A 261,439-nucleotide genomic window follows, 5' to 3' on the forward strand; every position below is an offset into this window, starting at 1 on the left:
CAATGTTAAATGCCCCCCATTGTTAACGCCACCCCACTATCAACGCCAACCCGAAGCGTGGCGAGGGGCGGTGGTACGCGTCCTTCGACCTTTTCATACCCCCACTATCCACGTCAGCGTGGAGTGGATTTTATATAGTGTGGCGAGCCCCACGAGGGGACGCGTATTACTTGTGAAGTAATGCGCGTCCCCTCGCAGGGCTCGCTGCGCTCGCCACGCTTCGGGCTCGGTGGCTCGCTACGCTCGCCACACTATATAAGATCAACTCCACGCCAATGTGGATAGTGGGGGTATGAAAAGGTCGGAGGACACGTACCGCTGCGCTCGCCACGCTTCGGGTTGGCATTGATAGTGGGGTGGCGTTAACAATGGGGGGGGGGCATTTAACATTGTCATTACCCATCAGGGTGGGGATACAATTAAAAATCAGGTCTGGGTGGGCATTTAACATTGAATTTGCTTCACGTCGCATTGCATGCCACTATAATGGCATGCGATGCGACGCAATATTAAAATTGTACACTCTTCCCGGGAAAAGCCTCAAATCGGGTCCATCGCATGCCATGGCATACCTTAATTAGTGGTATGCGATGCGACGCGACGGGCGCCGTGATACTACACATGTACCCAGGGGAGTTCCAGGGAAGCACCAGCAATGTGCACCCGATGTCTGCACATGACAGGGGAGTTCCTGGAAAGCACCAGCGATGTGCACCGGATGCCTGCACATAACAGGCGAGTTCCAGAGAAGCACCAGCGATGTGCACCCGATGTCTGCACATACAGGGGAGTTCCAGGGAAGCACCAGCGATGTGCACCTGATGACTGCACATAACAGGGGAGTTCCAGGGAAGCACCAGCGATGTGCACCTGATGACTGCACATAACAGGGGAGTTCCTGGGAAGCACCAGCGATGTGCACCCGATGGCTGCACATAATAGGGGAGTTCCAGGGAAGCACCAGCGATGTGCACCGGATGACTGCACATAACAGGGGAGTTCCTGGGAAGCACCAGCGATGTGCACCTGATGTCTGCACATTACAGGGGAGTTCCAGGGAAGCACCAGCGATGTGCACCGGATGTCTGCACATAACAGGGGAGTTCCTGGGAAGCACCAGCGATGTGCACCCGATGTCTGCACATAACAGGGGAGTTCCAGGGAAGCACCAGCGATGTGCACCGGATGCGCACCGGATGCCTGCACATAACAGGGGAGTTCCAGGGAAGCACCAGCGATGTGCACCCGATGTCTGCACATAACAGGGGAGTTCCAGGGAAGCACCAGCGATGTGCACCCGATGTCTGCACATAACAGGGGAGTTCCTGGGAAGCACCAGCGATGTGCACCTGATGTCTGCACATAACAGGGGAGTTCCAGGGAAGCACCAGCGATGTGCACCCGATGTCTGCACATAACAGGGGAGTTCCTGGGAAGCACCAGCGATGTGCACCCGATGTCTGCACATAACAGGGGAGTTCCTGGGAAGCACCAGCGATGTGCACCTGATGTCTGCACATAACAGGGGAGTTCCAGGGAAGCACCAGCGATGTGCACCCGATGTCTGCACATAACAGGGGAGTTCCAGGGAAGCACCAGCGATGTGCACCCGATGTCTGCACATAACAGGGGAGTTCCTGGGAAGCACCAGCGATGTGCACCTGATGTCTGCACATAACAGGGGAGTTCCAGGGAAGCACCAGCGATGTGCACCCGATGTCTGCACATAACAGGGGAGTTCCAGAGAAGCACCAGCGATGTGCACCGGATGTCTGCACATAACAGGGGAGTTCCAGGGAAGCACCAGCGATGTGCACCCGATGGCTGCACATAACAGGGGAGTTCCTGGGAAGCACCAGCGATGTGCACCTGATGTCTGCACATAACAGGGGAGTTCCAGAGAAGCACCAGCGATGTGCACCGGATGGCTGCACATAACAGGGGAGTTCCTGGGAAGCACCAGCGATGTGCACCGGATGGCTGCACATAACAGGGGAGTTCCTGGGAAGCACCAGCGATGTGCACCTGATGTCTGCACATAACAGGGGAGTTCCTGGGAAGCACCAGCGATGTGCACCGGATGGCTGCACATAACAGGGGAGTTCCAGAGAAGCACCAGCGATGTGCACCGGATGGCTGCACATAACAGGGGAGTTCCTGGGAAGCACCAGCGATGTGCACCGGATGGCTGCACATAACAGGGGAGTTCCCGGGGAGCACCAGCGATGTGCACCGGATGCCTGCACATAACAGGGGAGTTCCAGGGAAGCACCAGCGATGTGCACCCGATGTCTGTACATAACAGGGGAGTTCCAGGGAAGCACCAGCGATGTGCACCTGATGTCTGCACATAACAGGGGAGTTCCAGAGAAGCACCAGCGATGTGCACCGGATGTCTGCACATAACAGGGGAGTTCCAGGGAAGCACCAACGATGTGCACCCGATGTCTGCACATAACAGGGGAGTTCCAGAGAAGCACCAGCGATGTGCACCGGATGCCTGCACATAACAGGGGAGTTCCTGGGAAGCACCAGCGATGTGCACCCGATGGCTGCACATAATAGGGGAGTTCCAGGGAAGCACCAGCGATGTGCACCGGATGACTGCACATAACAGGGGAGTTCCTGGGAAGCACCAGCGATGTGCACCTGATGTCTGCACATAACAGGGGAGTTCCAGGGAAGCACCAGCGATGTGCACCGGATGTCTGCACATAACAGGGGAGTTCCTGGGAAGCACCAGCGATGTGCACCCGATGTCTGCACATAACAGGGGAGTTCCAGGGAAGCACCAGCAATGTGCACCGGATGCCTGCACATAACAGGGGAGTTCCAGGGAAGCACCAGCGATGTGCACCCGATGTCTGCACATAACAGGGGAGTTCCAGGGAAGCACCAGCGATGTGCACCCGATGTCTGCACATAACAGGGGAGTTCCTGGGAAGCACCAGCGATGTGCACCTGATGTCTGCACATAACAGGGGAGTTCCAGGGAAGCACCAGCGATGTGCACCCGATGTCTGCACATAACAGGGGAGTTCCAGAGAAGCACCAGCGATGTGCACCGGATGTCTGCACATAACAGGGGAGTTCCAGGGAAGCACCAGCGATGTGCACCCGATGGCTGCACATAACAGGGGAGTTCCTGGGAAGCACCAGCGATGTGCACCTGATGTCTGCACATAACAGGGGAGTTCCAGAGAAGCACCAGCGATGTGCACCGGATGGCTGCACATAACAGGGGAGTTCCTGGGAAGCACCAGCGATGTGCACCGGATGGCTGCACATAACAGGGGAGTTCCTGGGAAGCACCAGCGATGTGCACCTGATGTCTGCACATAACAGGGGAGTTCCTGGGAAGCACCAGCGATGTGCACCGGATGGCTGCACATAACAGGGGAGTTCCAGAGAAGCACCAGCGATGTGCACCGGATGGCTGCACATAACAGGGGAGTTCCTGGGAAGCACCAGCGATGTGCACCGGATGGCTGCACATAAGATTTATGTCCAACCTCTGACCCAATACGCGCGGGACCACGTATTGGGTGTCAAACACATTTGGGCCGATTTAACATAATTTCTCATCCCGATCCGTCAGAATTGGGTGAAATTGGACTAGTGTATGGGGGCCTTTATTCTTCTGTAATGGCTGCTTTGATTACGGGCCAGTCCCATGACTCACTTGGGTTGTATAAAACCATAAATATTAAAATGACATTTCTAGTTGTCTGGATGTCACATGATCGCCAGACGGAAGGAGAAATAGTAACGAACTATACATAATGAACACCTTACTAATTGTAAAAATAACCCATACCAACATAGGTCACTGTCAAAGTTCACGTTACACAATATATATGCCCACCAACAAATGCCAATTATTGGATGCATCACACCATGGTGTCATAGGCTTCTCATAAATCGTCATCTATAGGGTGCATAGTTATATCAATAAAGTACAGGAATCGGTATTAGTATTTGTGGGACCGATAATAACCCATAGTTTGTGTTCTACGATGACTATGGGGAATCTATACCAGGTATAGGGGAGAAGGAGGAGCCAATGATGTACTAATACGGTAATGCAGAAGGTGGTGTTCCATATAAGTAGATGCCTCTTGCATGCAATTGTGATCCAGTGCTGCGTCGTTTGCCGTCACTTCCATGACAACAATGGGTGCAAACTGTCAATCAACTAATGTCTGGAGCTGTAGAGCATCCAGCAACCCAAAGCCCGTACTGGCCATGCGCGGTATACAGTACTCTGCTTCTTATCCGTGTATTGACCAAAGTTAGATCTCCGCTATTCCATCAGTTCTGTGAAGCTGTCAAGACTGTTAAGCTGGGCATACACTAGGGAGAAGTTGCACACCATCCCCCATTGAGCCACCTAAAACTTTCCTGGACATCAGGATCGCATGAGATATATCGACACTCATAAGATCAACAAGAGTTTTTCATGATTTTTCTCAAAAAAAACATCATGCTTTACCATCCATGTGGTCATAAATTTAGATTACAATAGTGTGCCCGAAGCATGGCGAGTACAGTGAGCCATGGCGAGGGGACGGGGTACACTTATACAGTGTACATGTCAATATATGTCGACATAGGCACCAAAAACGGTGCAAAACTGTGTCAACCTTATGAGTGTTGATCAAGTACATGTCAAACTTCAGCTTGTGTCAACCTTCTATCACTGTCGACCTAGTGACCATTTTTAGGTGTCGACCAATAGTGGTTAACCTAGACATTGATTTGGCATCTATACCAGAACCGGCTGATAGAGAAAGGGGTGTAGAGAAAGGGGTGTAGTCGCTCACATTTCACTGGCCACACCCACATGGTACAGGCCACACACAGTACTGGTCACAGCTCCTCCCCTTCTCAGTATAAGCACCTAAGCATCTTAAGCTCCTGGCCCATTTAGCGGTAAGGTACACAATCTACACAGCACGATGCCAATCTGTGGAGTGTCGGATGGACCGGTAGGTGGCGTTAAGGGGCTCGATAGGCAGCGAACCACCACTGCCTAGAAAGCCAACCTGAATCACCCCCTTCAATTCAATAAGGTTTTCAACATTTTTCATTATTGTAAAATACCCCAAGGAGAACCCGGATCTCTATTCTGAAAAAAAAAAAAAGACTGGGCTGCAAATCCAAGGTTTTGAGAACGATCCTCTCTTTATTCAGTGAAACATTTTTTTATTAATTACTGAAAGAGAAAACTCCAGTGATTAAAGATATAATAGTTCTTTAGCTTCATGCTCATTCATCTAAAAGTCCAGCACAAATTAAATAAGGCCACTTCCCCCCCCTCCCAAAAAAAGAACGGCAACGGGAATGCAAATCACACCCCATCACCCAAGTCTGTGTCCCAATGGCTTGTTGTGAGTCCAAAGAGTTCATCACACAATTGCACAAACACACACATTCATTAATCTTTGGGTGACTTGTATCTACACGTTTCCTCCAATATCCTTCCGAGGTTCACCCAAAAATAATAAATAGGCAAAAAAACATTCCAAGTGTCTCAAAAAAAGGCCCAAGGCAGGAGAGGACATCCCACGTCTGGCTTCAGTAGTAGGCAGTGCAGCCACCGGTGTGACAGCAGGACTGGAACACAGGAGTATTCTGGTCACGGTGGTGGTGGTCGTCTACAGCAGTGATAGAGATATAGCGCCCACACCTTTCGGGCTATTCACAATGTGTAGCAGCGGATGGTCAAGCAGGGTGGCACAGCCCTCACCCCACTCTGTAGCACACCTGGGCGCCGCATTTGTGTCCCAGGTCTTTATCCCCAGTCCGTAATTGTGCTTTTGACACAGCAGCAGTAGATACAAAAATTTTGTAGGTTGTCCAGGTAACAGTCCCTCAAACCTGGCAAACATTATTGGCCTATAGAAATTTCCCAATGGCTTTATAGACCTCACACAAATTCTGGGGCAATCTGTCAGGAGGTGAGGTGTGATAATTTTATATGTGACATGAGAAGGACCTCATCAGTCTCCTGTTCAGGACAGGACTCCATTGTCTCAGCAAGACCCCGATTCTTTGCTACACTCATAGTAAGCCATGCTCTGCTGCTGGGAGTACCCGCTTCAGCATACCTGTTCATTCCCTGCCAGAGGTGCCAAAGGAGGTATCTTCAAACGGATTTGAACTGCCAAGATTGTTGTTGCCATGGGTGCGAGATGCATTGCAAGTGTCACAGGCAGTGAAGTGATTTAGGAGATGGTCCACTGGCAATACAAAACACCTTCTGTTCTGCACCATGGCTCCATATTGCTGGTTCTTGGTTTTTAGAGAGAAGCTAGAAGCCTGGGCAAATAGCACGGTCCAATGCTCGTTCTCCGTACGTGGTCCAACCACTGCAGAGGGAGGCGTCACTGCTTAGACAGAACGGCGTTTCGGTTGGCCTTCATCTTCTCCAGCCGCTTGACTAAATGGCTATTGCCTACTTCAAGCTCCTCTATTTTATCCAAGGCTGTACGGAGCTATGGACAAGGAAAGAGGTGAGAGGTGAATTATTGAAACGTGGAGAGGAAAAACAAATTTATAAAAAAAAAAAATCATTAAAATGAAACGTTCTCTTTAAAGCAAACAAGTACAATTAACTGAATATTTTCCTCTACTTCTCTGGGAAACAGACAGGTGAGAATTACTGTATCGACTAGGTTACGGTCCTTGGTCAATAAGTCATCATCAAATGTGGATTGAGTCAAGCGTGCATTTGGTTGACAAGTTCAAAAGGACAACCATATTTACTTGACCTATGGAATGTCCAACACATTGACGATCCATTAACCTGACACCAAAACAGATCACAATAACCCTTGGAGTCCACGTAATATGTCAATTATATGAATAAGAAGAACCCACGTATTGTGCTTTCGTAACAGAAATGTAGGGCTTTACGAACGAAGCTAACTGAAAGCCGATGCTTCGTAAATAAAGCTTGATGGACACAGGAGCGTGGAGGTGCGCTCCCAGGCAGAAACAATGGCCCTTATACTGGTTGAAGCCTTGCCAGTCCTCAGATGTCATTCACACGGCTTCCCGCCTCCCCCCCCCCATACGATCCCCCGCATGGCTGTGAATGGATGATTTGCATAATCATCCATTCACAGCCTTGGGTGCGGGGGGGAGAAATTATTTGATGGTCGGCGAACATCGAGGGATTTCTCCAGCGCTCGCAGATCTGAGACACCCATCTCCGAGCGCCATGTGCGGGAAGCGCTGTGGCCGCTCATACACAACGGCTGCGCATGCGCAGTCACCAAAAATCGGTCCCTCATGCGACCGTGCGGGGGACCGATTAAATCAGAATCACCCCCAATGTTACATGGTGCAACATTGCATTTGAATGTATGTATTTAATGCCAGACTGGTGCAGCAAGACGTGTATATACAATATATGGTAAGTATATGAAACGGAGAGGGCAGGGCAAACTTTTGCACGTTCTAAAAGTTTTTTCCTTTAAAACCGACTTGTTCATCCTGTACCATCCCAGTGGGCATGGAGGGAGAATTTAATAGTGTGCCCAGCGCAGCGAGGAGACAGGATACACTCATATAGGGGCACATTTATCAAGATCGCCTTTACAATGCGATCTGCGCGGAATATTACTGCCCAGGATCGCATTGTAAAATGCAATCATATCTCCTGAATGTATTCATTTTGAGGCTGCAGGGACAGGGCCCGGAGTCGGAAGCCGGGTGGTCTGCGCATGCGCGGTTACACGCTGCCCCCCCCCCCGCTGACCGCACTGCCGCTCGGGCAGTGCGATGTGTAGCCATAGGCTACAATGGGCTATCGCCATCCCAGAATGGCGATAGCCCAGGGATGCGAAGCTGGGCTGCCTGATGTTGATACATCGGGCAGCTTCGTATCCCCCATAGGGGGATGCGGCCGGCGGCGCTACAGGGGGGATCGCAGCAGGGATCGGAGATGCAGTCCCCCGCCTCGCACCTCTCCAATCCATTCTTAACGCTGCTGCTAGGCTCATCTTCCTATCCCGCCGCTCTACCTCCGCCTCCCCCCTCTGTTTATCTCTTCACTGGCTCCCCATTCCTTTCCGAGTTCTCTTTAAACTCCTCACCACCACCTACAAGGCTCTCTCCTGCTCCACAGCTCCCTACCTCTCTTCACTGATCTCTATCCACACTCCCTCTTGTCCTCTTCGCTCCATCGCTGACCGCCGACTGACCTCTCACCTAATCACCTCCTCCCACTCCCGTGTCCAAGACTTCTCTCGCGCTGCCCCCCTGCACTGGAACAACCTCCCGCCACCCATCAGGCTATCTGATTCCCTTACCTCCTTCAAGCGCTCCCTCAAAACCCACTTTTTTAGACTAGCCTATCCCTCCTCCTAACCTCTTTTGATCCTCCTATCCTGCCTCCGTTCCCCTCCGTTCCTACTTATCCTATTGTATTTCGTTCGTCCACCCACCTATTTTTAGTATGTTAACTCTTATGAGCAGGGCCCTCCTTCCTCACGTACTCACCCTACCTCATTACCTCACCTGTGCTCCTGTCCTGTTCTTCCCTTCCTCTACTTCATCTTCAGTCTCCTTGACAATTTTGACACCTACTTCTGAACTGATGCTGATTTTAGTTCTACCAGCTATACCCCTATTTATACTGTATCTTTCAACACACCCTGTACGTTACCTTGTAATTTGTTTTTTTTTGTTTTTTGCTATGTACGGCGCTGCGGACACTTTGCGGTGCCTTATAAATAAACGTACTACTACTACTACTACTACTAATACATTTAGGTGATACCTAATATTTGCAGGTAACCCCCGAAAACACCCGGATTTAGCCGCAAATATTACTTAATAAATGTGCCCCATAGGGCGAAATGTAATAGGGTGCGATTTTTGGACGAGTTCCAAACTCGCCAGAAATCGCACCTTTAAAAATCGCGTTTTTTGCCGCGAATTCGCATATGTAATGAGATGCGAATTAGCGGCAAAAAATGCGATTTGCCGCGATTTTTAGTCATGAAAATGTGCGCATTTTCAGTCATGAAAATGTGCGCATTTTCATAAATGCGATTTTGTGCAAAAAAAAAAAAGTAAAAAAAAAAACGGCGTGGGGTCCCCCCTCCTAAGCATAACTAGCCCCGGGCTCATTGAGCCGGACCTGGTTCCAAAAATACGGGGGGACAAAAAGCATAGGGGTCCCCCGTATTTCTGAAACCAGCCCCGGACTCTTGGACCGATCCTGGTTCCAAAAATACGGGGGACAAAAAATCTGGGGTCCCCCGTATTTTGAAACCAGCACCGGGCTCCAACAGCCCGCGGTGTCATGCCACAGCCGGGGGACACTTTTTATACAAGGTCCCCCGGCCAAAACATGAGCACCGTGGCTGGTCAGCCTTGGACGGGGTACCTGGAGGAGTGGGGACCCCCCCAATAAAGGGGTCCCCCCCCCCCCAGGCTTCACCCGTCCAGGGCTGAAGCCCGGGGCTGTCACCGGCGTCCGTGGCCAGTGGACGCCGGCCTGATAGGGTTAAATCCATCATACATATCATTACATTGCTTTTTACCGGCGAACTACAAGTGCCAGCAGACCTCCCCCGCATGCTGGGACTTGGAGAACCACAAGTCCCAGCATGCGGGGCATTAATGGGCCCGCTGGGACTTGTAGTCCACCTGTAAAAAGAATGTTTATAAAAAACACACACACAGAGAAGTAAAAGTTTATTACACACACACACCTCACTTTTACACCAGCGTTACTTACCATTCCTGGATCCAGCGCTGGTCTGGCTGCTTTACAGCCGGCTCCCCCCGAACTGACAGGCAGCGGGGAGAACCGGCTTTCTCCGTTGCTTCTAACAGCTTCTGTAGCGCTGTCCGAGTGCTACAGAGGCTGAGAGCGTGATTGGCTGAGCTACAGTATGCGTCTCCATGGAGACGCATAGCTCAGCCAATCAGGACTGAGCTATGCGTCTCCATGGAGACGCATACTGTAGCTCAGCCAATCACGCTCTCAGCCTCTGTAGCACTCGGACAGCGCTACAGAAGCTGTTAGAAGCAACGGAGAAAGCCGGTTCTCCCCGCTGCCTGTCAGTTCGGGGGGAGCCGGCTGTAAAGCAGCCAGACCAGCGCTGGATCCAGGAATGGTAAGTAACGCTGGTGTAAAAGTGAGGTGTGTGTGTGTAATAAACTTTTACTTCTCTGTGTGTGTGTTTTTTATAAACATTCTTTTTACAGGTGGACTACAAGTCCCAGCGGGCCCATTAATGCCCCGCATGCTGGGACTTGTGGTTCTCCAAGTCCCAGCATGCGGGGGAGGTCTGCTGGCACTTGTAGTTCGCCGGTAAAAAGCAATGTAATGATATGTATGATGGATTTAACCCTATCAGGCCGGCGTCCACTGGCCACGGACGCCGGTGACAGCCCCGGGCTTCAGCCCTGGACGGGTGAAGCCTGGGGGGGGGACCCCTTTATTGGGGGGGTCCCCACTCCTCCAGGTACCCCGTCCAAGGCTGACCAGCCACGGTGCTCATGTTTTGGCCGGGGGACCTTGTATAAAAAGTGTCCCCCGGCTGTGGCATGACACCGCGGGCTGTTGGAGCCCGGTGCTGGTTTCAAAATACGGGGGACCCCCAGATTTTTTGTCCCCCGTATTTTTGGAACCAGGACCGGTCCAAGAGTCCGGGGCTGGTTTCAGAAATACGGGGGACCCCTATGCTTTTTGTCCCCCCGTATTTTTGGAACCAGGTCCGGCTCAATGAGCCCGGGGCTGGTTATGCTTAGGAGGGGGGACCCCACGCCGTTTTTTTTTTATAAAAACACTTTTACACATTTTTATTAACAGAACCATGCACAGATCTCAATGATCTGTGCATGGTTCTGTCAAATTCGCCTGTCAGAACCTGGTCTATTTTTTTTGCGATTTTTGGTAACATTTACCAAAAATCGCACCCTATTACATTTGCGAGTTGTATACTTTATAATGGGAAAACATCTGGATGCGAATTGAAATGTGACTAAAAATCGCACTTCTAAAAGTGCGATTTCGCGGTAAAAAGTGCGATTTTTTACCGCGATTTTCAACCTATTAAATGTGCGATTTTCGGAAAATGTGCGATTTCGGCCGTTTTTTGACCAAAAATCGCACATGTCTAAAAATCGCACCCTATTACATTTCGCCCAATAAATGTGCCCCATAGTGTCTATGTTGACAGACACCGAAAAAGTGAAAAAAAAATAATGTCAACCTTTTCACCATTTTGACATAAGCATGTCAACTTTTTTTGATGTTGACCATTAGATAACCTTTTGACTGTCGAACTAGACCACTCATAGCCCTGGAATGAACATAGACCAGAGGTTCCCAAACTGGGGTGCCTCAGGATGCTTGCAGGGGTGCCTTGGGTTGATGGTAGGCATAGCCAGTGCTCCTGGCTTCCACTCATAATTTATATGGACAAACAGAACAGAATCCGCTCTCTCACAACATAACTGAACCGAAGAATGACATCTAAAAATCGAATTACTAAATGTAACTTAAAAAAAAAAAAAATTGATCAATAAGAAACTTTTGGTCTAGGGGTACCGTGAGAATATTCTGATTCTCTAGGGCGCATGATTCGGAAAAGTTTGGGAACCACTGACCAAGACATCGTTATGGGGCCTACATACATAGCGATTTGGGGACATTTTCTAAGTGATCTCACTAGGAAATGCCCCTACATCGCTCCATGTGTAGGAGCACCAGCGATTCGTATCCATATATAATACTATATCGCTATTCACCTCCCTCTGTAATCTTCGTTTTTCAGCCTTCAATTCATCTTCTACTTTTTCAGAATTTTCAGTTGAAGATTTGTACCGGGTCAGCTGACTCTCTAGTCGGATAATCTGAAAGAGACATTGGGCGAATATTTACCAATGAGGAAATAGGCAGAATATGAATAAACAAAGACAAAAAGGATCCAGCCCACCGCGCCAGCTTCTGGTAATCATGGGTGTAGTAAACATACCACACACCCTGTTCTAAAGCAATCATTTACCCACTGACCAGTGGATTGTCAATCATTACGGGAAGGCAGAGAACCAGCGTTCAGTCATAACCCTTTGAATTCCAACGTTGCTGTGCAAAATATCTGCTAAAAATGCCGGCGTCGGAGTCGAGGAATAGGAATCACTTTAGTTATTGCCAGCGAATGATCTGAGGTCAATTCATTGAAGTTTTGTTAAATATTGCGCCAATAAAAGAACAGTCGCTGTGAGCGACGCCGGCATTTCTAACGGATATTTTACACATCTCTCACAGCAACTGTGGCCCTCAAAGGGTTAATATCAGATATGATCCAATACTTCCGTATAATAAGATTCTTCCCTTTACCATTCGCCGTACACATTGTTTGATGCTCTTACATTCTGTTCTAGAGCGGTTATCTCTTGCGTGGACTTGGTGAGTTTAAACTTGAGGTCACTGATTAGTCGGTTGGCATCCCCTAGAAGAACAAGAAGAAATAATAACGGCGACTTACAATTTAATATGCAAAGAATCCGTACCAATTACACAAGCACAAAGAGCATAAGCTGCGAATACTGAATTTTGGGGCTTACAAAGATGGGAGGAGTTGGTATAGATTGGGCAGACCATGTACCCACTCAGCCGTGAGCATGCCCTCCCTAGCATTTGGTCTTACTTCTGCATTTTAGAATATGGCACATCAGTACAACATGTGGTATACAGTGTAAAGGTGCCATTACACGTACTGATTACCTGGTAATTTTTGTGCTAAAATAGCATAGTTGTGCATGCAATGCAATGCTATTTTAGCACAGAAAGTACCGGGTAATTGGTACGCGTATGGGCACCTTAAGGAGAAAGCAAATTACGGGCCTTATTCAGATCTGATCACACATATGCAAAGCTGCAGATGACTTTGATTAGATATCCGACACCCAGACTGAACGAAAACACGCCCTGTGCAAATTTTCTAAATAAACGCTATGCACTATCCACCCGCAGATCCATACGCAAGTCACAAACCATCAAATTTTTTTTCCAGTCTGTGCAAATGTGCGTAAGTCTGAACCTACCGGTAATCTGCGGCAGAGACAGGCTGAACGAGGCCGGTGCTAACATGACAGACCCTCCCTTAAATCACCTGGGTACGCCTGCATTTTTCATGACACTCCCTGAAAACAGCCAGTTACCAACTTCAAACATCAGATTACTGTCAGGGAGGGGGGTGATTGTGCTGGATAAAGGGGTCATCACTGGTTCATCTCACATAACAAGAGTGATGTAGCAGAGAAAGTTTTTACAGGTTGACTATCCCTTATCCAAAATGCTCGGGACCAGAAGAACTTTGGATAACAGATTATTCCATATTTCAGAATACATTTTTATATTTCAATGATGTATCTTGAATCGTTTATGGTGTATAAGCACATAAAACACATGAAATGCACATAAATATATTTTATTTGTGCATAAAACAAGGTTTCAAAACATGAAACAAAATTTTTGTACAATCTCCGGTACTAAATTTAAATGCCAAGCAAACATTTGCTTGCACATATTTAGGGCCAGTTACATATCACGTCCTCAGTAGTGCTGTTACAGATGTCCCCAGTAGTGCTAGTTATATATCACGTCCTCAGTAGTGCTGTTACAGATGTCCCCAGTAGTGCTAGTTATATATCACGTCCTCAGTAGTGCTGTTACAGATGTCCCCAGTAGTGCCAGTTATATATCATGTCCTCAGTAGTGCTGTTACAAATGTCCCCAGTAGTGCCAGTTATATATCATGTCCCCAGTAGTGCCAGTTATATATCACGTCCTCAGTAGTGCTGTTGGATCCGATATGTAATCCGGCGGTCGGGATCCCGGCGTTCAGAATCCCGACGCCGGAATCCCGACAGCCGAAATGCCGACAAGGGGGGGACGTGGATCGCCCCCCCTTGCGGGCTCGCTGCGCTCGTCACGCAGCGGGCCCGGTGCCTCGCTACGCTCGGCACGCTATTTTATTCTCCCTCCAGGGGTGTCGTGGACACCCCAGGAGGGAGAAAGTGTCTGCATTTCGGCGGTCGGGATTCCGGTGTCGGGATTCTGAACGCCGGGATCCCGACCGCCGGGATCTTAACTGCATCCCGTGCTGTTACCGATGTCCCCAGTAGTGCCAGTTATATATCATGTCCTCAGTAGTGCCAGTTACAGATGTCCCCAGTAGTGCCAGTTATATATCATGTCCTCAGTAGTGCTGTTACAGATGTCCCCAGTAGTGTCAGTTATATATCATGTCCTCAGTAGTGCCAGTTACAGATGTCCCCAGTAGTGCCAGTTATATATCATGTCCTCAGTAGTGCTGTTACAGCTGTCCCCAGTAGTGTCAGTTATATATCACGTCCTCAGTAGTGCTGTTACAGATGTCCCCAGTAGTGCCAGTTATATATCATGTCCTCAGTAGTGCTGTTACAGATGTCCCCAGTAGTGCCAGTTATATATCATGTCCTCAGTAGTGCTGTTACAGATGTCCCAAGTAGTGCCAGTTATATATCATGTCCTCAGTAGTGCTGTTACAGATGTCCCCAGTAGTACCAGTTATAGATCATGTCCCCAGTAGTAGCTTTTAGCATAAAAAAAAAATCCCCCCCCCCCTTTCTGGAACGTATGGTTTTTGGAATAATTTGGATAACGGATATTTGAATAAGGAATACTCAACCTGTATCTCGTAATCGCTCTACTTTCATTGTTTTCTGCATCTCAATAACCTGCTATGGGAAATGCTTAATGTATCAGGCTGGCGTTACCCTACAAATCGCCAATGGGCTCACCCACAAACCTGGAGAGATTCCACTACATCCCTCCAAGTTAAACCTCATTGCACACATTCTAGTGCTTTCCTAGGTAAAACAGAAACTGTGTACAAGCCCCATATAGCATCAATGTATCTAACATAATGTATTATTTACATACAAACTGATGCACAAAATGTCAATTTACCTGTTATAACTGTGGTATGGTAGGACGGTATCGCTGGCTTCCCGAGTCTGTGTAACTGTGTGGCTCTACACATGTCTACAATAATGGGAGTTATTGCATAAATAGGTGGTTCTGAACGTAGCGGCTGCTGTCGGTGGTTACAGGGATGCTCTTACTGATTACAATTATAACCTATATCACGAGTTTCTCAGGTGGTGCAAAGTGGGAAAACAGTATGAGAGCAAAGTGCTTGGGGGAATGGACAATACTGTAAAACCATCTTTCCCCAATTAATTACTAAAACATGTCAACTTAATGATAAAACTGAAAATGCATCTCAAGTATAAATTCTGGACCCTAGAGTCCACTTTTGAAGGGCACCCAACACCTACAGTATCAACGACACCTTTAATTTTTCAAAAGGTGCGCCACTCTATATTTTATCAATATGGCATAAGGGGAAGATCAATAAGACCTATTTATTTTTATCAGTTGTTGACTGATGCCCAAATAACTTTATCATCAGAATAAGAGGCCAGCGGAACCCTAAGATATTGGACCCATAGCACCAGTAGGTGTGTCTACAGATTTTATGTTACATACACACGGGAAGGGAGGTAGAACTTTGAGGAGCTCAGTTACTCCTAGAACATATTGCTTTGTATGCAGGGCTATACTTGGTGACTAACACAAGCACAAATATGCAATACAATGATCTTGCAGACGGGACCAGGTCGATGTAAACCTGCTCACTTTGCACATCCGTGCCGTTCTCCAGATCTTCAAAATCTGCGTTTTCGGGGCTTCGGTTGCCGAGGTTCCTTTCTTCCAATTGGCCCTTCAACTTCTTAATCTGAGATGAGAGAACATTCAATATATTGGCAACATCCAGCTCAATGCCCAGCATAAATCTACATAACTTGAAAAACAGCAACACTGAATTCACAGTAATGTTCCAGCTGTAAATCAAAGACCGTGGCCTTCTAGTTGTTTGGTCATTGAGGGCTAAATGCACTAAAGAGGACTTGGTGGACTTAGGGGTCAATTTACTAAGATGAGAGTTCTGTTGTAGATTGTATGTTGCCCATAGCAACCATTCAGATTCTATTATCTTCTAAAAGGTGTTAAATAAGTAGAATCTGCTATCCCACCTTCAGAAGAACTCCCATCTTAGTAAATGTATTCCTTACGGTCTATCCTGGGATCTCTCAGCAGACCCACTTCTGCCCACCCACCCCCTCTCCAGCGCTCACCAAACAACTCATTTCCTTCCCTCCTAAGCTTGAGTAGGAGATCTTCCCCTTCTAAACACCCCTTGGCCAGGTTCTCTCTATGCTACTCCACCTGATCAGTGAATGGACCTAGATAATCTTTCCAGCTCCACCAATGACCTTTCCTCTAACTACTGTACCATTTATCTGCTGTGGATTGTGTACTCACACCTACGGGGCTGAAAACAAAAATCCACAAGTCCAGCAGAACTGTAAGCATGGCATAGTCACACTTACTTGCACCTATGGTAGATCATTGGTAACTGCTTGCTTTAACTAACTGACCCAGTTTTTCCCTCTTCGCTCTACTGAAAATGCCTTCAAGAGTGACCGAGCATTTGCTCTTAGCCAAGTCAAAGGGCTATTTCTACTTTCTCATACGTCTTGCCTTCTCCGTTCTTCTCAAAAACTGTCTGAGCCTCAGTCATTCACTCTCTGGGCCTCTGTCTCTGTCTAATCAGGTTGTTCCTTCAGCATCTCAAGTTCTGATTCATATTCCCTCCCCATCTGCTTTACTGGTGTCCCTTCTGGTTCTGTCCCTGCCCCTCCGCTCTTCTCTAAGATTGACAGGAAAAAAAAATTGTGTGTGTAAATAATAATTACACACTGTGGAGGAGCTGATGCAAAGTTGGACATAGTGACACCCTCTCACGGACAATAAAAACAAAATCAGGTCTAGGAAAATACTTCCAGAGCTAGTTTCCAAAAAGAGATACATATTTCCTCCCCCCCCCTCCTTCCTTCACTCAACAACGCATTTCAGAGTTTTCTGCTCCCTCGCGTAATTTATCTATTTTTTTCCCATCCTTATTTTGAAGGAGAGATCACCTACATAAGGTGAGTTTCCTTAGTTCTATGTTCATTGCTTTGGGGTGGTTTGCAGAACACGAACATGCATGCATTCGGCTGTACATTAGCAATTTTTTAAATGATGTGGAATCAGAGCATAATGCTAGGGAGGCACTGCAGGGTCACCAAGAATCAGAGAGAGTGCGTGTTGAGGGAATTGTGGGCTACACAAAGTTGGATTGAAGTTTAGACTTTATCAGCTGTATTTTTTTACACTTACTATAGGGCAAGTAAAAGTGAGCCCTGATGGCAACGACAGGTAAAGCAATGTAGCAGTATTCTTCTTTCTCATTAATATCCATGCAAGCGATGTGGTAGCGCATGAGACTGAGGTGTATTTAACTATGCTGCAGTCCCTTTGTCTTGATCTAGGCTACACTATTATATAATAGTATATAACGTATTTTCTGTTTCCGGTCTTGACATCCAGAAGGATCTTTCACATCCCTTTAAGACCTCAACCCATGGGAGGTCATAAAACAATTAGCATAACCATAATAATCACCTATCCCAGCTGAGTGGATTTGCACCATTGCAAAAACTCTGTGGACTTTCTTATTTTTTTTCAGAGATAAAATATTAACTTATCTATCCATAGCACTTCTACCAGTGTACTCATGTGTTCAACATCTATGATGGAGGACAGCCAGATCTACTTTTATACCCCTGACCTATGTTCCTCTGCCCTATCCTGTCTATCCAACTGTCTCCCGTCTCCACCTGGATGTCCCAAAACTTCTTCAAATAACCCTTGTAGACATATGCCGTCATGATTCCTAAGCTCCAATCTGAAGTAACTACAGTCCCAAGCTCTGAGAACCCCTTTCACATTACACTTCAAGTACCTGGGTTTTTCATGGGTCAATCCCTTTCACACAACAGTCCCGATCCGATCCATTCAGACATAAACCGTAGGTCCCGGGTTAATTCAGATGTGGTTGGAGCTGCGCCCTGTGTCGCAAAGTTCTGATTATTTAAGCTAAGCATGCGCTGTTACTAGTGCTAAATGTAGCACAATGTGTGCCTCATGGCGTGCAATTTCGGGTCCAGTGATCCTATGCTGCGTCAGACGCAAGTTGGATCACTACTGCAGCAGAAGGCACCTGCCTATAATGGACACCTTCTGCTGAATCACAATACCGCTCTATAGCACCTCCAACCACATCTGAATAGGCTCAGTGTGCCCCGTTAAATTTCCACGTTTTTCCTTTGTCTGAATTTTTTTTTATAGTTGTGGAAGAACAGATGAGATTGGTCTACCGCAGGGCTGGGCAACAGCGGCCCTCCAGATGTTGATGAACTACACATCCCAGCATGCCTTGCATCAGTTTCAGCATGGCCACATAGCAAAAGTAATGCAAAGCATCCTGGGATGTGTAGTTCATCAACATCTGGAGGGCCACTGTTGCCCAGCCCTGGTCTACCGGATAGACCATACCAATGGAATTCAGGTCAGACTACATAACTCCAATGACAAAGCCAGTGTCCAGGAGTCCACAGTCAGGCAAACACGGAGCTAGAATAGTGAACATGGGAGAACATAAGGTGGAAGCCACTATTCTTTGAGAAGAACATTGCTGTCATTTAAGGTTTGCCATTGACCTCCTGGATGAGCTTTAAGACTACTGTAATAATATTTTATGGACAGAGAGTCTAAAATATAACTTTTTGGCTTACAGGAGAAAACCAAAAACAATGCCTTCTAAGAGCTCCATCCAACCAGGATGAAATACCATGGGGGTGTTTTTGTGGCTTCGGTTTGTTTTTGCATAGAAATCAAATGCTGGATCATTTGATCAATACATGCTATTGTGTTGTGTGATTTATTGTGTTCTCTATCCCTTTTTCTCCTTAAATAAAGATCTAAACACGTTTAAGGTCAAATTTATGCAGAAATTCAGAAAAATGTAAAAAAAAAAATTTCTTCTTAGTGCTACTATTTTTCCATTCACCTTTCTCGTTCCCCAATGTACCCCATTTGGAAGTGTTATATCATCCAGTGTCGGAAGGGCCCACCAGGGGTCCTGCGTGTGACAGCATGATGAGGGGGTGGGCTCAGTTTGTGACATCATGATGCGGCAAACGTCCTGACATCAGCCATCCCACTTACCCACACCCAGCTGGTTGTGTCTAGATCCACTTCAATCCTTTGACAAGGATGTGACATTAAGTGAGGGCGGAAGTTGTAGTTTCCCTCGATTTTCATAATTTTATCTCTAATTTCCGTAGGTTTAGGTTATTTAATTTCATTGCAGCTGGATTACGCATGCCACGCTTTCATATTCTCCAGGTATACGTCCACCCAGGCATGATGGGTAATGTCAGAAGGGGTTCTAGCCGCAACCCCGCACAGTTCCTCCTCTCGCTCCCAACCCGCAGAACCTGCCGGGTCAGACAACCGCTACTGACTGCCCAGCGTCATTAAGTTTGTGTCAGGCCCCGCCCACTTAAAGTGGGCAGGCTCATAAATCAACAGGGCCTACCGGTCAATCCCCTAGTTACCTACCAGGCCAGACCGAGCCGGATATCATCCCTCTACAATATACAGTCGTTGATCACAGGCATGTCCCCCCCGTCTAGGTCATCCACTATGTCCCTGTCATTTCCTATGTTAGCTTTTTATTGTGTGTTTACGATCAAGCACGGAATTTGTACCTGCATAAGTGCTTGTTGGGTGTGCTTGTGCATTTATGTGATTTCTTCCTCATGCCACTATTATACATGTGGATATGTATAGCCACATTCTTCACGATTTTGTTTGCTTGTTGTTTTCAAGTGGCTCGTACAGAAATGTCCTGATACACTGTCGTTTGAGTATCGGCAAACAGCCCTTCTCAGTTCACCAGGTGCCAGGCGGTCCAGCTCTCATTCAAGATATGCAAAACTATATTGCTGGTTAGCCCTGATCAATTTGATGTGTGACATTTGTTTATCTGTGTAAGAAGTGCTACATTGCAGCAGATACGGCTTTCACCTTCCTCTGACGGAGATCAGGGCCTTCTCTATCCCTCATGTTACTTCTGCACCTTGGCATGTTTCTCCGGCTCGAAGAACATACATCCATCCAAATCCAATGCATTGACTGGACGAGTAGATATAGTAAATCTCGAGAAATTTGATTAAGACTGCACAGTATCACAATGGGCTTCCTTCATGTCCCTCACCCCAGGATCCAATCCCATGAAGTCACTATATGGTAGGTTAATTCTAGAGACCATGTGAATAGGACACTATTCACAATGTAGTCAGGAACATTTTTTTCCTATGCAGCTCTAATAGGTGGAGTGCCATCAAATTTAATTACTACACTCAAGCTGTGGGGAGAAGCAAAGGAGAGGACTTGCCAGTCCATATTTATACTAACAAAGGAGAGGACTTGCCGGTCCACGTTTATACTAGCAAAGGAGAGGACTTGCCGGTCCACGTTTAACCTAGCTAAGGAGAGGGCTTGCCGGTCCACGTTTAACCTAGCAAAGGAGAGGGCTTGCCGGTCCACGTTTAACCTAGCAAAGGAGAGGGCTTGCCGGTCCACGTTTAACCTAGCAAAGGAGAGGGCTTGCCGGTCCACGTTTAACCTAGCAAAGGAGAGGGCTTGCCGGTCCACGTTTAACCTAGCAAAGGAGAGGGCTTGCCGGTTCACGTTTAACCTAGCAAAGGAGAGGGCTTGCCGGTCCACGTTTAACCTAGCAAAGGAGAGGGCTTGCCGGTCCACGTTTAACCTAGCAAAGGAGAGGGCTTGCCGGTCCACGTTTAACCTAGCAAAGGAGAGGGCTTGCCGGTCCACATTTAACCTAGCAAAGGAGAGGGCTTGCCGGTCCACGTTTATACTAGCAAAGGAGAGGGCTTGCCGGTCCACGTTTATACTAGCAAAGGAGAGGGCTTGCCGGTCCACGTTTATACTAGCAAAGGAGAGGACTTGCCGGTCCACGTTTATACTAGCAAAGGAGAGGACTTGCCGGTCCACGTTTATACTAGCAAAGGAGAGGACTTGCCGGTCCACGTTTATACTAGCAAAGGAGAGGACTTGCCAGTCCACGTTTATACTAGCAAAGGAGAGGACTTGCCGGTCCACGTTTATACTAGCAAAGGAGAGGACTTGCCGGTCCACGTTTATACAAGAAAAGTAGATCACTTGCTGGTCCACATTTATATTAGCAAAGCAGATTATTTGCTGGTTCACGTTTATACAAGTAATGGAGATTACTTGCTAGTCTATTATTTGCTGGTCCACGTTTATGACCACGGTTGCAGGATCATTGAATGGTTTTCCAACTCTACACATAAACCATTATCAAGAGTTTGCTTCCATTGTAAGTCTCCATGACCCGCCTAGAACGTTCCGCACAGCGCAGTTGTGTTCTGAACCTTTGCATTAAGGAGATTTTGTTTCCTTCTTGCACTTGCCATGTGCGATCCCAGCAGAGGAGACACAGCTGCAGACCACCACAGCATCAGCGGAGGCAATAAATCACTTATACAACATCAAGCATTGGACAGCCTTCATACACAGAGCCTTACGTTACCTGCTCCAGGAAGAACTCCCTCTCATCTAGCAGCTTCTTCAGACGGATTTCTTCACAGTTCACAAGGAAAAAACACAGAGACATGGAAAGAAAGAAGAGTTACGACAGAATAAGAAAGAGAAGGTAAGATGTACTGTAGAGCAGGGGTAGCAACTCTGGCACTCCAGCTGCTGTGGAACTACATATCCCAGCCTGCCTTGCTACAGCATTAGCATGTCCTAACAGCAATACTATGTCAGGACATACTGGGATGTGTAGTTCCACAGCAGCTGGCCTGCCACAGGTTTGTGTATAGAATTGAATAAAAGATTTTAAACAGAGGGAAAAATACATCAGGTAACTGTATAAATACCCACAATAAATAAATACATTTTTTTTTTTATATATAGGCAAGCTCAGGGAGGACAGAAGGGTATATATATATATATATATATATATATATATATATATATATATATATATATATATATTTATTAATAAACACATACAGCAATTAAATACAGAAATTGTTAGGCAAATGCTAATAAGAAACATAGGTACTTGTGTATTTTGGCGGCGCCCATTGCATCGTATACCATAACGCATGCTATGGTATGCGATGCGACGCGATGTCGTTGGTTAGTGTACGATGGCATACAATTTGCAAATTGTATGCCATTGTACATGGCATACAATGCCATACGATGCGATTAAACATTGTATAAGCACCCTAATGGGTGCTTACAATGTTAAATGCACCCCCACGCCACCCCCCCACTATAAACGTGAACCCGAAGCGTGGCGAGCGCAGCGGTACACGTCCTACGACCTTTTCATACCCCCACTATCCACGTCGGCGTGGAGTTGAGAATAGATTCGTGTGGCGAGCGCAGCGAGCCACCGAGCCCGAAGCGTGGCAAGCGCAGCGAGCCCCGCGAGGGGACGCGGATACCTGTGAAGCCCGCGAAGGGACACGTTTACCTGTGAAGGTATCCGCGTCCGCTCGCCACGCTTCGGGCTGGGTGGCTCGCTGCGCTCGCCACACTAATCTATTCTCAACTCCACGCCGACGTGGATAGTGGGGGTATAAAAAGGTCGTAGGACACGTACCGCTGCGCTCGCCACGCTTCGGGTTCACGTTTGTAGTGGGGGGGGTGGCGTGGGGGTGCATTTAACATTGTAAGCACCCATTAGGGTGCTCAAAAGCACCCTTTAGGGTGCTTATACGATTTTTAATCGTATAGGGGGTCAAAATCGCGTCGCATGCCATGCGATACGATACGTTCATCGTACGATGTACATCGGGGGCGCCGCTATAATACACAAGTACCGAAACATATTGAAACCTATAAAACCTGCTCATGTACACAATAATTAAGAGCGCTGAAACTATTCTAATAAGGAGTTTTAGAAAGTTATTTTTAGAGTATTTTAACATAGGTCCTAATTCACATTTGTAGGTAAAGCTAGCAACTGGCTAAAATCATGCTGCACTGCAGGTGGGGCAGATGTAACAGGGAGTCAGATATGCGTGTGTGTTCAAACTTTAATCTAAATTGCAGTGTAAAAATAAAGCTTTCTTACTGTTCATTTGTGGGCTATATGCAAAAGGGGACAGTATTTACCCTGCACAGAAAAAATATAACCCGCCCAAATCTATACCTCTCTTCACATTACATCTGCCCCACCTGCAGTGCAGCAAGACTTTACTTAGTTGGATCAGGCCCTAAATGTAGAGGTTTAAAGGGGATGCCGTTTATATATCGGCAGTCAGAATGCCGGCTGACGGAATCCCCATTGCTAGGCAAAATCCCTGCACCGGAACTCCGAAATGGAACAGAATGCTGATACCAGAATCCTGACAGCCGTCATCCTGATCGGAAGGATGGCATGTATGTAGTCCCATGGAGCTGCAGGCGGGGAGGCAGAAGAATTCTCAAAAAACCCATTCAAAGGAATGGGCGGTTACTTATTGGCTGGCTGAGAGAGCTCATTCTTTTGTAGGTTTTATTTTTAAATGATCCTGTCCGCCGCTTGTCCAGGATGCAGAGCAGAGAGAGCGCCTCTCCTGCCTGGCGCTTCTCCACTCTGTAGATAGGCACCGCTGGCACAAACCTAGTATCAGATGCGATATATCGCGGGTGCTAGAAAAACACCCGTAATGTTGCACGTAAGACTTATCTTACGTACACAGCTCGTCCAACCTCTGACGGAGCTGCAGAACAGATGTCATACACATGAAATTTTGGGACGATTTCTCTACCAGATCTGCCAGAATCTGGTGAAATCGGGCCCAAATCACATAGTGTATGGGGGCAATGTTCCCTCTAATTTTACAAAGGCTGTTTGCGGCTAAAGATTTTAGCTGTGCAACTTTGGAAGGAAAGTTGAATTTTTGTGCGTCACTTATATATAACTGGAAAATGATGTTCAGCATTTGTGTTAACTTTACTTCAAAATTATATTAAACATTTAAACATTCAAAACACAGCAAACAATGTAGTTAATGGGTGAAACACACATTAATTGAGTCCACAACTGCAAAAAAGGGACCACTGCTGCTTTGTGCGCTCTATTGTAATGTCTGTGCGCATGCTCGTCGAGGTGTGTGCGCGCGCACAGCTTAGAGCAGGCATTCCCAACCACGGTCCTCAAGGCACACCAACAGTGCAGGTTTTAGTTATATCCAGGCTTCAGCAGATGGTTTAATCAGAATCCCCCAGATACTAGTGTTCCCTCTATAAATGAGGGTGGGCAGGGCGCCGCAGCGCAAGGGGGGCAGTCCGTGCCCGCCGACATCACAATTGTGAGCGGTCCCGGGCAGCGACGTCACGAAAAGGGGCGTGCGTGGGCCGTGACGTCGCGAAAAGGGGCGGGCCCGGCCGGCTCCGTCACTAAAGGAGGCGGGGCCGGCACCACCGAAGTTACCATGCTGCCGGGGAAGCGCTGGGAATCGCCGTCTAAGGCGGCGCTGCGCTTCCCCGTGCACACAGCCAGGGCAGGCACCACGCTGTTTTAGCGGGGCGGGTACTTATGTAGTATCTGGGCGCCCGATTTTTTGATTGTATGCCTTAAGTTAAGGCATATAATCAGATGCGATGCGATATCGCATCGCATCCGACCATATCGCATGCGATGCGATGACCCGATTTTTCCATAGGATTCAATGTTAAAATGGACTGAGTCCATTTTAACATGGAATTCAATGGGAAAAAGGGGTCCTTTTCATACCCCTACTATCCAAGTGGACATGGAGTTGGATATAAACCTGTGGCGAGCGTAGCGAGCCACCGAGCCCGAAGCGTGGCGAGCCCCGCGAGGGGACACAGAATACCGTCCGCTCGCCACGCTTTGGGCTCGGTGGCTCGCTACGCTCGCCACAGGTTTATATCCAACTCCATGCCCACTTGGATAGTAGGGGTATGAAAAGGACCCCTTTTTCCCATTGAATTCTATGTTAAAATGGACTCAGACCATTTTAACATTGAATCCTATGGAAAAATCGGGTCCATCGCATCGCATCCGATTTGGTCGCATGCGATGCGATGCGCCTGATCCGACCCGATTTCTAAATCATGCGCCATTATACTACATAAGTACCCGGGGCACTGCTAGCAGGGCAGGGTGCATTTTGCCCTGTAAAAATCAGGCAGGGCGCAGCGCCCTGCTATAACAGCCTAGCGGGAACACTAGATACTAATTAAGTCACCTGTGCTCAAGCCTGGATATCTACAAAACCTGCACTGTTTGTGTGCCTTGAGGACCGTGGTTGGGAATGCCTGGCTTAGAGGGAACACTGTATGGGGGTCCTTAGGGTTAAGCACTAAGGGGGAAAGGTTAGGGTAATGCTGTAAGGAAGGTTAGGGTACTTAAGGGAGTACTGTACTACTCAGCATCGGGATGCCAGTGTCTGTCTTGTGACCCCCCAGAATCCCCACCGCCACCATGCATATGTATTATGTTCGTACACACATTAAATTGTACTGGCTTAAGATATGGCTTAGATGAATTTTAGTAATGGAACTTTATAACACTTCTCCCGCCGCCCTGCAACAGTTATTTCTGCTGTTTTTTTCTTAAGGTGTTCCTGTTCTTAAAAAGAGACATTTACACTGAAAGATTAAGGATGTCTTCACTGTCAGATTCCAAATACTGCTAATCATACTAAATGGTCTTTTTAAATGTAGGTTTAAACTAGAGATGTGCAGGCTCTGATTTACTCATTTCAAAGCAGGATCTTATTGGCTATCCCAAATCACATGACAGTTGTTGACAGTTGATAGCCAATAAGAAATCAGAGTAAATCAGAGCCTGCACATCTCTAGTTTAAACCAACAAACTGATTAATCACCTTTAACCTTTTGAGACATCTTCTGAAAGCTGGTACAGTAGGCTAATACACTGTCGGAGTTGGGGAGGGGAAGAGATGTTAATTGATTTCTCAGGTAGCACCAAGACCAACAAAATTTGAATGCTTGGAGGACACTTTAATACAATGCGCTTAGTAAGTAAGGGTACACTCACTTTCAAAACAATAAAATCGTTTTATTTCCATTATATACACATCGCACAATACCCAAACAGCCTTATATCTCGGTCATTCCTTACAGATTGTATTCATTCACTTCTCCCCTCCCAGCAGCAAGTTCCAGGCCTGATTCAAAGTCACAGCGAAGTCCGAATGGGTCCGAATGAGCGATTTCACTTACTGCGCACACGTTGCTGACTGTATACATATGTGCAACTCAGAGGCACGTGCAGGTCAACCTTTTTTGTGTGGCAGCAATATGAAAATACGCCAACTTGGGACACATACACCAGGCACGGGCGAGGTGCAAGCGCCAGGGATAATGGTGATGGCTGCTCTTGTGGACAGAGGAGCACGATGCAGAGACTGTGTATAGTTGCGTTGGCATACATTAAGTACATGCGATTTAGAATCAGGCCCTCTGTTTAGAACAGGCAGAAAATGTATTTCTATCTACTAGTTATCTGCAGACCGATAGCTGGTCTGTCCAGGGAACGAATGTAGTACATAGGGCCTTATTCTAGTTCACTCTTAGAGGCAAATTCATTCTTAGCTGGACAAAACCATGTGCACTGCAGGTGGGGCAGATGTAACATGTGCAGAGAGAATTAGATTTGGGTGGGGTTTTTCTTCAAAGTGAGATCTATATTGCAGTGTAGAAATAACGCAGCCAGTATTTACCCTGCACAGAAACAAAATAACTCACCCAAATCTAATTCTATCTGCACCTGTTACATCTTCCCCACCTGCAGTGCACATGGTTTTGTCCAGCTAGGAAGGAATTTGCCTCTAAGAGTGAACTAGAATAAGGCCCATAGTATCATAATGCATGTAGTAAATATAAAATCACAGAAGGTACAGTATGTATCTTAACAGAAATATCACACAATGCCATCAAGTACATAGGGCAGTGGTTTTCAAACTTTCCTATCTATTATGTTACAGGCTGGGTTTGAAAAATGACAGTTGGGATCTGATTGGCTAGTGCATTATGACTTCACCAGGCCTAAAACATCTGCCCCTTGGTCCTCAGGACCCCATACAGGTCACCCAGAAGGAACACTGTGTATCACAAACTGCCACGGTTTTAAAACCCACAGGTGACCTGAAAAGCATGAGTGTGACAAACTGTTATATAGGGCAATTAAAAGAGTGACAGAGGATGCAGCTCTGGAATCAGGACAAATGTGTTAGCCTAGTAATTATCTTACAACAAACAGATATGATTGGACAAATATCAACATGTAACATTTATTTTTAGGAATGCATATTTAAAATTCACCTGCCTTTCAAATATTACTTTGAATGTTTGTTATTCAATATGTTAAAATCCACCTTTGTTTCAAAATGTAGCTTTCTTAAAGTACAGTACTCATTATCTACCACAAGATGGCGATGTAGGACAGGACAGACAGGACCACTTCTACTGGGATAACCGTAAACTGAAAATGCCTGGTTCCTAGCCAAAAAGAAGGTCTGCACTTTCAGCAGGAGCATACGGTACATAGAATTGGTATGAAACACATTATACAGTGAGATATATAGAATAAAGTGCATACTCTGCTTCAAGGTATTTTGCATATATATCTTATAGATATATTTACATTAACTGGGAAAGTCCGTAGCCTAAACAGGGTAAATGTCTTTATTGTGTCTGGAAATCTGTGCACTTCTTTCCTGGCAAGTTCCCATGTTGTGCAATACTTGTCGATAATAAGCAATCTATATGCATTTACAGATTTTTTTTCTAAATCTGACCCTCGAAGCCTCATAAAATAGATCTGTAAGTGCCGAAAGAGCGAGCCATTTATATCGAATTGTATTACTGTATACAAAAATGTGATTGCTTTCTAGACTTATTCTTGGTATGCAGTTCCTACATTGCAGCCTACATGCTGATACATACATCTTCACTGATTCTAGACCAGTGTTGTCAAACTCACGGCCCTCCACCTGTTGTGGAACTACACGTCCCAGCATGCAATGCCACAATTTTAGCAATCCATTATATAAATCTGTGGCAGGGCATGCTGGGATGTGTAGTTCCACAACAGCTGGAGGGCCATGATTTTGACACCACTGTTCTAGACTAACACAGGAGCGAACATGCAGAAATGTTTGGAACACTACAACCTTCACTGCTGCAGAATTGACTGGAAATTGTCCACAAGGCCAGGATAGCAACATTGGAGTTCCCCCCTGTGCGGGTTCCTTGCACCTCATGTCAATGTCATTACATTGTATGTTCACAAACGCGCAGCGAGTTAATTACGCAATTTCAGTAGCCGAGGGGAGAATGGATGTGGAGCTAGTGCACGTGTTCTATACACAAACATGAATACATACATAGCTAACAAACATGAAATTAAACCATTTAATTTAGTAATAATATTTGTTATACATTCAATCTGTTTAACATGGAATGTGAGATCAAATTAAACACGAATCCAGTGACAAGCCAGTGAAATAAATAATAGCCCGCGCCATACCGCCGTTCCCAGCATCCCTGCGACATCATTAAAAAAGAAAAAATTAAAACTAGCAAGGGGAGAAATATTTTTGAGGGTTACTCTTGATGGATAAAGCAAAAAAAAAAAAAAACATTGCTAAAACAAAATGGTACTTAAAAAGAAAAAAAGTCAAAAATTAAATTCCGGATCTGTCCACCCAGAACACACGTCTACATACTAGGCATTGGCGGAACATAAGCCAAATTATTTTGGTACAGGGGAGAACGGCTGGGACAATATATACCTTACTACAGGGCAGGGAGAACGCAAAACTAAAGATATAAGCAGTAGGCATCACGGGACTGAATAGCGACCGGTCTTTGGGTTGCAGGCAACATTCGGAGAACAATTTCCTGGACCAGCCATTGTCCCGTAATGTTGCTGAATTCCAGGAGCTAAACATCTGAAAGTGGTATTCCAACTAGGATACTTAAAGATAGACGAAGGGTAGAATTCTGTGGAGCAAAACGGTGCACCTTCAATTTGCTACACACGGGATGCGTTCTCCTCTGGTAACAAAAGATGAGCAGGTACTAGTGCAATAGAGTTAATGGTGGACGATGTTCAGCAGTGTCACAGGGATTTCTACATAGCATAAAGAACCGCTTAGATCTTTCTCAGCAAAGCACACAATCCTCTTTGTTTTTGCCTTTTCCCCTTTTTGGCGTTGATGGTGTGTCGGGCAATTCACTTTCTCCAGTGTACTTCTCACTTCGTACGACACCATCTTCTTCCTCGTCGGTTTCATCTCCCGCCGATTCTCCCTCGCTGCTGAAGGTCTCAGACTCCTTTGTATTTTCAGTAACTTGTGGCACTTTGTCATCTTTTCCCTGAAGCTGTTCATCAGAAGATTGGTCAAGTTCCTCATGTTCCACCGTCTTAGCATCTTCACTTCCCGAGGATAAACATTCAGTCTCCTGGCTTCTCTCTGGAATGATAATATGATCTGGGAGCCCAACTGGCCCAACGTTTTCTGCCTTGCTTCCCCTTTTATTTTGTATACAAGGCTCAGGATCATCTATCACTTTGTTATGTTCAGGTTCCACCACAGGAGCCTCCACACCTGCTAATATTGGGTCTTGTGAGGGCAGTTCAGGAGCCTTCGTCTGATCCGTATCATGTTCACCGCCCTCAGTGCTGGTCTGTACAGACCCTGTGACTTTATCAATTTCTTTTTGGTCCAGGTTTTCCTCAGTAGGGGGGAATTCTACGTCATCCTTTGTAGCATCCTCTGAGAGTTTAATCAGCTCTCCACATGATTCCTTAGGTTCTGGATCTGCTGATATAGTATCATTGGTAGTCTTCTCTTCTGAATCTTTTTTACAACACTCTTGAGGGCTGAGGCTGGTGCCATCACTTGACGTGCTCTTCAAGGATTCAGTCTCCTCGCTCTTATGATCACAGGGTGGAATTTCATGTGTGCCACCTCCTCCAGAATGTGAAGCCTGTGTACTTTCTGCTGGATTTACGTTACATTCCCCTGATTTATTGTCTACTTTGCATTCTCCGTCTTCAGTTGGGAGGTCCCCCAGTTGGCTGCTTTGTAGACCCTCATTCTTAATGTCACTGGTGGAATATATGGCTTCTTCATTTGGCTCGCTAATCGCATCAGGAGTCTGAGCAACGAAATCCAGAGCGTCCTGAAAGACTTCACTTCCCGAAGGGCTTACATCTCTATGGCGCAATGCTGCCTCTCCATCTACCTCAGAAGAATTTGGTGCCAAAAGCAACAAGTTTTTATGCTCCACATCTGCCACAGTTTCCTTATTGTTGTTTACATGGTCTGAGCTATCAGACAGCTCTTCCTCTTGCTGGTCCGAATTAGTTTCTTCATCAAGGTCGGTACCATCGTCAGCAGTCACCATCGCCTCGCTTGTGTTACCATTAATATCCGTCTCGCTCTGCTCCTCTGGGGCATCGCCACCTTCTGCCTGTAATGGTATATCAGCTGTGGTGTCGTGTGGCACTTCCGGTCTTTCTTGCCGAACCACAGATGGTGGACATTCACCCACCGCTGACACGGTTTCCATTTTCTCCACTTCTCCTTCTGATTTGCCTAAAAAACCATGGACAGTAAAATGAAGAATCCACAGGCAACTTTAACCCACATCCCCAAGAGAGCTTAGAGAAAGAGCGAGAGGTTTTCATCCAAGGTAGAATATGTAGAAAAGCAACAGGTTGGACAGTGCAGGAAAGTGCCACCCATCGCTAGGAAGCCAGGATAACTGCTGAAGAGACAAACATAGCGAAGCAGAGAGCCTTTAAGTCCTGAAAAGTAGAAAAACAGATGCTCAGTGGTCTGCTGTGAAAAAAAAAACACCGGTAGACGACCATTTCTGACCTGTTGCCATCTCGATTTTTTGACCACAACAGGAAGGGATTTGCTGAGTGCGAAATAAAAAAGGACAGTACTACAAAGCACTTCAAAACGCCTGCACATAATTGGATAATAACAAATAATGCTCTCGCTTCCCTATAAACCGCCATATGTTTTATCTCCAACTAACAAAGCAGCTGGGATTCTATCCTCTTAGTTTTGGTGCTAAAAATGATTAATGGCACCTACGCTCCATTTCAGAGAAGACTGTTTGCATTCCTTGCAGAAATTTGCAACCCCCCCCCCCCCCATCGTAAGCCTTCAGAGTAGACCGATGGATTACTGCAACGCCAGAGAATGAATAATTACCAGCTAAAAGAGGTGCGATCCAGGGGCGCAAACGTCCACATGGAACAAACGCTGGATTCTACTTCTATCCTGCTCGCTTTTCAGTCTATTTCACCTTTATCAATCCAACGACTTTGACTTTGGAAGGGGGTGGCTAGGCTCAAAAACACCCTTACAAGGTAAGAAGCTGTAGGAGCTTGACAAAGCACAGCATGCAGGGTTAGTGGAAAGTTACCCAGCTCACAGTAGGATTTGCAGAGGATCACAGGCAGAGTCACTTACCCATTGATGTGATCCTTAACGGCGGATCTGGTGGGCCGTCGGCATTAACGTGGGGCTCGGCTGAAGCGTCGCCGTTGGGGATATCCACGGAATCCAGTGGAATGCCGTTTTTCTGAGTGGAGAAGAATTAGCTGTGCATTAGCTGTCACTGGAAAGTAAAATGCTTCATCGCTGGATACAGTTAGGCAGAATACCTTACCAAACATGGGAACGGAATACAACATTTTACACAGACTTTTGAATGGCCCATTCGGGAATAATAAGGTATTAATGACTTTCCTATTGGCTACATTATGTACTTATACATAATATTATACATTATGTACAGACACCTGGTTGTTAGCTTGGCATCATATCAGCTTTATCCATACCTGACTGCACATAATGTCTATTGCATGGGCAATAAACGTAAAATACTCCAGCTGCTGTGGAACTACACATTCCAGCATGCCCTGATCGCAGTTTTAGCATACCCTAACAGCAAAACTGTGGCAGGGGATGCTGGGATGAGTAGTTCCACAGCAGCTGGAGTGCTGCATGTTGTCTCCCCTCTTGTAAAGTACGGTAGAAAAGGAGCGTCTCTTGTTAAGATAGACAGATAAACATGTTTCCAGAATTGTTGTATTAATCTAGAGAGGGCCAAACCTGTCCTCAGGATCTACCAACAGTTCATGTGTCTCAGGCAGCCTGTGGATCTATAGTAGGCATGACTGCAGCAGGTTTGAAAATGTGACAGTTGGTAATGACTACAGCTGTGCACCAGCTAGGGAGTCTGGGAAATGTGACAGTTAGTAATGACTACACCTGTGTACCAGGCAGGTAATCTGGGAAATGTGACAGGTAGTAATGACTACAGCTGTGCCCCAGCTAGGTGGTCTGGTGAATGTGACAGTTAGTAATGACTACAGCTGTGCACAAGCTAGGTGATCTGGGAAATGTAACAGTTAGTAATGACTATAGCTGTGCACCAGCTAGGGAGTCTGGGGAATGTGAGTTAATAATGGCTGCAGCTGTGCACCATCTAGGTGATCTGGGAAATGTGACAGTTACTGGGAAATGTGACAGTTAGTAATGACTACACCTGTGCACCAACTAGGTGATCTGGGAAATGTGACAGTTAGTAATGACTACACCTGTGCACCAGCTAGGTGATCTGGGAAATGTGACAGTTAGTAATCACTACAGCTGTGCGCCAGCTAGGTGATCTGGGAAATGTGACAGTTAGTAATGACTACAGCTGTGCACCAGCTAGGTGATCTGGGAAATGTGACAGTTAGTAATGACTACAGCTGTGCACCAGCTAGGTGATCTGAGAAATGTGGACCATTGGTAGATCCCGAGAACCGGTTTGGTCACCCCTGTGATAATCTAATGCCAGCACATCACCCAAAATGTAACTTTCAAACATTCATACATGCTAAGTACCTTTAACTCCTCCCTCAGGCGGGTCACCTCTTCCCTGAGGGTGTCGCGTTCACTGCGCACCGGTTCAAAAAACTCTTTTTGCCTCTCCAGAGCCTGCACTTCCCCAGTTAGAAGAGCAAGAAGAGGTAAAGTGGTGTGGAAGAGAGAGAAAGAGTGCGTGAAAAGAATGAACTGATGTGCAAGATTTCAGAGTAAGACAAGAACATGCGGAGAAGGAAACGTCATTAAAAACGTAGGTAAGTAATGGGCAACGCTAGGGATAAGGGGCAATTGATAGACAGGGGTGAATTCGGAAGCAAAGCACCTTCGCAAATCCGGCCTACAATGTGGATTGGGCAGAAAGATTTTAAAAAAGTTTGGAGGGGTGCGTCTTATTTGGACTTTAGATCACTGTTCAAAAATAAATCTGTCCGAGATTTTTGGGCTGCATTCAAAAGCAGCCAGTATTTACCCTGCATGCAAAATGCATTTGCACCGTTTGTATTGCACCATGGTTTACCCAGGTTCAAAATGACTCTCCTTCCATTGCTTTGCTTCCAACTCGTTATTTTTCAACACTTGAGCCAGTAAATATTCAGGGACCCCCTAATGTCAGCAACTTCTGGCTGCTTCCCTTAAATCTATTAATTTGGACATTGTTGAGAGCAGCCAAGGCTTTCCATGCAGAACTAATATAATGTAGTATAAAACCACTTCCTACAGAACGGAACCTGGAACTGGAATAATAAAATGCCATATAACTTTAGGCTGAGGATCTCACCCTTTATTCTGTTTTGGCCTTCAAACATTCTAGGGCTCCCCTTACATAGAGAGAGATAGTACAGGTCAGACTATGGAGCCCATTTATGACATATTTGCGGCTATTTCCCAGAAAACACCAGTTTACGGGCGTTAGCCACAAATAGTAAGTATGTATGAAGGAGGGACCAACATTCCTGCATGAGGTTTCAATGGGGGGTGCAATGCTACCCGATTTACCAATATCTAGAATGCAAAGCAATCCGGATATTAGCTCCCACATAGGGATGCCAATCCGGGGGCATTTTTTCAATCCCGGAAATCGGGATTCCCGGGATCGGCTTCCCTAATAAGAAAAACCCTCCTTGGCCACCCCGCATATTAACTTACATGTGTGGTGAGGTGTGGTGCGGCGCGTTTTGTAGCCGGGTGGGTGAAGCCAGGAGCCGGTGGGCGGGCGAAGCCAGGATCCGGCGGGTGGGCGCACAGTGAAAACGGGTGCCGTGCGGGTGGTGTCGGGAAGCCGGTAGCGTGACCCGTCACCTTGTCACGCTGCACAGAGCCGCACTGCCTGGACGGGAGTAGCCGGGCAGCGTCTGAGCACTCACTCAGAAGCTGCCCGGCTTTAGACTGCGCATGCGCAGTCTAATCCCGAAATCCTGATCCCAGGATTGGCCATCCTACTCCCACAGATACGAGCTACACACCGCATTGCCGGCCGGGGCAGATTGTTCACTTGGAGCCCCCAAGGAAGTGGGTGCTGTGCATCGCGGTTTGGCTGATCACACATTCGCGAACCCCCCCTGCGGCTGGCAGAGCAGATGACAGGGACTGGCTCCTTTCGGAACAATAATACATCCCGAAGGTAGGATCACACTTTGCAATACAATCATGGGCGGTAATATCACGTACGGATTGCATTGCATGATAATGCCTAATATTAGTTTGAGTTAAGGTACTTATCAGCAATTTCCCTGTTATGCCAGAAAAGACCGTGGCGATTCACAGCAACCCTTAATGCGGATTCCTACCCCTATTTTTTTATCCTTCCACTCTATGGTTTCCTTGAGATCGCAAATCTCCCGGTCGCTGTTTTCTTGTTTTTGTTGCAGCTGACGGATCTCCTAACAGGCAGTAGACAGACATATTACAGAAAGGACATGGTGGACAAGATGGATAAAAAAAGAGTAAAGATTGGGTAAGAATAAGGCGAAAAAGCAATCTTCTACCATGCAAGAACCCCAGAATGACAGAGAATGTAGTTACAATATAGAACACTGAGGCACTGAGGGATGGTGCCTCACTGCAGATTATACCCCACGTGTGCTGCATCAATACAACTTCATCTTGCGCAACATAAATACAAAGAAACCAATCTCTGCACATTTCTCACGGAGTCGATAAAATCTTGTTATACAAAAAACAGATTTGTTTTTCACTCACCGTCAACAGCGCCTCCCTCTGCTCCAAAGCGTCCTTCATCTCAGCCAGCTGGAAACGCAGGACGCCTTGATCGTGCCGCTGCCGTTCGCACTCCTGCCGGGAACAGAAGCAGATTAGGCCGCTTCCAACAAAACCAACAGACACTATCAATAGAGGGGCAGATGTATTAAGCCTGGAGAAGGTAATAGATTGAATCTGATTGGTTGATATGGGCAACATCCCATTTTTAGTAAAACTACTCCCCACTGTATGTCTAATAGACAATTGGCATTACAGCATTTACTGGGGCTGCCCAGGGAATCCGCACAATCTAATGAGTATTGCAACTTCCAGGTACATAGAGAATCAGGTCTCGCTCTTGGCTTTAAAGAGGCGTGTATAATGATGTGGTGGGGAGGTCAGTAAATAGTGGTTAAACAGATTATACACTACTATTAAAATAATAATAATAACACCAACAACAACAACTGCAAAGAGGTCAGGATAAAAACAAAAAAATATCCCCCAAAAAACATTTAAAATCAGTGCATAAAACGTGACATTTATAAAATGTATATGGTATTTATGTAATTATTATGGTTATCACTGAACTGTCTACAGTGGTTTAGAAAGACTGCAATGTTCCAGAGAGCTGGCCTGTGTGGGTGCCCCATGGCGTACCCCTATATTATGCTCCAGCGAGCTGGCCTGTGTGGGTGCCCCATGGCGTACCCCTACTTTATGCTCCAGCGAGCTGGCCTGTGTGGGTGCCCCATGGCGTACCCCTACTTTATGCTCCAGCGAGCTGGCCTGTGTGGGTGCCCCATGGCGTACCCCTACTTTATGCTCCAGCGAGCTGGTCTGTGTGGGTGCCCCATGGCGAACCCCTAAATTATGCTCCAGCGAGCGGGCCTGTGTGGGTGCCCCTAGGTGCACCCCTACTTTATGCTCCAGCGAGAGGGCCTGTGTGTGTGTGTGCCCCTAGGTGTACCCCTACTTTATGCTCCAGCGAGCGGTGTGTGGGTGCCCCTAGGTGTACCCCTAATTTAAGCTCCAGTGAGCCGGTCTGTGTTTTCGACCCTAGGTGTACCCCTACTTTATGCTCCAGCGAGCGGTTCTGTGTGTGCGCCTTAGGTATACCCCTACTTTATGCTCCAGCGAGCGCATCTGTGTGTGCGCGCCCCTAGGTGTACCCCTAATTTAAGCTCCAGCGAGCCGGTCTGTGTGTTCGACCCTAGGTGTACCCCTACTTTATGCTCCAGCGAGCGGTTCTGTGTGTGCGCCTTAGGTATACCCCTACTTTATGCTCCAGCGAGCGCATCTGTGTGTGCGCGCCCCTAGGTGTACTCCTAATTTATGCCCCAGGGTATGGGCCTGTGTGGGTGCTCCTAGGTGTACCCCTAATTTATGCTCCAGCAAGCACGTCTGTGTGTGTGTGCGCCCCTATGTGTACTCATACTTTATGCCCCAGCGTGCAGGCCTGTGTGGGTGCCCCTCGTGTACCCTTACTTTATGCTTGTCATCATATTGGCGCCGGGACTCTGCCAGTTCTTCCTCTAACTCCAGCAGCACCTCCCGCAGGGTGTCCACCTGGTACTGTAAGGAGCTTTTCTCATTGTCTAACTGGGCATTTGTCACCATAGACCTCTTGTACTTCTCCTCCACCTCCGCCAGCGAGTCCTGAAGAGAGAGGATGATGTTAATAATGGCCGTGAAACAATCTAGCAAAAACACACAAAAGGAAAAAATCTGGATCATTAGCAGAAATGTATTAGTGAAGTGTTCCGTTGATTAGTTTCTTTGCACACCAATCACACACACAAGGGCACATGTGTGCAATGCACCTCTGCCATGCTGGGGTACGGGATTAGTGTCACACGGGTGGTACCTTCATCTCCTTTAGCCCTTGCATGTATTTGCCTTCTACATCCTCAATCTGATCCTTTAACTCACTGATCTCCTAAAGGGGGGAGGGGGGGATGAAGAATGCATTGGAATGAGGTAGAGGGCAAGACAGTGTGACAGAGAACAGCACACACTTAGTGCCTGGCGTAGCAAGTCTACTGGGGATGAAACAGAACGTCACATGCTGTGTATACTAAGCCAGTGGCAGCAATACTAGCAGATGGGGTAAGACAGCTGCGTACAGCTGGGACAGAACTCGGCACACATCAAAACTCAGCCTCCCGGACCCTCCCTTTATCCCACATGACATCACAGCAGAACTGGAAATATTTACAATACACAAAGCCTAGGAACCTGCTGCGGTCACCGTCAGCTGTAAAATAAAGTCATACTGTATCTGGGGAGCAAATACAGTAAAGCGCCAATTATTTCTAATCAGACGACTGACTTCATTAGAAAATAAGGAACGGCACCCAGTGCGTCATCTCATAATGCAGCCCCGCCGAGTCACACAGAGGAAACGTTGTGTCGGATGGGGCGCTATGTAAAGGAACAAAGGGAACAGACATCTGCCTGTTACAGTATAAAAACAACAAGTTTGGTCGAGTTGAAAAACTGAAAACGAACAAGAAGAGTCTCAAAGACAAATAAGCACAAACAGGTTCTAGAACAAGTGGACGATGAAACAAAAGTCACATCTCGGGAGGTATTTTATATCTCCAAGTTACTACACTAGGTGGAGGTTGATAAGTAGATAGATATTTGCTGCGGTCGCGCCAAAGAACCCATCTTGGCCGTCAAGTCGCATGAGAATCTTCTAGCGGCAGTCAACTTTTTTTGCTTTCTTGAAAACGCATCTTAATGCAAGCGATGCGACTAGGATGTACTCGGAGACTGTGCGGATTCATGTCACATGTGACACTGGTAGATCTGCGTGCGACTGAGTTTCTGAGTCTACATACATAAGGACACATCTGTATCTTGTAGATTACCGACGCCAGCATCCCAATGGAGGGAATCCTGAGAAGGGTCAGGTAAGTATGTTTACCATCTCCCTGCCCCCACAGCCTCACCCTAACCATCTACCCCCACAGCTTATCCCTCATCCCCCTCCCGCAGCCTAACCCTCTAACCCCGCAGCCGCACCCTCACCATCTACCACCACAGCCTAACCCTCACCCCCCTCCCGCAGCCGCACCCTCACCATCTACCACCACAGCCTAATCCTCACACTCTAACCCCGACCCTAATCATCTACCCCCACAGCCTAACTCTCAACCCCCCTGCAAGCTTACCCTAACCCCTCCCACAGCCTAACCCTCACCCCCTCCCACAGCCTTATCCTAACCCCCCCTACAGCCAAACCCTCCAACCCCCACGCCTATCCCTAACCCCCCTTCTAAGTGCCTATACTTCCCTCCATGCAGCCTAACCCTAAGTCCCCCACTAGTGCCTAAACATAACCCCCCCACCCTTCTGCCCAGCGCTAACCTGCCCCTCAAACTCAGATTGGCATGCCGCAGGCAGGATTTCCAGCATTGGCATGACTGGACATCCTATGGCTCGCCAACCGTGCCACTCCTTTGGCCTTAAGCCTTGGGTGGTAGCACTGGTTGCATGCCTCATCAGTGGACCAGACCCCCCTCTGTGTACAACTACTTACAATACGTAACATGAGGCTGGGGATTTACCGGATGACTATAAATAAACACATACTGTATGCAGCATTACCTTTATTTCTCTGATCGATGCTTCTGTGTCCACAGATATGGACGTGTCCCCGCTGCCTCTGCGTGAAGATGTCCCACCCAGGGAAGCAAGGGTAGCTGCAGACAAGCTGGACACCGGGCGGCCGCTCTGGAACCGTAGAGAAAAAGCAAAACAAAAAAATAAATAATTTTGATTCATGAAGCCTAATTAGTGTTGATATGGAATCTGGATCAGAGAGGGTTATATAAGGTAAGCCCGCCCATCTCTGCGTTGCCACCGCAGCAATTGGGGAGGTAAAGAAAATGTCTCACCTTCTCCCCGAAGTCTTTGTCTGATCGTTCTTCCACCTGGAATAAGAAACAGATAAGTTATCTTCTGTTGACAAGTTTCCCCCCCCCCTGAGGGGGTGATGGTCCAGCGCTGATGAGAAAATAATAATCATAATAAGGCAACCAGATTTTGTAAGATCGTTAGTTAAGCCTCAATTACGCTAAAGCAAACTCATTAGGCACCAAAAGCACGATTAGGCGGAGTGACCATGGCTGGGCCACACCTGGTTGGGCAGCCTTCGGTTGAATGCACTGGCAAAGCCTTTTGAAGGGTGGTTGATCATAGGGTCAACTGTACAGTAGGTCAACATTATTTAGATCGACGTAAGTTTTTTACCTTTTTTTCTTGGGTGTGAAATTTGTACATTTGCGCACATGGACCCCCAATTAGTCTACCATGTCTGCTCGCTTTGCTCACCGCGCTTCGGCCCATCCGCCGCTCTCCGCTACGCTCAGCACGCCTTAACGTTCCCAATAACAGTCCATGTGTATGGTCAATTATTTCAAATTTAAAATATAAAACTCATGTGGCGGCCATCAACATGGTAACCTTTCGCTTGCGTCAACCTATTGTTTATGTCGACATAATGAATATCGACAAACAGTTCTCGACCTATTGACTGTCATCCTACAGTCCGGATCTTATTATGAAAGTTATAACAGCAATGGAGAGAGCCGCTGGCTGCCTAGGGATGACTTAATGGTCACGCTAGGCGATAGAAGGTGGACTTTGTCCGGACAAGGGCCAACCAAACACAACAATGAAGAACTGCTGCAAAAAGAGAATAGTTATTTATGAATACATTCAATTTATTTATTCCATGGTCTTTTGGTTCTCCATAAAAATGCTGACCGCTGTCAAGCGATACCAATCTGACAGTCTTCAAAGACCGCTTGGCCTGCCCGCTAAACTCTAGAAGGTTCCGTTTAATCTCAGTAATACTTTACAATACATTAAGTCAAAGGGGCAATAATCTCTAAAGACAGATCATCAGTTGTTGTAGACAGGGCAGGTCAAATCTGACACTATTAGGAGGGGGTCAGTATGATTTCCTTACATTCAAAATACTGACGTCAAAATACAGGCAAACATTGGCAGATATTCATTATGCCGACAGACAAATGCTGACACGTCAAAAGTCAACTTTTGTGTCTATGTTGACATGGGCACTGTATTAGAGTACCGCATACCCACTGCGCTCAGCATAAACTAACTCGGTGCCCACCTGGATCGTGAAGTAAGAATAAGTCCGCTTCAAAGTAGAAAAATCATAAAAACTCATGTCGACTGGCATGTCGACATTTTTAACAAGTCGGTATTTTGATTGTCTGCCGATGGTTGATCTTATTTTGCCTGTCGGTAAACTGACTACATCCCGTTAGGAGCTGCTGAGAGGCTGTAGGTGAAGCATCAGAGGGCTGTCTGTGGCTGATTAATGGATACACAGCCATGCTTCTAGTTAGTAAGTCAGCAAGCACTGGCCATACACCACACTCACACTCTCACTCACTGCAGGAACAGATTCATCTTCAAGGCGACTCAGTGAAGAAAGACTGCCGCTGGCGGACCCACGGCGAAACAAAGGCGGCCCAGGGGGCTCTGCGGACTGCTTAAAGAAAAATGGGCAAGCTGTTACAGGAGCGAGTATAAAGGAAGGGGCCACAGGGCATGTGGTGCAACCACTGGAAAGGACTTCAGCTCACTGGCAAACATTGGCCTGAGACAACCAACCGCTCTGGTTGCAAACTCACATGAAGCAGATAGGCCATATCAAACCTCAGAGGCTGCACCGGATAATATACTGTACTGTACATAGAACACTGTATTGGCCACCCTGGGTAAGAAGATCAGAAACAAGAAGCCAGCAGTACTCACAGGGCGGCACCAAGACACATACTGTACTGCCGCGGAAGGGGAGACATAAGTGTTGGGATCTCAGATCCTCCTATTTTAAAGTTTTCCCATACAAGCAGTAAAAAGGAAAATAAACAGGACAGGGTATTAGAAGATATCGACAGTGATTTCACTAGACCACGTGGTTACAATGAGGCCTGTAATTCCACATGATACCTAAAGGGGACCATAAGAATGTAGACAACAGGCCGTGGACTGTGGGAGGGGACTGATGCTGCATAGAAAGACTGGACGTGCTCTTCAGGGGACTTCATCAGGACCACACCCCTACATTACATGGCCACGCCCCCTACATCAGCATTCTATCCCTGCGGGGCCTTAAATGACGGCATTACAGCAAAGAGGTTCCCCTCTCTTATTCTGAAGCCAAATCTCAGGCTTTTTTTTCCTTTTCTTTTTTTTTTTAAGCATATGAATTGTAAAGCAGTGTCCCAATATGGCTCTCGGAGCAGAAAGGCTGGGGTTCTCCTTTACATGCATACTAACAGCGAAATAGAAGAGCATCTTAGCGGCGTATGTGGAACAATAGTTTTCCTCCACCCCACAATATTCATGCATTCTCCAAGGTTCCGTTTGATTCCCGATTTAAACACTTGCGGTAATTATCCCCTGTTTTTGTTCTCGTCGCAGCGCTGTGCACTGAATTAATGTGGTGAGAAATATTACTGTATAATCCCAGCAGCTGGAGCAGGTAAGTGCACCCAATGTGACCTTGCTAAACTAGGCACTGCAAAGTAGGAAGCGGTCTGTTGCGTTACGTCCCTTAAGGCCCCATTACACTATGGCCCTTATTCAGATCTGATCGCAGTACAAATTTGTTTTTAAAATGGGCAAAACCATGCTGCAGTGCAGGTGGGGCAGATGTACCATGTGCAGAGAGAGTTCAATTTGGGTGGGGTGTGTTGAAACTGAAATCTAAATTGCAGTGTAAAAATAAAGCAGCCAGTATTTACCCTGCACAGAAACAATATAACTCACCCAAATCTAACTCTCTCTGCACATGTTACATCTGCCCCACCTGCAGTGCACATGGTTTTGTCCATTTTACAAACAAATTTGTACTGAGCTCAGATCTGAATAAAGGCCAATGTGAAGTCGCATCCAATTCCCCTTGAGCCGCCTGGGACACTCCTGTCGCCGGGAGGGGGTCCGACCCGCATAGCTTAACATGCAACATGTATGATCTCAGGGTCGGATATAATGCACACAGGGCTGCGCATCTGATTGTAGGTCAGATACATGCTATTTAGGCGGATTTCTTGTCCCAATCCACTGGAATCGGGCTGAAATCACATAGCGTATGGAGGCCTATACTCTGCCAAACACTTCTCGTTATCACCTTTGTGATGTAACCCTTTGTGTGCCGAGTGATTTTGTCACAATAGGTGTTAAAATTAGCAAGCAAACATTTTTATTCCTCATAATGTCCTGTAATGTTACCTTATATAGTAAAATATATATATTTTTTTGACACAACATATTTTATTTGAATTTATATAACAAATGTGAGCGACGCTGGTGTTTTTAGCAGATATTTTGCACATCTCTGACAGAGATGTTGACACTCAAAGAGTTAAAGCAATGTAAACGCTAAGGTGAAAGAGTAATAAGGAAGAGAAACCAATCCTCACCACAGGGCTGGCGCGAGCAGAGCTGGCACGAGAGGAGGCACGGGATCCGGAGCCCAGGTAACAGCTGTAATCAGAGGGCTTTCAGCAGCAAGCAGGACAGAAAATGACAAGACAGAGTGCGGAAAGCATCATTAGCGAGACAGGTAGAGACAGCATTCGTAAGGAAAAGAAAAACACTAATAGCATTCATTCTAGCACCCTGTACCTGTCAAAACCTGTACAGTTCCTCTTCCCTGACTGTGGTGCAGATTCTAGCACAGGTCTGCTCTGCATATCAGCGCTGAAATACAGACCAAACTGTGCTAGAAGCACTACAGCAAAGAGCAACACTGCAGGCAGGGAAGAAGAGCTGCGTGGGTTTTGAAAGATGCCTGGAATGAGCACTACACTAAAAGTCTGAAACGTAAATAAATAAAAAATCCTGTTTCCTTACTGCAGAACGCTGGATAATGGTAACATCAGAGGCAGCTGCAGAAGAGACTAGAATAATGGCCATGCTTTATGGCAACACGCTGCAAGGCCGTAACAGTTAACCTGACAGCAGAGTTCAAGGCTAGGTTCTATATTACAGTCCCATCTAACCACCCGGCTATGGAAACCACATGCTAAGTAGCATACTAAAAATAACGGTGTGTGTAAGACATTCTTAGGAATACAGCTGACAAACTATTCCTAGTATCCCAACACTCTGTGGTGCATGTGATAAGGGGTCACCGGTCATATAGAAAAAGAACAACCAAATTGCAGGTACCAGATCTTTTCCCAGTCATGTGTAAAAGCCAGCTACATCAGTATTGCAAATGACGACCTGTCATTCCCGCATTACCCATTACATCCCCCACTGAAATAAAATGAAAGGAATTTGTTTCCGGTTCACATGCGGTAATCTGGTCATACACGTTAGTCAATGTATTATCCATTCAATACAAATTGGTATGTAGGTGTGAAATTCTTATTGCACACCTCCAAACGTTTTAAATATTTGAGTCTTAACTGTTAAATTAGGAACAAATAATTTTCAGTAACGGCGTTAGCGGAGAGATTCGGTTCCCTGGAGTCATGGGGGAACGCTTCTCAAAATGAAATCACGTGAAGTTGCCCGTAGCAACCAGATTGTGTCTATTATTTTGTATGATATGACTGACAGATTCTGATTGGTTGCTAGGGATAACATCACCTCTTCGTTTTGAGAAGCTTTAGTAACTTACCCCATGGGATTTTTACTTGAATATTAAAAATGGCAAAAAAAAAAAAAAATCTATTTTTTATTTACTGTATTATTCATTGTTATTATATTATTGCATATTGAGATAATATACTATTTTGTGGTTAAACATACATATTTAAGGCTATTCGCAGTGTATTTGCCAACCATATATGTTTGTTAAGCTTACAGTTGAGTGGGAGTATTTTGCAATTAAGGCAACACGGACAGTGTAGTGGTTAGCATTACCGCCTCACAGCGCTGAGGTCACGGGTTCTACTCCCACCATGGCCCTAACTGTGCGGAGTTTGTATATTCTCCCCGTGCTTGTGTGGGTTTCCTCCAAGTGCTCCGGTTTCCTCCCACAATCAAAAAATATACTGTTAGGTTAATTGGCTTCCGACAAAATTAACCCTATAATGTCTGTGTGTGTGTGTACATGCGGTAGGGAATATAGATCGTAAGCTCCGCTGGGGCAGGGACTAATGTGAATGCTCAAATATTCTCTGTACAGCGCTGCAGAATATGTGTGCGCTATATTAATAAATATTAATGTACATTGCATCCCTGCGCCCCAGAGATTGCACTTAAAGCTGATTTGCGTTCTCTTGCAGTCTCAGAATCTGCGTTGTTATATCAATGATAAAATGTAGATTCTGGGACGCAGCAATTAATGCAATGTATATGTGTTAGTGCCCTCTACCTGGGAGTTTACCATGCTGGGAAATTAACACTTAACGGAACAGCTCCAGGTGTTAAACGTGTCGCTTTACGCGTGCAGCAAACACTGCCGGTAACTGAATCTACCCCGGACTAGATCCATTTCAAAAAGCTAAATGAAAGCAAAGGCAATTATGAGTCAAAAGGGGGGTGGGGGGACAAAAAATTTTTTTTGTGCAAACCTAGAATTATTATTACTCTCTGGTACTAATGTTGTATAATCAACAAGTAGATGTTAGTCCCTGAAATGGAATTATTGTACAGGAGAAACACAAAAGAAAATAATCTCACAGGTCGGGAACTGGAGGAACGACGGCTGCCGCTGGTGATACCCTCATCATACAGTGATCCCTACCAGTAGGGAACAGATAGAAGACAGTCAGCAAGAGCAAATGAAATCATAGGAGAGAGCTAGACAGATCAGAAGATAAATAATAATAATAATGATAATATAATAAAAATAAAACAAAGACACATTTAAAGTGGACAGACAGAGAACCCACCCGTTGGGATCTGGAAGGTAAGGAGTTGCAATTTAATAGTGAAGGCTGCAAGAAGAAAGAGATAAAGTTTAAGACAGAGAGAAGCAAAGCGGTGAAGTCTTTACGCTAAAAATAGAGAGGCTGAGCTTCAACTTCTGACCCACTGCAAACTCTGCTGTCACTCTATACCAGGGGTTCTCAAACTCGGTCCCCAGGACCCCAACATGTTTTCCAGGTCACCCCGCAGGTGCACTCATTACTCACTGACACATTTTAAAAGCTCCACAGGTGGAGCTAATTATTTCACCTGTGACTGTGTGGAGACCTGGAAAACGTGCACTGTTGGGGGCTCCTGAGGACCGAGGCCTATACTACACATTAGACACGTGTGTATTGTGAATGAAATGGTGATTACATCATCAGTAGTTATAGTCTGAGCAGAGGGAACAGTCACATACTTTACACCCATTTTAGTACCATGCAATTACGTATGGGGCACTACCGAAGTCAAGTGTTTTTTATCTTTTAGAGAAAGTCCCCAAAAATACATATGCTGCACCTAGTCTAGATTAACAATCTTTCATGAAGTGACAAAAAAAGTCCCTTTTTAAAGTAATAATGTAACATTTTGGCTTCACGGGCAGTCAAAACCACGGGCTTTTTTTTTACAATGCGGCAGGAGTCCAGGCGGGTTGGAAGTGAACATAGGAAATGGCAATCACAGCGAGCTTCGCAATGACTGAGTGCCGTTATAAAGTCTCACCTCCAAAGCTGCCGCTTCGTAAATGAAGCCCCAGGGATGGCAAAGCCGCCACTCCAGATTTCCTTTGGAGGAAACCAGTGGTTGGGCTTCAGCACAGTTAAAATTTCAAATAAGTGAAAACACCCACTGCCAGTGAGTCAGTTTGGAATGGCAGTTGGTGGCAGTGGCGGTGGCTCCCCTATTTGAATGTTGAACTGTGCTAAAGCCCCACCCCTGGAGGTAACTGTAAATTTGAAGACCAACATTTTTTGTTCCACGTCTATTAAGCTTCACCTTTGTATCAATATAAAAGTTAATCTGACATGTAACTTGTAGGCTGTTTTTTTTCATGCACTTGTAGACACACACACACACACACCTTCACAGGCTTATAATACACTGCTGCTACAAAACAACATAAGCAATGATGTACAGAGCATATAGAGGCGTTGTAATGCAGTATGTCTACACTAGGGGTGGTCAAACCGGTCCCCGAGATCTACCATCAGTTCATGTTTTCTAGGCCACCTGTGGATCTGTAGAATAGGAAGGATCGGAATGAATGCAGCATGTTTGAAAATGTGTCAGTAATGACTGCACCTGTGCTAAGTGATCTGGAAAATGTTACTGTTAGTAATGATTACAGCTGTGCACCAGCTAGGTGGTCTGGGAAATGTTAGTTAGCAATGCCTGCACCTGTGCACCAAGCTAGGTGGTCTGGGAAATGTTACAGTTAGTAATGCCTGGACCTGTGCCCAAGCTAGGTGATCTGGGGAATGTTACAGTTAGTAATGCCTGCACCTGTGCACCAAGCTAGGTGGTCTGGGAAATGTTAGTTAGCAATGCCTGCACCTGTGCCCCAACTAAGTGGTCTGGGAAATGTTTCCTTAGTAATACCTGCACCAGCTAGGTGGCCTGAGAAATGTGACAGTTGGTAATGACTACACCTGTGCACCAGTTAGGTGATCTGGGAAATGTGAGTTAGTAATTACTACAGCTGTGCACCAGCTAGGTGGTCTGGGAAATGTGACTGTTAGTAATGGCTGCACCTGTGCACCAGCTAGGTAGTCTGGGAAATGTGACTGTTAGTAATGCCTGCACCTGTGCATCAGCTAGGTGATCTGGGATATGTAATGCCCGCACCTGTGCAGCTGGTCTGGAAAACATACTGTTGGTAAACCTCGAGGACCGGTTTGGCCAGTCCAGGTCTATACTGTACACGTTGCGTATACAACCAAACAGGAAAGGTACAGAAAGCAACAGACCCGACTTCCATTGTGCACAGACTGCGGCTGAGCCTTGGATGTGGCTACGCTGAGGTCAGAGTAATAAGCGCTCTGCATACAGGGAGACAGGAAACATGCATGAGAGACAGAAGCTGTTCACAGCCAAGAGCACACACCGCGATAACCTGTCATCCGCAAGTCACAGGGACATCCCCTGCCATGTACATGGATATACAGTGAGTGACAGCCAGGAGCACACAACGCGATAACCTGTCATCCGCAAGTCACAGGGACATCCCCTGCCATGTACATGGATATACAGTGAGTGACAGCCAGGAGCACACAACGCGATAACCTGACATCCGCAAGTCACAGGGACATCCCCTGCCATGTACATGGATATACAGTGAGTGACAGCCAGGAGCACACACCGCGATAACCTGACATCAGCAAGTCACAGGGACATCCCCTGCCATGTACATGGATATACAGTGAGTGACAGCCAGGAGCACATACCGATAACCTGACATCTGCAAGTCACAGGGACATCCCCTGCCATGTACATGGATATACAGTGAGTGACAGCCAGGAGCACATACCGATAACCTGACATCTGCAAGTCACAGGGACATCCCCTGCCATGTACATGGATATACAGTGAGTGACAGCCAGGAGCACACACTGCGATAACCTGTCATCCGCAAGTCACAGGGACATCCCCTGCCATGTACATGGATATACAGTGAGTGACAGCCAGGAGCACACACACCGCGATAACCTGTCATCCGCAAGTCACAGGGACATCCCCTGCCATGTACATGGATATACAGTGAGTGACAGCCAGGAGCACACACCGCGATAACCTGTCATCCGCAAGTCACAGGGACATCCCCTGCCATGTACATGGATATACAGTGAGTGACAGCCAGGAGCACACACCGCGATAACCTGTCATCCGCAAGTCACAGGGACATCCCCTGCCATGTACATGGATATACAGTGAGTGACAGCCAGGAGCACACACACCGTGATAACCTGACATCCGCAAGTCACAGGGACATCCCCTGCCATGTACATGGATATACAGTGAGTGACAGCCAGGAGCACACACACCGCGATAACCTGTCATCCGCAAGTCACAGGGACATCCCCTGCCATGTACATGGATATACAGTGAGTGACAGCCAGGAGCACACACCGCGATAACCTGTCATCCGCAAGTCACAGGGACATCCCCTGCCATGTACATGGATATACAGTGAGTGACAGCCAGGAGCACACACCGCGATAACCTGTCATCCGCAAGTCACAGGGACATCCCCTGCCATGTGCATGGATATACAGTGAGTGACAGCCAGGAGCACACACACCGCGATAACCTGACATCCGCAAGTCACAGGGACATCCCCTGCCATGTACATGGATATACAGTGAGTGACAGCCAGGAGCACACACCGCGATAACCTGTCATCCGCAAGTCACAGGGACATCCCCTGCCATGTACATGGATATACAGTGAGTGACAGCCAGGAGCACATACCGATAACCTGACATCCGCAAGTCACAGGGACATCCCCTGCCATGTACATGGATATACAGTGAGTGACAGCCAAGAGCACACACACCGCGATAACCTGACATCCGCAAGTCACAGGGACATCCCCTGCCATGTACATGGATATACAGTGAGTGACAGCCAGGAGCACATACCGATAACCTGTCATCCGCAAGTCACAGGGACATCCCCTGCCATGTACATGGATATACAGTGAGTGACAGCCAGGAGCACACACCGCGATAACCTGACATCCGCAAGTCACAGGGACATCCCCTGCCATGTACATGGATATACAGTGAGTGACAGCCAGGAGCACACACACCGCGATAACCTGACATCCGCAAGTCACAGGGACATCCCCTGCCATGTACATGGATATACAGTGAGTGACAGCCAAGAGCACACACACCGCGATAACCTGACATCCGCAAGTCACAGGAACATCCCCTGCCATGTACATGGATATACAGTGAGTGACAGCCAGGAGCACACACCGATAACCTGTCATCCGCAAGTCACAGGGACATCCCCTGCCATGTACATGGATATACAGTGAGTGACAGCCAGGAGCACACACCGCGATAACCTGACATCCGCAAGTCACAGGGACATCCCCTGCCATGTACATGGATATACAGTGAGTGACAGCCAGGAGCACACACACCGAGATAACCTGTCATCCGCAAGTCACAGGGACATCCCCTGCCATGTACATGGATATACAGTGAGTGACAGCCAGGAGCACACACACCGCGATAACCTGTCATCCGCAAGTCACAGGGACATCCCCTGCCATGTACATGGATATACAGTGAGTGACAGCCAGGAGCACACACACCGCGATAACCTGTCATCCGCAAGTCACAGGGACATCCCCTGCCATGTACATGGATATACAGTGAGTGAGAGCCAGGAGCACACACCGCGATAACCTGACATCTGCAAGTCACAGGGACATCCCCTGCCATGTACATGGATATACAGTGAGTGACAGCCAGGAGCACACACACCGCGATAACCTGTCATCCGCAAGTCACAGGGACATCCCCCCTGCCATGTACATGGATATACAGTGAGTGACAGCCAGGAGCGCACACACCGCGATAACCTGTCATCCGCAAGTCACAGGGACATCCCCTGCCATGTACATGGATATACAGTGAGTGACAGCCAGGAGCACACACCGCGATAACCTGACATCCGCAAGTCACAGGGACATCCCCTGCCATGTACATGGATATACAGTGAGTGACAGCCAGGAGCACACACCGCGATAACCTGACATCCGCAAGTCACAGGGACATCCCCTGCCATGTACATGGATATACAGTGAGTGACAGCCAGGAGCACACACACCGCGATAACCTGACATCCGCAAGTCACAGGGACATCCCCTGCCATGTACATGGATATACAGTGAGTGACAGCCAGGAGCACACACCGCGATAACCTGTCATCCGCAAGTCACAGGGACATCCCCTGCCATGTACATGGATATACAGTGAGTGACAGCCAGGAGCACACACCGCGATAACCTGTCATCCGCAAGTCACAGGGACATCCCCTGCCATGTACATGGATATACAGCGAGTGACAGCCAGGAGCACACACACCGCGATAACCTGACATCCGCAAGTCACAGGGACATCCCCTGCCATGTACATGGATATACAGCGAGTGACAGCCAGGAGCACACACACCGCGATAACCTGACATCCGCAAGTCACAGGGACATCCCCTGCCATGTACATGGATATACAGCAAGTGACAGCCAGGAGCACACACACCGCGATAACCTGACATCCGCAAGTCACAGGGACATCCCCTGCCATGTACATGGATATACAGCGAGTGACAGCCAGGAGCACACACACCGCGATAACCTGACATCCGCAAGTCACAGGGACATCCCCTGCCATGTACATGGATATACAGTGAGTGACAGCCAGGAGCACACACCGCGATAACCTGACATCCGCAAGTCACAGGGACATCCCCTGCCATGTACATGGATATACAGTGAGTGACAGCCAGGAGCACACACACCGCGATAACCTGTCATCCGCAAGTCACAGGGACATCCCCTGCCATGTGCATGGATATACAGTGTGTGACAGCCAGGAGCACACACCGCGATAACCTGTCATCCGCAAGTCACAGGGACATCCCCTGCCATGTACATGGATATACAGTGAGTGACAGCCAGGAGCACACACCGCGATAACCTGACATCCGCAAGTCACAGGGACATCCCCTGCCATGTACATGGATATACAGTGAGTGACAGCCAGGAGCACACACCGCGATAACCTGTCATCCGCAAGTCACAGGGACATCCCCTGCCATGTGCATGGATATACAGCGTGTGACAGCCAGGAGCACACACCGCGATAACCTGTCATCCGCAAGTCACAGGGACATCCCCTGCCATGTACATGGATATACAGTGAGTGACAGCCAGGAGCACACACCGCGATAACCTGACATCCGCAAGTCACAGGGACATCCCCTGCCATATACATGGATATACAGTGAGTGACAGCCAAGAGCACACACACCGAGATAACCTGACATCCGCAAGTCACAGGGACATCCCCTGCCATGTACATGGATATACAGTGAGTGACAGCCAGGAGCACACACACCGCGATAACCTGACATCCGCAAGTCACAGGGACATCCCCTGCCATGTACATGGATATACAGTGAGTGACAGCCAGGAGCACACACACCGCGATAACCTGACATCCGCAAGTCACAGGGACATCCCCTGCCATGTACATGGATTCCTGCATATACAGTAAGTGACAGACAAAGGTCTAATGTGAACCTATAATCTTCCCTGTGAATAATGACAGGAAGAACAATATCCAACATGTCTCACTTATCACATGTGAAAATCCCCCAATCACAAGCTTTCCATCAATGATACCCCGTTCTCACTGCTGGACAAATTCCCAGGTCTAGCATGTCCACCCGGTAATTTGCCTTTGAACACAGGTTTTTTTTCCAGTGTGAACGGTTCAACCAGTGTCGAATTTCCTGGGTCTCCAACCCTGCATTTTACCCTTGTTGGAGACCCGAGTATGCCGACATGGGTTGACCTGTTCACACTGCAAAAAAAAACCTGTGTTAAAAGGCAAATTACCGGGTAGAACTGCTGCTTCACCCGGGAATTCGCCGTATCAGTGAGAACGGGTTCCACTAGGGTGTGAATGGGAGAATATAATAGTGTGCAGAGTGTAAATACATGTACCGATACGGTGCCCATGTCGACTTATGTCAAAATTCCTTCCCATTGTGGACCTTGTGTGTGTGCCAATCTTCCAAAACTGTAGTCCGTAGCCATGCTGGTGTAGATGTGGGCACTGGCCGAGATGTGCACAAAACCTTAAATATTTGTGACAGAGTTACTGCACCTGGACCATGATAGTGGCTGGGCACTGGCCTCCATGTTTCGAACACACCTCTCTTTAAGCCAGGCCTGTCCAAACTAAGGGGCAGATGTATTAAGCCTGACAAAGAGATAAACTGGAGATAAAGTGGAGAAAAAGTGGAAGGAGTTAACGCATCAGCCAATCAGCTTCCAACTGTCATATTTCAAACACTGCTGATTGGCTGGTGGGTTATCTCCTTACACTTTTTCTCCAGTTTATCTCTTCGCCAGGCTTAATACATCTGCCCCTATGGCCCTCCAGCTGTTGTGAAACTACAAGTCCCATCATGCCTTGCCACAGTTTTGCTATTAGGGAATGTTAAAACTATGGCAAGGCATGCTGGGACTTGTAGTTTCACAACAGCCGGAGGGCCACAGTTTGGACCAAGCGTTCTTTATTGAATCAATTGCAGAGGTATCTGTATAAATGGAATGAATGAAACCCTTCATATTGCTATGTACGTGTCACGTTGTCTAATGTATACCCAGGGATTGCTGGTGGTTTAGTTGTGTACACGGGTATAATGATTAATTTTTTAAATATTTTTTAATATTCGTTTTTTTTCCGAACTGCGCACGTGTCTCAGTTGCACTGCTGCACATGCGCCACGTTTGATTACAGACAGCGGATGCTGTGATAATTTGGATAGAGAGTGAATGACAGTGAGCAATAGTAGGAGGTAATAGGGGTGGCTAGTGAATTGCGTAAGAATATCATGGGAATGTATTGGTTGGCAACTGTGTGTATGCAGATGCAATGGCTCCTGCGGCTTGCAGTACTTCCAGTGGAAGTTGCTGAAATGTTGGCTGGTGCGACCGGCGGTTGATCCTTGTATACAAGCGACAGATTACAAACCCCGCTAATGGAGGCCTCTGTACAAATCCCAGCTGCTGCAGAACCAGATCTAGAGTCTCAATTCCACTGCATGCAGAGGCGCGGTCTTTTTGGGATTTGCAGGACCTCTGTCCCCTTGCAGACTCCCGAAAAACTCTGACTGTGCAAAGTCTGATGTTAATAAGCCAGCCTCTGCTTTACAATCCACACCCAATGCTATGTATATAGAATCCCTCTGCTCCACATTCATAGAGGTTATTATTGGTATAAGGAATCCACAGTACCAGTGATACATAATGCAGCCACATAAAGTGTTAACGATAAGCATTTAAATCATCCACCAGTTTGAATTACACAACGGGGGCAAATTCAGTTATTTGAAATGTGCCGTGGGAGCGGTGTGGAAACGGTCATAAAAGGTGGCACATGGTAGTCGCAAGATCACTAGTTTTTATCTTCCAGGGTGAAAAGTAAAATGACTGGGCTCCTGGAATGGTACACCGCGTGCCCTGAATAACTGAACATGCCCCTTTAACTGCCATCACAAGTTAGTGGGTCACGGTTCTCATGCACAAGTGCCAATCACAGGGTAGACTAACACGGCAAGCACAGAACCAACCGTTGCCTCGTCCCTGGGAGGCCTCCGGGAGGACGGAAAGGTCTCACCGCTGCCCGTAGAACTCTATGGGGTGAAGGAAAAACGCCACAACTCACATTTACTGGCGCAGCAAGGAGCGGAGTAACAGTAGGACATAGGAGGCTATCAGTCTTTCCCTTTAAATATTGACAGGTAGCCCTTTAAAGGGATCAACAAAACATTAAGGGTCCCCAACACACAGCTGACTTGGAACGTCACCATTCTCTTTGCAGCCAGACATTAGTCCGGCTCTAGTAATGTGGTTCCTACATGCAAATCTTCAGCTCTCCACTGACCCTGCTGGATTTCCTATACTGAGTGGCTCCGAGCAATTCGTCCTCATAACCATTGGTCTGTTAGAAAAAGAGAAGGAAGGAATGAGGTGTATGCGGAGCAGCGACACAGGACACACACCCGTACGCAGCAAGATCAGGGGGCATGCAGGGGCGAAGGACAGGGGGGCATCGTGCACAGAAACCTGGAGCAGGAAACTGAATTCAACAGCCTATATAATAGGGGAGTCGCCTGGGTGATGGGCAGTGTGGGCAGTGGGTATGGCATTTGTTGTGGGCACCGATCTGTATAAAAACTCTCCTCATGTAATAAAACATACTCGTGTATGATAAATGGTGCATCAGCCAGTCAGCTATCAACGGTCATGATATTTTTGAAGAACGACCGTTGGGAGCCGATTGGCTGGATCACCATTTATCACACATCATTCACAACAAAGTTGTATCACTCATTGATAAATGGGCCCCTAAATTATGTGGAAGGAGACAAAACATGATCATTTACGTGGTATATTTAAAACTTCCTTCCGTTAAATAACTTTTCCTCGGAGGAGAGTTTCCTTTTTAAAAACAACCAAACAGGTCTTTCTTTTAAACACAGAGCGATAACAATGGGAATGGAGTTCAGTGTACGTCAGGACAATGGCCCAGTAATTACTCATGAAGAAGGAAGTGAACACTTAAGTACGCCTTAGCAACCGCTGACATCACCAAGCAAAATGGAGACCTGTCGAGGTGTCGGAATTTAGGACCAATGAGAACTTGACAGAAGAACGATATCTGATGTACAGGGATAATTAGTAGGATACAACGCAGAGGACTAGTTATATAGTGTCTCACTGGGTAACTGAAATCTGTGCATGCAAACACATAGTACCAAGCATTGTCCCCATGGCGGTTACTGACCCTAAGACTGCTCCTGCTAGTCACAGACATATCATCTTCATCGGAAGCCTTCAGAGGTGGAAGAAAAGGAAGAAGCAAGAAAACAGAACAATCAGAATAGAGAGATAAATCAGCAAATCCAGGGAAGAACCTCATGCGTTAACATATTTTACAAAGCAACAAAGATGTATAAATAGATGGCGTATTAGATTACATCAACCCAGTGCAACATTGTCCTTTGCTATATATAATGTTTCTAATTCCAAGGGGATAAATACTGAAAAAAATGCACAAACGTAACTTCAATAGCCCAAAACTTAGCATACTACATCAGGTAACGTCTGCAGTAGAACCACATATCCCAGCATGCCCTGCCACATCTGTGGCAAAGAATGCTGAGATAAGTAGTTCCCGTGCCTGGCGTTGCCTCCCATGCACTAGATCAGGCATGTTCAACCTTGGCCCTCCAGCTGTTGTGTAACTACAATTCCCATCATGCCTTGCCACAGTATTGCTATTAGGGAATGCTAAAACTATTGCAAGGCATGCTGGGATGTGTAGTTTCACAAACAGCTGGAGGGCCAAGGTTTGACATGCCTGCACTGGATCACAGTAGACCGTTCGGTAAAAAAGGTGGTGCCATTAGGTTGCTGTGAACATTTACCACCATTAACCCCTTGAGTGCCAAGAGAACTTGTCAAAATAGGTGTGAAAATTGGCAAGCAAACATTTTTATTCATCATAATGACCAGTAATGTTTAATTTATATAGGAAATATAATCTTTTTTTACACAATTTTTGGTACTCTTTACCTAGAAGGGCGCCCATCGCGGCCATCGCAGGCATTGAATGCACTAAAAAATCAGGTGCTATGCGACCGACGCGATGCCCGCGATTTCCCATAGGGAACAATGTTAAATGTCCCAATTGACCCGATTTTTCCATAGGAAACAATGTTAAATGGGCCACAGAGGCCAAATAGGCACCCTGAAGTGTGAAATGGCCCCCACAATTGTTAACGCCACCCCACGATCAATGTCAACCCGAAGCGTGGCGAGCACAGCGAGCCCACGAGGGGCGGCGGTACGCGTCCTACAACCTTTTCATACCCCCACTATCCACGTCGGCGTGGAGTTGAGAATAGAAAGTGTGGCGAGCGCAGCGAGCCACCGAGCCCGAAGCGTGGCGAGCCCCGCGAGGGGACGCGGATACCTTCACAGGTATCCGCGTCCCCTCGCGGGCTTCACAGCTGTCCGCTCGCCACGCTTCGGGCTCGGTGGCTCGCTGCGCTCGCCACACTTTCTATTCTCAACTCCATGCCGACGTGGATAGTGGGGGTATGAAAAGGTTGTAGGACGCGTACCGCCGCCCCTCGTGGGCTCGCCACGCTTCGGGTTCACGTTGATCGTGGGGTGGCGTTAACAATTGTGGGGGCCATTTCACACTTCAGGGTGCCTATTTGGCCTCTGTGGGCCATTTAACATTGTTTCCTATGGAAAAATCGGGTCAATTGAGACATTGAACAGGAAAATCGGGTCAATTGGGACATTTAACATTGTTCCATATGGGAAATCGCGGGCATCGCGTCGGTCACATCGCACCCGATTTTTTAGTGCATTCAATGCCCCCGATTTTTTACTAACGATGCCCACGATCAAAATCGTGGGCGCCCTCCTGGGTAAAGAGTACCCAATTTTTTTATTTGAATGTATATAACAAATGTGAGCGACGCTGGCACTTTTAATGAATATGTTGCACATCTCTCACAGATGGTGGCATTTAAAGGGTTAAAGGCTGTTTACTAGGTTCTGTAAATGCTTTAAAATAATACCCTGGTCTATGAGGCCTCACTGTTTGTGTGGATGGAGATTTGGTTACAAAGGAACATATGGGACTGAAATAGGTTTGTGCAGCCTGAGCGTACAGAAGCATCATTATATCATATTAATCAGCAGGACATAAGGGACACTGGAAGAGCAGACGTAACAGTGCAGGGGAAAGACTGACCTGGAGATTCCTCCGCGGTCTGTGTGAGTATCGCTCACTGTCTTCCTGGAAATGCATGGCAGGAAGAAGAGAAACACATGAAGCAGCGGAGAGCAAGGAGAAGGAGCAAGGAATAGATAGAAGGTGTACAGGAAAGCTGGGACAGATCGACATGCACATAGTTATATGGAAGTGTGCGATGTAGGGGAGAAACATGCAATCTCACTCATATATCCTAAATCTACTGTATGCAGGAGCACCAGTTCCATGCAGGGGGATGCAGTTTAGATCCCGGCGGTCGGGATCCCGGCGTTCAAAATCCCGCCGCCGGAATTCCGAACGCCGAAATCCCGTCACTTTCTCCGGATTCAGTATTGAATCCCGGCGGTCGGGATCCCGGCGTTCAGAATCCCGAAACCGGAATCCCGACAGCCGAAATGCCGACAAGGGGGGGACGTGGATCGCCCCCCCTTGTGGGCTCGCTGCGTTCGCCACGCAGCGGGCCCGGTGCCTCGCTACGCTCGGCACACTAATTTATTCTCCCTCCAGGGGTGTCGTGGACACCCCAGGAGGGAGAATGTGTCGGCATTTCGACGGTCGGGATTTCGGCGTCGGGATTCTGAACGCCGGGATCCCGACCGCCGGGATTTTAACTGCATCCCCTTTCTCCCCCCGTGGGTGTCCACGACACCCTCGGAGGGAGAATAAATTAGTGTGCCGAGCGTAGCGAGGCACCGGGCTCGCTGCGTGGCAAGCGCAGCGAGCCCGCAAGGGGGGGCGATCCACGTCCCCCCCTTGTCAGGATTTCGGCGTTCGGGATTCCGGCGTCGGGATTTTGAACGCCGGGATTCCGACCGCCGGCTTTTCATGCCGAATCCCCATGCAGGCACTCACTCCCAAGGCCGGCTCTATAACTAGGCAGCTGCCTAGGGGCTACGGAATTTGAGGGGCACCCCCGTCTATCACAAAATTAAGCAGGACTCAGAATTATTCATGTTGAACTTAATGCAAACGGCAGGTGTTGAACTTCTATGACATCACCTCCACACATTCACCTGAGGGTCTGGAAAGTCGGTATTGGTGTGTGGGTGGTGGGAGGGGGGAGGGGGGTAAAGCTGTAGTTTTGCCTAGGGTGCACAAAAACCTTGCACCAGCCCTGCTCACTGCACTAACATCACAAGAGGGAGAGATAAAGTAGTATCTGACATCTAAAACTAAGTGCTGCACAAATATAAACGGGGGGCCAGATTTACCATCCACTGCTCAATGTCACCCCACTTGGCATCCAAACCATAATATTTCTGAAGGGAGAAGAAAGAGATAGACAGATAAAAATCAAGAGATGAATACATCAAATAGCTCATTGGCTATCAGATGTCACATGATTATATATATCTCCGTGCCACGTCACTGTATAACTTGAAGAAATCAAATTAAAGGCAAGAATAAAACGATTGTACTCATCTATAATTATGACAGACTCCAGCTCGGGCTCATTATATGAAAATGCTTCGTCACTTCCAGAAAAAAGTTGCAGCTTTGTGTTTGGTAATAAATTAAAGTATTTACATACACACGTCGCGACACGGCTCTCTTGCGGAGCGACGGACTTAAGCACGATCGTTCAGCACACATCGTGGTACACCAGTGATGCTGTGTGCTGAGCGGGGCTTTGCACATTTTTTATCGCTTATGTGGAAATTCTATTACATTGTTAGTGTTCATTCTAGCATCCTGCATAGGGTGGACAATCCCGGGATTGACGGGATCCAGGGATTTGGCCACTAAAATTGCCGGGATTTTCATCCTGGGATTGGAAACTCGGGATTAGACTGCGCATAAGCAATCTAATGCCGGGCAGCGCTCAAACGCTGCCCTTATCTCGGACTATGCAGCTCTGCCCAGTGTGACATGGTCAGAGGTCAAGCTGTGCAACCGGCTGCCTGCACCACCGCATCGCTCCCACCCTGCTCCCTGCTGCACCGCCCGCCCATGTGAGTAAATATAAGGCGCAACAGTTTGGCAGGACGGATGCATTTTTTTTTTGTATTAGGGAGGCCAATCCCAGAATTTTTCAATCCCAGGATAGAAAAGATGTCTCGGAATTGGCATCCCTCATCTTGCATCTTCCAAAACCTGTGCAGTTCCTCTACCCTGCCTGGGGTGTCGCTCTCTGCTGTGTTGCTTCTAGCACAGTTTGGTCTGTATTTCAGCACCGATATGCAGACTAGACTTGTGCAAGCAGTACCACAGCAGAGTGCCACCCCATGCAGTGAAGGGGAACTGCACAAGTTTTACAAGATGCAGGGTGCTAGAATGAAAGCTATAAATTGCATTTTTTGACCCCGTCCAGGGATAGAATTGGGTTTCTATAAGGCCAAGTTCAACACAATGATAAATACAAAACTTTTCTGGCCAAATGTGGAACAGGGTAAACATTACACCGACGCGTTCTGACAACTGCACTCATCTGTGACACGGAGGACATTCACTCCGACACAAATATGTCAAATATTCCAATGGCCTTTTTTTCCCCCCAAGTATCAATTAGGATAAATAAATAAGTCAACACTTCCTACAGTACACAGCCGAGCGGAAGTCTTTATATTTACAGCTAACATGGACTATGCAAGGAACGTCCATTCACAGACCAGCTGGGCGGCCCTTCATGTATAAACAGTATATGAAACCAGAGGAGCTTGCAATCCATAAATAATGTACAAGAACACAGATATTAAACAGAAGAACAGGTTGGCAGCTGACCACACAGAATCATGCGGGGGATAACACACACATTACCTTCTGAATCTGGTAGATCTGCAGATGGAGAGAGAAAACAGGGCGGACACAGTAGTTAGGAAGAAGCCAGCAAAGATATATTGCAAGATAAGAGAATAGATATAAACTCAGTAACTGGTAGGAAAACGAGAGGGGGGGGGGGGGGCTGCTTGCGTACACAGGATCGGACGGGTCACATAATTAGGGTCCAGCTCACAAACGTCTGTACCCATCTGCAGTTTGGAGATTAATATATTTTGCACTTACTTTTTTGGGGGGGGGGGGGGGGGGGGGGGGAGGAGTTTCTCTAATTATACAGTGAAGGAGAAGGGGTGACAGAAATTGGGAGCAGAATTGAGAAACAGAACAGAGATCTGCAAACAAACCCTCCTGAAGATTTATCGTTTAGTGTTGAGAGGTGTTTTTAAAATAAAAGAATGTGGTTATAAACAGTATATAAACAGTAAGCCTTCTCCTGGGGGGGCTGCCGTCTCCGAGATCCCACCTTTATATATACACAAGCCAGAGGCAGGAGGTGTGTGCAGCCTCCGAGGCTCACACACTTGTGATTGGCAGCATCCAGAGTACAATTGAGGTCAGGCTGGCAAGGGACAAAGCCGGAGTATACCACCGCCTCTGTGATCTTAAGGGATACACACTGGCTGCGCTGACACCTCCTGTTACATGTAACCAGAGCCAGGCGCATCAGAGCAGGAGCTGAGCCAACCTGTCCATCCCCAGTCTTGTAGTAAATGTATGCACAATGATTATTATTATTTATTTACAGTTTATTATATAGCGCAGCATATACCGTAGCGCTTTACAATTGGAAACAGTGATCAAACAAACTGGGTAAAAACAAACCAACATAGAGGTAGGAGGGCCCTGCTCGCAAGCTTACAATCTATAGCTATACAATCTGCCTACTAGCCAATGTGCGCTCCCAGCCTGTTCCCAAATGCGCGCCCCCCACCTACTCCCCCAATGCGCGCTCCCCGCCTACTCCCCGCCTACTCCCCCAGTCTGTCAGCCATCTGAGCACCTGTAGGCCCGTATCATAGCTGGTATTAGACGCATCCAGGCAGATCTGTCAGCCATCTGAGCACCTGTAGGCCCGTATCATAGCTGGTATTAGAAGCATCCAGGCCGATCTGTCAGCCATGTGAGCACCTGTAGGCCCGTATCATAGCTGGTATTAGACGCATCCAGGCAGATCTGTCAGCCATCTGAGCACCTGTAGGCCCATATCATAGCTGGTATTAGAAGCATCCAGGCCGATCTGTCAGCCATCTGAGCACCTGTAGGCCCATATCATAGCTGGTATTAGAAGCACCCAGGCCGGTCTGTCAGCCATCTGAGCACCTGTAGGCCCGTATCATAGCTGGTATTAGAAGCATCCAGGCCGGTCAGTCAGCCATCTGAGCACCTGTAGGCCCGTATCATAGCTGGTATTAGACGCATCCAGGCCGGTCAGTCAGCCATCTGAGCACCTGTAGGCCCGTATCATAGCTGGTATTAGCATCCAGGCCGGTCTGTCAGCCATCTGAGCACCTGTAGGCCCGTATCATAGCTGGTATTAGAAGCATCCAGGCCGGTCAGTCAGCCATCTGAGCACCTGTAGGCCCGTATCATAGCTGGTATTAGCATCCAGGCTGGTCTGTCAGCCATCTGAGCACCTGTAGGCCCGTATCATAGCTGGTACTATAAGCATCCAGGCCGGTCTGTCAGCCATATGAGCACCTGTAGGCCCGTATCATAGCTGGTATTAGAAGCATCCAGGCCGATCTGTCAGCCATCTGAGCACCTGTAGGCCCGTATCATAGCTGGTATTAGAAGCATCCAGGCCGATCTGTCAGCCATCTGAGCACCTGTAGGCCTGTATCATAGCTGGTATTAGAAGCATCCAGGCCGATCTGTCAGCCATCTGAGCACCTGTAGGCCCGTATCATAGCTGGTATTAGAAGCATCCAGGCCGATCTGTCAGCCATCTGAGCACCTGTAGGCCCGTATCATAGCTGGTATTAGAAGCATCCAGGCCGATCTGTCAGCCATCTGAGCACCTGTAGGCCTGTATCATAGCTGGTATTAGAAGCATCCAGGCCGATCTGTCAGCCATCTGAGCACCTGTAGGCCCGTATCATAGCTGGTACTATAAGCATCCAGGCCGGTCTGTCAGCCATCTGAGCACCTGTAGGCCCGTATCATAGTTGGTATAAGACGCATCCAGGCCGGTCTGTCAGCCATCTGAGCACCTGTAGGCCCGTATCATAGCTGGTATTAGAAGCATCCAGGCCGGTCAGTCAGCCATCTGAGCACCTGTAGGCCCGTATCATAGCTGGTATTAGCATCCAGGCCAGTCTGTCAGCCATCTGAGCACCTGTAGGCCCATATCATAGCTGGTACTATAAGCATCCAGGCCGGTCTGTCAGCCATATGAGCACCTGTAGGCCCGTATCATAGCTGGTATTAGAAGCATCCAGGCCGATCTGTCAGCCATCTGAGCACCTGTAGGCCTGTATCATAGCTGGTATTAGAAGCATCCAGGCCGGTCAGTCGGCCATCTGAGCACCTGTAGGCCCGTATCATAGTTGGTATAAGACGCATCCAGGCCGGTCTGTCAGCCATCTGAGCACCTGTAGGCCCGTATCATAGCTGGTATTAGAAGCATCCAGGCCGGTCAGTCAGCCATCTGAGCACCTGTAGGCCCGTATCATAGCTGGTATTAGACGCATCCAGGCCGGTCTGTCAGCCATCTGAGCACCTGTAGGCCCGTATCATAGCTGGTATTAGACGCATCCAGGCCGGTCTGTCAGCCATCTGAGCACCTGTAGGCCCGTATCATAGCTGGTACTATAAGCATCCAGGCCGATCTGTCAGCCATCTGAGCACCTGTAGGCCCGTATCATAGCTGGTATTAGAAGCATCCAGGCCGATCTCTCAGCCATCTGAGCACCTGTAGGCCCGTATCATAGCTGGTACTATAAGCATCCAGGCCGATCTGTCAGCCATCTGAGCACCTGTAGGCCCGTATCATAGCTGGTATTAGAAGCATCCAGGCCGGTCAGTCAGCCATCTGAGCACCTGTAGGCCCGTATCATAGCTGGTATTAGACGCATCCAGGCCGGTCAGTCAGCCATCTGAGCACCTGTAGGCCCGTATCATAGCTGGTATTAGAAGCATCCAGGCCGGTCAGTCAGCCATCTGAGCACCTGTAGGCCCGTATCATAGCTGGTATTAGCATCCAGGCTGGTCTGTCAGCCATCTGAGCACCTGTAGGCCCGTATCATAGCTGGTACTATAAGCATCCAGGCCGGTCTGTCAGCCATATGAGCACCTGTAGGCCCGTATCATAGCTGGTATTAGAAGCATCCAGGCCGATCTGTCAGCCATCTGAGCACCTGTAGGCCTGTATCATAGCTGGTATTAGAAGCATCCAGGCCGGTCAGTCAGCCATCTGAGCACCTGTAGGCCCGTATCATAGCTGGTATTAGCATCCAGGCCAGTCTGTCAGCCATCTGAGCACCTGTAGGCCCGTATCATAGCTGGTACTATAAGCATCCAGGCCGGTCTGTCAGCCATATGAGCACCTGTAGGCCCGTATCATAGCTGGTATTAGAAGCATCCAGGCCGATCTGTCAGCCATCTGAGCACCTGTAGGCCTGTATCATAGCTGGTATTAGAAGCATCCAGGCCGGTCAGTCGGCCATCTGAGCACCTGTAGGCCCGTATCATAGTTGGTATAAGACGCATCCAGGCCGGTCTGTCAGCCATCTGAGCACCTGTAGGCCCGTATCATAGCTGGTATTAGAAGCATCCAGGCCGGTCAGTCAGCCATCTGAGCACCTGTAGGCCCGTATCATAGATGGTATTAGACGCATCCAGGCCGGTCTGTCAGCCATCTGAGCACCTGTAGGCCCGTATCATAGCTGGTATTAGCATCCAGGCCGGTCTGTCAGCCATCTGAGCACCTGTAGGCCCGTATTATAGCTGGTATTAGACGCATCCAGGCCGGTCTGTCAGCCATCTGAGCACCTGTAGGCCCGTATCATAGCTGGTACTATAAGCATCCAGGCCGATCTGTCAGCCATCTGAGCACCTGTAGGCCCGTATCATAGCTGGTACTATAAGCATCCAGGCCGATCTGTCAGCCATGTGAACACCTGTAGGCCCGTATCATAGCTGGTATTAGAAGCATCCAGGCCGATCTGTCAGCCATCTGAGCACCTGTAGGCCCGTATCATAGCTGGTATTAGACGCATCCAGGCCGGTCTGTCAGGCATGTGAACACCTGTAGGCCCGTATCATAGCTGGTACTATAAGCATCCAGGCCGATCTGTCAGCCATCTGAGCACCTGTAGGCCCGTATCATAGCTGGTACTATAAGCATCCAGGCCGATCTGTCAGCCATCTGAGCACCTGTAGGCCCGTATCATAGCTGGTATTAGAAGCATCCAGGCCGATCTGTCAGCCATGTGAACACCTGTAGGCCCGTATCATAGCTGGTATTAGAAGCATCCAGGCTGGTCTGTCAGCCATCTGAGCACCTGTAGGCCCGTATCATAGCTGGTATTAGACGCATCCAGGCCGATCTGTCAGCCATCTGAGCACCTGTAGGCCCGTATCATAGCTGGTATTAGACGCATCCAGGCCGATCTGTCAGCCATCTGAGCACCTGTAGGCCCGTATCATAGCTGGTATTAGAAGCATCCAGGCCGGTCTCAGGTCTGTGCACTTCAGTGATGTCACTAACAGAGAACAATTCCTGATCTCAAGGCAGAAAATAAACAAAGACAGACAGGTGCCGCTCCCCCTTCCTTCTGTGGGTTTACAGAGGATTCCGCTAAGGATTACAGCCGATCTGTCTGAGATGGGTTGAGAGGGAACGAAGAATCAATTCTCACAAAGGGCTGCAGATTACGCCCTCGCTACAACACTGAGAACACTAATAATTCCTGCGTACTACAACTAATAATTCCTGCATAACCATACAAGCAGTAAGTGATCACACGCCACAATATACACTGGCCTACACTGCACTCAGCGGCCCCCAGCTGTCCAAATGCACTGGCGCATCTATAATGGGTGCAGGGGATCAAACAATGCACCGCTTGCACCCCTACCACATTTAATGTCCTGGTCATGGTAGTCTCTAAGCTATCTCTGGAGAAATGGTGCCAACCTAATTACCAGAACCTGGCAACTACACCATATATCCAAAGAAAATACTGGAAACATCAGCATAGGTAGAAGCAAGGGCGTAACTACCATAGGGGCAGAGGACCACCAGATTCAGCTGGAATGCACGCACACAGGCCCTGTCTAGCCTAAAAACATCGGCGGGCTTCCCTCGCAATGATGAATGAACTTTTGCACACAGGCCCTGTCTAGAATGATGACATCGACGGGCTTCGCAATGGCCGGGGACACCTGCGTTTTCTAGGGAATGCCCAGAAAACGCCGGCAACATGCCCCCAAATGCCCGTAGTGCATCAATCACATTACGAGCAGCAAACAAAGGCTAGCCTTCGCTCGCTGCCTTCAGGCAGAAGGCCCGTGCATGCGCACTGCCTACAATTCGCAAGAGCAGTCATTTGATTATTGCTCAGGCTTAAAATTCGCAGCCCATGCTTGCAGGTCTGAATCGGCCCCAAAGGCTAAAGAGAGGACAATTTAGTAAATGATTTTACACCAAATACCTTCATCAAATGTGCCCAACAGTAGCGAAGGTCCTAGTATAAAACTTGTAGCAATGTATAGGCTAGACGGGATGCAGTTACAATCCCGGCGGTCAAAATCCCAACACTTTCTCCCTCTGTGGGTGTCCAGGACACCCATAGAGGGAGAATAAATTAGTGTGCTGAGCGTAGCCACGTGGCGAGCGCAGCGAGCCCGCAAGGGGGGGGGAGGGCGATCCACGTCCCCCCTTGTCGGGATTTTGGCGGTCGGGATTTTGAACGCCGGGAATCCGACCGCCGGGATTTAGAACCAATCCCAGCTAGACGACTTACGCAAACGTAGATACATCATAGAAAAGTAAATACTTGTTTGGGGACAAAAACTGCTCCAAAGAATTCAGAATAACAACACTCAGGCCTAATGTTGCAATCCTCGGCATTCCAGCTTGTGAGATCCACTTGTGCAAGCAGTGTACAGATGCCGGGGTGACAGGGGAATCAGAACAGGTGGTACAGGTTTACACTATTCCTAGGAAAATGATTCACGAGGAAACAAGCAGATTCTCCCAGACTACACGGCCTGCCCGCAAGGAAGAAAACTGAGCAGCAAAAAAGCTGAACGTGCAAATATCAGCTCTGACGTCAGCAAGCTGCCCCCAGACATTTTTGGCCTAAAAATGGATTAGCACCACCAAGAATCATTCAATCGATACGGATCAGATCACATTCAGCGATACACGGAAGGTGGAAATTGGCACCAAGCCGAGGTCATTGGATCTGCAACTGCCAAATAACAACATCTGCCCAAGCTGCCCACCCACGGGTAAGATAAGGCTGTAAGCTGATCGGGGCCATGTGTAACGCAAGCGAGATATAAACAGCTCACCCAATGCCCAGGACGATCCTACGCTGGTGGCAGCATACAGTACAGTTGGCAGAGTCTGCATGACCAAAACCAGCTGCCCGGGTAACAATAATCAGACAACAATGGCAATTGCATGGTTATGCCTTCATTGTAGCTGGAGGGGTGTGGATCGTTTTATCGACCACACTTAAGTCGACAGTCATTATGTCGACACAGTTGGGTCGACAGGGGGGAAGGTGATCAGGTGTCTAGGTCGACGTAGGTGAAGGTCGACATAGAACAAGGTTGACATGGGTTTAGGTCGACATAGCGTTAGGTCGACATGGGTTATGTGAACAGGTTTTTTACCCAAATGTTGACACAGTCGACATGGACACAGTTGGAAGGCAACCGCAGCCCCTCGCTTCGCTCGCAATGCTTTGGGCATGGTGCGTCGCTGCGCTCGGCACACTATTTTATTCTCCCACCACGCCCTAGTGGATGGTAGGGAATGAAATACCACCTGTCGGCACATGTCGGCTCAAAAAAAACAGTAAAAAAAAACATGTCAATCTTCCGACCTGTCGATATAAACCATGTCGACCTAACACCATGTCGACCTAACACCCATGTCGACCTAACACCCATGTCGGCCTACACCCATGTCGGCCTACACCCATGTCGGCCTACACCCATGTCGGCCTACACCCATGTCGGCCTACACCCATGTCGGCCTACACCCATGTCGGCCTACACCCATGTCGGCCTACACCCATGTCGGCCTACACCCATGTCGGCCTACACCCATGTCGGCCTACACCCATGTCGGCCTACACCCATGTCGGCCTACACCCATGTCGGCCTACACCCATGTCGACCTAGACACCTATGTCGACCTAGACACCTATGTCGACCTAACTGTGGTCAATAAGTCGACCGTATCCCAGCTGGAGCACACATGCACTATTAGTCTGTCCTCACGTGTGGGAAAACGAGACAGATCTAGCAATTCTCGGACAAGCAAACAATCCCATCACTGCATGTATGGCCAACTGTACTTGGTAAATACCCTATAGGCTGAGCACAGAGACCAAACTATAACAAGCCTGAGCACTACAAGGAGGGAACCTAGCGGTGGAAGAAGTTCCGGCTGGTCGGTGTATAAATACTCTTGGCTCTGCCCTTACCTCTTTCTGCTGCCTCTCCAGCTCTTTCATTCGAATCTCTCGCGCCTCAGCCCGTGCTGCACGCTTTGCCGCCAACCGCGCTTCGGCCTGCAAAGACAAAACCACAATAATCAAAAAGAGCCAAAAATTGTTAGTTATTATAATTATACAATATACTCAACTTAAAATAGGATTATTGCAAAGCTTGTTACAGGTCATGAGCACGAAACACATATGACTAGTGAATTTCAATGGGAGGTCATTATTGGCTAACTTGGGCGCCATTTTTCCCTTTAAGTTGCCGGACTTTCTGCGTCATGCTTGTTTGCACTGCAGCCTTTCAGATCCTCGGAGTGCCATTCCTCAGAATGTCGGCTTTTGCTTCGGCAACCAGCCTATGTACCCTTGGAATTTATCTTGGGAATGCCCGCTACAACCAGGGGAGGCTCCAGAGGAGGGGCTGCAGCACTGGTCAAAATTCAAATAGGGAAGCCACACCAACCCACGCCAACTGCCATTTCAAACTGACTCGCTAGCAGTTGGTGTTTGCTCCCATATTTAAAAATTTTAACTGCTGCAGCCCAACCTCTGCAGCTGCCACGGACTACAACAATCCTTTCTACACACTGTTATTTTATATACACCCCTGAAGAAGTCCGGAATACAATACAAAGTGAAACGCGTTAGTATTTTACTACCTATAAATTTATATTTGTCCATAGCGGCCAGTCAGAAACGATCAACAAAACTTATAATAAAATGTATACTATTACGATGAGTAAGTAATAAAGAGCAGCTGGAAGAAATAATATTTTTATATGATACGAGATATTGTATTGGTGGGTAACAATGTCATTTGGGAAATGGCTAGAGTAGGAAGCGCCAGAACACAAGAGAATAGGTAGCGGTCACCATTGGACTCCATTACTTCATCCCAATAACTAGTTTGGGTACTTGTTTCCTAGCACGGCCACAATCGTATGGATCGTGTACCTTTAGTTAAGGTACACGATCCATACGATGGACCCGATTTCCTTTGAAATCAGGTCCATTTGGCCGGCTAGGACAAAATATCGGGGGCATCGCGTCGGTCGGGACCGTTAACAATGGTCCCGACGCGACCGACGCGATGCCTGCGATTTCCCCATAGGGTTCAATGTTAAAAAATATTTTAACATTGAAATCGTGTCGGGAAAGGTAAAATATCGGGGGCATCGCGTCGGTCGGGACCATTAACATAGGTCCCGACGCGATGCCCCCGATTTTTACATAGGCTTCAATGTTAAAAGATTTTTTAACATTGAAATCCTGAAAAAATGTGAAAAATGTGAAATGGGCCAATATGACCCATTTCACATTTTAGATGTCCCCGTCGTCACCCCACGATAGACGCCAACCCGAAGCGTGGCGAGCGCAGCGAGCCCGCGAGGGGCGGCGGTGCGCGTCCTCCGACCTTTTCATTCCCCTACTATCCACGTCGGCGTGGAGTTGAGAATAGAATAGTGTGGCGAGCGCAGCGAACCACCGAGCCCGAAGCGTGGCGAGCGCAGCGAGCCCCGCGAGGGGACGCGGATACCTTCACAGTTATACGCGTCCCCTCGCGGGCTTCACAGGTGTCCGTGGCGACGCGGACACCTGTGAAGTCCGCGAAGGGACGTGTTTACCTGTGAAGGTATCCGCGTGCGCTCGCCACGCTTCGGGCTCGGTGGCTCGCTGCGCTCGCCACACTATTCTATTCTCAACTCCACACCGACGTGGATAGTAGGGGAATGAAAAGGTCGGAGGACGCGCACCGCTGCGCTCGCCACGCTTCGGGTTGGCGTCTATCGTGGGGTGGGGTGTACGCCGTGACATTTGGGGGGGTTGGGAATATTTTACATTGAATCCAATGTAAAATCGGGTCCCAGGGACCCGATTTACATTTAATTAAAAAAAAAAAATCGGGTCCAAAATCGGTCGGTCGCGACGATCGCATCGCATGCGATGCGATCGACCCGATTTTTCCGACACGACCACCCCGATGTAAATCGGTGTGGCCGTGCTAGGAAACAAGTACCCTAGTTTGTTACAAGTGGCTGCCTTTAGCAAAATTCTGCAATAATAGGGCCCGGGTCTGCTGGAGGGGCCTGGGTCCCGCTTCCTCCTCCCCCATTGCAGGGTGCCGGGTAGTGGGGAGAGTGATGACAGGCCGCAGCACAGCTGGTCTCCCCAGCTCAGCACACGCTGCTCAGTGCTGTGCGCTGAGCTGGGGAGAGATACAGCTGCAGCAGCCTGTCCTCTCTCCCCTTCTGTGTGCAATGCTGCATACATTCCCCCCACCCCCCCACATCCTCTCCATCTTACCGGGGCCTGGCCAACCTGGTCAGAAAAGGATGCAATTCTGTGTGCATGCTCTCAATAGGACCAGGGTACTGTAAATATATTCCATCTTACCACACCCAATAACGCCACAAGTGAGAAGCCAGTCATGATGCATATGCGGCTGGCAATGCCAATACAATGGTGTGTGTGTGTGTGTGGGGGGGGGGGGGGGGGATACTAATTCCTTGGGCCTAGGTATGATGGAAGGACCCAACAGCAGCTCTTCTCACATGCTGCTGTGTTCGGAGTTGCAGTGTGACCTGGGAGGTGTTAAAAGTGCTATTTTCCTGTATTGTATTCTAAGGGTGCATGGCCACACCTACCACAATTAGGCCACGCCTCCTGAACAGTACCTGGGCCTAGCCCAGCTCTCTGCTGCCCTGGGGGCAGCCCCTCGACTCAATGCAATTATGTAAAGCACTTAATCACTTCTAAATATTGGGGGTTATTCAGACCTAAATCGCGCGGCTGCTAATTTGCAAAACCCTGCGATCAGGTAAAAGCCGCCCAGCCAGAGTAAAATCCCGCCCTGTGCAAGCCTGCGAATATACTGCAGCCCTGCAATTAGCTGCAAATGCGTTCGCAATCCCTCACCATCGATTGATTTCCGAGTGTGCGCAGTCTGTGCGTAGCCCAGGACTTACTCGTCGGGTGCGATACAACCAGGCTGTCCTGGGCCGGAGCCGACGTCACAACTACTCCCTGAATACACCGGAGCACTCCTGTGCTTTCCCTGACTCTCCTAGAAAATGGTTACCGCCCAAAAACGCCGGCTTCCTGTCAATCAACTTGTGCACGGCGGACAATAAAAAGAAAGTAGCAGGATTTTATCACAGGATGGTCTTATGCATGCGCACTCCCATCAGTATGCATTGCTAATCACCCGGCCTGCAAAATCGCAGCCGTGCAATCAAGTGTGAATTAGCCCCATAGTCTTTATATCACAGGTGCCACCCTACTCCCCAAGTATAGACTGGCCTGCACAGAACACGAGCTACTCATCAGCATCGTACCATACATAATGAGAAACGCTGCATCTTCAATTAACAACAGAGGCTCCGCCCCCTGGAACACTCAGATCATATAGGAAACGACTTAGAACTCTGCAGTTTCCTCAGTTTACAGATCATTCCTATACTACAGGATAGCCTCCACTAGCTCTGCAGGACATCTCACAACTGACAGCTTTCCCAGAATTCTACCAATCAGGATATAAAGGAGTCTGTACTGTGTACCAACTGCAGAGATGAGGATGTACAGTATCAGTTATCACCTGAAAGGGAGATGTATCAAATCTTCTACAGCACAGACATCGCCTGTAGCAAACAATCAGCTCCTATGTATCCGCTTACAGAATTGTGCTGTAAATTGCTAGCGTGAAGCAGATTGATTTCTATGGACAATGTCTCTGTGTGCCTACTTCAATCTTAAGAAAATTTAATACAAATCTTATATTATTATGCCATTTAAAAAAAGAGTTTACCACATGTCAAATGAAGTCCAACACAACACTGTAGGGCAGTGATTTTCAACACGCGGCACAACAAACAAGGATTTAAAATTGCTAAGGCAAACCATTGGACCCCACAGGGAAAAACACATCGGACCCAACAGGGAAAAAAAAAAAACATTCCCATTGGCACCCATATGAAATAATAATCACACTGGTTCCCACAGGTAACAAACATAAAATACATTGGCCCTCACATGAAAACACGAGACCAGTGAATATCAGTTGGACTGGTGGTGGCTGTACACTGGTGTGAAACTACACATCCCAGCATGCCTTGCCATAGTTTTAGCATTTGCTAATACAGGTTGAGTATCCCGTATCCAAAATGCTCGGGACCAGGAGAATTTTGGATAACGGATTATTCCGTATTTCGGAATATTTTAATATTTCAATGATGTATTTTGAAGTATCTTGCATTTATGCTGTATAAACACATAATATACACACAAATATATTTTATTACCACATAAAATACACACAAACATATTTTAATTGTTCAAAAAACAAGGTTTCAAAACGTGAAACAAAATGTGTGTACTATCTCAGCACTGAATTTGAATGCCAAGCAATCATTGTCTTGCACATATATAGTGCCAGTTACATATCATGTCCCCAGTGATGCTGTTACAAATGTCCCCAGTGAGTTTTTAGCAAAAAAAAAAAAAAAAATTTCACTTTCTGGAATGTCCGTATTTCGGAATAATTCGGATAACGGATATTCGGATACGGGATACTCGACCTGTAACAAAACTGTGGCAAGACGGGACTTGTAGTTTCACAACATTAAACCTCAATACATGCAGGGCATAATTTGCCAAAATAAGGCGTCACATGACTAAATATGGGCATCAGCTGGTCAGTTCCCTAATGTGATGCCCCTTTCATTTAAGTTCGTTCTTTAAGTTGCTTGAGGCTAGTGATGGTCATTAAATGCAGTACCATCGATCGTCATTGGACTTGAGCCATCTGTTGAAAACCTTCGATGGTGTAAGGAACAGTGGTGCACTAATACAGACCAGCGCCACTGATTTTTTCTCTCAACATCAGGTATCAGCAACGATTATTCAGCATGGGTTCCATATCAACAATGTGAAGATATAGATAAAATCCACATACCATGGGTTACAGTACAGACCATCAATGGCTGATGGTAATCCCTATGGTCAGCTGCTGAGCTTTCGAGTGGATTGCATTAAACAATGGTCAGAGAGGGGCAGACAAATATACGATATCCCTCTCTGCTGCAAACAGGGGTTATATATTATAGCTGATAGCACTACAATAACTCACACACACAGCAGCGCTCCTAAGTAAGATAAACAAGTATAGGAAAGCCCCCTGCTTCCCTCGCTTCATCCAACAAGGCATTTCTCTCTTCTGTTTGCTTTTCTAACAACATCCTGCAAACATCTCAACATCCTACAGAGCAGAACAGTACTGAACGTGTACAGATTTCACCCAACCTCAGTACAATAGAACAGACGCTTACAACAATGCAAGTAGTAATTAACTTTGTAACTATGGGGGTTATTCTAGTTCACTTGCAAAAGGCACAATCACTCTCTAATGGACAAAATCATATGCACTGCAGGTGGGGCTGATGTAACATGTGCAGAGAGAATTAGATTTGGGTGGGGTTAGTACTTCAAATTGAGATCTATGTTGCAGTGTAAAAACAAAGCAGCCAGTATTTACCCTGCACAGAAACACTAAAACACCCAAATATAACTCTCTCCGCACATGTTACATCAGCCCCACCTGCTGTGCATATGGTTTTGTCCTCCTGTATAAATGACAGTGCAGATACACACATTGGCCCTAATTTTGGCTAGTTTACGGCTTTGCCAGCCATGTAATGCTGCCTGGCCAAACGCCCGCCCCCCCGTGGGTGCCCAAAATCATTCGATGGTCACTGATCATCGAATGATTTCAGAAGCGCTCACTAATCTTAGTCATTCTCTGGTGCCTTAGATTAGCGCTGCCTTGCTCTGTGAACAGCCTAGGGATGGCCATCGATGGTTGCCATCGATGGCAATTCTGCAACTGGCCATCAATAGTGCTTAACTATGCAATGGATGACCATCGATATTTTTGCATATTGATGGTCATTCATTGTGTTTGATTGATTGGCCAATGAAAACACGGGGGCGGGCTATGCTCCGTGTCCCGTCACTTTAAAAAAAAAAAAAAAGAAGCAAAACATCGTTTTGCTATTCCATCGATGGAGGGAAACCATCTGGTTCTCCCCCATCGATGGCAAAAGTATTCGACATCGGCCATGAACCATCGATGATTTGAAAACATCGATGGTCAATGGCCATCCCTAGAACAGCCCGCCCATGGAAGCCAGGTAGCTGCCCCCATTTTTGTGGGTATGCCCAGTATACACAGGGCATGCGAATGCCCCTTACCTCAAGGCAGTTTTGTGTGTACAGGGCAGCGACGAGCGGTGAGCGCTCCCACATCATCGCCGGCGCCACCAGTCATCTGCTGGTATTACCAACAGATGAGCAGCAGGGTGGACGGCTTTCCATAGCATCCTGCTAGTTAAAGTTGTCCACCCCCGGGAAAAATCAATTAGAAGGATGGAAAAAAAAAAATCGCCCAGTGTTTATGCTTTGAGCGATTTTCAGGCCATCGATTGTCCCCATCATTGCTGTACATACACCCCGGGCAAAATTGCCCAGTGTGTATGGACCTTTTAGTCCCTGTTGCTATTAATGGGGGCTACAGTCTGCAGCTTTAGTTGGCCTTTAGTAAGAGATTTCTGTGAATCTCCTGCATTATACTGTTGTTACATCACCGAAAATAGTTTCTGCGTAATTTATGAAATCCCTGCTAGATACACAGGACCTTACTAATAAGCAACCTTTGCTAGAAAATTACAGTCATATAATAGGATGATTGTACTTAATGAATGACAGAAGTATAGTATTTTCTGTCCTGTGCCATCGCCTCACTATGCAGTCATCGTTTTAGCACTTCATAGATTATAATTAAATGTGTGTCATATTTAAGGTAGACAAATAGGGAAGGAGGAAAGGAAGAAGTGCACGGGGAGGGGCCCCGGCAAGCTGCTTCTCCACCCATAGGAAGGAAGAAAACTCATATAACATATTTATCTCACACAGGAAACCTCGGAGTAACTGTAGCAATCACACACACACACAGAGCGAAGCGTGCACATTACACAGACCAGGAACTGCGGCTTCAGTTGTGCAAACGGCTGGGAATTATTTGCCAATAGGTAACATACAGTAGCTATAAAAGCCTATATACTGTATGTATATACAGAAATATACATCTAGTGCTACTTAAGATGGCCATACATCCGAAAGACCTGCTCACAATCATGAATTGGTGGTTTTTGGACACACAATGTACTCACAATCCTTCGTATAATCCAGCTGCTGCATACAAGCAAGGGGTCAGTGCTTATTGGCAAGGAATTAATGCTTGTTGCCTAGCGTCTGACAGAGCACATCGCTGCAGCTTTACCCGTAAATGCTGGGAGCGCCTATCACTGTGCTCCCTGTCAAGACACTAGAAGTCAAATATAATCTCTAGCGTCTGTCTCCTCCGAGGTGGAGGAGTGCAGGGGAAGGCGGCGGTGGCGGGCGGAGGAGTGAGGTGCCCCCTTCAAACGACTGATTGCATGTGCTTAAAAGCATATGCAATCTGGTCCCAATCTCGACTGATCAGATGTGCAGCATGTCTGATCAGAGGACCAATCATTCGACCCGCGGGAGTCTTCCAAACCCTCAAGATTGTACGCTTGGGTGCAATCTTGTTCTGGTGTATGGGGGCCTTTAGACTATTTGAAGGCTCTGCAATGAAATCTCACGAAATTCATCTCTTAAAAAAACAAAATGCGTCTTCACGTCAAATTTTTTATTTTTTTTGCAAATAATTCCCTGAGATGAAATCACCCCTACAGTGTTTCCCCGATAATAAGACACGGTCTTATTTCCCCCCCCCCCCCCCAACAAAAAACATCATAGGCCTTATTTTCGGGGTAGGGCTTATTTTAAAGTAAGTCCTCCTTACACAGCCCCCATTCCTCCTATTAAAGTAACATGCCCGAGTCCTTACACAGCCCCCATTCCTTATTTTAAAGTAACATGCCCGAGTCCTGCTCCTCACCGACAATACAGCACATTTCAGTTCTTCTTCTTGTTTTCCACCTGCGCCACTGCTCCCTCCGTGTACAGCAGCCGCGTGATGTGCGCAGTGACGTCACGTCCTGGGCGCAGTGCATCCCTGGGACCGGGAGCTGCAACAGCTTCTACGGTACAGTAGAAGCCTGTACAAGAAAGGTGGCGGTGAAGGGGGTTAGCGGGGGTGTAGATGGGGTTACAGAAGTTAGTGCATCCACTCGGCTTAGGGAAGTTTTGATAGGGCTTATTTTAGGGGGGGGGGGGGGGGGGGGGGGGTCTTATTTTGGACCAGTGTCCAAAATCTGGGGTAGGGCTTATTTTCGGGGAGGTCTTATTATCGGGGAAACACGGTAGTCAAAGAACCTTGCCTCGGTTTCCTATTCCTATTCCAGTGAGTACTATAGATCCTGCCAGGAATCTCCGGACTGATCAATTAATCATCCCATTAAACTGTATGGAGGAAATTTATTGTCTAAATATAACATGAGGTGCCTCAGCTGCCTCAATACACGACTTGCATAATGCTGGGTATCACCGATATGTACCAAAAGCCCAATGTAAGAGATTATACCAAAATCACCTACAAAAGGCTAATTGCTTACATTTATTCCCTATAGGTGCCCACAGACGCTACAATTGTACTGTGCTATGCGTTTTTGTCTGTACAATGGTTCTATACAATTTTTCTTCCAGCTTGCTATGAGATGTGCACATGGATGCATGCAATGTGATGTGATGAACCCATATGTTTGTAATGTTAAATTTCAGATGTAGTCTAAAAAGTACGTGCAGCACGTATTTTTTTAGACATATAATATCGGGCTCCCGGGAACGCGCATCGCACAAGCCCATAAACACCATCCAATAATTGTACATAAGATGCGGAAGAGGGTTCTTGCGTTCCTTCTCCAACAACATTCAGTCTCCTCCCAAGATTCAGTCTCCTCCCTTCTCCAGCAACATTCAGTCTCCTCCCAAGATTTTACAAAACTAAAGAGGCTGATTCAGCCCTGATCCCAGTGATTTTGCAGCCCTGACAAATATTGGAGGACCACACATGTGCAGGCCGTACGCTGGCAGATTAACAGGCAGCCGGCATTTGCAGGCGGCACTCCAGCATTCTCTGGGAGTGCCGCACAAAAAAAGGCCCGGCCCTTAGGTAGGACATCATCATTGGCCCCAATCTCCCCAATGCCATTCACAGCTGTGCACAGGGGCAGAATCCCACTCACGCAGGGCTGCAAAAACTTGTTGCCACCCTGCGATCAGGACTGAGTTGTCCCCAAAGGCAACATCAGATATTATGGAGAAGTCAGGTGAATATCTCAGAAGTAACTTTTCAAATGAACGGTTTTTGTTGAACTTTAAAAAAAAAAAAAAAAAAATGGTGGATAGGACTTAAATGCGGAACTATCTACAATAGTCATAGTATAGCTTAACCCAGGCATGTCCAAACTGCGGCCCTCCAGCTGTTGTGAAACTACACATCCCAGCATGCTTTGCCATAGTTTTAGCATTACCTAATAGCAAAAATGTGGCAAGGCATGATGGGACTTAACCTATAGCTAGAGCCCCGGAGGCTTATGGGTGTGGACCGATAGGTCTTCAGTGTCTAGGTAGAAAGGTCAATAGGTCATCCACAAAAGTCACATGATTTTTCATGTTGCTTGTTGTCAATGTTGAAATAGACTCCCTATTAGTGTTACACGTACTCTTGCATGGCTAGAAAAACTCACGTCGACTTTTACATGTGTCAGCCATTGCCATATGGACCTTTCGTCAATCTCAACCTTTTGGTGTCGTCCTTTTAAATGCTGAACTACTAACTGGACCCAGAGGCTTATCTGTGCAATGCAGCCATTGTTCCCAGTGTTCTCCACTTCTGCTCACCACCGGGCCCAAACATCATGGCTGTGTAATGCTGCAAAGGGCCTGCGAGTGTGAGGACCAATCACAAACCTCAATGAAAATAACGCCACCTGTGACTGGTTCTGCCACCCACATAGCCTTCTCTGCCATAATAAAGTGGCACTATAAACTGACCGGGATACAGATGGTTGGTTGACCTAAAGATGGTCGACAGTCATTAGGTCAAACATAGTGCAAGGTCGACAGGTCATTAGGTGGACATGGTCAAAATGCGCCCTGCCCCGCTAGCAGCGACCCGCTAAAACAGCCTAGTGCCTGCCCCGACTGCTTGCACGGGGAAGCCCAGCGCCGCTTAAGACGGCGATGCCCGGCGCTTCCCCAGCACCTTCAGCAGGGCCGGGCCCGCCTCCTTAAGTGACGGCGGCGGCCGGGCCAGCCCCCTTTAGTGACGTCGCGCCCGAGCACTCCCATTTTGTGACAACGGCGGCCCAGGACCGCCCACAAGTGTGACGTCGGCGGGCCCAGTCCACCCCCGGCGCCCTGCCCGCCAAGCTAGAGTGAACACTAAACCTTGTCCCATGTCGACCTTGCAGTATGTTGACCTAATGACTGTCGACCATAAGATCCATACCCAACTGAACTGCATCATCCAAATGACAAACCTGGAACCAACGGCTATTTGGTTTGCCACGAATATTGCATACCGCCACGATGCAACACATCGCTACCCAGGGAACGGCGTCTTTTCGCCAAGTGACTCACGCTGGTCTATGTGGATAGATTGCTAGGTACAACTTGAGGAATAAGTGATTATTTGGACAGGATCTCCCGTCTGCGGCCGTAACCAGGTAACAGCAGCGACGGCTGGCACACCTGGGTTCTTCTGCCGTCACCTGTACGGATACGATCTCAGCTCCTGGCAGCGGGGGAATAGATTCCTACATTAGCAGCAGCTTTCCTTTAAATGAGCGATTACCACGGAAATGTCTAAGCTGCTCAGGCTCCAGTTTCAATAGAAGCAGAACGTTGCTCTTTACAGGTAACGTATCGGCTTCCTTGCGTCCAGGCCAAGTCATAACGCAACCAGTGATCACCGAGCCGCAGCGGTTCTAGGTCACACACAATAGCAGCCTTTCTGCGGGGGACACGATAACTGGGAACCTACATAATTGATCATGGTATGGTTCAATTAACGTAGACTCCATATGATTGACCTAACCATGGTCCACAAGGTAAGAAGGACAACGGTGTAGTAAGGTCAACATGTAAGAGCTCGAAAACATATTTTAAATCATTTTTAATACTGTAAAATATATATGTATGAAATAAAACTATCGACCATGTGCGTTGACCATTGTCACATGAATCATTTGCACCTGTTTACCTTAGACAGTCAACCTAACGACCTTTTCAACCTTTTGTACCTGCCAACCTATTTCACTGTCAACCTATCATCCGGATAGCCAAGAATTGTTCACTGAAATACAGACCACACTGTGCTAGAAGCACCACATCAGAGAGCGACACCCCAGGCAGGCAACAGGAACTGCGTGGGGCTTGGGAGAGGCAGGGTGCTAGAATGAACACTAACTGTATTGCGTTTCTGTATGTGCTCACCGGTCCATTATTTCTTAATGAGCTGAGAGTTAGGGGACATCTGGATTGTCTTTATTACAGGTGTCACTATGGGCCTTATTCTAGTTCACTCTTTCTGACAAAATCCTTCTTAGATGGACAAAACCATGTGCACTGCAGGTGGGGCAGATGTAACGTGTGCAGAGAGAGTTAGATTTGGGTGGGGTTTTACTTCAAAGTGAGATCTATATTTCAGTGTAAAAACACAGCAGTCAGTATTTACCCTGCACAGAAACAAAATAACTCACCCAAATCTAATTCTCTCTGCACATGTTACATCTGCCCCCCTGCAGTGCACATGGTTTTGTCCATCTAAGAAGGAGTTTGTCAGAAAGAGTGAACTAGAATAAGGCCCTATGTTGGAGGACCCTTATTACTTTGGTTGATGTGCATGAGGAACAGCTGTGGGCACTGCCACAAAGCAGAAGCCTACTTGTAGATTCATCCTCTCTCTCCACTCCATTGAGGATGTTCACATCAGTGCAAAACTAGACTCAGTCATAGGCGAATTCCACAATTAGGGAACTGTTCTACCACCTGTCACTTCTGTCCACAATGGTCCTCTGGCCTCATCTTATTGTCCTGTGGCTGCTCTGAAGGACCTCACCTACAATATCTACTACAGGGTTGGGATCATTTGGTCTATTGCATTATGGTAGAAAGTCATTAGGTCGAATCCATTAGGTCGACATGCTAAAAGGTCGACATGATTCTAGGTCGACATGGGAAAAGGTCGACATGGTTCTAGGTCGAAAGGTCATTAGTTCGACAGGTCATTAGTTCGACATTGTCTATGTCGACATTCACAAGGTCGACATGGGGTTTTTCACTGTTTTTTTACCTGAATGTCAACACAGTCGACATGGACACAGTTTAAAGTGCACTGCATCCCCTCGCATCGCTCGCTATGCGTCGGGCACGGTGCCTCGCTACGCTCGGCACACTATTTTATTCTCCCACTACGCCCTAGTGGATGGTAGGGCATGAAATACCGCCTGTCGGCACATGTTGGCTCAAAAAACAGTGAAAAACTCCATGTCGACCTTGTGAATGTCGACATAGACAATGTCGAACTAATGACCTGTCGAACTAATGACCTTTCGAACTAGAATCATGTCGACCTTTTCCCATGTCGACCTAGAGTCATGTCGACCTTTTAGCATGTCGACCTAATGGATTCGACCTAATGACTTTCTACCATAATGCAGTAGACCAAATGACCGCATCCCCTACTACAGGTATGTCCAAACTATGGCCCTCCAGCTGTTGTGAAACTACAAGTCCCATCAAGCCTTGCCACAGTTTTGTTAGTAGGGAATGCTAAAACTATGGCAAGGCATGCTGGGATGTGTAGTTTCACAACAGCTGGAGGGCCACCGTTTGGCCATGCCTGATCTACTGGATCCCCTTCCCCTACAGAATATACTCTAGTTCCTCACCCTAACATTCAAAGCATTTAACTCCTCCACTCTTTCCTACATCTCCAAACTCATTTCAATCCACATTCCCTCTTGCACTCTCCACTCTACCTCGGGCCGCTAGACCGCAACCAGTACTGTGAGAGCATTGGCAATGCCCAGGTGCAGGAGGACTGCATCGTTGCTACCCCACAGCACCCTGCTACAGAACTGACGCACTCTGCGCTGCAAGCAGGTGGAAAATAGGGTACTTATGTAGTATCTGGGCGTCCGATTTAGAAATCGGATCGGATCGCATCGCATGCGACCAAATCGTATGCGATGGTCAAGATTTTTCCATAGGATTCAATGTTAAAATGGTCTGAGTCCATTTTAACATAGAATTCAATGGGAAAAAGGGGTCCTTTTCCTTTCCCCACTATCCAAGTGGGCATGGAGTTGGATATAAACCTGTGGCGAGCGTAGCTAGCCACCGAGCCCGAAGCTTGGCGAGCGCAGCGAGCCCCGCGAGGGGACACAGAATACTTTTTAAGAAATATGCGTTCGCTCACCACGCTTCAGGCTCGGTGGCTCGCTGCGCTCGCCACGCTATATAAAATCAACTCTATGCCCACTTGGACCTTCTTAACATTGAATCCTATGCAAAATCGCATCGCATCGCATCTGATTGTATGCCTTAAGGTAAGGCATACAATCACAAAATCGGACGCCCAGATACTACATAAGTACCGAAAATAGTTCTGTGGTGAATGATTTTCCTGCTGTGCGCACGGCTGCGTATGCTTTTGCAGCTGTGCACAGAGGAGGGGGAGGGGCATGCGTTCAGCTACGTGAGTTCTGGTCTGCAAGCGCTTGCAGCCCAGCGAGCAGGTCTGACTCAGAACCGCTCACCCTTACAGTCCACTGGTCATTGAGTGCTACAGTTCTTAATTGTCATTTACTTACTTAGATCTCTATGTATGTATTACGGTTTGGCTTTCCCTTGTACTGCCTTTTTGCTGCTTTTTACATATACTTGTTTTTTTGGGATTGGTATGAAACGCCGGAATCACCAACCACCGAAATCCCAACAAAGGCGGAACATGGATCGACCCCCCCCTTGTGGGCTCGCTACGCAGCGGGCCTGGTGCCTCGATACGCTCGGCACACTAATTAATTCCCCATCTATCGGTGTCGTGGACACCCATAGAGGGACAAAGTGCCGGGATTTCGACCGCCGGGATACTAACTGCATCAGGTTTGTATATCATTGTCATTGTCACTGCCCAGTCCCACGGACACATGAAAATACCAATTTAAATTTTTCAGGGGCAGTTTTGCAGTTATTAATAAAAAAGGCCTCAGCGCCAGCCTCCATCAGCCTCCCTCAGATTAGTGCAAGGGTCAGACTTACCCACATGTGCACAGACTGCAAAAATCATTTGATGGTGAGGGAATTGCGTAAGGATATCGCTTAGCGATCCATTCGCAGATTTGCGCAGGCGAGTTTTCTTTCTCTCTGGGTGACAGCTATCTCCTCGCAGTCATCAGCAACTTTGCAGATGAGCGATCAGCTCCGAATCAGGCCCCTATATTGGTAAAACGCGTTGCTGAATCCCAACACATGTCGCACAAGTGTCGTTCCCCATCTGCCTCCCAACAAGTGACTGCAAGACTATGCCTATTGTTACAAACCGGTCCGACGTGATTAAGAACAATTAAATCCCTGACTAACGATGCTTACTGGATACATTATGGTGGTTAGAACAAGTTGATGCAGCAGGACACTGTCTAACTGGCTGAATTATTATCTGGAGCACCCCGGCCCTGCCACAATACAGCAACATAGCAATTTCCTCAGCCGGGCGATGATTCAGTCACTTTATAGAAGTTACAACAAAAAAAAAATAATAAACACCATTGCCAACAGCACTCCACCCACTAAAGCCTGTGTGCACGCACTTGCCTTACCCACCCTCTCTGTTCGGATGTCAGACTTACGGACTTGGCACCATTGCCCACCTCCTAAATTCACTTAAGGACATAAACATGTCCCTAGAGTCTAGACAGTAACTATTAAATAAACAAACAAACAAATAAATAAATAAATAAATAAACAGAACAGCTTTGTTTACATAATAGAATGAATTAAATCAATATTTAGGTTTATGGGTATAAACAAGGAAATCACACACAGAAATGGTGGTCACCTGTACCAAGCAACTGTTACAGTGACAGCTTCCTGCGGAGATGATGACACCAAGTACAAGGCTGAAGTCACTTCTCCATGCAACACTGTTGCTATTTTTAAAAGGCACCTTATGCAGAGCATAGGAATCTACAGCTGCACAGGATACACCGCTTCACTGACTCAAGGTGCAAACTGGGAGCTGGATTTACGAAGAACATATCAGGCCTCCCATTCAGTGACCCCCCTGACCACACAGTGGCCTGGGTAAGGGACAGTGTAACAGTGACCCCCTGACCACACAGTGGCCTGGGTAAGGGACAGTGTAACAGTGACCCCCTGACCACACAGTGGCCTGGGTAAGGGACAGTGTAAGGGTGTTACATACATACAGTAGTAGCTGAAGGTCTCTTACCACATTCTGAGCCTCCTGGCTGAGGCAGTCTGAGATATCCTGCATCTCTGAGTCTCCTTGTTCCAGCCACCTCTCATCCACAGTACAGTCCCAGCTCCTTCCCAGGAATCAGCTGCTTACTGGAGGGTTAATCCCAGGCACTGTCCATGAGCAGTCAAGCAGCTTCTTCCAGCAGCCCTCACCTAGCAGGAGTGTGGTTTGGGAAGAGGCTTCCTCCCAGGTGACTCACCTCCAGCAAGCAGGTGGAGCAGGCCCGCTGGCACTCCCACCCTGACTGGCCAGGTAGGTAGGTGACCCTGCTGATTGTGGTGGCTGGTTGCTGCGTGAGGCTGGAGGGAGGTGCAGGAACTGTGTGAGGCACAGAGACACTGTGCAGTTTCCTCTGTGTGACTCAGCGCCCGCCCCCCTGGGCTCTGCTGCTGCTGCTGCACAGTTTGCATCACACCTCACACAGGGAGAGAGAGACAGCAGAGTAGGCATTGCTTTGTAATAATAACAGCCAGCCTGTGCCTCCCCACTCACTGACACTGACACATTCCTGTGCAGCCAGCTAGGGGTAATAACATCCTCTGCAACAGTAACAAGTGGCTCTCCAACTAGCAGCTGGGAGTGGAACTACAAATCCCAGAATACCCAGGAGGCTAAACAAGACACAACCACATCAACTCTGCTCACAGACAGCAATGTCATACACAACTGTATAAGGTAATACTGGATATCTGTATACATGTAAAGAGCCTTATTGCTTCTGTGTTATAGGAAAATAAAAATTGGGGTGGGGGGGTGTACTTAAATAAAAGAAACACCCCACCAGCATTAACAAAAATACAAATATATATATAATCTTGAGCAACGAAAAAATATGTTGTTCTAAAATTAGCAACTGTGATAAATGATGGAGGGTAAACGTTAAGAACATTGGGATTATAGTAGTTTTCAGAGAGGATACTGTGCTTGTGCAGGTCTCCTGGAACATGGCCCCCAGGCACTGTTTCCAGGGACACCTCTATTACACATGTGCAAATCCTGGTGATTTTGGTCTGCAGTACCGGCCGCCACAGGATTTCAGGGGGCATAAATATGATTTCAGGGTGTGGAATATGGGTCCTTGACACCAATGACACTAATATCTTGCTGGGTACACACCACAACGATGCAGATTGTGAGTGGGTCATAAGATGATCATGCAGCCCGCTCACGATGTGGTGGAGCCTGCGGCCCGCTCAGGAACTGCATCCGATCTGATCGCGACCCATACAAACTTGTATGGTCGTTTTTCAGATCCTACCTGCTGCACATCGGGTCAGAAATGCACTGAAATGCCCCAAAACATGCCCCATTTACATACAATTGTACGAGATTGAATCTAAATTAAGTCAAATTGTATCGTTCTGGTGTGTACCCCACATAACATATGTAACTCATAACTAGAGACAGGATTATATGCACCATAAAAAGCTTGAAATATGCATGCAAATATGCATGAAAAATACTTAAAATATGCATGAAAAGTGTTAAAATATGCTTCATTAAATAATAAAAAAAAGTAATTTTTAACTTCTTTATTTAAAAATCAGAATAAAATTAGTTTCCAACATGCGATACTTTTTAGACGGAAACATATGGGTGGACTTCAGTTACCAAACTTCTCGGTCTATCATGATGCTATAATTTTAGGAAGGGTGTTGGAGTGGACGCGGTCAGCTGATATTAAACAATGGGTCCTTCTAGAAAGTGTGCCCCTCCCCACGCCCATTGAATTTTACCCCTGGCAGTTTAAAGTCCGAATCATCTCACATCCTACAGTAGGCCCCACCATAGCTTGTTGGAATAGACTTAGGAAACTTTCCTGTGTTTCATCCCAAACCTCTCCCCTCACCCCATTGTTTCATAACCCTAGGTTTCCCCCTGGAGTTGCTAGCTCAGTATTTGATACTTGGAAACAGCATGGGGTCCAGCGGGTGGGCCAGCTGCTGGATGGGAATAAGGTGATGTCCTTCCCTGCCTTGCAGGACAAGTGGGGATTACCCTCTTCAGAGATTTGGAGATATCTCCAACTTAAGCACTACGCGCAGGGGAGGGAGGTACGTGGGGCTGCTAGCAGAGCTTTGACGCCCTTTGAGAGTATGTGCCTTGCATCATCGCGCCCGGCGCATTTCCTGTCGAGGGGCTATGACTTCTTAATAGAGCATAAGTATACTGCACTCCCTGCTTACGCCCAAGCCTGGAATAGGGACCTTTCTACTGATATAGACGATGAGACCTGGACAAAAATGTTTCAGGCTACATTTGTCAGATCCTTTAGTTACTCCGTAATTGAAACTCAGTTCAAGGTTCTCTCTCGCTGGTATAGATGCCCCCTCACAATAGCGAAAATGTTTCCTGGCACATCTAACACCTGCTGGAGATGCAATGAAGAGGTTGGCTCTCCTCTTCATATATGGTGGGAATGTAGATTGCTTCGTCCTTTTTGGGACCAAGTTCTGTCTATTACAAAGTCTATAGTGGGTAAAGAAGTACCTACTACTTCCTCGTTTTGGTTACTTAATTTGTATCCTGGATCAGTGAGATCATATAAAAAATCCCTCCTAAAATTTTTGAATGGTGCCGCGAAAGCTGTCATACCGGTACGCTGGCGATCTACATCTCCTCCCACGATTAAAGAATGGTTTGCTCGTATAGATTTGTATATGACAATGGAGGATTTGAGAGTGCCTCCTGAACGTACCCAGGAGTTTACTGCAATATGGTTCCCGTGGATGGAATTTAAGTCTTCACAGGTCTTCTCAGCTAGTAATAATTGATAGAAGGAAAAACTTTTACAAACACCAACCGCACTCCCCCCCCCCCCCCCCTCCCCATATCTTCCTTTCTTAACTACTATTCCCCTCTCTCCTTTTCTTCCTTTCCTTTCTCTTGTTGTTTATCTTTATTGCCATTTTTATGTAATGTATATCCCAGAGGTGTGATACGTGTATGATTCAAATCATTTAGACTCAGTTGATTTGTCATTGTATACCATTTTATTATTAAGCCTTCACTATATTTGATTTGTAATTTCTGGCTAGTTGTTCACATTACCAATGGATGCTATATTCTTGTTACATTTTCAAAAATCAATAAACATATATTGCAAAAAAAAAGAATAAAATTAGTTGCAAATAAACCTCAAAAATCGGCCACCGAGCCCGAAGCGTGGCGAGCGCAGCGGATACCTTCACAGGTAAACGCGTCCCTTCGCGGGCTTCACAGGTATCCGCGTCCCCTCGCCACGCTTCGGGCTCGGTGGCTCGCTGCGCTCGCCACACTATTCTATTCTCAACTCCACGCCGACGTGGATAGTGGGGGTATGAAAAGGTCGGAGGACGCGTACCGCCGCCCCTCGCGGGCTCGCTGCGCTCGCCACGCTTCGGGTTGACGTTGATCGGGGGGTGGTGTTAACAATTGTGGGGGACATTTCAGACTTTAGGGTGACTATTTGGGCTCTGTGGCCCATTTAACATTGTTTCCTATGGAAAAATCGCGGGCATTGAGGCATTGAACACTAAAATCGCGTCCAATCTGACTTTTAACATTGATCCCTATGGGAAATCGTGGCCATCGCGGGCATCGCATCGCACCCGTTTTTTAGTGCATACGATGGTCGCGATGGTCGCCGTTCTAGGTAAAGAGTACCAGTATATTAAATGTAAACACTGGGGGTTTCCAAGGCACAACAACAGAAAAGCAGCTCAATATGCCCACATAGACTTGTTCAACCAAAAAAACAAGTAGATCAATGAAAAACAAAAATAAATTAGGATATATCCAAAGCGCTGTCTGTGTCTGATTTTTCTTCTTTTCCCGTTCTCACGGATGGTGTATATGTGAAACAAAGAAAAGAGTTAAATGTGTAGGACTGTATATTTCTTCCAAAAGGGATATAGATTGGGACAAGGTTAGAACATACCACACTCACAAAAAAGTGTGTGTCAAAAGCTCATAAAGGTATCTTTTATGGTGAAGGTTTTCAACATCACCATAAAAGATACCTTTATGAGCTTTTGACGCACACATTTTTGTGAGTGTGGTATGTTCTGGGTGCCGGACGGCTCCCCGACAGTCGGGATTCCGACAGTCATTCCTCCGACGTCGGAATCCCGACTGCTCCCTCGTGGGGGTCCACAACCCCCATAGAGGGAGAATAAAATAGGTGGCGAGCGCAGCTCGCCACCGTGCCCGCAGCGTGGCGAGCGCAGCGAGCCCGCAAGGGGCATCATTGCGCTCCCCACGCTGTGCAGTCGGGATTCCGACGTCTGACTAATGACTGTCGGAATCCCGACTGTCGGGCTACTATACCACACCCGTATGTTCTAACCTTGTCCTAATCTATATCCCTTTTGGAAGAAATATACAGTCCTACACATTTAACTCTTTTCTTTGTTTCACATATACACCATCCGTGAGAACGGGAAAAGAAGAAAAATCAGACACAGACAGCACTTTGGATATATCCTAATTTATTTTTGTATTTCAAAGAATGAGTATATATTGATATAAAACCCCCAAACCCTAGCACTGCCTAATGGGAGTGGGGAGGGGAATTACCGCATTTTGGGATTACCGCGGCGGGGGGCATCGCCAGAAAAATCTTCAGATGCCCCATAGAAGCCAATGGGCTTCTACCGCAACCCTCCGCCGCCCTGCACGCACCCCCACCGCCCCGAATCGCCCCCCTACCCTCTCACCTGTGTCCGGGCAGCACAGAGCTGTGCTGCCCGGACCTGTGACCTCCTCCCTGCACTGATCCTCTTCCGGGTGCAGGGAGGAGGAGAGCCCGGTGCAGCAGCAGCAGCGCCGGGTAAAGGAGGGAGAAGAGAGCCGCCGGGTCCCCATGGGCAGCTCTTAACGCAAGAGCTGTCCTTTGCCATAATTATCGCATATGTTACAGCATATGCGATAATTATGAATGCGAAGTGCGGCGATAGGGGGCGGAGCTCGGGTGCGGATGTTAAAGCATCCCCCCCTAAGTGCGATCTGAAAGGGGTATTACCGTTTCAATGCCGTTTTTTACCATCACTTTTTTAAACGTGTAGGATCCTGCTTTTAACACGTTTCAAAATACCAGTATTCTGTAACCGGTAAATTGGCAATGGAGCTTTCACATTGCAGCTGTCCCGGTTTTAAAACTGTAAAAAAACGGCAATATACTGTGTTAAAGCTGCAATGTGAAGCTGGTTTAAATGTGGTGTTAACATTTCAGAATGGCAGCAGTGACTTGTATCATACTTAAAGCGGTTTTTCTGCAATTATTAACATGAAACAATAAATCTGATTATAGAAGGAAGCTAAATTTTCACTTTTGTACAGTTTGTTGTGTAATCAATTCACTATTTTGTGTATAATGTTTTAGCAGCCTGATTCTGATGGTGGGGGGTCTGTGTATGCCCGTATAAGGGGTGGGATGAGTGGCGAGGTGTTGGCATGGGAAGAGAGGGTGGCGTCCCCATGTAAACGCTGTGCCCGCCCCCAATTTGGTGATCAGCGGGCAAGAATAAAGTCAGTTCAGACTTTTATCTGCGAACCCATTTGATGGTGAGCAACGAGGGATGCGCCAGCAAACTCATCCCAATTGCATGTTAGAGAGGGGACTCGGGTGGCAAAAAGATGCCCTGATTTATTCATTATTTACTCCCCAGGGACAGTGGGATTCAAACGCAAATGTCACTATACTGTAAATTATAATTCATAATTATACTGTATATTTAACAGTCAATCAGTATTATATTATGTTGATGTTAGTTTATAATCAAAAATCCCATACAATCTTATAAGTGTAATTAAGTAGTGAATTCATTATCGGTGGATGTTTATATAATTAATACTCCTGTTTACAAATATGTGTGAGTTATTGACTCTGTTGTTATCTGTACTATATTTGTATACTATGAAGAGGCCTTCAGGACGGTTATGGCCTAAAAGGTAGACAGTGTAGACAGCCAAAAGGTCGGCACCAAATAGTCACAAGTTTTGGTTTTTTTTGCTTCTTTTATTGTACATTTTCATAGTTTCCATCCACTTAGACTCTGATTCAGAAAAGTGTGCTGAGTGCACAGGAAAAAAACGAGTTTGCATTAGAAACACAAGTGAAATAATTTATCTATTAAAATCTACTAAAATGTGTCCGTAAGTACACCTGTGCACCTGCCGTGTGACCTGGGAAACGTGAACTGTGTGGGGTCCCGAGGAGTTTGAGAACCAATTTTAAAAGATACAGTAGCTTTGAATAAGCCTTTAATCCATTTGCAAGAACGGTTCATTCTTCTTAAGGTCCATACACACTGGGCGACTATGCCTAGCGTGTATGGACAGAGATGATGTCAATCATCGCTGCGGGGAAAGCCGCTCAGTGCATACACACTGAGCAGCTTTTCCCCCTGCCCGGCGCCAACGGAGGGGGGAGGACGGCGTTGCATAGCACAGCGCTATGCAAAGCCGTCCTAAAAGCCGCTCATCTGCTGGTATTACCAGCAGATGAGCGGCTTTCCCGGCGATGTTGCGGGAGCGCGCAGCATCGCTCACCGCTGGGCCACATACACACTGGGCGGCTTTGAGCTGAAAGCCGCTCAAACCTGCTGCTTGGAGCCTCTTTCAGCTCAAAGTCGCCCAGTGTGTATGGGCCAATGGTTTTTCTAAAAATATAAACACCAATATATCTGTACATGTGTATATAATATTATAATAATAATAATTATCATTTTTATTAATAAAATAAATAAGCAATAATGCAGATTATAAGGTAATTACAATAATAAGGTCTTAGCAAGTTTAATGAAGTTTAATTAAGAGGGTTCGGAAGAGCACGCTACCCAGCATCATATTTGCCTACCTGACCCTATGTATGATATTACCATCACCTGTGGTGAAACACCTTTACCTAGCTCCCCACAGGTGATGGCAATCATACATTTCCAGGAAAGTCCAGGAACAGAGCGTGTTCTCCCGCATGCAGAGGGTCAGGTAGGCAGTATGCCCAGCATTCATGGAAGATGACTGAATTCCTGCATGTACCCACAATAACACAGAGACTCCAGTACCGTTTTCTCAACATTCAATATGTATTTGTATGTCAAATATACCATTGCTCTCTTCAAGATGACACAGTTTACCCAGTCAAGGTGCGTACACACGGCAGGGATATATAGCCGAGCAATATATCTGTCGGCGATATATCGCTCAGTGTCCCATTTCCATCAGCGACCAGAGATGGTCGCTGATGAAAAAGACTGCCGTCATATATCGTCGGTGCACACTCCCATCGCGGGCAATACGGTCGCTCAGCGACCATATTGCCCGTGATATTAGCAAAAATCGCCCCGTGTGTGCACACCTTAAGGCAGGCATTCCCAACCACGTTCCTCAAGGCACACCAACAGTGCAGGTTTTAGTGATATCCAGGCTTCAGCACAGATGGTTTAATCACAATCACTCAGGTACTACCGTCTTTCCCCGATAATTAGACCTACCCCGATAATAAGCCCTACCCCAGATTTTGGACGCTGGTCCAAAATAAGCCCTCCCCCGAAATTAAGCCCTACCATTTTCCCAATGTTATTGTATGTGCACCATATGTGCAGTCTCCGCTCAGCCCCCGCTGACTCCCGCTGACCCCCGCTGACCCCCGCTGCCCTCCGCTCACCTCCTCTTACTCACCAGCAGCACCGCAGCTCCCGTTCCCAGGGATGCATTGCGGTAGGCGCGGCGTGACGTCACGCCGCGCACATCGCGCCGCGCACATCACGCGGCTGAACTGGCTGGCTGCTGCTCACCACACAGCGCCATCAACGGACATCAAGTTAAACAGGTGGGGGCATGTAAAATACCGGCACATTACCATAAATTATGGATCATTTGGGGGGCATTTCATAAAGGCGCAGTGTGGAATGTTTTAAAGGCGCAGTGGGGAATAAAATAAGCCCTCCCCCGAAAATAAGACCTATGGTCTTTTTTGAGGGAAAAAAAAAAATTAGAAAGTGTCTTATTATCGGGGAAAGACGGTAATTAAGTCACCTGAGTTTAAGCCTGGATATCACTAAAACCTGCACTGTTGGTGTGCCTTGAGGACCGTTTATTTTTTTGGGGAATGCCTGAAGTAAGGACATAGTTGCCTACCCTCCTGCATTCTGCAGGAGACTCCCTGAAATAACAGCAATCTCCCTCTTTCCCTCATTAGTCTATCAATCTCCCTCATTTCACCTAACCCACATTACACTGTTACATCATAGTTACCTACCCTCCTGCATTTCACAGGAGACTCCCTGACATAGCAGCAATCTCCCTCTCTCCCTCATTAGTCTAGCAATCTCCCCCATGTCACCTAGCCCACATTACACCGTTACATCATAGTTACCTCCCCTCCTGCATTCTGCAGGAGACTCCCTGAAATAACAGCAATCTCCCTCTCTCCCTCATTAGTCTAGCAATCTCCCTCATGTCACCTAGCCCACATTACACTGTTACATCATAGTTACCTACCCTCCTGCATTCTGCAGGAGACTCCCTGACATAGCAGCAATCTCCCTCATTAGTCTAGCAATCTCCCTCATGTCACCTAGCCCACATTACACTGTTACATTTATGGGGAAAAAAGGAATGAGAGACAGATACATTTACATTGAATCATCAGCACCATTTCCCAGCACGTTACCAAGCATAGCATCTCTTACTAACTGCTTTGGGGCTCATCTACATTTGGATAGAAGTAATTTAAAAATATTCCACTCAGATGAAGCAGCACACCCCCACGCTTCTAGGTGCCTCATTCACCAGCTCTTTTCACAATTTCTCCATATATGGAATTAGGCACGACCTTTGGGTGGAGCATGACACGCCCCCTCAATGGGGCGCTGTGCAAAATTCTATTACCAACTATAATCTCCCTGAAACTCATTTTCAAAAGTAGGCAAGTATGAGTAAGGAATCCTCTGCTCCCAGAGTGCAGCGGTCACCCTGCTGCAATGCCTCCCACTGCTACAGTCTGTGCCTCACTACTGTATATAAGTATGTGCTCTGCTCCCAGACGGTAACGGTCACCCTGCTGTGATGCCTCCCTCTGCTACAGTCTGCGCCTCACTGCTGTATATAAATATATGCTCTGCTCCCAGACTGTATCGGTCACCCTGCTGTAATGCCTCCCTCTGCTACACCCTGCTGTAATGCCTCCCTCTGCTACAATCCTTGCCTCACTACTGTATATAAGTATGTGCTCTGCTTCCAGACGGTAATGGTCACCCTGCTGTAATGCCTCCCACTGCTACACCCTGCTGTAATGCCTCCTCTGCTAAAGTACTGTGCCTCACTACTGTATATAAGTATGTGCTCTGCTCCCATGCTGTAGCGTTCACCCTGCTGTAATGCCTCCCTCTGCTACAGTCTGTGCCTCACTACTGTATATAAGTATGTGCTCCACTCCCAGACTGTAGCGGTCACCCTGCTGTAATGCCTCCCTCTTCTACACCCTGCTGTTATGCCCTCCTCTGCTGCACCCTGCTGTAATGCCTCCCTCTGCTACAGTCTGTGCCTCACTACTGTATTTAAGTATGTGCTCTGCTCCCAGACGGTAACGGTCACCCTGCTGTAATGCCTCCCTCTGCTACAGTCTGTGCCTCACTACTGTATATAAGTATGTGCTCTGCTCCCAGATGGTAACGGTCACCCTGCTGTAATGCCTCCCTCTGCTACACCCTGCTGTAATGCCTCCTCTGCTAAAGTACTGTGCCTCACTACTGTATATAAGTATGTGCTCTGCTCCCAGACGGTAACGGTCACCCTGCTGTAATGCCTCCCTCTGCTACACCCTGCTGTAATGCCTCCCTCTGCTACAGTCTGTGCCTCACTACCGTATATAAGTATGTGCTCTGCTCCCAGACGGTAACGGTCACCCTGTTGTAATGCCTCCCTCTGCTACACCCTGCTGTAATGCCTCCCTCTGCTACAGTCTGTGCCTCACTACTGTATTTAAGTATGTGCTCTGCTCCCAGACAGTAACGGTCACCCTGCTGTAATGCCTCCCTCTACTACACCCTGCTGTAATGCCTCCCTCTGCTACAGTCTGTGCCTCACTACTGTATATAAGTATGTGCTCTGCTTCCAGACGGTAACGGTCACCCTGCTGTAATGCCTCCCTCTGCTACAGTCTGTGCCTCACTACTGTATATAAGTATGTGCTCTGCTTCCAGACGGTAACGGTCACCCTGCTGTAATGCCTCCCTCTGCTACACCCTGCTGTAATGCCTCCCTCTGCTACAGTCTGTGCCTCACTACTGTATATAAGTATGTGCTCTGCTCCCAGACGGTAACGGTCACCCTGCTGTAATGCCTCCCTCTGCTACAGTCTGTGCCTCACTACTGTATATAAGTATGTGCTCTGCTTCCAGACGGTAACGGTCACCCTGCTGTAATGCCTCCCTCTGCTACACCCTGCTGTAATGCCTCCCTCTGCTACAGTCTGTGCCTCACTACTGTATATAAGTATGCAGCCAAGCCCAGGAGTTCTATTTATACAATTCTGTGATGGGCAGAGGTTTACTGTTAACACACATGCCGGCACACCCAGCTCCTGGCTATTTCTGTATGCGCCTTCATTCCGGACGTCTGGGAAATAGCACAGAGAGGAAAAAGTGAGATGTGTCCCGTCTACACAATTTGTAGACATCTGTGCAAGAACTGCCCCAGATCCAGAATGCACTTATTAATCACATCTCCTGCCCCTGCGGCCATGAAGATATTGAGGATCCTGGGATATACAGTATATCATTGCCAGTCATCCCCTTGCTGGGGCCTACTAGGAACGGGTGCCGGACGGGGTCCCGACAGGCATTTACCCGGCGTTGGGATCCCGACTGTCAAAACACAGACAGCCGGGTTCCCGACGGCCACCTGCTATTTTCCCTCGTGGGGGTCCACGACCCCCATAGAGGGAGAATAGAATAGGTGGCTCGCGTAGCTCGCCTCTGTGCCCGCAAGGGGCTTAGTTGCACTCACCATGCTGTCTGGGTCCGGACAGTCGGGATCCCGACATCGGGATAATGACTGTCGGATCCCGACTGTCGGGCCCCTATACCACACCGCTAGATACGGACCCAGGCAGTAATTCAGGTTGGCCCAGTAAGCTGCGGCAGGCATCGGCCTGCCCGCGTACTCATGGGAAGCCCATAAAATGCAGTGGGTTCCCACGGTCAAGCCCCGTTTTTGCCCCCGGTCCTCCCTCCCTGCAGAGAACGTCCCAGCGATTTGCTGTCAGGGTTTGCAAATGCGAGCAGTCCTGAATCAGCCCCTTAATGTGCACACTTGCCTATCATTCTGGTTTGTCAGCATCGGTGATTATTATGCGTATCATGTCGTGTTCTAATTACTTAGTCCTGTATGTTTTCTTTTTAATCATTTTTATCTATTAGATTTACTGTGAATCTTTCATACAATTATTGGGGCAGTGGTATAATTATAGAGGGTGCAGGGGGTGCACTTGCTATGGGGCCCGACTGCCCTGCCGTTTTGGGGGGCCCATGGGCACAGCAAGGACCCCCCTGCAACAAGTATTTTTTTTTCCACCACCGTAGTGGAGGCAAGTATGCTGGGCCTTAGCAGTAATAGTCGTTAAGTCATTGCCCTGTCTACCGCGGCTCCCTCCCGTCCCCCCGCCGGTGGGGTCGGCAGCAGCGGCAGCAAGATACACACATGCGCTGGCTGCTTACAGCCGCTCCTCCCACTTGCAATCAAGAGACAGAAGCGCACGGCCCTTACAAAAGCAGGGCCGAGTGTATGTATGTATGTATGTATGTCTGAGTCAGACTGTATGTATGTATGTATGTATGTATGTGTGTATGTCTGAGTCAGACTGTATGTATGTATGTATGTACAGTATGTATGTATGTATGTATGTGTGTGTGTAGGAGGGAGACAGTGTATGTATGTATGTATGTATGTATGTATGTATGTATGTATGAGGGAGACAGTGTATGTATGTTTGTATGTATGTATGTATGTATGTATGTATGAGGGAGACAGTGTATGTATGTATGTATGTATGTATGTATGTATGTATGTATGTATGTATGTATGTATGAGGGAGACAGTGTATGTGTGTATGTCTGAGGAAGACTGTATGTGTGTATGAGGGAGACAGTGTATGTATGTATGTGTGTATGTATGAGGGAGACAGTGTATGTATGTATGTATGTATGTATGTATGTATGAGGGAGACAGTGTATGTATGTATGTATGTATGTATGTATGTATGTATGTGTGTATGAGGGAGACAGTGTGTGTATGTATGTGTGTATGTATGAGGGAGACAGTGTATGTATGTATGTATGTATGTATGTATGTGTGTATGTATGTATGTATGAGGGAGACAGTGTATGTATGTATGTATGTATGTATGTGTGTATGAGGGAGACAGTGTATGTATGTATGTATGTGTGTATGAGGGAGACAGTGTATGTATGTATGTATGTGTGTGTGTATGAGGGAGACAGTGTATGTATGTATGTATGAGGGAGACAGTGTATGGATGGATGGATGAGGGAGACAATGTACAGTATGTACGTATGTATGTATGTATGAGGGAGAGAGGGGGCTTCAAAAATTTAGCAATGGGGCCCTTAATGTTCTAGTTACGCCCCTGTATTGGGGTATATTAAGCGCTGTCACCTTTTTTTATTTTTATACCCCCTATGTATTAGTCTCTCTGGGGAAGAATTATAAAAGCCTGGAGAGAAGCTTGGTGGGTTTTACTGGGGCAGGTTTGTCCTGCACCAGCAAAACCCACAACAGGTCATAAGAAGCCGCCTCCCCCCCCCTCCTCACCTTTGCTCCGGCGCTAGTACGCCGGAGCTCCAGTCATCAGACAGGCGGCAGGCTCGGGGATGTTTCGCAGCGGCTCGGGAGGACTCGGGTGCCTGAGTCCCCCCGAGCTGCGCCGACCATCCCAGAGCCTGCCGCCTACGTCACTACAGAAGGATGATTGGCGGCAGGGTAGCTCCAGCGTCCGATTGCCGGGTACGCCGGAGCAGAGGGACCAGGGGGGGGGTGACAACAGGAGGGGTGGGGGGGGGTGACGGAGGGGGGGACCCCTAAAGGTAGTGCGCCAGTGGTGCTCCGATGGAGGCACCACTGGCGCGCACCTACTACATAGTGGTATCATAGTGGTATCATACCTCCCAACAGTCCCGATTTTAGCGGGACAGTCCCGATTATCAGGGCCTGTCCCGCTGTCCCACCCGCGGGCGGCAGTGTCCCGCGGTGTGGGGGGGCTGTTGGGAGTCCCCCCTGTCAGCTGCTAAGCAGCGGGGAATAAACTATTCCCGCAGCCAGGGGGCTGGGGGCATGGCTAGAGGCTCACAGAGCCTTTGGGTAATGCCCCCATAGCTGCAAAATGGGGGCGTGGCCTCGCGGGAGAGCCGCGCGTATAGGCCACGCCCCCAAATTAGGCCCGAAAATGTTGGCGCACCTGCGGCGCGCAGCAGCAGTGTCCCGCCTGCTGAGCTGCCAAAGTTGGGAGGTATGTGGTATGCCGGATATTTCCAGGCATACCACTTATGTGGTTAACCCTTCGCAGTCCAAATTGTTTTATTTTTGCAATTCAAACAGTCTGGTTTAAATGTTTAAATAATTTGTAATTTTTATTTTATTTTTTTATTTAAAAATATGGTCTTCATTGAATGTTGAACGGAGTTAATGTTCTTATTATTAAGTGGCTCCCCATTGGGTCTGCTACTAGGGCTAGGGCTGTTGAGCCTTACTAGACGTTGGATCTGAAAGGGTTAAGGTGGCCATACATCAGAAAGATATTGTATCCAATCATACAATCTCAATTGATTGTAAGATGGATTGTATGCAGATTGTGCGCACATCTTGTGTACACAAATCATACAATCAATCATCAGATGGATTGTATGACTGATTGTATGATGGATTGTATGCAGATTGTGTGCACATCTTGTATACACAATCATACAGCAGATGGATTGTATGACTGATTGTATGATGGATTGTGTGTAGATTGTGTGTCCAAAAACCACCAAGGACTGCCGGGGATTTCAAGGGAAATTGTACACAATCATGAGCGCAATCGATCTTAAGATCGATGTTTCTGATGTATGGCCAGCTTTAAACAGCCATGTTACAGGCCGTGTTTGATTGATTGATTGATTGGCACTTTCATGACACCAGCATGTGAGCTTTGATAAAACGTATTGGTCCCAGCTATAGTTGGTGTCGCCTCTATCCGGCTGGTTCCATCGCTTTCCATCCAGGGCAAAACCTACCAATCAGTCTTTACTCATCGCCAGAGTGGGCTGTTACTGGTACCTGTCTCCCAGCATACACAGAAATAAGCCTCTTGACATAGTAAACTGGCCGCACATGTTATTAAGAGGATTTGCTCCTGGATGAAAGCTGAAAAATTGTTCTGTAGATAATAACACATTCTAATTTTATTATTATCTGTATTACATTGTAGACTGGAATCTGGAGTATGTGTGTGATCTGATAAGTGCTCAGAGGTCTGCTTGTTCCTGCTAAGATTGCTGCAATAAATGGTAATGTGAATTATGAAGCATTACGGTCTGACACTGTGCCTCTTATTTTTTCTCCATTTCATTCAAGACTTAGCCAATAAGTTATAAATATTATAATTATCAATGATCTAGAACCTTCTAGAGCATTGATAATCAAGCTTTTTTTAACTCGCCGCACACCAAACCAGATTTTATGATTGCCAAGGCACACCAGGTAAAAACACATTGGCTCCCACAGGAAAAAAAAAAACAACCATTGTCCCCATATGAAATAAAAACAATCACACTGGTCCCCACAGGTAACAAAAAACGGTACTTATGTAATATCTAGGCTCCCGCCACGCTTCAGGCACGGTGGCTCGCTGCGCTCGCCACACTATATAAAATCAACTCCATGCGTAGTTGGATAGTAGGGGTATGAAAAAATGGGGTGCATTTAACATGGGAGCCCAGATAATACATAAGTACCCAAAAATCAAATACATTGTTCCTCACATAAAAAAAAAACTGGTGTGAACATCTCTAAATGTGGCTGCTATGGGCAATATCCCATTAGTAAAAATACCCATATTGTTTCTGTGCAAGGTATATACTGTCTGCTTCTGCATGTAGCCCACAGATATTAGCTTTATTTTTACACAGCATTTTAGATTTAAGTTTGAACACACCCCACACAAATCTAACTCTAAACACATGTTACATCTGTCCCACCTGCAGTGCAGCATTTTTTCCCCCCAGTTGCTAGCTTTTTTTTTGATTGTTTACAAATCTGAACCAAGCCCATACTGTGAAAAGTGCCATGAAAATAATTTTGCCAGTATGTGTGCTCTATGGGGCAGATTCAATTAAGCGCGGCAGGCACATGAGTGGTTTCCCGGGATATATTTGCACTAGCTGATTTCTGTTCGCAGCTAAAGAATTCAGGGGCAGATTTATTAAGCTCAGTGAAGTGATAAAGTGTCTGGGTTTTATCACCGTCCAATCAACTCTTAACTGTGAAGTTACAGGCTTGGTTTGAAAAAAGGACAGGTAGGAGCTGATTGGCCGGTGATAAAAAACCAGACACTTTATCACTTCACCGAGCTTAATAAATCTACCCCTCAGCTACTGTAATGGGCTGAAAATCACACAATACAAGCTGAATAATAGGACCTTTTTACATAGAAAAAGAACACTGATGGTATACTGTTTAATATTAATAACTAGCGACCCACCCCGGCTTCGCACGGGAAGCACTAATTATCTATAGACAGATGATTTCTGGTGGATGGATGGGGGCGGTCATGTGACAAAGTTTAATTAGATATCTATAGGTACAGTGCCTTGCTACGCCCAAGAAAAAAATGATATTTCTTTTAATAATTCACCTGAAGGCCAGCGGATAGACAATGTTTTTATTTTTTATTTTATTTGGAGTAAAAACGTATACATTTTACTGTGTGCCAACTCGGGAGCAAGCCACGTACAACTGGCCAATTGGCCTTGTGCTTTTTTGTGCTTTTTTGATGGTAATAGCAAAGACAAGACGCAAAGGGAACTGGAGCCGAATGAATTTTAATGGTATATCGTTGGAAATCATCGGTATGCGTGGAATCAGTACGTCTCCGCCTTTGAATTTGCCACCGATGATTGTTGCCAATTTGGTGACAATTTTTTGATGTTCTATCTGGTTCTGTTGCACAACTTTGGTGAAAATTGCCCCCCCCCCCCTAAAAAAAAAAAAAAAGTTGATCTGATCGCTACCAAACTTCACAGGATTACCCGCTGGGCTAATCTGAAGTTTTGGAGTCGATAGGCAACATGCACACATACACACATCGATTTTTATATATATAGAAGATAATATTAATAATACGAAGAAGATTAAAAAGAACTGGTACCAATTGTGTACTATTAAACATAATAAGAAGACTTATATTGCCCATTTCAAGGCAATAATAAACACAAGGCGGGAAAATCAATTCCCTGTGTGGTCTCAATGTGCAGACCAATATTGCAGAATTTCCCAGACTCCTCTATGTTGTGTTAATTGGCCAAGAAATATTTGCCCACCAACCAGCTTCACGGTGGCCTCATTTCTGGTGGGTCCCTAATACTAAGTTTGAATCTGGGGCGCGGAACCCCGAAAAGTTTGGCATAGGCCAGTCACCCCAGGGCAGCACACAAGTGAAAAACTAAGCTAAAGGTGTATTCATAAGAAAGTAGCAGAAGCTAGAGGTTAAAAAGTGAAGTGCTAGAAAGTATAATATATTAGTGGGAAATAAATAGTGATAAATAAATGTTAGGGTGTGCCACCCCGAAAGCAACTCAGCCACACCAACCCAAGGGGAGCCGCGCCCCAAATCCATCCCCAAGACTAGCAATAAATGTCAATTTTAGGTCTTACCTATATTGTGCCTCCAGTTTGCAGTCTGGCTACCAGGGACCAAGCTGGTAAAATAATATTCAAATCAGGTGGGTGGGGTGCTATTCTAAGTTGAAGGAGTCCCAACCTTCAGGTGTACAGGTGTACACAATATAAGTTTATTGGGGGGGGGGGGGGATCTTAGAATGCACACCCAAGATACATGAGGTGCTATCATGCTGGGACTTGTAGTTCTGCAAAGAAAAATACATGGTGCAGATGCACACTCCATATTATTAATTAGAGATTTATTATAGATTAATAATATGGAGTGTGCATCTGCACCATGTATTTTTCTTTGCAGAACTACAAGTGTGCATTCTAAGATCCCCCCCCCCCCCCCCCAATAATCCTCTATGTTGTGCAAGGAAAAGTCTATGGGATTTGTGGATGTCAGAGCCAGTAACATGTCTGGAATACAGACAATTCGCAGCTAGTTCTGCGTTTGAGGCTCAGCTGGCAAAGATTGAATGTACATGAGACAAATTAATTGTTAGATTATTGCCTGTCTGCCAGTTGTGCTTCCGGATTTTCAGGTTTGTCTGAGATGAAGGCGTCATGGAAGAAAGCTTGTGTGTGAGGTTATGCAGTGTTTTCCTACCTGCATTTCATGATGTCATGTGCGTGACCGTATAAGGCCACGCTAGGAGTTGTACATAAACATTAGAGAGATCACAGCTCTCCAGCCGACTGCGCTACATGAAAGAGATTACGCTGGCCCTAATCCATGAAGCATTAACCAGATCCTTGCAGGGACCAGAAAAGAATTAATCCTCCGTTTACAGGAGCAGACATGCAAAATACAAGCACACGCGTTCCACCTCGCCATCAGGAAGACTGGGAAAGCCTTAAAACCGGCATCTCCAGGAACTGCGCTGGGCGCTAAGTTTTACTGAGCATTACTGGGGTCTTCTTTAACCTCTTATCTTAATTGGGGAAAGACAAAACTATAATATAAATTTTGCCCAATTTAAATCACAAGCATTAATGTAGAATTTGGAAATGAAAGATTCAATCATCTGTACATGGTGTGACTTGTGATGACATCACTGTGAGGGTTATTCAGACCTGTTCGCTACTGTGCGAAATTTCAGAGCCCTGTAATTGTATATGGTGTGACTTGTGATGACATCACTGTGAGGGTTATTCAGACCTGATCTATGCTGTGTGAAATTTCAGAGTCCTTTAATTGTACATGGTGTGACTTGTGATGACATCACTGTGGGGGTTATTCAGACCTGATCTATGCTGTGTGAAATTTCAGAGCCCTGTAATTGTACATGGTATGACGTTTGATGACATCACTGTGGGGGTTATTCAGACCCGGATCGCTACTGTGCGAAATTTCAGAGCCCTGTAATTGTACATGGTGTGACTGTTGATGACATCACTGTGGGGGTTATTCAGACCTGATCTATGCTGTGTGAAATGTCAGAGTCCTGTAATTGTACATGGCAGTGGCGTAGCTTTGTTTGGGGCGCCCCCCTCGCCGTTAACGGGGGGGCGCCCCCCTCCCCCCCCCCGGCTGCCCGTGCCCCCCATGCCCCCTCCCCTCATTGCCGCAGGCTTACCTGTCCGCCACGCGTCCCGGCTCCCCTCCTGGCTTCAATTCATTCTATGCAGACGGCCCACGATAAAATGGCCGCCCCCATACCGCAGACAGTTTCAGAGAACAGTGTGCTTTATGGGGCGGCCATTTTATCGTGGTCGGTCTCCATAGCATTGATTGAAGCCAGGAGGGGAGCCGGGACGCGCGGACACTGGACAGGTAAGCCTGCGGGGGATGGGGGGCGGGGGGATTACTATAGCACCGCAGCCCCCCCGGCGCCCCCATATGCACAGCGCCCCCCCGCGACCGCGGGGGCTGCGGTGCTATAGCTACGCCACTGGTACATGGTGTGACTTGTGATGACATCACTGTGGGGATTATTCAGACCTGATCTATGCTGTGTGAAATTTCAGAGCCCTGTAATTATACATGGTGTGACTGGTGATGACATCACTGTGGGGGTTATTCAGACCTGATCTATGCTGTGTGAAATTTCAGAGCCCCGTAATTGTACATGGTGTGACTTGTGATGACATCACTGTGGGGATTATTCAGACCTGATCTATGCTGTGTGAAATTTCAGAGCCCTGTAATTGTACATGGTATGACGTTTGATGACATCACTGTGGGGGTTATTCAGACCTGATCGCTACTGTGCCAAATTTCAGAGCCCTGTAATTATACATGGTGTGACTGGTGATGACATCACTGTGGGGGTTATTCAGACCTGATCTATGCTGTGTGAAATTTCAGAGCCCTGTAATTGTACATGGTGTGACTTGTGATGACATCACTGTGTGGGGTTATTCAGACCTGATCGCTACTGTGCGAAATTTCAGAGCCCTGTAATTGTACATGGTGTGACTTGTGATGACATCACTGTGGGGGTTATTCAGACCTGATCTATGCTGTGTGAAATTTCAGAGCCCTGTAATTGTACATGGTGTGACTTGTGATGACATCACTGTGGGGGTTATTCAGACCTGATCGCTACTGTGCGAAATTTCAGAGCCCTGTAATTGTACAAGGTGTGACTTGTGATGACATCACTGTGGGGGTTATTCAGACCTGATCGCTACTGTGTAAAATTTCAGAGCCCTGTGATCAGATCCGCCTAGACAGAGTAAAACCCGCCCTGTGTAATTCTGTGACAGATTTGCGGCTGGATTGCTGATCTCTGGTCATCGGCAAATCCATATGTAACTCACTCCCCATCAAAAGATTTCCCAGTCTGTGCAGAACTTTGACCCTTCCAGAACTGTGCGACAGAGACAGGCTGACCGAGGCCGGAGCTGACGTCACAGTCCCTCCCTGAAAGTTTTAGGACATGCCTGCATTTCTCCTGACACTCCCAGAAAAGAGCTGGGTCCCACCCCCAAACGGCGACTTCCTGTCAGTCAAGTTGTGAGGGGCTTGCAATAAAATGAATTAATGATTTTTGTTACTGTTTGGCCTGACGCATGCACGTTACGATGCGTACGCATGCACAGTTGTTTGATCATCGATCGGCTTGGTAATTCACACAGCGATCCGATCTGAATATGTCTGTATCTGTGCTGAGCTATACAATAGATGAAAATGCTGGATCTATAACGAGGTGCTTTTCCGGTACTTGTGTAATATCATAAGCTACGTTGTCAGCATAGCCCAACAGCTGGCTAGCGTAGTCAGCGCAGTGACTCCGCAGCAGCCCTGCGTAGTCAGCGTACACAGCTCCCCTGCCAGCTCTCCCAGGGGAGGGGCATCTTGTGCTGCCTGTGTCCCTGGGAGCCCTCCTACCCCCCACACAGGCTCCGGCTCAGGCAGGGTGGCTTCCATCTCCCTGCCTGCCGCCGTCCCCCGGCTCCCTGCGAATTTATACCAAGTCTCCTGTACTAATTATACCTGCTGTATTTAAGTGTGTTTAAGTACTTAGACACTTCCAATATGCCTCTGAGCCCCCGTGCCAGCAGCTAGTGTATCCACCCTAGGCATTCTGCACAAAGATTTATACAGAGAGTGGAACCTTTCATCAATGGACAAAGTGACCAGTTTGTCACAGAAATAACTTGGACTTGGATACAGTACTTCCATTACAGTATCTTGCCTGGAACATATGTGGATTTTCATTTGTATTAAGGATTGTTTTCTGCACGAAGTATGGAATAAGAATAACAATAGACATCAGTGGAATTCATGATGATCCATAGGACCTAGGCTTTTCTTACCAATATTCTTCACAAGGAGTATGAAAGAACTTTGGACCATTATTTAACCTCCCAGACTGCTCTACCACTGGCACAATATAAAGGTGAACGCTGTATGTTTTGTGCATCCAGAACAGAAGAGAAGTGAAAACGCTGACCAGAGAGGATACACCTCATACTTGGTTGAGAAAGCCGCCCAGTGTGTGGTGAAACGCGTTCCAGAAAGGACCTCTGGAAGGACGCTCCCTGCACCAGACCACCCGCCAGATGCTGAGCCTGAAAACTACACCTCCTCCAGCCGCAAATTCCACCTTCATCCACGGACGCTGTGGCAGAGCGCCGTGTGAGATCTCCAAGCGGGGAAGGCTGTATGAGGAGGCGGCTCTTGCTGGGCTACTGAAGCCGGCTGAACTTCTGCACACTTCCAGACAGCCAAGCGAGCGCTGCGGCGCACAACCTTCCACTCAGTGACAATCTGAACTGCCAGCAACATCTACTGGTAAGGGCTCACAGGGAGACAGGACGGACACTGTTTCCTACAGCATAAAAACAGAAGTCCTTGCTCCCAATTTGGCTTTAAACATCGGTTATGCCAAGCATTATATTGCAAAACCTATAGTGTGCACACTAGCCATTTGCATTTCCATTTTGTTCTCAGTACAAAAAGTGGACACTGTCAGCCCCATTTAAGGAGTTAAACCCGATATACCTGCATACAACTATTATGCTTGACCCCAAAAGGGTACCTAAGAGCGCCCCACGTCTTTGTTTGTGTATCTGTAGTTTTTTAGAGGCTGGCAATCCTCTTACGTGGTGGCTGCAGGGTGGCAAGTTACACCTTTGTAATCTCCAGCGCCTAAGGCAACTTTCTCTTGTTCAAGTACTTAGTACTGAGAAAGGATACCGCTTTACGGACACAGTACCTAAACTGCCAAATTCACTTATTGTCCATTGGTTTGGGATTAATCTTGCAAATGCCTCCATTTCAAACCACCACTATCCACGCCAGCCCGAAGCGTGGCGAGCGCACGTCCTCCCAACCTGTTCATACCCCCACTATCCACGCCAGCCCGAAGCGTGGCGAGCGCACGTCCTCCCAACCTGTTCATACCCCCACTATCCACGTCAGCATGGAGTTGATTTTATAAAGTGTGGCGAGTCACCGAGCCCGAAGCGCGACGAGCGGACATGGAACACATGTAAAGTAATCCGCCTCGCCACACTTCAGGAACACATTCACACCTGTCATGTCAACCAGGTTTAAATGGTGAATGGTACCCACACAATGCACCAAACGCTGATTGACTATGCTAAGTGCATAACGCTGACTGAATACGCTAACTACGTAATGTTGACTGACTGACGCTGGGCGCGCGAACACTACGCTGATTCTGACAGCGCCGCTCCGCTAACTGCATAACGGGCGCTGTGCTAATACACAAGTACCCTTTTCCTGTATCTGTTATCACCCATGGTCACTGCTATATGTGACTCTCTGGCGCCCTCTGCTGACAGTATCATGTTGTCAGTATTATACATATATATAACCCCTACATCACATGCATTGTACAAAGTTTACACGCAAAAGTTCTGTTGAGTTCGAGACAGACGGTATCAGAAATGTGGCTGAAAAGTGATGGGCGTTCCTGAGCGGTGACTGGGAGGTGTCTTCTAGTGCAAGCTATGGGCCTAATTCAGACCAGATCGCACAGCTGCGAATTTGTAGGCCGGGTGATTATTGGTAGATTGTGAATGCGTACTGACCATAGTACGCATATCTCCCAACATGACTGATTCCAGGAGGGACACAATGCTCTGTTCCTGGACTTACCTCTTCATTTAAGATTCCCGTCACCTGTTCTAAACAGGTTCAATGATAATAAAGGTGCCGCACCACCGGTGATGGCAGTTATACATTAAGAGGGAAGTCCAGGAATAGAGCATTGTGTCCCTCCCGGAGTAGAAAGATTGCATACCTCCCAACTTTGGCAGTTCAGCAGGCGGGACGCTGCTGCGCGCCAAAATTTTCGGGGGGTGGCCTAATTTGGGGGCGTGGCCTATATGCGCATCTCCCCCGCGAGGCCACTCCCCTATTTTGCCGATATGGGGGCATGACCCAGAGGCTCTGTGAGCCTTTAGCCATGCCCCCAGCCCCCTGGCTGCGGGAATAGACGCTGTGTGCATGCGCACAGCGTTTATTCCCCGCTGCTAAGCAGCTGACAGGGGGGACTCCCAACAGCCCCCCCACACCGCGGGACACTGCCGCCCGTGGGTGGGACAGCGGGACAGGCCCTGATAATCGGGACTGTCCCGCTAAAATCGGGACTGTTGGGAGGTATGAGATTGGGTCATTTATGGCCAATGTAAAGGATTAAATAAGTTCACACAAAACAAAAGTTAATTTAATAATAGTTTTCCTCTATAGTAATTAGCCTATTACAGACTTGAGAAGGAGCCAATGGTCTTACACACTTCTTCTATGAGGCCAAGAATCTCAGTGCAACCTGATCTCGCCGTGGCCTCATTGGTGACGCCTACGCTCATGACATCGGCCAGTCACGCACAGGTTTTCATGCAGATCATAGAATCAGGTTACTCGGTGCAAGGTCAACAGCTGTCACGTTATAAAGGATATGCCAGGTGCGAAGCAGCTAATTACCTCTAACAGGCCTGCATGAGGGTTCATACACACTGGACGGTTTTCACCCGTCTAAGCGATTTTGTGTGTGCCAGTGTGTATGGCCCGGCGGTGAGAGCTGCTGCGCGCTCCCGCAACATCGCCAGGAAAAACGTTCAACTGCCGCTCTGCCGTAAAAAAAACAGACAGAAGCCCGGCGCACAGAAGCACAGGACCCGTGCCGCCCACTGCCGCTTGGAGTATCTATTGAAACGGACTCCAGGCAGGAATAGATAGGGTGAGTTGACTCTCTGGACTGATACCCTCCTTACTCATTCCTACAAAGGAATTGTACACATGCCGCAATAATTATTTTTATTTATTTTATTTGACTTTTTTTTTTATATTTATTTTTATTTATTTTTATTTAATTATTTGGTACTTATGTAGTATCTGGGCTGCCGATTTTTTGATTGTATGCCTTAAGTTAAGGCATACAATCAGATGCGATGCGATGCGATATCGCATCGCATCGCATCGCATCCGATATCGGATGCGATGACCCGATTTTTCCATAGGAATCAATGTTAAAATGATTCCTATGGAAAAATGGGTCCTTTTCATACCCCTACTATCCAAGTGGGCATGGAGTTGGATATAAACCTGTGGCGAGCGTAGCGAGCCACCGAGCCCGAAGCGTGGCGAGCGAAGCGAGCCCCGCGAGGGGACGGTATTCGTCCCCTCGCGGGGCTCGCTTCGCTCGCCACGCTTCGGGCTCGGTGGCTCGCTACGCTCGCCACAGGTTTATATCCAACTCCATGCCCACTTGGATAGTAGGGGTATGAAAAGGACCCATTTTTCCCATTGAATTCCATGTTAAAATGGACTCAGTCCATTTTAACATTGATTCCTATGGAAAAATCGGGGCATCGCATCGCATCGCATCGCATCGAATCGCATGGTCGCATGCGATGCGATGCGATCTCCCGATCCGACCCGATTTAGAAATCGGCAGCCCAGATACTACATAAGTACCAATTATTTGCTATAGCATTTACTTTACTCATTTCATTTAATCGTCTCTATTTTTCACCTCCTCCTCTCCACTACCCTACTTATTCACTCTACTCTATCTCTCCCATCATTACCACTCCCCGCAGCAGAAACCCTTATTTTTGCCACATTTGTTCTATATTTCCTAAGAAGCGCCTGATATACTTTGCCTCTCATTATAACATTTGTTGTCCATTGTGACCAGTCAGTGTTACGTTACCTGGGCTGTAAGCATTTTACTGACGGTATTTTACTCCAAAAACCCACAATCATATTTGTTATTCATAAATGTTCTGTGAATCAAAGTTCAGTCATTCCTAAGAAAGGGCCTGATTCAGGGGTGGAAGCAAGAGGGATCGATGCTACGTTTATGGCCGCAGCAGATCTGAGAACATGCAGTATGTTAATGTCGCAGGAGCCGTCTTGTAAAAGAGACATCCACTGTCGGCATTCTGGGGTCCCCTGTCATCAGAACAACATCGCAACCATCACACTGACCACCATCGGTAGCAAAGTCTTTGAATTCAAAGAAGCTGATTGGTTGCATTGGTGACATGTCTACTTTACCTCTGTAGGCCCACTATTAGCGTCCTTGCATGCTAGCATCAATATGTGTCTGTTCCAAAAAAACATTGCGATCTAGACTACCACTCTTGGGGGGTGTTTCTGGTTCACTTGCAAAGGCAAATTCCTTCTCAAGTGGACAAAACCATGTGCACTGCAGGTGGGGCACACCATTGATATTTTTACCCGATATTTTTATATATTGATGGTCTTCTATTGTGTTTGATCGATTGGCCTGTGGGCCAATAAAAACACAGGGGCGGGGCTTCGCGGGTGTCGGGGGTGGAGCTGTGCTCAGTGTCCCTGCACTTTGAAAAAAAAAACACGCAAAACATCGTTTTGCTGTGCCATCGATGGTGGGAAACCATCTGGTTCTCCCCCATCGATGGCAAAAGTATTCAAATCGGCCATGAACCATCGATGATTTTGAATCATCGATTGTCGATGGCCATCCCTACATTACATCCATGATGGCCTTCTCTGTGGGGAGACATTGCATAGTGTATGAGGGCCTTTAGAATAAAGCAGCCAGTATTTATCCTAAACAGAACAGAATAACCCCCCCAAATCTAACTCTCTCTCTCTGCACACGTTACATCTGCCCCACCTGTAGTGCAGCATGGTTTTGTCCACTTGCAAACAAAATGCGCCCTGCAGTCAGGTCTGAATTAGATTGCAAGTTACTTGGATTACTGTGTTTTTATTATTCATTGTTCTTAGAGAATTTTCCTAAAAACATTGCAGCTTGTAAATCAGTGACAGGAGGAATAGAAGGAATTTGTCCTTTTACAGTAAAGTCCCAGGCACAGAGATTCTTTTAGCACAAAACCAACATTTGGAGAAAGGTTTGGGCAGCTCTCGCTGGCTGGTGCGGAGACGTCTGCAGTGCCCTGTGGGTCTCGCCACCTTATTATATTTGTTTTCCTTCAATTCTGTAACGCATACAAATAAAATGTACATAGATAGCTTGCTCTGCTGGTCTGCACAACACATACCGTGCTTTCTAAACTTATAACAACGACTAGTTAAAAGTCCATCAAAATGGCGGCTTCTGCAATGTACTGTCACTTTGAGCTGTGACAGTTTTTGCTTTCAATTTGCGCTGTGACAGTTTTTGCCCCACAAACTCTTCACCCCACCTCTGGTCCCTATCTGCTACTACCTCCAATATCTGTCTTCACAGCTCCCTCTCTCCATATGCAGCAAGTTTGAAACAGATCAGTGTCCCTGGAGAAATTGCTTTCACTTTCTGTTATGACATCTTTTAGCACACAATGATTAATGTGGTCTGTCGAGTGGCCTCTAGTGGTCACTGGGGGTACTTCACCTCATAGAGGCGAGGAGTAGTTAGCCGTTTATATATAGACTAGGTGATTCATCGCGCCCTACGGGCGCTCTTCACACCGTCGTAAGGGGCTGCGCCCCCTTAATTTGTGAACGTTTGTATATGAGAAATATGGTTAGAATTGTATGAAAGATGCCCTGTATTGCAACTTAGGTGTCCGCGAATCGCGGGAGGGGGGGTCGCGGAGGGTGCCGCGAATTGCAGGAGGGGGGGTCGCGGGGGGTGCCGCGAATTGCAGGAGGGGGGGGTTGTGGGGGGGTGGATGCTGCGAATCGCGGGAGGGGAGGGATTGCAGAGAATCGCGGGAGGGGGGTCGCGGGGTGGGTTGCCGCAAATCGCGGGAGGGGGGTTACGGGGGCGGGGGTTGCGGCGAATCATGGTAGGGGGGGTCGCAGGGGGTGTGCCGTGAATCACGGGAGGGGGGGTCACGGGGTGGGGTGCCGAGAATCGCGGGGGGGTGTGTGTGTGCCGTGAATCGCGGGAGTGGGGGTTGCGGGGGGGTGGGGGGGGGTGTGACGCGAATCGCCACAAGAAAAAATCAACACAGAAAGGTCAACACATGTAAATGTTGACATAAGTGTGGCACTTCATTGGTGTCCATGTCGACACATGAGAATGAATATGAAAACATTCAAAAAATGAAAAAATAAAACTTCAAAAACTCATGTCAACCTTTTTCATTGTCGACCATAGCCATGTCAGTGTTTTCCATGTGCAATTTAATTCTGGAGCTGCCGCGAATCGCGGGGGGGTGCCGCGAATTGCGGGAGGGGGGGTCGCGGGGGTGGGTGCCGCGAATCGCGGGAGGGCGGGGTTCACAGGGGTTCCGGTGGGGGGTTGCCGCGAATTGCGGGAGGTGGGGGGTCACGGGGGGTGCCGCGAATCGCGGGAGGGGGGGTTGCGGGGGGGTGTGACGCGAATCGCCACAAGAAAAAATCAACACAGAAAGGTTAACACATGTAAATGTTGACATAAGTGTGCCACTTCATTGGTGACAATGAATATGAAAAAATTTAAAAAATTAAAAATAAATCTTCAAAAACTCATGTCAACCTTTTTCATTGTCGACCATAGCCATGTCAGTGTTTTGCATGTGCCATTTAATCCTGGGGCTGCTGCGAATTGCGGGGGGGGGGGGTGCCGCGAATCGCGGGAGGGGGGTCGCAGGGGGGGTGCCGCCAATCGTGCAAGGGGGGGTCGCGGGGGGGTTCTTTTTGCCGCGAATCGCGGGTGGGAGGTCGCGGGGGGGGTGTTTTTTCCGCGAATCGGGGGGGGGGGTCACGGGGAGGGTTTGCCGCGATTCGCGGGAGGGGGGGGGTCGCAGGGTGGTGGTTATGCCGCGAATTGCGGGAGGGGTCGTGGGGGGGTTCTTTTCGCGGGAGGGGGGGTCGCGGGGGTGTTTTTGCTGCGAATCGCGGTAGGGGGGGTCGCGGGGGAGCGGGTGTTTTTGCCGCGAATCGCGGGAGGGGGGGGGGCGCGGGGGGGGGAGGTTTTGCCGCAAATCGCGGGAGGGGGGCGCTCACCTGGTGGCTGTGGAGTAGCAGTGCTGGGCAACATGGGAAGGCAGTGGGTGTCTGGCACTGTCTGTGGGCTCACTGGGCTGGTTCTCTGTCACATACCTCCCAACATGACCCTCTCCAGGAGGGACACAATGCTCTGTTTCTAGACTTCCCCTTAATGTATGATTGCCATCACCTGTTTTAAACAGGTTAATTTCTCAGAAAGGTGTTCAGCACAGATGAAGGCAATCACACATTAAGAGGAAAGTCCAGGAACAGAGCGTTATAGACACAGACACCCACTTTGAGTGACAGATGTAGCCAAATATATAGGAGATGAGAAATTAAAAAAAGATTTAGTAACTGCATGAATATATACAGTACGTATTATATACAGTACAGTACGTAATATATACAGTATATATTATATACGGGGTAATCATTTACAGTACAGTATGTAATATATACAGTATACAGTATATATTATATACGGGGTAATCATTTACCAGTGCCTGGTGCTGCTGCTAGTTTATCCCTCTGCCCCCATTACTTTAATTATGTCACCCCCTGTCTTATCCCACTTCTGAGGTAAAATTACTAAAGTATGAGTTTTTAGGTGAGAGATGGGTACTTGTGGAGTATCACGGCTCCCATCGTATGGCATCGTATGCCATATGTAGTGGCATATGATGTCATACGATGCGATGCGATGTTTTACCGATTTTTGACCATTTTTGCTCAAAAATCGTATGCCATCGCATGGCATCGTGTACCATATGTAGTGGCATACGATGGCATACTATGCGATACGATGTTTTACAGATTTTTGACCATTTTTGCTCAAAAATCGTATGCCATCGCATGGCATCATATGCCATATGTAGTGGCATACGATGGCATACGATGCGATACGATGTTTTACCGATTTTTGACCATTTTTGCTCAAAAATCGTATGCGATCGCATCGGATGCGATGCGATGGCACCCGATTTTGCACTGAAATGCATCAGAATGCATTGAAATGTGTATTAAAGTAGTGAAATGCCCCCAAATGCCATTTTTCATAGTGCACCACCCCCACTATCAACGTCAACCCGAAGCGTGGCGAGCGCACCGAGCCTGCGAGTGGCGGCGGTACGCGTCCTACGACCTTTTCATACCCCCACTATCCACGTCGGCGTGGAGTTGAGAATAGAATAGTGTGGCGAGCGCAGCGAGCCACCGAGCCCGAAGCGTGGCGAGCGGACGCGGATACCTGTGAAGCCCGCGAGGGGACGCGTATAGCTGTGAAGGTATCCGCGTCCCCTCGCGGGGCTCGCTGCGCTCGCCACGCTTTGGGCTCGGTGGCTCGCTGCGCTCGCCACACTATTCTATTCTCAACTCCACGCCGACGTGGATAGTGGGGGTATGAAAAGGTCGTAGGACGCGTACCGCCGCCCCTCACGGGCTCGCTGCGCTCGCCACGCTTCGGGTTGACGTTGATAGTGGGGGTGGCGCACTATGAAAAATGGCATTTGGGGGCATTTCACTACTTTAATACACATTTTAATGCATTCTGATGCATTTCAATGTAAAATCGGGTGCGATCACATCGCATCGCATCGCATGCCATCGTATGGCATGCGATGCGATCGCATACGATTTTGAGCTAAAATGCTAAAAATCGGTAAAACATCGTATCGCATCATATGCCATCGTATGCCACTACATATGGCATGCGATGGCATACGATTTTTGAGCAAAAATGGACAAAAATCGGTAAAGCATCGCATCGCATCGTATGCCATCGTATGCCACATGCGATGCGATTTTTAGCATACGATCTGCATACGATGCAGGTCGTGGGAGCCGTGATACTCCACAAGTACCGAGAGATGTTGTCCATAGCAACCAGCTATAATTCCTAACACCTTCTAGAGCAGTGATGGCTAACCTTGACACTCCAGCTGTTGTTGAACTACACATCCCAGCTTGCCCTGCTACAGGTTTACTATTTGGCCATGCTAAAACTGTAGCAGGGCATGCTGGGATGTGTAGTTCATCAACAGTGTCAAGGTTAGCTATCACTGTTCTAGAGTATAATAGCAAGAATCTCATTGGTTGCTATAGGCAACATCACCTCTTTTCTTTTGTAGAAGCTTTAGTAAATGTTACCCTCATCCCCCTCATCTCCCTCTCCCCATTCCTTACTTCCTGTCAGTCTCTTTACATCTCTTCCCCCATCTCTCTCTCTCCCCATCTTGTATCCATCACTTTCCTCATCTCTCTCACTCTGGGGAACATCTACTAAGATTGGAGTTCTATTGAAGATGGTGTTGCTATGGGCAACCATTCAGGTCCTACTATTATCTTCTAGAAGGTGCTAAATAAATAAGAAGTAGAATTGTATTGGTTACTATGGACAACATCCCACCTCCGATCAAACTCCCATCTTAGTAAATTTACCCCTCTCTCTCTGTCTTTCTTCTTTAATCTTTTTACCCAACTTTTTTGTAATTGTTCCAGTGGAATCATTGTCCCTTTTGGGTGGACGGAAAGTTGGTGCGATTACCATAATTTAGGGAGACGTGAAGATTCTTCCCTGTTAGGGGGCTGTGACACTTATAACTGCTGCGCTGTGGGAGGAGCAGAAGTAGACAATGGCACCCAGATAGGGAGGAGGAACCATCGGTGGTCCAGGACTGACATTTTAGCATATTTTACGAGGGGTGTGCAAAAGGTTCCTTGCCTGCCGCTGTGCAGCACATAGGTAGAGTAGATACAATCAGACTGTCTGGTTGTGAACTGTAATCTTTGAATAAAGTTTTTGTGAAATGTCAGAGCACAGAACCGTACATAAGCAGCACTGCACACCGAAGAAATGTGCAGGTTCCCCTCCTTTACGAACTCGTTATGGAGCTCACCAGAGGCCACAGGAAAGTCAGGATATTCTATGACTAAAAGAGTGCTCCATGACAGCAGGAGAATATTGATTGACTCTGAGCAGCTTCTGGGGAGGAAACAACATCCCAACCACAACTTTTGTGTAGTTTGCAGAATTTTGGGGCATGAGATGGTCCCTGGAAGAGGAGGAGTGCTGTGGCCGACCTGTGTCCACCATCAATGAGGACAAGGTTGCTGCTGTGTGGGCCATAACTGAGTTGGACCCTGGCAACGAGCATGTACCCCCTGGCAATGAGCATGAAACCACTGGCAATGAGCATGAAACCTCTGGCATTGAGCATATACTGCAACCCTTGGCAATGAGCGTGAAACCTATGGCTATGACCTTGAAACCCCTGGCAATAAGCATGTAACCCCTGGTAATGGCCATGAAACCCCTGGCAATGAACAGGAAACCACTGGCAATGAGCATATAACCCCTGGCAATGAGCGTGAAACCCCTGCCTATTAGCATGAAACCTCTGGCTATGACCGTGAAACCCCTGGCAATGAGCATGTAACCTTAGTGCAGGTTATCTTATAGTGGCGTGACACCAAAATGAGCGATGTCTCTCCGCTATGGTCCGCTATGCAAATTCTTCCCCTGCTTTACATCCCGGCAATGTGGGAGTGCACATCGTTAATGATAGTGCTCAGGGTCGGATTTCCCACCCGGTGCGTGAGGGACGGGCCTAGGGGCAGCACCTGCTGGGGATGGCAAGGCATCCCCAAGTGGGCGCGTTTCTCGAGGAGGGGGGGTCACAAATCGAGAGATGGGTGATTGCGGGGGAGTCGCCAATTTGCGGGAGGGGAGATTGCGGGGAGCCGCAAAATCCTAGGAGGGGGTTGCAAAGGACCCCAAATCATGAGAGGGGGAGAGCTCTCTCTGTACCCTCGCTCTCTCTCTGCGCTCCATCTCTCTATGTGCTCCCTCCTCCCTTGATGCTCCCTCTCTCTCTCTCTGATCCCCCCTCTCTCTCTTCACTCCCTATCTATCTCTGTGTGCTCCCTCTTTCTCTCCTTCCACTCCCTCCCTCTCTCTTGTTCCCCCCTCTCTTTGCTACCTCTCTCCCTTCCTCTTTATCCCCCCTTTCTCTCCCTCTCTCTATCTATCGATCTCTTTCCCCCTCTATCCCTCTCTCTCTCCCTCACTCTCTCTCCCTCCCTCTATCCCTCTCCCTCCATCTCTGTCTCTCTCTCTCTCTCTCCCCTCTATCTCTCTCCCTCCCTCTATCCCTCTTTCTCTCCCTCTATCCCCCCTCTCTCTCTCCCTCCATCTATCTCTCTCCCCCTCTCTCTCCCTCCATCTCTCTCTCTCTCCATCTCTCCCTCCCTCTATCCCCCTTTCAGAAACATGAACAAGTTATATAACAAATGATTTTGGAACTTACGGTATGTGTCTGATAGACACCATCACACAGGATTATAGATCTGTCACCGAGGATTTCCAGTGATATGTCTGCAAGTATTCTGTGATAAGATGTATCAGACATTAGCTCATGTAACACATCTAGGATGGAACTGTGATACAAATGTATCTTGACACACTGGGTAGGAATCGGTGACACAGGTGACAACACATCAATGCTAATAACTGCTTATAGATAGTACGTGTTACCATTAGTGATGTCTACAAGTATACAGTGTATTGCCCACACCAAGATGAGCCGACGGACTCAGCTGGGGAAGGAAATAAGAGGAGACAGGCAACTCAGTCTACAAAGACAACAGACAAGGGGCCAGCTGCACTAAGCTTCAAAAAGTGATAAAAATGGAGAGTGATACACAACCAACCAATCAGCTCCTGCCTGACATTTTTCAAGCACAGTCTGTGACATGACAGGTAGGAGCTGATTGGCCGGCTGTTTATCACTCTCCATTTTATCACTTTTTGAAGCTTAGTGCATCTGGCCCAAGGGGTGGTATAGTAAGGAGGTGCGAAAGTGAGTTGGTACACAGCCTCACCATACCCCTGCTGATTCACAGGAACATAGCTCAACATAGGGTGTAGTTGTGCCCCCTCTGGTGGCCAAGCCTGGCATAACTGGTGTTTCTGGGATATACTGTAGTCATTGAAGAAAACATTAAATAACACTTCAAATTACATCTTAACGAGTTAGTGTAAAAGGTCCGTACCGTCTTAGCACTATCAATATGAAGTCTGTAAGGTCTGTCTAAATAAACTTGGGATGATCCAGTTTCCCCCCTGGAAACAATACTTTACTGTACCTTCATATCTCACACAAAAGTATGAGGCAAGGCAGCCATCTTGGGCACACTACATGGGTAACACCACATCCTTTTTGGTTGGGGGGGGAGGGGGGAGAGACAAGATATATTTTCAGATATGTCCATTTACATCCAGCCTACCTACATATTAAGCAGCCCTTCTAGTCTCACCATGCCATAACATGACTTAGTAAGGCCTGGTGTATTTTATTGCAATTTTTTATTATTAAAATGTATCTTATCAAAATGATGTTAATAAGAAACTCAAGCAGACTCTGCTGAAAAGGGTATTATCTCTATCCTGACACTGGCCGTATTAACTGCAGGGTTGCCGACTTTTAAATGCTCCTCTCCGGGAGAAGCCCGGAGAGGAGACTTTCCTTACCCTATCGGGGGAGGGGGGGGCTTGAATGTGATGTCATTAAGCCCCACCCCCATTACGGGAAATAGGAGAAATGACTGATCTCCATGGAGGGAGCGGGGCTAAAATGACACGTTTGTGCCATTTTAGCTCCGCCCCCTCCTCTGAGACCCGCGGATTGCGGCATTTACATGACCCCATTTTCGGGAGACTCCCGGGAATTCCGGGAGGGTCGGCAACCCTGATTAACTGTAGACAGTGGTAGGGACACAGGCTTCCTGTAAGAGCTTGTTCTGGCTATTGATTTACCTCTGGGTTCAGATCCACGACACACCGGTCATCAGACTGCACCCCGGCCGTTACCGGAGAGATCAGCTAAACTACTAACTCCATCGTAATCGTAACATTATTATAACTTGTCTGCATGTAATATTGCTTTTCCTTAACATTAATATTCACCAATAACAAAGCACAAAAAATTGGGATTATGCCAATAGCATTTTGGGACAATTTTTAGCACTTAAGCCCCATACACACTAGACCGGTGGTTCTCAAACTCATTCCTCAGGACCCCACACAGTTCACGTGTTCCAGGTCACCCGACAGGTGCACTCATTACTGACTGACACATTTTAAAAGATCCACAGGTGGAGCTGATTATTTCACTTGATTCTGCGAGGAGACCTGCAAAACATGCACTGTGTGGGGTCCTAAAGACCGACTTTGAGAACCTGTGCACTAGACTAATTATCATGAATGATGCGGTTAATGATATATCGTTCATATCTTCTAGTGTTTACACTGAATTTCAGTAACAATGTACAGTCCCACGGGGCGATTGCATTTAAGGAGGAGTTCCGATATCGCTCAGTGTGTATGGGCTATATCGCTTGACCGGGAATCGGAGGGAATTGGTGACGATATTGCTCATGGAGTGATATTGTCTAGTGTGTATGGTGCTTTAGGGATAGTTGCTAACTACAGGTGACTACAGGTATATAGAGGTATGTACAGGTGTGCTAACAGCAGACTGCTTGACATACCAAATACTTTACCTTTAGCCGGAATGTCAGCAGATCATCACAGAGCCAAGCCAAGGGTGACCGTCATGATCTGAGATTTTCCTTTGCACAGGATCTCTTTCCTGTACATGGCACATGTACTATGCACACAGCGCTTTATGCATTATGTGTCATTATAACATATTCGTCATGTTGTATTTTATAGTGAGGTTTCTGTGCCGCGCGAGAGCTAACGGACAGCTCAGTCCCCAGGGACACCCTGACGGAGAGGCCCAGCTGTCCCTATCAGTACATACCAGACATAGCTCAGTGCCAAGCCTCTGATTATTTACCTTATTAGTCCAAGAGGCCTTCATGCTGGTGGGGGCTGGAAGCCCACCCTATTACATGTACAGCTGACCAGTCTCTGCTCCACAAGAAATATTAATGCAGGCCCGGAGAGCTCGTTGCTCCCCTGGTGTTGTGGAACTACAAGTCTAAGCAAAGCTTCGTCTTGTTAGCCGAGCACACTGGGACGTGAATTTTCTCACTATTGTTTATTTTGATTAACTTTTTTTATTATTTCGTAGACCTCCTTTTTTTTTGGGGGGGGGGTAGGCTTTTCAATTAGCAATTTTTTTATTTTGGTAAAAAATTGCCAAATTGACCTTAAAAATATTGTAATTTTTTTATAAAATTTAATAAAATGTAAAAATATTATTTACAACATTCATTGAAAGTCTTGCAGTCTTTTTGCGCGCGATATAGCGCATGCGATCCCAGCCAAGCCAGCCGGGCTCACAAGCAATCCAAAAAAATTGGTTGTGCAGCCGGTGTGACTCGCGATTTTTGACGAAAATCGCGTCGAATCGCATCTGATTGTATGCCTTAAGGTAAGGCATACAATCACAAAATCGGGCGCCCAGATACTACATAAGTACCAACAAATCTATTGATAAGTAGACCTTAGTGTAACAAATCTATTGATAAGTAGACCTTAGTGTAACAAATCTATTGATAAGTAGACCTAAGTGTAACAAATCTATTGATAAGTAGACCTTAGTGTAACAAATCTATTGATAAGTAGACCTAAGTGTAACAAATCTATTGATAAGTAGACCTAAGTGTAACAAATCTATTGATAAGTAGACCTAAGTGTAACAAATCTATTGATAAGTAGACCTTAGTGTAACAAATCTATTGATAAGTAGACCTAAGTGTAACACATCTATTGATAAGTAGACCTTAGTGTAACAAATCTATTGATAAGTAGACCTAAGTGTAACAAATCTATTGATAAGTAGACCTTAGTGTAACAAATCTATTGATAAGTAGACCTTAGTGTAACAAAGGGGGGAGGGGGGTTGCAGCCTGACGACGATAGTTGTGATTTTCCCCAAAGAATTCAAAATGACAACTCATACCGAATCAGGCCCAATGTCTGCAGCCCACACTAAGGTCTACTTATCAATAGATTTGTTACACTAAGGTCTACTTATCAATAGATTTGTTACACTTAGGTCTACTTATCAATAGATTTGTTACACTTAGGTCTACTTATCAATAGATTTGTTACACTTATGTCTACTTATCAATAGATTTGTTACACTAAGGTTTACTTATCAATATCTTTGTTACACTAAGGTCTACTTATCAATATTTTTGTTACACTAAGGTCTACTTATCAATATCTTTGTTACACTAAGGTCTACTTATCAATATTTTTGTTACACTAAGGTCTACTTATCAATATCTTTGTTACACTAAGGTCTACTTATCAATAGATTTGTTACACTAAGGTCTACTTATCAATATATTTGTTACACTAAGGTCTACTTATCAATATCTTTGTTACACTAAGGTCTACTTATCAATATCTTTGTTACACTAAGGTTTACTTATCAATATCTTTGTTACACTAAGGTCTACTTATCAATATCTTTGTTACACTAAGGTCTACTTATCAATATTTTTGTTACACTAAGGTCTACTTATCAATATCTTTGTTACACTAAGGTCTACTTATCAATAGATTTGTTACACTAAGGTCTACTTATCAATATCTTTGTTACACTAAGGTCTACTTATCAATATCTTTGTTACACTAAGGTCTACTTATCAATAGTTTTCCAAAGTAGGCATCTGCCAAGGCAGCGCATGCAACCAGCTGTTACCCCCATTAATACTCAGGCCCCTTAAAACCCTCACATTCATCTAATACTCTACATACTGTACTGCGCTTAGTAAATCTGCCCCTGATGCCTTGTACGCACTGTACGATATGCAGCATTGCCGATATCAATCACGGCGGTGACATCACCGGGGCCCCTGCCAAACATGCACCCACTGATGATATCATCAGACCTGACCGAATGTTCAGACGATAGGGGTTATCATTAACAATCCAGGGGAGCGCACAATGTTAACGATATAGTGGGTGCACACTGATATGCACAATGATATCGTTAACCTAAATCGTATAGCTTTATGGGTGGATCTACTAAGTCTTTGAGAGTGATATAAAATGGAGAGAGATAAATACCAGCCAATCAACTGCCATGGTAGAGGCTGTGTTTGAAAAATGACAATTAGGTGCTGATTGGTTGGTACAGGACATCTGTTGCTCAAGGATGTAACCCCAATGACCGTAGAGGCTGTCCACATTTCAGCACCACACGGACTCCACAATCCCAATGTGTCTCATTTCCTGGATGCACTATCTTTGCGGAAGCTTCTGGTTCCGGAAACGGAGGTGTGCTGCCGCCATCAGGGCCGGCGCCACCACTAGGCAGCCTTAGGCATTTGCCTAGGGCGCCGGCCGCAGGAGGGCGGCAGTTTGGAGCTGGTCCCCCCCACCCCCATCACCCTGCAAGCAGTCCCATCCCCGGGGAGCGTCGTGGCGACCTGCATAACCCGGCAAGCTCCCCCCCCCCCCTGGAAAGTCACGGCACCGGACCCAGCAAGCCCCCCACCCCTCCCCTCCCTGGGGAGCGTTGCGGAGGCTAGCGCCGCATTGCACGGCAAGCGCGCCCCCCCTCCGGAACGTCACGGTGCCGCTCGCCGCATCGCTGGACCCGGCAAGCCCCATTGCGAGGGAGGGATGAGCCCAGGATCTCTGTCGGTGGACAGAGATTTCCCGGTTCTTTGTTTGTATTTGCGGCAGTCGGCTCGTACGAGCCCATGGTTCTCGCAGCCGGCCGATGGTGCCGCAGGTGATCTGATGCCTGTGTCCTACTGATATAGCAGATGCCTCCTGCTGCATTCGTACTGTACCTCCCAACATGGCCCATTCCAGGAGAGACAAAATGCTGATTCTGGTTTTAAAGGGTGGCGGCTCCAGCAGAGTTCAAAATTCAAATAGGGGAGCCACACCCACTGCCAGTGAGTCAGTTTGGAATGGCAGTTGGTGGCAGTGGGTGTGGTTCCCCTATTTGAATTTTGAGCTGTGCTGCAGACCCACCCCTGAAGCCACCACTGGTTTTAAACAAAGCATATATCAGTGGCGTAACTATAGTCCCGCAGCCCCCCCGTTGGAGGGGAGGCACTGAGAAAGTTTGGGCGCTGGGGGGGCTGCGGGACTATAGTTACGCCACTGCCTTCTGCCCCTGCCGCCGGCGCTTCTGTCTGTGCCGGGTCCCGGCTCTCCCGGCTACTGCCGCTAATGAGAAGTGACACTCGGAATTAGGCTACCCCCAAACAGCAGACCGTTTTTAAGGTTGCTAGAGGAGGCAGCAGCCCGGTGCAGACGATGCGGCAGGACTCGGAGCAAGGCTGGTGCTAGGGTGTCCGGCGCCCTCCTGCAAACCATAAAATTTGCGCCCTTTCACATTGCCATTGCAACAATCTGCAGCCCGAATGTGGGAGTGTATGCAACATGCGATCCTATGGAGGATCTCGGGTGCATGTACATGTATGCATACACCATCTCAGTGCTGTGTCCGCAAAATGTTGCAGGCACTAAAGGTGCCCATACACGCTGCGAGAATCGCATACGTTATGAGCTAGACCGCATCGCACGGCATGCATGCAATGTGTGTGCAATGCGATCCAAAAGCAGTACAAAAAGTATGTGCCCCACATACTATTTGTACTGTGCGATGCGATGCCCGCAGGAGCGCACATCACAACGCACGCTGCTATTGCAGCGTGTATGGTCACCTTTACTCACATAACCCAGCCCATTATTTAAAGTGTCTAAATTAATATAAAATAAAAAAAAACAATTATTAAAAAAATTGTTATAAACATGCAAGTGTCCGTGAGGAAGAGGGGGCAGGTCGCAGGAGGAAGACAGTGTGTGTGCGGTGCAGGGAGCTGCTCAGCCTCTCCATACTGCCGCCCGCTGTCAGACAGGCACTGCGGGCGGTGTGCAGGAGGCAGTGACAGTGAGGGCTGAGGCAGCTTTAGCAGAGCAGGGAGGGAGACAGCGCCTTTTCAGCATGGCGCCTCCCTGCTTTGCAGGAGCTGCTGAGTGGGTAGCGCCGGGTCTGACTCGGAGGTAACATCCGCACGGGGGAGGGGGGGGGGTGCTGCCAACATTTTTGGCAGGGGGGCGCTGAACTAATGGTTACGGCACTGGCAAATATATACAATTAATGTTACACTTGGACAAAATACGTTGTCTGCTTCTACCTTAAGCCCACAGATACTGGACAGCTTTTCTTTACACTGCAATTTAGATCTAAGCTGGCAGAGATACACCCTTCTCACACCGTTACACCTCTACACCCCCTCCTTTCCGCTGCATTAAAACATGGTTTGTCCAGGTACAAAGTTACTTTCTTTTATTTACTTTATTCCCAAATTACAATTCAGTATCTGTAGAAATAAAAAAAGTTTGTGTGTTGTTCCTGGTTGGAATATTGATGAGTACAGACTGCGATTATAAGTCATGTTCCAGTAAAATTAGCATATTAAAATCAACCTTTTTTAAATAAGATAATACATTTTTTAGCCAGTGTTCGTGACGTAATGATGCTGCTGCTAACATAATCACTGCTGCAGCATTATGGCCCTTATTCTAGTTGAATCGGACAGATGCGTATTTTCAGACAGGAACCGAGTGTTCTTAGCCCCGCCTACCGTACGATCGCTCACACCATCCGAATGCGGTAAGATGCCGATCGAACGGACCGCGAGTGGATGTTTCATGTGAACACCTCCTCCATCTGTGGGAACCTCCCCCATCCTCCGATGGTCGCCGACCATCGAATGCTGGACCAAGTGGTCAGGCAGCACCGAGTGCTCAAGAACACTCGGGCATTTCTCTGTGCAAACGCAGGGATATGGGCGAGCAGCTGGCATCCGGCTATGTCATATGTCTGCCCCCCCACACGTTCGTCACGGCCGGATTACCATATGTACGGCCAGCGTTTTCATGGGAACGCCCATGTAACGCAGGGCGTACGCATATGGTAATGAGCCCAAACAGCCCTTCACACCCCTCTCCACCCCCTGATCGGATTGTTCCGCCCGTTTTCTGTACAGAATTCACACCATATTCGGACGTACGCGAAGTTCGCACATGCGCAGATACGCCTCTGCACATGCGCAAACACCAACCATCGGCCGTCCGTCTGCATTCGGAGCCATCCGACTCAATCAGAACAAGGGCCTATGTCAGGGGTCTTCAACCCATGGCCCGCGGGCCACGAGTGGCCCACGGAGCTAATCTCAGTGGCCCTCTGCCCACCGGCCAGCCATGCACAAGATTTTTTTTTTTTAAGTAAAAGAAAACGCTGCCGAGGGAGGCAGGGTAATGGAGTCCCCCCGGGTGCCGCCTACCCGATTTTTCATTGGCTGCAGGCAGGGCAGAGGAGTGGATCCAGCGCGGCTGAGGGAGGTGGAGGCACGTCTGGTGGGAGCTGGGGAGTTGGGACCCGGCGAAGCTGCGGGAGGAGGCAACGCAGCTGGCGGGAGCAGGGGACCTGGCGCAGGAACTGCAGGAGGAGGAGGCACAGCTGGCGGAGGGGACCTGGCGAAACTGCAGGAGAAGGCATGGATAGTGACCCGGCAAAGCTGCAGGATGAGGAGGTACAGCTGGCTGGAGCAGGGGACCTGGCAAAGCTGCAGGCATTACTGGGGGCATTGTGTGTGGGGCATTACTGGGGGCATTGTGTGTGAGGGGCACTGCTGGGGCATTGTGTGTGAGGGGCACTGCTGGGGCATTGTGTGTGAGGGGCACTACTGGGGCATTGTGTGTGAGGGGCACTGCTGGGGCATTGTGTGGGGGCACTGCTGGGGCATTGGGTGAGGGGCACTGCTGGGGCATCATATGTAAAAGCAGGAGTACTGCTGGCATTATGGTCTGTGGCATAATGGGCATCAGTGTGGGGCATAATGTGCAATGGGCATAATTTTGTGTGGATTAATGTGTAATGGGCATTACGGTGTGCGGCATAATGTGTAATGGGCATTACTGAGTATGACATAATGTCCAACAGGTATTATGGTGTGTGGCATAATGTCTAATGGACACTATGGTGTGATGCACAATGTGTAACAGTTTATATTGATTTAAGTAGCCTTTCATTGTTTGGGCTTGATCTGTGAGGCATACTAGTTCACTGTGTTGGGCCTTCATGCTTATATGTCACTGTGCAGCCTTCAGTCAACTTAAGCGTGTGAGGACAAAGACCATTCCTGCGGTAACCAATGTCTGGTCATGCAGGTTGCAAAAGAGGTGTCAGGTAATTGTTTTCCTGCTAGTTCACACTCTTTAAAATTAGACCACGCCCTTATAATTAGGCCACACCCCTTTTTGGGAGCGCGCCTACGGCGCGTGCAATTTATTCAATATCAAATTATATATGGGGGGCCACATATTTCACTGTTTGCACTGGATCCCAAATTGGCTGCTGATGACTATTGGGGTATGTGTGTGTGTGTGTGTGTGGGGGTTTGTGCTGAGTATGGGCGGCTGTGCCAACTATCTATGAAGGACTGTGCTGATGTTATAGGGGAGCTGTGATTCTATGGGGCTGTCCGAAATACCGCAGTAGAGTTTAGTGGCCCTCGGGCTTCACTGGATTTTTTTAGGTGGCCCACGTTGTCTTAAAGGTTGAAGACCCCTGGCCTATGTGATGATCGCAACGCTTAGGGGGAGCTGGGAACAGCTACGCTTGTACCCCACACCACTACAATGACACAATCGCACACGCCACATATACCATACTTCCCACAAGCTCCACCACGGCACCGCCTGTTCTACTTCCCACCGGTGGCCCCGCTCCCTCTTCCCGAAGCTGGCTGCCCTCAAGTATTTAGTACATAAACCCCTAAGTCTTGCCATGCACCTCGACGTGGGTGGGCCATATCAAGGCGTGGACACATGATCCAGCCCCCCCCCCCCCCCCCCCCCACACACACACACACACTATTCAATGCCCAGATAACTGGCAATAAAAAGCCATCATCGAATGGGAAATATATTAAACCTTCTAAAGAAGGAAGAAGTGGACAAGTGACAAAGCTACATTATCAATCACAACCAATAAACTTCAAGATATCAGTTATCCTGTACCCCACCATCTACAAAATGATAGATACAATCTAATTGGTTGCTATGGGAAACCAATAGTACACTTCTAAAAAAAAAAAAGCTTTCCGCCTCTCCCCCTCCCCCCAGAAAAAAAAAAGAGGTCAGACAGGAAATGCCACTAATCTCTAGACTCTAATTATCACACAGGAAAAAAATTATAACCAGTTCACTAATCATAGTTTGATTAATCCCATGCTGAATATTTCTGATCAAACACATACAATTGTAATGCGCAACGGAATCTGCTGCCCTATATAAGAAACTGTAACGGAATCTGCTGCGCTATATAAGACCCTGTAACGGAATCTGCTGCGCTATATAAGAAACTGTAACGGAATCTGCTGCGCTATATAAGAAACTGTAAATAAACAAATAATAAATATGGAGTACGCACAGGGGATAGTCAACAAATACAATTTGGGTACAAAGGGGGAAATGTATCAAGACTTGGAAAGTGAGAGATAAAGTGGGGAAGTTTTCAAAGCATCCAATCAGCTTCTGTTGTATACCTAGCCACATCTGTGAAACGACGGAAGCTGATTGGTTGCTTATGGGCAACTTCTCCAATGAATCTCTCTTGATACCATCTCCCCTAACTGTCTCGTTCTAGGACGAGTATGGAAACTGGGTAGACAATACGAGGTCACGATGAGGTCAGCTTTGTGGCATCCCTGCCACGCACAGTATAGACAGTGTAGACGGTGTAGTTAGTTAAGTTGTCAAACCCCATTAGATCAGAGCGATGATACAGATCAGCCTTGATAGTGCGATACACATGTGCCATCTGCCCGGCCTAGAGCTGGCTTTACAGTGGAGGCTATTTAAGGCTGTGTCTCAGCGGGAAGCATTTCGGGCGACTCACCATAAAACCTAGGACTCTACACTAGATTACAGTTTGATCTTTATATAACTATAAATATATATTTATATATAGTACATGACAGACAGATTGAAGTTACCATGTACCATCAGCGTTGGCATTGGCCAGGAACAATTCTGATTTTCCGGGACATGGGCCAGTTATAAATTCGTCATTGTTCCAACAATAAGTATGGGAATTAAGCAAACAATAAATCAGTGTGGGTGTGCCAGTCCGACCACCCCATGCATCCATAAGGGGGACAGCTACTGTGCACCCACTGTAGTCCAAAGACTACTTGGAAGAATTATTAATTAAAGGCACCAGACTTTTGTTTCTGATTGATCAGTGAAAATGTTTAACTTAAAAGCAATTGTAGCAAATAAGACGCGTTGGGCCGGAGCGGCACCCCAGTCCAAAACGCTGTCCGCGATGCTCAGCAGATGGCACACCGGGCATCATGCACACCTTAACGGAGGATACAAGAGAGGACTGTTCGCTCGCCATGTGGCTCGATCATACTGTCCGTGAAATAGCCATATCTGTAGTCTTAAATACACTATGCGATATGGGAACGATTTCACCCGATTCGGATGAATCGGGCAGTGAAATCGGCCCAAATCGCACTTGTAGACATCCCCTCCGATCCGATGCGTGGTCAACCATGCTTAGTCGAACCCATCTAGGGGAGAGATAAAGTGAATTGAGATAAATTGCCAGCCAATCAGCTCCCGTCATTTTTCAAACAAAGCCTGTAAGGTGAGAGTTAGGAGCTGATTGGCTGGTACATTAGCTCCGCCCACTGTATCTTTCTCCAAGACTATGTAAAGAGGCCCTTAAATCTGCCAGCGCGGATGTCCGCATATGACGGTGCTCTGCGCCCCGGCTCATGGCCACAATATTTTTGTGCTGCAATACTTTTTTTGAGACGCAGGGCCAGATGCACTAAGCTTCAAAAGTGATAAAATGGAGAGTGATAATGGCCCTTATTCTGATCTAAGCGGTAACGGCCGCATGCGGCCGTTCCGCCGATGTTTTCGCTCTGCGCATGTGCAGAGGGCACTCTGCGCATGTGCAGGCGAAATCGCCGCACAATTTTTTTTAACGCCGCAAAGGGGGTGGATAGGGGCTACTTAGCCTCATTTCCCTATGCATACGCCCGCGTTTCATGGGCGTTCCCATGCAAACGCGGGGCGTACGCATGGTAATGAGGCTGTGACGCATGTGTTGGGGGCGGGCATCTGACATCGCCGGATGTCAGCTGCCCGCCCCCATACATGCTTTCACACGGACAAGTGTCCGTGAGGTCTATGGGTGCGGGAGCTGGTGGAGCGTGCGGCCCTGCCTTCGATGGTCGGTGACCATCAAATGCAGGGGGCTGCTCCAAGATGGTGGAGGCGTATCCCCCGCCATTTTCATGCGGACCGCCACATGTCCGCGTACGGACGGCCGTGGCGATCCGTATGGAAGGCGGGGATTCGCCTGCACGGTCGGAGCCGCATATGCGGCTCCGGCCGTTCCAAGCAGAATAAGGGCCAATGTGTTTCAAAAATGTTAGGCAGGAGCTGATTGGCTGACTGTTTATCCCTCTCCATTTTATCACTTTTAAAGCTTAGAATCTGGCCTACAATGAGATACCGGCTTTCCAGGTTTTCCTGCTGTCAATCTGCCTTTTGCAGAACTGGACATCAAAGAAGGTACATTACAGTGTTAACAAGCAACAAAGGGGTTGACGTGGCTGCAGTAACTGGGACAGAAGGCTTCGGGCATCTCAGGGCCTGACAGCAGCACCAGGTGACAGGACAGCTGGGAGAACCTTGTCAGAGTGTGACAGGGAAACAAGTTCTCTCCAGGGTCTGGCTCATTCCTTGCATTTGGCTTTTAACCCAAAATATGCCACAGAAGTTTTTCCCAGTCTGGGAACTTCTGCTCTTAACACCAAGACACACACACTGGTTGTCAGAGCTAGCAGTTGTCAGGAGAATCTAAGAGAACAGCTGGCGTGACGTGCACTGCCCACCCTGTCATTGTTACACAGCGCTTCCTGAGTGACCCCATTATTTGGGGTACTGGGGGACAAATGCATGACATACATTGTTGTTATCATGCTCAAAGTTTCAGCACCTTCCACCGTGCTACCCAATATTAATCAGCACAATCTAGAACTTTTTCTGGGATGAACGTTTGATGACTATAGACCTAAAGGTGCCCAACCACTGGTGCAAGGTATTCGCATGTGAGACCCCGCCCACTCATCCTGCAGCTGGATCGCATACGATACATCATATGTGGTCCTTTTGCTTACGATGTATCGTATGCGATCCCAGTCATATCTGTAGGATTAGATAGAACCTTGTGACAGCCATAACGATCTCCGGCTCCAATCCAATGTCCACCGGACAGCGCATCGGATCTGAGGTATAACACATGTGATTTTATACTTTTCATCCGATTTCTTGGCCTGGCGCATCGGAATCAGATGAAAAGGGCCCAAATCGCACTAGTGTGTGTAATGTAACAAATCGCACTAGTGTATGTAATGTAACAAATCGCACTAGTGTGTGTAATGTAACAAATCGCACTAGTGTATGTAATGTAACAAATCGCACTAGTGTGTGTAATGTAACAAATCGCACTAGTGTATGAAATGTAACAAATCGCACTAGTGTATGTAATGTAACAAATTGCACTAGTGTATGTAATGTAACAAATCGCACTAGTGTATGTAACGTAACAAATCGCACTAGTGTATGAAATGTAACAAATCGCACTAGTGTATGTAATGTAACAAATCGCACTAGTGTATGTAATGTAACAAATCGCACCAGTGTATGTGATGTAACAAATCGCACCAGTGTATGTAATGTAACAAATCGCACCAGTGTATGTAATGTAACAAATCGCACCAGTGTATGTGATGTAACAAATCGCACCAGTGTATGTAATGTAACAAATCGCACTAGTGTATGTAATGTAACAAATCGCACTAGTGTATGAAATGTAACAAATCGCACTAGTGTATGTAATGTAACAAATCGCACTAGTGTATGTTATGTAACAAATCGCACCAGTGTGTGTAATGTAACAAATCGCACCAGTGTATGTAATGTAACAAATCGCACTAGTGTATGTTATGTAACAAATCGCACTAGTGTATGTAATGTAACAAATCGCACTAGTGTATGTTATGTAACAAATCGCACTAGTGTATGTAATGTAACAAATCGCACTAGTGTATGTTATGTAACAAATCGCACTAGTGTATGTAATGTAACAAATCGCACTAGTGTATGTCATGTAACAAATCGCACTAGTGTATGTAACGTAACAAATCGCACTAGTGTATGCAATGTAACAAATTGCACTAGTGTATGTAATGTAACAAATCGCACTAGTGTATGTAATGTAACAAATCGCACTAGTGTATGTCATGTAACAAATCGCACTAGTGTATGTCATGTAACAAATCGCACTAGTGTATGTCATGTAACAAATTGCACTAGTGTATGCATAGTAACAAATTGCACTAGTGTATGTAATGTAACAAATCGCACTAGTGTGTGTAATGTAACAAATCGCATAGTGTATGTAATGTACAAAATCGCACTAGTGTATGTAATGTAACAAATTGCACTAGTGTATGTAATGTAACAAATCGCACTAGTGTGTGTAATGTAACAAATCGCATAGTGTATGTAATGTACAAAATCGCACTAGTGTGTGTAATGTAACAAATCGCACTAGTGTGTGTAATGTAACAAATCGCACTAGTGTATGTTATGTAACAAATCGCACTAGTGTATGTTATGTAACAAATCGCACTAGTGTATGCAATGTAACAAATTGCACTAGTGTATGTAATGTAACAAATCGCACTAGTGTATGTAATGTAACAGGTCGCACCAGTGTATGTAATGTAACAAATCGCACTAGTGTGTGTAATGTAACAAATCGCAATAGTGTATGTAATGTAACAAATCACACTAGTGTATGTAATGTAACAAATCGCACTAGTGTATGTAATGTAACAAATCGCACTAGTGTATGTAATGTAACAAATCGCACTAGTGTATGTAATGTAACAGGTCGCACTAGTGTATGTAATGTAACAAGTCGCACTAGTGTATGTAATGTAACAAATCGCACTAGTGTATGTAATGTAACAGGTCGCACTAGTGTATGTCATGTAACAGGTCGCACTAGTGTATGTAATGTAACAAATCGCACTAGTGTATGTAATGTAACAGGTCGCACTAGTGTATGTAATGTAACAAATCGCACTAGTGTATGTAATGTAACAGGTCGCACTAGTGTATGTCATGTAACAGGTCGCACTAGTGTATGTAATGTAACAAATCGCACTAGTGTATGTAATGTAACAAATCGCACTAGTGTATGTAATGTAACAGGTCGCACTAGTGTATGTAATGTAACAAATCGCACTAGTGTATGTAATGTAACAGGTCGCACTAGTGTATGTAATGTAACAAATCGCACTAGTGTATGGTCACCTTTAGGCTTATTTTATACTCCATAAATTATTTTTTTTATTATTATCAGTTTCTGACATAGCGCCATAAATTCCCTTTCACTTTACAATGGGAAACAGTGATACAACAATCTGGTTAGCTACAGACAGTCAAAAAGGTCGGAGGGCCCTGCTCGCAAGCTTACAATCTATAGATTTACATGACATATCTAATACATAGCTATATATTTTCACAGATATTGCAACATATTTACACATATTTTGCAACATACTACATCAAACCCCAGGTGTCACACAACACATGTCCTATAGTTACAGAAATAGGAAGCACCCCAGACTCACCTCTCTGGCGATCTGATTTAAGGCCTGGTCCTCTGCGGAAAGCTTTTCCCTGTTGGGGTGCCTCTTCCGTCCCGGACCCTGGGTTCCCATCTCCGCACCAGAGGTAGCAGTGGTAGGCTGATCAGTCCAACGTCCGCATGCAGCCTGCTATGGATAAGCCCCCAGCCACAGAGCAGTCCAGGCTACCAGGTCTATCAGGGGGCAGAGGTGACAATGACAAGGCTTCAGCTGGCCCCTCTTCTTTATAGTGTATCTGATGTGAATGGCTGGACTGTTCTCTGTAATGTGCTGTGTGATATGTGTGCGCTATATAAATAACTGTTCATAATAATACTAACAATATAAATATCATTTCCATATCTCTTCCCCTTTTCTTGTAATGGTTCTACCCTGGTCCTTATGACTGTTTATGCGGCAATGGACTCTATAATGTTATTTATGGGATTTTTGGGCCAAAATGCTCCCATGTTATCTTCCCCTTGTTATCTGGTACTTACAGTCACAATGTGCCTGTCCTTATCTGCACCATGCATTGCACTGGGATATATATACAGTATATGTGCCTATACCTCTTCTGCCCTTGTCACAGCGTGTCTGTCCTCCACTGATCCTGCTTCTGCTGAAGCTGATTATCCCGTGCTGTGCGCTGCATGCAGGTACCTGGCTGTCATGTCTCCCAGTGGCACTAAATGCAAGCCCCTCTCTATCTGCCAGCGCTGAGATTGGGGGAGGAAATGGGTGAGATGTCCTTCCTCTCTGCAGACAGAGTAATGCTCTCCCCCTCATCCCTCTCCTCTCCCCCCTCATCCCTCTCCCCCTCTGCAGCTGACATCAGTGGGAGTGGAAGCAGGACATTGCAGGGGGAGGATTCACCCAGTGTGCACTGAATGTGTCTATTACACAATTATGTTATAATATGTTATCAATATTAATTCAAATACTATGTATGATTATTTTTCATATAGGCCTTCATACCTTTTGACTGTTCCTGTAAATACCCAGTTTGTTGTATCAATGGAGGTTATTCTGATCGGAGCGGCCAAACGTGCGTACGTTCACTATTAACGTACGCTAGCCGTACGCGGCCGTTAGGGTTAAGTCCACCCACAAATCAGCCGCTTACATACGGGCAGAAATAACGTAGAAGGGGAGTGGCGTACAAATGAGCGTACGGCAACGTACGCGGACGGCCCAGCCCTTGCACTCCGACAACAGGCGTACAACTGAGCGTACGGCGCCGTTTACAGACGTCTTTCGTCCGTCTTCCCACCGACTTCTTGCGGAGATCTGAGCGTACGCCAGCTTGCACGGACGGGTCCCTATTGTTTTCAATGGAAAACACAGCTTATGTCACCGCTCGTGAGAGTGAGCGTACGTCCGTGTACGCTGCCATACCCTTCACATATATGGACCTGCACATCTTGCCTTTCAACTACAATTCTGTCAATTGATTAATTAATCTATTTGTTAATCTATTATTGTTTTCTATTAACTCAATTGTCTACCTTAATAAAGACCTAATAAAACAACATTTGAACCCTCATTACATGTATATTTGTTATGTTCTAATGTGGCATTTTAATCACTATCTATGTGTCCCCATATTGCTGTTACTTTTAAATCAAGTTATGTTGGTGTTTCTGTATATGTACTAAATTATGTCCATAATTACTTTGTCCACAATGTGTAACATGTATACCTACCCTGATGTTATGTGTGATGTTTTAATCTAACAACATTAAACATTCATGCATTTTCACTATGTGTTATTTTACTCAAAAACACACACATTCACACATCAATCATTACCCCTCACCTCAAATTACAAGTATAACTTACAGTACACATCTGTATGTACCTACCCTTACAAGCCCTCTAACATATTTCTGATTAAAAACACAGGCAATTTCGAACTGTACATAAACTTTTATTTAGAACAAAAATAATAAGGGGGGGGGGATAAAAAAAAATTAAATGCGGGCCTCCAGAAGGCCAAACAGGATCTGGAGGTACAGGAGGGTGAGGACGATCTCCCGCATTAGGGCTGCCACCTCCTCCTGCTGCTGTTCAGTGTCTGTAATGAAGGGATAAAACAAAAAATTAATATATAACATACACAAATGTTTGTTGTATTTGTACATAATAAAAAGTTCAGAGTTATGTGTGAAGGCCACATACATTTTGAAACTACATTGAAGATGGGTCTGCTGTAAACACAGTACTAAAAAATAATATGTTAACACACACATACTGTACATAGTAAATAACATTAATTAAATTACTCCTTCTTGAATGTATGTATGCTGAGACCCAATTGGTAGTTTGGTTTTGGGGGACTGTCCTCTAACCTCACAATTAGGCTGTGCTATTTAAGGGTTATGACATTGTTGTGGGTTAAGCACTCATTACTATTTTAAATTTAGGACATTGCTGTACAAATTATAGGCCTACAGCTATGTTTGTAAAGCATGCATCCGCATGGCCTCACACACTATTAACAAAACAATCTCTACATTTATGTTGCACATCATGCTGGGAACTGGAGTTACCCAACACCTGGAGCCACATTACTACCACACCACTAATGTCGGATATCTCATTGGATGTACTGTTATGTCAATTATTCAAGGGGTGAGGCATGGCCACACTCAAAAAAACCACCAAGGGGACCCTTGTTCCTGGAGAAGGACAGGACACACCTCATGGTCGCCCTGCAGTGATATGTTGCAACTAATGTTGATGTTGGATACACATATGTGGTTGTTGTGATTGTTTATGTGTAGAAATGTGTAGGTAAACATTAGACACATTATTTACTTACGGCTACTTGAGCCATCCTGGTCGCCGCTGGTTGGCTGTGCGGTGGTTGGGGGGGTCAGGAGCAAGGGGGATGGGATGGGAATTTGGATAGAGGTAGTGGGTGTGAGTGGGGATTGGAGAGGTTTGGGGGTGGGTGGTGGAGAGGTGTAGGGGGGTTGGAAATGGGGTGGGGAGGGGGTGGGGGTAGGGGTGTGGGTGGGGGTAGGGGTGTGGGTGGGGGTTGGGGAGGGGGTGGGGGTGGGGGTTGGGGAGGGGGTGGGGGAGGGGGTGGGGTGGGGGTTGGGGAGGGGGTGGGGGTGGGGGTTGGGGAGGGGGTGGGGAGGGGGTGGGGGAAGGGGATGGGGAAATTGTGTGGGCCCCAGCTTGAGCCATTGTCTCGGCCTCCTCTTCCTCCTCCTCCTCTTCCTCCTCCTCCTCTTCCTCCTCCTCCTCTTCTTCCTCCTCCTCTTCTTCCTCCTCCTCCTCTTCCTCCTCCTCCTCTTCCTCCTCCTCGTCTGGCTGCTCCAGGGCTGCCTGCTCCTGGGCTGCCTGGTCCCAGGCTGCCTGCTCCCGGGCTTCCATGCGTGCCCTTGCCCGTGCTGAAATGTTCATGTTGATGACATAGAAATCGAAGATTGGGTTGCAAAAAAAAGGGGGAAAGAAAAATTCACATTAGTCATGCTCATAACCTTCCAAATTATCATTGCTGTTATATTTCAGACATTTATCATGCAAACTAATTGATATGCTACACCCAAAAACTGAGCAACTACTTAAACCCCCCCTATACACCCCCTATACACCCCCTATACACCCCCTATACACCCATATACACCCCCTATACACCCCCTATACACCCCCTATACACCCCCTATACACCCATATACACCCCCATACTCAGGAACATATTTATAAAAAGTACAGAAAACATTTGCAAAAAAACGCAGACATACTAGTAATAAAAACTTACATCGGGCAATATGGCGGCGAAGTGTGCAGAGCAAAACTGGCTGCCGCCGGCGCAGGTCTGACCAGCGCCGCTCCACTTGCCCCAGGCTTCTGCGGACGCCGGTCGTGGAGTAGATTAGGCGGCGGGCAGCAGTATACGCCCGCCGCTTGTCCATATTACTCACATATGGGCCCCTGGGCCCCAGGTGACGGTCCATGACCTCAACCAAGGCCAACAACTCCTGGGTCGAAAACGGCCTAGCCCTGGTTGAAGTCATAGTGCCAATGGCGCAGTTAATAATTGCAGGTACATATATCACTTTTGGTGCTTGCTGATTGGTCTAAAAAATTGTTTGTTTGGTATTAACTTTATTAATCCTTCTTACATTAACAAACTGGATGCGAGTAGAAACTTTCGCGGACCGTTCCGATATACACAGACCAAAACCAACAGCAAGCATTCAATGTATAGAGAGGAACTGTATATACAGTGTGCGAAAAATAATACACGCAACCGTCTACCTTATAAATACGCTGCTTAAAGATGGCACAATACACCGATTACCATGGAGAGCCGTACTGTATATACAGTGTGCGGAAAATAATACACGCAACCGTCTACCTTATAAATACGCTGCTTAAAGGGGGCACAATACACCGATTACCATGGAGAGCCGTACTGTATAAACAGTGTGCGGAAAATAATACACGCAACCGTCTACCTTATAAATACGCTGCTTAAAGGGGCACAATGCAACATGTTGGTGTATGACAATTTCATACTCATTACATATGCAAGGAAAGCATTATAACGTGATGTTTTGAAATGTGACTCACAAAGCATACACGAACTCCAACAGATACCAGCTGACAACACTCATCATTGGAATGACAGGTGCACACATTTCACGCTGCAGAACACAATGCTCCACAACCTGTGTATGTGCATATACAGGTGATTGATCAGGTGCGTGGAGACCTGCGTAATTTAAGCGGCAATTATCGGCGGGAAATATCAGCGTAAATGAGCAAGTACATTGCGGGGAAAAATATACGCCCCCTTGTTCATGGCGGGAGATTAACATATAAATATTCAGTCAGATGCAGGCCACAATTGCTGCAAACATGTCTAGTTCAGACGATTCCGCAGCTGAGGACGCTCTCCAGAGAGCCAGAGCAGAATCCTTGCTGGAAAGGTTGAGGCAGAGGGAGCAGGAGAGGACAAGGAGGACCCAAGACCAAGCGGGCCCCTCAGTAACAGGCCCTGTTCAACCTCCACCAGCTCCACAAGGGCCAAGCAACCAGCCAGAACAAGAGGTTGCATCTCTCCAAACAGGTGTGACCCAGCAGGTGCATGGTGAGAGAACTGGGGCCACCAGAAAACAGGCTGCAACATCGAGGGTGAGGACTGAGCAGGATGCCACCACCAGAAAGAGAAACCCTGCATTTGTAGAGGCAGAATTAAGAATCTTAGTGCCCAGGGCACGCGAATGGATAGAATTGGCAACCAGGAAGCCGGGTGCCAGTGCAAGGAGAAAGCTTTGGGACAAGATCACAGAGGAAGTGAACCAGGTGTCACCAGTGGTCAGAGATTGGCTAGCGGTGAAGAAAAGGTTAGTGTGTTTGTCAGGGCTATTTTTCAGCAGGCTCCAGCAGGAACTGAGGCCCTTATTCTAGTTCACTCAGACAAAATATTTCTTAGATGGACAAAACCATGTGCACTGCAGGTGAGGCAGGTGTTACTTGTGCAGAGATAATCAGATTTGGGTGGGGTTTTACACCTGCCTCACCTGCAGTGCACATGGTTTTGACCATCTAAGAAATATGTGGTCAGAAAGAGTGACCTAGAATAAGGGCCTCAGTTGCTGCTGGAGCCTGCTGAAAAATAGCCCTGGTGTTTGTCCCCCTGATAATGTCATATGTGTGTACATATGTTACATGTATGTTTTGAGAATAATAGAAAGGTGTGTTTGTAGATAGTGCTACACTTCAATGTCACATGTGAACACAACCATGTCTAATAACCCACATTGATATATGAAACATGCACCATTGGTGTGATGTGAGGTTATGGGCACAGTTCTGCTCATGTGAAGTATGTGATGGGACAACAGAAAGTGTGTTTTTGAAAGAGTTGTTGTAACATGTTCCATATGATGCTACTGAAACAAGAATGAGCAAACTGTGCACATGTAGCTGGTGAGAAACTACACATCCCAGTATGCCATCCCATAGTTAAATTACTCCATAATAACCACATTGTCAAGCTATGGTGGAATGTGTAGTTTCACAACAGGTGGAGGTGCATAATTTGGCCATGGATGATGTCATTTCTGCATAGTGATCTATGTATGTGCATTTAGTGGCCTAATGAATGTGATGAGACACTGAAATGCCTCCTAATGGAGACATGAATGTGTGTGTGGGACACATATGGCTAAAAAACATAAGATCACCCACACTAGGAAATGTCACGTAGCTAGGGGTACCACCTAGTCCCTTTAATTCCGGACACATATTAATTACACAGGTTCTGTGGCTGGCTGACTTCAAGACTCCACTTCACCTAATTTTAAACTGCCACAGAACCTGTGTAAGTAACATGTGTCCGGAATTAAAGGGACTAGGTGGTAACCCTACACGTAGCACAGTGGTGCACATATCTCATGGTGATATTTGTATTTTTAAACTTGTAGGTGGACTGACTTCAAAACGGCAATGAAGAGGAAGATGACTGACCGGTACAACCACAGCATGTCCACCGGGAGAGGTCCTATGCCCGATACTTTGGAGTATACCCCCCTGGAGCAGGACGCCTTGGACGTGATTGATGTGGGCGAGGTCAGGGGGATCTCCAATATGGACAGTGAGCTCCCGGCGGAGGTCTTTGATGCTGCTTTTGATGGTAAGTCACAGTAATGCATTGTATTTTGAAAGAGATTTTTTTGTGCGTATGTGATGGTGACATTTTTTTCAATTATTATCCTAGCAGAAGCAGAAACCCAGGATGTACCGGCAGCATCTTCCTCTGCAGAGCCACAGGTGGAGCGAGTGGTCCAGCCTCCACCAAGAAGACACCCCCAGCCCCAGCCACAGGAGACATGGGATGAGAGCGTGTTGGTGATGCTGGAGAGGATCGAGCAGCAAGGGGTGGATGCTGCGATCCGTCAACAGCAGGTGGCGGAATTTCTGGCGGAGTGGAAGGCCACAAACAGGCTGCAGTGTGAGGCCTTGAACCACATTAATGACACTCTGGCGGCTGGCATGCTAAGCATTGGCCAACACCTCAGCCGCCAGAATGAACTTCTTGCGGAGCAGCTGACCACCGCCAGGTCCCTAAGGGACAATCCCCCATCTGCTGGCCCACCCCAAGCTGCTCCCCAACCTTCCACCTCTGCTGACCCTCCTGTGGCCACTAGGGGAAGACGCCGCAAGCCAGCTGAGCCAAAGGCCCCTGTCCCCAAGGCCCCATCTAAAAGGGGGAAAAAAGGGCCCAAATAATGAGACCTGGTTCACTTCCTCTGTGGTTGGACCCCAAATGTTTAAATTGCACTGGACATCCACTTCCTGAGTTGGCCATCTATCCATTTGCGTGCCATGGGCATTAAAGTTCTTATTTTGACCTCTACAAATGCAGGATAAATTTTTGGTGGTGTGTATCTTGCTTAGTATTCACCCTGGTTGTTGCAGTATGTATTCTGGTGTCCCCATTTCTTTCACCATTGCATTTGCAGGGTAACACATGTTTGGAGATATGCAACCTCTTGTTCTGGCTGTTTTTTTATTTTTGTGTCTATTTGATTTGTTTATTTGATTTCTGACATTAAAGTGTTCACACTTTAAGCTGTGATGCTGAACAGCAAATAAATTTCTTTTACCAATTAAATCCAAATTGTTGTATGTGTAATTTCTTGTGTGAAACAAATACTAGATTTATGTGTACTTACTGACCAGGGTATTTTTGAACATTTGTTGAAGTGTGGTCGAAGTTTCCCATGTGTAACCCTCTCCATGGCCATTCCCATGTTCCTATCCAACTTTTCCCTGCTAATTAGTTTGTGTCAGCACATGTGCAGAGCAACTTAATAGGTGAGAAAGCAGTTTGTGTGCAGGTGAGGTAGCTCCTACAGTAGTAGGTAAAAGCAGGTCCAGAACAATGCTTTCCTCATGGAGTGGGTGAGGCAGACAAACAATGGTCAAAAGGTACATTTGTGTAGGAATGCATATGTGTCCTCCCTAAAAAAAGATGTGTGAATGGGCCAAACATGATAAAATTGCTTGTGAACAAACATGTATAAGTTTTTACATATATATGATTTGACAGTATCATAAGCAGATGTAGGAGTCCTTTGTTAGAGAGATGTGAGTGCAATAATGTTATTGGTGGCATCTTACATCCAGAGTGTAGTAAAATCCAATTCATAGCAGATGAGATAGTGGTAGAGTTCTGTATTTTGGGTACTATACAAAGATTGTGTGCAAAATAGTGGTCATGGGCTTAAAACATTGCTGAAACATCCTTTGTAGGTGTTAGATGTGGTTTATGTTATTGTATCCTAAATACAAAACCTATGTTTGTATTAGAGTGAACACGTTGACACATGTCGACTTGTGTAGATTGAGTGTGCTACTGTGTAAAGTCGATGAAAGCACGTAGTGAATGTGTCTAACTGTTTAGCAAATAGCTACCTTAGCATATATAAGCAGGTCTTCAAAAGATTCTTACCTTAAATTAAACAAACCTTTAAATGTCGAGAAGTATAGAAAGATAAGCTTCCAATGTGTTTGAGTGCTGTGTGTGGCTTGCAGGTAGTGAAATCATGGTTTGGACTTAATAGACTGCAGCATTGCTTATTACATTCAGGTGTATGTGTTTGAGTAGGAATCAGCGTTAATTAGCAAACTCAGGCGCACGCTGGCATGCGGTATCTGTAGGGGTGGTTTGAGCTGGCGGTTGGCGGCCGCCTGTTTTGTGTCCGAAATGAACGGTGCCTTAGTCGATCGTGCGGTAGTAGCACCGCTCATTTTTGGTGCACACCCCCGTGTACGCCCATATTTACGCCCATTTTCCCTCATTATTTCGGCCGCTCCCCTCTTCACGCCCCTATGCCGCTCCCAATACCGTACACTCGCGTACAGGTTTTTTCGCACGTAGAGACCCGTCCGTAAGCGTTGGTGAGTGGTCGCGCCTGCGCATTGGCGAATGTACGCATGCGCAGATCATAAAAAATCCCGGGACGTACGCGTACGGCCCGGCCGCTCCAACCAGAATAAGGCCCAATGTCTCCTATTGTAAAGCGCAACGGAATATGCTGCGCTATAGAAGAAACTGGGAATAATAAATAAATATAGACAGTAATTTCACTTTTTTGGTACAATAATGCTGCTTTCACACTGCAAAACCTGCTTAGACCCAGTATTCAAACCGCTTACTAAAACGGGTCAAAGCAGGTTTTATACCCCTTTCACACCGCACATATTACCTTGTCTTATACCGGGTCTAAGCAGGTCCCCCCAACCCCCCATCCCCTATACCTAGTCCCCAGCCGCCGCAGGGACCCCGCCGCTGATCTCACATACACTGCCCATCAGCGCTGCCGACCTGACCCTGCTGCCCGGATCCCTTCCCTGCCCTGCCCAGGTAGGGGGGGGGGGGGGGGGGGGAATTATAGGACGTCAGTGGAGGGGGGAGGAGAGAGGATGCCTCAGGGGGAGAGAGGCTGCCTGCCAGCGCTGACTCTGCTGCCCGGATCCCTTCCCTGCGCTGCCCAGGTGTGTGTGTGTGTGTATGTGGGGGGGGGGGGATTATAGGATGCCTCAGTGGGGGGGGGGGGGGGGGGTGGTTGGAATTGCCTCCGTCCCAGTGCATATCTAATGAGAGTAGTGCATATTAAATAAAAGGTCGACATAAGGTTTTTCACAGTTTTTTGAGCTGACATGTGTCGACATGCGATATTTCATTCCCCACCATCCACTAGGGTGTGGTGGGAGAATAAACTAAAGAAGCATGGTGAGCGCAGCAGGACATGCGAGGGGACGCGGTGAACTCATCCCTGTGTCCATGTCGACTGTGTCGACATTTGGGTCAAAATACAGTGAAAAACCCATGTCGACCTTTTGACTGGCAACCTAATGCTTGTGTCGACCTTATCACCTGTCGACCTTGTCCCATGTCGACCTAGACCCATGTTGACCTTGCAGTATGTCGATCTATGTCTAACCATATGATCCCATTCCATGCATGCTCTGTGGCACAACAGACCCCAGCAGTGCTAATTAACCTCTGCAAAGGCTCACCCGCCCTCCTAAGCCCCCTCTCCACTCCCTCTCTCTAATGACCTCATCTATGTCTGTATCTGTTATTCTGTATACAGTATGGCTGCACAATGCATTTCTCAACTCCAGTATGTGCCTCACAGCACTGAGGACATGGGTTCTATCCCCACCATGTGTTATATATACGGGGTAGTACCGATGGTGTAATGGTTATAGCATTACTGCCTCACAGCACTGAGGACATGGGTTCTATCCCCACCATGTGTTATATATACGGGGCAGTACGGATGGTGTAATGGTTACATTACTGCCCCACCATGTGTTATATATACGGGGCAGTACGGCTAGTGTAATGGTTAGCATTACTGCCTCACAGCGCTGAGGTCATGGGTTCTATCCCCACCATGTGTTATATATACGGGGCAGTACGGATGGTGTAATGGTTAGCATTACTGCCTCACAGCGCTGAGGTCATGGGTTCTATCCCCACCATGTGTTATATATACAGGGCAGTACAGACGGTGTAATGGTTAGCATTACCGCCTCACAGCACTGAGGTCATGGGTTCTATCCCCACCATGTGTTATATATACAGGGCAGTACGGATGGTGTAATGGTTACATCACTGCCTCACAGCACTGAGGTCATGGGTTCTATCCCCACCATGTGTTATATATACAGGGCAGTACGGATGGTGTAATGGTTATATTACTGCCTCACAGCACTGAGGTCATGGGTTCTATTCCCACCATGTGTTATATATACAGGGCAGTACGGATGGTGTAATGGTTATATTACTGCCTCACAGCACTGAGGTCATGGGTTCTATCCCCACCATGTGTTATATATACAGGGCAGTACGGATGGTGTAATGGTTATATTACTGCCTCACAACGCTGAGGTCATGGGTTCTATTCCCACCATGTGTTATATATACGGGCAGTACGGATGGTGTAATGGTTATACTGCCTCACAGCGCTGAGGTCATGGGTTCTATTCCCACCATGTGTTATATATACGGGCAGTACGGATGGTGTAATGGTTATACTGCCTCACAGCACTAAGGTCATGGGTTCTATCCCCACCATGTGTTCTATCCCCACCATGTGTTATATATATATACGGGGCAGTACGGACGGTGTAATGGTTATATTACGGCCTCACAGCACTGAGGTCATGGGTTCTATCCCCACCATGTGTTATATATGCGGGGCAGTACAGATGGTGTAATGGTTATAGCATTACTGCCTCACAGCGCTGAGGTCATGGGTTCTATCCCCACCATGTGTTATATATACGGGGGCAGTACGGATGGTGTAATGGTTAGCATTACTGCCTCACAGCACTGAGGTCATGGGTTCTATCCCCACCATGTGTTATATATACGGGGCAGTACGGATGATGTAATGGTTACATTACTGCCTCACAGCGCTGAGGTCATGTGTTCTATCCCCACCATGTGTTATATATACAGGGCAGTACGGATGGTGTAATGGTTAGCATTACTGCCTCACAGCACTGAGGACATGGGTTCTATCCCCACCATGTGTTATATATACGGGGCAGTACGGACGGTGTAATGGTTACATTACTGCCTCACAGCACTGAGGTCATGGGTTCTATCCCACCATGTGTTATATATACGGGGCAGTACGGATGGTGTAATGGTTAGCATTACTGCCTCACAGCGCTGAGATCATGGGTTCTATCCCACCATGTGTTATATATACGGGGCAGTACGGATGGTGTAATGGTTACATTACTGCCTCACAGCACTGAGGTCATGGGTTCTATCCCACCATGTGTTATATATACGGGGCAGTACGGATGGTGTAATGGTTAGCATTACTGCCTCACAGCGCTGAGGTCATGGGTTCTATCCCCACCATGTGTTATTTATACGGGGCAGTACGGATGGTGTAATGGTTAGCATTACTGCCTCACAGCGCTGAGGTCATGGGTTCTATCCCCACCATGTGTTATATATACGGGGCAGTACGGACGGTGTAATGGTTACATTACTGCCTCACAGACTGAGGTCATGGGTTCTATTCCCACCATGTGTTATATATACGGGGCAGTACGGATGGTGTAATGGTTATAGCATTACTGCCTCTCAGCGCTGAGGTCATGGGTTCTATCCCCACCATGTGTTATATATACGGGGCAGTACGGATGGTGTAATGGTTATACTGCCTCACAGCGCTGAGGTCATGGGTTCTATCCCCACCATGTGTTATATATACGGGGCAGTACAGACGGTGTAATGGTTACATTACTGCCTCACAGCACTGAGGTCATGGGTTCTATTCCCACCATGTGTTATATATACAGGGCAGTACGGATGGTGTAATGGTTAACATTACTGCCTCACAGCACTGAGGTCATGGGTTCTATTCCCACCATGTGTTATATATACGGGCAGTACGGATGGTGTAATGGTTATACTGCCTCACAGCGCTGAGGTCATGGGTTCTATCCCCACCATGTGTTATATATACGGGCAGTACGGATGGTGTAATGGTTAGCATTACTGCCTCACAGCACTGAGGTCATGGGTTCTATTCCCACCATGTGTTATATATATACAGGCAGTACGGATGGTGTAATGGTTATACTGCCTCACAGCACTGAGGTCATGGGTTCTATCCCCACCATGTGTTATATATACAGGGCAGTACGGATGGTGTAATGGTTAACATTACTGCCTCACAGCACTGAGGTCATGGGTTCTATTCCCACCATGTGTTATATATACGGGCAGTACGGATGGTGTAATGGTTATACTACCTCACAGCGCTGAGGTCATGGGTTCTATCCCCACCATGTGTTATATATACGGGCAGTACGGATGGTGTAATGGTTAGCATTACTGCCTCACAGCACTGAGGTCATGGGTTCTATTCCCACCATGTGTTATATATACGGGCAGTACGGATGGTGTAATGGTTATATTACTGCCTCACAGCGCTGAGGTCATGGGTTCTATCCCCACCATGTGTTATATATACGGGGCAGTACGGATGGTGTAATGGTTATACTGCCTCACAGCGCTGAGGTCATGGGTTCTATCCCCACCATGTATTATATATACGGGGCAGTACGGATGGTGTAATGGTTAGCATTACTGCCTCACAGTGCTGAGGTCATGGGTTCTATCCCCACCATGTGTTATATATACGGGACAGTACGGACGGTGTAATGGTTAGCATTACTGCATCACAGCGCTGAGGTCATGGGTTCTATCCCCACCATGTGTTATATATATGGGGCAGCACGGATGGTGTAATGGTTAGCATTACTGCATCACAGCACTGAGGTCATGGGTTCATTCTGACAGTGGCCCTAACTGTGTGGAGTTTGTATATACTCCCGGTGCTTGCGTGGGTTGTCTCCGGTTTGCTCCCACGTTCCCAAAATATACTGGTAGGTTAATTGGCTCCAAACAAATTAACCATAGAATGTCTGTGTGTGTACATGTGGTAGGGAATATTGGGGCAGATGTATGATTCAGTGATAAGGGAGGAGAAGTGATAAAGTGCCTGGGGTGTGGTATGGGACTTCGACAGTCGGGATTCCGACTGTCTGGACTCAGACAGCATGGCGAGCGCAAAAGGCCCCTTGCGGGCCTGCTGCGCTCGCCACGCTGCGGGCACGGTGGCTCACTACACTCGCCACCTATTCTATTCTCCCTCTATGGGGGTCTTGGACCCCCACATGGGAAAATAGCGGGTGGCCGTCAGGCACCCGGCTGTCGGCATTTTGACAGTTGGGATCCCAACGTCGGGTAAATGACTGTAGGGATCCCAACTGTTGGGAACGCGTCCGGCACCCCCGGCCAGTCAGCTAAAAACTGTCCCTTTTTAAACCCAGCCTGTAACTTAACAGTCAGAAGCTGATTGGCCGGTGATAAAGTACCAGGCACTTTATCACTTCTCCTCCCTTATCACTGAATTATATAACTACCCCATAGATTGTAAGCTCCACTGGGGCAGGGACTGATATGAAAGTTCAAATATTCTCTGCTGCGGAATATAACCCTTATTCAGATCTGATCGCGGCTCAAAATGGGCAAAACCATGTGCACTGCAGGTGGGGCAGATGTAACATGTGCAGAAAGAATTAAATTTGGGTGGGGTGTGTTGATACTGAAATCTAAATTGCAGTGTAAAAATAATTCAGCCAGTATTTACCCTGCACAAAAACATAATAACTCACACAAACTCTGCCCCACCTGCAGTGCACATGGTTTTGCCCATGTTGGGAACAAATTTGTAATGTGATCAGACCTGAATAAGGGCCTAGGGACGAGATGCTCCAAACAAAAAATGACATAACAACCCAGTTTTCTGGGTTTTAGCGCATTTTCATATGCAACAAAGCCCCACCACCGGGGCTTCACTGCGGCGGGGTCACTGCTAGTGGGAGCTTATATTCTAAAGAGGGGGGGGGGGGGGGCAGACAGAGAGGGGTGCATACAAATGCATCCTCTACTGTCTTGTTTTATTTGATTGACACTTAATGCACATGAATATTTGATGGTTCTGTTCAGCCTGTAATTCTCACTGATTGCTGTCCTATTCCTCCTATCCCCAGCCTAATTATAGAAAGACATGGAAGTAGATCCGGCAACAGATTACACCTAAAGCAGATTTTACTATGGAATACTGGGACAGACACACTTCTTTGTCCCAGAACTAGGGCTTAAATTGGTCATGCAGAGAAGGGGGAACTCATTTCTCTATGCCACCTATTTACCCCCCTCCCCTACCCTCATTAGGCAGACAGGGCCAGTGGTAGGGTTTTTGGCATCCCCCTGCAAACTAGAATGCTTTTCTGTGAGAATTACTGCATACCGCCCAACTTTTCCATATTGAGAGAAGGGACCGGAAAGGGGGTGTGGCTTATGCATATTGTGGTGCAGCATATGCTAATGAGGGCCCCGTTTTCGTCCACTGCGCCTCTGAATAGTGCATGCACACAGTGTCTATTCTGTCAGATTGGGGGGACGGACGGACTCAAAACTGCCCCCCAGCAGGACACTGCCTGCCACGGGAGGGATGCGGGAATGTCCCCAAAAACCGTGAAGTTCCCGCATTAGTGGGAGAGATGGAAGGTATGTTACAGTGTAGGTCCAAAGTGGAGATTAAAATGGTCCCCCGCACTTTAACCCCTGCCTGTAACTAAAACCCATCAGAAATTGACATTACAGAAATCAGTTTTTACAGTCATGTGTTTATTATTTCAGTTGGTATAAAATATTCCGAGGACAAAACGTAGTGCTTCCATTTTTACAAGTGGTGGGATGAATGGAAGAAAAAGAACAGACATTTAAAAAGGTTGATGGTTTATTACATACAGTACATATGCCAACATTCATATCTCAGTACTGGCTAGGTGCACTTGTGACCCGCATTTTATGCCCCAGTATAAGCATATGGTTATAATTAAAGAATACAACACATAGTTTTGTAACACAGGTTAGAAAATGATGGACAGGTCTCATGGGTTGCTATGGGTTACATCCATTATCTCTGTGGACCGGTTTTCATAAAAGTAACCAATAGAATTTGGATAAAATGGTTATTGTTTTACGTGAAATCCCAGAATATGTGAAGTTCCCAATGTCATGGAGATCTGTTGCTAATTCTATAACGTGCATGCACTCTGCTAGAGGCGCCGTACCGGTAATGACACGGATACGGGGCTGCCCGCCCCCTTTATACCGCACACAGTTAAAAGTTGATTGGACACCTCCGCGCACTGAATTTGGTTTTAGTTGTCACCATTTATCTCAAAGCTGTCTATAGGGACACATGTCTGCCCCAAGGGTCTGTACATGGTGTTCTGGGCGTCTCCCCAGGCGGTGCCCCTCCTACCGAAGCGACCCACCGGGCGGATGCCACGGCCGGTATACCATGATGGATCTATGTCTGGATCTGTGATAAAGGAGAACAGAAGATGGATCAAAATGTGGAACATGAATACACCGAGAGAACCTTCACATATTATATTTATAGAATAGGTTAATGGGGACTGAAGGGTTAATAAGAGGCAGGAAGAGCAGGAGATAAATGCCAGCCAAAAACACAGCACTTAATGCTCTTACACATGTTATACATAATATATGTGCTGTTATTACTGGCTTATATACGTATTGGATTATTCATATCTCTGCTGCTCTCTCCTGTGTGGTAGAACACTCCATAGGGCAAGCCTTCATAAACTGGGGAGAGATAAAGTACCAGCCAACCCCTAACTGCCCTGTAGGTTTGAAAAGTGACAGTTGGGAGTTGATTGGTTGGTACATTCCTTTACAGTGCCTAAATCTCTGTTTATAAAGGGACCAAATGATCTCCTGTAATCAGTTCTAGAAAAATAAAACTTAAACCATACTTGCCTACTTTTGAAAACTAGTTTCAGGGAGATTATAGTTGGTAGTAGAATTTTGCAAAGCGCCCATTGAGGGGACGTGTCATGCTCCACCCAAAGGGCGTGTCTAGTTCCATACATGGAGAGAATGTGAAAAGAGATTGTGAACGTGGCACCTAGAAGCGTGGGTGTATACTGCTACATCTGTGAGGAATCCTTTAAAATGACTTATATCCAAATGTAGATGACCCCAAAGCAGTTAGTAAGAGCTACTATACTTGGTAAAGTGCTGGGAAATTGTACTGATGATTCAATGTAAATGTATCTGTCTCTCATTCCTTTTTTCCAAAAAAATGTAACAGTGTAATGTGGGCTAGGTGACATTAGGGAGATTGCTAGACTAATGAGGGAGAGAGGGAGATTGCTGTTATTTCAGGGAGTCTCCTGCAGAATGCAGGAGGGGAGGTAACTATGATGTAACAGTGTAATGTGGGCTGGGTGACATGAGGGAGATTGCTAGACTAATGAGGGAGAGAGGGAGATTGCTGCTATGTCAGGGAGTCTCCTGCAGAATGCAGGGGGGGAGGTAACTATGATGTAACAGTGTAATGTGGGCTAGGTGACATGAGGGAGATTGCTAGACTAATGAGGGAGAGAGGGAGATTGCTGCTATGTCAGGGAGTCTCCTGCAGAATGCAGGAGGGGAGGTAACTATGATGTAACAGTGTAATGTGGGCTGGGTGACATGAGGGAGATTGCTAGACTAATGAGGGAGAGAGGGAGATTGCTGCTATGTCAGGGAGTCTCCTGCAGAATGCAGGGGGGGAGGTAACTATGATGTAACAGTGTAATGTGGGCTGGGCGACATGAGGGAGATTGCTAGACTAGTGAGGGAAAGAGGGAGATTGCTGCTATTTCAGGGAGTCTCCTGCAGAAGGCAGGAAGGTAGAAAACGATGATTTAAACTTAAATATAGATGTCCAATTATGTACTTGTTTATGATAAAAAGGATGCAATTATTATTATTATTTTATTTATAATGCTCCACAAGTGTTTCGCAGCGCCGTACAAAGGAACAGTACAGGAAGACAAAACATAACATTACAGTAAGAAAAAGAACAAAAATAGTGACCCGGGTAGTAACATATATATTTGCAGAGGGAATATTGCTGAAGAAGTCGATGGTCAATGAAACGCATTGAATAGTTCTGGGGCCTGATTCAGTAAGGAACGAATGTGATAAGCAGCTGGCAGCAGCTTGCCATATGTGATCCTTAGCAATGCAAATGCAGGAGGAGGTGCCAGCATTTCCATAACACTGGCTATCCCCACCCCTGTCCCTCCCCCAAAGGACCCGTTTGCTGTGTTTTATGTGTGGAATTACAAGTCTCTGCATGATAGTTCCACACATAATTAGGGTGTGCAGTTGGGATACGGTCATTTGGGCTACAGAATTAGGTTGACAACATCAGGTCGACATGGGAAAAGGTCAACATGGGTCTAGGTCGACATGGTTCTAGGTCGAAAGGTCATTAGTTCGACAGGTCATTAGTTTGACAATGTCTAGGTCAAAAGGTCGACATAGGGTTTTACACAGTTTTTTTAGCCGACATGTGCCGACAGGTGGTATTTCATGCCACTAGGGCATGGTGGGAGAATAAAATAGTGTGCCGAGAGCAGCGAGGCACCGTGCCCGATGCATTGCTAGCGATGCGAGGGGATGCGGTGCACTTGAAACTGTGTCCATGTCGACTGTGTTGACATTCAGGACAAAAAAACAGTGGAAAACCCCATGTCGACCTTTTGACTGTCGACCTAGACATTGTCGAACTAATGACCTGTCAAACTAACGACCTGTCTAACTAATGACCTTTCAACCTAGAACCATGTCGACCTTTTTCCATGTCGACCTAATGACTGTCGACCATCATGCTGTAGACCAAATGATCCCAACCCATGCAGTCCTGTTATGAATGTAATGTAGCATATTTTAGGCACTGCTCCAGATTCCAGAGACATTCCTTATCCAGGAAACCCCAGGTTCCAGCCCTTCTAGATCACAGTGTCATACCTATATCAGGGTTGCCGACTTTCAACAGCCGATCGGGGGGCGGGGTTTGAACGTGACATCATTAAGTCCCACACCAGGATGTAAAATAGCCTAGTTCACGGATCTCCGCTGAGGGGACGATGCTAAAATGACGCGATTGTGACATTTTAGCTCCACCCCCTCCCCCTGAGACCCGCAGATTGCTGCATTTAAATGCCGCGATCGGGGGGCGCATTGGGGGTCCCCCTGAATCCGGGAGGGTTGCCCACCTTTCCGGGGCGCCGGGAGGGGGACACGATTTTCGGGAGACTCCTGGCCATTCCGGGAGGGTAGGCGACCCTGACCTATATATGACCAGGGCCGGATTAACAATGGGTCTGATGGAGCTACAGCTCCAGGCCCACTCTCCAGGCCCATTTTGTAGCTGAGGGCCAGGGCTTTCCAACTAGACCAGCCCTGCATCGCTAGCCCCCCGGGATCCGGAGATACCGCCAGGCAAACCTGGAACGTTTTCCCCATTGGATAACATGGGACCCGCTAACTCCGACTCCCCGCCCGGTTCCAACGGCTGCCAGTTCCCCTCCGGCATCACAGAAGCTCGAGTTTGATCTCAGTTGAACCCAAGTCGCTGGGTCTTCAATCTGATACCTGGCTGGTCCATATGGGTTAATTTTTTTTCCAGAGATATTGCTGGTAAACCAAAACTGATTCATTTCTGAAATGTAATTCCTGGCTGTTCATTCATTCGAAGCCCACTCAAAAGTTTTTCAATATGATACTGGTCTCATGTAAATGGGTCAGTTGGTTCCAAAGATATAGCTGGTTGATTAAAGGAGGGGGTGCTTTTCTCTCCCCCTCACACCAGAAAATGCAGGGGCTAGGATGGTGTAAAAGGGGTCAACCCGGGAATGTCCCTGCATGATCCTGGGTCCATATTCCCTGGTAAATCCCTGTATTTGCTGGTTAATACCTTAGCCGGGACCTGCAGTGCTCTGAATACAGCTGGGAAGCCTCTCTCTCTCTGGCCCTTATTCAGATCTGTGCGGCCGGAGCCGCACACGGTGCTCCGGCCGCACAAACCAATCCCCGCCCACGATACGGATCGCCACGGCCGTCCGTACACGGACGGCTGGCGATCCGCAAGAAAATGGTGGGGCGTACGCCTCCACCATGGTGGGAGCTGCCCCCTGCATTCGATGGTCGGCGACCATCGAAGGCAGGGCCGCACGCCCCACCAGGTCCCGCAAGCTGAGACCACACGGACAATCGTCCGTGTGATAGCTTGTATGGGGGCTGAGAGCTGACATCCGGCGACGTCAGCTTCCCGCCCCCATCACTGGCGTCATACCCTCATTAGCATGCATACGCCCCGCGTTTGCATGGGAACGCCCATGAAACGCGGGGCGTATGCATAGGGAAATGAGGGTATGAAGCCCCTCACGCCCCTATACGCCCCCTTTGCGGCGGACGAACTACGTCTGCGGCGAATTGGGCTGCACATGCGCAGATTGACCTCTGCGCATGTGCAGACTGAAAACATCGGCGGTACGGCCGCACGCGGGCCGTACCGCACGATTCAGAATAAGGGCCTCTGTCCGGCTGTCATTTATGCTTGGCGGCTGTCCCCCAGTTACCGCGAGTTGGCAATGAGCATATAATCCCTGACAATGAGCATGAAATCCCTGGCAACGAGCATGTAGGTCAGCAGCACTTATGTAGCATAATTTTTAATAGACATAATGGTGTTTGGCATAATACGTAATGGACATTATGGTGTGTGGCTTAACATGTAATGGGCATTGGGTGTAAATTTTTGATGTGCGCCTTTGGCTCACAATGCCCCTGTTTATGAAGAATATTGTGCATTATTGCTCAATTTGTTTAGTATACTGTAGTGCAGGGCTGGGCAACGCCGGCCCTCCAGATGTTAATGAACTACACATCCCAAGATGCTTTGCATTAGGTTTGCTATGTGGCCATGCTGAAACTGATGCAAGGCATCCTGGGATGTGTAGTTCATTAACATCTGGAGGGCCGGTGTTGCCCAGCCCTGCTGTAGTGTGTATTTTGGCTCAATCCATGTGTCAAAATGTGAATTTTGACTCAATCTGTGTGCCATAGTGTGAATTTTGGCTCAATCCATGTGGCATATTGCATACCTCCCAACTGTCACGATTACAGCGGGACAGTCCCGATTTTCGGGTCCTGTCCCGCTGTCCCACCCGCGGCAGGCATTGTCCCGCTGCGAGGGGTGGCAGTTGGGAGACCCCCCAATCTAATAGAATAGACGCTGTGCGCACGCGCACAGCGTCTATTCTCGTATGAAAATGAGGTCGTGGCTAATTAGCATAAACCACACCCTCATTTGCATACGCATCGCCCCCTTTTTGTCCCTATTTCACCAACACAGAAGTTGGGAGGTATGATAATGTGTAAGAGGCAAGTACAGTGCCGCCTCACCCCACAAGTATCTTAGGACATTGGCGTCCCACGGGTGTACATTTGGAGGGCACCCGCCAATATATCTCCCTGCATTTTTCTTATGCCAGCCCCTGTCTTTTCCAGGCATATATAGTTAGTTGAAAGTATTTACACAAATAGACACAAACTCATGAGCAGACTGGCCAACCAGAACACTGGTCACACCCCCACATTATTAGGTGCCGGCCACAACCCCTATTATTGTGCATAATAGGCCCTCGATAATTTTCAGCTCCAGGCCCATTTAGACCTTAATCTGGCTCTGTATATGACGGCTGTCACCTGTTTAACACTGGGGTAGATGTATGAAGCAGAAATAAGGGAGGAGAAGTGAACCAGAGGAGAAGTGGCCCATGGCAACCAATCAGCTGCTCTGTTTTATTTTATATTATGCAAATGATAGATGTTACTCCAGTGCTGATTGGTTGCCATGGGCCACTTCTCCTCTGGCTCACTTCTCCCTTATCACTGCTTCATAGATCTACCTCACATATAGCAGAGTGCAGCTACGTATGGATGCATGTGAGTAAGGTGCAGTGTGTACACACATACATACCGCTTCTCCTATGTGCTGCCGACGCCATTTTAGGGAACAAACCTGAAGACAGTTAAAAAAAAAACAGAATCTAGTTACACGTGACAGATGGAATGGTCGGCATGTATAATAACGCTAGGTCGACACAAGCATTAGATCCACAATGGGAAGGTTGACAGTCAAAAGGTTGACTTCAGTTTTTCCATGTTTTTGTGTGCCAACAGGCGGGGTTTCATTCCCTACCATGCGCTATGTTGTGGAGGAAGAGTGTAATGGTGTGCTGGGCGAGCGAGGCATCGTGCTCGAATAATGTCGAGCACACCGAGCCATGCAGATAGTTTCCCTTCAAGCAGCTCTGAAATAGGACAGTGCAGCATGTGATATAGCTCCCCCTAGTGGATCCCACTGGGAACATATCCATATGTGTAAGATACTCACTTCTAATGTCTAGGGAAGGTTGCAGCACTCTGCTTTGGGTCTCCGGTATGGCCAAGCACAGCAGCAGCATCAAGCAGGATATAGAGCCACACACCAGTTTCATTCTACGTTCCTTGTCCCAACTGACTGCAGGTAAAGTGCAGCAGGACATCCGGCAGCCTGTAAGGGAAGCAGAGGGTGAGAGCTAGCAGGAATCCTTATGTGGTGTATACACAGCTCTGTTGTCCGGTCCTGCAGGTGACATAGTTATAAGTCATGGTACTTGTGTAGTTTCATGGTGGCACTTCCCTGCGGATCGCATCGTATGCAAATCCCGCCAATGGTGATTCAAGGCTGCAGTGCTCGGATCTTGCAAATTCTAACAGATGTGGTCTATCTCCTACAGGCGCCATCTCCTACAGGCGCATGGGAGCGCGCATCGGGTCGGACCGGGTGTCAGGACATGCGATTTGGCCCAATTTCACTGCCCGATTCATGTGAATCAGGTAAAATCGGGACCAAATCGCATGTTAATTTTTGTTCTTGGTCTTACATTTTGAAAGTTGCCAGTTTCCCTCCCTAGTTATTGGTTGTGACCACAGTGAGAATAGTAGCATCACAGTTAGCTTATACTGTAACTATTAGGTCTGGCCTATGCCCTTCTCCACTCACCTTTCCACTATAACTAAGGCTGCTGTACCTAGAATCTTAGCATCACAATTTCTTCATACAATACAATACATTTAATAAAACAGTGACAATTAAGACTTTTTTTGGGTGATATTTAATAGAATGCGATTTTTGGTCATTTTCAAATTCGCCCATTATAGCACTTTTTTAAATCAAATTTTTTGCTGCGAATTTGCCTATTTAATAAGGTGCGTATTCCGGCCGATTAGTGCGAATAAGTGCGATAATGTGAAATTTTTAGTCAAGAAAATGTGCCATTTTTAGGCATGAAAATGTGCGAATTTGAGGAAATGTGCGAATTTGTGTTAATTTTTTTTTTAAATGTTGTGGGGTCCCCCCTCCTGAGCATAACCATGAGCAGGACCTGGTTCCAAAAATACAGGGGACAAAAAGCGTAGGGGTCCCTCGTATTTCTGAAACCAGCCCCAGACTCTTGGACCAGTCCTGGTTCCAAAAATACGGGGGACAAAAATTCTGGGGGTCCCCCGTATTTTGAAACCAGCACCGGGCTCCAACAGCCCGCGGTGTCATGCCACAGCCGGGGGACAATTTTTACACAAGGTCCCCCGGTCGAAACATGAGCACCGTGACTGGTCAGCCTTGGACGAGGTACCTGGAGGAGTGGGGACCCTCCCAATAAAGGGGTCCCCCCCCAGGCTTCACCCATCCAGGACTGAAGCCCGCGGCTGTCACCGGCGTCCGTGGGCTGTGGACGTCTGCCTGATAGGGTTAAATCAGTCATTCCTAACATTGCAGGTGAACTACAAGTACCAGCAGACCTCCCCCACTTGCTGGGACTTGGAGAACCACAAGTCTCAGCATGCGTGGCATTAATGGGCCCCGCTAAGACTTGTACTCCACCTGTAAAAAGAATGTTAAAATAAAAGAGACACACACACAGAAAAGTATAACTTTATTACACCCACAAACACACCTCACTTTTACTCCAACATACTTACCGCACCAGGGTCCAGCGCTGGACTTCCTTCTCCAGAGCCAGCTCACCCTGCACTGACAGCAGGATGAGCCGGCTTTCTCCTGCGCAGATAACATCTTCTTTAGCACTGTCACCTTCTGTAGCGCTGCAGAGGCTGAGAGCTTGATTGGCCGATGCGTCTCCGTGGAGACGCATAGCTCAGTCCTGATTGGCCGACAGCACTACAGAAGGTGATGGCTGCACCGGGCGTCAGTGCAGGGTGAGCTGGCTGTGGAGCAGGGAGGCAGCGCTGGATCCTGGAATGGAAAGTATGTTGGTGTAAAAGTGAGGTGTGTGTTTGTGTGTGAAATAAAGTTATACTTCTCTGTGTGTGTGTTCTTTTAACATTCTTTTTACAGGTGGACTATAAGTCCCAGCGGGCTCATTAATGCCCCGCATGCTGGGACTTGTGGTTCTCCAAGTCCCAGCATGTGGGGGAGGTCTGTTAGCACTTGTAGTTCACCTGTATAAAGCAATTTTACGTATGTGAGATTTAACACTATCAAGCCGGCGTCCACGGACATGGACGCCGGTTTCAGCCCCGTGCTTCAGCCCTGGATGGGTGAAGCCTGGGTGGGGGACCCCTTTATTGGGGGGGGGGGGGGTCCCCACTCCTCCGGGTACCCCATCCAAGGCTGACCTTATGTAAAAAGTGTCCCCCGGCTGTGGCATGACACCACAGGCTGTTGGAGCCCGGTGCTGGTTTCAAAATACGGGGGACCCCCAGATTTTTTGTCCCCCAGATTTTTGGAACCAGGACCGGTCCAAGAGTACGGGGCTGGTTTCAGAAATCCGGGGGACCCCTACGCTTTTTGTCCTCCATATTTTTGGAACCAGGTCCTGCTCAATGAGCCCGGGGCTGGTTATGCTCAGGAGGGGGGACCCCACACCATTTTTTTATTTTATTTTTACTTTTACACATATTTTAACACAAATCCATACACAGATCTCAATGATCTGTGCATGGTTCTGTCAAAGTCGCCAGTCAGAACCTGGTCTATTTTTTTTTTGCCGATTTTTAGACATTTTTTTTGGGCGATTTCCAAATTCGCACACCATGTGAATTGAGAAATCGACACTTCTGAATGTGCGATTTCACGGCAAAAATTGTGATTTTTGCCGCAATTCGCATCCCATTAAGTTGGCGATTTAGGAAAACAGTGCAAATTCGGCCATTGTTGTGAAAAAAATCGCCAAAATTAAAAAATCGCACCCTATTAAATGTCACCCATTGTATTCATTCAGAATGCCTACATGGACAACATGTTGACATTTCAACACTGGCATAATGTCGACATTGCAAAAATGGGAACAGTGAATGTTGACAGTTGGCTTGTCGGCAGTTCGTTGGTTTTTTTTTTTTTGCATTAACCTTTCAACTAACCCTAACCCTAACTGAAACCTAACCCTGACCTTGATTGTAGCATCCATAAATACAGTTTAACCATAACAGCAGCCTAGTTCTAATCACACCCTAACCCTAACTGTATATCCTCCAACGGTCCCAATTTTCGCAGGAAAGTTTTGTTTTTGTTGGGACTGTCCCGCTGTCCTACCCCTGGGCCACAGTGGCCTGTGGCGGTGGTGGAGGCAGTAGGAAGACCCTATCTACCTTCCTGCAGAGCATTGGTGAATAGATACTACGCACATACTGTATGCACAGCGCTTGTTCACCGGGGGAGAGGGAGTGCTGGGCATGCCCCCATTGTGACAAAAAGGTGGGGTGGCTCACAATTGTGTCATTCCCATGAAGCCATGTTCCTTTTTGGGCATGGGTAAGCCTTTGCGTGATGGGGACAGATTTTTGTGAGGAATGTAACTGCAACCTAACCCTGTCTGCAGCCTAACACTAACCCTATCTGCAACCTAAACCTATCTACAGCCTAACAATAACCCTATCTAGAGATGAACCCTAACCCTATCTGCAGCCTAAAACTATCTGCAGCCTACACCTAACCCTATCTGTAGACTAACCCTAACGCTGTCTGCAGCCTAACACTAACCCTATCTGCAGCCTACACCTAACCCTATCTGCAGCCTAACACTAACCCTGTCTGCAGCCTAACACTAACCCTATCTGCAGCCTAAAACTATCTACAGCCTAACAATAACCCTATCTAGAGATGAACCCTAACCCTATCTGCAGCCTAAAACTATCTGCAGCCTACACCTAACCCTATCTGTAGACTAACCCTAACGCTGCCTAACATTAACCCTATCTGCAGCCTACACCTAACCCTATCTGCAGCCTAACACTAACCCTATCTGCAGCCTAACACTAACCCTATCTGCAGCCTACCACTAACCCTATCTGCAGCCTAGACCTAATCCTATCTGCAGCCTACACCTAACCTTATCTGCAGCCTAACCCTATCTGCAGCCTAATCCTAACCCTATCTAGAAACGAACCCTAACCCTATCTGCAGACTAACCCTAAATCGCAGCCTAACCTTATCTGCAGCCTAAAACTATCTGCAGCCTACACCTAACCCTATCTGCAGCCTACACCTAACCCTATCTGCAGCCTGCACCTAACCCTATCTGCAGACTAACCCTAACACTGTCTGCAGCCTAACACTAACCCTATCTAGAGATGAACCCTAACCCTATTTGCAGACTAACCCTAAAACGCAGCCTAATCCTATCCACAGCCTTCACCTAACCCTATCTGCAGACTATCCCTAACGGTGTCTGCAGCCTAACACTAACATTATCTGCAGCCTACACCTAACCCTATCTGCAGCCTAACACTAACCATATCTGCAGCCTAACACTAACCCTACCTGCAGCCTACACCTAACCGTATCTGCAGACTAACACTAACACTGTCTGCAGCCTAACACTTACCCTATCTGCAGACTAACCCTGACACTGTATGCAGTCTAACACTAACTCTATCTGCAGCCTACACCTAACCCTATCTGCAGACTAACCCTAACACTGTCTGCAGCCTAACACTAACCCTATCTGCAGCCTACACCTAACCCTATCTGCAGCCTACACCTAACCCTATCTGCAGCCTAACACTAACCCTATCTGCAGCCTACACCTAACCCTATCTGCAGTCTACACCTAACCCTATCTGCAGACTAACCCTAACACTGTCTGCAGCCTAACACTAACCCTATCTGCAGCCTACACCTAACCCTATCTGCAGCCTACACCTAACCTTATCTGCAGCCTATCCCTATCTGTAGCCTAATCCTAACCCTATCTGCAGACTAACCCTATCTACAGCCTATCCCGATCTGTAGCCTATACCTAACCCTATCTGTAGCCTATCCCTATCTGTAGCCTACACCTAAAACTATCTGCAGCCTACACCTAACCCTATCTGCAGCCTAACCCTAATCCTATCTGCAGCTTAACCCTATCTGCAGCCTCTACCTAACCCTATCTGTAGCCTAACCCTATCTGCAGCTTATTACCTTATTGGTACTGTACTACCAATAATAACAGTACTGTAACCCTGCCATATACACAGCTAGTAATAGCCACATATTACTGTACTACCAATAATGACATTAAGGGAACCCTGCCATATACACAGTTATTAATAGCCACATATTACTGTACTACCAATAATGACATTACTGTAACCCTGCCATATACACAGCTAGTAATAGTCATATAAACAAGGTTTTAAAACATGATACAAAATTAGTGTACTATCTCAGGCACTGACTTTGAATGCCAAGCAATTATTTTCTTGTATATATTTAGTGCCAATTACATATCTTGTCCTCAGTAGTGCTGTTATAGATGTCCCCAGTTAGTTTTTAGCAAAAAAAACACATTTATTTTTCCACTTTCTGGAATGTATGGTTTTCACAATAATTCGGATAACGGATATTCGGATAAGGGATACTCAACCTGTAATATCCACATATTACTGTACTACCAATAATGACGTTACTGTAACCCTGCCATATACACAGCTAGTAACAGCCATATACACAGCTAGTAATAGCCACATATTACTGTACTACCAATGCTGACATTACTGTATCCTGCAATATACACAGCTAGTAATAGCCACATATTACTGTACTACCAATAATGACATTACGGTAACCCTGCCATATACACAGCTAGTAATAGCCACATGTTACTGTACTACCAATAATGACATTACTGTAACCCTGCCATATACACAGCTAGTAATAGCCACATATTACTGTACTACCAATAATGACATTACTGTAACCCTGCCATATACACAGCTAGTAATAGCCACATATTACTGTACTACCAATAATGACATTACGGTAACTCTGCCATATACACAGCTAGTAAAAGCCACATATTACTGTACTACCAATAATGACATTACTGTAACCCTGCCATATACACAGCTAGTAATAGCCACATATTACTGTACTACCAATAATGACATTATGGTAACCCTGCCATATACACAGCTAGTAATAGCCACATAATACTGTACTACCAATAATGACATTACGGTAACCCTGCCATATACACAGCTAGTAAAAGCTGGCCTCATACTCACAGTTTCCTTGGTAGGGGGCTCTTTCCCCGGCTGTCCTCCTCTGCCTGATCCCCTCATATTCTAGTTATATTAGCTGCCTGATTCCTGACGTCAGTATTAGCCCCTCTATGAGCGCTGCCTTACACCCGTCACCTGCCTAGCCCCTACACTCATTATGCTAATTTCTTTTTAACCAACTCGAGCAGCGGCTTTCAGTGACTCACATATAACTCTTATCTATTCAAGTTCCATTTAAATCTTAATAAAGAAAGGGAAAGGCCAGGTCTTTTCTCATCGCTCGGTATTAATGAGCATTTAAGATGTACGTTGCATTTTCCATATGAGTTCATTTGCACCTACATTATGTTCTTAGGATATCCGACTAAGAACATGGCTTCAAAGGGTTTATTTAGTGAGGTCGCAGGTCCGGAGCAAACTATTGGAGGAGGCTTCATAAGTGTCTCCGAAGTGGGCCCTCAACACGCCACAGAGAAAAGATCTCAGCTAGCGGTTAATACAAGTCTACGTATAATGAGGATCTTGTCTACGTATAAAGAGGATTTTTTTTCTGCAGAACCTGGAACTAGTTCCGGGTTCTGCAGACAGCTCATATAAAAGTATCATTTTTTAAGCAGGATGTCTAGTAATTTTAAGGAAACGTTCCCCAGGCACAAGCATTTTTGCAAGACGTCATGGCAACTAGAGCCAGGCAATCGGGCCAGGGGTAAGACTTTTTCAGCCTTCAACATATTGTGCCATCCCATCCCCCCAACCCCACAGGGCCACCAAAGTTAGGAGGTGGCATCTGCAGCCGCCATCTGCTGCATTATGTACAAAAAGCATGTCTTCCTCGTAGACATCCTTAATTTTGTGATAGGCAGCCTCGATGGTGTTCCATTCCCTCATCTAGGGGTCCAGGTTCTAGACCAGTGATTTTCAACTTTTTTTAACTCGTGGCACACAAAACAAGATTTTAAAAATTGGCAAGGCACCAGACCCCCAAAGAGAAAAACACATTGGCCCCCATAGAAAAAAAAAATAAAACCAAATGACCCTCATATGAAAAAAGTAGTTACACAGGTAACAAAAATAAAATACAATGGCCCTAACAAACATCACATTGGTAGCCACATGAAAATTGCATTGTCTCCCATAGAACACAAAAAAGAAAACACATTGACCCCCAGGTGAACACTGTACAGTCTGTGCGCGGCTTATCTGATTGCAGAACACAGGAGAGACTTTATGCCAATGCCCATTGTTTTCAGTGTGTAGTGCCCAAGGGGGTAGAGTTAAAAATGCCCACACGTGAACACCACACGAGTCACTTCCTAGCTGCCATTATTTTCTCCTAGGGAGCTAGTGGGGACAGTATAGCAGGAGCACACCCGAGAAGCTCCTCGCCTTGCTCCTTGTGACTTGTCTTCTCTTAACCCTGTTATCCCACAGTAAAACTTACTTAATTTTTTTACCTCTTTGCAAAAGCAATGAATTAAGGTTAATAGATATATTGGCCAATGCATAGCAGAACAAGGGTGAGAGGGAGTATTTAGTTTGTCCTGTGAAGTGGTTAGTTTGTCCTGTAAAGGGAAGTAGTTAGTTTGTTGCACCATGATCATATCTATAATGGTTGCAGAGTTTGTGGTATATGCTGGCGGCTGCATGATGCCAGGTAGTGTGAAAGAGCTTCTCTGTATAGTGAAGAGCTCACACAATAGCGATGCAAACACTAAATTGTGCATCGCGATATGCGACCGGGCATGTGGGGTGTCCTTGCCCTGTGTTGGGTGCCCGTGCAGTCTACCATTTGCGAATCTTTGCCAAACTACAACCCATACTGAATCAGGCCCAATGTGCTTTCCTTAAAACCATAACTTTTATCCTAAGACACTTTAAGGTATTGTTCTGTTCTCTGCAGCAACCCTGGGAAAGGAGAGAAGACAGGGAGGGAAGCCGCCCATGTGTTATTTTTTTAATTCTGTAATTTTTTATTGATTTTTCAAATAAAAAGTGCCCAAACAGGCAAGCATGTCGATACATAGATACTGTACATCTAGTAGAACATATGATACAACATACGTAGCAAAAAATAAGTTCATTGCAAGAACCATTTCTTCCTGCATTAGTTATAAAACAGAAATACCCGAAGGCGCCATTCGGGTAGGTGTCCAGCATATTGAAACAGGAAGGCACAGGATGGTTTATCGTACCAGGATATTTAGGGTTACTTAACATAGATTCCCTACAAAATGGCTGTATATCTAGTAGAATGAAATATCAAGATGGACTATTAATACCTCCCCATATACCCAAAGCAACCCTACCACAAACACCCCCCCCCCCTCAACTTTAGGCGTACCTGGATCCCAGAAAAATTCTGCCCATGTGTTATAGTGTACAGTATGTGTACATTGTATTCTACCTTATTTCTACTGTTACTTTCTGTTACTTTTTTCAATTTACTGATATTTACTGTTAATTTCATTACCGATGTTGTGTATTGAATTTTATACGTCGGACTTTAGAATAAAGCGAGATACACGCTCAATGGAGATTACATCCTTTAATGACAATGCAGAAACCAACACAATATTTGTCATTCACAAATATTTTATTTTCAGACGACTAATCCACAGTATTAGGGGTCAGTGACGGGGGCACAGAGATGCAGTTTGGCAGCACGTTTGTCTGTGTTTAGAAGCGGGACTTAGCTTAGCGGTAAGCTGCTGTCTCTTCCCATCAAAAGAATTTCAGGGTGCGCTGTATCCGCTGGTAACTGGGAGCCTTCTCTGCTTCGGTCAGAACATTTTCTAGGTGCATTCTGTGGGGTACAAGCATTGGATACATACATCGGGGCAAATGCAGGATTGGGGGGGGGGGGGGGTTTCCAAATGTTTTCTTGGAGAATCCTATTTATCAACCACCTGCTCCCTGTTCATAAGCAGCGCACGGCCCTTATGACGAGGAGGGGGGGGGGGGTCGGGGGGGATCACCTTCCTTTCCCTAATTCTTCCATCCTTGTGACCATTCTATCCTTCTATTTTTACTTTTGTTCCACTAGAGCAGGCATGTCCAACGTTGGCCCTCCAGATGTTGTGAAACTACACATCCCAGCATGCTTTGCCACAGTTTTGCTATTAGATAATGCTAAAACTATTGCAAAGCATGCTGGGATGTGTAGTTTCAAAACATCTGGAGGGCCAACATTGGACATGCCTGCACTAGAGCTTCATCCGTTACCTCTTTTCTATCCTCCACCTGTTTCTTAATCACCATTCATAAAGGCCTGATTCACGGTTGCATGTAATTCAGAAATGCGCGTGCACATTGCAGAAAAACATCGGACCCCTGCGAACGAAAACCTACGGCCGAACGGACCTGAATAAGATCCAAAAATTCTCAGCTGCAATTGCATTAGTGTCCATCCCCGTATCAAGCTATTAATCCCGTCAGTCACTCTCATTTCCCTGGCTGTCCCTTCTGTTACTCCCTTCCTGTCACTTTTCTCTTGTCTGGATTCTCTCTTCCTTTTCTATAGTGCCATCGATACAACCCCAAATAGAAAGTTTGCCATAGAAAAAGTTGTGAGTGGGCAGAATTCAGGGACTGACCACTTTTATTTTCTTTGCGCACACTGGAGGCGGGGATATTAGAATGGGGGAGGAGTTTTCAGGCAGTTGAAACCACCCCCTGAGTGCGCCACACACACCCAATACACCATCTCCTTTGATTAATTTTGAACTTAGCAGCGACTGGAACAAGAATCAAGTCACATGTAATATAAGAGACTTAAGTTCATGATTTACACGGTCATCTACGGTTAGTACTGTAGAGTTGGAAGTATTGCTTTTACTCTGTGCACTGTGTGCAGGGGCTCGGACTTTGTGGTTGCTGTTCCAAGTCGTTAGAACGTGGGTCTGTGCTTAATATGCGCAAGCTATTGAGGTATGTTTGCACAAAGGGGGGTGGGAGGGGGTTGCTATATTGCACATGACCTTTAGTGAGCACTTGATGAGACTCTTGTTCACAAGTATCTTATAGTGAGATCAGGAGTGGGTTACATTCTAAGTAGACGTTAGATGACACAACATAATATAATGTTCTTTGGTTTCCTAGCTGCAATACAACTACAAGTGCTTTACATGAGGCACAGAATGGATGTATCAGTCATACAGCTAATTATCGGGTTTAGACGATATATGTATGTCACTGGCAACAACTGGATTCCCTAATAACAAGCAAAATCTGTGGCTATGATAACGCATCTAAAGCTGCAGTAGTTCATAATTATCATTCCGGAATCTCGGAGAGGGACATCACAGGAACGTGTTTCTCAGGATCCCCATCATTTGTCCTCTTCCCCTGGATTCGGTTTCTGCCTCATTATAAACAGTTAGTCGTGGCATGACATGTTTATATGGATCTGATAGCATGTTAGTCGTGGCATGACACGTTTATATGGATCTGATAGCGTGTTAGTCGTGGCATGAAACGTTTATGTGGATCTGATAGCGTGTTAGTCGTGGCATGACATGTTTATATGGATCTGATAGCGTGTTAGTCATGTTATGACATGTTTATATGGATCTGATAGCGTGTTAGTTGAGGCAGTGACATGTTATATGGTTCTGATAGCGTGTAAGTCATGGCATGACACATTTATATGGATCTGATAGCGTGTAAGTCAGGGCAGTGACATGTAATATGGTTCTGATAGCGTGTAAGTCAGGGCAGTGACATGTTAATATGGTTCTGATAGCGTGTAAGTCAGGGCAGTGACATGTTTATATGGATCTGATAGCATGTAAGTCAGGGCAGTGACATGTTATATGGTTCTGATAGCGTGTAAGTCAGGGCAGTGAAATGTTTATATGGATCTGATAGCGTGTAAGTCAGGACAGTGACGTGTTATATGGTTCTGATAGCGTGTAAGTCAGGGCAGTGACATGTTATATGGTTCTGATAGCGTGTAAGTCAGGGCAGTGACATGTTTATATGGATCTGATAGCGTGTTAGTTGAGGCAGTGACATGTTATATGGTTCTGATAGCGTGTAAGTCATGGCATGACACATTTATATGGATCTGATAGCGTGTAAGTCAGGGCAGTGACATGTAATATGGTTCTGATAGCGTGTAAGTCAGGGCAGTGACATGTTTATATGGTTCTGATAGCGTGTAAGTCAGGGCAGTGACATGTTATATGGTTCTGATAGCATGTAAGTCAGGGCAGTGACATGTTATATGGTTCTGATAGCGTGTAAGTCAGGGCAGTGACATGTTTATATGGATCTGATAGCGTGTAAGTCAGGACAGTGACGTGTTATATGGTTCTGATAGCGTGTAAGTCAGGGCAGTGACGTGTTATATGGTTCTGATAGCGTGTAAGTCAGGGCAGTGACATGTTTATATGGATCTGATAGCGTGTAAGTCAGGACAGTGACGTGTTATATGGTTCTGATAGCATGTAAGTCAGGGCAGTGACATGTTTATATGGATCTGATAGCGTGTAAGTCAGGACAGTGACGTGTTATATGGTTCTGATAGCGTGTAAGTCAGGGCAGTGACATGTTATATGGTTCTGATAGCGTGTAAGTCAGGGCAGTGACATGTTTATATGGATCTGATAGCGTGTAAGTCAGGGCAGTGACATGTTATATGGTTCTGATAGCGTGTAAGTCAGGGCAGTGACATGTTTATATGGATCTGATAGCGTGTAAGTCAGGACAGTGACGTGTTATATGGTTCTGATAGCGTGTAAGTCAGGGCAGTGACATGTTTATATGGATCTGATAGCGTGTAAGTCAGGACAGTGACGTGTTATATGGTTCTGATAGCGTGTAAGTCAGGGCAGTGACATGTTATATGGTTCTGATAGCGTGTAAGTCAGGGCAGTGACATGTTTATATGGATCTGATAGCGTGTAAGTCAGGGCAGTGACGTGTTATATGGATCTGATAGCATGTAAGTCAGGGCAGTGACATGTTATATGGTTCTGATAGCGTGTATGTCAGGGCAGTGACATGTTTATATGGATCTGATAGCGTGTAAGTCAGGGCAGTGACATGTTATATGGTTCTGATAGCGTGTAAGTCAGGGCAGTGACATGTTTATATGGATCTGATAGCGTGTAAGTCAGGACAGTGACGTGTTATATGGTTCTGATAGCGTGTAAGTCAGGGCAGTGACATGTTATATGGTTCTGATAGCGTGTAAGTCAGGGCAGTGACATGTTTATATGGATCTGATAGCGTGTAAGTCAGGGCAGTGACGTGTTATATGGATCTGATAGCATGTAAGTCAGGGCAGTGACATGTTATATGGTTCTGATAGCGTGTATGTCAGGGCAGTGACATGTTTATATGGATCTGATAGCGTGTAAGTCAGGGCAGTGACATGTTATATGGTTCTGATAGCGTGTAAGTCAGGGCAGTGACATGTTTATATGGATCTGATAGCGTGTAAGTCAGGGCAGTGACATGTTATATGGTTCTGATAGCGTGTATGTCAGGGCAGTGACATGTTTATATGGATCTGATAGCGTGTAAGTCAGGGCAGTGACATGTTATATGGTTCTGATAGCGTGTAAGTCAGGGCAGTGACATGTTTATATGGATCTGATAGCGTGTAAGTCAGGACAGTGACGTGTTATATGGTTCTGATAGCATGTAAGTCAGGGCAGTGACATGTTTATATGGATCTGATAGCGTGTAAGTCAGGACAGTGACATGTTTATATGGATCTGATAGCGTGTAAGTCAGGGCAGTGACGTGTTTATATGGATCTGATAGCGTGTAAGTCAGGGCAGTGACGTGTTATATGGATCTGATAGCATGTAAGTCAGGGCAGTGACATGTTATATGGTTCTGATAGCGTGTATGTCAGGGCAGTGACATGTTTATATGGATCTGATAGCGTGTAAGTCAGGGCAGTGACATGTTATATGGTTCTGATAGCGTGTAAGTCAGGGCAGTGACATGTTTATATGGATCTGATAGCGTGTAAGTCAGGACAGTGACGTGTTATATGGTTCTGATAGCGTGTAAGTCAGGGCAGTGACATGTTACATGGTTCTGATAGCGTGTAAGTCAGGGCAGTGACATGTTTATATGGATCTGATAGCGTGTAAGTCAGGGCAGTGACGTGTTATATGGATCTGATAGCATGTAAGTCAGGACAGTGACGTGTTATATGGTTCTGATAGCGTGTAAGTCAGGGCAGTGACATGTTACATGGTTCTGATAGCGTGTAAGTCAGGGCAGTGACATGTTTATATGGATCTGATAGCGTGTAAGTCAGGGCAGTGACGTGTTATATGGATCTGATAGCATGTAAGTCAGGGCAGTGACATGTTATATGGATCTGATAGCGTGTATGTCAGGGCAGTGACATGTTTATATGGATCTGATAGCGTGTAAGTCAGGGCAGTGACATGTTATATGGTTCTGATAGCATGTAAGTCAGGGCAGTGACATGTTTATATGGATCTGATAGCGTGTAAGTCAGGACAGTGACGTGTTATATGGTTCTGATAGCGTGTAAGTCAGGGCAGTGACATGTTACATGGTTCTGATAGCGTGTAAGTCAGGGCAGTGACATGTTTATATGGATCTGATAGCGTGTAAGTCAGGGCAGTGACGTGTTATATGGATCTGATAGCATGTAAGTCAGGGCAGTGACATGTTATATGGTTCTGATAGCGTGTATGTCAGGGCAGTGACATGTTTATATGGATCTGATAGCGTGTAAGTCAGGGCAGTGACATGTTATATGGTTCTGATAGCGTGTAAGTCAGGGCAGTGACATGTTGGATGCGTAGTATATGTGAGAAGTGATTTCATGTCCCGGTCAGTATTATTAGATACATGGGTAAATATTGAGGATTCGGCGCTTGCGGTAAAATGCGTGTGCAGCTAAAAGTATCATTATCTGTGACTCTATAGGAGGCCATTATATTGTCATGTATAATTGTGTCCTGCGGGCCCCGGAGACTGATAGCAGACACGGACAGACACATCGGGTGGTGCAGCATCTTATTCTCCCGGGGCAGATGCAGGAGAGCGGTCAGGTGTGCGGGAAGCTGGGGTCCGGGTTTCATCTCTGGCTGAGGACAGGTTTCTGCAACACAATGTAATTACTTTCAGTCTTTGTATCATTACACTTATTGCCCAGTGTACAGCTTATGGGTCGCACTGTCCTCATTGAGAACACAACAGGATTACTCCGACAGGTGGGAGTTCTATTGAAGATGGGATGTCGCTATGGGCAACCAATCAGATTCTGGGGGTTATTCTGGTTGCGAAGCTTCTGTAGGGCATCCCCAATTTTTGCTGCCGATTCCCCACGCAGACGCATGCACCCTTTCAGACTAATGCATTATCCTGCAGACGCAGGGACAGGGTCTCATATCTCTGCTTCACCGAGTGCTGGGGGGGGGGGGGGGGGTGTCTGCGCATGCGCGGTCAGCGCTGACACCCCGCCAGCAGCAGTGCGATCTGTAGCCCATCGGCTACAATGGGCTACCGCTATTTCAGAATGGCGGTAGCCCAGCAACCCACTGCGATGCTGCCCAATGTTGGTTACATCGGGCGGCATTACATCCCGGATAGAAACCTATGGCGGATGCGGCTGCGAGGGGAGCAGAAGGGATGGCAGCAGGGATTGGAGTTTCCTGCTGCGGTCCCCTTTACATACATTCGGGGGATACTTAATATTTGCAGCTAACCCCTGAAAACAGGTGTTATTGGGGAATTAGCTGCAAATATTACATGATATATGGGCCCCTTAGTGCAGGCCTCATACAGAATGTGCTAAAACTCAGAGTGGGTATCTCACTGGTCATCCATCCCATAATCCCATTTACCCCCAACCAGCTCAGCCACTTACAGCAAAGATGCGGTCGATCTTTCTGTTCTTTCCATTTGGATTTCGCTGTGTCAGGGAGCCGCGGTAAAGCGCGTTTCGCCCGAGGGCGTCATCTGATGTGACAGAAAGAAAATACAGAAGATGAAACTGGGGCTGAGCAGACACAACGCTTTCTGCTGTGTAAAGGTGCTGCTGGCCCAGTGCTTTCATATACTCCCCTCACTCTCTCTCATGGATCATTCATTTATCTTGCTGCCTGAATTCATTCAGATCTCCTCGTCCAATCATTTCCCACCTTTGTCCGCACTATTAAATAGCCCCTATGCCAATATTCACTGTACAAATCATACAATATATAAAGTGTCATTAAGGACGAGATGCACTTAGCCTTGAAATGTGATAAAATGGAGAGTGATAAACCACCAACCATTCAGCTCCTACCTACCATTTTTCAAACACAGCCTGTAGCATTGCAGTTAGGAGCTGATTGGTTGGCACTTTACTCTAAATTTATCACTTTTCAAGCTTAGTACATCTGGCTGGAGTGATCTGTGTTTCAGTGCCAAGTGAATTTGCCAAAATATGTGTGAAAATTGCCAAGCAAACATTTGTATTCCTCATAATGACCTGTACTGTTACCTTATATAGGAAATATAGGGCTAGATTCTCTAAACTTCAAAAGGGATGAAATGGAGAGTTATAAACAGCCAGCCAATCAGCTCCTACCTGCCATGTCACAGACTGTGTTTGAAAAATGTCAGGCAGGAGCTGATTGGATGGCTGTTTATCACTCTCTATTTTATCACTTTTGAAGCTTAGAGAATCTGGCCCACTATCTCTTTTTACATAACATTTTTACGTTGAATTTATATAACAAATGTGAGCGACGCTGGTATTTTTACCGGATATTTTACACATCTCTCACAGAGTTGTTGGCACAGAAAGGGTTTAGATGACTTAAATATTGATAATTAGCCATTAAATATAATTTTCAGTGATAAGTAATGATTCTTATTGGACAGTGTGAAATTATATACATACACAAAGGTCCCGATTCTGGTTCACTCGCAAAAGCAAATTCTCTCTCTAATGGACAAAACCATGCTGCACTGCAGGTGGAGCAGATGTAATAGGTGCAGAGAGAGTTAGATTTGGGGCGGGGTGCGTAATAGAAAGGAATCCCTTGATGACGCGTTTCCCCACCTGTCGGAATAGTCATCTGAGGAAGACGCTGACTATAGGCATTCCTTTCTATTACGCACAAGCACTTCCGACTGGGGGACCCAGAGACCAGAGCTGAGAAGTCCCAGAGAAGGCTGCACGACTAGGGAGGCACTAGGGAGCCACCAGCAGCCGGGGACCCGCTCCAGGCATACAAGGGACCAACCCAAAAGCGGATTACAAATTGCATGGTGCACAGAGCATCAGTATAAAATCCCTTTATTTGCATCAATTATCATTGAGTTATTGCTTTGTCCTGCAGGGAAGGCTGTCTAACTGATGTCAGCTTTTTAACATTCCAACACCTATACACGTGTCAAATTTATGACTCTGCAGCTGCAAAATTCGGTACTTGTTTCCTAGCACGGCGCCTGTCGGGGTTGATCGCATGCCTTAAGCTAAGGTACTTAAGGCATGCGATCGACGCGATGGACGCAATTTTCTGTCAATTACCAGCTTAATTGCCGGTAAAAGTGAAAATCGCGTTGATCGCGTCCATCGCGGGCCACCTGCGATGCGACCGACGCGATCAACGCGATTTTCACATAGAAAACAATGTTAATTGAGTTTTTAAGGTAAAATTGCGTTGATCGCGGGCCACCCGCGATGCGATCGACGCGATCAACCCGATTTTACATAGGAAACAATGGGAAATGGGCCAAAATGGCCTATTTCTCATTGCATATGCCCCCGTCATGGGTATTAAGTATGGTTAATGCCCCAACATTGTTAACGCCACCCCACTATTGACGCCAACCTGAAGCGTGGCGAGCGCAGCGAGCCTGCGAGGGGTGGCGTTACGCGTCCTCCGACCTTTTCATACCCCCACTATCAACGTCGCCGTGGAGTTGATTTTATAAATTGTGGTGAGCGCAGCGAGCCCCGCGAGGAGACGCGTATACCTGTGAAGTTATGCGCATCCCCTCGCCACGCTTCGGGCTCGGTGGCTAGCCACACTTTATAAAATCAACTCCACGCCGACGTGGATAGTGGGGGTATGAAAAGCTCAGAGGACGCGTACCGCCGCCCCACGCGGGCTCGCTGCGCTCGCCATGCTTCGGGTTGGCGTCAATAGTGGGGTGGCGTTAACAATGGGGGGGGGGGGCATTTCAACCATGAGGGGGGGTTTTCAATAAAAAATTGGGGTTTTGGGGCTTTTTACATAGAAATTAATGTAAAATTGGGTCTCAGGAACCAATTTACATTGACGTGATTTTTACATTGGAATCAATGTCATCGCATGCGATTTGGTTGGCATGCGATGCGATCGACGCGATTGATACAATGAAAATCGTGGGCGCCGTGCTAGTAAACAAGTACCCAAAATTCTAACTTAGAGACTACTCAAAATTAACCCATTGTTGCTACGGGAAACGGTCATCTGTCAGACCACACTTAGGTCGACAGTCATTAGGTCGACTGGCCCCAGGGTTAAAGGTCGACATGGGTCAATGTCGACATGAATTAAGGTCGACATGTGTTTAGATCGACAGTCATTAGGTCGACATGAGTTTTTCACTGTTTTTTGAGCCGACATGTGCCGACAGGCGGTATTTCATGCCCTACCATCTACTAGGGCGTGGTGGGAGAATAAAATAGTGTGCCGAGCGCAGCATCGCGAGCGAAGCGAGCACTGCGAGGGCCTGCGGTTCACCTCCAACTGTGTCCATGTCGTCTGTGTCGACATTCGGGTAAAAAAAAAAAACAGTGAAAAACACATGTCGACCTAATCCCATGTCGACATTGGCCCATGTCGACATTAAGTCATGTCGACCTTGACCCATGTCGACCTTCCGGGGTCGACCTAATGACTGTAGACCTAAGTCTGGTCTGACTATGTCGTCTAAGTCTATTCTAGGCTAGAGGATAGCTACATTTGCTGCATGACTGCCATTGAAATTTGACAGCTGATATTCATGTAAATTGATGTCACTAATAGGTGATTTTATTGTATTATTTTTTGTCTCACCGGCCAGTGTTATGCGGATATTTTATATTTTATTAATAAATATTTTATCATCTTGAAAGCTATAATCCTACAGCGCTGTCTACTTTGTGTCTCTGTGCAGGTGGGCAATGACCTTGTTCAACCTTGGCATATGCTGATAAGAAGCAGTGCGTGTAGATATATATTTTGTGGCAGGGACAGAATCTTTACACATGAAAGTAATGTAATGTGGAAAATCCAGTCCAGGCTTTAGAGGAGCAGAAAGAAAACTGATGTGATCAAGGTTGGGCTGATTAGCAGCACCTGTGGCTTTCTAATATGTGTTTCCAGTGCAGAGAGTCATTGCTTCTGATGGTGAAACAGCTGCCCAGGTGATAGGCCGGGGGTGTGGGCTACGGTAGGGAACACTGGCGCATTCTGAGGAGTTTGTACTATACAGTTACACCTGTATGCTGCAATGCTGTAACCATCCTTGCCTATGCTGATTACCTGGTATACTGTTCACCTGCTACAATAATAAAGACCAAGACTTCATCTTATCCAGTGTTTGTGATTCCTTGTCCCAACATATATAGTAAGTATATAATATGCAGGTATATAATATGTATTTGCTCTGCTGCTTTTACAGTATGTCTTGGCATGTATATATGTGTGTGTGTATATATGTGTGTATATATGTGTGTGTGTGTGTGTATATATATATATACTAGGTGATTCATCGCGCTCTTCACACCGTCGTAAGGAGCTGCGCCCCCTTAATTTGTGAACGTTTGTATATGAGAAATATGGTTAGAATTGTATGAAAGATGCCCTGTATTGCAACTTAGGTGTCCGCGAATCGCGGGAGGGGGGGTCGCGGAGGGTGCCGCGAATTGCAGGAGGGGGGGTCGCGGGGGGTGCCGCGAATTGCAGGAGGGGGGGTTGTGGGGGGGTGGATGCTGCGAATCGCGGGAGGGGAGGGATTGCAGAGAATCGCGGGAGGGGGGTCGCGGGGGCGGGGGTTGCGGCGAATCATGGTAGGGGGGGTCGCGGGGGGTGTGCCGTGAATCACAGGAGGGGGGGTCACGGGGTGGGGTGCCGAGAATCGCGGGGGGGTGTGTGTGTGCCGTGAATCGCGGGAGTGGGGGTTGCGGGGGGGGGGGGTGGGGGGGGTGTGACGCGAATCGCCACAAGAAAAAATCAACACAGAAAGGTCAACACATGTAAATGTTGACATAAGTGTGGCACTTCATTGGTGTCCATGTCAACACATGACAATGAATATGAAAACATTCAAAAAATGAAAAAAAAAACTTCAAAAACTCATGTCAACCTTTTTCATTGTCGACCATAGCCATGTCAGTGTTTTCCATGTGCAATTTAATTCTGGAGCTGCCGCGAATCGCGGGGGGGTGCCGCGAATTGCGGGAGGGGGGGTCGCGGGGGTGGGTGCCGCGAATCGCAGGGGGGGGGGTTACGGGGCGGAGGTTGCGGCGAATCATGGGAGGGGGGGTCGCGGGGGTGTGCCGTGAATCACGGGAGGGGGGGTCACAGGGTGGGGTGCCGAGAATCGCGGGGGAGGTGTGTGTGCCGTGAATCGCGGGAGTGGGGGTTGTGGGGGGGGGGGGGGGGGGGTGTGACGCAAATCGCCACAAGAAAAAATCAACACAGAAAGGTCGACACATGTAAATGTTGACATAAGTGTGGCACTTCATTGGTGTCCATGTCGACACATGAGAATGAATATGAAAATATTCAAAAAATGAAAAAAAAACTTCAAAAACTCATGTCAACCTTTTTCATTTTCGACCATAGCCATGTCAGTGTTTTCCATGTGCAATTTAATTCTGGAGCTGCCGCGAATCACGGGGGGTGCCGCGAATTGCGGGAGGGGGGGGTCGCGGGGTTGGGTGCCGCGAATCGCGGGAGGGCGGGGTTCACAGGGGTTCCGGTGGGGGGTTGCCGCGAATTGCGGGAGGTGGGGGGTCACGGGGGGTGCCGCGAATCGCGGGAGGGGGGGTTGCGGGGGGGTGTGACGCGAATCGCCACAAGAAAAAATCAACACAGAAAGGTCAACACATGTAAATGTTGACATAAGTGTGCCACTTCATTGGTGTCCATGTCGACACATGACAATGAATATGAAAAAATTAAAAAAATTAAAAATAAATCTTCAAAAACTCATGTCAACCTTTTTCATTGTCGACCATAGCCATGTCAGTGTTTTTCATGTTCCATTTAATCCTGGGGCTGCTGCGAATTGCGGGATGGGGGGTGCCGCAAATCGCGGGAGGGGGGTCGCAGGGGGGGTGCCGCCAATCGTGCAAGGGGGGGTCGTGGGGGGGTTCTTTTTGCCGCGAATCGCAGGAGGGAGGTCCCGGGGGGGGTGTTTTTTCCGCGAATCGGGGGGGGGTCACGGGGGAGGGTTTGCCCCGATTCGCGGGAGGGGGGGGTCGCGGAGTGGTGGTTATGCCGCGAATTGCGGGAGGGGTCGTGGGGGGGTTCTTTTTTGCAGCGAATTGCGGGAGGGGGGGTCGCGGGGGTGTTTTTGCTGCGAATCGCGGTAGGGGGGGTCGCGGGTGTTTTTGCCGCGAATCGCGGGAGGGGGGGGCGCGCGGGGGGGGGGGAGGTTTTGCCGCAAATCGCGGGAGGGGGGCTCTCACCTGGTGGCTGTGGAGTAGCAGTGCTGGGCAACATGGGAAGGCAGTGGGTGTCTGGCACTGTCTGTGGGCTCACTGGGCTGGTTCTCTGTCACATACCTCCCAACATGACCCTCTCCAGGAGGGACACAATGCTCTGTTTCTAGACTTCCCCTTAATGTATGATTGCCATCACCTGTTTTAAACAGGTTAATTTCTCAGAAAGGTGTTCAGCACAGATGAAGGCAATCACACATTAAGAGGAAAGTCCAGGAACAGAGCGTTATAGACACAGACACCCACTTTGAGTGACAGATGTAGCCAAATATATAGGAGATATTGAGCAGTCACCATAGTTTTGATGCACGCTCGCTGTTTGCCGACTCTGCCAGAATTCTTCTTTAAGAATTGTAAAATATTATCCAGCGCGCCCGGAGGAACGCTCGGCATTACGCGGCCCACTTTCTCCTGACCAGCTCTCGTCATATAGGAGGACAGAGCAGCGAGTCAGGTCGGAAGATGTCCATAATCAGCGAGATAAGCCCCTGTGAAATTGAGGTTTTATAGGGAAGTTAATTGAAGCCTCGCGGGTCAAAGCCATTTCTGTCTGTGTATAGCGAAGGCTTTACATTACAGTAACATTATGTGGCGGTAAGATTCTTCAGCTGCGTGCATAGACAGTCACAGCGATTGCTAGCCCATGGGGAGAGGAAGTAGCCCCGTGCCATAGTGACCTTCGCGTCACAGAATATTATCTGTGCAATTCCCTGAACAATGTGTAGATGTATGTGTTGAAAGATGACAGTTAGGAGCTGGTTGGATAAATCTGGTACAAATCACATTTCCGAATGCACTAAAGAGCCCATCAGCGGTGCTCCGTTGCTGAGGGTAACGCCAGCTGCAGCCTATAAGGTTTTCTTGGCAGTGCTGTTGGAAGGAATCAGACATGGATCCCTCCCAGCATGCCCGGTGGTCACCAGCATGCCTGACTCCCGTGTCGCAGACCAGGAAGTCCAGGGACATTGCTCATACATATGTAGGTACATAGCGATGGGCATTATAGCGATGGACGGTGGGATGTACCGCCAGTGATTGGTACAATCCCGCCCACAGTGAGCATAGGCTCACACTCGGACAAACGAGTGGAGGTTCACACCTAGGCACCAGACGGTAGTTGAATGGAGTCAGCCACATAGACACTCACCTGTTACATCTGTGTCAATGTTGAACTTTTTCTGGAGTGCCTGCTGCAGTGACAGAATCTGAGGGGAGGGAGAGGGACAATTAGTAATTCCACCGCTCAGCAAAGATCCTGAACGCTCTAGAACAGTCTGTGAGATGAAAGAAACTGGTTGCTATTGAAAACTTAACCACTTTATCACTCTCAAAAGTCTGATACACCTCTCCTCCGGGAGGGGCAGCCTGATCGGGACATAGGGGCGTGGCTGGTGGGAGGATGGACCGTTCGCGATGGGGGAGGGGTGGGATGATCCCATCATCCCACCCCTCTATACATTATAGAGAAAACGGGTATTATATAGCATGAGCAGGGCTATGATACGATTTATCCCTGATTGCGTTATTGGGTTCCCCTCAGTTCACCCACAGGTGCTCTGTAATTGGTGCGGGGGGATCTGGGGTACTGGCAGGGGATGCAAGAGACTTGCAAACCTTTCAAGGCATGAGAGCCGCCTGATTTTCGGGACCCTTCCAGCCATTCCGGGAGGGTACGCAAGTATGCCCTTGCAATGTTTATACATGTGTATCTGCTCCCAGATCACATGTATATACCGCACGCCAAATTGTCTTCCTACAATACGATATAGACATAAATGATCATACTGCATTTAGGGCCAAAAGGTGAAACTTATACACTTTCTGGAGCTTCCCAGCCACCTTCGGATGCATGCAGCGGGTCTGAGGGGCCAGTAGTGGGCGTCTTTCAGTGCGCACTTCTGCATGAGCGCTGCAGTTTGGTACATACATGAAGGCTCTGCATTGTGTGCGCATGTAGTAGAAGACCCCTCCCAGACAAATGAACAATCCCACAGGGGCTACGTACTGTATGTAGCAGATTACTTACTTTGGCTTCGCTGGGTGTTGATGTCAGGTTGTACGGTTCTGGAGACGAGGACAGGAATGGTTCCGTGCTTCGGGATATGGCTGGAGGGACATTCTGTCATATAACAGGGAAATATTAACACCCTACAGAGCGTTCTAACATTATTTATTTACAGTTATATAGCGCAGCAGTTTCTGTTGTTAGTACATCGGAGGCAGCCGGCTCACCCCGCAGTCAGTGCAGGGTGAGCTACTGCAGGGGACAGGACAGCGCTGGAGCCTGGTGCTGTAAGTATAGGTGTAAAATAATGTGTTTAATAAACTTTTACTTTTACATGCCCTGCATGCAGGGACTTGTGGTTCACCAAGTCCCAGCATGCGGGGGAGGCCTGCTGGGACTTGTAGTTCACCTGTAAAAAGCAATGTTTTTATTGGGTGATTTTACCGTGTCGGGTCAGCGTCCACAGCCCACGGACGCCAGTGACAGCCCCGCGCTTCAGCCCTGGATGGGTGAAGCCTGGGGGGGGGGGGGATGACGACGACACCCCTTTATTGAGGGGGTCCCCACTCCCCCAGGTACCCCATCCAGGGCTGACCTGCCACGGTGAGCATGATACGGCCGGGGGACCTTATGCAAAAGAGTCCGGGGCTGGTCTCAGCAATACGGGGGACCCCTATGCTTTTTGTCCCCCGTATTTTAGGTCTGGCTCAATGAGCCCGGGGCTGGTTATACTCAGGAGGGAGGACCCCGCACCATTAAAAAAATAATAATTTAACACAAAATCGCACATGTCCTCCAATTCGCACATTTTCATGACTAAAATTCGCACCATATCAATCTTTTTTTTATTTCGCATCTCATTAAATATGTGAATTCGCGGCAAAAAAATTGATTTTAAAAAGTGCGATATGGTGCGATATCGGAAAATGCAATAAAATCGCATCCTATTAAATGTCACCCTTAATGTCTCTTCATGTGTAAAGAATAACGGTCTCAGTGGCACACAAGCCAAACTAGTTTATGGCTAGTACCATAGTATCTGGTGCAATGCACAGCAGGGTCCGTTACTGGGGCACTGACTGAACATTTAATATGAACATAAACTCTATATTCTGCACAATATGAGGTATATTTGAGGTAAGATCTTACACGCGGACTGTACTTCTTTTTGGCTTTGTCTGATGGGGAGACGGGGAGTCCGGCAGCACTGAGAGCCGCTATCCTGGATTCAATGTCTGACACCTAGGGGAATAAAGGATTATTTAGAGTTGCTTGGCTACATTCATGCACTGCTCTGGTGTACAATGGGCCAGTGGTCTTTCGCTGTTTAGCGAGAGGGCCCGCCGGAAGAACAAATTCCTAACCCCAAGCGAATAGATGCTCCGCTATGCAAATGGGTGTGCACTCACATATCCAATCACATGCGAGTGTACGAGGGAAAAAAAAATTTGATAGTCGCTGACCAACAAAAGATTTTACCCTGTTCGCAAATAAATATCAGTCAAACCGACTTTTATTTAGCTTGGAAATGTTTGAGAACGGGGCGGGCACTGATGTCAGGTGACATCAGACGCCTGCATCTGCATGGGAATGCCCAGCGTTTTACTGGGCGCACCCACCATGTTTGTGGGCACACCCAGAAAATGCTGGGCATTACCATGTGCCAGCCTCCTGCCCACTCATTACCCGCCCTGATGTTTGAGACCATATATGTGACGGTTTTAGTCACCGAAGGCGTCTGTAAATCGTGTTTGCACAGGCGCATATTCACCTGCACGCATCGGTCCCTGGAGCGAATACACCGGGGGCTGATCCGACGTGAATTAGGCCCATTATGTACCCCAGGCGCTTGGTGAGGACAGAATTGAGAATGATAATGTTGGTATCTAATCTCAGGACTGGGTGCATTTACTAGAACTTCTAAAAAAAGGTGATGTTGCCCATAGCAAGCAATCAGGTTCTGTTATAATTTTCTAGACTGCAGTAGAGAAATGACATAATCTCATTTGTTGCTATTGGCAACAGCACCTCTTCTCATTCTGAGAGCCTTCAGTAAATGACATATCTGAAGCTAGATGTAACTGAGCACACACAGAGGTGGTAACGCCAGCGTGCAGATGTATCCTTCCCCTCTGTATTAGTCCCAGGGACTCTCACCTCGCTCTCCGTTTGCTGCACTTGCGCCATAGCAGACGCCACGCTGACCTCTAACTCTGAGAGTTCCGAATCTGTGGTGCCGCTCTGACGCGCTCTCTCCTCCAGGTCCTGCAGGCTCCGCTCCAGTCCAAACGTCTTATCGGCAGCCATGTACACCTGGGTCAGCGGGGAACGCACAGAACACGCTCAGGTCAAACCAATATGTACTAAGTATTACATCATATACAGTAGATTACCGTGGGGATATTTATCAAATGTTGGAGAGAAGTAAAGTACCATCAGACCAGCTACTGTCATTTTACAGACAAGGGGTTTATGTATTGCCCTGGAGAGAGATAAGTGGAAGGAGATAAATGGGACGATTCAGACCCGTTCAGGGGAGGGATGGGAGCGGGCAGGGGGCGTGTCAATTCTTGCTCAGAGCGGGTGGCTGAAGTCACATGACATCAGCACACGCCCCTAATTCGGAGCCCACCAATTAAGTAGAACATACATGTTACAGACTATGGGCCAGATGTATCAAGCCTTGAAAAGTGATAAAATGGAGAGTAATAAACCACCAGCCAATAAGCCCCCAACTGTCATTATTCGAACCCAGTCTGTAACACACCAGTTAGATACCTTATGGTCCTGAGTGTTTAGTTGGTCGGTACTTATCTCCATCCACTTTATCTCTCTCCATGACTTATGTCTCTATTCATAAAGCAGTAGGGAAGTGAGCCAGATGCTAGGTATAATTTTATAGAGTGCACTGATTGGTTGCCATGGGCAATTTCTCCACTGGCTCACTTCTCCATTTTTTTTACTGCTTTATAAATAGACCCCTATGTACATAGACCCCACAGCTTGGAGCTGATCTATTGGTATTTTATGTCTCTCCAAGGTTGCACCTCCCAAAAAACAATACATTAAACATGGCTGGCAAATGAGATTAGGATTGGAGGTGAATTCTGGGTAATATGTGGGACCTATGATTAGGCTGTGTCCATAGTGACCACCCATGCAGGGTTACTAGCCCTTCTTTATACAGTTGGGTTCCTGCTATCGCTCCAGCTATCCTTACCCGTCCCAAACACACTTTATTTTTAACTTTTTTAACTCCTTCAACAAAAAATAAAACAGTACATGTACATTAAGTTAATTTTATATTCCAGCAATTGTGATGTCTGGGTGACAGTCGGTATGAGGCAGTGGTGTAACATAAACCTTGGTGCCTCCACCACAAAAGTTCAGATGCCCTGCCTCCCATTTTACCTGCCCATTGCTTCCCCCACCCTGTAGCCACCGCCACCGCTGTTGCGCCTCTGATGGGGGCTACTGCTGCACCGCTTCTGGGACCTGCAGATCTGCGGTCCTACTTTTTGTGAGGTCCATTGAAAATGTCCATCATTTTTAAATGGAGCAGGAGTACTGGGACCGAAGGGAAGTATTTATGAAGATCCCGACAGCGGTGCAGCAGTAGCCCCCATCAGAGGCATAACTCATTGGGAGGCAATGGAGTCATCTGCCAACGGGCTCCTGCTCCCAAGTGGGCACCTCTCCTCCCCATCAAGATTGAATTATTAATTGAAAGCCATTGATATCGCTTCTGTAGCTGACTCCCCCTCTTTACATAAATTTTGCAAGTGTCACCCTGTATTAGAACCCTTGACCTGTCTTACTGCAGACAGATATCTTACTGATTGAGCTATTTGGGGGCACCAATGTTTATCTTGCCTTTGGGCAACTGGGACGGACTTACGCCACTGGCCCCTCCATGGACTATCATCATCCACACTAACCCAGCACCTCCAAGCCACCTTGGGGGGTTATTGGTACCTCCAAGCCACCTGGTGGGGTTATTGCTACCTCCAAGCCACCGTGGGGGGTTATTGCTACCTCCAAGCCACCGTGGGGGGGCTATATGTAGGCCAGACATGATACCGTGATATTAAAACTCCGCTCCCTTCCTCTTCCTTACATTCTCCTCTAAGGTCTGGAATTCAGCCTGCGCCTTCTTGTAGTCTCCTGGCTGGGTAGAAGGCATGATGGGCTGGTGGCTCTCGCCCCCTAGGGCCTCCTCAATGGCTCGCTCGGTGGCATTTATGGTCCTCAATGTTTTAGATGTGATGTCACAGAGCGCCTGAGCCGCTGTCCTCTGCGGATGGGAGAAGTTACTGACCAGTCAGAACCATGCGTATATTTGGGGGACCTACTGTAGTTCTAGATGTTTTCAGTTTCTTACAAAAAAGAAAGGCCAAGTTTTGGGGTCATGCAAATCATGTAATCTGGGTTGCACTCGTTGCCTGGTTTCTGTACACTTCACACATAGGGGTTTATTTACTAAGATGTGAGTTCTAGTGAAGATTTGATGTTGCCCATCTAAAATCTACTTCATATTTAGGGGTGATTCGGGTTGGCTCACTATGTAGCGTAAATTCGCCAGCAGCTGCACGTTCATTCCCGGCGCACTGCCTGAAATAATTTTTTGTTGAAACATCCATATTGCATAAACATCCATTGATACAAAAAGAAGATTGTACACCCACTGGCGGATTCACAATAATCTTACACAATATAAAATTCCTGGAGTAATGTCTCTTTTTGATCAGATAAGACCGCACCAGGGAACTTGACTCAGGGGGACTGTACATACACCGATACCAAATAGAAGCATACCCTCCAACATGACCCATTCCATTAGGTACAAAATGCTCTGCTTCTGGACTTCTTCCTTAATTTAGGATTGCCTTTACATTGCTGGAGAACCTTATCTTCACTGAACTGATTGCACACCTGTGGAGATCCCAGTCTACTGCAGTGATTACAGACTGTCTCAGTGCGCTGAACAAAACAGGTCCTGGAGCGCAGTCTTATTCAACCAAGGACGCCACGGTCAATTAAAATGCTGCACCTGCTTTTGAGCCAATCAGAGGTTGCATATCGGCAGCCATTCAGAGTGGCCGCCGGTACGCAAGCTCTGATTGGGTCATCAGCCGGCGCTGCATTTTAAATGTCCGCCGGCATCCTAAATGTAAGAAGCCTGCACTCCGGGACCTCCGGGTTGCAGCTCAGCGGAAGAGGAGATGGGGTAGCAGGAGCCGGGTTACGTTAAGTAAAGTGAGGGGGGCCCGGCTGGAAAAGTGTCACGGTGGGAGGAATGTGAAACGCGTCATACTGCCTTATGCTATGCCATGCAAAGCCGTGATTTATGTTACTGTGCAGTGGGGATGCAGGGGGGGCGGGGGTCCACTAGAAAATGATTCACATCATCGCTAGGGAAGGGAGTGAGATCCAGGAGGCTGACAATGCTCACTGGAGTGGAGTAGAGCTTGCAGAACTTTGAGTCTTCAAGGATCAAGGGATGTGCCCATCAGATGTAGGCAAGTAAGTGAGAGGACTAGGCAGGAAAGCACATACTGTGTAGTGTATACCGGTAATTGTGTCAAGGGAATCCATATTTTACTGCGGCTCAATAACACTGAAATGAAGAATACACTACAAACAAACACATCACCCACTCCACACTTCCGCTTTCTTTTCAGTAACAGCTAAATACATCCATTAGCCTGATCCAGACGCTGCTATCCCTCATGCTGAAATGTAACTTCTCCTTGACGTGTTGTGTGAGTGGTTTCAGAATGGGTGGGGTCACGTGGGGCAGGTGGCGTGCTCGTTTTCAGTCTTGGCACAGCTCCTTCAGAGCTCTCAGCTCCAACCCTGGAACCCAGCTGAAGAGGCACTTTGATCTCCATGAAGCATCTCTTACTGGACTGAACGTACTGGAGAGGACACAGAGCTCCCATTAGCAGCTCCTTATTGCAAGAGGCTGGCGCAGTGGGAAGCCTGGCTTTTCTTCACAAGATCCCCCAGCCCCCCACAAAACAAAATGAAACATTGGGATCTTAGTGTTAACCCTTGCTTAGCCATTGATGGGATCCTTCTGTACACTGAAACCACTGTCATTCGGGGTTCTACCTTTCTTTTATAATGCAAAAGGATTCTCCATAGTGTAAAATAAGCAAACTGGTTCTGCGCAATATTCCACACACATGTCTATATCCGCTCACTTGCGAGGAAGTATGGGAAGGAGAGGCTGCTGGGAAGGGGACCAGTGAAGGAGACAGAGCTGTAGGGGTCCTTTGGACAAAGGGATTTGTCACCTGCCAGCAATCGACAACTAGAATAAAGAGATTGCTACCATGTAGGGATTGATCCATATGTCAATGGACCATGTGAGATGGGCGTTTCTTGAAGTAACGGGGCAGTAAACATGTGGATGCATTGATATAATCTTTCTCGGGAATCTCATCGATTCTTGCCATTTTTGGGCAGATAAATTCATTAGCAAAATGAGGTTTCCATCTTTTTGGATGACCTTTTGTGGTATTCTGTAAAATTGTATTAGTAACTAAAATGGTCTGTGCATTGTATGGCAGTGGCTAGGATGTGTCTGTATTATATGGCGGTCACTGATGCTCTCTGTATTGTATGGTGGTCACAGATGCTCTCTGTATTATATGGTGGTCACTGACGCTTTCTGTATTATATGGCGGTCACTGATGCTCTCTGTATTATATGGCGGTCACTGATGTTCTCTGTATTATATGGCGGTCACTGATGCTCTCTGTATTATATGGCAGTCACTGATGCTCTCTGTATTATATGGCGTCACTGATGCTCTCTGTATTATATGATGGTCACTGATGCTCTCTGTATTATATACTGGTCACTGGTGTTCTCTGTATTATATGCCGGTCACTGGTGCTCTCTGTTTTATATGCCGGTCACTGTCGCTCTCTGTATTATATGACGCTCTCTGTATTATATACCGGTCACTGGTGCTCTCTGTATTATATGGTGGTCAATGATGCTTTCTGTATTATATGGCGGTCACTGACGCTCTCTGTATTGTATGGTGGTCACAAATGCTCTCTATATTATATGGTGGTCACTGATGCTCTCTGTATTATATGGTGGTCACTGACGCTTTCTGTATTATATGGCGGTCACTGACGCTTTCTGTATTATATCGCGGTCAATGACGCTCTCTGTATTATATGGCGGTCACTGATACTCTCTGTATTATATGGTGGTCACTGATGCTTTCTGTATTATATGGCGTCACTGATGATCTCTGTATTATATGGCGTCACTGATGATCTCTGTATTATATGGTGGTCACTGTCGCTCTCTGTATTATATGACGCTCTCTGTATTATATGCTGGTCACTGGTGTTCTCTGTATTATATGCCTGTCACTGGTGCTCTCTGTAGTATATGGCGGTCACTGGTGCTCTCTGTATTACATGCCAGTCACTGGTGCTCTCTGTATTACATGCCAGTCACTGGTGCTCTCTGTATTACATGCCAGTCACTGGTGTTCTCTGTATTATATGGCAGTCACTTATGCTCTCTGTATTATATGCTGGTCACTGGTGTTCTCTGTATTATATGCCTGTCACTGGTGCTCTCTGTAGTATATGGCGGTCACTGGTGCTCTCTGTATTATATGCCGGTCACTGGTGCTCTCTGTATTACATGCCAGTCACTGGTGCTCTCTGTATTACATGCCTGTCACTGGTGCTCTCTGTATTACATGCCAGTCACTGGTGTTCTCTGTATTACATGGCAGTCACTTATGCTCTCTGTATTACATGCCTGTCACTGATGCTCTCTGTATTATATGCCAGCCAATGGTGTTCTCTGTATTATATGGCAGTCACTTATGCTCTCTGTATTACATGCCGGTCACTGATACTCTATATTATACTGATGATTTATGTATTGTACAAACGATGTACCTAAGTACATATGTAAAAATGTGAAAGCGTTGACTGGGAACGGTCTGTAGTTGACATAGTAGGAAAGGCCCCGCCGGGGGGAGAACTAAAAGATTTGTCCGCAAACGCTGCATGAGTCCATAATCTCTTATTAATTATATATGAGTGAAAATTACTCAGGACAGCTGCAATTTACTCTCCTGCATTCAACATGATTCCTGCAGGTATTTTATTACCTAGTGTTAATTATGTATAAGTTGTATAACTAATTTAATGTATTTATAATTAAACACTGCAAAGACAAATACAAGGTCCCTTCTAGGCCCTGTTTAGTTATTGCAAGAAATACAAAGAATAAGAGTACACTACCTGTATTCATTGTTCCAGCATTGACTAGTGTGTAATGTCTGCGTTCATGTCACAAATTGTACTGTGCTGTGTAAAATGTATATATAGTGGTGAAACAGGGTTAGTTTCACCAGAGAGTGATATATATTTATCTGGTCACTCACAACTGCCCTGTAAGGGTTAAGGAACAATCCAGCCTAAAGGAGCCCATACACGCTCCGTTCCTGCTCCGTCCGTTTTGCACTCTGAGATGAGCACTCCCGCTCATTGTACAGTACAAAAAGTATGTGCAGGGCCGGCGCCACCACTAGGCAGCTTCAGGCATTTGCCTAGGGCGCCGGCCACTGGAGGGCGGAACTGAGCTGGAAGGAAGAATGCAGCTGCCAAGTACCAGCAGCTATTCAGTTCCGGCAGGGAACAACAGGTGAGCCGTACCCCAGCGCCCCCCCTGGAGCTCTCCCGTGGATCTGATAGGCGGGTGGAGCCCGCAACCCCAGTGCCGTTCAGCGGCAATCTGCGGGGGAGGGAATGATGTGCGGGCTGCACAGCAAGGTATGTCCTGTCCCCGCCTCCCACAGCTGCTTTGCGCTCTCTCCCCGGCTGTACTGCGGCTGTACTGAGAAGCGCTGGGGGGAGAGAGAGGGCTCCTGCGGTGGTGCTGAAAATGCATGCTGGAGGGAATTATGTGCGGGCTGCATAGTGAGGTACGATGTCCTATCCCCGCCGCCCACAGCTGCTTTGAGCTCTCTTCCTGGCTGTGCTGAGAAGCGCCGGGGGGAGAGAGAGGTCAACTACAGAGACCTGATTGATAAGAAGTCCCGGGGGAGAGAGGGCTCCTGCAGCTTCTGAAGAAAGCCGGTGGGTGGGAGTCCCCGGCTATATTGAGGTGGGGGGTGGGGAGAGAAGTGTCTCCCACGACTAGGTGGGCTGGGGTGGTGGTGGGGGGGGCGACGATTCAGAAGTTTTGCCTAGGGTGCTGAGATGGCTTGCACCGGCCCTGAGTATGTGCATGCACAAGGCATGCGATGCGATACGATGTGTACTTTAAAAGTACAAAACGGACGCCCAGAACAGGGCGTGTATGGGCTCCTTTAGAGAGAGTGCTTTGCAGCCAGATAAGAGAACCTGGTTCACTGCAAAACCAGGAATGGGTCTTTGAGGTGTGTTTGAGGGAGAGACGGGTGGGCTCTCAAGCACACAGCTCTGGTCCAGGTTTTCAGACCTGCACAGGCACAGGTGGGAAGTGGGCTAATTGCAGTAGAAGGGATAAAAACCTTTTTTATGTTTGCTGCTCAGGGTGCTGATTCCTGGTAGGGGCCAGTTAGTAGGCAATATTGCCGGTACAACTGAGACGAAAAATCTTATTGTCATTGCAGAAGCAGCAAAATTCCACTCAAATTGTACTGGACAAACTAGGAACTAGTTTTAAACATGCACAAACTTGGCATGAAAAAAAAAAAAAGCAGCGGCCACTGCATCGTGGGTGTGGCCTTTTCTATACAGCTCACTTGGCAATGCATTGTGGCCATGCTGATCAAGGGCACATCTGTATGTGCACCAAGAGGGACTATCTGCAGTGACCTGAGCAACAGTGCACGAGGACACGTCTAGAAGTTGATCTGTTTCTCTCCTGCCCTTTGTTTGACAATCAAGAAAGTCAAAATCATGAATTTTGAATAGACTTTACTTAAAATAAAGAGAATGCTGTATAATAACATTTTCCGCTTGTCTACGTATTCTTATTATTCTTGTTCTTCCGAATTTTCCCACACCCGTATGTGCATTTACTCAACGAGTTTTCTGGGCCAAATGAGCAGTTTTCCTTACCTGTACCCTTTCTTCAGGGCCACCAAGAGATCTCCAGGGCCACATTACTAAATAGTTGTCCAAGCTTTGTTATGAATGTCGGGCCCTCTGTTGAAACCACCCATCGTGCAATGAAGTTGTCCTAGAAAAGCCATCTTGGGGACTTGGTTAGATTTCACGGACAGGCTTTGAATATTTGGACCACTCCTTGTTTGTTTAACCCCTTGAGTGGTGGGTTTTTCTGGGGTAGGTTTGTTCTGCCCCAGCAAAACCCAACACAGAATCTAGGAAGCCGCCGCTCCCCCCCTCCTCACCTCCGCTCCCTAGGTAGTGCGCCAGTGGTGCTCCGCTGGAGGCACCACTGGCGCGAACCTAATGTAAAGTGGTATGCCCAGACATTTTTTGGGACAGCCCGCTGCGGCAGCGCAGCTGAGCCCGAGAAATTTCCAGGCATACCACTCAAGGGGTTAATGTCCAGAACTTCTCTGCATTTATTCTAGCGTTAGATAATAGTTTTATTGCTACTCAATATCTTCATTGAACAAGCTGTAGCTAATCAACCTCTGCACTCGTGTTATGTTCTTAGACTTACCTTCTGAGCATGATTGGATATTTGCTTGTTGGGAGTTTTCATTAAGGCTTTGAGTTTGGGGCTCTTCTCCTCATCGGATAAACCTTCTTTGTCACTTAAGTTACTGGCGAGTTCCCCAATCTTTCTCTTCAGTGTCTCCTCCTCCAAGTCTGCATCCGTGTGCACACCGGGACCTGTGGACTGAGAGATTGGACAGAGTCAGGTTATGGCTCAATGCCGGCCATCCCCTGTACAAGGCAGCAGGCTGGGCGGTACCTCATCGGAATGCACTGATATTCTCTCCTCTAGGCGGTTTAGCATGCGTTCAATGGCGGACATGCGTTTGTTGAGATCAGACATCTATGGAAGAAGAAAGAGAAGCGCACAGAATAGAACCCATCACCAACAGAGAATGTTTGCACCACCAGAATTATATATTAGGTTTATGAAGACGATATATGGGCACATTTAAGAGTAGCCAACATTTTGCCCCATTAAATATAATTTGTTATTGCTACATATCGCATTTACCAAATGAGTCGTTAGCACTTTGCTTTTCGATGCATGCAATGCGTCAGGCTGCACATGTGGGGCTACTATGCACTAACACAATTTGAAGATGGCATTAATCATCAGGGCTTCTCATTCTTGAGATTGCTATATTTGACAATTTAGTGGCCACCATACGATAGCTGCTTTTGAGATTGAAATTGGAGGGACTGATATCAAAGATATCTTCTGCAGCTCAAATCCCCACCCCCACCCCTAATTTTGCTAAATTATTTCTGTTAAATATGCCCCTCCCTTGTTACAAGATACAAATTCTAAGGAAAGTAGCTCAGTTCACCACCACCACCACTAGAGGGCACAATCTCAATAATCAAAGAAAACTTTCTGCCACCCACAAGAATGTTCCGTTATACTATAAAAAAGAGGAGTTTGGCATATATATGTATATATACACAGTATAGATATTGTAACAAGGATCACAAACACAGGGCCTCGGATGAAGACTTTGTTGTTTATTTTGAACAGCACGTCACAACATCTCAGGTCAATCCATATGCAATCGTTACTACAGGTGATATCAGCATCATAGACTTTTGCTAAAGGCTCCAAAGGTCCCTACAATAAGCCAAAGAACCGGGCTTATCGCTTGGGCAGTTAATCCACCATCAAGAGCAAGATGACTCTGCCCTGGAAACCCTTATACCAGGAAATCCCAGGTGCTGCTGATTAGACACGAAGGGCGAAATGTAATAGGGGTAGATTTTTTTAGACATGTACGATTTTTGGTAAAACCGGCCGAAATCACACGTTTTCCAAAATCTTACATGTAATAGGGTGCGATTCGCTGTAAAAAATTGCACTTTTTGCCACTAAATCGCACATTTTTAAGTGGCGATTTTTAATCACACTTCAATTCGCATCCAGATGTTTTCCCATTGTAAAGTATTTAAACGTTACCAAAAAATTGCAGGTTCTGACTGGTGAATTTGGTGAATTTGACAGAACCATGCACAGATCATTGTGATCTGTGCATGGTTTTGTCCAAAAAAAGGATTAAATACCAAAAAACAGGAAAAAATGGCATGGGGTCCCCCCTCCTGAGCATAACCAGCCCCGGGCTCAAAGAGCCGGTCCTGGTTTCATAAAATCACGGGGACAAACAAGTTGGGGTATCCCTTGATTTTACAAAACCAGCACCTGTGGATAGAAAACCTACTCACCAGCCGTCATCAGGGCTTCTCCGGGACCCCTGCACCAAGCTCCAGTCTTCTGTTTACTTCTGGGGCTCCACCCCCCGACTGGGACTTAGGCCCGCCCACCAGCCAATCATGGTCTGGCATCAGCAAATCCCGGATTTGCTGGCTGGTTGGGCCCGGTGCTGGTTCTTGAAATACGGGGGACCTCTAGTCATTTTGTCCCCCCGAAGTTTGGGAACCAGGACCGGCACTTGAGCCTGGTGCTAGTTTTGTAAAATCCAGGGAACCCCAACATGTTTGTCCCTGTGATTTTATGAAACCAGGACTGGCTCTTTCAGCCCGGGGCTGGTTATGCTCACGCGTTTTTTTTTTTTTTACACAAAATCGCATGTCTGAAAATGCGCCCATTTTCAAGTCTAAAAATCGCACTAAATTGCGCCATATCGCCCTTTTTTGCTGCAAATTCGCATCTCATTACATATGCAAATTTGCGGCAAAAAATGCTATTTTCAAAGGTGCGATTTGGTGCGATTTTTAAACATGACCAAAAATCGCCACCTATTACATTTCGCCCCTAGGTTCTGCTACTGCTCCAAAACCTGGTCTGGATCCTCCACATTACTTTCATGTGGGGAGATTAATATACAAAAGCGAAAATCTGTCCTTCTATACAAATCCGCAGTGTACAAGCGAAGATCGTAAAATTTTACGTACGAGCGTATTAAAACACGGCCGAGAAAACTTAAAAAAAAATGTGAAATAGAAATTAATTACTGTTAATTTTTAATTAATTAAAAACTACAATTTGTATGCTCATTGTGGGGCCTTGGAGCGAGCGTTTTGTGTTGTCATGTTTTGCCATGATCTCTATGTTCATTATCGCAGACAGCTTTAGCAGGTTGTCAGCATTCTCAGCCCTCTGACTATACCAAATTACACTTCGCAATGGGAGGTTGTATGGAGACAAACTTCCTTTGTTACCAATATTACTTCAGAAATTATTTTCACAATGTTCTATTGTTTTGAAAACGAAGCGAAGATCAGGACATTTTACATAGGAGCCTGCATTTAAGGAAGCTAGCTGAATTGTAGCTGAATTCTGAGGAGTTTAATATAAACTTATATATTTTTAAATTGGGTTTTCATTTTACTGGAGGTGTGGGCTAAAAACTGTCATAGATCAAAGCATGCGCAGTCCAATCCTGAAATCCTAGGATTGGAAACTCCATTTCGGGATTCAAATCCCAGCAATTTTGGGGCCACATTATATAAACATTGGGAGGACCTATATATTTATATATGTATTAATTAAGCACATACATATTCCGCAGCGCTGCACAGAGAATATTTGAACATTCACATCAGTCCCTGCCCCTTGCGGAGTTTACAATCTATATTCCCTACCACATGTACACGCACACACAGACATTCTAGGGTTAGTTTGTCAGGAACCAATTAACCTACCAGTACCTGGAGGAAACCCACGCAAGCACGGGGAGAATATACAAACTCCGCACAGTTAGAGCCATGGTGGGAATGGAACCCATGACCTCAGTCTGTGAGGCAGGAATGCTAACCATTACACCATCCGTACTGCCCCGTATATATAACACATGGTGGGGATAGAACCCATGACCTCAGCGTTGTGAGGCAGTAATGCTAACCATTACACCATCCGTACTGCCCCGTATATATAACACATGGTGAGGATAGAATCCATGACCTCAGTGCTGTGAGGCAGTAATGCTAACCATTACACCATCCGTACTGCCCCGTATATGTAACACATGGTGGGGATAGAACCCATGACCTCAGCGCTGTGAGGCAGTAATGCTAACCATTACACCATCCGTACTGCCCCGTATATATAACACATGGTGGGAATAGAATCCATGACCTCAGTGCTGTGAGGCAGTAATGCTAACCATTACACCATCCGTGCTGCCCCGTATATATAACACATGGAGGGAATAGAATCCATGACCTCAGCGCTGTGAGGCAGTAATGCTAACCATTACACCATCAGTACTGCCCCGTATATATAACACATGGTGGGGATAGAACCTATGATCTCAGTGCTGTGAGGCAGTAATGCTATAACCATTACACCATCCGTGCTGCCCATCATTCAGTACTTCTGGCATATCCTCAGAAAAACCTATCCCCGAAAATGGGTGAAGGAGTGAACATAGAAGATATCACCAATATCTGCTGTAGTTTTTCATTTCTGACAAGAGGTTGTCGCCTTTATATGTTTCTATTAGTAAAAGCTACATTGTAATCTTTCTTTAAAACCTAATGCAATCTTCTCTGTGACCACTAGATGGCATTGTAAATGACTCTATACAGACATGTCCCTTCTCTCTAATGATTTTTATGTCTAGAATATCCACAATGAGTACAACCTGGCAGAAGTTGCTACAGAATGCTGACGTATATGGGTGGCTAATCCTATAAAATAAAGGCTAACACTGCTCCTCACCTCTATAGGGGGGATTCAAGTGGTGCTCCCACAAAGAAACTACTGCCTTGCTTGATCTCACAAACAATTTTTTTCTGAATACTCAGTATTCTGTTCCAGGGAGAACATCCAGCTCCAGTTATCAGGGAATTTAACCCCTAGCTGGTTGTAAGTATAAGGTGCATGGCCTACGTCACAACATTTACCAGGAAAGAATTAAGGTGCCCATACATGGTACAATTATTGTATACAATTTGGACTAGATCCCATTGCATATGTTTTGCAATACAATGAGATGCAATCTAGTACAAAAGTATGTGCAGCACATACTTTCTGAGCTTTGCAATGATATGTGTGTGGGAACGTGCATCTCATCGCACCCAGCAATTGTACTGTGTGGGCACCTTAATACTCCTTTCACACCAAAACCCTGGGTCTGGCCCAGAATTCCAGGTCAGACATGGGAGAGAACCTTTCACAAAAATGGTGCATAGGAACTGTTCTGCCAGCGCTTGGAGATGACATCTACTCTGTCTGTCCCTATGCTGTAAATGGGACCCAGGTTATCCTACCCGGATTACCTATTAACACTGCCTCTTAACCAGGCCCTCCCCGGGACCAACTCTACAAAGTACCCAGGACACTGAACTCATTTTTTTTTCATGGACCCGTTTACAAAGAGCCACAAGTTAATCTGGCAATAACCCGGGTTGAAGTGACGGTGTGTAAGGGGTAAAAAAGGTCTTCATATGTATAGTTTGGAGCAGAGAAGGAAAAGGGGGACATGATAGAAACTTTATATATATATCAACGGTTTTAACAAGGTCCAGGTGGGAAATGTTCTTGAAAGGAAGAGAAGGGGAAATCTGAGGAAAACTTAATTTACGGAAAGGGTAGTGTATAACTGGAATAGCCTCCCATCAGAGGTGGTAGAGGCTTGGACTAAGATTACCAAAGGTTAAAAAAGGGCAGACTAGATAAGCCAGGTGGTTGTTATCTGTTGTAAAATTTTGTTTTTTTATATGCACATTTTGGGCGCAAGGCGTCCGTGCGATGAAATCCTGCAAATTTTTTGATTGCTGCCCATTCCAAAGGAGATTGACACTAAGCCAGCGTTTGGGGCTGGTAACCGGCTGTTTTATGGGAGTGCCAGAAAAATCGCAGGCGTGCCTAGGCGTCCGGAGGGCGTGTGACATCAGCTCCAGCCTCGACCAGGTCGCGGAGTCCATCACAGCCGCAGAGTAAGGGCTACGCACAGGCTGCACAGAGTGGGGAAATCATTAGATGGTGAGTGAGCTGTGATTGGATATGGCTTGCGAAGGGCGGGATTACACTCTGGCGGCTAACTATTCGCATGGTGATCGCATGACGCTGCTGTGCGATCAGATTTGAATAAAACCCCACCTAAGTTCTGGTAAATGTTGTTGCCACCACTCACGTAAAATAAATATGGCGGAAAGAAAATCGGTTCGGCGTTAGATGCTTCCTTTTGTCCTAGCGTCCCTCGAAGACCTCATATCCTGGTAATGGGCCATTAAGCTGGATCTGCCCAGACAACACTCACTCCAAGAACAAGGCATAAAATCTAATTAACAAAATCGTACAGAGAGCTGAAGAGGGTCAGGAGGGCAGTGAGAACGAGACACTGCTTACATCAAACGTGAATCTGAGCTGTGATACTAATTAACGAGCAAGCACTGAATGAAACGGGCCTAATTACCACATCGGAGAACACATGGTGCCCAGCGCACTCCAGGCAGTGTCATATTAGAAAGGGTTCGTGACAGGGCACAAGCTTGTTGTAGTTGTCACAAAACAAATGATAACAGTAAAAAGTTTTCTTCAGTAAAAGTACGTTGTCTTATGTATCACACACACGCGCGCGCGCGCACACACACACACCAAGATGTCTGCAAACACCAGAAAAAAAATGCTGATATAGTGCCTGATGCTGAGAATAATATCAGGGCCATCTTAATGTACAGAATAGGCACATTGGGCAACAGCCTAGGGCCTCCGAGCAGGGGCAGGTGGTGGTTACATGATCAGAGCAGCGAGGTAGTGCTGACAGCCGTTGACTGTATAGCGGCACCTGGAGAGAAGTACAGGTCCACAGGAGCGGCATGTTATGTTTTTGTTAATTGGTTCCTGTGAATGGGAGCATAGGGATGCCAGTGCATTGCTTTGCCCAATGCCTACAATTCTGTTGAGATGGCCCTGGTGGGTGTAAAGCAAAAAAAGAACAATTAACTGCGCAACTGGGCAAAACCAATGCTGCACTGCAGGTGGGGCAAATGTAAAAGTGGACAGAGATTTAGGGGGGTATTCAATCTGTCCCGTTTGTGCCCGGCTCGACAGTACAGTATATCGACAGGCCGGTATTTGATGATCCGCCTGTTCACTGTCGAAATGGGGGCCTGTCGGAACTGAATACTCTCCTTAGGTGGAAAGTGGGTGGTGTGTGTCCAAACTGAAATCTAAATTGCCGTGTAAAAATAAATGTGTCCAGTATATGTGGGCTACATGCAGAAGCAGACAGTATTTACCCTGCATGCAAAAAAAGAAAAGAAAATGTACTGGCAGCCCCTGCTGTGCAACATGGTTAGTCTGGGTGTAAAGCTACTTGCTCGTTTTTTGCATTGCCCCCAGAATCAGCTGCCTGGTGCAGATATTACCTGTGGGCCAGAATGATGGAGGTTCTCCTGAGAAGAAGGCCGGCTTCTGCGTCTGGGTGGGGCTTTGGGAATAGCACCACGTTCTTCTTCATCCGAGGTGTCCATGTCCCCGGTGTACTTTGGTCCCTTGGGTACAAGGGAAGGGCTGCCTTTAGGGAGATATCGGGTGCGAGTTAGTTGGGGATCGGGGAGGGAGCATTTTACTGGGGATTCTGTTAAACTGGGGAGGTCTGGAGGAGTAAGCGGGAAGGAGAAGAAGCGGGGAATATGGGGTTATTAAAGGCATTGGCTGTTGTCAAATCATTTCTGCTATGGAACTTGCAATTCGTGCAAATCCGTCTGGCTCAGTAATGGTTAATGAATATCTGCCAGGAACAATAGAACAAAATCACTGCGCAGGCTGGCGTTTGGCACTAGAGTGCACCTGGCATTTACCTGGCATATACCCAAGCACAGGTATATATTACAGAAGGATGTCATTGGCAAGACTGTGGTGTACGTCCCTCCTGATCCACCTGCCACATATACAACCCATGACTGTAACAGTGGGGCAAAGAGTTAAACTGAAGATAAAGTGGCGATAAAGTGGAAAGAGCCACTTCAGTCAGTTTGAAATATGACAGTTAGGAGTTGATTGGATGGTGCTTCATCACCTTCCACTTTATCTCCAGTTTATCTCTTTGCCAGGCGTAATATATCTGCCCTATTGGTAGGTACCATGGGTTTAGGTAAGTGATCATGGGGTAGCTGCATCACACCTTCTAAAGGGCACAGGTAATAAAGTTAGTGACACAGATATATATAATACATTTCTGCGCTTCCACTCGGATGCAGCAGGGTACCTGGTAGTACGACCCATACAAATGAGACACAATAAAAATAACGGTACTCTTTACCTAGCACGGCGCCCACGATTTTGATCGCAGGTAAAAAAATCGCGGGCATCGCGGCCATTGAATGCACTAAAAATCGGGTGCGACGCGACCGACGCGATGCCCGCGATTTCCCATAGGGACCAATGTTAAATTTCTCAATTGACCCGATTTTACTGTTTAATGCCTCAATTGACACGATTTTTCCATAGGAAACAATGTTAAATGGCCCACAGAGGCCAAATAGCCACCCTGAAGTGTGAAATGGCCCCCACAATTGTTAACGCCACCCCACGATCAACGTCAACCCAAAGCGTGGCGAGGGGCGGCGGTACGCGTTCTACGACCTTTTCATACCCCCACTATCCACGTCGGCGTGGAGTTGAGAATAGAATAGTGTGGCGAGCGCAGCGAGCCCGAAGCGTGACGAGCCCCGCGAGGGGACGCGGATACCTTCACAGGTAAACGCGTCCCTTCGCGGGCTTCACAGGTATCCTCGTCCGCTCGCCACACTTCGGGCTCGGTGGCTCGCCACACTATTCTATTCTCAACTCCACGCCGACGTGGATAGTGGGGGTATGAAAAGGTCGTAGGACGCGTACCGATTTTTTAGTGCATTTAATGCCCGCGATGACCGCGATGGGCGCCGTGCTAGGTAAAGAGTACCAAAATAACAATTAGGAACCCGCGCTTCCTATTTGGGTAAATGAACGTATAATGAAGAAATGGTCCTGGTTTGGAATTCTCCTCCTTTGTGGTGTTCAGCCGAGCAGAGTTTTTGACCTCAGAAAAGAACAGAAGAAGATCTCATGGTGCAGACTTATTGCTGGTAAATGAGTGACAAATTGAGGTGATAAATAAGTGCCCATACCGCGTGAGGGCCTCCCTTAGGCCAACGACTACAACGTAGTTTGGGGGCCACACCTGGTAATCTGTTCCTTTGGCATTTTCCAATTTCCCTCAGAGATATAAGCACAGAGGGGAAGAGCTCATAGCGAGAAAAGAATATTTTATTCCATGAAATGTATATACAGAAAACCAATTCATAAATAAAAGCCTGGTACCGTATCTGGCGTTTTAACAAAAGGCTCGTTTTGAAGCTTATGTGGGGTCAGATGATGAAACCCAGGTAGACCTCCTTATGTAGTCTCCAAACTTCGTCCCATTGCCAGGTTCAGATAGGGATCCCAGGTACCTCCAGACCACCAACGCGTTTCAACTTAAAAGTCTTCCTCAGGGTATGTGGAGGTAACCTGCTGGTGTCCATATTTATACTATAATAGGGACATCCCACCAATTTCCTTTTCCTGGGTGGATCTCTCATTATACACATATTTTCTGCTACATTCAGGAACGTTCCCCTTGATATCCCATAGGAGTAAGAATAAACCAAATACTTTTCTCTTTCAATGGTCCTGGTGACACAGCTCAACACTGGGATGTAGGAGGGTCCGAAGGAGCCAGGCACCTATCCTAAAGCTTTAGAGGGTAGGCTCCTCCCCTACTGCATCCCTGGACTCTTCAGTTCGTGTTAGGTGCCCACTGGAGTGGGTGCTATTCTAAAGGGCTGCAGGAGCAGCCGAAGAATTAGAGTAGTTAGGGAATTTTTATTGTTTTATTAACTTTTACCCTAGCTAGGTAGGCACAGTGTGAGGATTCTCACAGTGAATCCTCACACTGCTAGCGCAGCAGGAGCTGACAGAAGCGCGTCCTGTCAGCTCACTGTGCACAGGGGAGACGCTGTCTGGTCTCCCTGTACAGCGCTTACAGTCTCTTCTAAGAGGCTGCCTGGGCTCCGGAGTACCCTGAAACCGGCTCCACATTTAGGTGGGGATCATGGGGGACAGGCGCTCCGTGATGGCGGCGGCCATTTTATGCGGAGCTTACACGCTGAGCTCCTATATGAGAGGACAGCAGCGTTGTGACAGGCATGTTCCAAGTGATCCCCAGTCGAGGGGGAGACACTGGAACTAGGAAATCCTAACTAAGGAGCGGCTGGCTGGGGGTGGTTGGCGCCAAAAGGTCACGGACCCCGCAGCAGCAGGGACCTGTGGTCTCTTCCTTCACTCTGACTTTGGCGCCTTTCAGAACGCTTGCAGCGGAGCTGAGCTGGCTTACTGATCCTGGCAGAGTGACTTGGATTTCCTGGGCATCGCTTCCCCGCAGTTGAAACCAACAGACAGCTAAGTGACTGGGTGCATTGCCTCTGTATAAACGCTTGTACATTGTTTGCACTGTGTATACTGATAGATATACATTTATCACTTACATCATGTCTGAGCATCAGGCTGTGGTTTTGGGGGAGGGAGCCCTTAGTGCACTGAGCGCGTGCAATGTTTGCACACAAAAGTTTGTCCCTGAGCAGATGGCCAAGGGGGGCTTATGCATTACTTGCGCTGATGTGAGACCCATGGGCAGTGAACACCATAGGGCAGAGCAGAGTGAACCTGCGTAGGCCAGTGCCCTAGGCAGGTCTGTAAACGCTTTGGTGCAGCTTCTGGACAGGCAGAGTGATGTGCTGGTAGAATCACAGAGACCTATGCCATCATCTCAGCAGTCATCTGGCTCCCTGCCTCTTACCCAGGCAGATCCTGCGCTGATTCAGGTGAGGCAGGATACTGCTAAGGGGATCAACAGGTTCAGTGAAATGCTGGACAAAATGGATGATGTTGCAGGGACCCCTAGAAGGTCTTATGCTATGCCTACTGTGGTAGATGAGGAGGAGGGAGAGTATACTGACATCCCCTGGGATCAGGGTGATGATTTGGAAGAGACCTCTGCTGCTGGTATAGAGGATCTCATTGTAGCTGTGAAGCAGGCTTTAAAGCTGTCTGTGGAGGATAAGACTCCTGTTAAAGGTGTTTTTAAGCGACAGCGGAAGGAGGCTGTTACTTTTCCTTCAGATGAGGGGTTACAGGAATTGTTAGAAGGGGCTTGGAAAACTCCTGATAAGAGGCTACAGATGCCTAAGCGATTCCTTAGTCTGTACCCCATGCCAGAGTCTCATGCGGAGCTCTGGGAAAAGGTCCCAGTTGTGGACGCTTCAGTGGCACGTTTGTCCAAGGCTACTGTATTACCAGTACAGGGCGGTGCAGCTTTCAAAGATTCTGTGGATAAAAAGCTGGAGGGTAATCTCAAGGCTATCTTTGAAGGGGTGGGGTTTACCTTACGGCCCCTTATTGCTTCAGCCTGGGTCTCTAAGGCCATGATAGAGTGGGCTGGTGATTTATGCACCATGCTGCAGGCCGATCCTGGTGCCTTACTGCTTGCAGAAAAGATTAAGGCTGCTGCAGAATATGCAGTGGAAGCAGAGGAGGAAGCTATTAAAATGGCGACCAGAGTGTCCACAGTCTTCATTAATGCCAGGAGAGTGCTTTGGCTTATAGCCTGGGAAGCAGACAATGAGTCCAAGAAGGCTTTGGAAACATTAGCCTTCAAAGGAAAGGTACTATTTGGTACTGAATTAGAGGAGATTATAAAACAGGCCACGGGCGGCAAAAGTACATTCCTGCCGGCCTCCTCAGCAAAACAGACGTCCAGATTTTCTGCCTTTAGGCCGTCCTTTCGGCCCTCCCCTAGAGGTGGTGCGTCCTTTCGAGGACAGTCTTTCAGGGGAAGGTTTCAGTCCTCTAGAGGAAAGACACAAAAGTCCAAATTTGGCTCTTTTCACAAGAAGCCTGCTGCAAAAGGAGAGGACAAACCCTCCGCATGACTGTCAGGGGATATGCCCGACAGTGATAAAAGTGGGGGGGCGTCTCACACTCTTCAGGGACACTTGGGCTTCTCTAGGCCAGGATGCCTGGGTGTTAGATATTATAACACAGGGTTACAAAATCCCTTTCAGAGGGCCGCCTCCGAAGAGGTTCATCCCCACATCCTTGCCAAAGCTGGCGCTTCTTCGCACAGCTCTTATGAGAGCGGCTCATTCCCTGTTGGAAAAAGGGGTGGTTACTACAGTCCCCAGGGCAGAGTGGAAAAAAGGCTTTTACTCCACGCTGTTCCTGGTGCCCAAACCAGACGGGTCTTTCAGACCAATACTAAATTTGAAATCCCTAAATGTTCATCTTTGGGTAGACCACTTCAAAATGGAGTCCTTACGGGCAGTACTCCTGAGTCTGGACCAGGGGGAATTTTTGGCGTCCATGGATGTCCAGGACGCATATCTGCACGTTCCTATACACCCGGAACATCAGACCTTGCTGAGGTTTGCCATAGGAGACCTGCATTTACTATTCCGGGCGTTACCCTTTGGGCTAGCAACCGCGCCAAGGGTATTCACAAAGATAATGTCAGTAATGGCGGCGGGGCTGAGGCTCAGGGGAATCACAGTAATACCCTATTTGGACGATCTCCTGTTCAAAGCAGAGTCAGCTGCCATGCTTCAGAGGCACTTGACAGAGGCCATCAGTTTTTTGCAGGCTCACGGCTGGATTTTGAACTTGCAAAAATCTCAGTTAGTACCATCACAGAGGCTCCAATTCTTGGGAGTCATACTGGATACCCATCTACATCGGGTATTTCTCCCGGAGGAAAAGGCCAGGGACCTGGTCACCTTAGTCCACGAGATTCTCAGGGCTCGGAGCATTTCGGTTTGGAGGTGCCTCAAACTCCTGGGGAAGAAGGTTGGCGTCATTCGAGACGCTTCAATTTGCCAGGTTCCACTCTCGGAAGTTCCAATGGAACATTTTGTCAGCATGGTCAGGAAACACTCTGACCATGAAGTCCGAGATGATAGTGCTGTCCTCGGACGCTCGAGACTCCTTGAAATGGTGGACAGAAGTAGACTCTCTTCAGTGGGGTCGGTCATTACAGACCTGGGACTGGTTGGTAGTAACTACCGATGCCAGCCTCAGGGGATGGGGAGCAGTAGTCCTGGATCTCAGGCTACAGGGCCTGTGGACGGCAGAGGAATCAGCGTTACCAATCAACATCTTGAAGCTGAGAGCTGTCTGGAAAGTGATTTCCTTGGCAGGAGACAGATTAAGGAACCCTCCCTTTGAGGATTCAGACCGACAATGCCACAGCTGTGGCGTATCTGAATCACCAGGGAGGTACGTGCAGCAAATTGGCCATGTGGGAGGTCTCCAGAATCTTCCTATGGGCGGAACAGAATGTTCCAGCTGTATCGGCTATTTTCATTCCAGGAGTAGAGAATATAGAAGCCGACTTCCTGAGCAGGGAGGAGCTCAAGGAAGGGGAATGGAGCCTACACCCGCAGGTGTTTCAACAGATCACTTGGAAATGGGGAACCCCGGATGTGGACCTGATGGCATCCAGGTTCAATCATCAGGTGCCCAGGTTCTATTCCAGAATGAGGGATCCACTAGCGGAGGCAGTGGATGCCATAACTTCTCAATGGCAGGGGGATCTTCTTTATGCATTTCCTCCAGTACCAATGTTAGCAAGGCTTTTGAAAAGAATACAGGACCAGAAGGCTCCGGTGATTCTTGTGGCCCCAGATTGGCCAAGGAGGTCCTGGTACTCCAGGCTTCTGAGGTTGTCTGTGGACTCGTGGCGTCTGCCTCTGAGACCAGATCTGCTAAGACAGGGCCCATTCAATCACCTGGATTCTGATCGATTGATTTTGACGGCCTGGCTATTGAAGCCGCCATTTTGAAAAGAAAAGGATTTTCTGAGGCGGTAGTACAGACTATGATTAAAGCAAGGAAGGCTGTATCCTCGGCAAATTATTATAGAGTCTGGAAAACGTACATCAGATGGTGTGAGAGGCGAAAGGTTCACACATCTCACTTCAAGTTAGCAAGAATGTTGGAGTTCTTACAAGATGGTTTTTCATCAGGCCTAAGCCTTCAATCATTGAAGGTACAGATTTCGGCCTTGTCCATCTATTTCCAAAAAAGGATAGCCATTTTGCCGGAGATTCAAACCTTTTTACAAGGGGTATCTAGATTGAAACCCCCTTACAAGCAACCAGTAGCGCCTTGGGACCTGTCACTGGTTTTGGATTGCCTTCAGAAGGCACCTTTTGAACCTTTAAGGTCGGCGGACTTTAAGTTTCTCACGTGGAAGCTAGTGTTTTTGTTAGCAGTAGCATCTGCTAAAAGAGTATCAGAGTTGGGAGCCTTGTCATGTAAATCTCCCTTCTTAATTTTTCATGATGACAGGGCTGTTCTGAGAACAGTGCCTCAATTTTTACTGAAGGTAGTCTCTGCCTTCCATTTAAATCAGGAGATAGTTCTACCTGTGTTTCAACCCTCAGAGGGTTCTAAGAAAATGGACAAGTTGAAGACTTTGGATGTTGTGCGTGCCTTACGCATATATGTGGACAGAGTGAAGAGTGTCAGAAAGACTGACACATTGTTGGTATTGTATGACGTACATAAAATTGGTTGGCCTGCATCTAAGCAGACTATTGCTAGGTGGTTGCGATCTGTGATAGCATTTGCATACACCAAAGCGGGTAGGCCTGTACCGGCCAGAATTAATGCGCATACCACCAGGTCTGTTGCCACCTCTTGGGCGGTTCGACATGGGGCCACAGCTGAGCAGGTTTGCAGAGCTGCCACTTGGTCATCTGTTCACACATTTGCCAAATTCTATAGATTCCATGAGTTCGCGTCGGAGGACGCATCATTTGGGCGAGCAGTGCTGAGAGCTGCAGACCTGAGCGTACCCTCCCAAAGGACCGGCTCTGGAACGTCCCAGTGTTGAGCTGTGTCACCAGGACCATTGAAAGAGAAAAAGGGATTTTTGTAAGAACTTACTGTTCGAATCCCTTTCTCTGATATGGTCCTGGTGACACAGCGATCCCTCCCTTACGCTCAGTAAGTATGCCAGAATTTTCATGATGTTCATGTTAAAATGGTTAAAAGTTAACAGTTACTGTTATAAGATGTGCATTTAATATGTGCAGGCGTTTGTACTGAGTTAATGTATTCCAGTGGCTTTGAAAGATTGAACTGAAGAGTCCAGGGATGCAGTAGGGGAGGAGCCTACCCTCTAAAGCTTTAGGATAGGTGCCTGGCTCCTTCGGACCCTCCTACATCCCAGTGTTGAGCTGTGTCACCAGGACCATATCAGAGAAAGGGATTCGAACGGTAAGTTCTTACAAAAATCCCTTTATCCATACAATAGTAAGTAATTAGTGACAGAAAACAAAATGGAGATGCGTTCCATATCCCTGGAACGCATGGTACTTCCGCTCCTTTCATTCCCACTCCGTAATATACTTTTGCAATCCCTCAATATACTACACTTTCTTAGAAATTGGATTGGCGGCAAACCCCTTCTCCGCCAAGTACTAGTCATATAACTTCCCTGTATACAATAATTAAACATGAAACTGGTACAAAATATTTCTTAAAAGGAGGTTCCCACAACTCTTTTAAAATTGATTTTATTAAAGAATCCATTGATTTCAACTTAAATAATAGCTATTTTTGGTTTAACGGGCAATTTTATATGCAAACACAAGGCACAGCTATGCGGACTCGATTGGTCCCGTCTTACGCTAAGTTACTTATGGGATAGTGGGAAAATAAAACCATTTGGCACAATAATCCCCATTTTAATTAAATGATTTTCTGGATTTATTTTATAGATGATATACATGTGTATACATGTAATTGAATAAAATATACTTTTTACATTATGAGCTGTTCCCCTCTGAGGGAAATTGGAAGACACCAAAGGAACAGATTACCGTCTCAATTTGTCACTCATTTGCCAGCAATAAGTCTGCACCATGAGATCTTTTTCTGAGGTCAATAACTCCGGCTGAACACCACAAAGGAGGAGAATTCAAAACCAGGACCATTTCTACATGATATGATCATTTACCCCAATAGGAAGCACAGGTGGTAAAGTTGCCCATTGCAATCTATCTATCATTTATGCAAACAATGATTTAATCCTGGCCCCAAGCCATGCCCAAATTCAATAGTATCAGCCAATGTAAGTCGCAGTGACCCACCTGTATAGAGGCGCGCCAAACCTCTAAATATATCAGGGTTGCCGACCCTCCCGGAATTTCCGGGAGTCTTCCGAAAATCGGGGCTCCCTCCCGGGCCCCCCCGGAAGGGTGGGCAACCCTCCCGGATTCAGGGGGGACCCCCGCTGTCCCCCGGATCGCGGCATTAAAATGCCGCAATTCTCGGGTCTCAGAGGAGGGGGCGGAGCTAAAACGGCACAATCGCATCATTTTAGCCCCGCCCCCTCCACGGAGATCTCTGAATTTGCTGATTTAACAGCATGGGGCGGGGCTTAGTGATGTCACACTTAAGCCCCACCCCCTGAGCGGCTACTGAATCTCTCCTCTCCGGGCTTCTCCCGGAGAGGAGAATAAGAAAGTCGGCAACCCTGAAATATATACTAATTGCAGAAAATGAAAATCACATGACGCTACAACAAACACAGCTGACACTTAAATAGAATGAAAAACAATCTAATATAAGGCTAATAACTACTCCTCACCCCTACGAGATGAAGAACCTCAGAGGCCACAGCAACAGGAAAAATGTCAACATGGGTTTTTCACCTTTTTGGTGTCTATGGCGACAACAAGCCGGTTTAAAAAAAAAATTAATGAAAAACTTTTTCCATGTCAACTTTTTTGCTTGTATCGACCTTTTGATCATGTAGATCTTTTTCATGTGTCAACCTTTTGACTGTTAACCAACCGCATCCCCCCTATAGTAATTCCACACCTGTACAAACCCCCACCCCCCTCCTGTAATTGCACCACACACTGCTCCCATAGTAATCAAAAATCTTCAGCTGGTATTATAATAGGCACCGTCGCATCAATGGTGATTCTGCAGCCAGGCATCCATAGTTACAAATTATTTGATTGACAACCATAGATAATTTAGCTGTTGATGTTCACCCATTCTTATTGACTGACTGGCCGATAGGCCAATTATAATGTGGGGGTGGAGCTTCAGGGTTGTCTGGGGCGGAGTACCTTAAAAAAAACAACCTGTTTCTACTGTGCCATTGATGTAGTGAAACCATCTGGTACTTCCCCATCAATGGCAAAAGTATTTGACATCGGCCATAAACCATTGATGATTTTGAATCATCGATGGTCGATAGCCAATCTCTAGTAACCATCTGCAAGTATTATAACCTCTGCCACCGCTCCTTTGGTTGATCATCAGCAGCCTCCTTCTTCCCATGTCTGGCTTACTCAGCGATGCGAGCAGGGGGGAAATGATGTGATGATGAATGATTTTTCCCCTGTGCACATGGCTGCGTTCGGGGGTTGGAGTGCGTTCAGTGGGGGTAGTATTTACCTGCTCGCTGGCTCCAAACACTCGCAGCCCATCGAGCAGTTGTGTGAATCAGGCCCAATATCTATGCAAAGCTGGGGGGACGGTTATCTGTTCTGTGCGATGTTGTGCAGATGCGGAGGCCAACAACTTACTGGGCCTGCGGATGTTCTCCAGACTGCGTCGGCGCGAGTTGACAGTCAGGCGGACCTCTGTGCTGAACTCCTGCTCTGGGTTCGCTACATTTTGTCCCTGTTCCTGGAGTAGTTGGTGGAACACGGAAGCCAGCTCCGACTCCGCGATGAGCGACTCCTTCCGGGCCATGTCTTTCCCAGAGCTGGTGAATTCCGAGAAGGACTGCGGAACAAGGTCACAGAATAAGCAGATCAATTACGTTACAGGACGATGGCTCTTAGTAGGCCATTCCACTGAATGTGATGTAGGTGCAATGCCGGTGATGTTCCATTATAATGGCGCTGGAACGCTACCAACGGCCCCCCATCACTGCCCCCTACATAATGCATTTCACACTGCACCCCCAAACATGCAGGGAAATACACAACACTAGGCTACCATATGCATGGGTGATGCACACACGTTAGGGCATATATTAAGTAAAAAAATTAACAAGTAAGTTAAAAGTTCTAAAAATGAAAAGTGGTGATGTTGCCTATAGCAACCAATCAGATGATCATTGGCGGCTCCCGAGGTGGGGCTGCAGCTCAGTTTGAAATTCAGATAGGAGAGCCACACCCACTGCCAGTGAGTCAGTCTAGAAGGACAGTTGGCTGCAGTGGGTGTGTCTCCCCTATTTGAATGTTGAACTGAGCTGCAGCTCCTCCTCTAGAGCCTGATTGGTTGATCTGGGCCACTGCACCTCTTTTCATTTTGAGAAACGTTAGCCAATGTAACCTTTAATCGCCCGGGCATTAAGCTGTGACATACAATATTATATTGCAATCGCATTTAGTCGAATTGACCCCCCCCCCTGCTATTCATGTTCACCAAGAAGGCAGAGGCTACACAACACCCGTGTGATTCAGGTTGATTTATAGTAGACAGAAGATAATCAGTGACAGAACCACAACCCAAGGAGATACCTGGAAAACATCTTGGTCTAGAGTTGGGGACAGCTGCGTGGACTGTCTCCTTGATTGAGCTGAGTACTCAGAATCATTCTCAAAGTCAAATGGGTGGACGGAGAGCAGACGTTTTTGCTTGCGCATCTTCAGGAGAGAAAGTTCATCAAAAGTAAAGTAAGAGAGAGCAGAGGTGTTCCATGGTGATTTCCCAATGACAGAGCGAATCATGCATTTACACAATAACGGGATTGGCATGTATCATTAGCAGATACAGCTGCAATCGGACACCATAGAACACTCCAGCACAACTATGCATGCCCCCATATATACAGCATATAGGGCCTAATTCAGGTTGGCTAAAGCAAAATCTCTCTCTAATGGACAAAAACCATGCTGCACTGCAGATGGGGCAGATGTAACAGGCAGAGAGTTAGATTTGTGTGAATTATTGTGCAGTGCAAAATCTGGCTGCTTTATTTTTACACTGCTCTTTAGATTTCAGTTGGATCACAACTCACCGAAATCTAACTCTCTCTGCACATGTTACATCTGCCCCACCTGCAGTGCAGCACAGTTTTGCCCATTTAAAAGAAAACAAAATTGCATTTCCAATCAAATGTGAATCAGGCCCTTAGGACAGTGTAAAGGAGATTGTACGTCTGGATACTTTGCAGACGCTGTGACATCTCTGGACATAACTTAGTGTATGAATCCAAGGTATATAATAACCTTACAATATATCCTTTAGAACTGGATTTACATATACTGTAGAGCCTGCATGTCACAGACATTTTTTAACTGTGTCCCAATCTAAATCATAGACCCCTGGGTGCTAAGTCTTGGAGAGCGATCATGTGGAGAGAGGTAAAGTACAAAGAAACCAGTTCCTAACTGTTATTGTTCAAACACAGTCTGTAACATGACAGTTAGGAGTAGATTGGCTGGTACTTTATCTCTGTCCACGTTTGTTATCATTTCCCAGTATATGGACCACTTAGGCAGCTTTTTACCCTATAAACTGCCGGTATACAGTAAGCTACAGTGTATTGGAAGATATATGGGGCAGCAGAGCACACACATATATGTGAGCAGGGGTCTTGTTCTGCAATGCGGAAGAGTCCAGAGCTGAGTGTTTACCATACTGTAGCGCTGAGACTCTGCACTGTCCATAATATCCTCATCCTCATTAAACATGCCCGCCCTGGCCTGGCGCAGGTATTCTCCTAGAGGGAAAGGGAAGACCATGGCTTAACGGAACTCAGAGTCAGTGTCTTCATAAATAATATAGCGACTGCGGCAACATAGAGCAATGGATTATTGTACGCAGGGCTATTTTTCAGCAGGCTCCAGCAGGAACTGAGGCCCTTATTCTAGTTCACTCTTTCTGACAAAATATTTCTTAGATGGACAAAACCATGTGCACTGCAGGTGAGGCAGGTGTTACTTGTGCAGAGATAATTAGATTTGGGTGGGGTTTTACACCTGCCTCACCTGCAGTGCACATGGTTTTGTCCATCTAAGAAATATTTTGTCAGAAAGAGTGAACTAGAATAAGGGCCTCAGTTCCTGCTGGAGCCTGCTGAAAAATAGCCCTGATTGTACGTCAGTAACGACGTCTGTAAATCGAGGCAACACACACACAGTAGCGGCACACACGAATAAGAGCCGTTCCTTTTTCCCACTTTAGGTCTGTGCACAAGATAAGAGACATCATTACAGACGGTCATAATGAAATGATTTATTCTACGACTGTAAAAAATGGGAAATTAGGAATAGAACATGTAGAACATAATTAAGCATGTACTAAATAAAACAAGTATTAATTACATATACTTACTGCTGATGTCGGGCATGCTGTATACGCGGTCCTGAAGTCCTGTACGGTGACATACAAATGGAATCATTTTATTGGGGCATGTTTGTTTTTATTTACCCTTATGTCAACATAAACACTAAAACGTACCACCGCGTCCCCTCGCTGCGCTCGCCATTCATCGGGCACGGTGCCACAATACGCTCACTGTTATGCTTTCTGCCTCCTGGTTCTCCTGAGTTATGGTATATTAGATCTACAATGTATAGGCCTAAAGTCATATGGTCGACCACTAATGGTCCACAGTCAAAATATTGACAGGGTCTAAAGGTTGATATGGGTCTTGCACGTTTTTTTGATGTCTATGTCAACATAGTTCGAGCATATCAGGCATGTCCAAACTATGGCCCTCCAGCTGTTGTGAAACTACAAGTCCCATCATGCCTTGCCACAGTTTGGTTCTTAGGGAATGCTAAAACTATGGCAAGGCATGCTGGGATGTGTAGTTTCACAACAGCTAGAGGGCCACAGTTTGGCCATGCCTGGTCTAAGTGTACCGCTACGCTCGCCATGCTTTGGGCTCGGTGCACTCGGCACAGTATTATATTCTCCCTCTGTGCCATAGTGAATGGTAGGGTATGAAATATCGCCTGTCAGCACATGTCGGCTCAAAATGTTGTAAAAAAATGCATGTCGACCTTTTAACCATGTTGACCTTTGACCCTGTTGACCTTTGAACCCTGTTGACCAATAGTGCTCGACCTTACGACTGTCGACCAAGAGTCAATCTATCATGAGTGCGGACACCGTTCTCCTGACCTGGCCGTCCTTCTTGCGCCATTCATTCCCAACCACGGTCCTCAGGGCACACCAACAGTGCAGGTTTTAGTGATATTCAGGCTTCAGCACAGATGTTCAAAAAAAGGATAAAGTATTCTACCAAGTGCGCACTAGCAGCTGAGGTGTGTAAACCCCTGGGGTGTATCTCAGGCACCCAAACAAGACAAGTGAATGTAACAAAAGGTTGGGGTAACCCTCCACCAGCGCTAGATAACAATAAAATGTTACTTCCCTTTCTATAGGTGTGCTTGATCCTCTCAAAAGGGCCGGTATCACTTATAGCTCCTTCCACTCATCAGGTTTACATGTAAGAAGAGCATATAAATCTCATAGTGTATACCGTTTTTTAATTGTCACACACAAAGAGTTAAATCACATACAGGGAAAATAACAATGAATCACAGAAAAACACTATTCACAATACACAATGATAAAAGCACAAACAATTGGATTTTATTGTGTGTGCTTTTATCATTGTGTATTGTGAATAGTGTTTTTCTGTGATTCATTGTTATTTTCCCTGTATGTGATTTAACTCTTTGTGTGTGACAATTAAAAAACGGTATACACTATGAGATTTATATGCTCTTCTTACATGTAAACCTGATGAGTGGAAGGAGCTATAAGTGATACCGGCCCTTTTGAGAGGATCAAGCACACATATAGAAAGGGAAGTAACATTTTATTGTTATGTAGCGCTGGTGGAGGGTTACCCCAACCTTTTGTTACATTCAGCACAGATGGTTTAATCGAAATAACTGAGGTACTAATTAAGTCACCTGTGCTGAAGCCTGGATATCACTAAAACCTGCACTGTTGGTGTGCCTTGAGGACCGTGGTTGGGAATGCCTGACCTACGCTTTAAATATTACTGGTCCAATTCATGTGACAAACTGCCCCCCCGGCTGACATATTCAGGGAAATGTATCAACACCGTGACCCCAAATCACATTTTTAACAGATTACTAGTTTTGAATCTCATATCTTCCAATATCATCCCTCTTCTGCATTATATTTAGTTGGAACCAATCTGGTAATAAGCAGTGTAGGTTTGTTCGTCTGCTCGGAAATCTTGGTTATCAACTGTTCAATATTTGTAAGCTGCAGAAGTCGCTCAGTCCCACCTGACATGCCGGATCCTCCCCTTGCGTCAGACTGCTGTCTCAGGTACAGAGAGCGCATTACTTTATCGCTGCCAAACCGTTTGAAGCGGGAGCGGACATGGTCATAATACCAGTCGTGTGACCCGATTTTCACCGTCCTGCGGAAGATACAGAAGTGTTTAAAACAGTGTCCAGAATGGACTGCAGCTGCCAAGGAACAGATTTCTGTCTGTGTGTGTTGTGTGTGTGCAGGGGGTCCTGAGTACACACATGCTGCTGTCTCTCACACAGCGGTAGCAGTACTGTGACTGTGTACACTGCATTGTATTATATTGTGATGGGATTTCTAGAGGGGGTGGGGGTCCAAATTCAGTCCACAATCTCGCACTCTGTGCAACATTGGAGCAATACGGTAGTCTGTGGGGAGCGGTAGAAGAACCAAGTAACGATCCCCGAACATTAATGTACACATTGGTCTTTTTATACACTGGATACTGTATGGAATACAGTATTAATATCTAACACTATAGATGGTCTATAGCAGGCATGTCCAAACTATGGCCCGCCAGCTGTTGTGAAACTACAAGTCCCATCATGCCTTGCCACAGTTTTGCTATTAGGAAATGCTAAAACTATTACAAGGCATGCTGGGATGTTTCACAACAGCTGGAGGGCGATAGTTTGGACATGCCTGGTCTATATTATAGGCTGTATCAAACATTTAAATAATAGAAATAAGTTGTCAAGAAAAGGTTAAATATACCATTATAATAAATACACAAACATAATGGAACTAGTACTGAACTTTCTAAGCTCACATTCTCCCACCTCTAGGTAAGACTCCTGTAGCTGCTCTCTGGTCTACTGCACTGATGGAGGACTCAGATCTACATACACAGGAAACTTGTTAGAAGCTGCCATCATCTCTTGCTTTCATAATTTTAGCCACTTGCCAAGAGGAGGGGGTTTCTGGGCAACTGGACCCCCCCTTCCCCCCTGCATTTGCCTATGCATAATTGCCTACTTTTGAAAACTAGTTTCAGGGAGAATATAGTTGGTAATGGTTCATGCTCCTCCCAAAGGGCGTGTCTAGTTCCATATATGGAGAGATTGTGGAAAGAGATTGTGAATGTGGCACCTACAAGCGTGGGTGTGTACTGCTACATCTGAGAGGAATCTTTTAAAACGACTTATTTACAAATGAGGGAGAGAGAGGGAGATTGCTGCTATTTCAGGAAGTCTCCTGCAGAATGCAGGAGGGGAGGTAACTATGATGTAACCCGCACTATAGACCAGTATGTGCAGATAGTATACATAATTATCTCAATACACAGGCAAGCATTTTCTCACTTTGTATAATCCTTTTGTGAGAGTTGCTTATTCTAGAACAGGGAGAACCGGACAGATCGCTCGCAGAATTGTCAGAGTTCCCAATAAGGTGAGGGAGTCCAGCACAGATGGTATCACATTCCTTCTGCACAATGAGCCGGGGATTCCGATCACCTGGGAACACGGGAGATCACATTTAATGATAATGGGTGGAATGTACTAAGGGAAATTGCTTTTCGAGCTTCGGCCGCATTTCATATGTACTCAGCCTGGCAAGACCAGGCTTCGGTGAGGAGGGTAACGCCAGCTTTTGCTTTGGTAACCCGGGAGCCAGGGCTGTAACTACCAGTTGGCCAGGATGGCACTTGGCAGTGTAACTAACTGAGGTGAAGGGGGGGGTGTGGATTTCCTTTCTCATCCATTCACAAAATGTTCCTCCGGGGGGCGCCAGTGATAACATTACGCAAATAAGGCAAGCCGCCCTTTTTGCTCTAGTTTCTTGACTGTGCATTTTTTCACAGATCCCCCATGATGTCGTGGCCCAGATGTAGAGGTCAACTCTGACACTTTGCCACAAACCCCCGGGCCCCTAGATGCAGCCTTGCCAAGAGCCATCAACACCAGCAGGTGAAGGAACAATGGGGGTTATTCTGGTTCATTCGCTCCCCCGGGAGTTCACACGGTGGAGAAATGTTTTGCGTCTGCGCATACGCACCCCAGATTGCATGCGGGGGGGCCTGTGGTGGCGGGCCAGGCAATTTCCCGCATGTTGAACTTTTGCCATCATTCGATGATGGGGGTGGTTCCCCCTACCCTGCGAATTAATGTTTATGTTAAACACCCATTCGCAGCCAGTGCGGGCAAACTCGGTGGGTGGCCCGGCATTCCGCAGGCAGGGTCTGGTGGACTCAGAAAGCTGGGAATTTGCAGCCTTGCAAATCAACCTGAATAACCCCCAAAGTACACGGGGTAAATTCAACATTATTCCTGATTTCTAAAGGTAATGTGCAGGACTAGAGCTCGACATTGGCAAGGTCAACAGTGAAAAGGTCGACATGTGGTTTTCATGTTTTTCTTTAACCGACATGTGCCGACATGCGTTATTTTATGCTGTACCATCCACTAGGGTGTGGAGGGAGAATAGAATAGTGTGCCAAGCATAGCGAGGTACCGAGGCCGAAGCCTGGCGAGCAAAGCGAGCCATGCGAGCCATGCGAGCGTGCACGGTGCACTAAAACCCATTTAAAAACCCATGTCGACCTTTTGACTGTTGACCTTGCCAATGTCGACTTAATGCTTGTGTTGACCTAATGATCTGGACGACCTAAAGTCATGTCGGCCTTTTTCATGTGTCGACCCATTCCCATGGTATTATGATGCGGCAATGTTTATAAGCCTGCAATATTCCGTACTGTAAGTCACTTCAATCTTGTACTGTTCATACGGTTTCTGTACATCGTACGGCGCTGCCGACCCCTTGTGCCGCCATATAAATAAAGGATAATAACAACATTGCAGGGGATCTTCACCACTAACTTTCCATGTGGCATGTGGCTAACACGCTGAAAGTTGGGAAAAGTTGGGAAGTGTGGTCTGCGCTCGTGATAGCAGCTTTTTGTATGGTAAGGTACAAATTAAACAAGGTAAAAAGCGCTTGGATAAGGTATGTGTGAGAAATACATGTTAAAAAGTGCTTTGCCGTTTTTAAAAAAAAGAAAGTTAAAATGTTTACAGCTCTTCGTGAGCAATTTTGGGGTTTTTGAGCCTGTGCGAGTCTTCCGGCACTAGTTTGAAGAGCCTAGGATGCCCTATCTGTCCCTACGCTTACCTAGGTCTTCTGGCCTTCAGTCTTCTCCACGTTGCGCTCGTTTGCGATCTCACGCAGATAGGGCATCCTAGGCTCTTCAAACTAGTGCCGGAAGACTCGCACAGGCTCAAAAACCCCAAAATTGCCCACGAAGAGCTGTAAACATTTTAACTTTCTTTTTTTTAAAAACGGCTAAGCACTTTTTAACATGTATTTCTCACACATACCTTATCCAAGCGCTTTTTACCTTGTTTAATTTGTAACACGCTGATAGCCCAGGCACGGAGCGGAGATACAGACAGACGGTGCTTGTCCCTCTGATGTATTTATATCCGGGATTAGGTGTGTAATGCCGCTAATACAGAGAGATCAGTGCTGCAGTGCGCTCCGTCACCATCATCAAAGGGCGACTGGCAGAGAATTAATGACCGGTGTTAACCCTGAAGAACTCGTTTTCTTATCGTATTCTTATATCTCAGGCCCCAAATTAACCTTTCACATGTACTACTACATTCTGAGGATTATGTATATAGTAATGTATACACTCAGCGCAGTCAGCGAATAGGGAGGTAATACAAACAGACCTGGTATTCAGCTGTCAAACTCATGGAGTACAGCCGTCTTCTATATACAAGTTATATATGTGTTTATTGAATAAGTAAGTATGTCTATAGAAATCTGTCTAAAACATGTGGTCACTGTAAGTGGCCTCTTACTCAGTAGGATATATATATATATGCTGTATCCTATTGTTGATGGTCTCTGCCCCTAACAACAACTAACAATACTAACCAGTGATGTCATTTGTATATCGACTAGTTACAAGCCCGTCAAAATGACAGCATCTGCAATGTACTTCGAGCTGTGCCAGTTTTGAATTTCACTTTGAGCTGTGACAGTTTTTAGCCCACAAACTCTCCACCCCAAACCCAGTCCCTATCTGCTCCTACCTCCAATCTCTGTCTTCACAGCTCCCTATCTCCATATCCAGGAAATTTGAAACAAATCAGTGCCCCTCCAAAAATTGCTTTCACTTTCAAAGGTGCAGTTTGGTCTGTTGAGTGGCCTCTAGTGGTCAGTGCAGGTACTTCACATCATAGAGGTAAGGAGTAGATAGATCGATAGTTCCTTGCCGGGGGGCTGATCAATACATTAACTAACTATTGTCAGTTAATATAGTGAGTGCGGAGCCCGAGATTTATTTTTAAACAATGTGGTCACAAACCGTGTTGCACCCCAAATCTATGAATGGTGAGTGCTGTGGATTAGTGATATTATAATATATCTAAAGTGGGTTGTGGACACAAAGAAGCGATTCAGCCCGAAACACATCATCAACCACTCGGTAAGTGGGCAGCCAAGTAGTGGTGTTTAGATAGCTCTGGAAGACTTGCCCACTTTCCTGAAGAGCCGGGAGCCTCCTGATTTCTGGGAGCCTTCTGGCAGTCCTGCACACGTCCTGCATACGTTTAGGAGGCCGGTCCAGCACATGGTGCACTGCCGCCCTGTTACGGCGCTGTTTGCTATATCCATCCTCCTATTCACCCAAATCATAATCCTCATAACACTACTCAGAGGAGCTGTTGGGTGGGAACGGTGGGAAAACTTCACTTCCTTCAGTTCCTCCAGCACAGCGGTACCAGGTCACACATACTGGATGCAGTGCAGTCACATGATCACTACATGTGCGAATGCTGATTTATACGACTTCTGTCACGGATATGCTGCATATTTGGCCACTGTACTTAACTCTGCTATCTGGAATTACCCCCATGTTGTATACCCTAAAGCTGCCATTTATCCTTGGCTGAACTTACCTAGCTGCTGGTAGGCCTTCGCATTTGTGCATACTATAGTTTCAGTTGGTGTCTTAGTACAACACTACCGGATTAGTCAATGTACATTCTAGTCTCCAAATCCTACTCACAAGCAGTACTAAGATGAATCTCTACTGAGGCCACATGCTTAAATCCTGGAGCCAACCAAAGTATCCTCGAGCTTTGGGAAGTGAGACCTTGCCAAGAATGGTTCTTGTGATCTAGTGTGAGCAGTTGGGTACTGGTGCCAAGAATATAGACAGTAGGCACAATATCCTGAGAGGCTGCAAAGGCCGGAATATTTATTCAGCTCTGTAATTCTATTAACTGAAGGCGTAACAAGTCAATCAAGTTATACAGCCTTAAAAAAGTATTAATGAATAACTGGAACAATGCTCTGACTTTTGCACACGCCGTACAGACTGCTTTTTTTTTTATTTTATTGTTCCCATCTGTTACATTAAACACCTAAATAATTATTGTGCAATGAATTGTTTTGGGCAGCCAGCTATTAAAAGCAGATAACAATCAGAATTATTTTTACTGACAATCCTCCTTTTACTTTTCAGACAGCGACGGGGCACAGGTATTGACGGAACATGGCTGAATCCGGGAGGCATGGCCACCCCCCCCCCCCCCCCCCCCCCCCCAGAAAAAAACATTGGAATATACTTTATGCAGTGCCAAAAAGTGCTGCTTTGTGCTGCAAAAGGGGACATTATGGCCCTTATTCTAGTTGAATCGGACGAATGCGTATTTCGGACGGGCACCGAGTGTTCTTAGCCCCGTCTGCCGTACGGATCGCTCACACCGTCCGAATGCGGTAAGACGCCGAGCGAACGGACCGCGAGTGGATGTTTCATGTGAACACCTCCCCATCTGTGGGAACCTCCCCATCCTCCGATGGTCGCCGACCATCGAATGATGGACCGAGTGGTCAGACAGCACCGAGTGCTCCAGACCACTCGGACATTTTTCCCTATGAAAGCAGGGATATGGGCGGGCAGCTGGCATCCGGCTATGTCACATGTCCGCCCACACACATGCGTCATGGCCGCATTACCATACATACACCCTTCATGGGAACGCCCATGAAATGCGGGGTGTATGCATATGGTAATGAGCCCAAACATCCCTTCACGCCCCTCTCCACCCCCTGCTCGGATGGTTCCGACCGATCGTTTTACTTATCATATATTTAGCACCTTCTAGCATTGTGTGTGTGCTTAGAATAGAGTACTGTAACATCTAATAATGTGGGGACTGATGTGAATAAATTAACTGTGATTGTGCATCACTGCGTAATATGTTGATGCCATATAAATGTGGTAAGAATAAGACTGTCCAATAGACACTGGAGGTGACGCAGGTCATTGCGATTGACTTACTAAAATGCTTGTTACAACTGATGGAACCGCTGGGAAGGGATCCGGAACGTTTGATCTCCGGGTCCGATCCGATGCGCACTGGACCGCGCATCACATCACATGTCACACACACACACACACACATGCTATTTATGACAGATTTCTCTGCTGGCTCCGCCGGAATCGGGTGAAATCGGGTCCAAATTACATAGGACCTTATTCTGGTCCATTTGCAGCGGCTGTTCGTTTGCACGGCGACCGATGTTTGGCATATGCGCAGGGCCATTTATGCATACGCTGTGTGCGCGCGACCACGGCAAACAGAATGTGTGTGCACGCACTGAACATTGCGGGTGGGGGGGGGGGGGGCATGGGCACCGGGCCAGGGTACTCGCCCATGAAAACGCTGGGCGTTCCTATGCTAATGCGTCTGTGATGCACATGCGGGGCGGGGGACATCCCTGGTTGTCAGCTAACCGCCCATTTCCTTCCGAATGTGCATGTATACAGAAGTGACCTGAGAGTCAGTTTATATAGGCGTGCACGTACCACATCTTTCAATGGTCAGTGACCATCAAAAGATGCGGGAGGTTTCCCCTAGCCTGCGATTGGATGTTTATGTAAAAAAGTCCAGCGTACCACCATTCGAACTGGAATCCAAGTGAGTCAATCAGAATAACCCCTATAGTGTATGGGGGCCTTAGTTTACAAACCACCCGCATCAATCTCTTCCGGCCAGATGTATCAAGCTTCAAAAAGTGATAAAATGGAGAGTGATAAACAGCTGTTAAAGTCGAGTTACACACACGCCATTTTAGGATAGTATGGCCGCCATTTTGGTTCGCAGAGTTGCGCAAATAAAGTAATAATACCCGAGTCTGTGTGACAAAGTGGACCAGAAGCGCAGCCATACTATTACACATAAATTCATAATACCATACTTACACCAAATAAAATATAGTTAATTAAAGGTTTAGAGCACTACACATAGTTTAATCAGCATTACATACTTCTGTCTGTATAATGTTTGGTACCGTTCCGTTTCTCATGCGCAGTACTCCGGTCGTTGCGAAATTTTCGCAACTCACATGGTCCGATAATTACGGACAAAATCTATATTTCAAGGACTATTTCTGTTAGACTGTGTGTGACAAAAGAATCTAGATATAACCGGTTCTTGTTGCTGTTTACGACCCCCGACGATGATGCCAACACACAAAGGACTCCAAAGTTCACTCCCCCTGCACCAATCCAAACCAGGTGTAATACTTTGCCCCAATCACTGAGGACTGGACATTCGAACCCTGACCAATAGGAATGGCCTTTGACCTCCTCCTTCTGACCCTATAAGATAGCTAACCCTGGGCTGCCTCGGTCACTTTGGCACTGCTGATATCCCCTCACCAACCCGGGCTATAGTTCTATTTGAATATAGCGAGCTCCGACCGGACTGCGCTGCGCTATTCCTTAACGGTAACATTTTTATTCCCGTTTTATGTAATGTGGCTGATTACAATTGTATCTGTTTCTGTTCCTTTGTAAATGTTTTAAAGTATTTATTATTGTTAGATAATTGTATCACGTGTTACCCTGTATTTTCTTCTTTCTGTAATCCCCTTTTGTCCGCTAGGGACTAAATACACTATTTACGGAGAATCTATCTCCTCACTTGTTATATCGTGGTCTCGTCTAATCTAGCGATAAGGTGTATTACGGACCTTGTACTTAAAGTGTATTCGCAGATTAGAGACTAAGTACTGCGAAGGGATCTCCTATTACTGCATTGATTCATCCGTGTACAATACACGGTAAAGGTACGCTACGCTGCGCTACGCTTTGTTCGCATGTAGCTAGGAATAAAAGGTACACAAGTTACGGAAAAAGTACGTAACCTACGCTTTTCACTTATTGTTCTTTGGTCATATAAATATCGGTATTGATACAGCCAGCCAATCAGATCCTAACTGCCATGTTACAGGCTGGGTTTGGAAAATTACTGTAGGAGCTAATTGGCTAGTTGTTTTTCACTCTCCACTTTGAAGCTTGATACATCTGGCCCTTTGTGTCTGTTCTGGGTACTGTCCTTGCCTCTCTGCTGTGGTGTGTTACAGTTCTACACCAAGAGTATCTCAGAAGAGGAACTGACCAATGTACTGTACTTCCAAGTTGTACACCCTGTACCCACTACACCCTCACTACCCTGGGGTACCACAATAGCATTTATTGTTCAAACTGTAGACCTGCCCCCTACCGTTATATAGCACAGAGCGGCTGCCACCACACCGCCCCACAATGACAGCAGAGAGGATTTCCCTGGCTTGTGTGCATTAACTGACACATAAGAGGATGCCGAGAAGCTCATCTCAGTGGTAGGAAACTCCTCGGATCACACTACAGAATACGGTGCAGGTCACTGTTTTTGGAAGCAACGTTCCCATAAATAATGGTCCTCAATAAAATCCACGGAGGGTATCAAAGTTAGATCGAACCTAACAACTGTATATCATCACATATACAATACATATTAATATCAGTAACCAAGATACCATAATCATCCATATAATAGTATGATACAGGAGCAGTCGGAGAGCTGACACCCACCTGGTGGCACGACAGGTGTCACACACCCAGCAGCCCTCCTTTTTGTTGTAGCGGCTGCAGTTCTTGCAGACAAAGAACTGGCAATCCTTGCACTGGCGCTTGCTGTTCAGTAGGAACTGGAAGGGCTGCAGGCAGTGGATGCAGAGGGTGCTGTTCACATGCCTCTGATTGGCCAGGAGCTCTCTCTTACTGCTCTCCTTTTCCACCTTTTCCTTCAGATCCCTGCAAAATAGAAAATATACTAGAATGCATTAAAGGGCTTTTGGAGCAGTTTAAGGGCGGGATGTACTAAAGGGAAAATGCGGTAAAACCCCCGTTTTACCGCATTTTCCTATGTACTATTACCCGGCCGCACAGATTTCGCCGGCTAGGATATATACATTATAGAAGCCTAAGGGCTTCTTTTCACCGCCCACCGCCTCGCCGCAACCCTGCCGCCTCGCCGACCCCCCTTTCCTACTCCCTTGGGCTTACCTTCTTGACCCCAGAAGGTAAGCCCTTCCTCCCCCTAGCAACACAGCTGGACATCCTTACGGCTGCAGGGGGGAGGAGGCGGCTCCGGGGACAGCTAAGCAGGCAGTTCAGGCGGCAGGGAAGAGACGGAGCCCCCCGCACACCACAGTACAGGTATCGCGGGAGGTCTCCGTTACTGCACCCTTGGGCTTACCTTCTTGACCCCAGAAGGTAAGCCCTTCCTCCCCCTAGCAACACAGCTGGACATCCTTACGGCTGCAGGGGGGAGGAGGCGGCTCCAGGGACAGCGTGAAGGCAGTTCAGGCGGCAGGGAGGAGACGGAGCCCCCCGCACACCACAGTACAGGTATCGCGGGAGGTCTCCGTTACCGCACTGCAATGCCAGCCACATATGTTAGTACATATGCACTGGCATCGCGGCGGGCGGGCAGCGAAGGCGGCAATGTATATTAATACATCCCGTCCTAAGTCACCAGATCGCATTTCCCATACTTATAGGGAAATGTGATCTTACCAAAGTGAAAAGAACAACAGTTAGCTACGGCTGGTGAATCACTGGGCTCAATCAGCAGTAGGGTGGACGATCGTGGGATCGGGATCGGCGGAATAAAAAAGCAGGTATGTCATGGCCGATTTCGGGGAATGTATCTGCCTCCAAGCTGCGAACATGAACTTGGATAAGCATGCATACTGCGGCCCTTTCACAGGTGCAGTATATCAGATCTGAATCAGGCACAAGGTCTGTTATATTATTTGCAAAGAATTGATTCATCCGAGTTTGTTGATACCTATTTTTTCTACCACTGTCGAAATGAATTAAATTTCCTTTTAAATTTGTATTTTACTTAACCTGACAAAATATAATGTACTTACAGTATGTAAGAGAACAATGGGGGTCATTTTGGTTCACTCCTTCTGGCAAATTCCTTCTTAGACAAAACCATGTGCACTGCAGGTGGGGCAGATGTAACATGTGCAGAGAGAATTAGATTTGGGTGGGGTGAGATCTATATTGCAGTGTAAAAATAAAGCAGTCAGTATTTACCCTGCACAGAAACAAAATAACTCACCCAAATCTAATTCTCTCTGCACATGTTACATCTGCCCCCCTGCAGTGGACATGGTTTTGTCCATCTGAGAAGGAATTTGCCAGAAGGAGTGAACCAGAATAAGGCCCAATATCACTGAGAATGGAGAATCAATACATTTGAGAATTTGTGTGACACATCAATGTTAATGATAATGACCACAGTTAACTATTTGAAATCAATGAATCTCGTGTATTAAAATCCCAGGCAAATCTTAGCAAAATTACACCTCAACACATTTCCTATACACACAGGGCCTTATTCCAGTTCACTCTTTCTGACAAAATTCTTCTTAAATGGACAAAACCCAGGTGCACTGCAGGTGGGGTAGATGTTACTTGTGCAGAGAGAGTTAGATTTGGGTGGGGTTTTACTTCAAAGTGAGATCTATATTGTAGTGTAAAAATAAAGCAGCCAGTATTTACCCTGCACAGAAACAAAATAACTCACCCAAAGCTAATTCTCTCTGCACAAGTAACATCTACACCCCCGCAGTGCACATGGTTTTGTCCATCTAAGAAGGATTTTATCAGAAGGAGTGAACTCGAATAAGGCCCACAGAGAGGTGCATTTTCTAAAGCTTCTATGGGGCCCATTTATCATATCATATTTGTAGATAATTCCCCGAAAACATCAGTTTTTGGGTCTTAGCTGCAAATATTAATTATCCCTCTGAATGTATGTAGGAGAGTCCGTAGCAGGAATCTCTAATACCTGCTGCGATCCCTCCTGCTCCCCTCGCGGCCGCAGCCCCCATAGGTAGATGGGGGATGTGATGCTGCCCGATGTATCAACATCAGGCAGCATCGCAGTGGGTTCCTGGGCTACCACCATTCTGAGATGATGACCTATGTGCTACAGATCGCACTACCGGCGGGGCAGCTCTAACCGCACATGTGCAGACTTCTCCCCCCGGCACCCGGTGAAGCAGAGCATAGGCCTGGGCTCCCCTATCCCTGTATCTGCAGAGTAATACATTCACCCGAATGGAGCGCATATTGCAATGCCATCCTGGGCTGTAAATGCCGGCCAGGTGTTATCGTATATGCGATCCAATAATAAATAGGACCTCTCAAATTAAACAAAAGGTGATGAAAAAATAATTCTATAATTTCCCAGGATGCGATATGTCGATATAAAAACCCCAAAAATCGGACTTTTTGTCCACATTTTAAATATCGGCATTTTGACCATTTCAGCATAATGAATGTAAAAATGTTGAACATGTCGGCATTTTGATTGTCTACTTATGCTTGTCGGTATTTTGAGCTGCCTGGGAACACAGTGAAGCGCTGGAACTGCCTTCTAGGCATCATTAGGGTGAATCACTCGGCTCTGTCTGTACAGATCTAGGGCTGTTTGCTTTTGGGGTTTGAGCAAGGCGGAGCAGGCACAATGTTTGGCTAGTAGGATGCGTTCTCGGGTAAGGAATGTCTTCGGTATTTACCATTCTGTTCCTCTATAACATAATCCACTTATTATTCACACTCTTTGCTTTGTGTCATTGTACAAAGTGTTTGTTGCAGATTTGATTATATTTTGTAATGTGCGATAACTTCAGAGGTTCCCAAGTTACCCATTATAAGGCAGGCACATATAAAGTACGCACGCGGCCTTCCTGTACCCAACGTGACACAGATGCCAATTATCTGCCATGCTGGTGTTATAGACTAATGGAGGGGGGGGGGGGGGGGTTTAGGAGAGTGGGCCCCCTAATTAGGTAACTGATGTGCTGGTGGGAGAGGGCCACTTAACAGATATGTAATCACATGCTGGAAATCTATAACTGGAGATGTTTCTTTTCTCATGTAAGTGCCGTTTTCTCAGAAGTGAAACATCAAAGCGTTATAATTTCTAGTGTTACTTTCATGTATCTTAAGAGATTATTGGAAAAGGCATCCGGTAATTGTATCATTGCATATACTATATTATATAATCCATGCCGTCACATGATGTCAGCGGCCACCCTGAATTTGGCGATCTGTGGCCATCGGAAAAGTGTGGACTTGCTTTTCAGAGCGAAGGCTGCAGAAATCATACGATAGTCAGCAACTATCAAATGAATTCTCCTCCGTTTGGGCACATGCTTGCGACGGGATTCGGCTGCCGGGTAGGGATGGCCATCGACCATCGATAATTCTAAATCATCGATGGTTTATTGCCGATGTTAAATACTTTTTTCCATCGATGGGAGGAGAACCAGGTGGTTTCCCTCAATCCATGGCACAGCAAAACCGCTGCTTTGCTTTAGACTTTTTTTTTTTAAGTGCCAAGACACTGAGCAAAGCTCCACCACTGACACCCTTGAAGCCCCACCCCCACATTCTGATTGGCCCATGAGCCAGTCAGTCAATACAAATGGATGATCGATAGGTAAAAATATCAATGGCCATCCATCACACAGTTTCTTACTATTGATGGCTGGTTGCAGTATCATCATCAATTGCAACCATCGATGGTGACTGCACCGATGGCCATCCCTAGCGCTGGGGTGGGGGGAGGGCGGACGTAGCGAACAGGTCTAAATGTATTATGCCACTGAAATGCATAGAAAGAAATAAAAATGTGAAAAAATAATGGCTCATGCTGCACAAACCATGGCAGGACCCCACCTATGTTTCTTCTGCCACTCCCAGAAGACATCTGGTTACCACCCACAAACACCAGCTTCCTGTCAGTCAGTACTTTTCTTCTCACAATGCGAACCTGGTGCATTATATATATACAGGTATATATATATATATATATATATATATATATATATATATATATATATATATATATAGATATTCCATCCACACATTATAATACTTCGCAGACTACTCACTCAAGCCTCTCTTCCTCCTTCTTGCGCAGATTGATGTCTCTCTGGACAACGTCCCACACGTGCTTCGCTTCATCGTCGCTCAGTTTGGATAAGTCCAGCTTTCTCCCCATGGCGGCCCCTTAATTCTGCCGGGAGGATGTAAAACGCAGGGACGGGGGTCTCTGCAGTGGCAAAACCAAGAAATCAGCGCTGAGTGATAAATTAACCACTTATAAAATAAATCTAAATGAGTTCAGTAAACACACAAACTATATGGACGTTGGTGCCCCAGATCTCTGCTACAGGAACAAGAGAACTGAAGGCGCTTGTCGTCCGTCTGTCACATGGGACAGACATGGTTACAGATAACCGCGTATCCTGACCTACATGGTTTATGTAATGTCACATGATTCTTTTTTTTACTGGAGATAAGAAATGTTAAATTGACTGAAAAAAAAAAGCAAAAACAGGAAATGAGGCGTCAGAGCGTAGCGCGGGCTGATAGGGATGCTGCAAAACGCTTCTTCTGAGGGTATCTAATGGCTAATACACTGTATCATAGTGGGGGATGGGAGGCCACATCATAGTAAGAGGTTAAATGACATCGATAGACTTTTCTTCCAAGAGATGTATTACATTACTCACTGTCAGGGTCTTTTTGCTCATAAGGAGCGTGAGAGGAGCCTGTGCCCGGGCAGTCAGCTGATGGTCATACCACAGGGGGCTGACGTCTGGCGAGACCATGTGCCACTAACAGCCCCGCTCCTCTCAATGGTCTTATTGTCAGTTTAAATTATGTGTATTAAAAGCAATATGCTTTTCATGTGCTGTCCTCGTCTAACAGACCTCGAGGCCTTCATGCTGCGAAACGTGGGTGCGTTGCCCTCATCTGCGGGCTGCCTGCGGATGTGCTGTGCACAGGGGAAACAGTCTTATACAAGGGAGGAATTATGTCAGAAAGCATCATGTTTTTCCATAGGGGGATTTGTTGTAGCAAAGTTATTAAAGTTCACGTAGTTATAAAAGTCTCGCACAACGACTACGTAACTTCTCAGGGGTACGGCTCATACGGTTGACCCAACCAAGGTAGACAGTCAATAGGTCGACACCAACTGGTCGACAGGTCACATAGGTCGACACAACAAAAAAGTCGACAAGTCGAATCGATGAGCAACGCAAAGGGCAGCTCTCCCTGAACTTCCTCGTTTTTTTACGGCGAAGTCCTTCTGCTTATGCTCAGAGAAGCCGCAAGGCATGCTGGGAGGGACCTGTGTCGGATACCTCACGCAGCAGCGCTGCGAAGATAAGGCCACAAGCTTCTATCAGCAAGAGCTAACATAAGCACCCACAGCGAAGCCCCGCCGGGAGGGGCATTAGTGTATTTGAAAATGCGATAAAAACCCAGAAAACTTACTTTTTTACCGCATTTTTGTTGTAGTAAATCCCACCCACTAAAACATGTGCAAGTATTGAAAAAGTGCCGATTTCAAAACTCAGGGGTAGATTTATTAAGCTCGGTGAAGTGATAAAGTGTCTGGTTTTTATCACCGGCCAATCAGCTCTTACCTGTAATTTTTCAAACCAAGCCTGTTACTTCACAGTTAGGAGCTGATTGACCGGTGCTGAAAACCAGATCACTTTATCACTTCACCAAGCTTAATATACTGTATCTGCCCGAGTCCCTGTAATATTTACCCAAAATGTGCTTTGTATTCGCATAAATAAAGCAACTGGAGGGGCGACGATGCAGAAAACAGGGATTTTTCTCTCTGTAAGTTCTGTTGTGTTTTATGTGTCACTAAAAAACGAATCCCTGGTCAGTTTATGTGGCAGCCGCAACATTTATAGAATAATACGGCGCACTACACCTCTCAGAGCGCCTCAGTCACGCCAGCGCATCACGATTTATGGCTTATAGACAGCAGGTGTATGAGGGCTCCTCTGTACATAGAATCAGTAAGACAACGAAGAACATTAAACCCATATTCCTGTAAGAAGTTAAATGATCCTGAAACATTCCGTTCCCAGCACCTGAACAATGGAAGAGGCAAAACAACTTAGAACCTCAGGTGCTGCCATCACCTCAGTAATCTCCATAGAGTCGGGTGATGTACAGGGCAGACATCCAATCACAAACCTGAAATTCAGAATCCTAGTGACAGATCTGTAGGGAATTGTAGGGCTCCCGCAAGACTTTGGATGTCTCTCTGATCATAAAGAGGCTCAGAACAATCCGAGCGTCTGTAATCAGGAAAACTGTAGGGTCACCAGCCCCTATATGGGCCTTCACATGTGGAGGTCCAGAGCATTACAAAAAGTGTGGTAAGTGGGCTGGCTGGGTGCTCTCTACTGGGGTTGCCTGTTTACAAAGGGGTTTCTGTGCACAATGAGTGGGTGGGTGTTGACATTAAATGTTCCAAGCGCACCGCGTGCCATGCGAGGGGAAGCGGTACACATACAGGGTCCATGTCGACATAGACACCCAAAAAAAGTAAATAAAAATAATCATGTCTACTTTTTGACCCGTGGACATTTTAAATGTCGGCATTTTGACTGCGTCCGTATTTTGACCATTGGCCAATGGTGGTTGGTTTTTTTACCATCTGGATTTTGACTGTACTGTAGGTAAATCATCCGGAAACCCCTTAAGGTGCCCATACACGGTAAAATTTATTGTATACAATATTGCATCTCATCGCATTGCGTAGGTTTTGCAATGAGATGAGATGTAGTACAGTATGTGCAGCACATACCTTTTGAGCTGTGCGTTGAGATGTGTGACGGGACCGCGCATCTCATCGCACCCAGCAATTGTACCGTGTATAGGCGCCCTAAGTAGAACACTGGAAAAGTGCCACACACTTATAACAAACGGATCAATGTCACAAAAAGTTGAAAATTGTTGAGCAAAAATAAATAAATGGAGACAACAACAATCCCCTATTCACTGGCCCTGGCCCTGAGTGACTCCTTCCTCTATACACATCTCAAATAACACTATTGCGTCTGATGATCATGATGATGACGTGACTGATGGACAGGACTGGTTTGACGACCCATCGATGGACTTTTTCCTGAATGGAATCAAGAATTTGGAGCATCAGTGGGAGAAGTGGACTGAAGTCAATGGAGACTGTGTCAAAAAATAACTGCCTCACATTAGTCTGTTACAGTATTCATGGTCAGGACACCGACTTTTGGAACCACCCTCCTATCTGCAGTAACTGGTCCAGCAGAACAGTTGGTTAACCCTAAGCCAGTGGTTTTCAACCTGGGTGCACCTGCAAGTGCCCCAATACATCCCAGGGTACAGTACCTTGGGGCACTTGCAGGTGCACCCTGTGTTGGTGGTCCAGGACCAATTCAATTTATTTATGGCCAATGTAAAGCTGGGTATTTTTGGACAATTTGTTTTACTTGTGTATTTGCAGGGCGCCCACTAAGCTATTTGCTTAGTGGGCCATTCTGCCTAGTGAAATTGCATCGCAGGCACGTTTTCGTGCCGTGCAATGCGATGCAATCTCACTAGTTCATTTATTCACTGCACCCTGACCGCCGATCCCATCGCATCACACGCAAAATCGTATGCGATCGCATGCGATTTTGCGTGCGATGCGATTTAGCAAAACACCCCAGTGTACATGTCTATGTGATACAATGGGATTTAGCACCCCCCCCCCAACTATCCACGTCACCCCGTAGCGTGGCGAGTGCAGCGGGACGTGTCCTCCCGACCTTTTCATACCCCCACTATCCACATTGGCGTGGAGTTGATTGTATAAAGTGTGTCGAGCGCAGCGAGCCCGAAGTGTGGCGACTGCAGCGGGGGTCCGTGTCCCCTTGCAGGGATCGCTGCGCTTTATTAAATCAACTCCACGCCGACGTGGATAGTAGGGGTATGAAAAGATCGGGAGGACACGTAACGCTGCACTCGCCACGCTTCTGGGTGACGTTGATAGTGGGGGGGGGGGGGTGCTAAATCACATTGCATCATATAGACTGTGTACACTGGGGGTGTTCTGCTAAATCACACCGCACGCAAAATCGCATGCGATGCAATGTGATCCACGGACAGGGGTGCACTTAAAATGAACTAAGGAAAATCGCATTGCATTGCACAGCAAAATTGCATGCAATTCGATGCGATTTTCCTACGGTGCCGTACGTATGTAAATTGGGCACCCTGCAAATACACAAGTGCCCAATTTGTTGTTCAGCGGGGAATCCTAATGATAAACTGTATTTACTATTCCTATAGATAAAATATTTTTGTTAGAACTTTTTTATTGCCTGACCACTTACTACGGTTATAAAAGGGATTCACTTATTTGGGCTTGGTACAACCAGTGGCGCCAAAAGGACGGGTACGTGTTACCCAGGCCCGGGTCTGTTGGAGGGGCCCAAGTTTTGCTCCCCTCCAGTACTTTTTTTATTTAAAGAGACCTGGCCACGCCTCCTCATGTTCGCCACACCTCGTAGATTGCAATTTTTAGGAAACTGGATAGGCGCATGCACTAGTGTACGTGCAAAAAGCCATAAACTGCGGTTGCATTACTTCAGTTTAAGCAGCGGCTGGTGGGCAGTGACGGGCGGGATTGACCATTGCAAAGGCGGCGATGCAGCATTTTTATGGTCCATTGCAGGAGCTCATTTCTATGGCAACTGAGGAGTAAGTCTTGGGCTACGCACAGACTGGGAAAATCATTTGCTGGTGAGCGGGCGCCAATGGATTTGCAGCTTATCGAAGTCTTGCACAGGGTGGGATTTCACTCTGCCCGGATGGCCCTTATGTGATCGCAGGGCTCTACAAATTAGCAGCCATCAGATCAGGACTGAATTCCCCCAGTCACCCCCAGTCCGTCTGATAAGCACAAATTAACTTGCTATGAAAAAAAAAAAAACTGCCATTCCATCCCAGCACTTGATATACAGTCAGAGACTCAGTCGCACACAGATATACAATTGTAGCATATCAAAATATGCAGAGAGTGCCGCAAGTGGAAATCATGTGTTTAATATTAGGAACATCACAACAGTAACAGGATGAAGAACATCACTTTTACCACCATAATATGCAGAGCACATCACATCAAACAATACGGAGAACATCACAGTGACCACCATATAATACAGAGCACATCACAGTGACCGCCGACCAATATGGAGAACATCACAGTGACAGCCATATAATACAGAGAGCATTACAGTGACCGCCATATAATGGGATGCGGTCATTTGGTCTACTGCATTATGGTCGACAGTCATTAGGTCGAATCCATTAGGTCGACATGCTAAAAGGTCGACCTGACTCTAGGTCGACATGGGAAAAGGTCGACATGATTCTAGTTCGAACGGTCATTAGTTCGACAGGTCATTAGTTCGACAAGGTCATTAGTTCGACATTGTCTATGTCGACATTCACAAGGTCGACATGGAGTTTTTCACTGTTTTTTGAGCCAACATGTGCTGACAGGCGGTATTTCATGCCCTACCATCCACTAGGGCGTGGTGGGAGAATAAAATAGTGTGCCGAGCGTAGCGAGGCACCGTGCCCGACGCATTGCGAGCGCAGCGAGCGATGCGAGGGGATGCAGTGCACTTTAAACTGTGTCCATGTCGACTGTGTTGACATTCAGGTAAAAAAACAGTGAAAAACCCCATGTCGACCTTGTGAATGTCGACATAGACAATGTCGAACTAATGACCTTGTCGAACTAATGACCTGTCGAACTAATGACCTTTCGACCTAGAATCATGTCGACCTTTTCCCATGTCGACCTAGAGTCATGTCGACCTTTTAGCATGTCGACCTAATGGATTCGACCTAATGACTTTCGACCATAATGCAATAGACCAAATGATCCCAACCCCATATAATACAGACATCACAGTGACCACCATATAATACAGAGCACATCACAGTGACCACCATATAATACAGAGAACATCACAGTGACCACCATATAATACAGAGAACATCACAGTGACCACCATATAATACAGAGCACATCACAGTGACCTCCATACAATACAGAGAACATCACAGTGACCGCCATATAACACAGAGAACATCACAGTGACCACCATATAATACAGAGCACATCACAGTGACCGCCGACCAATATGGAGAACATCACAGTGACAGCCATATAATACAGAGAACATCACAGTGACCACCATATAATACAGAGAACATCACAGTGACCACCATATAATACAGAGAGCATTACAGTGACCGCCATATAATACAGACATCACAGTGACCACCATATAATACAGAGAACATCACAGTGACCACCATATAATACAGAGCACATCACAGTGACCGCCGACCAATATGGAGAACATCACAGTGACAGCCATATAATACAGAGAGCATTACAGTGACCGCCATATAATACAGACATCACAGTGACCACCATATAATACAGAGAACATCACAGTGACCGCCATATAATACAGAGAACATCACAGTGACCACCATATAATACAGAGAACATCACAGTGACCACCATATAATACAGATGACATCACAGTGACCATCATATAATACAGAGAACATCACAGTGACCACCATATAATACAGAGAACATCACAGTGACCACCATATAATACAGAGAACATCACAGTGACCACCATATAATACAGAGAACATCACAGTCACCATCATATAATACAGAGAACATCACAGTGACCATCATATAATACAGAGAACATCACAGTGACCACCATATAATACAGATGACATCACAGTGACCATCATATAATACAGAGGACATCACAGTGACCATCATATAATACAGAGAACATCACAGTGACCATCATATAATACAGAGGACATCACAGTGACCACCATATAATACAGAGAACATCACAGTGACCATCATATAATACAGAGAACATCACAGTGACCGCCATAAAACACAGAGAGAATTACAGTGACCGCCATATAATACAGAGAACATCACAGTGACCACCATATAATACAGAGAACATCACAGTGACCATCATATAATACAGAGAACATCACAGTGACCATCATATAATACAGAGAACATCACAGTGACCATCATATAATACAGAGAACATCACAGTGACCACCATATAATACAGAGAACATCACAGTGACCGCTATATAATACAGAGAACATCACAGTGACCACCATATAATACAGATAACATCACAGTGACCACCATATAATACAGAGAGTATTACAGTGACCACCATATAATACAGAGAACATCACAGTGACCACCATATAATACAGATAACATCACAGTGACCACCATATAATACAGATAACATCACAGTGACCATCATATAATACAGAGAACATCTTATTGAACAGCATCTAACCGCCATTTGCTTTGCTAAGCAGAATAGCAAGTTAAAGAGGACCACCCACCCTTCCCTTACCAAGGGACACTGCAGCCTGTGGGTGAGTCCTCTGGACAATGCCCAAAAAACAGGACTGTGCCACCAGGACTGTCCCAGTTGGGAGGTATGTACAGTATGCTACATGACCTGCTCACTGAATTACTGTTTGGATACTATTCAGCATTTTACATTCTCCCTTCAGTAAATATTGACCTACAAATCACAGATATAAGATCTCATTAGAGTTTCACCTTAGAAGAAGAAAGACAGGAATTGTACTTGTGCTGCTGGTCAGTACTGGAAGCCTAGGACATGCCGGGGACAAGTCTTTCCAGGGACAACTCTCTAGCACCTGGGAATTAGGGACAGCTGGAAACTCAGATCACAAGTACGGATACAGTTCACTTAGATACGGCACATATGCCCCATACACACAGGGCAGCCGATAGTGTTTCCCTCACACTACTTCTGGGCCACTGAGTGCGGACCGATTCTTACACTTTAACACAAACAAAACAATCAGTATGTCATAGAAGGGATGCAGTCAAAATCCCGACGGTCAAAATCCTGAATGGGTCAAACTACCGACAAGGACAAAATCCCGACAAGGACAAAATCCCGACAAGGACAAAATCCCGACATATAGAATGTACAGGTGAAACGGTCAACATGATTTTGTGTCGACGGGCCGCGAGGTCGACATGGGTTTTTTCACTGTTTTTTGACCCGAATGTACATTCTATATGTCGGTATTTTGACCTTGTTGGGATTTTAAATGTCGGGATTTCATACCGAATCCTCATAGAATTATTACTACACAAATCCACACTCAGCAATCAGCGCACTCACAGATACGCACACTTCATATAGAGGTGTCAGTATTCTCAGAAGTGTCAAAGCCCCATACACTTAGCCAAGGTATCGCATACGATACACCGCATGCGGTCCTTTATCATACGATGTATCGTATGCGATGCCATTCACTGCCCCAGGATACGACAAATCCTAGTGGCAGCCATGGCGAATCCAATTAGCACGGGACGGGACCACGCATTGGATCAGAATTAGATGTCATATGATATGACCCTTTTTACAGGATTCATTGGACCAATGGGTGAAATCGTTGTAAAAAGGGCCATATAGTATAATACTAGTGTATGGCATTTTTCTGAGCTTCTGGTCCACTCCAAATACATCATTTAAGTGTGCGGTATATGACTGTAGGTCGATTTCACCATGTCAGCACTAATGAACTATCGACATGATTGGAATGTAGAATGCAGACAGGACAACCCTGGTAGTCTATTGGTGACTTACCCACGGTGGTAGCGATAATTTCCTGGATTGAAAAGGACTTCCTGATGGTTTCCAGCAGAGCATGCTGGTTAATATCATAATTCTAACTCTAACCCTCCCGCTAGTGCCCAACCCTAAGCCTCCCGCTAGTGCCCAACTCTAACCCTCCCTCTAGTGCCCAACCATAAGCCTCCTGCTAGTGTTCAACCCATTACCCTCCCGCTAGTGTTCAACCCTAACCCTCCTGCTAGTGCCCAACCCTAAGCCTCCCGCTAGTGCCCAACCCATTACCCTCCCGCTAGTGCCCAAACCTAAGCCTCCCGCTAGTGCCCAACTCTAACCCTCCCGCTAGTGCCCAACCATAAGCCTCCTGCTAGTGTTCAACCCTAACCCTCCTGCTAGTGCCCAACCCTAAGCCTCCCGCTAGTGCCCAACACTAACCCTCCCACTAGTGCCCAACGCTAACCCTCCCACTACTGCCCAAACCTTACCCTCCCGCTAGTGCCCAACCATAAGCCTCCTGCTAGTGCTCAACCCTAACCGTCCACTAGTGCCCAACGCTAAACTTCCCGCTAGTAACAAACCCTAACCCTCCCACTAGTTCCCAACCCAAACCCTCACACTAGTGCCCAATACTAACCCTCCCACTAGTGCCCAACGCTAACCCTCCCGCTACTGCCCAACCCTAACCCTCTCGCTAGTGCCCAACCCAAACCCTCCCTCTAGTGCCCAACCCAAACCCTCACACTAGTTCCCAACGCTAAACCTCCCACTAGTGCCCAACGCTTTCCATCCCTCTAGTACCGAACCGTACCCCTCCCGCTAGTGCCCAACCCAAACCCTCACACTAGTGCCAAACGCTAAACCTCCCACTAGTGCCCAATGCTATCATCCCTCTAGTACTGAACCACACCCCTCCCGCTAGTGCCCAACCCAAACCCTCACACTAGTGCCAAATGCTAAACCTCCCACTAGTGCCCAATGCTATCATCCCTCTAGTACCAAACCACACCCCTCCCGCTAGTGCCCAACTCTAATCCTCTCACTAGTGCCCAATGCTATCATCCCTCTAGTACTGAACCGTACCCCTCCCGCTAGTGCCTAACTCTTATCCTCTCACTAGTGCCCAACTCTAATCCTCTCACTAGTGCCCAACGCTAAACCTCCCACTAGTGCCTAACCCTCCGCTGCCAGTCCATGTCCATATTTCTCATGTTATAATTGTCAACATTTCCACAATGTCTAAATTATAATTGTCAACATACAGTATTGACTACATTCCATTTCACCACCTGAAGACATAAGGGGAGATTTATCAAAGCTTGGAGAGGGATATAAAGTACCAGCCAATCAAATCCTGTGATTTTTTCAAACACAACCATACCTCCCAACTGTCCCGCTAAACGCGGGAACGTCCTGGTTTTTGGGAACGTTCCCGCGTCCCTCCCGCGGCCGGCATTGTCTCACTGCGGAGGGGGTCAGTTGGGAGTCCTCCCCCAATCTGACAGAATAGACACTGTGCGCATGCATACAGCGTCTATTTAGAGACTAGACCCTCACTTGCCTACGTCACGCCCTAATTTGCATAACCCACGCCCCCTTTTCGGGCGAAGCCACGCGAGTGTCCCTATTCTTGCCATGGAAAAGTTGGGAGGTATGCACAACCTGTAAACCGACAGGAGATTGGTTGGTACTTTATCTCTCCTCTCCACATCTCGTCATTAGGCCCCGTCCCCAACACACCCTGAGGGGCGGAGCTAAATGAGGCAATCTAGTCATTTTTCCCTGCCCCTTCCCGTTGTTCCAGGGAATGTCGATGAGTAATATACAATCCTCCCCGCTTCACTAGGAACCCAAGCAGGATGCGGGAGATCGCTTACTCTTCCAGGGCTGTGGGGGACTGCCCAAGAAATGAGGAGTCTTCCGCAGCTTCCAGAGATTTAACTCTTTCCAGGCTTCGGAAAAATAAACCTAATGCGCAATAAAACTACACAGCAGACACGGGGGGCTAAATTTACTAAGATGGGAGTTCTAATGAAGCCGGGATGTTGCCCATAGCAACCTATAAAATTATATCTATTATCTTTTAGAAGGTGCTAAATAAGAAGTAGAATCTGATTGGATGCTATGGTCAATTTAAATTAACCCAGGAGAGAGTAGTCAAGTCTAGGTAATCAATGTCATTATTATAAAGACAGCGGTGACACATGTAGACACTGCCGTGCCAACGCTGGAATGTGAAAGTAACGTCAATCAGAGTTCCCATTATTTATGCGGCTTAAATATAGATTCTGATTATTTATTTTAAAGGTATCAAGTTAGTAAATCAAACAAATACATAGCATCAAACGGAGTAAAAACAGTCAATCATAAAATACGGTTCTGTGTAAATGGAACTGGGAGTTTTTTTCTCTAGGGTGGCCCTTGGATTATGGGGGTCCTTGGCAAATGCACACACCGCCTTCCACTAAAAAAAATTGTTGCATAAGAAGTACTGTGTAAAAGTTACACATATTTTAAAAAAATACGCTCAAAAATAATATGAATGTGAACATATATATTTACATTAAGAAATGATGGAAAATGTGGTTAATGCAATGAGAGATTGTCTGTTCCGTTGACAATGACGTATTTCGTATGAGAATAATCCATATCACCCACTGAAATCTGGTTAGTTCCCACTAACAACGCTTCAATGAATAAATGAATATAGAAAATCAGAATTCAAGTAGGAAAAGTTCCTAAATTGCCATGACAACAAATCATCTAAATGTATTAGTTGTGAGAGGGTCTAGTATAGCAGAAGAGGGGTAACCAAAATAGAGGGGGCCGTTACCTGCTCAGTGGCTGCAGCAGAAGTGCCTGGGCTGAACTCCAGCAAACCACCAGATTGTGTGTTTTTGTGAAGGGGGGAGGCCCTGCCCTGCCTGTCACATGATCCCTGCCTTCTCTGCACCTCCCATATAGCCAGAGGCAGCTAGTGTGCCCTCATAGTCATCACATGAGCCCAGGGCTGGGCACCCTGCTGCGGGCACTGACTTTCTCTCAATGTGCAGAGCACCGCCAGCAGCAATCGGATGCAGCGCCTGCAGAGCATTCCGCAGAACATTCACACACAATTCAACTTTTGTACAAATGTGATTATGGTATCCGTGTGGCTGACAATGTCTATGTTGACAGTCGGCACCAAAACAACGACACCCACAAGGTCGACATAGGCAAAAGGGTCGACGTAGAAAAGTTGACACATAAAAAGGTTGACATAGGATTTTCACTTTTCTATGTGTGCCAATGTTGGCAGCTGAGCATGTGGACCCTCAATTATTGTACCGCACCCCCCTCACGGGGCTTCAGACCCAGTACCTCACTGTTCATAATCGGGGTACACGTTTGCTTGTGTCAACCTTTTGTCTATGTCGACATTGTGAATTGTGTATTATATGCATTGATGCAGCACAGTTCAAAATTCAAATAAGGGAGCCACAGCCACTGCCACCAACTGCCATTCCAAACGGACTCACTGGCAGTTGCTATTTCTCCCCTATTTGAATTTTTAACTGTGCTGCCGACCCACCTCTGGTGCCGCCACTGATTATATGGTGTCCTCCCACTGGCTGTCCACCCAGATACTGTCGGCCCTTTGACCGGGTACCAGTCAGGGGATGGGGGTATTAAAGCAGTTTGGACAATACAGAGGGTCTGTAATCACTCCCTCACAGTCTCCACAGTAACAGCTGTCATAGACACCCACGCGGAAAGGACCCCCCCCCCCCCACACACACACACACACAGGGATAAGCACTACAAACTCCAGAATAGCTAAGCTTGCTGTATTGAGGTTTCCTTGGCCCTGTTGTCAGAATATGGTAGAGTAGCAATGCGTGAATGCAGCCGAAGTAAAATACGCACGTTCCCACGCTGCACACTAGTATGGTAAAGTGTGAACAAGTGGTTTTGTTTTTTAAACAATGAAAAACTCAAGTCAACCTTTTTCCCATGTCGATCTTTTCATGTCGAACTATTGATAGTGTTGACATTTAGGTACTTGTGTATTTTGGCGGCGCCCCCGATGTCCGTCGTACGATGAACGGATTGCATCGCATGCAATGCACCCGATGGCATACGATGCGATGCGACGCGATTTTGCCCCCCTATACGATTAAAAATCGTGCACCCTAAAGGGTGCTTTTGAGCACCCTAATGGGTGCTTACAATGTTAAATGCACCCCCATGCCACCCCCCCCCCACTATAAACCTGAACCCGAAGCGTGGCGAGCGCAGCGAGCCCGCGAGGGGCGGCGGTACGCGTCCTACGACCTTTTCATACCCCCACTATCCACGTCGGCGTGGAGTTGAGAATAGAATAGTGTGGCGAGCCCGAAGCGTGGCGAGCGCAGCGAGCCCCGCGAGGGGATGCGGATACCTTCACAGGTAAACGCGTCCCTTCGCGGGCTTCACAGGTATCCGCGGCCCCTCGCCACGCTTCGGGCTCGGTGGCTCGCTGCGCTCGCCACACTATTCTATTGTCAACTCCACGCCGACGTGGATAGTGGGGGTATGAAAAGGTCGTAGGACGCGTACCGCCGCCCCTCGCGGGCTCGCTGCGCTCGCCACGCTTCGGGTTCACGTTTATAGTGGGGCGGGGGTGGGGGTGGCGTGGGGGTGCATTTAACATTGTAAGCACCCATTTGGGTGCTTTACATTGTATAAGCACCCATTAGGGTGCTTATACAATGTTTAATCGCATTGCATCGCATCGTATGGCATCGTATGCCATGTACAATGGCATACAATTTCATAATTGTATGCCATCGTGCACTATCGTACGATATCGCGTCGCATCGCATACCATCGTATGCGTTATGGTAAGCGATGCGATGGGCGCCGCCAAAATACACAAGTACCGACATTTAATAACCACATCGAACAAATGCATGTCGACTTTTTTTCATGTGTTGACCTCCTGTCTGTCAACCATTAGTTGTCGACCTAGTGACCGGTACCCACTAATTATGCTCATTGTGCAATAAGACAAGTTTAGTGAGAAAAAAAATAGGGAAATGTCGCCACCTAATGGTGGGTTTATAGTAGTTTTTTTTCACTTCATGCATGCAAAATATAGACTGGGCCTGATTCAGATCTGATCGCTGATGAGTGAATTAGCAGAACGAGCAATTATTGAATGACTGCGTATCTTATGCATCATGTTCGAGGGCGAATAGGGAAAGGCAATGCATATGGATTGTAAACGCAGAGCCCTGACTGCCAGGAAGATGGGGTTTAAAGTGGTAACAGTCAGAGGAAATGCAGGCATGTCCAGGTGATTTATAGGAGGGCCTGTGACGTCAGCGCTGGCCGCGATCAGCCAGTCGCAGATAAACCGGTAGGTTAATCACATTTGCACAGACTGAGAATACCATTTGATGGTGAGAGAATTGTGTATGGATTTGCAGGTAAATAGCAAATAAACATTCATTTGCAATTTACTTGCAAATTTGCGCGCGGGGCGGGTTTTCTATCTGTCTGGGTGGCGGCTATCTACTCTCGGTCATCTGTAACTCAGAAAATCAGCAATCAGGGCTGAATCAGGCCTATGGGACATATTAATGTAATTGTGTGGGAAATCCCTGCATCCCAAGGATGGATGAAGGGAATTCAATCACACCATTTCCAATTGGAAAACCAGCGACAATAGGTGTGTATAAAGGCTGCTAAATTGTGCAATTGATTAAGCTTTGGCATTCCTTGCAGTCAGGATCTTGGCCCTCATAGCTAACACAATCTAAGGATAGTAGGCTGTGTATGGTAACAGGAGGCATTGGGGGGAATTTACTATGGAGAAATATGAATACGCCTATTAAATTCCATTTCTGGTCATATACAGCCGTAAATTCATATTTTCAGAATTTACTATGGCCGATATGCGGCCATTTGTATTCTTATTGAGGAATATAAATGCATACGCCATTGAACTAATCAGGGCCGGCGCCACCACTAGGCAGGACTAGGCATTTGCCTAGGGCTCCGGCCACTGGAGGGCGGTACTGAGCCGCAGAAGGAGAGGTACCAAAGAGAGGTACCAGAAAGCCGGGAACGTGAAGCAGGTGAGAATGTGATCTTTCCTCTCCCCCCTCCCGCCCGTGAATCAATGCTGCCCCTGGACACAGGAGGCGCAGGCGCCCGCCTCAGTAACGCCCGCCCGCCCCCCCCCCCTCCCCCCCCTGCCGCAGTATCGTCTGCACCCTCCCCTCGAGCGCGGGTAGTGCTGCGCTGAAATCCCCCCCAGAAGGGAGCGGGCGGGCGGCATGCGGGAATATGCCTGGGGCGGGCGGGGGTCTTGCACCGGCCCTGGAACTAATACGACTACGAATCTCCATTCAATTGAATGGTGATTCCTCATTTACAAACCAGCCATATGTAAAATATAGTTCCGGAAAATACGAAAGGAAAATACTCCTCATTTTCCGAGTCAGATCCGTGCAGGCTTCAGTTTGTAAAAAAAAAAAAAAACACAAATAAATAAACAAACTTGACATTGGGGTCCCCCTGAATTTCTGAAACCAACATGTGCTCTTGGCCCGGCCCTGGTTCCCAAAATACGGGCCGAGTAGGGGTTCCCCCGTATTTTGGAAATCCTCCCCGGACTCAAACAGCCAGCAGGGTAATGCCACAGCCAGGGGGACACTATTTATATTAGTTCCCCTGGCCAAAGGGGATGCAGTCATTTGGTCTGAGGGAGTAAGGAACCAGAGCCGGCCTTAGGCATAGGCAAACTAGGCAATTGCCTAGGGCATTTGGAATGCCTAGGGGCATCAGCAGCTTCTGCTGATTAAAATGATATGCAGCATGCCTATATTCTGTGTGTGAGTGAGGCTGTATCTGCATATGAAATAGTGTATTCATGGATATCACTGTAACATAGCATTCTGTATGCAGGTACAGCCACAGTCGCCCACAGAATATATTAATGCCACATATAATTTTAATCATCGGAAGCTCCTTGTGTCTGCTGGTCATAACAATGCAAATAAGACAAATTTTCAGCAAAAAAGGCACACAACGTTAGCAGAACTGGCCAGGAGCTGCATGGCCTATTGAGGCAAGATGTATGAGGAAACATCTGTATCCAAGCAGAGGCAGAGGTCACAGTGTTAGCGGCTGTGCGAGTGCTGTCTGCGGGTGGATTGGTTGTACAATAGTGTTCGGCATATGTGTAAGGGGCATTATGTGTGTCATGTATAAATGCATTAATAATGTGCGACATATGTGTAAGGGGCATTATGTGTGTCATGTGTATAAGGGCATTAATAATGTGCAACATATGTGTAAGGGGCATTATGTGTGTCATGTGTATGAAGGGCATTAATAAAGGTTGGCATAATGTGTAAGGGGCATTATGGTTATAAGGACATTAATAATATGTGTCATGTGTAATGGGCATTACTGTGTGGTATTATCAGGGGTGCCGAGAGAAAGGGGTAGGGGGTACAAATTATCCAGGCCAAAGTCTGATGGAAGGGCCCAGTGGGGGCCCCAGGCCCATCCCCTTAAGTGACAGCAGCAGCCGTGAATAAGGGACACCATTGCATGATATAATGTGAATAAAGTTACACTACTGTGTGGCATCATTTCAATTGGGGGTACTATTGTGTGGCCATGCCCCTTCCCAGCAAGAACACACCCCTGTTTGGGCTGCGCACCGAATGGGTGCTCTGTTTCTATTTAAAATATTGCGGGTAGGAGCACCAAAATGATGACTTCTATGATGAGGGTTGATGGTGCTGGGAATGGGGAGCAGGGTCAGAGGTGGAACTAGTGGCGGTGCTAGGGGGCACCAGCCAAAATCTTGCCTAGGGCATCATTTAGGCTAGGGCCGGCTCTGTAAGGAACCCCCCACAAAAAAGGGTCCCCCCCTCCAGATTGAACCCTGCCCTGCCTGAAGCCTGGGGCTGTCCCCGGGGCCCCAGGGAGGTGGGCACACGGCTGATTCCACACAAACACCTGAAAAATTAAACTTTATTGCATACAGAGCGAGTTTAATTTCCATCCACAGTTACTCCGTGGATTTCCTACTGGAGAAGGGGACCGATCCTGTCAAGTTGGTGAGTTTAAGTATGACTGGGCTCTGTATGTAATAAAGTTTTATTTTTCAGGTGTTTGTGTGTGTTTATTGGGCTATTGGTTCTGCTGTGGAACTACAGTAAGAGTCACCGCTGGCCCATTAATGCCCTGCATGTTGGGATTGCGGTCCTCCAAGTCCCAACATGCAGAGAAGGCTTTCTTGGGCTCATAGTTCCACACCAGAACCCAATAGTTAATAATTCTATTTTTTACGCACTGGAATCAGCCTGGTACCCACCCCCCTGGGGCACCGGGGACAGCCCCGGGTTCAGACAAGGCAGGGTTCATTCTAGAGGGGGGCTTTTATTGGGGGATCCCCCTGACCGGACTGAACGGTCAGGGGGTTAATGGTTCTGCCACTGGACTTTATATAATATGTGTCCCCCAGCTGTGCCATTACTCTGCTGGCTGGTTTGGCCCCATGCTGGTTCTCAAAATACAGGGGACCCCTACTCATTTTGTCCCCCGTATTGCTCTTTGAGCCCAGGGCTGGTTATGGGTGTGTGTGTGTGTGGGGGGACCCCACGCTGTTTTTTATAATTATTTCTTTATTCTTATTTTACACAATGCAGCCTGCACAGATCTGATTGATCCATTCAGGCTGCAGATTCATATTCCCATTTGGCGGCTGTATAATCGGCTGCCAAATACGAATTGAATAAAATACGGCTGCCTACGACATCAGAAAATTTGAATTCCATAATTGCAGCAGATTAGTAAATCTCCACATTGTATTTCCTCGAAAATAAGGCCGATGCCGGTCGTATGTAGTCGTTATCCGGCATCAACCTTATTTCCATTTCTTAGTAAATTTCCCCCATTGTATGAGTATACTCAGCTTCATACAAAGCCTACTGTCCTCATTGTCCTGGCGGGCATTTAGCAGTCGGGATTCCGATGTCAGAGAAATGACCGTCGGATCCCGACTATCGGGGCGTTATCCGGCACCCATTCTTCACACCCAAATGTGTTGCCTATGTTCATGTGTATGTCGTTGTGTGTCTATGACTGCGGTTTAACTTCTCCCGGGTTCATGATGATGGAAGAAGAAGAAGAAGAAGAAGAAGAAGAAGAAGAAGAAGAAACCTAGCAGTAATGGATGGGCGATTTCACAAAAATAGCTGAAGTCCCTGACATGGAACCAGTATAGTTCTGTTAGTCAGGGAATGGAGGGAGTTAGATAACATTTAGTTTTTGTGCGAAATTTGCCATCTTAAATTTTAAAGTCAGAAAGATGTGATATCCATTCAGTATGGCTAAGGTTGTTCATGATTAGAAATAGTTACCACATTATACTTTACATAATCGTGTAGTTTTTATAAAGACTAATAGTAAGATAAAGTTCTAAGAGCTTGGCCCCAATACACACAGTAATTAGAAGTTCTAACCTGTGGGGGAGAATTGCTGGAGAGGGATCTTCAGATCCTTCCTCAGCAGGCTCCTGGCTCCTCCCCTCCTGCCTGTCAGCTTGATATTTATGCATTCCCAGTGAATAAGATGAAACAGAAAGAGTACAGTTACTGTATAAAAAAAAATCTATATATATATCTATATTTTTATACTGATGACTCTTCATCACACGTTGTTACCTTGTTACACATGTTATTCTAGTTGATTCGGACGGATGCGTATTTCGGACAGGAACCGAGTGCTCCTAGCCCTGCCTACCGTACGGATCGATCACATCGTCCGAATGCGGTAAGACGCTGATCGTACAGACCGCGAGTGGATTTTTCATGTGAACACCTCCCCCATCTGTGGAAACCTCCCCATCCTCCGATGGTCGCCGACCATGGAATGCTGGACCGAGCAGTCAGACATCTCCGAGTGCTCCAGACCACTCGTACATTTCTCTGTGTGAAAGCAGGGATATGGGCAGGCAGCTGGCATCCGGCTATGTCATATGTCCGCCCCCACACGTGCATCACAGCCGGATTACCATACGTACGCCCAGCGTTTTCATGGGAACACCCATGAAACGCGGGGTGTACGCATATGGTAATGAGACAGCCCTTCACGCCCATCTCCACCCCCTGCTCAGATGGTCCAGACTGATCGTTTTCTGCACGGTACTCACGCCGTGTTTGGATGTTTGAGGCGTTCACACAAATGCGCAGCGACGCCTCTGCACATGCGCAAATACCAAACATCGGCCGTCCCACCGCACACGGAGCCGTCCGACTCAATCAGAATAAGGGCCTATGTTAGACAATCCTTACTTATCGATACAATATGCAATAAAGATGACATTTTATGGAGACAAACTGGGGTTGGTCATTATGTTTTAATCCACTGTCACTGTGTTGCAGCTCCCACCGGCTTACAGACTAATATGTACAGTATACAGTATAATGTGCACCAGGCAAGCACCTGCTTGTTTATAACCCTATGAACTGTCTATTTTAGGGTTTCCTACCCGGAGAGGAGACTGTCAGCAGCACATCAGGGGGCGGGGCCCGATGTAGATGTCATCAAGCCCTGCCCCCCAGTACTGCAATCCCGCAATTCTCGGGTCTTCAAAGAGGAGGCAGGGCTAAATGACATGATTTGCATCTTTAGCCCCCCCCCCCAAGCCACGAATCTCAGTAATTTACCGCTGAGATTCGGGGGGGTACCATTGGCATCAGTGAGGGTTGCCAACCCTTCCAGGGGCCCGGGAGGGAGACCCGATTTTTGGGAGCTTCCTGGCCATTCCGGGAGGGTAGGCAAACCTGGTCTATTTCTATTGGGGCCTACACACGGGGAGATGTTGCTGAGCGATCTGAGCAATGTACTGTAGATTGCTCAGCAAGATCACTCAGCTCCAGTGTCGTAAGTTCGTCCCAGTTGCCCGGAGGCAAGATAAATATTGGTGTCGCCCCCCCCCCAACACACACACCATCTTATATAAATATATGTATGCATTTATGTATGTTATGGATATTATGTTTAGAATAATGAGAGTGTGACATCTATGGTCCTGCTAGGAGGAGGTGATATCAACGGCTTTCAATTAACTGCTTTAAACTCACAGTGGAGGAGAGGTGCTGAAGGGTTAAAATTAGGAATCCATGTAGTACAGGAAGGAGATCTAGAACAGATTAGAGAAGAGTATGTTAGGTCCCTCATCACCAGACTTAGTTAAATTGAACATGGTGTTATTTGTAAAAATCCTTCTAATCCACAGGAACCAACACACCCTTTCCAGGTCGGAGACAAGGTCGTTGTGAAGGTCCTCGCCAAAAATAAAGGTCCAGGAGATTTCACCTATGGTCCAGAAACAGAGATCGTAGCGGTAACAAGGACGGCTGTCCTTACAGAAGAGAGTCCAGTGTGGATACACGCATCCAGGGTAAAGAGAATCCCGAGTAACGTCCCGGATAGAGAACAGATCGAGGAAGGGGTACTAACGGGAGTAGACAACTCTGACCCCCTACAGGACGAGGTACTAACGGAGGCAGACAGCCTTGACCTCCAACTGAGGGAAGCAGCGGAACCCACTGAAGAGAATGAAGCACCAGATATGGATTTCCATCTTCTCATTGACATTTATTGAAGTAATACCACCCTCTAGGCCCAATGTTGACATTACTAAAGAAAAGAGGAACACTTTTAGCGAGTTTTGACCCACATGTATATATTGATTATTCTCACAATTATCTGTATTGTTGTTTTTTTGTATTATACCATGTTGTAGAAAACTTGCTACTATAGGTATTGAGAACACCCTTATGTATGAATCCATTGCCCCTGCACACGCAAATTCCCATGAAGGCTACAAGCAATATCTTGCTAAGCACAGAAATAAGGAGTTTAGTAAGAAGAATCATATAATCTAAATTCATGATTCTAAGAGGGGATTGAAGGGTTAAAATTAGGAATCCATGTAGCATATAAGAATTTGCACGTAGACTGTTTTTCCATGGTTACATTGCAAGGTCATTGTAAGCCTCAGCGTGTCTTATCTCTCTATACTGTTTCTATTTCCCCTTGGTATTGGAATGCAGTGTGTTCATGCATAAACTCCCGTATAATAGAAACCCCCCCCTTGCTACTCATTTCTTTGTGTAATATCTTGTACGCCTTCTGTTGAATCTGCCCAGCAACTTAATAGACCAATAAGAATGTAATACATACATTTTGTATTCTCCCATGTATTCTGCTTTTAACTAGCTGCCTTTGTGATATTAAACAGAGTGTTTCTTAACTCGCCACCGTGTGTTTGGTGTGTAGTTTTAAGATACATTCTCACGGGTACCTAAGGGGCCATCACGTCGAGGGGCTACACTTATTTCCTTACAGGTGCCCCCTTGGGAGCAGGAGCCCGGCGGCAGACGACTCCATTGCCTCCCAGAGATCTGCCTCTGCTCAGCACACAGCGCTGCACAGCAATGTGTTAGTGCTGTGTGCTGAGCGATCTGACAGGACCAGTGTTCTCTGGTGACAACACTGGCCCTGACAGGAGATTAACTAGATTTATCCAGCATGCCGGATCTTAATTGCCGGGCGATAGAAACCTGTATCGCTATCACTATGGCCCCTACACACAGAGCAATGTACAGTACTGGCATTTACTAAGCTATTTAACCCCTTCCCGACATTTGACGTACATTTACGTCATGGTCGGGAAGTACTTCCCGACACATGGCGTAAATGTACGTCATGGCTTGTAACTGTCACCGCGTCTATAGACGCGGTGACAGTTTCAACATGTCTGCTGTCCCTGACAGCAGACATGTCCCTGCATGCCCAGGGGGGGCTGCGATGCCGCCCCCCCGTCGGAGATCGCTGTGATTGGCTGTTCAGTGTGAACAGCCAATTACAGCGTTTTCTGTGTCACCGGCGAATAACGTTCGCCGGTGACACGCGATCGGAGGTGATTGGTGCTGTAAAGTACAGCACCAATCACCGCGGGGTGTAAGGGTGACACTGGTGTCACCCCACCTCACCCCGCCCGCCCCCAAAGGCCGTGATTGGTTCGTCGGACCGACGGACCAATCACAGCCAAGGAGGGGGATTTAAACTAACGGTGACTGCACTGCAGACGCCATTCCGGTCTTGAATTGCGTGCAGTGCGGTCACCGTGCCTAGCTGCCGCAGTATACTGACCTGAACCGAGCAAAATACTTACCTGATCACTGCTTCATTACTGCTTGTAGTGTGCTGGATGCTTCCTGGATCCTGTTACTGACTTCCTGTGTTGTGAACTTGTGCTGCTGCAGTGTAATAGCGTTAGATAGAGAGAGATAGATAGAGAGAGATAGAGAGAGATAGTGTCAGAGAGTGCTATATTTTGTGCTGCTGCAGTGTGATATAGTTATAGATAGAGAGATAGAGAGAGAGAGATAGAGAGAGATAAAGAGATAGTGACAGATTGTGCTATATATTTTTTATATAACTGACTGCTGCCCCCCCTTTTGTGCTGATCAGTATAAATTAACTGATCAGCAACTTTTTGGGGGCGCAGGGTTTTTTTTATATATATATATACCTGTCAGTGCTGCTGCTGCAGTGTTATAGAGTGATAGATAGTGAGAGATAGAGAGATAGAGAGATAGAGAGAGATAGTGACAGAGAGTGATAGAGACTGCTATATTTTGTGTCTGCTGCCCCCATTTTGTGCACCCCCAGCAACTTTTTGGGGGTGCAGGGGTTATTTTTCATATATATAACTGTCAGTGCTGCTGCTGCAGTGTCATAGAGTGATAGATAGTGAGAGATAGAGAGATAGAGAGAGATAGTGACAGAGAGTGATAGAGAGTGCTAAATTTTGTGTCTGCTGCCCCCGCCTTTTGTGCTGATCACTATATCTGAGGTGATCAGCAACTTTTTGGGGGTGCAGAGGTTTTGTTTTTTTTATATATATACCTGCCAGTTGCTGCCAGTTGCACTGTCAGTTGCACCAAAGGTTGTGCACCTGCTGCCCCTCACTGGTAATCAGTGTCGCATCACTGATCACCTTTTTTTTTTTTGAGGCTGCTGTGGGGTCTTTTTTTAATTTTTTTTTTACACACACTGTGATTTTGTGGGTGTCCTGTGGCCACTGTGCGCTGATCAGTGACGTACATCACTGATCAGCTTTTTCGGCACAGGGTTGATCTTTTTTTTTTTTTTTTGATCAAATTCCTGTTGCCTTTGAGCGCTGTTCAGTGACGGACGTAACTGACCAACATCTGTGCTCAATTTTTGACGCAGGACCTTTTTTTTTTTTTTTTTACCCCTTCAATTTTTTTTTTAACCCCTTCAATTTTTATTTTTTTTTAACCCCTTCAATTTTTTTTTTTTTGTATAAAGTATTTTTTTTTTCTGCACTACATACACACTACACACTACATACCCCCCGGGTTGAAATAAAGTTTGTACCCCCCCCTACACTGTACACGTGTTGAAACATTTCACTACCAGTAACACAAAAATAAAAATGGCATCCCAAATGTCATCCCAAATGTCATCCCAAATGTCATCCCAGTCATCCAGAAGAATGTATTCAGCGGAGGAGGCATATGCCATGCTTGCCTCTGACTCTGACACAGCCAGTGATGCAAGCGGGGAATTTGAAGGCTTCGTCTTAAGCTCCTCTTCCTCCTCTAGTGATGAGGGACCCCCTCAAAGACGCCCCCGTAGAGCAGCCGAGACCCCCCCCCCCCAATAATTGATCTCGTATGGACCCCACCACCAGACAATTTTGAGCCCCAGGTTCCTGAGTTTTTGGCCATGCCAGGAATCCAATTTGATTCCACAGGTCTCAGAGAAATTGACTTTTTCAAATTATTTTTCTCTGATGATTTTATAAATTTAATTGTGGACCAAACTAATTTATATGCCCAGCAGTTTATTGCTCAAAACCCCACGTCATCATTTGCTAGGTGGACCCCTGTAGATGCAGTAGAGATGATGACGTTTTGGGGTCTGGTGTTTCATATGGGCATAGTAAAAAAGCCAGAAATTAGGCAATATTGGAGTACAGATGTTCTGTACAGCACCCCATTTTACCGTATGGCCATGCCCCGGGCTCGATTTGAGACGATCCTTAAATTTTTGCATTACAACGATAATGCACAGTGCCCACCCAGAGATGATCCCACCTTTGACCGGCTATTCAAAGTCAGGCCGGTCATTGATCATTTCAGTGCCAAATTTGAAGAGATGTACATCCCAGATAAATTTATTTGCATAGACGAGTCCCTTATACATTTTAAAGGAAGGGTTAAATTCCGCCAGTACCTTCCCAGTAAGAGGGCAAGGTATGGCATAAAAATGTATAAGCTGTGTGAAAGCACCTCAGGGTACACCCACAGGTTTAGGGTATATGAAGGGAAGGATTCAAGAATTGAACCGCCAGAATGCCCCCCCTCCCTCGTAGGTGTTAGTGGAAAAATTGTCTGGGATTTAGTGCACCCCTTCCTGGATAAAGGTTATCACCTCTATGTGGATAACTTTTACACCAGCATCCCCCTGTTTAAGGCCCTTGGTTCAAGAGGTACAGCAGCTTGCGGTACTGTGCGCAAGAACCAAAGAGGCCTCCCAAAAACGCACATTGCCCAAGTAATGAGAAGGGGTGAAAGCAGGGGAATATGCACCGAAAATATGTTGTTGGTCAAATATAAGGACAAGAGGGATGTCCTTATACTGACAACAATTCACGGAGACAGTACCACCTCCGTCCCTGTACGAGGTACCAGTACCCACACCTCCAAACCTAATTGTATCCTGGATTACAATAGGTACATGGGCGGAGTGGATCTTTCAGATCAGGTACTGAAGCCGTACAGTGCCCTGCGGAAAACAAAAATCTGGTACAAGAAGCTGGCCGTGTATATCATCCAGATGGCACTGTATAACGCTTACGTGCTATTCCGTTCTACCGGCCAGAGGGGGACATTTATGCACTTTCAAGAGGAAGTCATAAAGGGCCTAGTATTTGGGAACCAGCAGGCAGAGGGCCCCAGTACTTCTAGTACTGGCCCCCGTATTGTACCAGGGCAGCATTTTCCTGATGAAATCCCCTCCACTGGAAAAAAGGGCAGGACACAAAAAAGGTGCAAAGTTTGCTATAAAAAGGGAATAAGAAAGCAAACTATTTTCCAGTGTGACACTTGCCCCGACAAACCCGGCCTATGTATAAAGGAGTGTTTTAAAATATACCACACATCTATGGATTTTTAGGTTCATCATTTCACCGTGCTTCGGGGGTCTTGCTAATGCCACATAGCACCCACCATTCATTCCACCAGAATCTGAGCCGCAAAATCCAAAAATCACTCCTTCCCTTCTGAGTCCTGCCATGCACCCAACTGGTATTTTTTGGTCACATGTGAGGCATTGCCGTACTCGGGAGAAATTGGGGCACAGATTTTGGGGTGCTTTTTCTCCTTCATACCTTCTGAAAATGAAAAATTTTGAGCCAGAACTGCATTTTTGTGTAAAAAAATGTAATTTTTCATTTTCACTGCCCAGTTGTATCAAAATTGGTGAAACCCCTGGGGGTTTGAAATGTACACTATACCCCTAGATGAATTCCCTGAGGGGTGTAGTTTGCAAAATGGGGTCACTTGTGGGGGGGTTCCACTGTATTGGTGCTTTGGGGGTCTTGCTAATGCGACATAGCACCCACCAACATTCCACCAGAATTTGTGCTGCAAAATCCAAATATCACTCCTTCCCTTCTGAGTCCTGCCACTTTTTGGTCACACATGAGGCATTGCCGTACTCGGGAGAAATTGGGGCACAGATTTTGGGGTGCTTTTTCTCCTTCATACCTTCTGAAAATGAAAAATTTTGAGCCAGAACTGCATTTTTGTGTAAAAAAATGTAATTTTTCATTTTCACTGCCCAGTTGTATCAAAATTGGTGAAACCCCTGGGGGTTTGAAATGTACACTATACCCCTAGATGAATTCCCTGAGGGGTGTAGTTTGCAAAATGGGGTCACTTGTGGGGGGGTTCCACTGTATTGGTGCTTTGGGGGTCTTGCTAATGCGACATAGCACCCACCAACATTCCACCAGAATTTGTGCTGCAAAATCCAAATATCACTCCTTCCCTTCTGAGTCCTGCCACTTTTTGGTCACACATGAGGCATTGCCGTACTCGGGAGAAATTGGGGCACAGATTTTGGGGTGCTTTTTCTCCTTCATACCTTCTGAAAATGAAAAATTTTGAGCCAGAACTGCATTTTTGTGTAAAAAAATGTAATTTTTCATTTTCACTGCCCAGTTGTATCAAAATTGGTGAAACCCCTGGGGGTTTGAAATGTACACTATACCCCTAGATGAATTCCCTGAGGGGTGTAGTTTGCAAAATGGGGTCACTTGTGGGGGGGTTCCACTGTATTGGTGCTTTGGGGGTCTTGCTAATGCGACATAGCACCCACCAACATTCCACCACCAAAAATCACTCCTTCCCTTCTGAGTCCTGCCATGCACCCAACTGGTATTTTTTGGTCACATATGAGGCATTGCCATACTCGGGAGAAATTGGGGCACAGATTTTGGGGTGCTTTTTCTCCTTCATACCTTCTGAAAATGAAAAATTTTGAGCCAGAACTGCATTTTTGTGTAAAAAAATGTAATTTTTCATTTTCACTGCCCAGTTGTATCAAAATTGGTGAAACCCCTGGGGGTTTGAAATGTACACTATACCCCTAGATGAATTCCCTGAGGGGTGTAGTTTGCAAAATGGGGTCACTTGTGGGGGGGTTCCACTGTATTGGTGCTTGGGGGGTCTTGCTAATGCAACATAGCACCCACCAACATTCCACCAGAATCTGAGCTGCAAAATCCAAAAATCACTCCTTCCTTTCTGAGTCCTGCCATGCACCCAAATGGTATTTTTTGGTCACATGTGAGGCATTGCCGTACTCGGGAGAAATTGGGGCACAGATTTTGGGGTGCTTTGTCTCCTTCATTCCTTGTGAAAATGAAAAATTTTGAGCCAGAACTGCATTTTTGTGTAAAAAATGTAATTTTGCATTTGCACAGCCCAGTTGTATCAAAATTGGTGAAACCCCTGGGGGTTTGAAATGTACACTATACCCCTAGATGAATTCCCTGAGGGGTGTAGTTTGCAAAATGGGGTCACTTGTGGGGGGGTTCCACTGTATTGGTGCTTGGGGGGTCTTGCTAATGCGACATAGCACCCACCAAAATTCCACCAGAATCTGAGCTGCAAAATCCAAAAATCACTCCTTCCCTTCTGAGTCCTGCCATGCGCCCAAATGGTATTTTTTGGTCACATGTGAGGCATTGCCGTACTCGGGAGAAATTGGGGCACAGATTTTGGGGTGCTTTTTCTCCTTCATACCTTCTGAAAATGAAAAATTTTGAGCCAGAACTGCATTTTTGTGTAAAAAAATGTAATTTTTCATTTTCACTGCCCAGTTGTATCAAAATTGGTGAAACCCCTGGGGGTTTGAAATGTACACTATACCCCTAGATGAATTCCCTGAGGGGTGTAGTTTGCAAAATGGGGTCACTTGTGGGGGGGTTCCACTGTATTGGTGCTTTGGGGGTCTTGCTAATGCGACATAGCACCCACCAACATTCCACCACCAAAAATCACTCCTTCCCTTCTGAGTCCTGCCATGCACCCAACTGGTATTTTTTGGTCACATATGAGGCATTGCCATACTCGGGAGAAATTGGGGCACAGATTTTGGGGTGCTTTGTCTCCTTCATTCCTTGTGAAAATGAAAAATTTTGAGCCAGAACTGCATTTTTGTGTAAATAAATGTAATTTTTCATTTTCACTGCCCAGTTGTATCAAAATTGGTGAAACCCCTGGGGGTTTGAAATGTACACTATACCCCTAGATGAATTCCCTGAGGGGTGTAGTTTGCAAAATGGGGTCACTTGTGGGGGGGTTCCACTGTATTGGTGCTTGGGGGGTCTTGCTAATGCAACATAGCACCCACCAACATTCCACCAGAATCTGAGCTGCAAAATCCAAAAATCACTCCTTCCTTTCTGAGTCCTGCCATGCACCCAAATGATATTTTTTGGTCACATGTGAGGCATTGCCGTACTCGGGAGAAATTGGGGCACAGATTTTGGGGTGCTTTGTCTCCTTCATTCCTTGTGAAAATGAAAAATTTTGAGCCAGAACTGCATTTTGTGTAAAAAATGTAATTTTGCATTTGCACAGCCCAGTTGTATCAAAATTGGTGAAACCCCTGGGGGTTTGAAATGTACACTATACCCCTAGATGAATTCCCTGAGGGGTGTAGTTTGCAAAATGGGGTCACTTGTGGGGGGGTTCCACTGTATTGGTGCTTGGGGGGTCTTGCTAATGCGACATAGCACCCACCAACATTCCACCACCAAAAATCACTCCTTCCCTTCTGAGTCCTGCCATGCACCCAACTGGTATTTTTTGGTCACATATGAGGCATTGCCATACTCGTGAGAAATTGGGGCACAGATTTTGGGGTGCTTTGTCTCCCTTATTCCTTGTGAAAATGAAAAATTTTGAGCCAGAACTGCATTTTTGTGTAAAAAAATGTAATTTTTCATTTTCACTGCCCAGTTGTATCAAAATTGGTGAAACCCCTGGGGGTTTGAAATGTACACTATACCCCTAGATGAATTCCCTGAGGGGTGTAGTTTGCAAAATGGGGTCACTTGTGGGGGGGTTCCACTGTATTGGTGCTTGGGGGGTCTTGCTAATGCAACATAGCACCCACCAACATTCCACCAGAATCTGAGCTGCAAAATCCAAAAATCACTCCTTCCTTTCTGAGTCCTGCCATGCACCCAAATGGTATTTTTTGGTCACATGTGAGGCATTGCCGTACTCGGGAGAAATTGGGGCACAGATTTTGGGGTGCTTTTTCTCCTTCATACCTTCTGAAAATGAAAAATTTTGAGCCAGAACTGCATTTTTGTGTAAAAAATTTAATTTTTCATTTTCACTGCCCAGTTGTACCACAATTGGTGAAACCCCTGGGGGTTTGAAATGTACACTATACCCCTAGATGAATTCCCTGAGGGGTGTAGTTTGCAAAATGGGGTCACTTGTGGGGGGGTTCCTAAATTTTAGCATCTCATGGTGCCTAGAAACCTACATGGTGCCTAAAAAATAATCTCATAAAAAGGAGGCTCCAAAATCAAGTAGGTGCTCCTTCTATTATGAAGCCTGTGGTTTGGTCAACGTGCACACTAGGGCCACATATAGGATATTTATGAAAACAAAAGAATTGGGGGAATCAATTTTTAGTCACATTTCTCTAGTAAAATGTACTGTGTTCCTTAGAAAAATGTATTAAAATTGCAAATCTGCAAAAAAAATGAAATTTTGAAATTTCACCTACACTTTGTTTTAATTCCTGTGAAACACCTAAAGGGTTAACAAACTTCCAAAATGCTGTTTTGAATACTGTGAGGGGTGCAGTTTTTGAAATGGTATCATTTATGGGGGTGTCTCACATACAATTCCTTTAAAGTCACATCAGAACTGAACTGGTCCCTAAAAAAATCAGTGTTTGAAATTTTCTTGAAAATTTGAGAATTTGCTATTCATATTGTAAGCCTCCTAGTGTCCAAAAAAATTAAAAGGAAGTTGAAATAATGATGGAAACATAAAGTAGACATATGGTCTATGTTAGTTATTAACTATTTTGAGTGGTATGATTATTTGTCTCACAAGCAGAAAATTTAACATTTTGCAAATTGCTAAATTTTCCATTTTTTCACGACATTTTGGTATTTTTCACAAAAAAACACAGACTGTATCGACCCAAATTTACCACTAATTTGAAGTACAATGTGTCACGAAAAAACAAAATCACTGGGATAAGTAAAAGCAAAAAAAAGTTATCCCCACTTAAGTGATACATGTCAGATTTGAAAAAAAGGGCTCTGTCAGGAACGCAAAAACTGGCTCTGTCAGGAAGGGGTTAATGAGATTGCTTAAAAAAAAAAGCTGAAATTGCCTTGTGTGTAGGCTCCATTAATGTTGGTCTTTTGTTTCTCCCTAAAAGTATAGTTTTCCTGTCTATATTAACTGTAATCCTCCCTGTGATGGCGCCAGAATGAGGATTACACTGCTTACAGATGGGACATTTCGTTTTTGAACTATCCAGAATGTACCGCAGTGTAAGCACAGCAAGAACTTAAAAGGGCTTATCTTGAAATGCTGGTGATAGAAGTGTGGTTAATTAATTCATCAAGGTACAGTACTGCATTCAGCCACCAGAGGGAGCCTTTACATTGCTGAATATCAGTAAAGGGAGACAGCAGGAGGAAAGGGAGATATCTGTACAGTATTTTATTGAGTCCACTAATGCAGGGTTTCTCAACCTCGGTCCTTAGGACCCCCCCCCCCAACAGTTCACCATGTCACCCTGCAGCTGCACTCATCATTCACTGACACATTTTAAAAGATCCACGGGTGGGGCTAATTCACTTGTGATTCTGTGTGGTGACCTGGAAAACGTGAACTGTTGGGGGGTCCTGAGGACCGAGGTTGAGAACCACTGCACTAGTACAAGATGGCCAATTTTTTAATGCGATTCCGACGCATTGCTGCGACGGTCACATGAAAAGTTGCCATATTGGGGGCCTTAATAAAATCGCAGTCGCAGATCCTACGGGCTGCAATGAATATTTGTCCCAGCCCGTAGCCGTGGCTAGGATTGCATAGGATACATTTTATGCAAAAGAACCACATACAATGTATCATATAATGATTTGGTGTGGGACTCTGCAGGTGATGTGGTGTGGGACTCTGCAGGTGATGTGGTGTGGGACTCTGCAGGTTATTTGGTGTGGGACTCTGCAGGTGATGTGGTGTGGGACTCTGCAGGTGATGTGGTGTGGGACTCTGCAGGTGATTTGGTGTGGAACTCTGAAGGTGATTTGGTGTGGGACTCTGAAGGTGATTTGGTGTGGGACTCTGAAGGTGATTTGGTGTGGGACTCTGCAGGTTATTTGGTGTGGGACTCTGCAGGTTATTTGGTGTGGGACTCTGCAGGTGATGTGGTGTGGGACTCTGCAGGTGATTTGGTGTGGGACTCTGCAGGTTATTTGGTGTGGGACTCTGCAGGTTATTTGGTGTGGGACTCTGCAGGTGATGTGGTGTGGGACTCTGCAGGTGATGTGGTGTGGGACTCTGCAGGTGATGTGGTGTGGGACTCTGCAGGTGATTTGGTGTGGGACTCTGCAGGTTATTTGGTGTGGGACTCTGCAGGTTATTTGGTGTGGGACTCTGCAGGTGATGTGGTGTGGGACTCTGCAGGTGATGTGGTGTGGGACTCTGCAGGTGATGTGGTGTGGGACTCTGCAGGTGATGTGGTGTGGGACTCTGCAGGTGATGTGGTGTGGGACTCTGCAGGTGATGTGGTGTGGGACTCTGCAGGTGATTTGGTGTGGGACTCTGCAGATTATTTGGTGTGGGACTCTGCAGGTGATGTGTTGTGGGACTCTGCAGGTTATTTGGTGTGGGACTCTGCAGGTGATGTGTTCTGGGACTCTGCAGGTGATGTGGTGTGGGACTCTGCAGGTTATTTGGTGTGGGACTCTGCAGGTGATGTGGTGTGGAACTCTGCAGGTGATGTGGTGTGGAACTCTGCAGGTGATGTGGTGTGGGACTCTGCAGGTGATGTGGTGTGGGACTCTGGCCCTAACTTCCCTACAAAACCCAGACACACACACTACGGTCCAGAAACGTGACAAATGTATTGTCGTGAGAGGAAACTGCACTACCTGGAACTTTGTGGGCCCTATAGCAAATTCCTGAAAGGAAACAAACCCAGCCATGGGTATCAAGGGGAGAAAGAAAGGATAGAGAGAGGGACTCATGGAAAAAGAGGTAGTGCGAGACAGTGTCAATGAGAGATAGAAAAGGATAGAGACAGTGTCAGAGAGAGTGGGAGAGTGTCAGGGACAGAAAGGGAGAGGGAGACAGTGTCAAGGAGAAAAGGGTAATGGAGAGGGAGACATTGTTCATGAGAGAGAGACCATGCCATAGAGAGAGAGACAGGGAGAGACACAGTGTTCAAGGATAGAGGGTGATGGTGAGAGACACTGTCAAGGATAAAGTGTGAGGGAGGGAGACAGTGTCATGGAGTGAAAGTTTTAGAACGAGAGTGTCAGTGAGAAAAAAAATGAGACAGTGTCAAGGAGAGAGACAGACCATATCAGAAATAGGGAGGAGAGACAGTGCCACGGAGAGTGTCAAGAAGAGAGTGAGGGAGAGAGTGTCAAGGATAGAGGGAGTGTCAGGGAGAGAAAGGGACAGTAGAAGAGAGAGGGAGGGACAGTGGTTAGAGAAAGAAAGAGTGTCAGGGAAGTGAGGGAGAGAGATAGTGTCAGGGAGAGAGAGACTTTGTCAAGAAGATAGAGAGAGTGACGGTATCAGGGGTAGGGAGGGAGAGACAGTGTCAGAGAGACTATCAGGAAGAGAGTGGGGAGAGAGTGGTCTGTAGAAGGGATGTAGAACTGTGCCAACCAATCACTATTGAGCATGTACAGTCCTCGGCTCATGTCCTGGAGATGTGTTGGAATCTATAGGAAAGACCATCTATAGCTGCTGCATTGCTTATGGTACTGACTCCTACAGGCACACTGCAGCCCCATAGGTGTCCCCAATATCCACTCTGTACCACTTTGATCCATAAAGAGAACCATCTGTATTGCAGTAAACCTACAAAACCAGCGGGGACAATGAATTTATGACAGTCACGGTTACACGAGACACAAAGCAGAAGGAATGTAGCTAAACCTTCCGCAACACAACCGGTATGTTCTATGTGTATAACATGAGGAATATAATATTCCCTCACAACCTCGGAGAACATGGCGGACAGTGGTTATTATGTGGCCGTGGGGTCTGGAAGTGGTTACTGGAAGTAGGTATAATTACATACAGCCATGTGAGCACACGTTATATGGGACCGCCGGACAGCTTTTATGCAAACTGTAAAAACCCAACATGTAATTGGGGGATCTGAGCTACAACACTTATGGTCCTCTCCACATGCTGCGTATTTTATAGGATGGGTCATATTACAGTGTATGGAGCCACTGCGAATGTATGCTGTACCCAGCTCTCCTATAGGGCTGTATGTAATTACATGCGAGCAGACAGCCGCCGCCCAGACAGAGAGTAACGCCCCTTGCAAATCTGAGGATGAATTGCAAAACTATCGCAGATCGCTATCCACTCATAATTCCATACGCAATTCATCAACCATCGCACAATATGATTTCCGGACCTGCATCATCAGAGTCACTCCCCGAACACTCACATCCGCCATTTTGTCGGCCGATTGTCGGCAGCAGCGACAAGTTAATCCTACTCTGGGCCTTATCCCTAGAAGCTGACGCCACAGCCGCAGCATATAATGCCACAACTTGATAGCGATAAGGATCCATCACAAGAGACTGAAGCAGACATACTTTGTTAGGGCAAGCTAGAAACAGAGCAGAGCAATCTACAGTAGCAATGTGACAGCGTTCAGCAGGAATAAACTAAGCACAGAGCATAAATGCAAAGAGGTAAAATGGCCGCCATCTTCTTATCCCCTCCTGAAGTCCTGTCCAGTGTATAAATTAGGCTGAAACCCAAGGTCCCCAGACTCCTGTGAAACTGGCCAATAGGAGTATTTTGGGTCAGCTTAAAAGGAGTGTGATGCCTTATGCTGAGTCCTGGGTGCCGAACGGTTCCTAATACACTCCGTGATGCTGATCTCCGCAACCAGCCAGCACATTTATTACATTTATCAGAACATATATGGGCGGGATACACTAAACCACAGGTTCTCAAAGTCGGTCCTCAGGATCCCACACAGTGCATGTTTGCAGGTCTCCTCACATAATTAAGTGAAATAACCTGTGGATAATTAAGATCCACCTGTGGATCTTGCACCTGTCGGGTGACCTGGAAAACATGAACTGTGTGTGGTCCTGAGGACCGAGTTTTAGAACCACTGCACTAAACATTGCCAGAACATCTGTTGTCCATGCAAAGTCATGGACATGGTCTAATCATGGACCCCCGTGGCCTGTCCCCCATTTAAAGTAAAAACTACAATGCAGCATGCGCTAGTCTTACTTGGCGCTGGGGAGGCTGTGGGGAGATCGGGACCACTGCTGACATTAGCGTCCCTCCCTTACAATGGCTTGGAGCCAACTGTGGGGCACTCCCCACAAACGCCGGCCGGGTGTCAATCAAGTTGCGAACGGCCAGCGATGACAATCCTTTGCTGGCTTTGTTTCCACGGACGGCTCGCACATGCGCACTATGATACGTGCGCATCGCTGCCCTGCATTCAGAAATGAATTACCCCCATAGTCAGCTGCCGTGCATGACTGCCGCTGTCCCTGTCAAGCTGAGCTGGCCCTAGGCTTGGCATGCAGACCCTTAGGCATTTGCCTACTGTAGTTTGCCTTTGCCTAGGACCAGCTCTGATTACTACTAAATCATGTGATGGGCCTCAAATGTATGAGGTAAAATAAACATCCAAATTTCCCATATAATTCTCCATCTAATGGACTGGCAGAGGAATATGTGCAAATGAGGAATTTTCCCCCTTAAATAAGCGCTGAAATGTAAACCCCGGTTCCCTGCTTCTGAATTAACATTGTAAGTACAGCATTACCTCATCTACACAGCTACCAACAACTTGACAGCTTTAATTGACTGTTCCATTATATCCTGAGCAGCTGGCTGCTAGTGCAAGGTCTGATTGGCTAATAAAAGGCAACGTCTTAATTACGGATAATATTCAATAGGATTTGGACGGGATCTTACCGCACAGAATCACATTGCAAAATGGATTCCTTGCCATTCCTTGGATGCTCGCTGCATCCAAGGAATGGCAGCCTACAGCCAGTACCGTTACTGCAGAGATGCCCGGTGCAGCCAAGGAATGGCAGCCTGCAGCCAGTAATGTTACTGCAGAGACACCCGGTGCATCCAAGGAATGGCAGCCTGTAGCCAGTAACGTTACTGCAGAGACGCCCGGTGCATCCAAGGAATGGCAGCCTACAGCCAGTAACGTTACTGCGGAGACGCCCGATGCATCCAAGGAATGTCAGCCTGCAGCCAGTAACATTACTGCGGAGATGACCGGTGCATCCAAGGAATGGCAGCCTGCAACCAGTAACGTCACTTCAGAGACGCCCGATGCATCCAAGGAATGGCAGCCTGCAGCCAGTAACGTTACCGTGGAGACGCCTGGTGCATCCAAGGAATGGCAGCCTGCAGCCAGTAACATTACTGCGGAGACACCCGGTGCATCCAAGGAATGGCAGCCTGCAGCCAGTAACATTACTGCAGAGATGCCCAATGAATCCAAGGAATGGCAGCCTGCAGCTAGTAACGTTACTGTAGAGACGCCCGGTGTATCCAAGGAATGGCAGCCTGCAGCCAGTAACATTACTGCGGATACCAAGTGCATCCAAGGAATGGCAGCCTGCAGCCAGTAACGTTACTGCAGAGACGCCCGGTGCATCCAAGGAATGGCAGCCTACAGCCAGTAACATTACTGCAGAGATGCCCGATGCATCCAAGGAATGGCAGCCTGCAGCTAGTAACGTTACTGTAGAGACGCCCGGTGCATCCAAGGAATGGCAGCCTGCAGCCAGTTACGTTACTGCGGAGACGCCCGGTACATCCAAGGAATGGCAGCCTGCAGCCAGTAACGTTACTGCGGAGACGCCCGGTGCATCCAAGGAATGGCAGCCTACAGCCAGTAACATTACTGCGGAGATGCCCGGTGCATCCAAGGAATGGCAGCCTGCAGCCAGTAACGTTATTGCAGAGATGCCTGGTGCATCCAAGGAATGGCAGCCTATAGTCAGTAACATTACTGCATACATGCCTGGTGCATCCAAGGAATGGCAGCCTACAGCCAGTAACGTTACTGCATACATACCTGGTGCATCCAAGGAATGGCAGCCTTCAACCTGTAACTTTACTGCAGAGATACCTGGTGTATCCAAGGAATGTCAGCTTGCAGTCAGTAACGTTACTGCGGAGATGTCCGGTGCATCCAAGCGGTGGCAGCCTGCAGCCAGTAACGTTATTGCAGAGATGCCCGGTGCATCCAAGGAATGGCAGCCTGCAGCCAGTAACGTTACTGCAGAGATGCCCGGTGCATCCAAGGAATGGCAGCCTGCAGCCAGTAACGTTACTGCAGAGACACCCGGTGCATCCAAGGAATGGCAGCCTGCAGCCAGTAACGTTACTGCAGAGATACCTGGTGTATCCAAGGAATGGCAGCCTGCAGTCAGTAACGTTACTGCGGAGATGTCCGGTGCATCCAAGCGGTGGCAGCCTGCAGTGAGTAACTTTATTGCAGAGATGCCCGGTGCATCTAAGGAATGGCAGCCTGCAGCCAGTAACATTACTGCATACATGGAAGAAGACAAAACAAATGGTGGAGCGCTAACACAAAATATATACGTATGACCAATTGGGTATCACAAATATTTTATCTACTATTAAAAAATTAATTGATATAAAAGCAATTGCGTAATCAGAAAAATGCAATAAAAGTATATGGGATACAGGATAAATGATCACAGATGATGACAGTGGGGGGATCTCACTTGGTCCTAGAAGTACTCTCCCAGATTGGGAATGACGTAACCTCCCATTAATAACAATGGAAACTGGAATGGCGGGTGTCCATATACCTGCTGGAGATGTTGGGACCTGATCCAAGGTGGAAAGGATCCTGGGTTTCAGTCCTTAGTAGAATTGCTCCAGATGAAATGGCAGGTGGTGGTGTCCCTTTGAATGTCCAGTAATCGTCCAACAATTGGGACACCACCACCTGCCATTTCATCTGGAGCAATTCTAAGGACTGAAACCCAGGATCCTTTCCACCGAATTCGCAGCCTTGAGAATCAACCAGTATAACCCCCAATAACCTTACTGTATGTGCTTACCATGTGTTTTCTGTGGTGCAGTCTGGTTTTATGGAGGAAACATAAATGGTGCGGATGTTACATGAACCAGTGAAAGGAGGTCAGGTGATGCAGTCAGTGAGAAATCATCATGGGTGAAGGCTTTTCTGAGAATAAGTGATGAGTTCCGTGTGATGTGACTGCACCACATTGCTGAAATAGACCACATCACATCCTCACACCTCCCACTGGTTCTCCCAGAGGTCATTATTAAATTATAGCCAAGTAGGCCTTATAATCTACTTGAAGTTTACTGGATATATAATGTATAACACCATACAATAATACAATAATTAAGAATATTGGTAATAATAATGAAAATAAAATATTGATAAGAAATAAATGAGAAATAAAATAATTTCACAATCTCAGGACCTCATCAAAGTGGAGTGTCCAATTTTGAAGAAAAAATCTTCAAAATTGATGGTCACTTGGAGAAGAGGTAAGTGCACGTTACCCAAGTTGTTTTGTAACCTAGGATGATAGGCAACAATAGGCCCAGTCCTCACTAGGTGTACGGTGTCCAATTGGCCCGCTGGAGGGATTATAGATATATGACCCGATGTAACCGGAACCAAGCGTCCTCTAACAAGGGTGGCCATAGATGGTACAGGCCACCGAAGGGTATCCAGGTATAGGGTCCCAATTTGGATAGCAGTGAGAAGGTAGAACAACTCCACGGGGTTATTAGTCCGTAGGTCCTACAGATGAGGCTAAAAGCTAACGCATTTCGCTGTAGTGGAAAAAGTTACAGCAAGCAGTGAAATGTGTTAGTGTTTTAGCCTCATTTATTTTTTACCAATATTTGTCTAATTTGCTTTCCAACACCCTATAGCTTTAGGCATTTGCCTGGGGTGCCAGCACTTGGGAGCAGGTGAGCGTCGGACACCCCCACCCCCCCCAGAGCCAGGTGAGCGGCGCAAGCACCCCCCTGGTGAAGTGACTCGGCGGTGGCCGTAATCCCCCGTAGAGCGGGTGAGCAGTGGGACTGGTCACAAATCCCCCCCCCACACCACCCCGTGGAGCGACTCGGCGGCTACTACAACTCTCTCCGTCCCCGTGGAGCGAGTGGGCGGTGGCCACAACTAGGGTAGGATGAAGCGGGGTATATGGGGAGATCCAGGGGCAAGCGGGAGGTTTGGCCACCCTTCCGCCAGGCCAGGAAGGTGACCTGATTGCCGTTAGCCTCCCCTCCATTCTGATAAGAGTAGGCAAATATGCTCAACCCCCGCTATAGATATAGGGGGAGGGGCTAAAATGATGCAATTCAGCCGCGTCCTCGGGTCCTCCTCGGATTGGGTATGGCGGCGGCCGGGGGGAGGCGGTGGATGTGCCCACCTTTCGAGGGCACCCGGAGGGCTAGCAGATTATCAGGAGCCTCCCCACCATTCTGGGCGGGTAAGCAATTATGCGCCAGGTGCACTTTCCACCTTTAGAGAATGCCTCTAGATACATTACTTATCAGCTGTATTTACTGAGAGCGAGAACAATTCCAGGAGATGTACAAAGGTGCCATAAAGAGTGCAGATTGCCGAGTTCACGTAACAGCCAAGATCCCCGAATCCATATGGAACGCGTTCTCTGAAAACATCTGCATCCAGTTTGTCTCCAAAAGGCGCAGAGAGAGTCTCTGTACAGCTTCAAATATTTGCAGTCTCCTAGCAGCTGAACTGTGCGAGGTTATAAATAGGGGTATCAAAACTTAACCCCTTGAGCGCTAGCCCTCACTGTAGGGGTGTGTGTATTATCCACATCCTGCAAACACTGCAGATAATCCAGAAGAGAGGTATTTTTATTTTTTTAAGTATTTTTATTTTTTTTACTATCATAAAATGCATCAAGAAAATAATGGGAAAGCCGCACATAATATTAACTGTACCATGTATAAAAAATAGTATTTAATGCAAGGCGCTGAGAATCGAGTGTCCGTCAGTTATATCTGCAGTCATACTTTTTGTGTTGGCAAGCGCTCACTGTACGTTTGAGGTCGACCAAAAAATTGGGGGAAATAACGTCTGCAAATAACTTGCAACCTTTTATATACTTGTATAAGTCTGGAGATGATTAATCATGGACTTCTAAATGCTATTCAGTGGCAGCCCATATATATATATATATATATATATATATATTGAGTATAGTATCACGTATCAGAATATAATATATTTTGGCTTGGAAAACTCACTACGGAGGTTGGAAAATAATCATAAGCAAAGAAGAAACTAAAGCAATTATGGTAACAGCGAGTTATTTTTGTCGCTACTTCCCGCAATAGAGGGTGTGACAGCAGAGGTTTGGCAAATCTGTTGCTAGGTAACCACCAACGCTTGCATGGGAGTTGTCACTTTCTTCTACAGAGGTGAGAAAATATCCAACGGAACTTCCCAACCGCCTCAAAAGCTCCTCAGCTACCGTGTGACTGTGTACTACAGGATGTACCTTTACTAAAGCTTCTTAAAATGAAAAGGCAGGATGTTACCTACATCAACTATAGCATCCTAGAAAATTTTAGGTTGGCTGATTGGTTGCTATGGGTTACATCACCTCTTTTTATTTGTAGAAGCATTAAATGTACCCCTAAGATGTATAGATAAGATCACAGGGGTAGATGTATGAAGCAGTGATAAGGGAGGAGAAGTGATAAAGGGGGAAATTTACCAATATGAAAAACCTAGTTTTTTGTATTAGTATTTCCCCTACGACTGCATACGACTGTTTCAGTCGTATGCAAAGTCGTGTTCCGAAAGGGAATGTACAAAGCAGTCATATACGACTGCTTTGTAACCCTCCGATGGTGTAACCATTCGTATTCGCGGCACATATATACGGCTGCTAATACGAATTCGTACAGGCAGTCTGCACGGATCAGATCCGTGCAGGCTGCAAGGTGTAAAAAAATAGAAAAATTAAATAAATAAAAAAAAAACCAGCGTGGGGTCCCCCCCACAGCTGTAACCAGCACCAGGCTGAAGGAGCCGGGGCCGGTAATTAAAAATCAGGGAACCCGACAAATAGGGGTTCCCTGATTTTTAACAACCAGCCCCAGGCCCGGGGCTGGTTCCCAAAATACGGGGGACAAAATGACTAGGGGTCCCCCGTATTTTAAGAACCAGTCCCAGGCCAAACCAGCCAGCAGGGTAATGCCACAGCCGGGGGGAGACTTTTTATACAAGTCCCCCCAGCCAAAGCATTAACCCTACCGACCAGTCAGCCTGGCCAGGGGCCCTGGGGACCCCCCCAATGAAGGGGTCCCCCCCCTCCAGGACTTACCTGACCAGGCTGAAGCCTGGTGCTGTCCTCGATGCCCCTGGGCGGTGGGCATTGAGCTGATAGTGGTGTATAAAAAAGATTAAACTATTGTCTAATACTGGGGCACTATGAGTCCCAGCAAGCCTCCCCCGCAAGCTGGGACTTGGAGAACCACAAGTCCCAGCCTGCGGGGCATTAAAGGGCCCGCTGGGTCTTGTAGTGCCACAGTATTAAAAATAGTACAATAAAACACACTGACACATACTTAAAATAAAACTTTAATACATACAAAGCCCACACATACTGATACTTACCTATCTTCTTTCCGTAGGTAGCCCTGGTCCTGAAGTCCTGTGTCGGCGTTCTTCTTCATGTCGACGTCCTTCTTCAAGTCGACATCGCTGTCGGCGATGGCGTCCGGAGTCCGGAGTCCGACGAAATCCATGGTGGAAGCTGTGGAAGGAAACCATACTCACCTGTCCCGGGGCGACGTAGTCCTGGTAAGGGGTCTTGGCAAAAAACAAACCGAGAACGCGAAACCAGCCGGACAGCAGGGAGCCGCAAGGCGGCCAATAGCGGCATTCGGGAGGCGGAGCCGCACGATGTACACAAACACCGTGCGGCTCCCTGCTGTCCGGCTGGTTTCGCGTTCTCGGTTTGTTTTTTGCCAACACCGTATTTTGGGAACCAGGCCCGGACCTGGAGCCTGGGGCTGGTTGTTAAAAATCGGGGAACCCCTATTTGTCGGGTTCCCTGATTTTTAATTACCGGCCCCGGCTCCTTCAGCCTGGTGCTGGTTACAGCTGTGGGGGGGACCCCACGCTGGTTTTTTTTTTTCTATTTATTTTTTTTTTCTATTTTTTTACACTAAAGCCTGCACG

General features: G+C 46.8%; 3 protein-coding genes across 24 annotated transcripts; all 3 read right to left on the bottom strand.

Moving 5' to 3' along the window:
• Window positions 1-5,160: 5,160 nt before the first annotated feature.
• On the bottom strand, window positions 5,161-130,961 carry LRRFIP1 (LRR binding FLII interacting protein 1). Of its 17 annotated transcripts, XM_083154531.1 has the most exons (23): window positions 130,165-130,961; window positions 67,133-67,219; window positions 59,448-59,465; window positions 57,902-57,949; window positions 56,670-56,714; window positions 54,684-54,731; window positions 47,058-47,129; window positions 45,072-45,116; window positions 44,860-44,919; window positions 42,645-42,722; window positions 39,081-39,116; window positions 38,791-38,916; window positions 36,664-36,834; window positions 35,176-35,268; window positions 34,764-34,856; window positions 32,995-33,087; window positions 31,570-31,681; window positions 21,606-21,655; window positions 15,716-15,815; window positions 14,984-15,058; window positions 12,400-12,479; window positions 11,776-11,880; window positions 5,161-6,497 (listed from the first exon to the last, which is right to left on the bottom strand). In XM_083154531.1, the coding sequence occupies exons 1-23, from the start codon at window positions 130,252-130,254 to the stop codon at window positions 6,387-6,389; spliced, it is 1,836 nt and encodes a 611-aa protein (XP_083010657.1). In that variant the 5' UTR covers window positions 130,255-130,961; the 3' UTR covers window positions 5,161-6,386. The 17 variants fall into 17 exon arrangements, with proteins under 17 accessions (XP_083010657.1, XP_083010658.1, XP_083010659.1 ...); XM_083154532.1 differs by lacking the exon at window positions 14,984-15,058; XM_083154533.1 differs by lacking the exons at window positions 32,995-33,087; window positions 34,764-34,856.
• Window positions 130,962-145,402: 14,441 nt separating this feature from the next.
• On the bottom strand, window positions 145,403-158,327 carry PRLH (prolactin releasing hormone). The gene is made up of 4 exons (XM_083154534.1): window positions 158,222-158,327; window positions 152,064-152,222; window positions 151,647-151,688; window positions 145,403-146,126 (listed from the first exon to the last, which is right to left on the bottom strand). Exons 2-4 carry the CDS (start codon window positions 152,212-152,214, stop codon window positions 145,963-145,965), a joined length of 357 nt encoding a protein of 118 aa, XP_083010660.1. The 5' UTR covers window positions 152,215-152,222; window positions 158,222-158,327; the 3' UTR covers window positions 145,403-145,962.
• A 2,421-nt stretch (window positions 158,328-160,748) lies between these two features.
• On the bottom strand, window positions 160,749-232,228 carry MLPH (melanophilin). Of its 6 annotated transcripts, XM_083154535.1 has the most exons (18): window positions 232,137-232,228; window positions 220,648-220,808; window positions 216,260-216,481; window positions 207,360-207,496; window positions 205,420-205,458; window positions 204,720-204,805; window positions 203,601-203,726; window positions 202,656-202,857; window positions 192,399-192,628; window positions 185,833-185,916; window positions 185,578-185,757; window positions 179,030-179,206; window positions 177,070-177,225; window positions 176,062-176,154; window positions 174,934-175,026; window positions 174,055-174,112; window positions 167,085-167,176; window positions 160,749-166,316 (listed from the first exon to the last, which is right to left on the bottom strand). In XM_083154535.1, exons 2-18 carry the CDS (start codon window positions 220,755-220,757, stop codon window positions 166,293-166,295), a joined length of 2,109 nt encoding a protein of 702 aa, XP_083010661.1. In that variant the 5' UTR covers window positions 220,758-220,808; window positions 232,137-232,228; the 3' UTR covers window positions 160,749-166,292. The 6 variants fall into 6 exon arrangements, with proteins under 6 accessions (XP_083010661.1, XP_083010663.1, XP_083010665.1 ...); XM_083154537.1 differs by lacking the exon at window positions 232,137-232,228 and having other exon boundaries at window positions 192,399-192,547; window positions 220,648-220,985; XM_083154539.1 differs by lacking the exons at window positions 203,601-203,726; window positions 232,137-232,228 and having other exon boundaries at window positions 220,648-220,985.
• Between the last annotated feature and the right edge of the window lie 29,211 nt (window positions 232,229-261,439).

Source organism: Crinia signifera, chromosome 7 (genome assembly GCF_055691185.1).
Source record: "Crinia signifera chromosome 7, ASM5569118v1, whole genome shotgun sequence".
Lineage (NCBI taxonomy): Eukaryota > Metazoa > Chordata > Amphibia > Anura > Myobatrachidae > Crinia > Crinia signifera.

What these genes read in the sequence shown, in the direction of transcription:
- LRRFIP1 (XM_083154518.1), bottom strand. Translation starts at nt 130,254, where the DNA reads ATGGGAACCCAGGGTCCGGGACGGAAGAGGCACCCCAACAGGGAAAAG. An exon ending in GTTCCTCCAGTTCCCGACCT is followed by an intron (nt 42,723 to 44,859) that starts GTGAGATTATTT and finishes TGCTGCTGAAAG; the next exon opens with CCCTCTGATTACAGCTGTTA. An exon ending in CATCGATCAGAGAAATAAAG is followed by an intron (nt 36,835 to 38,790) that starts GTAATGCTGCAT and finishes CTCTCTCTTCAG; the next exon opens with GACTCGCTGGCGGAGGTGGA.
- PRLH (XM_083154534.1), bottom strand. Translation starts at nt 152,214, where the DNA reads ATGTCCTGCTGCACTTTACCTGCAGTCAGTTGGGACAAGGAACGTAGA. An exon ending in ACCTTCCCTAGACATTAGAA is followed by an intron (nt 151,689 to 152,063) that starts GTGAGTATCTTA and finishes AACTGTCTTCAG; the next exon opens with GTTTGTTCCCTAAAATGGCG. An exon ending in GGCAGCACATAGGAGAAGCG is followed by an intron (nt 146,127 to 151,646) that starts GTATGTATGTGT and finishes CCTTTATCACAG; the next exon opens with ATCCAGACATAGATCCATCA.
- MLPH (XM_083154535.1), bottom strand. Translation starts at nt 220,757, where the DNA reads ATGGGGAGAAAGCTGGACTTATCCAAACTGAGCGACGATGAAGCGAAG. An exon ending in CAGCATGCCCGACATCAGCA is followed by an intron (nt 204,806 to 205,419) that starts GTAAGTATATGT and finishes CTTTCCCTCTAG; the next exon opens with GAGAATACCTGCGCCAGGCC. An exon ending in TCCATCATTCTGGCCCACAG is followed by an intron (nt 185,917 to 192,398) that starts GTAATATCTGCA and finishes CTTCTTCCATAG; the next exon opens with ATGTCTGATCTCAACAAACG.